This window comes from Brassica napus, chromosome C5 (genome assembly GCF_020379485.1).
Source record: "Brassica napus cultivar Da-Ae chromosome C5, Da-Ae, whole genome shotgun sequence".
Lineage (NCBI taxonomy): Eukaryota > Viridiplantae > Streptophyta > Magnoliopsida > Brassicales > Brassicaceae > Brassica > Brassica napus.
The window spans coordinates 10,642,059-10,857,619 of NC_063448.1; the positions used below are offsets into that span (position 1 = coordinate 10,642,059).

The 215,561-nt window shown below is 36.7% G+C and overlaps 29 protein-coding genes, 2 long non-coding RNA genes and 3 pseudogenes across 48 annotated transcripts; 17 read left to right on the forward strand and 17 right to left on the reverse strand.

Moving 5' to 3' along the window:
- Window positions 1–24,184: 24,184 nt before the first annotated feature.
- BNAC05G14900D lies at window positions 24,185–24,965 on the reverse strand. Its single transcript, XM_013839893.3, has 2 exons — window positions 24,663–24,965; window positions 24,185–24,485 (listed from the first exon to the last, which is right to left on the reverse strand). Exons 1-2 carry the CDS (start codon window positions 24,827–24,829, stop codon window positions 24,353–24,355), a joined length of 300 nt encoding a protein of 99 aa, XP_013695347.1. The 5' UTR covers window positions 24,830–24,965; the 3' UTR covers window positions 24,185–24,352.
- On the forward strand, window positions 24,358–25,119 carry LOC125586879. The gene is made up of 2 exons (XR_007323401.1): window positions 24,358–24,539; window positions 24,620–25,119. It is a non-coding gene; the product is annotated as an uncharacterized LOC125586879 (long non-coding RNA).
- A 376-nt stretch (window positions 25,120–25,495) lies between these two features.
- Window positions 25,496–28,557, reverse strand: LOC106397714 (probable flavin-containing monooxygenase 1). Its single transcript, XM_013838334.3, has 5 exons — window positions 27,498–28,557; window positions 26,834–27,074; window positions 26,448–26,626; window positions 26,001–26,350; window positions 25,496–25,869 (listed from the first exon to the last, which is right to left on the reverse strand). The coding sequence occupies exons 1-5, from the start codon at window positions 28,209–28,211 to the stop codon at window positions 25,515–25,517; spliced, it is 1,839 nt and encodes a 612-aa protein (XP_013693788.2). The 5' UTR covers window positions 28,212–28,557; the 3' UTR covers window positions 25,496–25,514.
- Window positions 28,558–37,695: 9,138 nt separating this feature from the next.
- Window positions 37,696–41,666, reverse strand: LOC106401799 (3-oxoacyl-[acyl-carrier-protein] synthase II, chloroplastic-like). Its single transcript, XM_013842387.3, has 14 exons — window positions 41,222–41,666; window positions 40,923–41,122; window positions 40,636–40,839; window positions 40,426–40,536; window positions 40,240–40,335; window positions 40,106–40,151; window positions 39,935–40,014; window positions 39,532–39,600; window positions 39,259–39,343; window positions 38,854–39,008; window positions 38,684–38,764; window positions 38,484–38,543; window positions 38,245–38,408; window positions 37,696–37,965 (listed from the first exon to the last, which is right to left on the reverse strand). The coding sequence occupies exons 1-13, from the start codon at window positions 41,484–41,486 to the stop codon at window positions 38,292–38,294; spliced, it is 1,569 nt and encodes a 522-aa protein (XP_013697841.1). The 5' UTR covers window positions 41,487–41,666; the 3' UTR covers window positions 37,696–37,965; window positions 38,245–38,291.
- Window positions 41,667–50,911: 9,245 nt separating this feature from the next.
- Window positions 50,912–54,294, forward strand: LOC106402085 (protein DA1). 5 transcript variants are annotated; one of them, XM_022701515.2, is made up of 10 exons: window positions 50,912–51,697; window positions 51,799–52,030; window positions 52,106–52,199; window positions 52,275–52,509; window positions 52,594–52,714; window positions 52,798–52,881; window positions 53,010–53,129; window positions 53,215–53,427; window positions 53,521–53,761; window positions 53,829–54,294. In XM_022701515.2, the coding sequence occupies exons 2-10, from the start codon at window positions 51,860–51,862 to the stop codon at window positions 54,143–54,145; spliced, it is 1,596 nt and encodes a 531-aa protein (XP_022557236.1). In that variant the 5' UTR covers window positions 50,912–51,697; window positions 51,799–51,859; the 3' UTR covers window positions 54,146–54,294. The 5 variants fall into 5 exon arrangements, with proteins under 5 accessions (XP_022557236.1, XP_048612644.1, XP_013698187.1 ...); XM_048756687.1 differs by having other exon boundaries at window positions 52,284–52,509; XM_013842733.2 differs by having other exon boundaries at window positions 50,912–51,582.
- Window positions 54,295–56,296: 2,002 nt separating this feature from the next.
- Window positions 56,297–57,592, reverse strand: LOC106397298 (probable galacturonosyltransferase-like 1). The gene has a single exon (XM_048756688.1). It carries the CDS (start codon window positions 57,476–57,478, stop codon window positions 56,420–56,422), a length of 1,059 nt encoding a protein of 352 aa, XP_048612645.1. The 5' UTR covers window positions 57,479–57,592; the 3' UTR covers window positions 56,297–56,419.
- A 5,513-nt stretch (window positions 57,593–63,105) lies between these two features.
- LOC106397006 (E3 ubiquitin-protein ligase RNF185) lies at window positions 63,106–64,727 on the reverse strand. The gene is made up of 2 exons (XM_013837530.3): window positions 64,559–64,727; window positions 63,106–63,971 (listed from the first exon to the last, which is right to left on the reverse strand). Exon 2 carries the CDS (start codon window positions 63,936–63,938, stop codon window positions 63,255–63,257), a length of 684 nt encoding a protein of 227 aa, XP_013692984.1. The 5' UTR covers window positions 63,939–63,971; window positions 64,559–64,727; the 3' UTR covers window positions 63,106–63,254.
- Window positions 64,728–80,164: 15,437 nt separating this feature from the next.
- LOC106397568 (pathogenesis-related protein 5) lies at window positions 80,165–81,326 on the forward strand. Its single transcript, XM_013838171.3, has 2 exons — window positions 80,165–80,297; window positions 80,471–81,326. Exons 1-2 carry the CDS (start codon window positions 80,243–80,245, stop codon window positions 81,154–81,156), a joined length of 741 nt encoding a protein of 246 aa, XP_013693625.1. The 5' UTR covers window positions 80,165–80,242; the 3' UTR covers window positions 81,157–81,326.
- A 1,589-nt stretch (window positions 81,327–82,915) lies between these two features.
- Window positions 82,916–90,890, forward strand: LOC106398562 (callose synthase 2-like). Of its 6 annotated transcripts, none has more exons than XM_048756689.1 (9): window positions 82,916–83,293; window positions 83,456–83,547; window positions 83,631–83,731; window positions 83,839–83,960; window positions 84,060–84,138; window positions 84,286–84,368; window positions 84,448–84,502; window positions 84,584–84,671; window positions 90,418–90,890. In XM_048756689.1, exons 1-6 carry the CDS (start codon window positions 83,160–83,162, stop codon window positions 84,352–84,354), a joined length of 597 nt encoding a protein of 198 aa, XP_048612646.1. In that variant the 5' UTR covers window positions 82,916–83,159; the 3' UTR covers window positions 84,355–84,368; window positions 84,448–84,502; window positions 84,584–84,671; window positions 90,418–90,890. The 6 variants fall into 6 exon arrangements, with proteins under 6 accessions (XP_048612646.1, XP_048612647.1, XP_048612648.1 ...); XM_048756690.1 differs by having other exon boundaries at window positions 84,602–84,671; XM_048756691.1 differs by having other exon boundaries at window positions 85,110–90,461.
- Window positions 90,891–94,554: 3,664 nt separating this feature from the next.
- Window positions 94,555–95,793, forward strand: LOC106398560. The gene is made up of 2 exons (XM_048757200.1): window positions 94,555–94,953; window positions 95,080–95,793. The coding sequence occupies exons 1-2, from the start codon at window positions 94,555–94,557 to the stop codon at window positions 95,791–95,793; spliced, it is 1,113 nt and encodes a 370-aa protein (XP_048613157.1).
- Window positions 95,794–105,072: 9,279 nt separating this feature from the next.
- LOC106401551 lies at window positions 105,073–106,454 on the forward strand (annotated as a pseudogene).
- Window positions 106,455–113,885: 7,431 nt separating this feature from the next.
- BNAC05G14990D lies at window positions 113,886–116,758 on the reverse strand. Of its 2 annotated transcripts, none has more exons than XM_013842088.3 (6): window positions 116,335–116,758; window positions 115,096–115,222; window positions 114,711–114,853; window positions 114,505–114,567; window positions 114,343–114,411; window positions 113,886–114,241 (listed from the first exon to the last, which is right to left on the reverse strand). In XM_013842088.3, the coding sequence occupies exons 1-6, from the start codon at window positions 116,545–116,547 to the stop codon at window positions 114,125–114,127; spliced, it is 732 nt and encodes a 243-aa protein (XP_013697542.1). In that variant the 5' UTR covers window positions 116,548–116,758; the 3' UTR covers window positions 113,886–114,124. The 2 variants fall into 2 exon arrangements, with proteins under 2 accessions (XP_013697542.1, XP_013697541.1); XM_013842087.3 differs by having other exon boundaries at window positions 114,711–114,868; window positions 116,335–116,734.
- Window positions 116,759–118,466: 1,708 nt separating this feature from the next.
- Window positions 118,467–120,896, forward strand: LOC106397607 (methyltransferase-like protein 2). The gene is made up of 8 exons (XM_013838223.3): window positions 118,467–119,185; window positions 119,261–119,379; window positions 119,479–119,512; window positions 119,653–119,728; window positions 119,843–120,020; window positions 120,106–120,195; window positions 120,268–120,367; window positions 120,493–120,896. The coding sequence occupies exons 1-8, from the start codon at window positions 118,684–118,686 to the stop codon at window positions 120,630–120,632; spliced, it is 1,239 nt and encodes a 412-aa protein (XP_013693677.1). The 5' UTR covers window positions 118,467–118,683; the 3' UTR covers window positions 120,633–120,896.
- A 980-nt stretch (window positions 120,897–121,876) lies between these two features.
- On the forward strand, window positions 121,877–123,523 carry LOC106400713 (protein BRASSINAZOLE-RESISTANT 2). Its single transcript, XM_013841084.3, has 3 exons — window positions 121,877–121,968; window positions 122,094–122,425; window positions 122,531–123,523. Exons 2-3 carry the CDS (start codon window positions 122,168–122,170, stop codon window positions 123,263–123,265), a joined length of 993 nt encoding a protein of 330 aa, XP_013696538.1. The 5' UTR covers window positions 121,877–121,968; window positions 122,094–122,167; the 3' UTR covers window positions 123,266–123,523.
- Window positions 123,524–123,582: 59 nt separating this feature from the next.
- Window positions 123,583–125,503, reverse strand: LOC106400712 (arabinosyltransferase RRA3). The gene is made up of 2 exons (XM_013841083.3): window positions 125,115–125,503; window positions 123,583–124,896 (listed from the first exon to the last, which is right to left on the reverse strand). The coding sequence occupies exons 1-2, from the start codon at window positions 125,268–125,270 to the stop codon at window positions 123,781–123,783; spliced, it is 1,272 nt and encodes a 423-aa protein (XP_013696537.1). The 5' UTR covers window positions 125,271–125,503; the 3' UTR covers window positions 123,583–123,780.
- A 676-nt stretch (window positions 125,504–126,179) lies between these two features.
- On the reverse strand, window positions 126,180–128,415 carry LOC106401840 (uncharacterized membrane protein At1g75140-like). Its single transcript, XM_013842445.3, has one exon. The coding sequence runs from the start codon at window positions 128,118–128,120 to the stop codon at window positions 126,318–126,320; it is 1,803 nt and encodes a 600-aa protein (XP_013697899.2). The 5' UTR covers window positions 128,121–128,415; the 3' UTR covers window positions 126,180–126,317.
- A 16,862-nt stretch (window positions 128,416–145,277) lies between these two features.
- Window positions 145,278–146,755, forward strand: LOC106398557. Its single transcript, XM_013839092.2, has 2 exons — window positions 145,278–145,479; window positions 145,551–146,755. The coding sequence occupies exons 1-2, from the start codon at window positions 145,278–145,280 to the stop codon at window positions 146,753–146,755; spliced, it is 1,407 nt and encodes a 468-aa protein (XP_013694546.2).
- A 439-nt stretch (window positions 146,756–147,194) lies between these two features.
- LOC106398556 lies at window positions 147,195–150,881 on the forward strand. The gene has a single exon (XM_013839090.2). The coding sequence runs from the start codon at window positions 147,195–147,197 to the stop codon at window positions 150,879–150,881; it is 3,687 nt and encodes a 1,228-aa protein (XP_013694544.2).
- On the forward strand, window positions 150,276–152,886 carry LOC106398555. The gene is given in 4 exon segments (XM_022701514.2): window positions 150,276–151,617; window positions 151,620–151,720; window positions 151,722–152,609; window positions 152,753–152,886. Coding segments are annotated over 3 exon segments (414 nt in total). The 5' UTR covers window positions 150,276–151,565; the 3' UTR covers window positions 151,983–152,609; window positions 152,753–152,886.
- Window positions 152,887–153,123: 237 nt separating this feature from the next.
- Window positions 153,124–156,419, reverse strand: LOC106398554 (annotated as a pseudogene).
- A 6,628-nt stretch (window positions 156,420–163,047) lies between these two features.
- LOC106397005 (putative wall-associated receptor kinase-like 11) lies at window positions 163,048–164,456 on the reverse strand. The gene is made up of 2 exons (XM_013837529.2): window positions 164,342–164,456; window positions 163,048–164,261 (listed from the first exon to the last, which is right to left on the reverse strand). The coding sequence occupies exons 1-2, from the start codon at window positions 164,454–164,456 to the stop codon at window positions 163,048–163,050; spliced, it is 1,329 nt and encodes a 442-aa protein (XP_013692983.2).
- LOC125586880 lies at window positions 164,091–165,766 on the reverse strand (annotated as a pseudogene).
- A 2,092-nt stretch (window positions 165,767–167,858) lies between these two features.
- On the reverse strand, window positions 167,859–173,235 carry LOC106397156 (uncharacterized protein At1g01500). Of its 5 annotated transcripts, XM_048756696.1 has the most exons (4): window positions 172,483–173,235; window positions 172,193–172,403; window positions 168,859–169,618; window positions 167,859–168,236 (listed from the first exon to the last, which is right to left on the reverse strand). In XM_048756696.1, exons 3-4 carry the CDS (start codon window positions 169,555–169,557, stop codon window positions 168,024–168,026), a joined length of 912 nt encoding a protein of 303 aa, XP_048612653.1. In that variant the 5' UTR covers window positions 169,558–169,618; window positions 172,193–172,403; window positions 172,483–173,235; the 3' UTR covers window positions 167,859–168,023. The 5 variants fall into 5 exon arrangements, with proteins under 5 accessions (XP_048612653.1, XP_013693179.1, XP_013693176.1 ...); XM_013837725.3 differs by lacking the exons at window positions 172,193–172,403; window positions 172,483–173,235 and adding an exon at window positions 170,035–170,209; XM_013837722.3 differs by lacking the exons at window positions 172,193–172,403; window positions 172,483–173,235 and adding an exon at window positions 169,815–170,158 and having other exon boundaries at window positions 168,859–169,684.
- Window positions 173,236–173,532: 297 nt separating this feature from the next.
- LOC106401430 (probable methyltransferase PMT28) lies at window positions 173,533–177,322 on the reverse strand. Its single transcript, XM_013841943.3, has 9 exons — window positions 177,079–177,322; window positions 175,982–176,999; window positions 175,755–175,904; window positions 175,398–175,668; window positions 175,225–175,317; window positions 174,540–174,714; window positions 174,213–174,455; window positions 173,948–174,142; window positions 173,533–173,872 (listed from the first exon to the last, which is right to left on the reverse strand). Exons 2-9 carry the CDS (start codon window positions 176,828–176,830, stop codon window positions 173,674–173,676), a joined length of 2,175 nt encoding a protein of 724 aa, XP_013697397.1. The 5' UTR covers window positions 176,831–176,999; window positions 177,079–177,322; the 3' UTR covers window positions 173,533–173,673.
- A 1,002-nt stretch (window positions 177,323–178,324) lies between these two features.
- LOC106401721 (3-ketoacyl-CoA synthase 4) lies at window positions 178,325–180,414 on the forward strand. The gene has a single exon (XM_013842285.3). It carries the CDS (start codon window positions 178,617–178,619, stop codon window positions 180,162–180,164), a length of 1,548 nt encoding a protein of 515 aa, XP_013697739.1. The 5' UTR covers window positions 178,325–178,616; the 3' UTR covers window positions 180,165–180,414.
- A 941-nt stretch (window positions 180,415–181,355) lies between these two features.
- Window positions 181,356–182,637, forward strand: LOC106398552 (uncharacterized protein At4g04775-like). Its single transcript, XM_013839088.3, has 3 exons — window positions 181,356–181,360; window positions 181,900–182,375; window positions 182,458–182,637. Exons 1-3 carry the CDS (start codon window positions 181,356–181,358, stop codon window positions 182,475–182,477), a joined length of 501 nt encoding a protein of 166 aa, XP_013694542.2. The 3' UTR covers window positions 182,478–182,637.
- Window positions 182,638–182,803: 166 nt separating this feature from the next.
- Window positions 182,804–183,571, forward strand: LOC125574977 (glutathione S-transferase T3-like). Its single transcript, XM_048757201.1, has one exon. The coding sequence runs from the start codon at window positions 182,804–182,806 to the stop codon at window positions 183,569–183,571; it is 768 nt and encodes a 255-aa protein (XP_048613158.1).
- Window positions 183,572–184,327: 756 nt separating this feature from the next.
- Window positions 184,328–185,452, forward strand: LOC125587071. Its single transcript, XM_048757202.1, has one exon. It carries the CDS (start codon window positions 184,328–184,330, stop codon window positions 185,450–185,452), a length of 1,125 nt encoding a protein of 374 aa, XP_048613159.1.
- Window positions 185,453–188,167: 2,715 nt separating this feature from the next.
- Window positions 188,168–190,720, reverse strand: LOC111205109. 2 transcript variants are annotated; one of them, XR_002657526.2, is made up of 3 exons: window positions 188,970–190,720; window positions 188,550–188,860; window positions 188,168–188,479 (listed from the first exon to the last, which is right to left on the reverse strand). It is a non-coding gene; the product is annotated as an uncharacterized LOC111205109 (long non-coding RNA). The 2 variants fall into 2 exon arrangements; XR_002657525.2 differs by having other exon boundaries at window positions 188,550–188,863.
- Window positions 190,721–193,884: 3,164 nt separating this feature from the next.
- On the reverse strand, window positions 193,885–197,151 carry LOC106401714 (sugar transporter ERD6-like 4). The gene is made up of 17 exons (XM_013842276.3): window positions 196,769–197,151; window positions 196,609–196,671; window positions 196,433–196,522; window positions 196,295–196,354; window positions 196,161–196,226; window positions 195,978–196,043; window positions 195,822–195,897; window positions 195,659–195,723; window positions 195,490–195,582; window positions 195,315–195,395; window positions 195,153–195,237; window positions 195,014–195,060; window positions 194,868–194,930; window positions 194,696–194,755; window positions 194,563–194,628; window positions 194,423–194,482; window positions 193,885–194,329 (listed from the first exon to the last, which is right to left on the reverse strand). The coding sequence occupies exons 1-17, from the start codon at window positions 196,961–196,963 to the stop codon at window positions 194,102–194,104; spliced, it is 1,464 nt and encodes a 487-aa protein (XP_013697730.2). The 5' UTR covers window positions 196,964–197,151; the 3' UTR covers window positions 193,885–194,101.
- Window positions 197,152–200,482: 3,331 nt separating this feature from the next.
- On the forward strand, window positions 200,483–202,426 carry LOC106402190 (DNA-3-methyladenine glycosylase 1). The gene is made up of 2 exons (XM_013842873.3): window positions 200,483–201,720; window positions 202,167–202,426. Exons 1-2 carry the CDS (start codon window positions 200,654–200,656, stop codon window positions 202,183–202,185), a joined length of 1,086 nt encoding a protein of 361 aa, XP_013698327.2. The 5' UTR covers window positions 200,483–200,653; the 3' UTR covers window positions 202,186–202,426.
- A 214-nt stretch (window positions 202,427–202,640) lies between these two features.
- LOC106401809 (general transcription factor 3C polypeptide 2) lies at window positions 202,641–207,428 on the forward strand. 3 transcript variants are annotated; one of them, XM_013842403.3, is made up of 16 exons: window positions 202,641–202,772; window positions 202,963–203,181; window positions 203,493–203,619; window positions 203,718–203,761; window positions 203,924–204,017; window positions 204,112–204,845; window positions 204,915–205,046; window positions 205,131–205,203; window positions 205,346–205,385; window positions 205,504–205,576; window positions 205,709–205,774; window positions 205,882–205,959; window positions 206,062–206,234; window positions 206,337–206,383; window positions 206,476–206,689; window positions 206,966–207,428. In XM_013842403.3, exons 2-16 carry the CDS (start codon window positions 203,003–203,005, stop codon window positions 207,337–207,339), a joined length of 2,448 nt encoding a protein of 815 aa, XP_013697857.2. In that variant the 5' UTR covers window positions 202,641–202,772; window positions 202,963–203,002; the 3' UTR covers window positions 207,340–207,428. The 3 variants fall into 3 exon arrangements, with proteins under 3 accessions (XP_013697857.2, XP_048612654.1, XP_013697861.1); XM_048756697.1 differs by lacking the exon at window positions 202,641–202,772 and adding an exon at window positions 202,793–202,877; XM_013842407.3 differs by lacking the exons at window positions 202,641–202,772; window positions 202,963–203,181 and having other exon boundaries at window positions 203,924–204,012.
- Window positions 207,412–210,162, reverse strand: BNAC05G15020D. Its single transcript, XM_013842408.3, has 6 exons — window positions 209,557–210,162; window positions 209,039–209,203; window positions 208,879–208,956; window positions 208,696–208,761; window positions 208,559–208,624; window positions 207,412–208,502 (listed from the first exon to the last, which is right to left on the reverse strand). Exons 1-6 carry the CDS (start codon window positions 209,800–209,802, stop codon window positions 207,744–207,746), a joined length of 1,380 nt encoding a protein of 459 aa, XP_013697862.1. The 5' UTR covers window positions 209,803–210,162; the 3' UTR covers window positions 207,412–207,743.
- A 1,894-nt stretch (window positions 210,163–212,056) lies between these two features.
- LOC106401811 (protein RADIALIS-like 5) lies at window positions 212,057–213,382 on the reverse strand. The gene is made up of 2 exons (XM_013842410.3): window positions 212,999–213,382; window positions 212,057–212,344 (listed from the first exon to the last, which is right to left on the reverse strand). Exons 1-2 carry the CDS (start codon window positions 213,265–213,267, stop codon window positions 212,317–212,319), a joined length of 297 nt encoding a protein of 98 aa, XP_013697864.1. The 5' UTR covers window positions 213,268–213,382; the 3' UTR covers window positions 212,057–212,316.
- Window positions 213,383–215,561: the final 2,179 nt, after the last annotated feature.

The following is a 215,561-nucleotide window of genomic DNA, read 5'->3' on the forward strand; positions in this document are numbered from 1 at the left end:
CTCTTTAGTCGATACACCCATTTACAAGAAACAGGTTTAGCATCCTTTGGTTTCGGAACCAAATCCCATATTTCATTTTTCATGAGAGCATCAATCTCTTCCTTCATTGCGATCATCCATTTTTCAACTCCTTTTGCTTCTTCATAAGATGATGGTTCATCTTCATCGAAAGGAGCTGCAAAGTAACAAGAGTAAGTGGTGACGAACCTTTCATCTCTGAACCGAGCGGGTTTGACAATGTTCCTTTTTGGTCGTTGATTGGCGATAGAACCATGATCATGCTCCTCTTCTTCATCTTGGTCAATGCTTCCCCTTTCACCTTGAGTCTCCTTTTCAAAGCTTTCATTACTACTTGGAACTTGAATAATTTGTTCATCAGTCTTGGAGGAACATGAACCATCATGCTCATCTAAGACTTGATGTGGTCCATAGTAGGATGAAACTTCGTCAAAGACAACATCACGAGACACTGTGTATTTATGGGTCTCTGGATCCATACACCTCCAGCCCTTTCATTGTTCATCGTAACCGACAAAGATGCACTTCTTTGCCTTTGCTTCCAACTTTGTTCTTTGGGAGTCGAACACATGAACGTAGCAGACCGATCCAAATATCCTTAGATGCTTCACCGTCGGCTTCTTCCCGTGAATCATCTCGTAAGGCGACTTCATGTTGTTTGGACTGAGTGGCATCCGGTTGATGACATAGGCTGCGCATCTCATGCCTTCTGCCCATAAGGCCTTTGGCAAATTCTTATCATGTAGCCAACTTCTGCACGTCTCAGTTATATGTCTAATTTTTCTTTCTGCTACTCCATTTTGTTGAGGTGTATACGGACATGTATATTCTCTCTTAATACCATTCTTTTGGCAAAAAGAGAGAAACTCCTTTGACATGAATTCTCCTCCATTATCCGTCCTTAGAGTCTTTAGCTTCCGGCCAAACTCTCCTTCCACGGTAACCTTGAATTCTTGAAATCTTTGAAATACTTCTGATTTTTCCTTCACAAAGTATACCCAGGTGTACCGTGAGAAATCATCTACGAACAGCAACATGTAGCGAAACCCGGAATAGGAGGATGTTCTTGTTGGACCCATCAAATCACTATGGACCTTCTCCAATGGACCGTTGCACCTTGAGGTTGAATGATCAAATGGAAGTCTATGTGACTTTCCATATTGACAACCTTCACAAATTTTTCCTCCATCTTGAATCTTCAATTTTAAAGCCCATGAACCAAATCTTTATTCACCATGACCTTAAGCTTGGTCATATTTATATGGCCAAGTCTAGCATGCCAGATGGAAGCATTGTCATTCGTACTCATCTTCTCCACATAGGCGTGTGAGGCCGATAAAACATATAAATCTTTGACGCGTGCTCCAGTGTGAACAACATCCGCCTTTAATTCTTTAATATTCCTTAAGAACTTAACGTCTCTTGGGCCAAATAGAACATAATTACCTGAGTCGACCGCATTCACCACCGAAAGAAGATTCTTCTTTACTCCAGGGACATGGTACACATTCTTGAGGGTGATCAGTTCTTCATGGATTGAATTATCAGCGGTAATAATGGCTTCTTTCCCGTCATGACGTTGAAGACTAGAAAATAACTTCTCATCTCCGGTAATATGATGGCTACAACCCGAGTCTACAATCCAATCATTTCTCAAGTTTTTAGTTGTGGGTGTACCTGGATGTGTAGCCTCCACCGTGAAACATTTCCCCCATTCTTCATCTTCCGTATGACTTTTTGACTCCACCATATTTGTTTCCTTCAACTTGACTCGACAATCCCTTTTGAAATGTCCAAGCTTTCCACACCGATAGCACTTGAACTTTTTCTTATCTATAGAAGATCCTTCACTTCCATCATTGTGTCTTGAACCTCCATCTTTGTTTTTCGCCTTGAAGCTTTGTTGTCTCCGAGCTACAAAGGCGCTTCCCGAGTCATCATTGATTTTGACTCCTGACATTTGCATGGCTAATGACTCTTGCGAAGCTAGCAAATTTTCAAACTCTTCCAAGGAAGGTTGTGTAGCCCATCCTTGAACCGAAGTCACAAACGGTGTATATTCAGGCCGTAGACCCCGAATGATAGACCGCTTCAACCGTGCTTCAGAAATTGACTCCTCCGGATTTAGAGTATTAATCTCAGAGCATAGGTTCTTTACCTTAATGAAGAACTCTGAGATTGAAGACTCCCCCTGCTTCGCATTCGCAAGATCATTCTCTAATAATTGTAGCTTAGCCTCATTCTTCTTGTTGAACAATTGATCTAAAGCTTGCCAAATGGAATTAGCGGAAGTACACCTTGAGATATGCTCAAATATGCTTAAAGATATGGACCTCTTCAAAGCAAACTCCGCCTTGGCATTCTTCCGTGTCCACTCCTTTGTCGCTTCCGGGGTTGCAGCATTTCCCCTTGGTGGTGTTGTGTTGTTACCACCGACGACATCCCATAAGTCCTCACTCACCAGGTATGACTCCATGCATGACTTCCATAACCGGTAGTTAGATTTGTTTAGGATTTCCAATCCCAATCCAACAACACGACCCGTTGATTCCATACTTAGAATAGACCCGAGCTCTCTTTAAAACCGATCTTGATGAGCACAAGATTAGCTTGGCTCTGATACCATGTAAAGAAACCACCCTTGATAGTGCTTAGCACTAGCCCAAGACCGTAATACCCGAGAACCCGAAAGAAACAAGAAAACTTCCAAGTATGAAGAATAATATGGAAGATCTCTCAAAGAGATTTAGAGAACTTTGAGTAGAACACTCTTTCTTTAAGAAAACTTTCTTATACTTTACTTGTTCAACTTCTTGTGTTTTTACAAATGAGAGGATGAAGAGGTATTTATAGCCTCCTAAACTCTATTACAAATATCTAGATGGTTCTATTACAACCTCCTTACTTCCTAGATTTTTCTTTATTCTCTAGATTTTTCTACTACAATATCTAGATATTTTTCTATTTGAGGAGGTGATGATAATTCTAGAAAGATTCTAGAATTTAAGCTTAATTTTGGGGTTAGTCCAATAAGAGTTTATTGGTCCATAATTAAGCATAGCCCAAAATCAAGTTTAACTTCAATACTTAGGAGATTTGGTTTCAGGGAGCTTCAGGTCGTGACAAATAACTTTACCAGTAAAAACTAATTGGGAAAAAGGAGGCTATGGAAATGTATACAGAGAAATGATTGGAGACAGTATGGTGGTTGCGGTGAAAAGTCTTAAAGATGGAAATGCATTAGGAGGGGAAATTCAGTTTCAGTCAGAAGTCGAATTGATCAATTTATCTGTACTGCATCACACAAACTGAGAAGCTTCTGGTTTATCCTTACATGACTAACGCAAGCGTCGAGTCTAGAATGATAGGAGCTGGAAGAGGGCTTGTGTTTCCATCAGCAATGTGATCAGAAGATTATTAACCGTGACGTGAAAGCAGCGAATATACTTCTTTATTACTATGGATTACTGTGAAACTATGGTTGGTGATTTCGGTTTGGTAAAACTCTTGGATCACCAAGATTCTCATATCACAACCGCAGTTAGAGTCACGGTGCTTCACATTCCTCCTGAATATCTATCAACTGATCAATCCTCTGAGAAAAACGATGTTTTTAGGTTTGGGATTCTTTTTCTTGAGCTTAAACGGGAGAAAGAGCTCTTAAGTTTGATAAAGCGTCTAACCATAAAGGTGCTATGCTTGACTGGGTTAAAAAGATATATCAAGAGAAGAAACTTGAGGTGTTTGTGAGTAAAAAATTGGTCAAGAAGAAGAGCTCTGATGAGATTGAGTTAGAAGAAATGGTTAGAGTACGTAGCTTTATTGTGCACACAGTTTTTTTTCCTGGACATAGACCAAAAAAGTCAAAAGTTTGAATGCTCGCAGAAAATGGACTTGCCGAGAGATGAGAAGCTTCTTTAAAAATCAGACAGTTAAAAAACCTGAAAAAGAAGATGTTTATGTTTCTTGAATCTGACGGCTTCCTGTTTCTCTTCTTTTCATTTGTATACTACGTATGATATAAGGTTTTTTGTTGGTAAAATTGTCTCTGTAATTGTATAGGCAGTAGCGGCCCTGAGTACAAGCCATATAAGCATGTGCTTCCGGCCATTTTTATAATATGTATTATTTCGGCCCTAAAATTTCAAAATCTCTAGTAGCCAAGTTGGTTTAACAGTAAATTTAGTCTGCTCTAGGTGTCTGGTTCGAACTTCCCTTGCTACCTTCTTATTTTCTTTTCTTAATTGTTTATAATTACTAAATAATATGTCCAATTTTTTTTTTTGCTTCCAGCTCTTAAATTTTTCGGGCCGGGCCTGTGTATAGGTTAAATTATTATGTAAGAAGTTTTGATTTATTGTATGAAAGAGTTAGGGTTAGATGATAGTTGTTTTCTTCAAATTCAAAGTTTAGCGTTTAGAGTTTCAAATAGAGTATGGATTGCAAATATGAGAGGTTTGGTGTGTAAGGGATACAAATTCTCTTATATTTATACCACATAAACTAAAACAAAATAAACTAAAGTACCACATATGCATTAGCTTTTTGACTATTGAGTTGGGTACGTTTACAATTGTTTTGTCATTCTTTTCAACCTACCAACCCACAAAATTAAATTCTAATTTTCCAGATTCCTATACGTTTAAGACCATTCAAATAAATGTGTTTTTTTCTAAACAATGAAATTGTAAAATATAATTAAATTTCACGCCAATTTATCTCTATTTATTTTAAAATTTAAATCAATGTTACTTTTAATTATAAAAGTAGCTATTTTTATTTTTAAAGTGAATTGGTGTATATTTCCTATATAATAAAATTAAAATACAAATATAAAGATATTCAGAGATGATATAATGTATTATTAATTAACTAAATTTTTAAATTTAATGAAAATAACCATCAATACTTGAAAAATATGTAATTTTATGTGTATAATTACTTTAAATTTAATTTTATAGTATACATAATACATGTAGTTTTTAAATTTAGAGAATTATTGAATAAATTTAAAAATGTAATGTATGTAAAACTATATAAACTGAAAATATTTTTTGTACATACTTTAGTCACCAATTCATCTCTCAAACTTGATGATAATTTTTAAAAAATAAATATAACTATATTACATTTATTAAAACCCCATTTACCTTCCTTATAAATTAATCGAAACTAATATTCTAAATCTATTTAACTTCCTTACAATTAATTTCAAAAACTTCCAATATATAGCGATTTATTACCTAAAATACAGCTACTTAATCCTTATTTAGACTAAAATTTTTTTACTTGCAAAATGATAATGGTATAGTCTGATCATAGCTGTTGAATATACATCTTAACTCTATTACATAGATGTACGAAATTAGCATATATTTTATAATTGGGTATATAATCTTGAGATATACGGACTCCCTACACATAATTAACATATAAAGACAATAAAATATACCTACCTAAATTAGAATCAAGATCAAAAACTCTATATCTATGTTCAGATTCATACACTCGAATTGAACACAAAATTTTATCGGATTCCTAACATTGTTATTTGAACCAAACCAAAATAATAAAACCCAATCAAACCCAAAATTAAAAATAACCAAACCATTACTATATTTTTTGAACCAAAAAAATCTATAATCGGACCATAATCAAACCGAAAACCAAAAAAATACAATCCTAACGCAAACCAAAATTTATAAATTATCGTCAAATTATATTTTTTTATTAAAAACAGATATTATATATATATTAAAATAAATAATCTCGTGCAACCGCGCGGGTTAGAATCTAGTCTTATATATTAAAACAAAAGTCACAACTTTGATTCATGTGTGATATTTTTAAAAATGGACCTACTGGACTTATTACTAAAAAGTCATGTTACATTTAGGGGGGCTTATTGGATCTGTGATTCGGAGGAATTTCAATATATATAAATTCCTAGGAGTTTTAAAGAAAATCTAGGATTTTAGCAAAACTTTAGAGGGTGATTAGCAAGAATTTAGGAGTTTTGAAAACAAATATATATAAAAATTAAAATTTATTATAAATTAAAATTAAATTATATTTTCTTTTGGTTCAGTGTAAAATCACCATCAGTGTCGTCGACCATTATTTCTTTATTGAAAGTGTTAATTTTCCCAGGCTTAAATTCTCATGGATTGCTTGTTCTATCTAAAGGTAATTGACTTGTTTTAAACATTGAGAATCATTAGCGTGCTTATCATTGTCTTCCTTCTTCAAACCTTCCTCCCAAATAGTTTCATTAACCTGCAATGTTTCTTCTTGTTTGCCTATTTGGACTAAACTTTTTTAGATTCTGCAAAAGAAAGCCATATAATTTACAAAAAAGAGAATAGCACACAACATAGTTGGTGTATATGAGTGCTTTCATTACCTTTTTATTAGTCAGAACTTCTATGGTCTCAGTGTTTGCATCCATAAAGACATATCACCAAGCTCAACATATATCTCACAACCCCAATTACATGGTCACTGTCATTCTTCAACATCTCCCATTTTTTCTCCATGAAAGAACTTAAAATCTCTACATGGGATATCTTCAGCTTTCTCTCTTCTCTCCTCAGAACTTGCATATTACTCCCAAAGCACATTGTAAATCGAATCCATGCTTCATGCACCTTTTCTGATTAAGTTCAACGAGAGCTTGCTCCTTCACCAAATTCTTCTACATTGATGATACCCTTGACCACTCTTTTTCTTCTATCTCCTCTGTGAGAATTCCCTTTGGTGTCATCAACATCATCATCGGCCGATGTTGCAAGACTCAGCTAGCACACAAACAAATCAATTTCATTCACCAAAATACACAAATCTGATAACAAGAGAAACCGTATCCATGAGAAGCACGTAATCCATTTAGAAAACTCTGTCACGTAACGTAAACCCTGAACCATCGCAACCTACCAGACCGGATTCATGGAATAAAATGGTGTTTCATTGAACCTTTTCTTCGATTTTTAACTGGGTTAATCACTTTAAAAAAATCTGAAAATTATAACAAAAAGAACGAAATATTAATTTTTGTTATAAAACTAAGGGGAATAGTTTGTATATTTATTCATAAAACATATGGTTCATTTATATAAGAATTACAAGATATAGAAATATGGAAAGTATCCAAAACCTAAACCAACTAAGATTAGGAAAACTACTACGACAAGAGAAAGGAAAAACATCCCAAAGACTTAGCCGCCTATGTGTATGGGCCGAGTATGGTCTTGGAAGATGCTATGGTTATGGGCCATCCACAATATGATTTTTAACACTCCCCCTTGGATGCTATAACCATTAGAACTTGTAATACGTTTTGGATGTTGCATCATTAAAACCTTACCAGGAAAACTCAATTGGGACAAAACCATGGTGAAGGAAAAAGAGTACAACATGTATTACTCCCCCTGATTTGAACCTCACTTGATAATAGATCTTCTGAATTGTTACTTGAATGAACTTGAATTACTTGTACCTCTCCTGCCTTTGCAATGCGTGGGTGAAGGAAACTTTGGGCAGGATACGCTTCTTTGCCGTCGACCATCCCATGTTCTGACCGGACCTCGACCAAAACACTCTCATAGTCCACATATGCCGAGCTTGGTAATGTATGCTTATAATCCAACCGGGAGCTCCAAAGGTGATTAGGTCGAGCTGGTATGTCTTCGTGTAATAATGACGGGCTGGTCTGTTGAGTCATGGATCTCAAGACACACACACCCACGGCTTGCCTCTTGTATGGCTATGCTTTCCACGTGATACTACAAGGTATTGCAGTCCCACGTGCTTTTGTTGCTGCAATGATATGTATTGCCAAGATATTGCATAACCTGTTTGAAAACAAATCAACAAAACCAAATAACCCCTCTTTGGGTTGGTTAGTATAAAATAAACACAAGGAATTCGAATTTCTTTATAAGGATACATGGACTGATTTGAATTGTTCTTATAGAACTTCTTTTACTAAGTATTTACTTAGTCTATCATACTATATGCAGGTGCTTTGTTTCAATCCATAAACAGTTTTGTTCAGCTTTATACAATGTTGTTTTCTTGAGAACTTCTTATCTCATCTTTGAGCTCAATATATTTCTTTATCCAGTGGATCATATGCTGCTTACTACATCCTTTATACATTAATCTAATTTCTTTCTTTTGTCCGGACTTTATCAATTTTGAAATATGTAGTAGCATCCGCCACAGTCTCTATTCCTGGTCTCTGTGAGATTTCTTGTGTAACAAGCCATGCTTAAATGTTGTAAGTAGAAACATGGACAACTTAGACCACGTGATTATGTTCTTTATCTCACGATTTTACTTCTCACAAGACTCATCTATATTCCACTGGTTTAATCATAGGGCGTCTTTATTTATTGGCCAAATACGTCTCTCTTCTTTAAATTATTTAACCCCACGTTTCCATTTCAGTTTAGTCTGATCTATGAGTGTACACTCTTATATTGACGTGGGTTCATGATCCTCGCTTATATTCATATGTTCAAGTGCCACCTTTTATGTGCTTCCTTATATCATCTTATGTCGACATTCTTTATATGTTTCATTACATTCCAGACATAACATAATTGGTTGCAACCTTATTACCTTCATGACCATTAGTACTATGGAGTTTGGCGTCCCAAACTCCATTGGGTGGTACCTTAGATTGGCCGGCCATTGTCTATGTCTGAGATGGTTTCCTCGACTTTGGATTTGTTTTATCATTCTATGCACCTTTCTCTTTTGTTTCCGAGGATTCTTATCTTTTGGAACTTATTGGTCTATCTTGTATAGACTCTGTAGCAACTTGACTGTGTCTCTCTTGGATATCAATTTCGTTGGTGCTTTACAAGCTGGTTTATAACTTAATCATTCTTTTCTTTTCTTTTCGGGTCAAATGTGTGTGGAATTTGTTTAGCTAGATTTTGTAAATGTATAATCTTTGTATTTATCTTTGGACGTCTTATCTCACTTTAGTCCGAGGATCTTGCCAAGATAATGATGGTTTATTCCATTCTATTTATTTACCATCCTTTTACTCTTTTATCTTACCAGCTTATTATTTTTCTCCCCCTGATGTTGGATAGTCGAATTTATTAACTCTTGCAATCCGTGTTCTTGGCCACTAAATAGATCACCCATATTTGGCTTAAGGTACTTCATTATTTGTGGAATATTCATATCCAACATATATCCTCATCCTCATCCTCTTCTAAGGATCCATCTTAGACGGCACATATATTTGTGGTGGTTTATCCAAATATCTCAAGATGGTATATGTCTGGCTCATGACCCGTAATAAATTTGAGATGGGAATATCTATGCTCACTTAAATGGTCTGATGCTTATTAGTTAAGATGCATGTAAATGTGTGTGTCCCCAAGCCTTGGACTGAGAGTTTGGACCTATGGGTAATGGCCAAGCTATATATAGTATGGACATGTGCGGATTTGTCCTCACTGCCCCCTCATGGACATACTATAATCTTTAATTGCTTGGGACATCATGGCCTAATGAGTTTCCCTTGTGTTCATACCACACACGTGAGATTCTATGGGATAACTCTTTGTGCCCTTTCCAATATCAATTCCGCATCATGTTTTGGACCAGGATGGCCAATCCGGTCATGCCATAAAGTGTATAATTTCGTGGGTAAACCATTCTGGTTACCATGACTTTTGCCTCTATCTTACGGATCTTGGCATAGTCTAGATCAATAGAGAATGCAGGTATAGTCTAGACTATTTTTCTATGGTCTTGGGCGATTTTCATAACTCTGAAGGAACTTTTGTTTCCTTTTGCCCATTGTATCATTGTGGAAACCATTCTTATATCTATATATAATCTCAATGGGTTTCTCTGGGTGAATATAAAGCATCTAAATGCTTGCCCTTATACATCTCTGGCTGTAGCCCTTAATGTGTACCATACCCGCAATTTATAAACTCATATTGGCGTTTTCAATAATAAAATCATTCATCTTATTAAATAAAATCAGATAAGATAATAGAAATAAAGTAAACTAAAAGAAATCATATTATTAAAAACGTAAGTAGCAAAGCAAAGCAAACATAAATCAAAGCAAAAGCACAAAAACAGAATGTCGAAATCATCTCATTCTCTTAGGCAATCTGAAGTCTCATAATCCATAAGGTCATCCTAGTCATGATCAAAATCGTTTTCCCCATCATGGTGGACCAAATGGGCTTCTGGATTCTTCCCTTTCTGGCTCTCTTGATAGAGGTCACAAAGATGTCTGGGAGTCCCACAATTCTTTTCCCAATGGTTATCCATTCCACACATGTGGCATACTGATTTGGACGAGTGTGGTGGTTTAGAGATACCACTGCTTCTGCCTCGACCACGGCCATAGCTGGGACCGGCCATAGCTGGGACCGGCCATAGCTGGGACCACTACCACAGTTATAGTGGTTCCCTTTCCCACGGTCGTGTGAGCTATAATTGCCATGCCCACCACGTCCTCTCCATCCACCACGGCCTCCTCTACCATAGCCATTTCCATAGCCGTGTGGTTTATCATGATGGACGTGGTTACTTTCTTTGGTGGGTTGTTTCTTTTCCTCTACAGCCTTATTGGCTTCAGGTAATGGAGTTGATCCAGGAGGTTTCATCTCACTGTTCCTCATGAGCAACTCATTATTAGTCTCAGCTAATAATAGGCATGAGATCAGATCAGTATAGGTGGTGAAACATTTCTTTCTGTATTGCTGTTGCAACAACACGTTGCTAGAATGGAATGTGGAGAAAGTCTTTTCCAACAAATCCTTCTCTGTTACAGTCTCACCACAAAGTCACATCTTGGAGACAATTTTGAATAGAGCTGAGTTATATTCATCCACGTTTTTGAAATCCTGGATTCTCAGATGTTTCCAATCATATGTAGCCTTTGGTAGTAACATATATGGTGATCATATCTCCACTGTAAAGCGGTCCAAAGTTCTAGAGGATTTTCAATAGTGAGATACTGATCTTTTAGACCCTCAGTGAGATGATGGCGGATAATACTTATTGCCATGTATAAATTTTTGTCATTCTCTTTATTCCCCTCGATGAGAGTATCACACGGCTATGGGGATGATATGCAATGAGGCCACACGGCCTAGGTGACATATGATGCATAGCAAACTTAGGATTTAGATGATCTATATGCAGCAAGATTATTACGCACTAAGGCCACACGGCCATACTATCAAGATACAAACAAGGCCACACGGCCTGCAATTACTAGCATATGAATTCACTAAGGGTTATATAGCAATTTAGATTTCAATCAAAGGCAATGAATCGGAATTAGGGTTTATGCGGATTTAGGGTTTCAGAAACAAGTCTGGTCAACTTAGGGTTTAGGCTTTCAGATTAGGGTTTAAAAACAATTAATCTAGCCACTGATCCTAAACTTCAAATTAATTTAGAAATCTAGCAATTAAATTTAGCAGTATGCGATTTTAAGGTATCAAAGCCTTTAAGGTTTCATATTCGATATTAGGGTTTTTAGAAAACAGGTTATGAGATCAATCAAACTATCAACCTAACTCTCAATCAACAAGATCAATCAAAACAAATAAGAATCAAACATGCTTCAATTCGGATTTATAACATGTTATTTAGGGTAAAACGAATTTAGGGTTTTCAGAAAACAGAAACAGATCAGAAGGTAAAATATTCTAGCAACCTAAACCTCAAAACATTAAAAGATTTAATCAAACACGAACAATCATCAAAACGGATTCACATTAGGGTTTAGGGATTGATTCGATTTCTAGCAATTTTAGGGTTTACGTTTTCTGAGTTTTGATTTAATCATAGATCAAGGGAGATTTAAGCACACGATATGATCATTGGATCATAGAGTTTTGAGATTCAAAACCGATTAGGTTTTTGAGTTTAATTGATCAATAGATCAATCTCGATTTAGGGTTTGGGGATCGAACTTTTAGAGCTTCGATTTACTCATTAGGATTTGATCTATTATCCTATGGCTTTTATCATAAAGATTTGGTTTTATGGTTTCATTTTTTATCAATCAACCCAATTCGATTCAAATGTTCTTAGAATTCGAATTACCTTTAGCTTAGTTGATTGATGAAACCAGACCACCAAAGAATGAACCTCGAGCTGGATAGGAACGGGACGCGAGCTGGCCTGGAACGGATTGAAGCTGAGATTGCGAGCGGCTGATCGTTGAACGGGAGCTGTTGCTGTCGGATCGCGAGCGGCTCTGATGCGAACGGGACGCTTGCTGTCTGGAACGTGAGCTGTCCTGGATCAAGAGCTGAGGCTGAGTTCGTCTGAACTGAGATCGTCTGAAGCTGAGACGGGAACGCGTAGGATCGGGATGCAATCGGGATTAGGGTGTTCACCGGGTAGGATTAGGGTTTATCGATTTTTGGTTTTAGCTTTAGGGTTTTAGAGACTATCGTGCTGATAACGTGTTATAAAACTAAGGGGAATAGTTTGTATATTTATTCATAAAACATATGGTTCCTTTATATAAAGATTACAAGATATAGAAATATGGAAAGTATCCAAAACCTAAACCAACTAGGATTAGGAAAACTACTAAGACAAGAGAAAGAAAAAACATCCCAAAGACTTAGCCGCCTATGTGTATGGGCCGAGTATGGTCTTGGAAGATGCTATGGTTATGGGTCATCCACAATATGATTTATAACAATTTTTGGTTTTTGAAATACCATCTCTTTAGATGGTATTTATTTCTGTTGAATTTTAGCTACAAATCAGTTCTTTGATAATCCATAATAATTTTTTGAAAATCTAATGAATGAAATCTCAATTTTCCAATAAGGGGGGATTTAATAGGATTTATATAAATGACTAGTCCAATAACCTAGGATTTAGAGAAACTTTTACAAATACTAGATCCAATAAGGGGGGATTTGGAAAAAAACTGAAACTCCATCAAATCATCAATTCAATAAACCCCCCTTAATCTCTAATCTTATCATTTAAATTTTGGGCCTACCAGAAATTTTTAGTGGGATATCAATAATTGGATTTAAACAATAGATGATCCATTGGATTTATAGATGGTATAAATTAAATATATATAATTTAATTTTGTAACACTATACCTCCATGTGTTAATTATTTAAATATTTGTCGATGTTAACTTTTAAAATTATTAAAAAAAATTAAATAACAAAAATCATATTATCTAACAATGATTAATCTTTACTACCTTAAATCAATGAAAACAAATTTTAAACTATATAGTTTATTTTAAAAATTAAATAAAAACTAAATTTTTATTTTTTAAAAAACTTTCTAAATTTGTGAAATGTTACAATATTTTTGAATATGACAATAAAACAATATTTTACTAATCTTTATATATATAGTTACAATTTTAATAATGAATAATAATCCGAAAATATATATATAGAAGAAGATACAAATACATGTGAAAGTTTGAAACAATCTACTCAATGAAAAAAATATGCCGTAAACTTATTATGTTTTAAAAATTGATAGACACATATATATTATAATATATACCAATTTAGAATTGAAAACAAAATATTTATATAAAAATAAATGAAAAAATATGCGCGAGTCGAGATCTAGTTTTACTTTGGGATCAAGGCTCTTCTTTTTCCCCTCTTATTTATATACCCACAGATAAGCTTTTATCAGAAGAAGAAGCCGAGAGAGAGAGAAAACTAGCGGAGCAAAAGAAAGAGAAAAAATGGTGAGAGGAACCATGATTAGAGCGATTCTTAGGATTTGCCAGATGGTTGCACAAAGTTGGCCTTCAAGAAAGCAATAGGTAATGTATTCTTCTATCTATATTCTTCTATTAAATCTGGAGAAGTATTCTTCTATTCATCCTGATTCTATCTACTCTAAATACACTTACAGCATCTCCGAAAAGACATTCTATTTTGAAATTTCCAGAACTCTATATTTGAAGTTTAAAAGTGTTGTTTTCCAAAAGCAAAACTTCAAACGTAACTTCAAAACTATTTATATTTTATCTTATGGTCCTTATATTTGTCATAATTAATTTAAATTCACAAAAGTTTTGTAAATAACTAAGCACATATATAAAAATATTACAACAATATTAACTAATAAAATGTTATATTAAAGTGAAATAAACATCAAAACAAAAACCATCATCGGTTACACAAAATTTGTTTGGCCAATATTTTGGAGATTTTGGAGGTTCTGGATCAAATTTACATGATTACTAGTGTTGTAATATTTAAATTTATGTAATAGTTATGTCTTCATGTAATTTTTGAAAAAAAAATGTGTTGTTAAGTTTATTTTGTATTGTTGTTGTCTAAATCTAGTTTTAAAATATTTTAAATCTTATTTTAAAGTTGTGTTTAATTTTATGTGTAAAACTTAAAATTATAAAAAAAAAATTGAAATTTTTACGAGATGAAATTTTTTAGGATTAATACAATAAACGAGAAAATATTTAATAATTATAAATGTGATGTGTAATTGTAGGGACAAAAATGCAATTAAAAATATGAAACTTCAAATTTGAAACTTCAAATTTGAAGTTTTGATGTTTCTTTTATGGAGAGCCAAAGACTTCGTATTTGAAGTTATAAAGTGTTTTTGGAGATGCTCTTAGGTTGGGTTGTGGAGGTTTTCAAAGTATCGGGATCGTTCATCAAAGGTGTCTTCCGAGGATTTGTTGAAACCGTTTGGATGCAAGTCCTGGAAAGAGGTACACAGGAGAGGGTTTTTGAGAAAGTGGAGCAGTTGAGGGAGGATATGGAGAAGTTGAGGAAGGAGAGGGAGGAAAAGAAAGAGGAAGAAGAGAGGAAGAAGCAAGTTGAGGAGGAGGAGAAGAGAGAGAGGAAGAAGGCGAGGAGGAGAAGAAGTGGAGGAAGATGGACGAAGCCATGGAGAGGATATGTGAGTCTGTGAACCCATTTGCGTAGTTTTTGTCAGAGAGTCTGTTCTTGTTTAATTTTGTTTTCTTCTCTAATTTTTGTTTCATTGTTAGAGTCTGTCTCCCACTCCAAGTTTCATTGCATGAGAAACAATTTTTAAAATTATATGCTGATCTAAAAGCATGGTTTTATCTCCCCGATTCTCTTCACATAGAACAAAAAATTAATAACTTTTGAATATAAATTAAAGTGTATGTTATAAACGTAAAAAGAATCAAACGTCAATATTTATGGCCGAAACTTTTGACATTATAAACGTTGTGGAGCCCACTGTCACTATCTATATAAATGATTGTTTCGATCGTTTGTAATACACCATTCATTCTCCTCCTAATAACACATCTTCTCTTGTTATCAGTGTTATCTTCTCCTACGGGTATAAATTTTTTACTCTTATTTAAATTTCTCAATACTATAAAATCATAAGTTATTTTATAACACGTTATCAACACGATCGTTCTCAGTTTTGGTAAAAAAATTTTGTATCATTTATACCCTGCTATAATGGCCGGAATACCGCATATATTATTTATTAATAATTTAATTAATTTATTGGTCGACCGAGCCGCCTTATATTCTGTTTATTGTTAATTGGTCGGCCGAGCCGCCTTATATTCTGTTTATTGTTAATTGGACGGCCGAGCCGCCTTATATTCTGTTTATTGTTAATTGGTCGGCCGAGCCGCCGTATAATTTATTACTCTGCATTGACCGGCTGAGCCGTCGCATGATTTGTTGCCATAATTTTTACTTTTATTAATTTTTATGAAATTTTATAGATTTGATTGACTGTTTAATACAATATTTTCAGACTGATTTTTGGTGCACTCGATATATCACCAACGGTCACAAAGAAAAAATTTCAAAAATTTTCCCTTTCTCAAACGGTCATGAACAGTGATTTTCATCTATAAATACAACTCATTTTCACTTCATTTTCTCATCCAAAACATTTCATCTTCTCTCAAAAAATTTCAAATCGCTCTCCTCCGATTTTTTCATTTCAAGAAAGATGATTCGCGCACTTTTGTTTTTATGTGCCATTTTTATTTGTGTTTCTATTTATGGTTTATTCGTTGGAGAATTTACTCCGAGTGAATTTAAGATGAATATCGGTTTAATTTTCTTTACATTGCTTCTCCTTGTAATTGCTTGCATGATTAATGTAAACGGTTCATTTTAATATTAATAATATTCTAATAATTTTTATTTATGTGCTTTTAGAAATTCAAAATGGCAAACATCGAGAAACTCCGGTTCCCGGCATTAAAAATATCTGGCGAAAATTACGCCGGATGGGTCACAAACGTGAAACCATATCTGGTGATGAAAAAGATAACCGAAACAATTGTAATCGGTAACAAATCACCACCCGAGCATATAGCCGAAGCGATAATCTTCCTGAAGAAGCATTTAGAAGAAAATCTAACGCACGACTATGCAAACGTCGAGGACCCAGCTGAACTGTGGCAAACTTTAAAAGAAAGGTTCGATAACCAGAGACAAATCAACCTTCCTCACGCTCTAGAAGAGTGGAAAAATCTGAGGTTCCAAGATTTTCAGAAGGTTGAGGATTACAATTCCGCTATCCTGCGGATAGTTGCACTCCTGAAGTATTGTGGTAATCCTGTCTCTGAGGCAGAAATGATGAATAAAACATATATCACTTTCCACAAACAGCTTCACTTCTTGCCCGAAATTTACAGAAAATGCGGGTACACGAGATTTTCTGAATTGATGGTTGCGCTCATGTTAGCTGAAAAGAACAATGAGCTCTTAATCAAAAACCACAATTCCCGACCTACGGGAGCCAAAGCATTCCCTGAAGTGAATGCTATGGCGATAGAAAATTCGGAAAGAAGAAATCAGGCCAATCGAGGTCATGGTCGCCGTTTCAACAACAAACGTGGAAAAACTTACAATCCCAAATGGAGGGGATCTAACAAGTGGGTTAGACCCGGGCAAGTTTCCAAGGGTAAAGAAACTCAAGAGGATACCACCCAGAAGCGTGAGACAGTGTGTTACAGATGTGGCTGTAAAGGACATTGGTCCCGTACCTGTCGTACTCCTTCACATCTCTGTAAGTTATATCAAGAGTCCACGAAAGGCAAAGCTAAAGAAGTGAACCTCACTGAAAACTTTCAAGGAACATCGTACCTCGATGCCTCCGACTTCGCTAATGAGCTGGACTAGATTACTCCTGAAGAGAGCCGAAATGCTTATAATAAAACTATTGAATAGTTTTCAATATTGTCATGTATAATTATTACATTTCCTGTTAAACAAATAATGATGTTTTTAACGTCACCTTAATATATAATTATTGTGTTTTTTTCCTTATATAAATGAATTTTATGTTTCCTTTTATATTTATGACAATTTCAGAAATGGATCATAATGCTAATGGAGCAAAATCCAAGAAACGGATTCGTGAAATATGCATACCAGATAGTGGAACAACGCACACTATTTTGAGACAAAAGAGATATTTTTCTGATATAAAACCGACAAGAATTGTCGTCAATACAATATCAGGTCCTGCAGACGTGATTGAAGGAACTGGTAAAGCAAACTTTACTTTGCCGAATGGAACAAAATTTTCCATAAATAATGCTCTATATTCTCCAAGTTCTAAAAGGAATTTGTTGAGTTTTAAAGACATATATCTTCACGGATATGATACTCAGTCTGCAACTGAGGATGGAAAGAAATACATGTATGTAACTTCTGAGAAATGTGGCAGAAAACACATATTAGAAAAGTTTCCAGAACTTCCTTCGGGACTACATCATACTTATATCGATGAGATCGAATCAAATCTTTTAGTAAAACGGAACCCAAAAGAGTTCACATTATGGCATGATCGCCTTGGCCATCCAGGCACTACAATGATGCGTAAAATCATAGAAAGTTCACATGGTCATTCACTGAAAATCCAGGAGATTTCTCAAGGGAATAAAATGACATGTGTTGCATGTTCTCTAGGAAAATTGATCGTAAGGCCATCGCCAACCAAAATTGATAAAGAATCACCAAAGTTCCTTGAAAGAATTCAAGGCGATATATGTGGACCTATACACCCACCTTGTGGACCTTTCCACTATTTTATGGTATTAATTGATGCATCCAGTAGATGGTCACACGTTTGTCTATTATCGTCTCGAAATGTGGCATTTGCGAGATTTCTAACTCAGATAATCAAACTGCGAGCACAGTTTCCTGATTATACTATTAAAAGAGTTAGACTAGACAACGCTGGTGAATTCACATCCCAAGCATTCAATGACTATTGTATGGTAATCGGAATTGAAGTTGAACATTCGGTTGCTCATGTTCATACGCAAAATGGTTTGGCTGAATCTTTAATTAAGCGTCTGCAATTGATTGCAAGACCATTGATCATGAGATCAAAACTTCCAACCCCTGTATGGGGACATGCCATTTTGCATGCAGAAGCACTCATTCGGATCAGACCGAGTGCATACCATAAGTATTCCCCACTACAGTTAGCGTTTGGTCGAGAACCAAATATTTCCCACTTTAGAATCTTTGGTTGTGCGGTATATGTGCCTGTAGCACCACCACAACGTACAAAGATGGGACCACAAAGAAGATTGGGAATATATGTTGGTTGTGATTCTCCATCAATTATACGATATCTAGAACCACAGACTGGTGACGTCTTTACGGCTCGCTTCGCCGATTGTCATTTTGATGAGAAAGTATTCCCAGTTCTAGGGGGAGAAAACAAAAATGTAGAAAATGATATCAAATGGAGTGTACCTTCATTACTATATCTTGACCCTCCTACTAAAGAGTCTGAACTAGAAGTTCGACGAATCATGCATTTACAGAGTATATCTAATCAGCTACCTGATGCATTTGCGGATACCAAGACGGTAACTAAATCTCATATACCAGCCGTGAATGCTCCTGCTTGTATCAAAATATCAAATGAGCAAGGAAAATCGGACGATACACGAGAGTCTAAAACACGCCTGCAGCGTGGCAGACCTGCTGGTTCTAAGAATAAAAATCCTAGAAAACAAAAGGATGTCAAGGTAAATGACACATCTAAAATAGCAGAAAGTATTTTGGAAGAAACAAATAATGAGGATACTGAGAAAGTTGAGCATCATGAGTCGGAAAGTAATCATGAAATTTCTATCAACTACATCCATAATAAAAGGATATGGAATAGAAATGAACAAAATGATCTTGATGATGCTTTCTCATATATTGTGTCAAGTGAAATAAATGAAGAAATCGATGATCCAGAACCAAAATCTGTCTATGAATGTCAAAAGAGACATGATTGGGAACAATGGAAAAATGCAATACAAGCTGAACTTGATTCGCTTGATAAACGAGAAGTATTTGGATCTATTGTGCTCACACCTGCAGATGTGAGACCAGTTGGGTACAAATGGGTTTTCATTCGAAAACGAAATGAGAAAAATGAGGTTACGAGATACAAAGCTCGTCTAGTGGCTCAAGGTTTTTCTCAAAGACCTGGAATCGATTATGAAGAAATGTATTCTCCAGTTATGGATGCAATCACGTTTAGATTCCTGATGAGTCTAGCAGCTGATAAAAATCTAGAGATGCGTCTCATGGATGTTGTTACAGCTTATCTATATGGATCATTAGATACTGATATCTACATGAAAGTTCCTGATGGATTTAAAATGCCAGAAGCATTAAGTTCCAAACCTAAAGAGTTATGTGCAATAAAATTGCAAAGATCATTATATGGGTTAAAGCAATTTGGACGTATGTGGTATAATCGTCTCAGTGATCATCTAATAAAAGAAGGATACGTAAATGATCCTATATGCCCATGTGTTTTTATCAAGAAAACAATATCCGGATTTGTAATAATCGCGGTTTATGTTGATGATCTTAACATTATCGGAACTCAAAAGGAAATACAAAAGGCATCAGACTATCTCAAAGGAGAATTTGAGATGAAAGATCTTGGACAGACACAGTATTGTCTTGGCCTACAAATAGAACATTCACAAAATGGTATATTTGTGCATCAATCCACATACACTAAAAGAGTGTTGAAACGATTTAACATGGATAAATCAACTCCTCTTAGCACCCCGATGGTCGTTAGGTCACTTAATATTGAAAGTGATCCATTTCGACCACATAGGTGAAAGAAGAGATACTTGGTCCGGAAGTACCATATCTAAGTGCAATTGGAGCGCTGATGTACCTTGCAAATTGTACACGGCCTGATATATCATTTGCTGTGAATCTTTTGGCAAGATTCAGCTCATCTCCAACCCGAAGACATTGGAATGGGATCAAACATGTTTTTCGTTACCTCCAAGGGACCATTGATTTAGGCTTGTTTTATCCTAAAAGTTCAAACGGTCAAATGATTGGTTTTGCAGATGCAGGTTATTTGTCAGATCCACACAAAGCTCGATCCCAGACAGGATATGTTTTTACAATTGGAGGCACCGCCATATCTTGGCGTTCTCAGAAGCACACACTTGTTGCTACTTCTTCAAATCACGCTGAGATCATTGCACTCCATGAAGCAAGTAGAGAATGTGTATGGCTAAGATCAATAAGCCGACACATCTGTTCAAGCAGTGGAATTGACGAAAATATAGAGCCAACTATTCTATATGAAGATAATGCAGCATGTGTTGCTCAAACAAAGGACGGATATATCAAAAGCGATAGAACGAAGCATATTCATCCAAAGTTCTTCTCATACACTCAAGAGCTCGTGAAGAAGAAAGAGATTGAAGTAAGATATGTCCAATCATGCGACAATGCAGCTGGCCTCTTCACAAAATCACTTCCGACTTCAGTATTCAGAAAACATGTCCATAACATTGGAATGCGTCATCAGAAGGATCTGTGACTGCTCATTCGAGGGGGAGCTTATGTAGTTGTACTCTTTTTACCTTACTACGGTTTTTCCCATTGGGTTTTCCTAGAAAGGTTTTTAACGAGGCAACATAGACGTTAAGCAAGAAGCGATAGTGACACTGGTCTCCAAGGGGGAGTGTTATAAACGTAAAAAGAATCAAACGTCAATATTTATGGCCGAAACTTTTGACATTATAAACGTTGTGGAGCCCACTGTCACTATGCATGCACAGTAACTTCACTTTTTCATTTCTATATAAACGATCGTTTCGATCGTTTGTAACACACCATTCCTTCTCCTCCTAATAACACATCTTCTCTTGTTATCAGTGTTATATTCTCCTACGGGTATAAAATTTTTTACTCTTATTTAAATTTCTCAATACTATAAAATCATAAGTTATTTTATAACAGTGTAAACATAAAAATATTCAATATCTCTTACTTGTTCGGCTTTACATGGGCCACATATAGAGCTGGAAATTTTAATCATTGCCCGCGGGCCCCGCCCCGTTTGACCCGCCGCGGGCCGGTGCGGGTAGAACCATTTGAAATTTTTAAATCGCGGGTGCGGGTGCGGGTCGAGATTATTTTGAGCGGGGGCGGGTGCGGATCAGCCGAATTTGAATCGCGGGTACCCGCCAACCCGCAAATTAAAAAAAAAAACATTTTTGAAAAAAAAAACATTTTTTCGTAAAATATATAAAAAACAATAAATATTTGTATAATTTTAATTATAAATATATTTTTTTAATAGTATTTTTAAAAAATAACTATCATATAAATAAAAAATAATTATTTTTAATTAAAATAACTATTTTTAATATAATTGATAGTACCCGCGGGTTTGGCGGGTTACCCGCAAGTTTTGGCGGGACGGATGCGGATATAAAAGTTTTTGTTTGCGAGTTATGCGGGTCGAGTTTTTGAATCGAAAAAATGATTCGACCCGCGACGGGGCGGGGCGGGGCGGGTTGACCCGCGAACCCAGCACTAGCCACATTCGAGCTTTCTTCGACTATGTTTCCTCCTAAATGCACTAATAAAACACATTGCTTTATAAATTCGGTGTCTTTGTCAATGACTGCAAAAGAATTGATATGTCCAAGCTTGTACTTGGTCTTCTTATCTCCAGTATCAATATGGTCAATATAAAAAGTGTGGATTTATATGTTGATAAAATTTGCATAAATTTATGTTTTTGATTAGAAAGCACATTAAAGTTATATATTATATGTTTTACCTAAATCTGTGTAATTATTTATTTTAGTTGTATTGTTTGTTCAATAGATTAAAAAAATTGGTGTTGTGAAATATTTCTACTTATGCGGCACCTGGTATTTTTAGTTTAAAATTAAAGTTTTTAAAATATTTATAATTGTTTGTTACTACAATATTGAACTATTTTGAAATGATTATAAATTAATATACGAAAATCGTAATGAAAATTTGGAATATTAGATAACTAAAAATGGAAATGAGACACTTACATGTATGCATCTGATAAATAATATTTTTTAGTGATTTCCTGGAAATTACCGTGAATTATATACATGAATGAATTATTTGACGTGTATATGCTAATAAAAATACTAATATAATATTTTATTAATTTAATATAAAAATATAACTGAAAATTAAATTTTGTGGTCCGACATTTCTCTTTTAAAAAGAAAGTACAATTGTCTAAGACGTAAAGATCTTTCCTTTTCCAATTGGGAAGGTTTGTTGATAATTAGCTAATTACTGTGTACAAGCTGAGATTTTGTTATGGTTAAGTGCTTGTCTCTTCTGATTACCAAGTTTGCTTTTTTTTTTTACGAATTAGGTTAAGTGTGTTTGTTTGCTGATACCTTAATTTGGTAGAGATGGAACGAGATCTTTAATCAGATAGATGGTTGCTTTGGTTTATATATACTCGTTCCTTGTTAACAACAAGCGCTTGTTTTAAAGCGAATCTGCTTGAGCTTCTGTTTTGTTATTGCTAAGATAAGTTGTTAGAATCTAGACATGATGATACTAGCTAGTATTGGATTGCTCTAGTTTCCTTTGTTGATGATGATGCTCGCTTTGAAACAAAACATATTCAGAGTTTGTTTGTTTTTTTCTCCCTTGATCTTGTACTGTTTGAGTGTATGGGTTGTAGGATTGTAACCGAAATTCTTCCTAGTAATTTTTTTTCCTGTTTCAGCAAACTATTTAATGCATTGCTGAAAGAGAAATAGGATAGATAACAAGGTGCTTGAATCGAATTACTTAAAAGAAAGTAATAAATGTACTATTGGCTGCCTCAGAAGTTCAATCAAATGTCACAGCTCTTTGGTTAGATAAGAAAAGTTTTTACTAGTTTCCATATTCCATTCTGTAACTTTTTTTTTTTGTCACGAAATTCCATTTTGTAACTAAATTTGACTTTATCACCTAAAAATTAAAACTCCTTAAACACACAGAAAAATACATACTGAACAATCTCTAACTAGCAAAATAGATTACATTCACTATGTCTTATGGAAACATTGTCCTGCATTTTGTACAGACCAGCCTAACGGCATGATCAAAATAACAACAAATATAAGTTTCTTTACTGAATGATAAGCGGACCTAAATTTCCAATACCACAAGTTATTAGCAGTCACAGAGGAAGAACATATTAAACAAGAAAGTTTTCATCGACTAAGTGCCTTTTATGTAAATTGGTACCCAAACGTATTCAAGAAGAAGAGAGTAAGGGCATGATTATCGCTCATAGAGTTTGTTAGGAAATTTTATTTTATTTTTTTCGTCTGGAAAAAAAAAAAAAAATTTTAAGCGAACCAATCGCGGCCCGCCACGCGTCGTTGGGATCCGCGAACAGTGCAAAGATCCAACGTAAATTGGTCCTTGTTTTGTGGTTTTTGTTACCGATTATTTAGTTTTTGTTGGGATCTCCATAATTTTAAATAATTGTTTTGCTAAAGACCCCTTGGATCCAGGGATGTTGATGGTCTCATGATCGATATGACTATATTTTCATACAATTACAAGAGTAGGAATTTGTTTTTAACTATAAAAGCTCCATGTAGTCGAACATAGAAGATTACTCAATGACTCACCAGCACAGTTTTATAATCTTACACAGTAGAAATGGTTTAGCTTTTTATGGGTTTATAATTCGATTTGTATGCTCTAGATTTCTTTCAGTTTTGTGTTTATACATCTTTCAACACATCTATCTCTGTATGGTTTCTTGGAGTAGTGTAATCCAGTGTGATATACCCTTAGAGTCCAAGTTGTTTTAATTGTACTTAGTGGAGAGTTACTTCACACAAAAATATGCATGTCTTTCAACTTTCAAGAGGTGACCCCCAATCACACTATCTCCATTACCACAAACTGTGACTAGAGGATGAAACAACAAAGAGTGCCTTGAGCACAACAGTAAATCGGGGTACTAAAACACATTCAAGAAGCAGAAGAGAGGTTGGAGTTTAATCATCTCTGATTTTTCTGAGAAGTTTAGAAGCCCAGCTCCGGACCCGTCTCTTAAGCGTATAACCCACAAACACTCCAGCTACGAAGAAAACCGCGCACAGCTTTGAACACGTCCATGCCGATACTCCACTGCCACCCAGCGATAAAAAAAAATAGTCACAAATTAAAAGCTGAGTATAACAAGTAAACTAACTGCATATTAGTAAACCCTAATCTCCAACTTGTTTGTCCTAAAAATCGATCTGATCGGTTCTGTTCCTCAGGTATTGCAAGGATCTTACAAATTCAAAATCTTTCGAAGATTACCTGGGAGTTCTTTTGACCAAAACTGCGGAAGTGTCGTATGAAGTCGAGTTACCGCCGCCGCCGCCGGCTCGTTTCTCCGCGAATTCAGAAAGAGAAGAGGAAGAAGAAGAAGCTGCCGATTTCGCATCTATCACCATCTTGCTGAAAAACTTCTCTACTCCTTCCATCGCTCGCCAACCGATTTTCTCGATGCCGGTGAGGGAACTCTCTGGTTAAAGTAGTGACTTGCCGCCGCGCGTTGACCAAAAACCAAAAGGGTAAAATTGGAATTTTATACTCATGACTCGGAGAGATAAACCGACCGCAATTCAAAAGAGAACCGTATGCGTTGGTTGCTAAATGTTTCAATTTATTTTGATTTTTTTGGGTTTCTCTCAAAATGTAAAAAAGGAAATTAAATGTGATGTAAAATACATAATTAGAAACAATGCTACAACTGATGTAAGTTTATATCTCACCAATAGTTATCACAAACTATATTTATTTATGAAAAACAAAAACAAAAACTAAAAAAGAGAAATAATGAAAGATTGTTCTTATTTAAGAAACATAAAATGTTTTATATTTGTAAATCCTTAATTAATTTAAAATTTGATTATCTAAACTTTCAAATAAACAAGTAAAATAAAATATTTTATAAATATAAATATTTTATTTATTTATTTAGATATTCTAACTATTAATACAAGAGTTTACAGAGCATTTTTTTAAACTTTAAAAGTTCATGTAGTCAAACATACATGATTATTCAATGACTCACCAACACAGTTTTATGACTTTAGTATTTTACATGATAGACATCATCCCTCAGATGTAAGCTCGTTATTTTTCTCTGAGTAGTACTATATTCAATTACTTTCTTTCTTCTTCATCGAGTCGATAATCTTGAGAACCATAAGGACTAAAGGCTTCGAGGATCAAGTTGGATTTACGCCGTGGATTGAGTCCCATGTCGTTACACAAACCATCTGCATGCTGGATGCTGAAGGTAGAAATGCAATGACGTTTATAGAATCTGCTCGATCTTCTCATCACTTCCATTTCCTTGGAGAATTGTTCCAGCATTTTCTCTTTGCTCGGTAATTTGAATTTCCCATCCACTAGACGGCTTAACCACAGCGAACGTAGCTCTGATGTGTGTAGGTTTGAGTTACTTTGAACGTATCCCACGAAACCCATGTTTGGTATCAATGGATGGATTGTTCCCCTGAAAATTTTATCATTTTTTTTTTTTGTTATTATAAGCATTAATGCTGCCAATGCTACAATTTCGTGTGTAATACACTTGACCTAGCGTTTAGTTTACTATGTCGACTTTATTTTTATAAGTGCATTTACCTGTATAGAGGCATAACACCGTATGGAAACTCAAGCCAAGTTCGAAAGGGTTCAGGAACAATGGCTTTGAGCTTCTTCTTGCCATCGTAACCAGTCGCCAGTATCACAACATCAGCTTCTAGGGTAGTCCCATCCTCAAATTCAATCCCTTGATCATAAAAGCACCATTTTGATGTTTTCTTAAACCGGATCATACCCTTATCCGCTTCCTCAAAGAAATTCTCCGGGATGAGGGCCATTTGACAAGAAGCATAGTCTTCTTCAAATGAATGGTCCGGTTTAAGACCATACTTCTCTAGAGGAAGCTTCCACGTAACATATGATTCGATGAATTTGGAAACCACGGCACGCTGTATGAATGTCATATGTTTATAAGAACTTATAAAATCCACATATAAAATTGCGCAATTTATAGAGACAAAAGTAATAGGTTTTAAGATCACAAACCAGAAGAGAGAATATGAGGCAAAAGAGAGTTTTAAGGAAGCTTTGGTTAGGCCTATCATGTAGGAACTGAGAAGCTCTCGTAGAGTAGAACAAGAAGAATGGAAGACCCCATATCCAGTAATGTGGGAACACCCAATGTGTTGTTCTCACCACCATTGTGCATGCTTGTCCACCTTCTCCTGCAATATTTTTATATATTTTTATTTAGTTTTTTTTTTAGTTATTGAAATCATATTGGATTGTTCAATTTATCGGTTTATTTATGCTAATCATAAAAACGGTCCAACTCCAACCGAAAAAGTGTATATTATATTTGAGCTAATTGTTAGAGTGAAGCTAATTATGTGTGAAGTAATCAAATAATTCTTTGAAATAAATATATGTACCATGATTGGCTAAAGCAGACTCTAAAGCCAAATCAATGGCGGATTTCTTATATCCAATGACGGCGACTTTCTTGCCACGGAGGAGATGAGAAGCTTCTTCTTTGTTTAATTTGCAGTAATCCATCGAATGCATCACTTTTCCTTTGAATAGCTCCGGCCCTTTATTCGCTGGAAACGTCGGAATTCTTGGTACGTCGCCGAATTTTCCGGTGCACACTACGACGAACTCAAATGCATGCCACTGCATACACATGACACATGTAGAAAATAATATCATGCATTGATTCACAAATAGACGTAGACAACTTAAAAAGCACAAGAAAACAAGAAGACGACGTAAACGATGCATGCAATAGTTTATAACATCTATCTGGAAGTTCATTATAAGATTTAGATTAAAAACTCCAGTTCATATACCATATTAAAAAATTCTTTAACTACAAAAGTTACATGGCTGTTATAAATTCTAGAAAGATTAGTATTTTTGTCACATAAAATTATAGAGATTAGTTTAGGATTTAGTTTGAAGAACAAAGGTTTAAAGAAAAAAAGAATCATACAAAATTAATCTAAAATGAAAATTATTTGAGGATGCAAAGGGATCTGCATGCAATAATCATAAGCAAGTATATATGAGATGGCGGCTTAAGTAATTAAGACAAACCTGAATATCTCCAGCATCTCCGTTCTGAACAGCAACCTCCCAGACAGGTTTACCAGGCAACATGTTGCCATAAGCACCGAGGTCAACCATCTGTGGAGTTTCGCCATCACCGGTATACCTAACTTCAATGACCTTAGAGCCAAAGTTCATGAACTTTAGGAGATCAAAATGCTTGGCATAAGCTTCCAAGTAATCTATTATCTCAACGTAAGATGGGAAAGTAGTTTCATCTCTATTGGGCCATGGAAAGTCAGAGAACTCGTAATCGACTCGTGTCGATTGTAACTTAGTTGTCTCGTAAGAGCAGCTCTTCCAAACACCTCCGACCGAATCCGAGGCTTCGAAAACGGTCGGGTTGTGATGAGCTAGGTGCTTAGCGGCTGCCAAACCGCTAACACCAGCACCAATGATCGCTACTCTGGAAGAAGTGAGTTTGTCGTAGTTAGAAGCCATTGGAGGGGCTAGAGAGAGTGAGAGAGAAATGGTTTTGATGAAGAGTGTTTTGAGTTGTTTTGTGTGTTTGCATGGGGACATATATATAAGGTCCTTTTGGGTCGGGTCAGGTATAATGTACTCGGACCGGGTATGAATTTTATTAGGGAGCACGTGGTTTTGAATATTGGTTTCGCTTCGGGGAGGTTTGAAAGATCTAAAGCATTTTCTTTCTTTGAGAAATTTGGTGGTTGTTTTGAGGAAATTTCTGCAAGCGTGCATTGTGAGATCAGTGATTCGGTTTTGTATTTGTTGCGTTAAATTTCTAAGTACTTTCAAGAAGTCTAATGGAATATTTCTTTTTGTTTATTTAGCTAGATTTGTCTTCGTAAATTTGGTTAAAAATATATTTTATATATGGATTGACTAACTTCATTATATAAAATTAAAAATAGATGTAAAACTCCGTTCGGTTCTAATTTCGTTCTCGAGATCAACTCATGTAGAGACATATGTACTTCAGTGGATGCAGCATATCTTCAAAATATGAATCTAATTTGTGAACATTAATTATGGGAAAGAGATGGTAGCTTTTCATTTTCCATTGTGACAAAAATTAAAGGTTTTAGAAGTTATACATCTTTTCAAAAAAAAAAAAAGAAGTTATACTTCTGCGGCATTTTCACGCTCCCAACAAAATGTCGATCATAGAATGAATGCAGATTTAAATAGAGTTATATGCTAGCTATATAAGAACTATGTAAATTCATCAATTCTTTCTACTTTTACATTAATATTTATTAATATAATATTAATATATTCTATGAAGTGCAATATATAGTGCTTATGAATTCTCATCCCTTCCCATTTCTGACTTTCGAATGGGACAAAATAGGTGATAAATATTTTATCTAATTTTCTTTATAAAAATTCGCTTGATCTTGTTTATCTATCTCTTGTATACAAAGAAACTAAATAGTCAATGTGATGGATGAACCATTAACTTACTTGTATATAAGTATATAACTAGTTTTAGTTTTGCATAATGCCAAGATAATATACATGCACCTTTTGTGAAGATAGTTGTATGAATATGAAATTTGTGATAGTATTATGGACATTTACAAATTTAGCAGAAAAACTCAAATCGTTCTAGTTTTCTGCACAAATTAACTTTTCTTTTGTAGATTATTAATTATAATTTTTTGTTTGATCAAATAACCTTTAATTTACCAAGCAATAAAAAATTCTATGTAGCTGAACTTTATATATAAATAAGGTTTGCTACATAATATAGATGCCAGAAATCATAATCAAACCATACGAGATCTTTAACAAGCAACAAGATTTCTGACATAATGGCTAGATCATGGTATCATTTTTTTTGTCGACGATCATGGTATCATTTAGCTTCACAAAATATTGGCTTTCAGTGCAAAAGAAACAGAGGTTCATCTTTAAACTTAATTAGCGCTAATAAATGGAGAATTTTTTTTTTTTTTTTTTTTTGACAGCATGGAAAATTTTCAAATCTACCATAAGTTTAATACCTTTTTTCAAATTTACCATTAATGAATGATTATTTTCACAAATACTTTAAATTTGTGATAAAATAACACTAAGCTAATTTTTTTAATATTCATAAAATATTTATAAATCCAACCTCAACCCTTTAATACTAAACCTTAAACAATAATCATCAAAGTCTAAATAACATTTATTACATTTCTTATTGATAGTATTTTTGAAAAGTACCACGTAATTTGTGGTATTTCTAACAATTTTTCGTGATAAATTATGGTTTTAGACAGGTCCATAACAGAACGAGACAGTGATCTCTTCGTTTGTTTTTTTTAACTTGTTGATGTTATCTTAGCAGGTTTTCTTTATTGCCATAATCTCGTATACTAATAAGTACCTTTTGAGTACAGCCTATTTTTCAGACCAAACATTTTATCGTCACAACTCGTGATTGAAAATGAAACAACCAGATGGACTTCAATCTAGTCTAATAAAAGTTAAAATACAATATCTTAAGTTTTGGTTATCAACGAGAAAAATAACGGAAAATAGTTCATTTCATTTTTAGATATATGGTCTTCTTTTTTGAGAAAGTACATACGAAAATTACCAAAAATACCATTCAAAAATATCATTTTCAAAATACCACTTTTCATGTTTACGCTAACTATTTTTACCTTCATCTTTAATGAAAGGTAAAAGACTTTCATAACCTTTTGATTAACTTTGACAAAAAAAAACATACGGTTAACTAATCTAAAATTGAAACATCATCTCTAAACCCTAAATCATCAACTCTAAACCCTAAACCATGAAACATCAACTCTAAACCCTAAACCTCGAAACATCAACTCTAAACCCTAAAACCTAAACTTTCAAATCTAAACCCTAAAACATCAACTCTAAACCCTAAACATAAACCCTAAACCTTAAATCAAAACTTAAAACATCAACTTTAAACCTTAAATCATCAACTCTAAACTCTAAACCAAGAAACATCAACTCTAAACCCTAAACCCCAAAACATCAACTCTAAACCCTAAACTCTAAACTTTCAAATCTAAACCCTAAAACATCAACTCTAAACCCTAAACGTAAACCCTAAACCCTAAACCCTATATTTTTCTGAAATTCAAACTCTAAACCCTAAAACCCTAAACCTTCAAATCTAAATCCTAAAACATCAACTCTAAACTCTAAACGTAAACCCTAAAACCCTAAACCTTCAAATCTAAACCTTAAAACATCAACTCTAGAGTTTTAGGATTTAGAGTTTAGGGTTTAGGGTTTATGATTTAGAGTTTAGAGTTTAGAGTTTAGGGTTTAGAGTTGAAAGTTTAGGGTTTAAAGTTTAGAGTTGATGTTTAGGATTTAGGGTTAATTTTTTAGCGTTTAGAGTTTAGAGTTTACTTTTTAGGGTTTATGGTTTAGTGTTGAAAGTTTAGGGTTTAGTGTTGATGGTTTAGGGTTTAGAGTTGAAGTTTAGGGTTTAGAGTTGAAGTTTAAGTTTTGGGTTTAGAGTTGATGTTTTAGGGTTTAGAGTTGAAAGTTTAGGGTTTAGAGTTGATGTTTCGGGGTTTAGGGTTTAGGATTGATGGTTTAGGGTTTAGGGTTCGTATTTCAAAAAAAAGGTTTAGGATTGATGGTTTAAGGTTTAGAGTTGAGTTTTAGGGTTTAAGGTTTGAATTTCGAAATAGTATAATTCGAAGAAAAAAAAAATATTTTTTATATTTTTATATTTTTAATTATTTAAATATTTATTTATTATATATATAAAGAACAAGACATAAGAGTTTTTTGCCACTTAATGAATAATGTATTTTTGAAAATGTCTTTTTAATGGTGGTAAAAATGAAAAATGGTAGCATAAAAATGGTAAACACGTAAATTCCCCTAGTATATATATGGTCTTCGGTGGATAGACTTTTTTTTTGGTAGAACTTTAGAATCTCATTTTAATCATTTGTTGGTCTATTCTTTAATCTGTTATATTTATGTCGAGTTCTAGAATTGTGACTATTATATATTAATTTTCTTCTTGTCTCTAGCTAGCCTAACATTATTCTAGATCTTTATTCCTAAAATATAGTTTAAAACAATAATCAAGTTCTTAAAACTCTTAAGTACGTGTCGACGAAAGTTTTAAATTTTAAAACAATAGACAGAAAGTCTAGCCTTATAATTTGCATTTGACTCTCAGATATAATTATGAACTATACAACCACATATTTCGGTTACATAAGGCCTTTTAATATATTTTCTTACTAATTTAGTTTGTCTAAAAGAGACACGTCAACAAAATCACAATATTAGTAAAAAGAAATCAAACATATGTTAATAAGATTGGAGTCTGAAATGAAGAACATTATATAGGGATACCAATTTTGTTAATAGCAGTATATAATTAATAAATGGATGAAACCAATAGTAATAGCACATTATAAAATAGTTTGCTCAAAAAAAAAATAGTTTGTCTTTGTCAAATTTATAGATATTATAAGTTTATTTTAACGTCCATCCATTAATGGTTAACGGATTTTTCATGTTAGTTTATTTGACCTATGGATTTTATTTTGTGCGACAGATAGTATGTTAATTTTTTGGAGGTTCTAAAAACTTGTTTACTAAATCATACAATAAACATATGATTTTTTTCTTGTTTTGGTTTCATTTGTACGATTTCACAAATTTTTCTACAATTTCAGCTCAAGATATTTAACTTTAGAATTTTTTTGAAATATATGAAAAAACTAATAAATTTAAACATTTTTAACATATATTACGAATCGAGTGCTAAATTTATACTTTAACTAAAACACAAATTCGATTAAGATGAAAATATATGGTAATAAAAAGACAAGAAGATATAGATTTTCTAAAAAAACTGAAAAAGAGGATATTTTTAAAATACACTTGTACCGCTTATACAAAAAGAACTATTCATCTTTCTATCAAAATAATATTTTTAAATTATTGAGTTTGAACCACTTTCTTTTCACACACATACATAAACAAACATAAGTCTGCTAAAATAAGACTAGTCTTTTTGGTTTGGGTTGACCATTCTTCTTTATCAATTGCGATGGCTTTTAATATGGTTAGCATTAATATATTTTGTATGCACGAAAAGAAAAAATTCATCTACCCGTTCCGTTCACATCTATAGGATATTTTTATATATCCAACTCATACATATCATGGAGAATCATCCCTAACCATTTAGTTAATAATGTTTAATTAGGCATACCGTACACACATAATGGCGGTATATTAACACGTGTACCTAGTATACCAACTTTTAAGTTGTGAATGTGGGCGATCTTTATGTCTGTTAAAGCCAAAACACACAAAAACATTAGGCCAAGTAACAAGTATACTTAACTTGGATGATGCTCAACTATATAGTGAATAAAAAATCATATTCTTAGAAACAGATTAAATTAATCTCGAAATCTACAAGACTACAACTATACAAAATATAACTCGTTTGGTTGATTAACGGAGTCAAGTTAGTGTCATTAAGAACCGAATCATTTAAAAACAGAGCACTATTTGTTAGTATACATATGTAATTCTTATGTATATAGTCCTAAATATGATATATAAATGGAAAGAAGAGGAAGAAACAAAGAAAATGAGGAATTTGAAGGATACTCAAGTAGAGGAGACAAAGTTGGGAATATGGTTCGAGAAAATTATAAATGGAAGAGAGGATACATTGTACCATTTTGATTGTTTGGCACGAATCAACTTTCTGATGATCGATTGCTATTTTGCAATATTCTTCTCTTTTTTTTTTTTTTATTGAAAGATTGTAGTAGTTTCAGATGTGCACCGGGGCGGACGCAGTAAGGGACGTGCGGGGTCACGTGCCCCCGTCTCATTCTTAATTTTCTTTAAGCAATTAAATTTAATCAAAGCTAGTGTCTCCATCTAACTATAAAATATAGTGAAAACAAATTATGTGCCTCCGGTTAAATGCAGTTCTAGATCCGCCACTGGATGTGCATACTTTTTATTTAAAAAAAAAGAATAATTTTTGAATTCTTTATTTAAAATCCAAATTTTTGCGCTAAAGGAAGTTTGAATTCTGTGTTCAAAAAAAAAAGGAAATTTGAATTCAAGGATACAAAACCTTTTGTGTCCTTGTTACCTGTCTATGCCTTTTTGTGATAAAAAGTGAAGATGTAATTTATCAAAGCTTAATTGCTATAATATGTTAATATTTACCTACTTACGTTTAAAACATTTACATTATAAAATCGGACAAAAAGTATTTATTTTAATATAGTATGTCGTTTTATAATATTAGTTATGTATATACTTTTAAAAAGGTTGTTTACTTTAATTTACCAAAGACCTTCAGTGTAGATAGATTTTCAAATTCTATATGTCGTAGGTTGATAATAATAATAAAAATCTTTTTGGAAAATCACTAAATACATATTTCCTGTTAAACAAATCGTTAAAAGTTATGTTGTTATTATCAATTGTTTGGTGCTACTATAATCAACCTTCAACAGCCACATATTATTAATTGAGAGGTATGGACAATATTTAATCAAATTGGTTTCTTTGTGATTTATATTCAAATCTATATTATAATAGATGAGTTTTTGCTCACTCCTCGGCGCGCCACGTCAGTATTTTATGGACCCACTTTTAAAGAGTGTGAAAAAATGTCAAGTCTATGGCTCGAACCTGGGTTATTGAGATATAAACACCAACATTTATACCACTAAGCTAAATGATACTTTGTACATTGACGGTCGAACCTAATATATATTTATGAAGGTCGGAAGCTCTTGCTTCTACGGCTTCCTTTGAGGGTCGGGCCACAAGTGCGTTATGGGTTTCATTTTTAAATGAGATTCATCACGTTATATGAAAAAAGCTCAAGTTTGCAACAATTATAGTTTTCTCATATTGTAAATTGTTGTCGTTTAACATGAGTTTGAGTTCTTTTCTTCACTGTCTCAAACAAGTCTGAGTTACAGAGTTGCACCATGTGTCTATTCGTAATCTATTTTTTCACCGGTGAACTCTTCATGTCCACATCTTAAATCGTTTGATCATAAATGTTCCTGATTTGTAGCCCCTATATAAACCATATATATATGATTCTCATCTTTGATGAACTCAATATGCATCTCCACAAAACTCATTGATTCCTCTTAAATTTAACCAACTTCTAGAAAATGTTTCTCTCTGCCTCTCCAATTCGTCAAACCGGCGTCTCGGTGTCCGTCACTCAACCTTCGAATCTCACCGTCTTGGTCGTAGTAGTCAGAGTATAGCCTCTGGCTTCCTCGTTTGGGATTCCCTGAACATCAAGAAATACAGGGAGTTTGTGGGAATCACGGTTCTCTTCCTTGATGAAAAGGTAAGTTAATCTTCGATCTATAACACTTATTTAACATAATTGTTTTAATTTATTTTCTGATTCTTTGTTGAATAATATTATTTGCAGATTCCGTGATTCATGGGTTTACTCCCGTCGGACGTGCTAATCATTACATGCCATCTTTGAAAGCTGGTTCCATTGTGAAAGTCGATCGTTTTGAGGTTTCTAGGCGCTCAAGCATGTACAAGATAACTGATCATCCATTCCTCATTCGTTTCATCTCACTAACCATTATTGATGAAGTCATTACGGATGCTCCTGAGATCAATCTTCAGTCAAGATTAGACTGTTCGACAATATCCAAGTGATTGCGAACACAAACCTAGAACTTCCAGGTATATTATCATATTGCATCTGAGTTTATATTATGTTTTGATATCATAACTGATATTTAAACTCACAGATGTGATTGGGCAAATCCGTTCTGTCCAGGGCTCTGGCCTCACCAAAGAAACAACTCGAGTCGTTATTCGTCTCCTCATTGATCCGTAAGAAACAATCAACACATAATTCCCTTTATATTACTATCTATATTGTGCTAACATCAATAATCAAAAATATTTCATACCCAAGATTTGTGGTCGTCTATTTATCTCCCTTACTTATCAATCTAATTTTACACAAATCTTTATTTTACTGTTTAAAAGAAACCACAATAACCCAAACAATCAAAACACCAAAAACTAGAATCCCAAAAAAGACGAATCATTAATGATCACCTCTTTTTTGTCTAATCTTACAAATAAACTTCAAAACAAATATACCAAACCAATCAACTCAACTAAAACTCAACGACACATACATTGAGCCAGCTAAACAAATATAAACTACACGGCCAAATATTTAACAATTTACAAACTTACTTTCACAGATGCTTACGAAGAAGACGAAGACGACAACCAAGATCAGTGAAATTACCTAAACAAAAAAGGATATTAAGTTACAAACTCTGATAAATACAACTAACAATGATTTTTGTTTACATATTATCCATCAAATAAAAGAGAAAGAAACACAACCACACCAGGAGATACAAGAGACAATCCCAACAGACACAAAGGCGGCAACAACATCTCCACCTGCTCACTCCTCTTGTCTTATAAAAATAGCTTATATGCTCAATGTCAACATGCCAACGCTATTGTCTTCTTACGAGAAATACATATATTCGTTTAAAACTCATTAAGACCCAAATACTAATTGTCACTCATTTTATAGTTATTTCTACAAGTCTTCATATATTTGTTTTAAAGGTCCGGTAAAAACAACAAGTTTAAAAGTAAAAAAACATATAACCAACATAATAAGAATAAAAAAAAATATTACTTAATACACACAACTTACACAACTAAACTGGTGAAAAAATATCCAGAAACAAAAGATACTCTCAGCAACCTTAATATAATTTATGTAATCTCAACAGTACAAGTAACAAATTAAAAAGACAAACAAAGAATAAGTCTCAGTGACACAGCAAGCAACAACACAAACTATATCAATCACATTACTAACACAATTTAGTCATTCATGAGTGGAGAACAGTGCATACACAGTACATCATCACAATTCTAACCCTATAACAATAAAAAACTTAAAAAACAATGATCAACCCAAAACGCAAAATTCACAGCTACAATAACCCTAACAAATATTGAGATGAAACAAGAAATATGTGTATAACCCCACGCTTGCGCGGAGACAATGCCCCTAGTTTTATTAAATGCGGAGAATAATTCTTTCACAATCTTTTAAAAAGTATTTTTGTGAAAAAAATGTTTAAAAGTTATGAACATTATGATAAACATCCAATATGATTTAAATTTAATGGGAATTAGGAATATTCTTAAATTTTAGAATATCCATCAGTTAATTCTAGTTGTTGATAGATAAATAAAATTTTAGTATTTGAGTTATATTAGACTTAGAAGAATGGATAAAAGAACATTTTCTTTTACAAAATTCAAAAGGATGCATATTTAGAATAATAAATATTGGTAAACTTATGCATTTTTAAAGTTTCATCATTCAAATTAAAATTGTAAAAAGACAATTCAATATATGTACTCTGCTAAAACGAAAATGAAAGAATATAGATGAAAGCCACTAATAGAATTGATGGAATGAATGCGAGTGGAACATTTTTTAGTGGAAAAATTAAAGAGGATAGAGAAATAGATTCATTCCTCTGATTCTCATGCAAAATACTACTATCTGTTTTTAATGTAAGTAGTTTTAGAACTATGCACATATATTAAAAAAATCATTATTTTTATATATTTTTTTAGACAAAACATCATTAATTATTTATTTAACCACTAATCAATCGATAACAAAATAGAATGTATATTATCATTGGTCATATAACATTAATTGTTAATAAATTTTACATAGAAAACCAAAAACGTCATATAATTTGAAACATAAATTTTTTTCTAAATTATATTAAAAACGGAGGGAGTACACTTTTACCTAAATTGTTCATTCTTTTTTTTTTTTTGACAAAAAAAAAGTTCATTCATTCAATTTTAATGGAGGAATGAGTTTAATGATTTTTTTCATACCTTTCAACCCATATGATACAAATTTAGAAAAATGCTTTCACTAATTTTTATTCCACTCAAATGATACAAATTTAGAAGAATGCTTAATTACCAACTTTTGTTTCTTTAAATGTATAATTGATTTACATTCAAAGATTGACTAAATTTAGGAATATTAGTATAATGGGCCTAAAGAAATTTAGAAGAAATTTCCATGTTTTGGGTAGTGTTATTGGTCCAAATGGTATTGGGCCTAAAGAAACTTAACTAGAGGGGCACCATATCAAATTTTTCCCTTGGATGGATGTTGAATCTTCTTTGGTTAAAGCTTTCAAAGAATAAAAATACAAGAAATGTTGGCTCAAATATTTCAGTCTGACTAATCAAAGTGAAAAATGAAGTATTGTTGTTCCTGACAAATCCTCAGCTACCTCATCACTTTTTTTTTCTTTCTTTTCAACGTTGCTTAAACTCTTTGTGCAAGTTAATCGAATCCTGAATCATGGCACTACCAAAAGCATGGGAAGTTCTCGTACACATTGCATCAAAACATGGGAAGTTCTTGCACACACTGCATCAAAACATGGCCAAACACTCTGTCAATTAGTTATCACACAGAGAGATTGATGATGGTACAAAACAACGTAAAATCACAGGAACTAAACCAGTCCCTATCATGGTGTAAGAAAAGTCTAGTAGGTTCAGTTCCTGGTTGTCGAGCAAATAGTCAAGGTTATTTATCTTGTAAAAATATATGTTACGTAAGGAGCCAACTGTCCCAAAAAAATCTGAGATTGCATAAACGATGGGGCCAAGATAGCATCAAAGGAGAAAAGAAATTAAGATGTACCTTACAGCAAGTTACACAAGAGTACACAGCATTGGACTATTCGCCATTCATTTGTAAGGAGCGAAAATGATGCTAGAGTTCTGGCCACCAAAGCCGAAAGAGTTTGACAAGGCTGCTTTGATATCCAGTCTCTCCTTCTTAAGACCCACCAGAAGCTTTGTATCCTGATCCATCATCATTTCGTAATTGAAGTTGTGATAATCATTCAGAGATGTCAAACTACAATTTATCAGTCATACCACTGCTTTGTCTGGATTCTCGAGGTTGATATTTGGATGAACCCATCCTGTCTTTATTGCCTGTAGGGCGAGAAGGTCACAGAATATAAATGTTTTATCCACTCAAGTCGTTTCCTTATCCAAAGAAAATTGATTGTTTTTATACACAAGTTCTTTCATGTAGATATAGTGATGTTTCTAGACTTAAAAGTGTCATTAACCTGAACGGTAGCAACAGCCTCCACGGCCCCAGAAGCTCCCAGTAAGTGCCCAATCATAGATTTTGTTGAGTTTACTCTTAGCTGCCAATTTTTCAGAGAGCATGTAAGAAAATACAGACATCAGTGTACGTACAAGACAGGAAATGCGGTCTAGATAATAACAATTTTACCTCAGGATTTTGGCCAAAACAGTGAGAAAGAGCGTGGTACTCCTTAAGGTCTCCAGCTGGTGTAGAGGTAGCATGAGCATTCACGTAATTTATGTCTTCCTTAGAAATCCCGGCATGAGCTAACGCTTTCTCGATAGCGAGAATGACACCAGCACCTGCGGATATTAGATATCTACTTCAGTAAAAAAAAAAGGTTGAATGAATAAGAAACCATTGGAAAGTAAAGCCTAGAAATACGCTCTCGAGCAACCAAACAATGCTCTTCACAGGTACTGCTTTAACTTTATAGGAAAGTAAAAACAGGCGTTGACAAAAAAAAAGAAAAAGGAAAGTAAAAACAGCCAACGGAAAAAAAAAACTCAGAGCATCAGAGAATTAAGATAACTGGGGGGTAGAAGATATTACCATCAGGACGTGGTTCGGTTATATGGTATGCATCACATGTGAAACTACCCCCAAGGAACTCTGCGTATATAGTTGCTCCTCTTTTCTTCAAAAGCAGAGTATACAATTTAAACTTAAAAAAAAAAAATTCATTTGTGACAAGAAAAAAAGGTAACAAAACTTTGAAGAAGAGGTAACTAAACTTTGAAGAAAAAGAGGTGGCCAAGTACTATGGAGCAAAAGGCAAAACAAGAGCCTCCGTTTCTGTATACACAATATAAAGGAGTGACAAACCTTGGCATGCTCAAGTTCTTCTAAAAGTAGAACTCCGGCTCCCTCTCCCATAACAAAACCATCTCGGTTCTGTTTACCAACCAAAATCAAGTTTAATAAGATCTTTCAATATTATCCTACACGAGTTAGATGCACTGGACATTCATCTCTACAAAAACCCTTTACATTGCGAAGACAAAGAGAGTTAAAACCAATGGTTTTCCCAATGTTTTAATGGGAATCATTAGGGAAACCTTTAATGCATTAGAGATCTCAGGGAGGTGATGAATCGCCATGTGGTATGGGCCCTAGGTTTCACCTCCCATATATTTGAAAATCCACCGTTTTTAGTGATCAAGAAACAAGAGGAACAGTAAGAGACATCAAATAAAAGGAAGACAGTAGGAAAATGGTGGAAAGTTACACTATCCCAAGGACGAGAAGCTTTGGTGGGATCATCATTATTTTCTGAAAGAGCCCGGCAGGCAACAAAACCTCCCAACCCTGCATCGGTGGTACACATGAGATGAGATTTTTCTGGCACAAAAGATCGGTAAGAAAGGGATGCATGTAATATAAAGGCAAGAGTATGCACCTATTGGAATAATAACTGAGTCAGAGCCACCGCAGAGCATTACATCCTATAAGTTTTAGGGAAAAGAACAGCCACGTGTCAAACAAAAGTAGTTTCGCCATAAACAGTATTCCCAGTGGATGGAGGATACTTACAGCTTCACCTCTTGTGATGTGGTTTGCTGCATTGAGAATACAGAAGTTTCCCGTGGCACATGCGGTTGAAATAGAGTAGTTTGGACCCATCCATCCCTAATGTTACCATAACGAAGAAAAGTCAGAACTTACAGGAGAAGCCATTGATTGGTATTACGACATACAATATCCAAAAGTTGGTCAGACCAGATCCAAGGCAAGCATAGCGGAACCCATGTTTGTGGTGGCAAAAGGTACACAAAAAGGGCTCATCTTCCTGTAAGAGATTTTCAAAGCTTCAAGCGCATCGTAGAAGACCTGCATCCACATATACAGTGGCAAATGCAACAATTAGAAAAAAAATTGTTTTAAATCTTGTGATTATGCTTCAAAGCAAACAAAGAAATGAAAGTATACCTTCATGCCTCCCATTGCTGAGCCAATCAAGACACCACATCTTGATTTGTCGAACTCTGCCATCACATCCTCAGTCACCACACCATCCTCCAACGCCTTCTTGCCGGCGGTGAGAAGGTAAAGCATGAACTTGTCCATCCTTTTGGAAAGTTTAGGAGCAACCAATCCTTGGGTCGAAAAAGATTTAATCTCTCCAGCGATTCTCTTGGCAAAGAAACATATAGAGAGTGAGAAGGAAAACTGCCAAAGACAAGAGCTTGCAATAGCCTCCTGATAATAGAGCTTACAGTGGGAAATGCAGAACAGTCGAAACTCTCTATATGGCTTATACCACTGTTGCCTAGAAGCAGGTTGTCATAAAAAGTATGAGGGTCGTGACCTAGTGGCGTTTCAACTCCCATGCCAGTGACAACAACTCGGCGTGGCTCGAAAGGAGGTTTCTTGCTAACCATTGCGTCCTTCTCCATCTCTAGAGTAGTGACTTGCCCTGTTAACCCAATATAAATAATAGTTTTACTTCAATTGGCATAGTAACAAGCAAAGTAGTCGCAGTATTAACACTAAGATGGAAAATTATGTATAATACCAGAGGTTGATGCTCGATTGAATCTCCTCTGCTTTGGATTGGAGAAAGTGTTATTCGATTCGAAGAGGGAAGACGAGGCTTTGTTGTTACGGGAACTCGCCTGGGATCCATGGAGCGAGCAGTTGTTAACCAGTCTACTCCGGCGAGGCCAGATTCTACTCCTCCTAGTATCGAATTGAGTCAGTCGGTCTCCGCTTGAGTGCGAGGCGGAGGACATGCAAGCAGCCACTAGTGAATCGCATGAAGACGCACCACCCATCGTCATACTCGGATGAAGGTGGAGAAAACGAGAAACGCGTGAGAATCTAGCTGAAGAAGAAGAAGAAGATTGGATTCTCGAGTAATGATTATCTCTCTCTCACTTCAGTGTTTGGACGCTTGAGTTTTTGCCGGAGGGAGACGCCAAGTCGTTTCTCTGAACATCTGCAAAGCGCGACACAGGAGAATAATAAGTTAAATACTATTTTATTATTATATCTCCCCAAAATATTAACGACCAGAATAAATCATTTATTTAATTAATGAAGGGAAATTATATTAGTAAATGACTTACTATAGGACCAATTTATTCTAAAATTTTCATAAGATAATGAGTCGTGTATATTTTAGTCGTAAATATTTTTCAGAAATTATAATGAATTTTGTCTAGGATAATTTTTTTTTTTTTGTATAACCACCTCGGTGTTATCGAAGGAAGAAGCGACACTAAAGTCAATATTTTATTCAACGCTAAAAGTCTTGACAAAAATTATTAAAATCAATACTTTATTCATTCAAGTGTTGTCCAGTGATAGTGATAGGGCAAGCGAATGGTATTTTATTTTGGGATGTTCATGCACTTCTAAAAGAACTATAAGGTATTTCTTTTACTCCAACTTAAAGAGTTACTTCGTCGGATCTGTTAGTGGGATTGTAGATAAGTATGCTATTCTGCTGCTTTGGCTTATACATATATTTGGATTTGGCTGGCTTTGTATTATGTCTATGTGCCAACTAAATAGAACTGTAGATAAAACCCAACAAAATACTACACCATATGGTCGAGCGTCGAAAGTGGGGTTACTCAGCACTTCGACGGCATTAGATCGGTATTTATACTTTGAAATAGATGATAACCTGCGTTCTGCGCGGAATGAGTGATTAAAAGATATTATTACTTTTAATCTATATATATTATAAAGTAAAAATATATAGTCACAAATATTAGATATAATAAAAAATTGAACAAAATTATGCGGATTTATATACTGTAATTGGTTAGATGTAATTGAAGTATATTATATGGAAATAAATCTTTAAGAGTAAGCAAATAATTAAATAAATTTATTATAAATTTAAGATAAAACAACACATAGGAATATAAGTATTACTTTCATAATAAAAATTATGATAATATGAAACGAAACATATGTAATAGAATAATAAAATACAAAAGCAACAAATTATAAAGAAACAAATAAAAAAAAACTGATAAAACCACAACTAATGTGAAAAGTGTCTTTAGAACTCTAGGTTTGCAATCCTAGAAAGAGAAATAACAAAGAACTCAAGGCTACCTATTTATATACGTTAAATTAATCTTCTGAAATCAATCTCACCCTAATTATATAAAATATTCACTAATTATTATCACAAAACTTGCGCTTTAATCTCCTTTAAAAGCTTGCCTTAATACACGATAATAAAAGATCAAAGAAGATCAAATTAGTATCACTTTTAGTGATGTTAAGAGTAATCTAAGTGTTTAGAGAAGATTAGAATAAGTTTAGAGAAGATTAAAGTATGAAATGAGATTAAGAGTCTAAAGAGAAACTTTGAGAGAGACTAAAAGAGACTCATAACTTTCTTAATCTTATTAATGATGAGGTTACAATATATATAGAGAGATCAGATACAAGGGTTTCCATTTGATCACTATTCTAAGCATGTGGAGTCAAAGGGAAGAGGCTCCTCATTTCAAACTCAGCCAATGGGAGTGTGATCGTGTGTGAGGCATCTTGGACTGAGATGCTTTGCCTTTCCAGCCTGTCACAGCCTGTCAAGGCTCTCCACCTTATCCACAACCTGATCCTAACCTCAGCGCACACTCCTCTCTTCCTGGTAAGTTTCCCTTTACCCATTTCACTCTCAAGTAACTCCTTTCACTAAGGTAACTTCCTTTTAACCCTTTTTACCATAGTAACTAATATTTACTATGGTAACTTTCTCCACCCAAGTAACTTCAACACTCCATAACTACTCCTCATCTCAACACTCCCCCTCAAGCTTAGCTTTGTGAAAGTCTAAGCTTGGACAGCCATGAGATCTTCCTCATTAAAAACCTCACTAAGGAAAACCCATTGGGACAAAACCTTAATGAGGGAAAAAGAGTAAAGATCTCACAGCTAAGGGGATCAGCTACTTCTCTTCCCAAGATCTATGAGTCCCAATCTGATGTGAATGGACTCCATAGTCTTTTGTCTCGCAGCCTTGGTGAATACATCAGCCAACTGATCTTCACTTCTAGTATAGCAAGGCAAGATCACTCCTAGCACAATCATTTGTCTCACTTTGTGGCAATCAACCTCAATGTGCTTAGTTCTCTCATGGAACACCGAGTTGGATGCAGTGTGAATGGCAGCCTGATTGTCACAATGCATTGTCATTGGAGTGGCTTGATCAATCTCCAAGTGCTTCAAGATGCCTTTGATCCACACCAACTCGTTTGTAAGCTTCAGCATGGCTCTATACTCAGCTTCAGCACTTGAACATGATACCACCTTCTGCTTCTTGCTCTTCCAAGTCACCAAGTTGCCTCCAATGAATGTGCAATAGCCGGTAGTTGATCTCCTATCAGCTCTATCTCCTGCCCAATCAGCATCACAATACCCCACCACTTCTGTGCTTCCATTGCATCCCATCCAAACCCCTTGATCCGGCGAGCCATTTAGATACATCAGCAGCCTCTCCACCATACGCCAATGATGTTCCTTGGGAAGCTGCATGTGTTGACTCACCTGATTCACAGCAAAACATATATCAGGACTTGTGATGGTTAGATAAATCAATTTGCCAACAAGTGTTCTGTAGAGTTTAGGATCATGAAATGGCTTGTTGTCTTCAATCTCCCCCTCTCTTGGTACTTTGTAGCCATCCTCCATTGGCATCCTTGCTATCTTGCCTCCATAAGCACATGCACCTTTCAAAAGATCAAGTGTATACTTTCTTTGGGACATGAACAAACCTTCCTTGGATCTACAAATCTCAATTCCAAGAAAGTATTTCATCTCTCCCAAGTCTTTGATTTCAAACATAGACTTTAGAAACTCCTTGGTTGCTTTGATACCTTCCTTATCACTTCCTGTGATAATGATATCATCCACATACACAAGGAGAGCAACCATACCTGAGGGTGTCGTGAGTGTGATCCAATTCTGACTTCTTGAAGCCTCGGCCATTCAGAGTTGTGCTCAACTTGTTATACCAAGCTCTTGGTGATTGCTTCAACCCATAAATGGCTTTCTTTAGCCTCAGTACATTCCCTTTCTTCACTAGATGTTCCAGACCTGGTGGAGGATACATATAGACTTCATCCTCAAGTTCTCCTTGTAGAAATGCATTCTTTACATCCATTTGCCACAATCCCCATCCAAGGTTCACAGCCAAGCTTAAAACAATCCTAATGGTGTGTAGCTTGGCTACTGGTGCAAATGTCTCAATGTAATCCTCTCCATATGTCTGAGTAACCCTCTTGCTACTAGTCTAGTCTTCTTCCTCTCAATCGACCCATCAGCCTTGTACTTGATTGTAAAGATCCATCTACTAGACACAACTTTCTTCCCTTTTGGTAGTTCACTCTCATACCATGTATCATTCTTTATCATAGCTCCTGCCTCAGCTCCTACTGATTCCTTCCACTCCTTATCCTTCATTGCCTCTTCATAGCTTCTTGGAATGTGATTCTCATCCAAGTTTACCATGAATGCGCAATGTGCTTCTGGATATTGAGCAAAAGAACACACGGCCTGAGTAGGATGCTCCACAGCTTGGGCATTGTAGTACACTCTTGTGTTTACCCAACTGGAAGGATCCTTTCTCAGCCTTGTACTTCTTCTCAACATTGGCCCTTCTTGTGCCATCTCTTGTTCTTCTTCTTGTGGCAACACACTTGTTTCAGATCTTTCTTCTCCTAGCTGACTTGCTTCAGCTCCTTCTTCCCTTAGCTGACTATCTTCAGCTTCTTCTTGTTGATCATTTGATTCCACAGCTTGATCATGAGAGCCAGAACTCTCTTCTCTACTTGTCTCTCTCTTCACTGTTTGGAGTTCTTGTTTCATTCCCCCCTTCATGCTCAAGGTTGGAAGTCTGATGATCCGGTGCTGGAGTCGTGCTTCTCCCCCCCTGATGTCCTTGATTCATGTTGATTCCAAGCCCTTCTAGGATCATCTTCAAGGTTTCAGCTCTATCAGATGTAAGATCCTTCAAATCTTCTTGAATCTGCTCCTCATAATATCCTTTTTCTTCAACAAACTTCACTTCTCTAGATACTAACACTCTCCTTGTGTTAGGATCATAGCACTTGTATCCTTTCTGACTTGATGAGTATCCAATGAACATTGCCTTTGAACTCTTAGCTTCTAGCTTGTTTCTTATCTCTCCAGGCACCATCACAAAACACAAACATCCAAAGATCTTCATATGCTCGAGTGAAGGCTTGTACTGATTCAGTACCTCAAATGGTGATTGTCCTTGAAGGATCAGAGTTGGTGTCCTGTTGATGAGATAACAAGCCGTAGCAACTGCATCACTCCAAAACTTCTTAGGCACATTGGATTGAAACATCATGGACCTGGCTACTTCCATCAAGTGCATGTTCTTCCTTTCAGCTACACCATTCTGTTGTGGTGTATAGGGACAGCTTGTCTGATGAAGTATTCCATGCTGAGATAGGTGTAGCTTGAATGCTTGTCCTGTGTACTCTCCTCCATTATCTGACCTGAAAATCTTTATCTTGGCATTGTAATGGTTAGTTACATAGGATTGAAAGTTTTTAAATGCATCAAGTACCCTATCTTTGGTTGGAATTAAGGTTAACCAGGTGTATTTGGATTTTTCATCAATGAAAGTTACATAATACTTATGGTTTTCTCTAGATAAGCAAGGTGCAGTCCAAACATCAGAATGAATAAGATCGAAACACTTTTCATAAACAGTAGTAGACTTGGTAAAGACAGTTCTACAATGCTTGCCTAAAATGCAAGCTTCACACTCATTATTCTCAAAGGAAACACCTGGCAACATCAGTTTTAAAGCCTTATTATGAGGGTGTCCTAATCTAGCATGCCACAATGCATTTTTACTTAAACTAGAACCAGAAACAGAAGTAAACGAGCAGCTATAACTAGAAACAGGAGCAAAACTTCAAGCAATATAGTTCTCCTTTTAGTTACTACTCCCTTTCCAATCATCTTGCTGCTTTTAATATCCTGAAACTTCACATCATTAGGACTGAATATAACATTGCATTGGAGATCAGTAGCACACTTCTTAACAGATAGTAAATTTGAAGTGAATTCAGGCATGTAAAAGGCTTTAGTTTCCTTATTAAACAGTTTAAAACTTCCTATGCCTCTAATTGGTATTCTATCTCCATTAGCTATCATCTCATTTCCCTTCATTGGTACAATGTTCTTAATCAAGCTAGTATCACTTATCATGTGATGGGATGCACCAGAGTCAACTATTAATGGCTTAATGCTATGATTACTGGCCATGTGCGCAAGGATACTAGATGGTTTGAATGCAAGATCATTTCTAGCAAGGTTTGCAATCCTAGATTGATTTACCATGTCTATCAAGCTCTCATGCATCCTATCAGTTCTAGTTAGATCCTCATGGTTCTCTATAGCCCTAGCACCAAAAGAGTACCCAAAGGTGTTACCATTCTCCTTGAATATCTTGATGAGGGCATCAAGATCAGACCTCTCCTTAGATACTCCTGATCATTGTTCCCACGGTTGCTTGGTGCTCCAGTGTAGGCTGCAAGAGACTTCCCATCACCTCCTTCACGCCCATCTATCTCCTTTCCTTTGCTTGTACCAACTCCACTCGTTCCATCTGATGCATTAGCCCTTGCCTCACGGTCCTTCATGAACTTTGCCGGTTTGAGGTGTGGGTGAAGGATCCAGCATTGACTCTTCTTGTGGCCATACTTCTTGCAGTGATCACAGTTCCCATTGAACCTCCTCTCCTCAAACTTCCCATGCGCAGCAGCCTTGTTTGCTTGTGGAGCTTCACTCCCCTCCTCTTGAGTTGCTCGGCTTGCAAGGGAAAGGTCTCCTTTCTTGGCAAACAACCCAATGGAGCCTTGCTCCTTCTGAATCCGCGCACACACATCCTCAAGGTCAGGTAGAGTGTCTTCTCTAAGTAGGTGTTGGATGAGACCATTATACGCCGGGTTTAGGGTGAGGAGTAGGCCAAAGACCTTGTCTTGCTCTCTTCTCTTGTTGAGCTCATCCGCATCTGTAGTGCTTGGCCTTAACATCTCCATCTCAGACCATAGTGATCTGAATCTCCCAAGGTGCTTAGTGAACTCCATATCCTCTTGTACCAGGTTGTTGATTGCTTGCTTCACCTCAAACACCCTGCTCAAGTTTGATGTATTCCCATACACCTTCTTCAGTGTGTCCCACAGCTCCTTAGCAGACTCACAGTAGCTATAGACATCTAAGATTGCTGGCTCAAGAGATGCGTGAAGCACTGACATCACCAGCATGTCCTCTTGATCCCACTTCTCAGCCGCGTTGCTTGCAGCCTCACCATCATCCTCTCCTTGAGTGATGAGTTTTGGAGCTTCTCCGGGTGTGATATGCTTCCACAACCCTTTGCTTCCCACCGTGGTTCTCACCATCCTTGACCACACCAAGTAGTTGTTTCCCTTGAAACACACAGCTACCTTCATGTTCATGTTCATCCCACTCTCCATGTTGAATGATGAACTCTCTAAGCTTCAGAAACTTTATCTTGAGTTGGATGACTCGTAGAAACCTTCACTGCCTTGATCTTCAACCCACACAGCTTCAGATGACACACCACAACCAGTCTTGAACTTGAAAAGTACCCAGAAACTCTCAAACACACACGAACACACAAGAGTTTCTTCAAAGCTTCAACCTTGAAACTTCAAAGAATCTCACACGACCTCAGGCTCTCACTAACCTGGCTCTGATACCATATCACTTTTAGTGATGTTAAGAGTAATCTGAGTGTTTAGAGAAGATTAGAATAAGTTTAGAGAAGATTAAAGTATGAAATGAGATTAAGAGTCTAAAGAAAAACTTTGAGAGAGACTAAAAGAGACTCATAACTTTCTTAATCTTATTAATGATGAGGTTACAATATATATAGAGATATCAGATACAAGGGTTTCCATTTGATCACTATTCTAATCATGTGGAGTCAAAGGGAAGAGGCTCCTCATTTCAAACTCAGCCAATGGGAGTGTGATCGTGTGTGAGGCATCTTGGACTGAGATGCTTTGCCTTTCCAGCCTGTCACAGCCTGTCAAGGCTCTCCACCTTATCCACAACCTGATCCTAACCTCAGCGCACACTCCTCTCTTCCTGGTAAGTTTCCCTTTACCCATTTCACTCTCAAGTAACTCCTTTCACTAAGGTAACTTCCTTTTAACCCTTTTTACCATAGTAACTAATATTTACTGTGGTAACTTTCTCCACCCAAGTAACTTCAACACTCCATAACTACTCCTCATCTCAACAATTAGGTAAACACTATCATACACAAATGATGTAATCAATTCACTTTATTTTTAAACACTTGTAACGATATCACCTTCGATTTCGGGATGATATTTAAACAACAAAATCATGTGATATAATTTTTAAAATCTGAATACATAATCTAACTTTCTTTATATACAACTGTAATTGCAGATGAATGCTTAATGATTATAAAAAATCAATCAATTAAAATTAAGAATTGATATGTAATTTAATTTGTCCAAGCAGAATAATCTAACTTTCTTTATATACAACCGTAATTGCCGGTAAATACTTAATGACTTTAAAAAGACAATCAATGAAAATTTTGAATTGATATCTAATTTAATTTTTCCAAGTGGGCTAATGAATTTTTCAAATTCAACATAATAACATACGTAGCTAACCGGTCAAGGTTATAGCTTAATACATCTTTTGATATATTCAATATAACTATACCTATAATGAGTTTATATATGTGAGGTTGATATAAAAAAAATTAACATATGACCATTGGACAATAAGGACTTCTGAAATAAAAAAATATTAATACAAACCGTATAGAGCAAGCAGTCATATAGCTCCTTTTACATTTTGAAAATATTGAAATTGCCTTATAGTTGATATCATTTAAGTGAGACGAACATTCTTACTTATACAAAAACAAATTTATACTTGAGATTTCTATATTCTCAAAAATGATAGGTGTTTCGAGCTATATTCGATTTTTATTTGTACTTATATATCATAAAGATGATAGGCGTCTCGAGATAGATGAGAAATATTTCTTGAACTAAAACCTGTGTTATACTACTTTTACTAAAATATATTTGTATCTACTTGATGGATATAGAAACCTAAGGAGACTACAAAAATCAATAATAAAAGAGACATTCTATCAATACGAAGGAGACCGCGTGAAAAATGGGTAATGAATGATCAAATGAGTTATCGGTTATATAGATAGGAATCATATAATATATTATGTTAAGCTATATTGTAATGAATAATGGCAATATATGTAATTAGTCTAATGAGGAGAGAGCTTTTAATTAAAGTGTGTGAGAGTGATTCTAGTGTTGACACCTAAGAAATGACAATTTGGTTAATAAGACATGAGGTCAAAGGTTAGTTTAAAATAATGCTCCTCACATAATAAAAAAAAGATCATCCATCTTCTACAAATGGGTCAGCAATCTATGCTTCTTCTATCTTAATCTTCTAAGAGTCTGGGCTTGTAATGCTATGGGCCTCTAAAAGCTAACTAAAAGTTCCAGTTGCGGTCTTCTACGGTCACCGTAATTTCCGCGACTGTATAAGAGATGAAATGGTGACTTCACGTATATCTAATCACCGGTCTATCGACACGTATAAATATTAGATAACACGAGTTGCTTTATTAATTAACAAAATGTTTCTTGCATCTTCATTTCCACAAGTATTTTATACGTTCATGTAAAATAGTACGTTAGCGTCTTATGACGTGTGCGTGTATAGTAGACCAGAGTAACGCAAGATGAGGGACATGATTGAACTTTACTTTTTGAAGAAATTTCAAAACTTTCTTTTCCCGTTTTCTTACCCCAGTAATAATTTCCTTTCGAGTTAAAGTTTTCTTTTTTGGAATAAAAAGTTCTTTGCTTGTAATATACAAATCAAGCTTTTTCAGAGTTCGTCCACATCATTAATTCATTATTAGTAAATATATACTTTTTCTTTTCTTTTCTTTTCTTTTCCTAGCTTTCTGCTGAATTACCACTGTGGAAAATTAACAAATTTGAGAACAAAACCTTACAATAACTATGTGTGTGAATCAAAGCTGCAGATAGACAAGATTTTGATTTCTATAATGGAGAAAACAAATTGGGTTATGTCACGCTTATTATTATTAAACAATACTTAAGTATCTTAGATGTATGAATAAAAATGTGAAAAATAAGATTTGCAAACAAGAATTGACTTTTTTTTAAAATCGCAACTCCCCATCGTCGCGAAAACGTTTTGTTCGAGAGGGGGAGAAAGAGAAAGAAGCTCGACGACCAAACTTCCGAAGACTTGAGAGAAAAAAAAAGAAGATAATTAATCCTCTGTAATCTCGTATCCAAAGCTCTTCGATCAACAATCCCTTACTCCTCCTACCTCTTTCGTGTTCCTCATCAAGAATAAAATCGTTTTTTTTAATTATTTTGGGTTTATGCGTTTGAACAAAAAAAGATTTTGACTTTTTTTGAAATAGCGTAGTAATGAAGCACATTCTGGGTTGATTCCTTTTGAGTAGAAGACATTTGATTTTGTCAAAGCTATTATTTACCTTCTTTGTTTTTCTTTTTTTTTTTAAAAGAAGAAATTCCTTCTTTTTTTTTTTTTTCCTTTAACTCCTTTCTCTATCCTATTCTGTAAAGATTCTTAGATTCTCCTCCAAAGTTTGAAGCTAAAGGGGTGTCTTTTTTAGATTCCCCTTGTTGGCTGGCTGCAGTTTCGTGATTCGATCGTTTCGTGTATCCTCAAATAGCGGAGAAGTAATCGTGTTTTTAGATTCTTTTTGGGGGGGTTTCGTAGAAGCAAGCATACTGAGATCTTTATCTCCTCCAGGATTTTCTCGAGGTAAGTAAGACGTGATTTTAAAGAAGATCTATAGCTCAAATTACTTTATAGTTCCATGCTGAATTGGTAATTTGTCTGGAGATTGCGTGAACTCGTTGCCCTAATTTGGTTTCAGGTTTTTTAATCATTTGTTTGTAGTTTCAAAAAGGCTGTTTTTAAATGTGTCTTTTTGATGTTTGGAGTTTGAATTAAAGTAGTTTTTATTTGCTGAATCAGAGATCCTACAGAAGTTTAAGCTGCATTGAACTATGAGCAGATAAGAGTTATTAGGAAGACTATGGGTTGGTTTAACAAGATCTTCAAAGGCTCTACCCAAAGGTTCCGGCTTGGGAATGACCATGACCACAATGGCTATTACCAGAGTTATCCACATGATGAGCCTAGTGCTGATACTGATCCTGATCCTGATCCTGATGAAACTCATACTCAGGAACCATCTACCTCTGAGGTTACTATAACTGTCTTTACATATCTCTGGCTGCTTGTACTGTTGCTTCAACATTTTTTTGTTTCCCTTTACTAGGAGGATACATCCGGCCAGGAGAATGACGACATTGACCGTGCTATCGCATTGTCTCTTATAGAAAACAGTCAAGGACATACTAACACAGGCGCCGGTGAGTCCTTTTTCCTTGCCAAACTAGAAAGAAATATGAATTATGAAACTCGGTTTGTTACATTTAACAGAATAGTGAACGCAGGGAAGTACGCAATGGTGGATGAAGATGAGCAGCTTGCTAGAGCCATACAAGAGAGCATGGTAGTTGGGAATACACCGCGTCAGAAGCATGGAAGCAGTTATGATATTGGGAACGCATATGGTGCTGGAGACGTATACGGGAATGGACATATGCATGGAGGTGGAAATGTTTATGCCAATGGAGACATTTATTATCCAAGACCTACTGCTTTTCCTATGGATTTCAGGTTCACTTTTGATACTCAATTAATCATCTGTAGCCTGTTTAACTTGGTTGAGATGTGTTAAATAACTTATCAAGAACACCTTAGGATTTGTGCTGGCTGCAATATGGAGATTGGGCATGGAAGATATCTGAATTGCTTGAATGCACTGTGGCATCCGGAATGTTTTCGATGCTATGGCTGTAGGCACCCCATTTCTGAGTACGAGGTGAAATCAAGCTTTCTCATTCTTTCTTTTGTAGTTAACCTTTGATGTAATGAATAACATGTTTTCCTTTTTTTTCTTAATAGTTCTCAACATCTGGGAACTACCCTTTCCACAAAGCTTGTTATAGGGAGAGATACCATCCAAAATGTGATGTCTGCAGCCTCTTTGTATGTAAATCTTTAGTCTTTGTTTTCCATCATTAAAGTGCCTATTTATGCGTTGTTTCTTTCGGATAGTGCACTTATTATATCTTCTGTTGATTTTCTTGTTTTCGAATGTAAATTTGTTGTGACAGATTCCAACAAACCATGCTGGTCTTATTGAATATAGGGCACATCCTTTTTGGGTCCAGAAGTACTGCCCTTCTCACGAACACGATGCTACCCCAAGATGTTGCAGTTGCGAAAGAATGGAGGTGAGTTTTTCTCCCCAAAATGTGTCCCACAACAAACATCTGCTCAAAGTCGAAATGTCAACTTTCGTTTTTTTTTTCTTTGTAGCCACGGAATACAGGATATGTTGAACTTAACGATGGACGGAAACTTTGCCTGGAGTGTCTGGACTCAGCAGTCATGGACACTTTTCAATGCCAACCTCTGTATCTGCAGATACAAGAATTCTATGAAGGGCTTTTCATGAAGGTAGAGCAGGACGTTCCACTTCTTTTAGTTGAGAGGCAAGCACTCAACGAAGCCAGAGAAGGTGAAAAGAATGTGAGTAGCAAAAAGAAAAACACAATTATACTTCAGTACATATATCACCTTTTTTCACAAGTGTTTTAAGCTTTTCATTGTGTGCTTCCTTAGGGTCACTATCACATGCCAGAGACGAGAGGACTCTGCCTTTCAGAAGAACAAACTGTTAGCACTGTGAGAAAGAGATCGAAGCATGGCACAGGAAACTGGGCTGGGAATATGATTACAGAGCCTTACAAGTTAACACGTCAATGCGAGGTTACTGCCATTCTCATCTTGTTTGGGCTCCCTAGGCTACTCACCGGTTCGATTCTAGCTCATGAGATGATGCACGCGTGGATGCGGCTCAAAGGTGAGTTTCTTAGTTCACTGCTTCTCTTTTTTTCACATTGTTGAATCTCTATTGTGGTCTTGAAAAGGATTCCGGACGCTGAGCCAAGACGTTGAAGAAGGAATATGTCAAGTAATGGCTCATAAGTGGTTGGAAGCAGAGTTAGCTGCTGGTTCAAGAAACAGCAATGTTGCATCATCATCATCTTCTTCTTCTGGAGGATTGAAGAAGGGACCAAGATCGCAATACGAGAGGAAGCTTGGTGAGTTTTTCAAGCACCAAATCGAGTCTGATGCTTCTCCGGTTTATGGAGACGGGTTCAGGGCTGGGAGGTTAGCGGTTAACAAGTATGGTTTGCCGAAAACACTTGAGCATATACATATGACCGGTAGATTCCCGGTTTAAGAACTCAATAGTCTTTTGCTTTTCGATTGTGGTACCCTTTTTTATTTATAGGATCATCATAATTCTTATGTGATTGAATTATATAGTTGTAATCATTCCATGATTCTTTTGTATTTCTATTATCAGATTCAGAGATGGTCCAACCTAAATCGAACCGTATCAAACCAAAGACAAAACCGAACCGAAAACTAAATAACTGGATACTAAATTAAAAGTTTCTCTTGTTGAAAGACTGGAGCTTGAAACCGGATTATCATACTTAAAAGATTGCAATCATTTTGTTTCGGCTTTGAGGCTTGTGCAAATCAAGGAATCTAGATCATGGTCAGAGGCTTTTACGTAAGGTTCCATAACTCCCAATGCTATTTACCTATAACACATTGATTGATGGAGTGATCAAAGGTGGCATTTGGCCGAAGCCATGCGTTTAAAAGACAAGATGGTTGCAACAAGCTTGGTTACATGTCTTTGGATATGAAACAGTTTCATCGCACAAGTCTTTTGGCTGTAACAAAGCTAAAGAACCGACAGTTGTTACTTTTAATTGTTGGAGTTAGATAATGGCCAAACGATTGGATGTGTGAGTCACTGGGCTTATTAATAAGATATGATGATCAACAGATCAAACGAGTAAGCTCTCTATATCAGATTCTTGGTCAGATACGATATTGTAATGTTTTGATGTTTAACAAATGTAATAAATGTGATTGGTTAAGAATTAAGTTGCTTCAGATCAACTCAAGCTACTGTGATTAAAATTGATGGACTACCTCTTTTGTATTTCCTTTCTTTGATGTGAAACAAACCACAAACCTACCTTCGATATGTGTTTCTTATCTACCAAACCGGAGATCTTATCCCCGTCTGGTTTGATTTTATTTTAAATGGTACTGTTTGAGACACAGGTGGGTCCATTGTCAATACTATTATCACGTGTTGCTTGTAATAAAAACTCAGAAGTCATTCAACTCGATATTATAGACTTACGAGTCAAATAACTTCCCACTCGGTATACTTTTGATGTAAAAACCTCTTTTTAATAATAATACGAAATGTACGGTTATTTTATTTATTTATTTATTTTGTAAGAAACAAAAATGATGAAAGTATAGGCTCAAAGGTCAAACTATACAGTTAATGTATGATGGGACTTTGCTCGTGCTTTTTCCTTTGCTCTCGCTCATACCACCGACACTCTGTTTCTAGTTATTTCTTATAAAGTAAGCCAATTATTAAACTTTATTTAATCTACTAAACCGTTTGATTTTTAACATTATGGATCTGCATTATAGCCCCTCGTTACTTCATTAAAACGAGCACGTCCGGGGTTACGAATTACTTGTAGTAATCTGTTTTCTTCAAGAACGTTTCTTTCATCAAATATTTAGTTGTTATTTCTAGTACTATTCACTATCCATGCATAAACAATCTCGTATGAACGTGGAAAGGAGCTTTTACTATGGTTTGGTTTTCATTTTTCTTTCTTCATATTTTCTTCTTATTCTTCTTTTGGTTTTGTATGATTTTGTATTTTCGTATGAGAAATGGAATTGCAAACTTAATACACGTGCGTTTGTTTTGAAGACGGTTAATAGAACTTCGAAAATTAGGCAACACATGTGCCCCTCAACCTATGAAAACACATAGAATCGGTCCATGGAACAACATCATGTACCTTCTTCCTTTTACAATAATAGATTCTTATAGTTGGAATAACTGCGAATTCTGTCTCTTGAATACCTTTTGTTCCATTTACTCTTATATTCCCCATATCACATATGCAAACGCAAACGCATCCTTTTGCATCTAATAAACTCTCAATAATTATGCAGTCATCTCCAATTGAGGAAAATGACAATGGAAAAAAAATGTAAAAATGCTTCTTTTTATCAACAAATATGTCGTTTTATATATAGGCTATCATGTATCGATAACACTAATAAAAACCACTAATCTACTTGCCCTAAAAATTCATTTGTTGGTCATGAATTTCGAAACGCAATCGTTAAAAAAAAACTTCTTTTGTTCCATACGTATATTTGCCCTCATTTGAATGAATATCAAACGCAAACACAGCGTTTCGCTGCCTCTAAACAACCGCCTCCGTTTTGTTGTTAATTTCTATATACTCCGATCAAAACAGCGAACAAATGCAAAACGCATTTTGTTTGTCACAATTTATGAATAGATTTACATGGAAAAACAAAAATCACGTATATATTTTTAATGTATGTATGTATGTATGTACCGGTAAAACAAGTAAACCGAACTTGGTCAAGAATCCAAAGCAAACGGCGTTTGAAGAAGATCATACGGAGACCAAAGCGCGTCTAACGGACAAGGCCGACCAGCGTCTAACCTATCCCATGGCTTACCTTTCCCACTCCAATGCAACAGACTCACCGGACCAGGATGCAAGTCTCGGCACAGTCCCCTGAAGTTATCTCCTCCCAAACCGTGCTGATTCCACCTATGATTAACCGGTTTAATCAAACCGGCGAAAACCAACAAAAACGGCGGTAATGAACCGAGCTCGTATATTCTCATTCGCTTTTGCATCGCCATCCAATCCTCGATGCGCGCCGTGTACTCTCCTTCCCGCCACCGCGAGAGATCGATCACCATCACTCCGGTGTTGAAGTAGCAGGCCTTGCGATCGGCGAACGTTAAGGAGAGAGTCGGGTTAGACCAGAAGGCTGAGGTGAAGTAGGAGGTGAAGTTAGCGTTGCAGTACTCCGGCGCGGCGAGGACGGTGTCTCGGCCGAGATCTGTGGCGGCGAGTTTGGCGATGTCGTCGACGAGGATTAGATCGGAGTCTAGGTACACAACGCGGCGGACGCACGGCGGGAGGAGATCGGCGAGGTAGCTCCGGGCGTAGTTCAAGGGACAGTCTAAGGCGGAGCGGATGGAGGAGGAGATTAGACGGGAGACGGAGGAGACGTTGAAGACGTAGACTTTGAACTCGAGGTAAGGGAAAGAGGCGGAGACGGTGGAGCGTAGAGACGACGCGTCGGCGGAAGCGGAGGCTACGAAGTGGAAGACGATGTTTTCCGGGCAAGAGGAGTGTTGGAGGACGGAGAGGACGGCGGCGACTGAGCCGCGAATGTAGGCTGTGTCGAGTGTCATCGCCACGTGGACAGCTCGACGAGAGCAGAATATTGGCTTCGCCGACACGTCATCGTCATCATTTCCGGGATCGAGTATGGGGCAATCAGCAGAATTGTAAAACTGTGGGGCTTCTTTGAATTTTTGAATAATTTGGGAGGCGGAAATGGTATTAGGAAAAACAATGAAGAGAAGCGAGAGGAGAATGAGAAGATGATGTTGGGACATGTTTTTTCTCAGACTCTCACGGTGTTGGAAGGCTTCTCTCAACTGAGAAGAGCTGTCTCTCAGACTTTGATCATGTGTGTGTGTCTGAGAGAGATATAAAAAGGGTTTTGCTTAGATTTTAGGTTTCTATATATTGATTAGATTCCAAGCCCTTTTCATAATTTTATATTTACTTCTTTCATGAACATGATTAGCAACTTAAATGATAATAGCTCCTGAATCCAATAATATTGTGTCAGTGAAAAATTATTTTCTGGTCAAATACCATTTACTGAGTTTTAGAATTTGGGAATTTTTAATGTTTTGTTATACTATTATTTTGATTAAAGAAATGTGGGAATTTATTACTTCCACATGTTAACATTGTAGATCCACATTATAGGCTGATGTTTATACTATTAATTGGTGATTAAGTTATTTAGTAGTAAGGTTCCAGTAGTCTTTGTAATTTTGTTTGTCTTTGTAATTTTGTTTTATGTTGTTTCGTCTAATGCAAAGAAAGACATGGAAATATATGACATTGATATGTACTTATCAAAATCAAATTCACACACGTAATATACATATGTTTGTCTGCATGCAATACAAACAAATAGTCTTTTGGAATTCGAATTTTGCGGATACATATGTCTCGATGATTTATATAAAAAAAATGTGTGGCTGGTGCTAGTACTTGCTATACGATTCAAAATGCACAAGAATAGGGGGCTACGAAAACGTGATGAAATGTATGTTTTGACAATAATTTAACAATCAAAAATCTAAAAATAATATACATACAAACATGACTTGGTTAGTAATTTTTATGGTTGAGATGTTATGTTTAGCTTTAAACTTCAATGTCAATCTATTCGTATTTGTTATAGGTTTTGTTAGTTTTTCTTTGAAGTTTCTATTATGGTAACCGGGCCTCGTCGTCTGGTGGTATAGGAACCTCGGCTGAGGTGCCCGTCATCACGAGTTCGAGCCTCGGCCACAGCGGATTTAACATTTCTTCCGTTGGGGCGCTGGACCCACTACGGGGATAGTTGAGAATGTTGCTGCCCAGATACCAGAGTTACCAAAAAAAAAAAAGTTTCTATTATGGTCCTTCGTCACTTTCCATGACTATGAAATTCGTAGAGGTGAAAATAAAATAAAATAAAATAAAAAATATATAAATAATTTGGATCAAAATTTTAAAAGTATAGTAACGCTGGTATGCATTTTACAATATTGCTTCCACGCTTTTTTTTTTTTTTTTTTTTTGCTTATTGGTTGTAGGTAGTCTTTTATTTTTCAATGATTGAAATTTGAAATTTTCTTATTCTTCTTCGGGGATGATTGGTAAGTGCTGTGATTTCATTTTTTGACTGTAGAAATATTGCTGTGGTTTTTATTGCTTTGGCTTTAGATTTTTAATTTTTAAAAGTCTTTAAATATGGGCTGTAGGTTTTTGTCTCTGCAGAGAAATTGTAAAGATATAATTTCAAAGAAGTGCTGTGGATTTTATAAAAAGACTGTGAACTTAAAAAAAAATAGAAATCAAGATTGATGTAGATTTAGTGCTCTAGAAAGAAATGAGGCTGTAGAGAGCACTCACAGCCACTACCAATCACAACCTTTATTTCCTTAACCTTTTATTTTATTTTCATTTTTGGCTCATAAAAGGATGGGCACATGGTCAGAGAGTCTTTTGAGTGGGTTTCTCTTGTTTTTTCCTTCCAAAATTTCTAATTATTGTCAGCCTGAACTAAGATTTTAGAATAAACGATTATTGTTACTATCATGTAATAAAAATTAAATCTCATTACAAATAAACTTTAGCTATAATCGAAAGTACTATTAGATAACATCGTCCGGGGAAGTTTTGTTATAGAATCTTAACTGTAAGAATTAATATTATTTTATAACTAATTGATACTCATGATTAGTTGATTACAAAAGAAACAAATATCAAGAAGGAAATTTTAGTCCTTAGTTTTAAGCACATAAGCTCGTTTTATTCAGTATTGGTAGTAATTATGTTGAATAGAATTTTAGACCACAATTTTCATCACATAGTAGAAGTTTTATAAAAAAATACAATATAAATTTCATAATTTTGCATTGTAATACTAATAACACTAGCTATAACCCATGTTCAAAAACTCGGACAACTCGGCCGAGTTTACGGCGGATATACGTTCGGCGGCAAGCAAACACATAGATTTGGTCTTATTCGGCTGAAAACTCGGTCCTCTGAAAAAGCAAAAAAAAAAATTTAAAAAAAGTCTGCGCACCTATAGTGTCGAACCCACAACCTTTATACCAACAAAAATAGACTCAAACCACCCGGCCGCATCCCGATTTCTGTTTTGTTTCTGCAAAACAAATAATATATTGTTATATATTTATTAAAACTATAAAAACTAATCTTCGATTAATTCCTGATTAATCTCCGATTTTTATGCTATTCGCTAGGCGTTGGTCGACCGTCCGAATCACGCCTAGCACAATTTCTAACATGGGCTGTAACCATGATCATAGGAATAATAAATGCAGAAAAAGAGAGACGCGTGGGCCAAACGTGAAGTGAAATAATATCTCAAATCCTAGTGGCACGACTTTTCTGTCATCACCACCAACCAAATGTAATTATGTAAATCGCGAATTCTTCTTTGGGGTTCTCTTTTTTTTTTTTCAACTTCGGACCACAACGAGCCGGTCCGTTCAGGGCCGGTCCTGGGCAAAGCCTAACAAAACATTGACCTTAGGCCCCCAAAAATTTTGGAAAAAATTACATAGAAAAAAGCCCCCAAAAATTTTTTTTAGGCCCCCAAATTTACCAAAAAAAAAATTTTTAGCTGTAATTTTAAAAAAACCGCCTACAGCCCCCTAAATCTCGGGGCCGGCCCTGGGTCCGTTAGTCCATTAACTCCATGAAAGAGAAACTCCTTATTTTAGAACAGAGAAAGGATTGAACCCGTGATGCCAAGGTGAACTTTGTCACAAGGCCTTGCGACGGGACCAGGAACATCTCGGCTCTTTGGGGTTCTCTTTAGTAGTCTTTAGATTTAGACATTTCTTTTTTTCTGATTCATTTTTGCACTTTTAAGATCATTTTATTTGAAATGAATACGATTCATATTGCAAACACACGCTGTCAACCAGAAAAGTGTAAACATTCGCTATTTAGACACCTCACTGCAATACACCATAAAAGATAAAATTCATTGTGTAAAATCTCAGCCCTACAACCACTCCTCCTTAGTCCACCTGTTAAAACGTTGCCTTTACTTGGTAATTTACATGCACAATGGTTTTCAGATATAGTTTAATTGAGTTAAATTTAGAAACTAATGTAAAATTTTAAATACGAGAAACAAAAAGAATGAAGATGCCAAATTGATCTGTTGGGCCATCGTGTTCTCTTGAAAATCGCTTCACTTATTTCCTAAGAGAATTGGGTGCGATGAATGCGAGGTTTCATTCTTCTATCTACTTTCATATAGTTTCAAGCAAAACTAATTTCATTTCATAAGTTACAAAAAAAAAAACAAACTAATTTCATTTCATCATTATGATTCTCATAATATAAATGATATATGGCGACACACTTAGCAATTTTTTTTTTCCGCAGATCCAAATCATGATACTCAAAATCTATGATTACTCTCATTCAATATTCTTTTTTTTTTATTCAATAACTCAATGTTTTAAACGTTAAACTCGAATTTTGCTTCAACTATATGTGTTTCTATGGATAATAAACACCATGGTGTGATGCTAAAAAATAACATGTATAACAAACGTAAAATTTTGATAAAATATAAATGAAAATAACAACAAACGTAAAGTATCTATAATATTATCAAGTTAGTAATATTTGTCGTCTTAGATTAAATTACATATGAGTTCTCTCTCTATTAGAGCACCATTAACCCTAACACCCCAAATAGGGTTTTTAATTTATTTTTTATTTTTTTAAAATTTTTTGTCTGATTTTAAAAAAGAACAAAAATTAAAAACAAACCAATCGCGGACCGCCACGTGTCAGTGGAACCCGAGAAACAGTGCAAGCCTCGACGCTTGATCTGGTGTTTTTGGCATCACTTCTTCCTTTCTTGTGGTGGAACCCATCCCTTAGCACTGCCCTGAGCCCCTGCATTAATCCTGCTATTAGATCTTCAGGGTATGTCATCAATGAAGGCATATGGGTGGCGTCATATATGACACATTAAACATAGAGACGATCGTAATAATAAATAAGCATGTGTCATGAATGCATGAATAGGAGGCTTTTAGTTAATACATACATGTTAATGTATCTATGCAATATACATACGTATCTGAATTTTTGAAGACAGAATAAAACACTATATTTGATCAAAAAAAAAAAAAGAATAAAACACTATATAGTATATGACTGGCGATAAATATAGTGTAGCTTTTGCTTTTGTATGTGTATCAGTGTATGAACTCTGACAAAAAATTGAAAATATACCATCAAATGTAGATTTCTAATAACATTTATAGGATATGTATACATGCGCCTCCGGAGTCCATAAGCCATAACTTCAGTCTTCTGAATTGTTAGAGCATCAGCATTAATGAACCTTGAAAGGAGTCATAATTTTAATTTTTTATTATTTTTTATTATTTTTCTCGTTTGATTTTTTTTTTTTTTTTCAAATAAAAAAAATAAGCGGACCAACCGCGGACCGCCACGTGGCGTGGGATCCGCGTTAGAGGGGTGAACTCGTATCAGTGGAGAGAGCTCACACGAGCTGGGTTCACAATTTGTGGATTATTATAATAGTTTTTTTTTTTGGGAATTGTGTGAATTTTATACATGATCCCTTAATGCTGATGCTCATACATCGGTACATATCCTACTTCCTAATACTTAAAAAACTTGGATGCATTAACTTCATGTTAATTGAATATCTGTATGTGTATCCATTCGGTCCCATACTTGTTTTACGTATGCAAAATTTATAACGACGCATGCATGTTTTTGATAGATAAAGCTTGACATAATATTAACATAGTACTCAAAAGATTATATATATATGATTGCATGGTGCACATCTAATACCGCAAGAAACAAATGATCACATATATAAACTCATGTACTATTTTTTTAGGAAGAAAAACTAAAATCTGGATAGAACTATGGGTATATTTCCTCAAATATCTAGATAAAATTCATATGTTTACAAGTGTTAAAATGTCAATAAATATAGTGACGATGTAAGCAAATAATTATGAGCACAAATCATAATAGAACAAAAACCTTTCTACCGCCCAGTTCTTCTGGTAGCTAGCTACTACCAAGTAATAAGGAGCATCTTGTGTCTTGTCTTCCAAAGCTAACACTAGAGAATATCTACTTGCTGTAAGAACGTAGCCAACAATGGGAAGAAGACAAAGCAAACTGGAAGACAATCTCTTGACCAACAAGAAGACATTGTGCAGACAATAATGTAGATTGAACCATCACTAGATTCATACTAGCCTCAAATTCAAGATCTTCCAATACAATACGAGGCTCCAAGAACGTGTTTGCCAAAAAAAAGCCCACCAATAATTCAATACAAGCCTACACCATGACATAATGGTAAATTATGATCCGATTTTAACATTATAAGAATATAAACACACAGTAAGAGAAGCCAGGAGGTATTATTAACATATGAACAATTTTGCTAAGCACAAGATTACAAATTAAATCATAGCACAATTTTCCCGGGTTTTATATAATCCGATCTCAAATAAACAACTGAAAGCAAAGCTGTCTAATCGATTTTCCTCACTAGCTTAAGATGAGGGAAAACACAACGACCATAAAAACAAAGCAAAGCAATGCCTTCAAGTGATAGTCTTGTTGTCCTTGTCGCCCCGTGTACCGTTGATAACTATGCATATGCGAGTGTCCTCCATGGAAAGGGTTCGAAAACCCGTGAGGGAAACTACCAGAAGCAGTAGCAGCAGCTCCGTACATAGCTGCATCAGGGAACCCATGGAAATGGAGGTTGAACAACGAAGGTATCAAACCACCAAACGCTGCCGGTAACGTAACGTTCCCGAACCGAGCGCTCGCCACCGGAGCTGCAAAACCTCCCATGAACCCTCCAAAACCGTGATGACCAAACCCATGGTTTGGCTCGGGAGGTTGCGCTGTTTCGGGTCTCTGTCCCGATGGACGGTTCGGCACTTGGATTCCAGGAATGGACTTGGACCTAGGATCGGTAGATGATTTGCCTCTACCGTACAAAGGAACCAGTCTGTCTTCTTGGATCACGGCTTTGCAAACGGGACATTCACTTGAGGTTGAGTGGAGATGGAGCCATTTGTATAGGCAAGGCCAGCAGAACAAGTGACCACAGAGAGTCACAATAGGGTCTTGAGCCAAGTCTAAGCAGATGTTACATTCAAAGTTACTCGAATCATCGCTGTTTGTATTGTTGCCGCTAGAACAAGAAGGTACATCAGACATGATTCACCGGACAAACCTCTGATTCTCTAACTCCTACAATAACATTAATCTCATAATAATTTGAGTTAAGTTAAAACAAACATAGAGAATTAATAAAAGACTACTACTTTATTTAACTAATCAACAATTCGCATCAGAGAAAGATTGTATACGATTTCATTTTTTGTTACTGAATAACTCAAATTTACTTTGTTCAATATATATATTTTTACACTAAACCTAACGATTTGTTTTTCGAAAGTTATGTATATTGTATATTGATTTTGTAACATCAATTTAAATCACTAAAATGACTTGCCCAAAATAAAAACACAATTCTCATGGATTCAGTAATCAATTAATTGCTGGATCGTTAAAGCTTCATAGGGATTCAATAAACCTCCAGATCTCTCTCTTAAACCACTAAAACCTCCGGTTTTATATTCCGGCGATTATAATAACCAAACTAATACCGGAATCAAACCAAACCAAGCAAATCACTAAGCATAAACACGAAATTCAAGAACTAAGACATGAACAAAACGAGAACTGCTTGAAAGCCCTTTCACAAAAGAAAAAAAAAACAAAACGAGAACTGGAACAATCTGAAACGAAGTAATGATCAGAATATATATACGTACCGATTGATTAAAGAGTTCGATCACGGCGATGAAGGGATCGAAGACTGATCGCAATCCCGCGAGGAGCAAAGTTCGCTTAAGGGCTAAGATTGGCCGGAGACAGGGAGGGGACCAACCATGGAAAAATCTTTCGACAATTATTTAACTGACCTGTTTTTTAATCTATTTTGTCGTCTTCTAATTTTTACTTAAATTGGCGTGTCGTAGTGGTCCCCAGATACACGTGAACACATGTGTACACGTGACTTTGAACTAGTGGTTATTTGAAGTCAACTATGTCTTGTTGATCGTTGGCTAGGTAGGTCTATAACGATCTAGTTTTTTTTTTACGCCGATTTATTAGAATATTAGACCATAATAAACGGCACTCCTTAGCATAGCATAGCTCTTAAAAGGTGTTAATTAAATTCTCTATTTTTTGTTTATCTTTTTCAGTTGAATTTATGAAATATCCTAAAATGAATAAAATTGCCTAATTTATTACTTGTCTTTTCAGTTACATTAATGAAATATGCTTAAATGAATTTAAACTTCATATCTTATTGTTTGTCTTTTTGAGTTACTTTAATGAAATATCCTTAAATAAATTTGGACATAATGTCATTTAATCAACAAAAAAAACTCATGAATTATCATTACGTGCATAATTTTAATAATGAGATTTTGAAAAACGTGCATCATTAAAATATTACTTAAAACATACATCACTAATATATAACATGCATCAATAAAACTAGAATTTGACTTACACAATTACACGGATATTATTTTCAATTGATTAAATTAAAAAATATTTATTTATTCAAAAAATATTTAAGAATGGCTATGTTTTTAAAAATTATATGGTATTATTTGCTCATAACTCATTTGTCATTTGCTAAATTGTTAGAAATAAAATTTTTAACATAATATAACCCAGTTGTCATTTGCTAAATTTATGGTTTTTATTTATATTTTTTATTATTTAATTATAATATTTTTATTCTATATTTGAAAGAGAAATGAATTTTCTTTCAAACAATATTTTTGTAAATGTATTTTTTTAAAAATAATCAATTTAAATTGTTATTATCATTGAATATAATTATTTTGACATAATTTGAGTTTTCGTTTACATCAAAACTTATCATATTTTAGGATAATTTAATTTAAAATGTAATTTTCATATTTTTCAAACAAATTTTAAAAATACTTTTTAAATATTTTGTTATAATTTTTTAAAAAAATATTGAGTTGCATTTCAAATAAAAAGGTAAAGATATTAAAAATATTCTAATTAAAATATATAAAATTTAATATAGTCTTACAAAATAAAAAAAAATTACACATAAAAAAATCATGATTTTTGTTAACTGGGCGGATCATTATTTATATGATATCGCAAACGAAAGAAAAAATTATGTTTTTACAATTATCTAATTAAGTATGTATACTCATTTTTTTTATATTTTTTATATAATATCACACATTCGTAAAAAAATAGATAGTTTAAGATGCAAAAAAAAAAAAATTTACTTAATGAATATAATATGAATGAATTTTACAAATACATCATTTAATAAAATAAATAATTAAAAACTGAAAATTCATATCTGCGCTGGCGCGCGGGTCAGGATCTAGTTTTTATTGAAATTCAGCTCTTCCTTCTCTTCCACAAGAGGCGAGTCTGCTTTGGTTCTGGTACTGTTCGCGGACCCCACTGACACGTAGCGGCCCGCAAATGGTTCTTTTTTAATTTTTTTAAAAAAAATAAAAAAATAAGAACCCCCTTAACCCCTCCCCCCCCACCGTTAATCATGCTCTTACAATTATGATATGAGAAAGATTACATAGACGATTCGACAACCGACAATACTACCTGCCTTATGAGGACCTACGTCTAACTACATCACCTGAGCCGTCCTATGAAGATCTACGTCTGACCAGATTTACTTGCACTATGTTGAAGATCCCTTGTAAGTTTTTCTTCCGTAGTCTGCATAATTGTTTAATAAATCGCTTCATCCGGGACTTGAAACCTGGATTTCTTGTAATCTGCAAGAAATTGCATAGTCTGGGATTCGAACCCCAGATTTGGGTGTAGAAGCACCTTAACCAATAGGCTACGATGCTTCCACGTAACGATCTAGTCTAATCTGTTAAAACTGAAATACAAAATTTAATTAATCCTTAATTTTCCCTAATAATTACAAGTTTATGTTACTGGCTTTTAATCCCATTATTTAATTCAATTAAAAACTTCACCTAAATGACGTGTTTCAATACCAAATATATATCGGTTTATGTTGGTCTGCAAAATTAAATCTGATTTATGCAAAATCAATAGACTATTATTATACACCAATTGTATAAAGCATGCGATTATCAAACAACTTTTTCATCTAAGTATTTTTTTTCATGTATACCACTAAATCAGTTACACGTTTTGGTTACAATTATGTATTTTTTTCCAGTTTTCTTCGAAATATGTACAAAACATTATTGGTATTAAGTTGGACCTTGAAAATAACTTTCCTGATCATATATGAAAACAAGACCAAGAGAAAGACGCATAAATATAAGGTCGTGAATGGTGACCAAGGAACGAAGAAGAACCATATATTCTTTAATATTCCTTAAATTTTTTACCATTCATGAGAAATAGGGTTTCATTTTCATTCTTCTTCATTCCTTTGTTTGTAAAGAATTATAGAACAAATCAATTCCTTATTAATTTCGATAAAAAATCATTATTCTTCATCATTCATAAAATTTTATTCATACTCATTCTTTTCCTATTTGTTCCTATTGTTTTTACGATGGTTACCAGTCACGCCCTAAGATTATACATCAAAGACGTTTGTATAAAATGCAAAATATATTTAAAATACTGCATTTGGTTAGTTAGTTTCAAAAGATATTTTTGCTAAACAAAATCAAAACTAATAATTTCGTATATTCCTAAAATCAATAACATTCCAAAAAAAGTTCCTATTTAATTAAAAAATATTTCGTATATTCCTATAATATTAATTTTAAAAAATCATTTCCTATTTTAAAGCAATCATTATAACTAAAACGTTAGCAATCTTACCAACATAATTTGCATATTCTGTTTTCAAGACTTGAATGTTTAGCTTATCTAAAAAAGGATATTCTATTTGTGATAAAAAAAAAGAATGTATATTAAATAATCCATAACATTATTATTGTTTATATATTATAATCTGAATATGACTGTTTGGATTTCAATTGGTTTAATCAATACAGTGTTATAAAAATAATGAATACAACTACAACACATTACACCATATAAACAATAAGAATGTTATGTGTAGGCATGTCATTTAAAACAAATATGTAGTTTGGTAAATGTTTTTTTATTAACGTAATTTTATCTATTCTATTAAAAATGAAGAACCAAATAATATTTGCCTATAGTGTTTTATTTTACAAATTTTCATTTAATTTTAATAAATTCTAACTATTTCATTTATTGTCTTTTCTAAAAAATTCAACATCATGTACTACAAAAAAACAAAACATAACTTACGAGTGTTTCATTATATCTTTTACATTTATTTTCTCACTCAAAAACCTTATTAATTAGTTTTACTATAATATTTTGACAGGATTTATTTACATATTATCCATAATAATTCGACATGTTTGAACTTAATTGTTCTATTTGTGACAAGAATTCAAAATGGTAACAAAGAGTTTATTTATTTATTTTGTTTACATAATCAGTCAGCATTTACATTCGGTGCTCATTTAGGTACGAGTTGTTTCTTTCGGATATCAGATTTTTTGGATTTTGGAATTAAGATCAATTCGGATATAAAATTTTGGGTGGGTTTCGTCGGATCCTCTCAAAATATTAACATCCGCACGGGCGTGCGTATCAATCTTTAGTTAAAGGTTATTTCTGAGGTCATGTATCTACCAGTTAGTGTATTATTACCGTCGCACGAGGCGGCTTGAAGGCTTTTTAAATTCAATTTTTAACCGCGTCGCACGAGGCGGCTTAAAGGCTTTTTAAATTCAATTTTTAACCGCGTTGGTTTGACTTTTTACTATCCTGAACTTCAAGTGCAAATTTTCTGATCAGTGATCATTATTACTCTGGTTCGACCTTGTAAGGTATTATCCTATACTGTATTCTACAGCTTATATCGATTGTATACATGTAAATGGAGTTGTATAGGAGTACACGAGTCTGTATAGAGTATAAATACTATCACTTGTACATTGTAGTTGAATTAATGAGAATGAGTTTATTTTACTCATATTGGCCATCTCTTGACAATTGCCCTTGAGTGACGTCGGTGAGGTTGTGATCCTATTCGAAAACCAGAGAATCTCCCACGTGAAACTTTTTATTCTCACGGAACCTAGAACCTATAGGTAAAATTTGTACTGGCTAACATCAAATCCATAGAAGCACTACAAAACTAATCCTTAGAAAAGCTTCATCTCTATGTTGGACAAGTTCCATTGGTAAAAGTGCTGATGGACTAACTTTTTTTTTTTTAATCGGGGATTCATTTGAATTGTGAAAAAAGCGTGTTGCATTATTTAGAAACAAGAGGTGATAAATTTTCTGATTGGGTCGGTGAAGGAAGTGTCACATGACCCCTCCCCCCCCCCCCCCCCCCCCCCCCCCCACCAAAAAATAAATAAATCTTGGCCTTATTTTCCTGGATGACATGTGAGATACGAAACACATGTCGCAGCGCTCTTTTTACTGCTTCAAGAGATCTATCTTTCCAAGTGCTTTCTGTTCTTGACATGCTCCAGACTCCAGTGTATCCATAGTATGTTTTGTACCTTAAACCTTATGTGAATAGGTGCAGCCGTGCAGGTGATGACAAAGGTAGTGCTATAACAAGCTTTGAGCCTCTCTTTTTTAGCAATCTTTGGTTAGAAAAGTGGTGAAGAACCTAAGACTTAAAACCAGACAATCCTTCTAGTTGCCTTTGATCCCTTAATCCATTAATTTCTCTGTGTTTTGATCTAAGCTATTTTTACTATTACTTAGAAATAAAAGATCCTATGAATGAGAATACGTAATTTTTTTTTATTTTTTGACTAATGAATTAGGATACTTTTCAAATCTGTAAGCAACTAGTAGTACTAACTAATTTAATACCGAGACTCAGCAGTGAGAGGTCTTCTAGAATTTCGGAAAGTTTATTTAAGGGTTACGTAATAAACACGGCACTAATCAATCAATGATCATAAATTATTTTGCCTACACTTTTTGCAAGTTTCCTAGGCATTCATATGTGTATCCGGGGAATTTATGGGATAGTCTGTAGCATGCTAAAATTCTTCTTACCCGTCTTGGAACGAATTTAATGTAGTTAAAACAGTATACAGTATACAGTATACAGTAAAAAAAAAAAAACAGTATACAGTATATGTATAATTTTGTAGAGAAGGTAATTAAAAGGGTAAGAAGTTAAAAAAGTTATCTTTTCAACTATTAAATCTTCCTTTACCTTGAATGGTTTTTTTTCCACACTTTACCTTGAATGGTTAAGTAGAATTATGTAAGTACAAATATAATGTCAGAATCATGTAACCTATCACGTATTACAAGCCCATATATTAGTGTATTTCTTTCTTATTATTCATAAATAAATAAATAGGAAAATTGCCAGGGAAAAATGCAAAACAAGATTTTCTTTTAAAGACAAGTCAATTCATTTAACGAAAGAGAGACTTCTTGTACAAGAGAATTCTACTCGAAAAAGTTGTCCACACATTTATATAAAATTGGAAAAATTGTTTTTTAAACAAAAAAAAAGGGTAACTATGTCCCATTAGACTAATCTCATATACTTTATATCATATTAGGCTAATTATTTTTAAAATGATAATAATGTCTCTTAATTTCAATTATGTTATAAATCATAGAGTTAATTGCCATTAACCAGGCCCGGACCGAGACCGGCCCAATGCCTAGAAGATGGAGAGATGGCCGAAGCCTAGAGAGAGGAGAGAGATAGCCGACTTTAGGAGAGAGAAAGGCGTCCACAAAGCTTGGAGAAAAGAAAACCCTTTCCTTTTCATAATAGATGTAATCTTTCAATTATTATGTATTAGTATTTTTCCTAATCCTAGTGAGTTTAGTTTTTGGATACTTTCCATTTATCTTCATCTTGTAATCCTTATATAAAGGAACCCCCTTGATCATTAATAAAGACACAGAAATATTCAGTCTCTAAACACTCTAATTACAACACGTTATCAGCATGATAGACTCCAAAACCCTGAGACAAAACCTAACATAAAATCCGTCACACATAAACCCTAATCCAGGCGCAACTTAAAATCGATCTATCTCTAAAACTCTGAGGAACCAGACGACGAGCCACATATCAAATTGAAGCTCTTGATGCGACGAATCCATCAGCGCAAACCGTTTGTCGATACGATCTCAGACGCGCCTACACTCGCAGAAACAATACGCGGCGCCGTCTTGGTCTTTTGGAACCCTAATCCCGAAGAACCCTAAATTGTTCTTACTTGCGTTCCGGCTTGCAAACTCCGATCAAGCTCAACTCCGATCAAGTTCAGCTTTAGACGTTCCCTGTCCGTGATCAATGTCCTCAGCCTCAGCTCAGCTTGCGTCCAGCTTAGACCAAATCTCCGACCAGACGCAACCGTCCACGAGAAGAAACAAGCTCGCGATAGCTCTTGGCAACGCGACCCCGACTGCACGCGTTCGTCTCAGCCTCACCTCGCGACCCCGACTGCACACATTCATCTCAGCCTCATCTCGCGACCCCGACTGCAAGCGTCCGTCTCGACTCGAGACCCGATAGGAAGTAGACAGCTCGCGTCTGCGTCACAGCTCGCATCCGAGGTTCATCCGTTCATCTTGGAGGTCCGGTTTCTGCAATCTGCAAAACAAAGGTAATTCTAATTCTGAGAACATGAATCGAACCTGGTTATTTTGTAAAGATTGAAACCCTAAAAGATAATCTCTAAAACTAAAAGCCATAGGTTAAATAGATCAATCCCCTATGAGTAAATCGAAGCTCTATAAGTTCGATCTAAAACCTAAAAACGAGATTGATCCATTGATCAATTAAAATCAGAACCTTAAAGGTTTTTGAATCTCAAATCAAATCCCCTTGATCAAAGATCAAAGTTTTCAAAATCCCCTAAAACCCTAATTTGGGAAAATCGATTTTAATTTTGATTTGAAACTTGAGTGTTTGATTGATCGCGTAGAGCTATGATTAGGATTGTTTTAAAACTTGAATCTGAATCTTGTTTAAACTGAACCCTAATCTCGAATTTTAAAATTTCTAAAGGCCTTGAAACCTTAAATCTCTCATTACTTAAAGCTTGAAAGATTGATTTAAAGAATTTACATATTGAATGAGAGTTAGGTTGCTAGATTATTTAATTCTAAAACCTAATAGATATGCAAATAAGAAATAGGATTGAATGCATCTAGATCCCGTTTTATATATGGTCGTGTGGCCTAATACATTGTTCATACTTGCGGCCTTGTGCCCTTGATTGATTAAAAGTTGTGTGGCTTAGTGCATATTCAAGTGGCCGTGTGGCCTAGTATCCGGATGGTTATATAAACCGGATTGCATCATGAACCAATCTTTAGGATTGCTGTATCACACCAAGATGGCCGTGAGGCCTAAGCATCACAATACATGACCGTGTGGTCCAAAGTATCATAGAGAGACTTATGAAATCATATGCACTGATTATTTGAATTGGTTGCAAGAATTCTAAATCAAGAATTGATTGATAATATGATTTCAGATGCCGAGATTTAACCCCATGGATTATGCCATTCTAAATCTCTCTGGAGATAATTATCTAGAATGGGCAATGAACACTTCAGTTACCCTGAAATCAAGAGGACTCGGAAGGAGTATCATTCAGGGTGATTATGCAACTAGAAGTGAAAAGTTGAGAGCCATTACAATAATGCGCCATCACCTCACTAAGGAACTGAGAAATCAGTATCTACATATTGAGAATCCTCGTGACCTTTGGACATAATTAAAGTCCAGATACACTATTGTGTTATTACCAAAGGTCAGACACGATTGGATGAGTCTTAGATACCAAGACTTTAGGTCTGTGGCCGAGTACCATTTTGCTTTGACCAGAATCGTGTACCAACTGAGATTATGTGGAGAAGAGGTAACAGATAATGATTGTCTATTCAAGACATACTCCACATTCCATCCAGAAGATTTGTTGTCAAAACATATCTACATAGAAAGAGGTTCTACCACTTACAATGACCTGAGCTCTTGCCTAACGGTGATTGAGAATGACAAGGTACTAAAGAGGAGCAGTGAGATGAGATATCCTGATACAAATAAAACTAAATAGATCAGGATGAATCCAAGGGAGCCGTGTCCAATATAACTCAAGGAGTGGCCGACATGTCTATTGACTAAGAGGGATCTCGACATTTTATTTTAAAGTCCTTGATTTGTGATTAGCTTTAACCTAATTGTCATTCACGATTTTATATATACAATGGAATTGGTTTTGAATTCATTATCTTGTCTGATCTTACTTGAACATATGAATGTTTTATTTGATAAAGAGTTGCCTAAAGGGCATAAAACCAAGTAAGAAATCATGAATGGATATAGTAAGCATAGTAAAGAAACTATGGCTAAGGCATTGCCTTAAAAGGCATTATACACACCCAAAAGAACGTGTGACCCATTGAAGTTATAATGAATGGTTTCCAAGTAGAAACAATGGGTAAGGAAGGAAACAAGTTCCTTTAAATTTTAAGAAGAAAAACGCCTAAGACCTTGAAAAAAATTGGTCGAGACTATACTTATGATCTCTACTGATCAAAACTATGCTACAGATCAGTATGATAAAGAGGCAAGTGATGTGGTAACCATATTGAGATAACACCAAGAAATTTTACACTATATGGCATGATAGGATTAGCCATCCTAAAGTCTAAACTTGATGCAAAGATTGAAAAGGCACAGAGTTATCCCGTAAAAGATCTCACGTTGTGAAACATGTACACAAAGGGAAACTCATTAGGCTTAATTGTCCCAAGCACCACGACCTTATAGTATGGTCATGAGGGGGAGAGAGGATAAACCCATGATCAATACTACAAGTTCATGTCTGGTCTACGACCATGTTATATGGCTCGGTCATTACTCGGCCATAAAAAACCATTCCTCAGCCGTAGAGGCCATGATACAAACGGCCAAACCGAAGAGGCCATTACTCGGCCGAAGAGACCATGTTATGATCGGTTGCAAAGACCATCACCTATAAACGGCTTGGCCACAAATTGGCCATGACTTGGCTGTATAGTACAGGCTTGGCCGCATACAAGCCATTACCTATAAAAGGTTCGGCCATGAAAGCCATTATCTATAAGAATAGGATTCTAAAGTCTATAAGCTTGGAGACATTATGTTTTACATGTATAGAATGATAATATGCATCAGGCCATATAAGTGAGCATAAATATTCCCATCTCAGATTGAATACGGGTCATAAAACCAGACATACACCATCTTAAGAGATTTTAAATAAATCACCACATACATACATGTGCCGTCTAAGATGGAACCTCAGAAGAGGATTGAGAATATATAAGAATAAGATATTCTCTACGAATTCAAAAGACCGTGAGCCAACACATGGGTGATCAAATAGTGGCCAGGTATGGATTGCATGAAACAAATGAATCCGAATATTAAAGGAGAAAGATTATAAGCTGGATAAAGAATGTTAAAAGTACGAATGGTTTTAACCATCATTGTCTTGGCAAAGATCCTCGGACTATACATTATGATTTAAGACGTCCAAAGAAAGATTATACAAAGCTAGCCAATAAAGAAGCTAATTGAAAGGCCAGACACTGACCCGAAAAGAAAAGAGAAATGACTAACCAGCTTAGCACCAAATGAATATCCTAGAAGAGACATAATCAAGTTGCTATAGAGTCTATACAAGATAGACCAAGTGTTCCATAAGACAAAGGAATCTCGGATAGAAAAATGGTGCATAGAATACAGATCCAAGATTATAAGAGAAACCATACCATACATTAAGAAAAGGCTGCGCAGCTACACATCTAAGGTACCAAACCATGTAGTCTTGGGACGCCAAGCTACTAGGTAATAAAGGTCCTGGATAATAAGATCTCAAATCTATAGATCATGTCTGGAACATAATGGAACCACATGAAAAGTGTCGACACACACACACATTTGTATAAAGATACATAAAGTTATAGCACTTGAACATAAAGAGATAAGCGAGGATCATAAACCCACGAATGAGTACTCATACAGTCATAAAAGATCATTGAGATTAGAAAAGATAAAACGTGGAGGTTCAAAGTATCTAAAAGAGAGATGTGCGTATTGGCCATATACAAAAACGCCATCTGATAAACCAGTGAAATAGATGGATCTTGTGAGATAAAGAAACCGTGAGAGAAGGCACATGATCACGAGGTCTAAGAGTGCTCATGTCTTCCTACTTAACAGCATTAGATTATAGCTTGTTACACAAGGTACTCACAGAGATCAAAGGAATAGATTATAAGGAGATAAACTCCTATGTGGAGGATGCTGCTACAGATTTTCGAAATTGAAAATGGTCTGGTCATAAGAAAGAATTTAGATACAAATGATGTAGTAAGCATCATATAGATCACTGGATAAGATGAAAGAACAGCTTCGTTCCTAAGTTGATTCATGGACTTAAACATAAAGCAGCTGCATATAGTATGTAAAAGAAATTGATCACGCATGATCATTATCTTGGAGTTGTATAAAAGACAATCTAATACAGTCTATATATTTGAAATTCCTTGTGATTATACTAAACCTAAAAGAGGTTAGTAGGCATAGAATAAATCTATGTGGGTGTCCGACCAAAAGCGTCCGGCCCCGGCCCTTCAAATTAAAGATGTCTGACTCTGTCCGTCTATGGGCATCTGACTCTTCAGCAAAGAACGTCTGGCTATCCTACTAGACACGTCCGGCTTTTAAGACTAAAAGGCGTCTAGCCCTTCTTCTTAATCACGGTCTAGTAGAGATAAATGATCAACCGGATACAAATGTATTATAGTCCATAAGCTTGTGAAAACCGAGATTCATGACCTAATAATATATACTTAGCGTGTGATATGATCCACAACAACTAAGGTCTTGAGACGCCATCATTAAGATATGAATGCAAAATGAATATGGCATTACCTAAGGCAAAGAAATCGATGTCCACATCCATGAGAGTGTTCGGCCGCAGAGCCATAATAAGAGATTATAAACTCACAGCAATGATCATTGATCTTGAACACTCATGAGACAAGTAGTGGACATGTATAGACGAGGTCTATGACCCAGACATGGATCGGCCAGATCGAGACATAGGTTCATGATAACAATGTCTAGTACACTGTCCATAAGTACTTGGTTTATCCGACCATCGTAAAGAGTTAAAAGTAGACGATCACGTCTAGACTATGGACACATGCAAACACGATTTGCAAAGACCCAATAGTGATCCCCGAGAACAATATGGTTCACATTATTTAGCACACATGCTTTACCGGGACACTCGATGTCAAGAGACATGAGAAACGACCTAAGAGGTCAAAGTGGTCTAGATTTGGCTTAGTAATGAACTTGGCCGATTACTCCCTTCCTACATATACAGGAAAGATCACGCACCAGATGCGTAGAATGTAGAAACCTACACTGAGGTTCACATCAGGGGGAGTAGTGTGTGTTGTACTCTTTTTCCTTCATCATGGTTTTGTCCCACTGGGTTTTCCTGATAAGGTTTTAATGAGGCAACATGAAGCGTACTACAAATCCTGTATGGTTATGGCATCCAAGGAAGAGTGTTATAAATCATGGAGTGGATTGCCATTAACCAGGCCCGGACCGAGACCGGCCCAATACCTAGAAGATGGAGAGATGGCCGAAGCTTAGAGAGAGGAGAGAGAGAGCCGACTTCAGGAGAGAGAAAGGTGGCCACAAAGCTTGGAGAAAAGGAAACCCTTTCCTTTTCATAGTAGATGTAATCTTTCCATTATTATGTATTAGTAGTTTTCCTAATCCTATTGAGTTTAGTTTTTGGATACTTTCCATTTACCTTCATCTTGTAATCCTTATATAAAGGAACCCCCTTGATCATTAATAAAAACACATAAATATTCAGTCTCTAAACACTCTAATTACAACAAATTATAAATTCGAAATTACAATTAACAAAACATTTGTTAAATATTAAAATATAATAAATAATTAAAGTAATTAAAATAGAAAACATTAAAAATCCTCAAATAAAAAAACCTAAACCTACACTTTATGTCCCACAAATTTTTTATTTTTATTTTTTTCTGAAAAATCATTTTTTCATATATGGAAACTGAATATTTTCAAAACGATTTTTTATTTTTATCTTTTCTGAAATACCCATTTTTCATATATGGAAACTGAATATTTTCAAATATTTTCTTCCCATATTTTTGGAACTGATTATTTTTATCCGTAGAATATAGTAAATCTATAGAGCTCTGTTTCTACAGGTTTTTAGATTTATAGTAATGTGTAGATTTTGATTTCTACAAGTTTTAGATTTACATTAAATCTGTAGAACTCATTTTTTAAAGGTTTTTAGATATATTGTAATGTGTAGATTTTGATTTCAACATGTTTTAGATTTATAGTAATCTGTAGATTCCACATTCTACAGATTTTAGAGCGATTGGTTAAGCGCGGAATGTGTATACTAAATATTTTTAGAGTACTATTATTTACGTAGATCATGTATTCTAAACATAGTAGATTTAATGAAAAAATAGATTTTATTTTCTACTTTGTAGAATGTTAATTTACTTTATGTAGAACATAATTTGAAATTATGATTTAAACATTTTTAAAACTGAAAAATATCAATAAGTTTATATGGGTATTTCATCAGTAATTACTATTTTTTCAAAAAAATTTAGTCCGTAAAACTATTTATTTGATTTATTATCAAAAATATTAAATGACATTAGAGGTAAAAGTGGTACAAAATATGAATTAGCCTAATGAGACATAGTTACCGTTTTTTTTGGAATACGTAATGAATACTAGTATTTGACGTACGTGGAAAATAAAAAACGTAAAATGACAAAAACTGAAAGCGAAATAAACTCGTACAAGAAAATTCAAGTTTGTGTCGTGTGTTTTGGATCTTTGAATTAATACGTGATCAAGATAGTAGAAAAGTTATCACCAATTGAAAGTTGCCATATCTACCAGTTTTCCGTTCACCTCGCATATCCCAAAACATCAGTTAGGAAAAGACACACCGATTAGACCGGATACCAAGAAAATCATAGTTCAAAGGTTTGTTATTGAACATACACCATAACAAAAAGACTATTCAACTATATATTAGTATACTACAGACCGGGGCGTACCTAGGACCTAGGTGATAGATGGGGAAAATGCCACATTCAAAAGTTATATATTTTTCTATTACTGTTACTGAAAATCCAGGAAGTCAAATGGTTTAATCTTGAACCCCTATGGCTATTAATCTTTAGTTAAAAACGTCTTTTAGTATGATGTGTTATATTTGCTAGTTCCGCCCCTGCTTACAGACAAAAAAAAAATTTGTATATTCGTATGTCTTTGTCAAGTCTCCCTAACTTGAGTTACAGAAGTCGTCTATATCGTCTTCTCAATTTATTTTTGATTATGTCCGTTAATAGCTTCACTTGTGGATTTTAACTCTGTATGTACATTGGCCAAACAATTTAACTATGAGGTATTTATTTCAACTTTTTGCATCTTACAATTTGATGCATTTGTTTGTACAAAATAAAATTTGGATTACTAGACCACACACATATATATATATATATATATATATTAATAAAATTCAGTGTTATATATATCTATACTATTAAAGCAGGATCCTATTGTCATAATTACCTTAGGGGCATATTTCTTTCACTAACATTGTATGTTTCATTAAGGGCAATTAAGTAATATTAATAACAAATCTATATTGGGTCATTATTTTTGGATCCAGCCCAAATCAAATCTCTCTTGGACCATTTGGGCCTATTAAAAAATCAGATTCAATTCTCACCTTTTTTTTTCCTTTGGACCATTGAGTCCAAGTTCAAATAATTTTTTTTCAACTATTCTTAATTATTATTTTTTTCTTTTTTCTTAATATAATTTAAGCATTCATAAAAATAATTGAATTTTTTTATTGAAAAGTATAAATCTTTATTAAAAGTATATAATTTTTTAATTAAAATATTAACCCCATAATAAAATTAATTTATCAGAGTTATACCAACTTAATTTATTAAAAAATAAAGTTTAATTTTTTTAACAGAAATAGTCATTTAAAATGAAATATGATAAATAAAGATAAAATTTTTAAGTCTTTTATAAAATAAAACACAAATATATGAAAATGTGACATTTACTAAATATTTGTCAATTGAAAAAAAAAACAAAAATAAATCCGCGCTTTGAAAGCGCGGATCAAAATCTAGTTATCTTAGAACATAAACCTCTCAATGTTAACTACAGTTAAATTTTATATATATTCTGATATAACTTTTAAAGATAGTCGCTAGTTTAATAACCATGATAAAATTTTAAAGTTGGCTAGTGTGTTTCTAGTTTAAAAATATATATTTAAAATAAAATTAAATGCCAAGTAACCAACTACAAAAAAAAATGAGGAAACTTGAATATAATATGTGCTAGCCGGTTTTATGTAGTTTGATTTTTGGTATATCCATATCTTTTATATTCTCTTTTAACTTTTCATATTTTTAATTTGGTTCGAATTCTATTTTTTTATCTCTCGTTTATGTATGGCGAAAGTAACTAGTTGTAACCATATTAAATAGTTGTATTACTTCATAATACTCTTATCATGAATACTCATTTTTCAGTTTGACCCAAAATTTATAATAAACTTGATTCATTTAAATCTTAATTAATTCAAATAGACCCAGATCTCTTAATTTTATAGCGTTCTAAAATCTGGTAATTTTATATTACAACTGAAACGCTATTATATGCAATAAAATTATTTATTATTATATAGAATTCCATAATTATTTACTAATTACAATAAAAACATTTAAAAATTATTTCACATATTTCATTTTAAAATTTAACGAAAATTAGATTATATGTAAAAAACAAATCCTTTTGTTTCAGATTCTAAACCTACAAAAATGAATGATAATGTTGAATTGACAGAGAAAACTATTTCAATCCACCTTTCTTTTTTTTTTTCTGAAAATATACCTTTTATTTTTTCATCAATATTTACAGAAAGACATATCATTGATCTATTTTTACTATAGATATAAAAAAGAAAATGCTATTTAAAAAAATATATATTGAAATAAACTGCACAACTATTATAAAATTAAACTATTTTATAAAACAACAAAAACATTGGAATAATCAATTTGTATTCTGTATATTTTTTATAGGAAAAACCAGTTACAACCAATATCCACGTCAGCCCTTACGAATTTTATAAAAAATATTATTTTGAAAATGATAAAATTCAGTCGGTAGCACACTTGAAGGTTTACTATAAATAGAGGGATCCGTGCCATTAACTTTCATTCATCATAACATACACATTCGATCAATACTTGAGAGATTAAAAATGGCGAATTTCTCTGGTTCACACCTTCTTTTCTTCTCCTTCATCATGGCTACAGGTATACACCACACATACATACATTTCGTTCTCTTCTAACTATTCCAATAAATCATTGTTCTTATTAGATCTCCACAATAGTTTTCACAACGACATTTTATTTCATGCAGAGAAAATGATACAATATAATATATCTAATTTAATCTAACTAACTTCGATTGCTTATTTTGCAAGGGACACTATCCGTTGTCTCCGGCACCGTCTTTACCATCGTGAACAGCTGCAGTTTCAACGTCTGGCCAGGCGTCCTCACTGGAAACGGCGCACAACTCAACGACGGCGGCTTTCTCTTAACCCCTGGAGCTTCCGTCGACTTAACCGCACCCGCGGGATGGTCCGGCCGAATATGGGGCCGAACAGGCTGCAACTTCGATGGCTCAGGCGCCGGAAGATGCCTCACCGGAGACTGCGGTAACAAACTAAAATGCGCGGGCGCAGGAGGAGTTCCACCGGTCACACTCGCCGAATTCACAATCGGCAACGGCGGCGGGCAGGACTTCTACGACGTCAGCCTCGTCGACGGCTACAACGTCCAGGTGGGAATCACGACGCGAGACGGATCAGGCGATTGCCAAAACGTTGGATGCGTTTCGGACCTGAACGGGAGCTGTCCGAACGAACTACGCGTTATGGACGGAGGAAACGTTGTGGCATGTAAGAGCGCTTGCGCGGCGTTTAACAAACCGGAGTATTGTTGCACCGGTGCGTTCGATAAGCCGGAGACTTGTCCGCCGACGGATTACTCGAGGATATTTAAAGCGGCTTGCCCTAAAGCGTATAGCTACGCATACGACGACGCTTCGAGCACTTTTACTTGCACCAATGCTAATTACTCCGTCGTTTTCTGTCCCAAATCATAGATATACACATGCATACATTATCATTATCACACCATAATTATCATTATCATCGAGTATAATTACAGTGGAGTCGCTGGATGTAATAAAGAGCTTTTGCGGAATGTGATAAATTTCGCAGACTGGCATTATAGTGAATAATAAAGATACAGAAAAAAATTTATGAAAAAAAATCCGCGTGATTAGCTATTTTTTTTATGTTGAATGACAGCATAGTACATACTTATATTCAGAACATGAACGATTTTAGTCACCAATAAATAGACGCAAAATATTTTTAATAAATCTTAATTATATTAATTAATAATATGGAATATATTTTCCCTCATACATAATAACAAGAAAAATGCTATTAAAATTCCAAATACAATCGGGTTCGTTATGATATTCTACTCTCTATGTTTCTTAATGTTTAAAGAATTTTTTGATGTTTCAAAATATATGATGTTTTTATATATCTAAATAATTTTTAACTTTATCAAAAACCATGTCATTCATTGTATTTAATAATCTATTTTTAATTGGTTAATTTTTTTTTCATTTATAATTTTAATGTACATGTTAGATTAAAAAACAATTTTCTTAACATTTATGTTACTTTCTTTAATAAGTGTGTTTCAACTTTCAACTAAAATATATTATATCTAGTAACTGAGGGAGTAGTAATTAATTGTTTGATCATTGATGCATAGTTACGCTACTAAATACTTGTTGAATGGTGGAATACAATTTTCTTAGTATTTTGTTTTTTTTTATCCAAACGCACGTGCATTCTAAAAAAGTATTTCACCATGACATCTTATACGTTTATACTCCACTAAAGGACTAGTCAGGCGAAGAAGAAAAGGGAGGCAGATGCTCCCGCTAGAGGGTGAGGTTCTTAGCGGAATATAAGAATCCGTCTTTTAATTTTTTAATTAAAAAAACTAAGAACCGGTTCTTAAATAAGAGTTTTAAAAGCCGGTTCTTAAATTTTTTAGTTAAAAGTTAAGAGACGGGTTCTTATATTCCGCTAAGAATTCCACTATAAAAACTCCCCAATAATCGTGCTCTTATATAATAGCAGTTCCATTGAGAAGTGGAAGAGGATATCTAAACATAAAAAGAAAAAAAATTAAAAGAAATTAAAGAAAAAGAAAAAAAAAGTTCTGATTTACCTAAATGCATAAACCTCTAAATGCATCTTTCTTCCACGTGTCATTATCTAACTAATCTAATGATTTAATTTAAATAAAAATTTAAATATTTAATTTAAATACTATTATTTTGTTTATACGAACTTCTTTTTACAAACTCACTAATAAAGTTGTTCTAAGAAAGCCAAAGTAATAGTATGAAGTTATATCAAATCTGATTGGAGCAAGAAAAGAGAGATTAAAAATCTTGAATATGTGTTTATTGCGCAAAGAAAATGACAAAGATTTAGCTTTCGTAATACATAGACTTAGGAGCTTTTGTTCATTGTTCAATGTGGGTTTGTAACCGGATCTAAAATTCTCGTTCTCGGGTTGAAATAAATATAAATAAATATATACATATTTAAAAAAAAAAAGGACGAAGGTGAGTGCATGGAGAGAGATGAAGAGGAAGTTTGGTTGTATCATGTATGTCTTCTTTTACTCGCAGCATGCCTATTAATAAATTTTTTTAATCTAGTATTGTACTATTACAAAATAATGTTACTACTCGTTTAAAAGAAAAAAAAAAAAAAAGACTGAGAGAGAGGTCACATAAAACATATTTACATTGTAAGACCATGATCAACGGTGACTCTTAAAGGGGTTCTTATGCTAATTTGTAATTAAAAAAAAAGGAAAACAAAAATTAATTTAAGACCCGTGTCTTAATTAAGAGGAGGAAGAGCCGAGTCTTGGAGACACGTGTTAGAAGAATAGAGAGTTTGGTGTTTCTCCCCTTTCTCTCTTGCGAAGGATCAATCGACGATTCATCGATTAATCTCTTCCTCAGTTGTTCTGTCGACGATTCATCACCAAACCTCGGCGGTAATGGCGACGAACAAAGGGGAAGTTTTGATGCTGGAGGCGGCGCCTGAGGCTACGAAGCCTTGGGCAAGCGCGGCGAATGCAGAGGCCTTGGGCTATGAAGCCTTGGGCAAGCGATTCATCACCAAACCTCGACGGTAATTTTCTGATCGCTATTTAATGGCAGTCTCTGTCTTTTCTCCTTCATGAGCCTTTGATTAACTCTTTTGTTTTAGCACATATAGTTTTGTAAAAGCTCTTTAAATTTGAAGAAGTCTTCATCAATTTTTTTTTTTTTGAGGAATGGTTACTCTGTACAGTGAAGTGGTGCCATCATCTCTTGTGGAGATTGCTCCTATCCTCCGTGTAGCCAATGAAGTAGAAGCTAGTAACCCTCGTGTTTCTTACTTATGTGAGTTGAAATAATGTAAAAGTCCCCTGATGATTTGATCATATCAAATGAATTGTAAACAAAATTCATTGGCTGTATTTTAGGTCGGTTTTATGCATTTGAGAAGGCATGTAAGCTTGATCCCACATCAAGTGGTCGTGGTGTTCCCCAGTTCAAGACTGCTCTTCTTCAGCGCTTAGAACATGTATCATCACTTCATTTACCTTATTGTTAGCTTGCTCATAAAACTATTGCGGCATGGGGAATTGAGGATTAAGTGTCAGTTTACCTTATTTTCTTAAACTTGTGCAGGAGAATGAAACAACTCTCGCAGGAAGCCAGCAGAGTGACGCACGCGATATGCAAAGCTTCTATCAACTTTACTACAAGAAATACATCCAGGCTTTGCAAAACGCTGCTGACAAAGATGACCGGTTTGTGTTTGATGGAACTGTTTGTTCGGATCGGTGTTTTATCTCTATCTTTTATATGTGTTTTCATTCATAAAACAAAGGTTTTTTTTGGCCTTGTAGTGCTCAACGTACAAAGGACTATCAAACTGCTGCTGTTCTCTTTGAAGTCTTGAAGGCTGTTAAGGAAGTGCCTGTTGAGATAGTTTTGTGCCTCGTACTTCTATTCTTACGCAGGTCTTTAGCCATATGATTTCATGGAGGAAATCTTGATATCGCATGAATAAGGTTACCACATTCTTGTCTCACTTGTTTCTGTTTATCCTTTTTTCTTGCTGGTGGATTCTAGAAGGCCACACAAAAGTTGAAGAAAAAATCCAAAACGACGTGGATCCTGATAGTCAAATTCAGGCTATAAAGAGATTTCCTAAGGTTAACCAAATAATCATATCCATTTATGTTTAGTCGTTTTCTTAGTCAGAAAAATTAACACTTACACACTGTTCTACAGATACAAGCTATGGTTATCGCACTTCGTAACACTAGGGGTCTACCATGGCCAGCAGGTTATCACTCTTTTTCTCTTACATAATTACTGGCTTTGGACTTAAACACACCGAGATTGATCTCGAGTCTCGACACTCTAGTTGGTCTCTGTTTTCCAGAATGCAAAGACTAGCTCAGGGGCAGAACGAGGAGATTGAAAAAGTTAATCGCGAGAGGAAGTATCATAAGGTGATAATATTAATGAAGTATTTATACAAAAATATTTAATAATTTTTTCTTTATATACAAAAATGTTTAATAATTTATTTAATAAATAAATAAATTTTATTTTTATATACAAAAAATATTTAATAACTTTTTTTAAGAACCCTTAATTTTTTTTTTTTTTTTTTTTGAATGAATGTAAAATTTATTCAATCAAAAACGTTTTTACATCAAGTGCTACTATTTTGATCTATAAACACAAGATTCAAAAGGATAAACAAACTCAATAGTATTTAAACTCTTGTCTCAAACCATTTGCATAATCCCTCCTCAAGATATTTCTTCCCCTTCCCTTTCACCAGAAGCAGCTTCAATCTGATTTGCTTGTCAACCATTTTGACCATAATGTTCTCATCTTTCAATTGTTCTCCATGCCTGCGGTCATTTCTTTCTCTCCATAAGCTATGCGCTAAAGCTTGGAATGTGTAGCGGATGAGAAACATCTCTGTGGACTTCTCCCTTGGTTGAGAAATGAACTCAATGATCTCCCTCCAAATTTCAGTATAATCTGCATACATCAACCCCTCTACCAGTTTTTTCCAGACTTTCGCAGAGTATCTACAAGCGAAGAACAGATGTTGGCATGATTCTTGCTCAACTTGACACAACACACATAACCCATTTACAGAGCTGTCCCATTGCTTTATCCTATCACATGTTTGTAATCGATTCCTTATGGCAACCCAAACAAGGAAAGAGTATTTTGGGGTAGAATAAGGAAACCAAACCCCTCTGCTCCAATTACAAATTGGATATGATTGCCTCATATTCAGCCAAGTGAGTTTCGTAGAGAATCTCTTTGAGTACTTTCCATTGTCATGCTTCCAAAGAGGCTGATCTTCCTGAGCATTTATCCTTCTTCTCACAACTTCAATCTCATCCTCAATATCATTTAACCTCTGAACCCGATGCCTTCTTCTTCGATGATGGCTAATAACCTCAGCTACTGTCTCATTTTTCATGATCCCCAAATCAATACACCCTTCTCTACCTCTGAGGAATATTGTCAAGTGTCCCAGACTAGACCAATCGTCATACCAGAAATAAGTATTTCTCCCATTATTAACTTCCATCCTGTGATACAACATAGCCAGATCCCTCACCTTCAATAATTTTTTCCACATCCAAGATCCAGCAACAGAGCTAATGTTGACAGACCAAAAAGATCCCTTTCTTATCAGATAACAATGAACCCATCTTACCCATAATGAAGCTCGATTAGATGATAATCTCCATATCAGCTTTAGACACAGCACAATGTTGACTTCCTTAAGCGGTCTTATTCCCAATCCCCCCTCATTTTTTGGCAAACAAAGATCCTTCCAACTTACTTTTGCTTTGCTCGTCTTTAGCTCAGGCCCCGACCACAAGAAAGCAGAACAGAGACTTTCGATCTCCTTTAAACAGCTGCTTGGGAGTCTAAAAGCCGAGAGCCAGAAGTTAGCTAAACTTGTGATGACTGAGTTAATCAGTTGCAGCCTACCTGCATGCGATAAGAATCTCCCTGTCCATGACTTCATTCTCTTCCTCACTTTCTCAACCAACGGCATATAATCATTCACCGACATTCTTCTAGTAACCAGGGGAAGACCGAGGTATCTCACCGGAAGATTACCTGATTCAAACGGAAATCTGGTCAAGATGTCTCTCTCTATATCCTCAGGAATACCAGCTGTGAAGAGAGTAGACTTCTCAAGGCTTATCTTAAGCCCCGACATTACTGCAAACTCTTCAAAGATCTCTAACACCCTCTCAATTGATCTTTTGGTACCTTCTGTGAATACTAGGAGATCATCTGCGAAGCATAAGTGGGTTAAGAGGATATTCTTACATCTCGGGTGATAACCTATCTGCTTCCTCTCCGCTGCTGTATCTAGCATATGTGACAACACATTCATGCAGATTACAAATAGATAAGGTGAAAGTGCACATCCTTGTCTAAATCCCCTCTTACTCTGAAAGAAACCAGCAAGCTCCCCATTAACTTGAACAGAAAAAGAAGGAGTGCAGACACATAATTCAATCCAGTGTATGAATTGATCCGGCATGTTGAGGGCACGTAAAGTGTTGAGCAGAAACGACCAGTTAACAGAATCAAATGCCTTCGCTATATCAATCTTCATAGCACACCTTGGAGAAACATCCTCCTTATGATAATCTTTGACAATCTCAGTTGCTAGCAGTAGATTTTCCACCAACAATCTATCTTTTACGAAAGCAGACTGATTATAAGAGATGCACTGAGGAAGTGTACCTTTTAACCGGTTTGCAATGATCTTTGATATTACTTTGTACAGCACATTGCAACATGAGATTGGTCTATAATCCTTCATCTCTACTGCACTGTTCTTCTTAGGAATAAGAGCTAGGATGGTAGTGTTTAACCCCTTAGGCAGAAACCCTTTACTGAAAAATGATTTAACCGCTGTGGTGAAATCTTGACCAATAATACTCCATGCTGCTTTGAAAAACTCCACTGTGTATCCATCTGGTCCAGGAGACTTATTACTAGGCATTTTGAACAGCACCTCTTTAATCTCTTCATCTGTTACCAATTTGATCAACTGGTTTCTGTCTTCTTCAGAACAACGAGACTTTACAATCTCCTGCATCTCTCCCACAGTTACCCTTCTGATCTCCGTTGGTTCATAGGTAAGGAAGTCATTGAAGAATCTTTCAGCTTCTTTCTTAATCTCTTCTTGAGTTTTCACAATATTACCCGATGAACACTTGATCTCTCTTATTATATTCGCCATCTCTCTTAGTTTTGCTGCATTGTGAAAGACTTTATTGTTTCTATCTCCTAAATGCAACCAGTGCATTTTCGATTGCTGTTTAAGAACTTTCTCCTCAATATCAGAAATTCTACTCCATCTTTCAGCTGCATAAAGTTCCTCCTTTATGTTACTTTGTGTAGGATCCAAGAACAACCTTTTCTGCTTCCCACATAAATCCAGATAGGCTTCTTTAACCCTCAGAGATAACCTTCCCATCTTCTCCTTACTTAAGTTTCTAATCAGAGGCTTCAAGGCCTTTAAATACTTCGAGAAACGAAATAAGGCAGATGTAGACTGAAATAAAGTCTGATTTTCCTTCCAGAAATCTTCCATCATCTTCAAAAATTCTGGCATTTCTGCAACAACATTTGTGAATTTAAAAGGTCTACGCTTCCCCACTGCTTCTGCTTTCAAATGAAACCTTCCACGCAAGTGATCTGAACAACCTCCCGCTTCAAATACTCCATAAGCTTGTGTGCGTTGATTAATCCACGTATCATTAACTAAAAAACGATCCAATTTTTTACAAATAAGACCTTCTTCCTTCTTATTGCACCAAGTGTATTTTGGACCTTGACAACCCAAATCAGTGAGATTGCAATATTGAACAATACTGTCGAATTCTCTCATCCCTACATTGATAACCCCTGAATCCTGATAGCTCGAGTGCTCCTCTCCTTCAAGTATCTCATTGAAATCTCCCATTATGATCCACTGCTTATTCTTGAATAATGGTGAATCCTGATGGGCTTTGATATCTCCCCACAGCTCCCTTCTTTCTTCCACTGTATTCTCTGCGTAGACAAAAGAGCAAAAGAACTCCTCTGTCTCTCCTTCTGCAAGCACTGATACTGTCACTATTTGGCTTGATTTAAAAACCGGCGTCAAGCAAACTTGTGAACTCCACAGTATCCAGATTCTCCCTTTTCTACTAAACTCATAATTATCAATGATAGACCATCCCCTAAACATCGTCGAAACAATTTGCTGAGCTTTCTTCTCCTTTACTCTAGTTTCCAATAAACCTCCGAACTGTAATCCTCTTGAATGAAACCAACTCCGAACCACTTCCTGCTTTGATCTTTTATTGAACCCCCTCATATTCCAGAAGAACCCTGTCATTTAGAAAGATTTGTGTTACTTCTCTTACCCATAAGCACATGCTTCTCTGAAATAACTCTATGTAATGTTTTTGATCTTCGCGGCAAGGAAGGTCTGAGCTTTGATGCACTTGCCAAGTCAGGCCAGTTCTCTTGTGTATTCTGTATACCCACAATACCCTGATTCTGAATTTCCACTACACTTCTCTTCTCTGCATTTCCCTCATTAGTGCTTTCATCTGCCCCTTTTTTAAACCCTTCTTGCTCCTCATTTTTTTTGTTATTAACCTCTTCTATAATCTCTTCTTCAATACTCAGTATCTCTTCTATCTCTACTATTTCTTCCATTTCTTCTTTCTCTACTGACTCTTCTATCTCCTTTATCTCATTTTCCTTTTCACCTTGTTCATCTACCTCCATTAGAGGCGAAAACCGAGATGGAGACATAATTACCACCTCACCATACTTAAGATTTTTACTTGCCTTCCCTGGTGTAGCATCCAACCAGCCTTCATCTATTTCACCTTCCTCCTTATCCTCCATTACTCCTTTTTTCCCTTCAGACTTCTCATTCTTCTCCCCTTTCTCATTTGTTTCTTCAACATCAATCTCCTTCTCCTTAACTGCTTCATCCTTCTTATTCATACCACAAGCTTTGTCTACATGCCCCCACTTGCCACACGATCTACATCTTAATGGCAGCCATGGATATATGAACTCAACTAATGATGACTTCCCATTCTTCGTGAAGTTTATTTTATCAGGTAACTCCTTTGATAAGTCAACATTAACAAACACCTTCGCTAGCTTGAAATTGGAGCAAGCAGCTGTCTCTGGATGCAATCTAACTGGAAATCCCGCTGCACTTGTAATAAAACTCAATCCTTGCCATGAGAACATGTTCATCGGAACGTTCTTAAGATACACCCACATTGGAATAGACTTAATCTCCGGTTTCTCTCTCAGCTCATCTGGTGTCCATTTAGTCACCACCAGTGGGATGTTTCCTATATTCCACATCCCGCGCCTTAGAATTCTAGCTCTCATTGCTGGACTTGAAACTTTGAATTTCATTGTTGTATCATCCACCGAGTATACTTCAATCTGCTTTGATTCTCCCTGAGCCCATATTCTGTTTACTATAGCATGAACTCTAGCAATATGTGGAGCAGTATCCAGAAATTTACCAATCAGATAGTCCTCCCATAAGAGATTCGCCTTATCAATAATATCATCTGGAACTTCTATCGTCTTCTCTCCCTCCCTTTCTGTGATCTTCAGATCATATTTTTTCAAAACCTTCTTCTCCTGTGCTACTTCAATCCATGATCCCCCATTTCCAGATCCCCTCGAAAGGTTCCCCGGCATCCCTTCCGTCCTCACCGTTTATTTTCCAACTCCCAAACTTCCTTCACGAACCTTCATACTCCCCGATCCCTCCAAAATAGTTTTCGTACCCTCGATCTCGTTCTGTTTCACCTGACTAGCCTTAACCCCCATCGGAGATCTTGGTAGTCCCGGTGGATCCGCCGTATCCATCGTCGAAAGTTTCAATCGCCAAATCGCCTTTTTTTTTTCCGCCTATCCCAAAACGATCTTGATGAAACCTATGATCCAAATATTAATTCAAGAACCCTTAATTAAGAAACCCCCATTGAACTACTCAAAATAGGAGTTTCTTAACAAAGGTTCTTAAGCTATATTTATTACTAAAAAAGTCATTAAGAGCTCCATTAGGAGTTTCAGGGTTAAACATGCTCTAACATACTAAAATCAGAGCAGATAGTAAATTCAATTGGGAGCTTTATAGAGAGTCATGTTTCTTGATTTCAGGGTCTTTTTTTGTTTGATGGGGTTAATTACAAGGTTAAACAACAGAAGCAAGAAGAAACATAATTCTACTCCTTAGCCAAACATCTCCAGAACGAGCTAAAACTAGCTGCAGCAAGCCACAAGTGGTTAAACAAGTTTGGCATCACTGTACTTACAGGATCTGTTATAAAAGTCAGGGCTTGTTTCTTTTAGCTGATGCAGTTAAGATCGGTGTTTCTGGCTTCTTTGGATTGCAACTTGCAGGCTCTCTTCATTCTCTTTGCTGCTTGGACAAACCCCATAATAACTTGAAGCTCATCCATTTGCTGAAAATATCATAACATAGTTAAATTGTTTTATCAGAACCAAAATTATAATAACACATGAGACGAATCAAGTGAAGTCTCAGAAGGATTTCAAATGTAGCTGAGACATAAAGTGTCTCTGAACAATGTCAATTAGTTGCTCCTTTGATGGATTTGGAATTGCATCCACCTACGAGGAGTTTATTCATGAGCAAAATGACATAGAGTTCTAGAATGATGAGCAAAGAGAAGGTTTTCTTTTTTTATTCTTATAATCAACTTACGAGGTTGAAATGTTGCCAATATTTCAGTAACGCAGGCATTTTCAGTTTGCTAAGATCAACCTTCTGCGTGAAAGCATATTAGTAAAGTTAAGATCAGTCGCATTATATTCAATACCAAATGGAATAAATCTAAAACTAAAACTGAATGCATACCATGTTCTGAGGGGGAGTAAAAGCAGAGCTTTTTGATTGGGAGTCAGGTGATAGAGACCTACTCAGGGTCTTGTGAGATGACCGAGATGATCTCTGCCCTCTTAGCTTCGACTTATGAGGCTTCAGCGTGTCCTCAGATGCTGGAAAAGAAACAACTTGTCATAGAAACAAGGCTGAGAATATCAGTTAACAAGGTTACAGACAGCTTTTATGTGTGTCAAAAGAACAATATGCCACTTAGCAAACTCACTGGAGACTAGAGAAAGTTGACAAATCTCTATCAAAGTAATTTAACAATTGACAGAATCCTTTGAGGATAATTACTTTATCTTTTTGCTGAAAAATGGAAAATCAGAAATCTTGAAGAAAGACAAGGAATCAAACTTACTCATATAATTAGAAACATTCCTCAGTGTGTTTTCGAGATCAAGATCATCGTCATCTTCGTTTCCAGTAGGAGCTTCAGTGATACTAAGTGCATTCCTCTGCCACTTTACTTCTATTCCATTTGTCAACACTAAAAGGCAAAGAATGATTGGGATTAAATATATTACTCCATAAACAAGGACTGACAGATTCATTTAAAAAAAACCCTAGAAGAAGAGTAGATATGACATGTTCCCGTATCCACGTTGGGTGAAACCCAAGGTGAGACACAAAATTCCTAAAGAAACTCCACTCTAGTCTATTGTACAACGGCCATTGAACAGTGTCTCTTTGCTGATGAAGTACACAAATAATGGAAAATTTCAAAAGAAATCAATACATTGTCAGAGATTGACCTTCCTGCTACAAAGGCAAACTGATGAAGTTGCGATGATCTTGCGTGGAACACAGAGCTACGGGCCTATAATCAATCATAACAGTCCTCGGGCTCTTTGTCTTGTAATTAGTCGGACATGAGTTTCGTTTTTGCCGCCTTTGAATAGAGCCCGTTTAAAAGGTTTCATCTCTATCACAGAGACTCTCTATTGTAGGAGATGGACATCCATCCACAAGGCCCATCTAATAACATGATCTAACCCAGCAAGCTGGCCTAATTTATCCGACTCGGCGAGTAGAGTCGTCAGCTCGGTCCTAGAGTGCTTTTAGCCGTTGGCAAGGCCGACCAAAAGCACCCGGCTCGGAGGAACTCCACCCAGGCCCGTATACTCGGCTTCCCCGAACTAAGGCCCAGGGAGGACCGAAATTAGGGCATCAAGGAGAGGAAGCCTATAAAAGAGGAGAGGAGAACAGAAAGAAGGGGAGAGGGACTTTACACACACATATACTGAACGGCTAGATCTAAGGTTTTTAGTCTCTCTTCATTCCTAATCACTCTGTATCTCTCCCGGTTTGCTCCTCGAGCTCCGGCTTGTTTCCTTGATCTCCTGTCACCCTTGTAACCCATTTAATCGGTCTAATAAGACGTCTTTGGTCATCCCATTTCGAGTTCTTTTAACCTAGTCGACTGAATCCCGTAAAAACAATTGGCGCCCACCGTGGGGCTGACTAAAGTAATGTTCTAGATCTACAAGGCTCAAGACGACGCCACCTTCGGCGCTCCAGGCGGAGAACCAACACCTACGCCTGAAGCCGCGCCGCCAAACCCCGCAGATTTCATGATCTCCATCATGGCTCGACTCGCTCGACAAGACAAAGTTCAAAAGACAACCAACGACCAGCTAGCTGCTTTGGTCGCATCACTCACCACTCCAAACGCCCAAACAAGCCGTCCCCAGATGATACGCCGTCGCCTATTCAACACAAACCCGACGGAGACGGGTTGCGACCACATCTCAGACGACTCGGAACCTAGTGAAACCCTCCTCGCCGATTCTCCCCCGATAAGACCAGATCTCGCAACCATACGCGATATCGCCGAGCTCAAACTCAGCTTTCAACAAATGAGCTCGAAGATCCATCAGGTTACTAGTGCGCTCCACAAATCGAGAGCGTACTCGCTGCAACCTCGCGGACCCCTTTTACTAGCGCACTGACCAGTGTGCAACTCGGGAAGATAGAGAAGATGCGCCTCCCTGAGTACAAGCCCAGAGGAGATCCGGTGGAACACATGATGGCTTTCAATATCGCGATGGCACGCGCTCGACTCTCCGATGAAGGAAGGGACGCAGGCTACTGTCAACTGTTTGTCGAGACTCTCCACGAGCAGGCCCTGACCTAGTTATCCCAACTAGAGGAGAACTCAATCGGAAGCTTCCGTGACTTATCAGCGGCTTTCCTCAAGACATACATTATGTTCACAAAGTGCAGTGCCACTGCTTCTAGCCTGTGGAACCTCAACCAAACCAAAGATCAGAGCCTCCGCGACTACATGGAGAAGTTCAAAGCAATAGTCTCAAGGATTGAAATGCCAGACGGCATCACCATCGATGCCCTGCGGAACACGTTGTGGGTCCGATCTAAGTTTCGAGAAGACTTATACCAAAATCCAACCACTTCGCTCCAAGACGCTATCACTCGTTCTGATAACTTTATCCGAATGGAAGAAGATACAAACGCAATCCTCAATAAGATGAACGCACCAAAAGCACCAGCGACGAAAAATGCCAACACGCGACAAGAACCGCCAGCATGCTCCTGGCGACAAAAACGGCCGAAAAGACGGTTACATGTATATCGTCAACGAGAATAACGTACCGGTATCAACCATTGTAGTCCGCGGAGAAGGGTGGAACAAATGGGTCAGAGAGCTCGATTCGTCTGGTGAGCTAACTGATACTTTCTGCGCGACTCAACCTGCTGTAGCAGCAGGTCCGACGGCAGGCCCTTCCAGAACCGTCGATCTCACTCTCGCCAGCGGCAACTTGAAATTCGAGCCCCTGAAAGCTAAGCCCAAAAACGGCAAAAGCTGGAGCAAGAATAAAGAAAAAAGGGCCCAGCGCAAAGCTACCGGCAAAGGCTGACAAAACGAAACGCAGCAGCAGGATGAGGATAAAACTCTGAAGGATGACGGTGAGGAAGACTCCTCAGCCGACGAAGAACAGCCAGCTAACCGCAGGCGCATAGAGGTTATACTCTCTCATCAAAGCTTGTCATCAAACGACGAGAACGACGATACACCTATACTCGGAGATCTGAGAGATGTTCCCAAATGAAAGCTCGAGTCCGAAGACAGTGATCTCCGACTAACTCTGAACGCAAGGAAGTCTCACCGTATCTCGACCGGTGATCCTGACCCAAAAAAAGATCCGAAGCTCCCCAACGGTGATCTTCGAGACAAACTCAACGCCGGCGCGTGCGATCTTCGCGTACTTCTCAACCGCTCGAAGCGCACAGATCTTCGAAGACGGTTGGAACAAACTAAGACGTCAGGCAACTCTACGCTGTCGCAGAACGACGACAACGCATCAGCCGACCTGCGTGCCTTCTTAAACTCCAAGCGGGTAAAAACAAGACAACGACTAAATGTCATTATGGGCGGTTCTCCTCCCTGCGGAAATTCTGTTCGTTCTGTCAAGGATTACCGCCGGCAAGTCGCGACTTCGCAAAGTTGGCCAACTAGGTCGCCGAGTCATCCTCCGATAACCTTCTCGCCTGATGACAGTGCAGGGATTCATATCCCCCACAACGACCCTCTTCTTGTCGTTCTTGGAATTGGGGAGTACGACGTCACTAAAGTTCTCATTGATACGTGGAGCTCCGTCGATCTCATCTTCCGAGGAACGCTGCAAAAGATGGGAGTGGATCTCGACGACATCAATGCGTCCTCCAGAACGTTAACTGGCTTGAATGGATCTTCTGAAACAATACTGGGGACAATCCGCCTTCCGGTGCGCGCATGCGGAGTTACTCGAATGGTCAACTTTGCTGTTGTAAGCACGAAGGCACCTTATCACGCCATACTTGGAACCCCCTGGATACACTCGATGCAAGCAATCCCATCGACTTATCACCATTGTATCAAATTTCCTGGTACGGACGGCAAGATCAAAACATAGCGAGGGGATCAGAAGGCCGCTAGAGAATTATTGATCGCCACCGTCAAGCTCCAGCGTTCTTCTCTACCGGTTAACTCTGTCTCTCCTCTGATCTCAAAAGTCTGCCCCCAGAAAGATGAAGTTCTCGAGATGCCTATTGACGACATTGATCCTAGCCGGACCGCACGAATCGGCGCATATCTATCTGAGGATATGCATCAGTCAATTCTCGACTTCCTCAAGAAGAATGTGTCTACGTTCGCATGGTCCATGGCAGACATGAAAGGGATTGATCCAGCTATAACGACTCACGAGCTTAATGTCGACCCAACCTTCAAGCCCATCCGACAAAAGAGACGAAAGCTTGGGCCCAACATGTCAAAAGCTGTGAACGAAGAGGTCGAACGGTTACTCGGTGCCGGCTCAATCGCTGAGTTGCGCTATCCTGAGTGGTTAGCAAACCTGGTAGTTGTCAAAAAGAAGAACGGGAAGTGGCGCGTCTGCGTCGACTTCACTGACTTAAATAAAGCATGCCCGAAGGACAGTTATTCTCTCCCCAATATCGACCGTCTGGTCGAGTCTACAGCCGGGAACGAGATGCTCACGTTCATGGACGCCTACTTCGGTTACAACCAGACCATGACGCACCCTGACGATCGTGAGAAAACGGCTTTTATCATAGACAGGGGAACCTACTGCTATAAGGTCATGCCATTCGGCTTAAAGAACGCATGAGCGACTTACCAACAGCTTGTGAACAAAATGTTCATAGATAAGCTGGGCAACACCATGGAAGTATACATCGACGACATGCTTGTTAAGTCGCTACACGCTGCCGACCACCTCCGCCACCTACAAGATTGCTTCGAAACTCTCAACAAGTATGGCATGAAACTAAACCCGGCGAAGTGCACGTTCGGAGTTTCCTCAGGAGAATTCCTTGGTTACATCGTAACACAACGCGGAATCGAAGCCAACCCGAAGCAGATCTCGGCGGTCCTGAACCTCCCAAGTCCAAAAAATAGTAGAGAAGTCCAACGGCTCACGGGTCGGATTGCTGCACTCAATCGGTTCATCTCTAGATCCACCGACAAGTGTCTACCATTCTACGATCTCCTGCGAGGGAATAAGAAGTTTATCTGGGATGAGAAGTGCGAGGAGGCATTTGCTCAACTCAAACAGTATCTGACTACGCCACCTGTACTCGCCAAGCCGGATGTCGGCGACGTTCTATCTCTTTACGTCGCGGTGTCCCCCGCAGCAGTCAGCAGCGTTCTGATAAAGGAAGACCGCGGCAAACAAAAACCAATCTTCTACACAAGCAGGCCTATGACGGACCAGAAACGCGATACCCGACTCTGGAAAAGATGGCAATGGCACTGGCCGTCGTCAAAGCAGCCAGAAAGCTTCACCCGTATTTTCAGTCACATTCGGTGGATGTACTAACCGACCAGCCCCTCCGAACAATACTTCAGAACACCAACAGGTTCGGAAGATTAACAAAGTGGGCCATCGAACTCGGTGAACTTGATATCACTTACAGGAACCGAACGGCGGCAAAGTCCCAGGTTCTTGCAGATTTTTTAGTAGAACTGGCCCCAGAACTGGAGCAAGACCTCGCACTCCCGAACCCAAACTGGACCCTTCATGTCAACGGATCCTCGACTAACAAAAGCATGGGGGCCGGAGTCCAACTACAATCCCCGAGCGGAGAACTGATCAGACAGTCTTTTAGCTTCGGCTTCTCGGCGTCGAACAATGAAGCAGAATACGAATCTCTAATCGCCAGACTCCGCTTAGCAAAAGTTGTCAAGGCTAAACATCTAAGCGCCTACTGTGATTCACAACTAGTCACCAGTCAGTTTAGCAGCGACTACGGCGCCCGTAACGACCGGATGGACGCTTAATTCAAGATAGTCCAAGGTTTAGCAACAGAGTTCGAATTCTTCGAACTCATTAAAGTTCCAAAGGGGAAAACTTCTGCGCCGACGCCCTCGCGGCCCTTGGCAGCAAGCTCCTAGATCAGGTTAAACGAACCATCCCAATACACCGCATTGAAAAGCCAAGTATCGATATCTCGACCGACCAAATGGTCATCGTAGCCCCAGTCACCGCACCAGAAACTGACGGGTTCGGTCCGGACTGGAGAACAAAGTTCATCGATTACCTCAGCAAAGGGGAACTCCCAGCCAAGAAATGGGAAGCACGCCGGCTAAAAGCACGCAGTGCTCATTACGTCATCTTAGACGATTAACTTCATCGATGGACCGCGAGTAAAGTACTCCTTAAATGCATTCATGGGGACGAAACCCTCAGGAATATGACCGAGACGCATGAATGCGCCTGAGGCAACCACTCAGGCGGTCGCGCCTTGGCAATCAAAGTAAGAAGTCTAGGCTTCTTCTGGCCGACAATGAACGCAGATTGCGAATCCTACGCGAGAAGTTGCGACAAATGCCAAAGGCACGCACCAAGTATCCCCTGCCCAACTGAAATGTTACAAACGACAACAGCACCTTATCTGTTCATGCGATGGGCAATGGACATCATAGGACCCCGTCCCAGTTCCCGACAACGACGTTTTGTTCTAGTCCTCACCGACTACTTCACGAAATGGATTGAAGCCGAGGCCTTCGCTCAAGGCCTTCACTCAAGTCACGGACTAAGATGTCCACGGCTTCGTATGGAAGAACATTATCTGCCGCCATGGTCTGCCTTACGAAATAGTTACTGATAACGGATCGCAGTTCATGTAGGGCAACTTCAAGGAATTCTGCAGCAAGTGGAACATCCGATTAAGCCCTTCCACCCCTCGCTACCCGCAAGGGAATGGCCAAGCGGAATCCTCCAACAAGCTTTGCATTGACGGCATCAAGAAACGCCTAGATCTGAAGAAAGGACATTGGGCCGACGAACTCGACGGAGTCCTGTGGAGTCACCGCACGACATCAAGAGGTTCGACTAAATCAACACCTTTCTCCCTTGCATACGGTGTCGAAGTTATGGCCCCCGCAGAGGTCAACGTTACAAGCCTCCGACGTTCGAAGATGCCCCAGTACGTAGAACTTAACAAGGAGATGCTGCTCGCTGCCCTCGACGAGATCGAAGACCGCCGGTACCAAGCTCTGCTCTGGATCCAAAACTATCAGCATCAAATAGAGAGCTACTACAACAAAAGGGTCCAGGCCAGACCCCTCGAACTCGGTGACCTCGTCATGCGCAAAGTGTTTGAAAACACTAAAGAACTGAACGCCGGTAAACTCGGAGCTAGGTAGGAAGGACCTTACAAGATCGTCAAAGTCGTCAAACCAGGCGTCTACTGACTCGAAACGTCACACGGAGAAGTAGTGCCTCGAGCTTGGAACTCAATGCACTTACGCCGTTTCTACTCGTAGAAGCGTCGTCGCCTCCCAAAAAAAAAAAACGATTAGATGCACCTCCGCGGTCACTTCCACTCAACCGAGTAAATGCGCTTCTAATAGCCACTTTTACTCGGGAAAATCGAACTACGAACGGTTTGATCCTCAATCGAGGTACGTAGGCAGCCTTAACCGGCCCAGCTGTAACAACACCAAAGTCAAAACCTTGTTCTTTGTTTCAATCTCAATCGAGTAAATGACGATCGATGAACCCCGCCCGTCGTAACGGTCATCGCATCAGGCGATTCCCGTACCGCCAACAGGAGGTATGCGGACACTCACATTCCACTACTCAGCTATGCCCTGATCAGGCACTTAGCTGAAGGACCCAACGGTCGCGAGTCATCTATGCCCCAGTAGCATTGACCGACCAAAAAGAGCGAAATCTTTACCTTTTTTCGACTGTCGAGTAACGGACTAGCTACCCAAATACTCGACTGTCACTGGAAAAACGGATAAAAGAACCTTTCACTCTTTGAATCAGTCTCTTGTCTTCGAAATAGAATGGCGCACTTAGACGTTATCTCGGTCGTAACATGACAAGAACTGACCAAAGTCCCTTAGCGGCTTGTTTTGTTATCTATTTGCGAAAGTCAAAGATCAAGCACCCATCGTTTCTAAGCGAACACGCTGTAAAACTTTTAGGCAAGCTGAGATTTACTTAAAAAACATCGCAGATATGGATAAAAAACAACAAACACATGAATTTAAAGTTTGCTTAAAACAGCAACTCGCCGACAAGGTAAAAATGTATCTAATCATACAACAAAAGGGTCTATCAAGACCACAAACGCGTCTCAACAGAAAACACAAAAAGATTAAATGATACAACATCGGCAGAGGGTCAAGCAGCAGGGTCTTCGTCGTCCCCGTTCAGCACACTCGGAGCAGAAGGGTCTTCGCTAACGAAAGTAATCGGGCCCTCCACTTGAGAAGAAGTAGGGACGAGAAGGTCCGCATTAGAAGACGGGATGCTTGAGACGCTTCTTTTCTCGACTTTGTTGTTCGTCTCTTCCTCGTTGGATTTTGGCGAGGACGTCTTCTCAGCTCGATCACTCTCTTCCTCCTCATCCTCTTGTTCCCCGGAGGAAGTATCCGAGACTAGAACATGACCTTCAGTGCCTGCGTCCTCAGTCCCTTCTTCTCGGACTACAATTCCATCTATTTCGAGGTTGTCCTTCTCCGGGCACTCCTCGAAGGTATCCTCCCCCGGAACCTCAGCATGTTCTGTCGGGGCCGACGCGATATCAACCATCGGCTCTTCAGATGGTTCCCCGGTGATCTCGCGGGAGGCAATGAGTTAAGAAGCCATCTCCGAACCGATCAGATCTGCGTTCGATCCATACGGGTCAAACGGTGCTCGAAACATGTCCTCAACGAAGCGAGAAGGAAGGAATAGCCGAGAAAGAGTAAGATCGCTGTCAGACAGCCGATCCACGCGAATTTCATTAGCCGCGGACATATGAAGCTTCTCCTCCTCGGCGAAGACATCGATCATCTCTTGCGGGTTCTCCGTCCCGCTGTCCTTTATCATCTCGAGGCATTTCCTCGTTCCCGAGGCTTGCCCGTATAAATTCTTCGCCTTTCCAAAGGCGTCTAAGCGAGTAAAGTAGTCGCGCACGCGACCAAAGCAACGATTCGCCTTATCGGTCATAGCAACCTGAACCCTCTCCCTTTCACGAGTAACCTCCAAGTTTCGCGAGTCCTTCAGGCGCTGCCTCTCTTTGATCAGCTTTGCCACCGCGGCGTACCTCTCTTCGAGAAGCTCAGCCTTTTCCTTCTCGAGAGTCGCGGCGGCCTGCTCCAGACAAGCTTTCTCTCAGGCAAGCTCTTTCTTCGCCGCCCTATCAGATTTGATCTTACCTTTGAGCTCTTCGAACTTTACTCGGAGAACCTCTTTCTCCTTAACAGTTTCCTCGTTGGCTTTCTTATGCTCAGCCCTCACTCTATCGATGGCTTTCAGCCTCGCCTGAGCAAGTTTCTCCGAAGATCCCAACTGAATCATCGTCTGCTTCAGGGTACTGTCGTACTTCTCTACGAGGAAGTTCATGCTCCTGTCACTCTACAAAATGACAAAATGAGGATTATTCGAGGTGGCTAGACCCACTTGTTCAATAAGGAGAAAAGGATAAAGGATACCGCCGTTACTCGTGCTCTGGTGAAGGCGGCATCAATCCATTCATCTTTGAAGTAGAGATCTCCTATCTGTGGCATTTCCCTCGTCCCACCTTCGGACCGAGCGCCCCTTCTCGTCGCCGAGTCAGGAGCAGACCTCTCGATCGCTGCAGACCTGCTCCTGGAACCGCCTTCTGGCGCTGCGAGTCTTCTTCTCTTCTCTAGGGGAGTTCCGGGAGAAAGACTCTTTCTTCCCGCAGAGTCAACGGGAGTGGTTCTGTCAGCAATTGGCCGCGGTACCGCTTCAACCGACCTCTTCTTCGTTTTCTTTTTAGGGCGATCCTCAGGAACCGCTTCAATCAGATCTGCCCCGACGAGATCTTCTGGTGCGGCTTCTCGTCATTCTCCTGGCATATCATCGTGATCAGCGGGAAAAGTGGCCTCTTCTCGGGGCCTTTTCTTCCTTTCCTTCTTCTTCTTCGCTTTCGAGCCCTTAGAAGCCTCGCTGAGAGAAGCTGTTTCTCCAAGCGGAACATCTGGACCTGGAGCCTCATCGGTGACTCTCCTCTTTGCTTACTTGCTCTTCTTCTTTTTTTTAGGACTTAAAGAGGGCTCTGCACCGACATCCTCGTCGACTATGACGGAGTCTCTTCCTTTGGAAGCCCCGGCTTCCTCAGAATTGGTCGATTCCGGAACAACGTCTGGGGTAATTTTCTTCGAAAGCAGCTGCAGTTTCCCTTTCAGCAGAGCGCTCAAATCTGGAACTCTCTCCATTTCTCTGGCTTTGTCGAGAAGTTTCTGCTGCTTCTGAGTAAATAGGGAGAGACCCGATTTTCAAGGACCGAGAACACAAAGAAGCCTCGACTCCCAATAAACTACGACAAGAAGAACAAGACGAAGACTTAATACAGAAACTATGATATTTCGACCTAAGGTATCCGAGAGAACTAACCTTTGGCGATCCTAGCTTGTTGACGACGTATCCACTCTCGACTGAGATCTGGCCAACAAAGATGGCTGTGCGTTGCGATCCCTTGAGCACACTCGAAGAAATTCTCTGGGTATGCGATCGTATTCGGGTGACGAATTGCGAATACCAAAAAAGGGGGGGAGTTAGAATCATCGAATAAAACACAACCAAACAGATAAATATCTACCAAGTTCTTTACTCCATAAAACGCGGTAGTCGTCCCCGGGCGGCTCTTCGAAGGCGTGCTCGTCGGACTTGATGTAAAAGTACGCACGCTGCTAATCTTGCGTCTTGTTTGGGTGACCAGTCAAGACATTGTAGTTCGCACACATCTTTACCGAGAAGATCCCGTTTGGCTCTGCTTTCGTGAAAGTCAGCTCCTCAAACATCCTTACGCTCATCGAGATATCCATCTCCGCCACCATAACCATCAACATGACGGCTATGCGCAATGATCCATTCAGCAGTTGAGAAATAGCAATATCTCGACGAAACGCGTACGACGTTACCAACCGAGGGATTGGAAACCAGAGCTTCGTGTGTTCTCCGAAGTAGGACTCGTACACGCATTGGTAGCCAACCGGAGGCGACGAAGGACGTTGCTCGGGAGACGAGATGATGTAGGTAACGCCAGCACCACCACTCTCCCTTAAAAAATTCTTCACAGTGTGGTGAGATGAGCAGGAACCGTACACATTCCCCCACGACTGAGCCCCCGGATCACGCAGTAATTCAGGCGGGAGTGGAGAAAGCTCCTTGAAGATCCCGCCACGATGATAAATCGTGGGACGACAGTCTATCTGGTCAAAACGAACCCTCCGACGAACTTGTCTCAAAGGTCTCGAGGCGTGGTTAGATGCTTCAGAACCGCTACCGCTCAAGTCGCTGCTCCTGACTTCGACGGGATCCGCGCCTTCTTCACGAATTCGCCTATGGGCATCGGCGACTAAAAGACGCTGGGATAGACTCATGTTATCTGTATCTCGTAGAGCATCGCGATGAATCATGTCGAACTCATCCAGCGGACTACCATTCGCTGTCACGTCTCTAGTCGGACTCAGAGAAATAGTGATACCCTTTCCCTTCTCCTCGCACGATAATCGACTTCTCGAAGGCATGCTTTCTAACCATGGGGCGACTAAACCAACGGACTAGACTAACAACTCTACTCGACGAAAGACATATCTAGAGAGAGAAAGTAAAAGTAGAGAGAAGGGAGAGAAAGTGGAATACCTAAGTCTGCAGAGAAGAATGACGAAAGCGAAAGGAAAAGATCTACTTATAGTAAAAATGAGGGCACATTTCCCAAACGCAATCATTAGGTCTAGAAGGGCTTAAATGGGCCTCAAGGGCCAGAAACCTACTCGCGACGGTTCGGTTTCTCACTTAAACCGGCTTCCGATTGGATAGTCAAACCGGAATCAATCTTCGATTTTGATCTAAACCGATTCCCGGTCGAACAGCGAAACCGGCCCCATCATTTCAGCCGAAGTAATCTGTCACCCGAGTAAAACATGCCCCCATCGCAAAGACAAAAGAAAAAAGCAAGCAAGTCATGATAGACTCTACTCGAGCGACTAAACGCGTCAAGCAATGACCAGAGAGACGAGAAAAAACACTCTCCATCGGTTCCGAGTAAAAAAAACATGCGACCAACGGGGGGAGGACTGCCTCTCGCGCTAGAACCTTTTATCCGAACGAACCTGACCCACAAATTCACTGAGACCGCTACGCCGCTCACAAGTGAACTGGGGGGGGACTTATTGTAGGAGATGGATTACATCCCTCCACAAGGCCCATCGAATAACAGGACCTAGCCCAGCAAGCTGGCCTAATTTATCCGGCTCGGCGAGTAGAATCGTCAGCTCGGCCCTACAGTGCTTTTAGCCGTTGGCAAAGCCGACCAAAAGCACCCGGTTCGGAGGAACTCCACCAAGGCCCGTATACTCGGCTTCCCCGAACTAAGGCCCAGGGAGGACCGAAATTAGGGCATCAAGGAGAGGAAACCTATAAAGGAGGAGAGGGAACAGAAAGAAGGGGAGAGGGACTTTACACACACATATACTGAGCGGCTAGATCTAGGGTTTTTAGTCTCTCTTCATTCCTAATCGCTTTGTATCTCTCTCGGTTTGCTCCTCGAGCTCCGGCTTGTTTCCTTGATCTCCTGTCACCCTTGTAACCTATTTAATCGGTCTAATAAAACGTCTTTGGTCATCCTATTTCGAGTTTTTTCAATCTAGTCGACTGAATCCCGTACAAACATCTATTTAGGACAGGACTAACCTTTTTTTTTTAAATCTCGGATTCATTTGAATGGTGACGAAGTGTGTTGCTTCTTGTAGATTTCTTTTTTTTTCTAGGTTGTCCACATATTTTTCATAAAACTAAAGATTTTTACGGATAATTCAGTACATAACATTTTGTTTTTTTAGAACGTAATCAATACTAGCATTTTGACGTGTACGTGGAAACTAAAAAAACGTAAAATGACTAAAACTGAAAACGAAATAAACTCGTACAAGAAAATTCAAGATGTGTCGTGTGTTTTCGATGTTCGAATAAAATACGTGATCGTCATGATAGTAGAAAAGTACGCACCAATTGGCAATTGCCATATCTACTAGCTTTTCGTTCAGCTCGCATATACCCAACATCAGTTAGCAAAAGGACAGACGACTTAGACTGGCAGAAAAAAAATTATAATTCAAAAATTTCTGATTGAACATGCTAAAACTAAAGGAAATAACCATTACAAAAGAATATTCGACCAGTTTAGCAAAAAAAAAAAAGAATACTCAACCATATATTAAAAACTAGATCTCATGGTATGTTTTTGTCAAGTCTCCCCAACCCCTGTTTTACTTACAAAGTCGTCTATATATCGTTTTCTGCATTTATTTTTTTATTATGCCTGTGAAAGAACTACTTGCGAAGAGATATATGGACCTGAGGCGAGATTATATTTTTTTGTTTACATAATTTTATGAATATTATATTTAAAATAAAATAATTCAAAATAACTTATTTTTGCCACATGGATTAAAAATTAGAAAATAAAAAGTGATACACAAAGTATAGAATGTAAAAAATTTGATTAATTTATATTGGTTATTGAAAATGTTCACCAAATTATCATAGTATATAAAATGGGATGTAAAATATTAAATTAGTAACATAAAAATGAAGGTTAAAATTGTTTATTAAAATGATGATACTTTTAAGGATATTTAAGTCTCTAAAACTAAGTTACTATATAAGATGTTTACATATTTTTACATTTACTTATATTCAATGAAAATGATACAATATATATATAACTAGATAATAATAGATAAGACCTTAAAAATCAACAAAATTACATCAAGTTTTATTTCTGAGATTTTTTCAACAAATTATCTTAATTTGCATGGGGTAGAACTTAGAAATTAATGATTTTAAAAAACAATTAAAGTCTTTAGGATTTTAATTAAAACAGATTATAACAAAAAATGGTTTCAAATAAAAACTGAATCTCAAATCTGATAAAAATCTAACTAATTATATTTACTAAATACAAAAAAATAGAAATTAGGGGCCCAAAATTTTGACATTATAAAGGGGCCCTAGGCAAATGTCTTTTTTACTTCAAGGTGGACACAGCTCTGAGTTCCGTCTGTAGCTTGGTCAAATATTGTTTGAAGAAATGATAGAATTCAGTCGGTTGCACACTTGAGAAAATTACTATAAAAAGAGGGATCCGTGCCTTGAACTTACATTCATCATTACACATTCGATTAATACTTGAGACTTTTTTAAAATGGCGCGTTTCTCTGGTTTACACCTTCTCTTTCTTCTCCTTCGTCATAGCTACAGGTATACGTACACACATGCATACATACACTTTGCTCTAATCTTCTAGTAAATCATTATGATTCTTATCAGCGTTCAGCATAAGTTTTCACGAACGTATTTGTTTCATGCATAGAAAAGGATATAGTATAAATATTTCAAAAGATATATAACACAATCTAATATGACTATATAAGTAACGTTGATTGTATATTATGCAAGGCACAATTACCGTCGTATCCGGCACCGTCTTCACCATCGTGAACAGTTGCAGTTTCACCGTCTGGCCGGGAATCCTCACCGGAGACAACGGTGTACAACTCAACGACGGGGGATTTGAATTAGCCCCAGGAGCTTCCGTCGATGTAACCGCACCTGCGGGATGGTCTGGCCGAATATGGGGCCGAACGGGCTGCAACTTCGATGGCTCCGGCGCGGGAAGTTGCCTCACCGGAGACTGCGGCAACAAACTAAAATGAGCAGGCGCAGGAGGAGTTCCACCGGTCACACTCGCCGAATTCACAATCGGCACTGGTGGCGGGCAGGACAACTACGACGTAAGCCTGGTCGATGGTTACAACATCCAGATGGCACTCACAACGCGTGACGGCTCAGGCGATTGCCGAAACGGTGGATGCGATTCGGACCTGAACGGGAGCTGTCCGAACGACCAAAGCGTTATGGACGGAGCGAACGTTGTGGCGTGTAGGAGCGCATGCGAGGCATTTAAAAACCCCGAGTATTGTTGCACCGGTGCGTTCGATAAACCGGAGACTTGTCCGCCGACGGAATTATCGAAGATATTTAAAGCAGCTTGCCCTAGAGCGTATAGCTACGCTTACGATGACCGTAATACGAGCATTTTTACTTGCACCAATGCTAATTACTCCATCGTTTTCTGTCCCAAAGCATAGATACATCCATTATCATTATCGACTAGTATTATATGTACCGTGTAATCGCTGAATGTAATAAACGCTTCTGCGGGATGTGATAAATTCCGCAGGCTGATATTATAAGAAATAACTAGACTTTTACCAGCCCTAAAACGCGGAATAATTTTTTGGTAAATTTTTTATACAATCCATTTTCTCTTCATTTAAAATATAGATCTGGCCATAAAATATGTAACTCAGAGTCCAGCCAAACTCAAACCAAAAAAATGTGATCAGTACCCAATCTGAAATATAAGAAATCCCATAATAGATCTTATAGTGTGGTACATCAAATATCCGAACCCAAAGTATTATTAGCCGAACCCGAACGGAAAATCCGAAAAACCAAAAAATTCAAAATAATCCAAAATCGACCAAAATTCTAAATCAATCGCAAATATAAATATATGAAACATAAATATGTACTTCAAATATTCAATTCTATATTTATTTTGAAATTATATATATAAATAAGTATTTAAATCTTCAATGAGTACCTTAAATATCCAATCCTATTTCTTAATTATGTTTGCTTTTCAGTTTTGGATTTAACTTCAGAGATATCCAAACTCATATAACCTAAATCGAAACAATATATTGTTACTTTATGGATTTTAGATGTGATACAATTTTGAAGTAAAACCTATGTGTTATATCCAACTTGTTTTGTACTTACAAATTTAACAGAATATGACCTAAAATGTGAAATAAATTAGAATCAAAATTCCAAAAACCCAATCCGTATCGCAACGGGTACCTGAACCCTCAAGCATAACTTTAAGTATGTTTTATGTTTTGTTCAATTAATTTTATATTTGATAAATAGTTTATATGTATTGGCATAAGCCGTAAAACTATACTCATAAAAAATATTAATGATAACATGTTCCAACATATCATTATATATTAACGACTATTACTATTTATTTTATCAAATACATATATATATACATATCTAATTTTAATACTTTATGTATAAAAAATTATATTATTATTTATTTGGTGAGGGTTTTAAAGAATTTGTTTTTTTTTTGCATTTGAGTTAAAGTACAACTGTATACATGAATTAGTAGGCATATATAATTCTTTTATATTAATAAATAAAATATAATTGATTATTTAATTAAAAGTAGTGTTAGCATAAATTGAATTCATTATTAAAAAAATAGATTAGTTATTTAGTTCCTTAATTTTAGGTTAGGGTATATATTTAATAATAATTAATTGGGTATAAATAGAAAAAAATAGGAAAGATAGTTAAATGTAATGGACCAACCTAGACTATTTGCAAGTAGATAAAAATATGACCCTAAATTAGTAGATTAGATAAAACTACAGAATGAAATTTATGAAAAAATATTGTATGATGATTAGTTAGTTTTATGAGATGGCAGAGTACTATACCAGAGAACTAGGTTAAGACTCAGCGGGATAAACACTATATAAAAATTATTTTTACATATTATATATTATTTACATATTATGAAATAATAAGTATATATTGAATAATTAAACTTCAATAACTATTCCATATATAATTAAGGGTTTTTTGCAAAATTGACCTACAACTTAAAGTCAAACACAAAACTAACCTCTTTTTTTTTTTAATTGGTTTTGCCCTATTCACCCCACACGTTCATATAATTTACGAAAATGCCATCAATTTTTTTTTTTTCGAAAATGAAATCTTTACTCTCTCACCCTCATCATCTTCAAGTAATTACAAGATTGGCATTGTCATCAATACCACAACCACCATGAACAACCAATTTGAAGCTCTTAATGCTCCCAAAATCGATTTACCCTTCTTCTTTTTCCATTCTTGTGAACTAAACACAACATATCTCTCACTTTCTCTCCACAATGAGCTAAAAAAACCCAAGATTTTGATTCTAAATTTTTTATGGTTCATAGAGTCATAGAAGCTAACGATTCTGGGTGGGTGACTTTCGTTTGTGATTCTGTGTGCTTGGAGAAGCCTTATGTATGCTAAGGAACTTATCTCACCAATTTAAGGTATGACATCGAGTTTTCTTCCAGATTTGTTCGTCAGACGACTTACTTGGGAAGTCGTCTGGCTGTAGACGTCTGGCTGTAGATGACTTACCTGGAAGTCGTCTGGCTGTAGACGACTTACCTGGAAGTCGTCTGGTCAACGCAAATGTTATTTTTGCAATTGACTTTGAAATCTGTAACCTGAGACGACTGAAAGTTAAGTCGTCTACTATTGTTTGGTTTCAAAATAATTTCCAAAGAACCTAAACGACTTACATTTCAGTCGTCATAGGTTAGTTTTGCATTTGACTGGATAATTACAGAAGTTTGACTTCCCCAGACGACTTACATTTCAGTCGTCTGTCAAAAATTAAAATAATAATTTTTTTCTAAAAGTAAACGACTTACAATTAAGTAGTCATAGGTTAGTTTTGCAATTGAAAAAAAAAACTTCAAGATTTAATTATACACAGACGACTTATAATTCAGTCGTCCACCAGACGACTTACTTGTAAGTCGTCGAGGATTTTTTTCCGAGATTCTGGTCAAACCTCGTAAATCCTGGACGACTTACATTTCAGTCGTCTCGTGGACGACTGAATTATAAGTCGTCTGTATATAATTAAATCTTGAAGTTTTTTTTTCAATTGCAAAACTAACCTATGACGACTTAACTGTAAGTCGTCCACTTTTAAAAAAAATATTATTATTTTAATTTTCACTAGACGACTGAAATGTAAGTCGTCCAGAAAAGTCAAACTTCTGAAATAATCCAGTCAAATGCAAAACTAACCTATGACGACTGAAATGTAAGTCGTCTAGCGTTTTTGGAGTTTTTTTTTTAACCAAACAATAGTAGACGACTTATTTTTCAGTCGTCCGAAATAACAGATTTCAAAGTCAATTGCAAAAATAACCTCTGCGTTGACCAGACGACGTATAGTTTAGTCGTCTGGACAACTTAGATTGAAGTCGTCCGCGTCTTCTCCGCTAGTTTTTAAGTCTTCTACGTTAGTTTTTGAATAACTTGTATTTTTAAGAGTGATAAGTAACTTCAAGATATGTAAAACTCATATTTACAAAATATGTTATCTCCCTTAGTTTTACTAAATTTGACTAAGTTTTTCAACGCAAACTTATAAAAAAATATGATATGCTTTGACTAGTTACTATTGTTTGTTTCCATCTCTTAAGTATTATTGTTATAGACAATAATGATGACTATTGTTATGAGTTGGAAGAAGGGTTAAATGCTTCTTAAAATGTTGTATTAATATGAAGCTACCAACATTCTTGTTTATTAAGATGAGAAAAGGCCATTGGAGTTTATTATTGCATATGAGAGATCCAAAGATAAGAAAAAGGCTACTGAAGTCTATTATTTCATTGATTTGTAAATGTGTAAACACATTGTTAGCACATTTAATACATCTTGGAAAACATTATTACTGATTTTACAAAAAATTCACAACTAAAAGAGTAGACATGCAATTCACAAAACAGACCACAAACAAAACTATTATAGATCATTCCTCTACAAAGACAAGCTTGGATTCCACTTGAGTAGACAAGACCAGACGACTTTTAAGAAGTCCAGACGACTTCCAGGAAGTTCAGACGACTTTGTCAGAAGACTTTTAGAAAGTTCAGACGACTTCCAGACGACTTTACAGGAAGTCCAGATGACTTTTAGGAAGTCCAGACGACTTTCAGACAACTTCCAGACGACTTCCAGACGACTTCCAGACGACTAACAAGTAAGTCGTCCCAGAAGTCTTCCAGATCTGAAAAACCTGCATATTCAAAAACGTTCAAATGGCTTAAAAACAGAAAAAATGAGTGGAAAATTAGATAAATCTACCTTTACAGAACACACAAAAATACATATCTAAAAATAATATATCTACCTTTAAATTAGTGGAAGATGAGTACCATCTAATTAAAAACCTGCAAAAAAGATAGATTAGTAAGAAAGACATGAGACAAAACTGAAAAATTCATATAAAGTTTGGTGTTTTCAAGTCAAAGAGATTAGAGTGGGTTTGGAGAGTTTTAGTTTGGGAAAAAAGTAAGAACTTTATACAACAAGAAGTTACCAAATGAAGAAAAATCAGACATAAGAACTTACCAAAACGCTCAGAAAAATCCAGACTACTTCCTGGAAGTCCAGACGACTTTGTCAGAAGACTTCCAAGAAGTCCAGACGACTTCCAGACGACTAACAAGTAAGTCGTCTCAGAAGTCTTCCAGATCTGAAAAACCTGCATATCAAATCCATATCTGAAAAACCTGCATATCCAAAAACGTTCAAATGACTTAAAAATAGAGAAAATGAGTGGAAGATTAGATAAATCTACATTTATATAACACACAAAAATACATATCTAAAATTAATAGATCTACCTTTAAATTAGTGGAAGATGAGTACCATTTGATTAAAAACCTGCAAAAGAGATAGATTAGTAAGAAATACATGAGACAAAACTGAAAAATTCATATAAAATTTGGTGTTTTCAAGTCAAAGAGATTAGAGAGAGGTTGGAGAGTTTTAGATTGATGAACATTACATTTTTGTTGCAGCCATTTGAGAGGAGGAGAGATAATGTGTAAATTTTTCTTTATATAGGGAGACAAAAAATCCAATTAGGTTAAATATTTTTGACTCAGACGACTTCCTAGACGACTTACATTTCAGTCGTCTGTTGAATAAATTAAAACAGACGACTTACCAGAAGAGTTTAATATTTTTAGTGGGAAATTAAATATATTTAGCGGGAAACTAAAATAGAAGACTTTCCAGACGACTTGCAAGTAAGTCGTCTGGTTTAAATTATTTAAGCGGAAAAATAATTTTTTTTAAAAAATTTAGGCGGGAATATTTGGACGACTTACATGTAAGTCGTCTGTTTTAATTTCTTCACCAGACGACTGAAATGTAAGTCGTCCGAGTAAAATGATCCGGTTAGGTTAAAACGTACATTGGTAAAATTAAAGGTTCGGTACGATGTGGACCACTGAAATATACGTCGTCCGGGTAAATTATTCAACAGACGACTGAAATATAAGTCGTCCACACCCTAAACATAACCCCTAAACTTAATTATCTAATTAAACACTTCATAAAACCAAATCAAACTTGAAAAGTGTTTACTATACACAGAAATAAACACATATAGGTGAAAACTAATTTTTGAAAAAAATATTTTAGTTTTCCAAAATCTAACCCTAACAATACATACAATACTACAACATATGTTTGCCAAACTCCTAAACCAAAGTATTTCATGATTCACTACTTCCACTCATCTATCTTCAAAACAAATCAATTTTATCATATCTTAATTTATATCACTTAAAACTGTTTATAATTACTTGATTTTTATTTTTCACGCATCAAAATACTTTTTTACAAGATTTATAAATTATTTTTAAAATAAACTGGTACCAGACGACTTACACTTCAGTCGTCCAGACGACTTCCAACATCTCAGACGACTCAGACGATTTACTGGGGCTATATTCGTAAAAATGGCTTCTGTTTTTTTGTTTGGTCACAAGGGGTTGAGCTGTAATTTCACTAGGCTTTTAGGTTAGTTTTGCATTTGATTCAAGTTTGGGTATAGGTTTGAGATTAAAATCAAGTTGTGGGTTAGTTTTAGCAAAAACCCCTATAATTAAATTGATGCGAACACATACATAAATTTTATTAATTCAAATAAACATTTTATTTTATTTTATATAGTAGATAATTAAATTTAAATGATATTAACATAGATATAGTATCATTTTAATATTGATATCTATTCAATAATGTTTCTACTCATATTATTTTTTGATCAGTTGTATTTTTTTATAACAAAAACTTTAAATCATTGATAACAAAAATTTCATTGTGGAATGTTTAATAGTTTTACTAATTTATAATTTTAAAAAGATCAATATAGAGTTTAAAAATTAAATATTAAGTTTTTTTATCAACTAAATATTAAGTTATCAATATTTTTTCAAAGTTTTTATCAAAAAAAAAAGTTCAGTGCAAATTTCGAAATTAAAATATTTATGTATTTTTATCTGGTACACAGTTTAATTTAAACGATATTAAGATATATATATATATCTTTTAAATTTAATATTTATTAAATGAGACTTCTTACTTATATGATTTTGTAATCATTTGTACCTTGTCATAATAAAAATTTTCAATTATGGATCACAATAATTTCAATGTATGAATTGTAACAGTTTTAGTAATTTATGGTCATTTTTAAAAATTTAAAATATAACAAATACGGAAAAATCTAAATTTTTATTTTGTGGTTAATTTGGTCGTTTAATTTATTTAAATAATTTCAAATTAAAAGAAAATGATAGATGATATACTAACTTTTATCAAATTTTTATTATTCAAAATCATTAATTGTCATATATATTTTAGTCACATTAGGCAATTCCGTAATTTTTATTTAAAGAAAAAATAAATATCATTAATAATTAATTTATGGTTATTTTAATAAAAAACTTATTATATAATTAGATGGACCAACCTATTTTTCTAAGTATTTTAAAAATCATTGTGGTGATGACACATGATCACCTCAAATATTGTAATTCTTCTCTTTTAATATATAGGGGATTACCATCTTATATAGAGATATGTTTGACATTCATAGTATTTTTTAACAATGAATGATTCTACTCACTCAATTAACGCAGATACGCAGAAATCATAACTGGTTAATAACGTGATGTGTATTTTTTTCTCCTAAGAGCAACCTAATTGCAAAGGTTCATTAGTTTTGGATATTTCACAATTTACAAAAAAAAAACACTGTATTTCTAAATTAATAAGATTTTCAAATGCTGATATATGCATCCCAAAATAATATTCTTCTAGATAATTAACATTGAGAACTCTACTCATTTAAATATATATTTTTTTGTTTAGTGTGAGATACCAAAGTTAAGAACCTAGGAATAGAAAACCTCGAAGAAAATATTAATTTGTCATATATGATTTATCTTATTCTAATAATTAATTGTTTGGTGCATTGTTAATGGTGGAATACAAATCTTTTAGTATCTTGTTTTTTTATTTATCCAGAGGCACATGCGTTCTATAAAAGTAATTGACAGTGCCATGCATCCACATTCCTCACCAGGCTAACTTACCCTTATCGTCATCATCGTCGTCTATGAACAGCGATTCTTGTTCGGATACGTTTATTCTTCAGCAAAGGACTAGTAGTCAAGCGAAGAAGAAAGGGCCGGGAGGCAGAAAAAGAGACCGCCGTGAGAGTTCATGCGTTTATATAAGAAGGCGAGAGTAAGAGATGTGATTGCAGCAAGAAAAGAGAGAGAAAATCTTGAATGTTTTGTTTATTGCGCAAAGAAAAAGAAAAAGTGCTTGGAGAGGAATGAAGAGGAAGTTTGGTTGCATGTCTTCTTCTACTCGCAACAGGGCTATCAATTAGTTATGTTTCAATCTAGTATACCAATCGGTTTGAAACAAAAGAAAGAGTGAGAGAAGTCATATCAAAACATATTTACAATCTAACAAACCAAGTATCACAGAACATATAGTAATTTAAATTGGGAGCTTTAGAGAGTCATGCTTCTTGGTTTCAGGGTAATTTAGTTTTTTTTTACACGGCTAAACAACAGAAGCAAGAAGAAACAACATTCTACTCCTTAGCCAAACATCCCCAGAACGAACTAAGACTAGCTGCAGCAAGCCACAAATGGTTAAACAAGTTTGGCATCACTGTACTTACAGGAACTGTTATAAAAGTCAGGGCTTGTTTCTTTTAGCTGATGCAGTTAAGATCGGTGTTTCTGGCTTCTTTGGATTGCAGCTTGCAGGCTCTCTTCATTCTCTTTGCTGCTTGGACAAACCCCATAATAACTTGAAGCTCATCCATTTGCTGAAAAATATCATAACATATTTAAATTGTTTTATCAGAACCAAAATTATAATAACACATGAGACGGATCAAGTGAAGTCTGAGAAGGATATCAAATGTACCTGAGACATAAAGTGCCTCTGAACAATGTCAATTAGTTGCTCCTTTGATGGATTTGGAACTGCATCCACCTACAAGGAGTTTATTCATGAGCAAAAGGACATAGAGTTCTAGAATGATGAGCAAAGAGAAGGTTTTCATTTTTATTCTTAAAATCAGCTTACGAGGTTGAAATGTTGCCAATATTTCAGCAATGCAGGCATTTCCAGTTTGCTTAGATCAACCTTCTGCATGAAATCATTTAATCTCGCATTAGTACAAGATCTTTTTTTTTTGAAAACATTTTTTTTTTAAAACACACATTAGTACAAGATCAGTCGCGTAATGTTCAATAGCAAATGGAATAAACCTCAAAGATTTTAATACATACCATCATGTTCTGAGGGGGAGTAAAAGCAGAGCTTTTTGATTGAGAGTCAGATGATAAAGACCTGCTCAGGGTCTTATGGGATGACCGTGATGATCTCTGCCTTCTTAGCTTCGACTTATGAGGCTTCAGAGTGTCCTCGGATGCTGGAAAAGAAACAACTTGTCATAGAAACAAGGCTGAGAATATCAGTTTAAAAAGTTACAGACAGCTTTTATGTGTGTCCAAAGAACAATATGCCTCTTAGTAACTCAGACTAGACAAAGTTAAGAAAACTCTTATCAACGTATTTTTGCAATTGACAGAATTCTTAAAACTCATTCCTTTTCTTTTTTGCTGGAAATTTTGAAAAGCAGAATCTTGAAGAAAGGCAAGGAATCAAACTTACTCATATCAGAACCATTCCTCAGTGTATTTTCGAAATCAAGATCATCGTCTACTTCATTTCCAGTAGGAGCTTCAAGGACACTGAGTGCATTCCTCTGCAACTTTACTTCTATTCCATTTGTCAATACCTAATAAAAACCACCAATGATTGGGATTAAATAATATTACTCCATAAACAAGTACTGACAGATTCATTTAAATAAACTCCAGAAGAAGAAGAGTAGATATGATATGTACCAATATCATTGAAAGAAACTTTATCTTATTTTCATGGGAACTGGTGGGAATGTGATATCATAACTAGAAAACTAGTACTGAGAGAAAATCGTATATATTATTCAGATTATTGTTTAAAGTTGAAAAAGCCAGAATCTGGTGAAGTTACACTCCTTTTTGGTCCACATACACAGAGACACTATAAACAAAAAAGGATCTTGGCAGAACAAATTATAATATTAAACTATATACTAAACCAACCAGAGGAAAAAGATTTCGATTAAAGAAAAGTCGACAGAATTGACACTGCTTGGGGACGAAAATGACTCAACTAAGCAAAAAAACAAATGATTATCAATAAAAAAAAGACTCTTAGTCTTAAATTTCAAAAGGCCAGCTTGAATCCATATGGTGGAGAAACATGATGGATAATTAGATAACAAGTGCACATTTGATATGATGTTTTTTTGTTCAACAGGCGCGAAAAATATAAAGTTGTCTTTATTTTCTGCCTAACTCAAAAATCCCATTATCTCCTATAGATGATTCCTGAGATTGAGCCTGAATCTCAGCAAGAAACATCAAAATAGATGCAAACAAAGTTTAATAAGAAAATAACAATTAAAAAAAAAAAAAATCAATGTAGGCTTCATGAATAACCTAACAACTAAAGAACACCAAAAGCAAGGGTTGAACAGTTGTAAAAAAAAAAAGCCAGTAAAACAATAATGGTAAACTTAAATGCCAACATGCATGCAAAGAAGCTCAATCGAGGAGAAACATTACAACTACTTAGTGAATCTGTAACTAGTAAATCGAAGCGATATATCATTTAAGTAAAGACATTTCCCAGAAACTAAATCATATCCAGAAATTCAAGGAAAAAAAAAACCCAAATTCGAAAACTTTACAGATTCATTAGATTGAATTCAAATTTGATAAATCTAGAGTAAACCCAGATTGGATCGAAACGTTTTTTCACTTACTAAAAAAAAATTAAAGAATGAAACTTTGGTTCACTAACCAGCCAATGCCAACCACCAAGACCGACAGCTTTTTTGACAACACCTTGAAGACCAACAAGCACCGATTTGGTTCGGTTGTTTCCGGTCACCACCACTTTCGTATGACGTGGCAGAACAGTTAACTCCTCTTCGCTGCTGCTGTCTCCGCAAAAGCTCTTTACTTGACGAAATCCGCCATTAACGACTCCCGAGCTATCCACAGTTTCCAGCATTCTTCTTCTCTAATTCGATTTAATAAAGATTCTGAATTTCAGCTCTCCACACTGCTACAAGATCGAAGATCATGCATTGCCAGAGAGTGAAAGTTAGATGATCTCCAAGGAGATATTGAAAATGTAAAAAATTATTAGGGTTGTTCCACAAGCAGAAGCAGAGAGAGAGAGAGTAAAGGGGAGGAAGCGAGGGAAAGAGAAGAGAGAGAGAGAGGGTGATGATAGCGACCGGCTCCGAACACGTTGACCAATTAAAACTCACCACGTAAGCATTGTACTGACACTATATGCGTTATGCAGAAACAGAACCGGTTTTTCAAAAAAATTTCTTTGGATTTTTTAACCGAGGGTTACTTTTCGTAATTTTAGACACGCGATTGACCTGAATAGTTGACTGGTGTTTAATAAAGACAGGCATGAATGGGACCCATTTTCTGGAAATGACGCTTGTATCCTTCTTCATGTCACTTTTCTCCTTTGTTTGAAATTTAGTTTGCCTCTGTCCTTATCTAATAAATTTTATCTTTTATAATGGCTCTCTCGTTGGTAGAAAAATATTTATTTTTAAACAAATAAAATGTTCCTTTTTTGTTCTTGTAAAACTATGTTCTGTAATCAGAAAAAAATAAAAGAATCCAAGGAAACAATTGCTGGTTTAGAATATAATATCAGTGAAATTAATGGAACACATGCATCAAAATAAACAGTCTACAATAATTATAAACTCATTTAATGCCTAAAAATCCTTTATTAAATGTTAACTCTGTTTTATTTCAAGAAATACAATGGTTTGTAAAATTACAAATCAATACGACTCTTTAAATATCATGGTGTTGTTAAGAAAAATAATACAAGGGAAACATGCTTCAAAAAATAGATTGGTCCTATGCCATTTTCATTTTTTAAAAATTAGTGACATAAATTTTAAAATCAAACCTTTAGTATGTAAAAACTAAAAATTTAGGAGCCTAAATAATAAAGAAATTTTGGCTAAAAATGTGGGACTTTGTGCATATGCACTTTTTGCACTCCCCTTGAATTAGTACTGTGTGGATATAAAAACGAAATATAATACTTTTTTTTGTTTCTGAAAGTAAATTTTTTTTAGATTTTTTATTTGTTTCACAAAGATAAATTTTATATATTGTTAAGGTATTTTTTTATATTTTGAAAAACATTAATTGAGAATGTTTGAATTGATTAAATTTCATTGGTAAAAAGTTATTGGAAAATGTATAATAAAGTAAAAAATAAATTAAATTATAAATATTTATTAAATTCTTAATAAACGTACATACTCTATAAAATCTTACTTTCGTGAACTGAGGGAGTATTATAATTAGAAAATCTCAAACTAAGTAATACAACAAATCATAACAATATTAGTATCTAATAATTTTTAAACATTAACAATGCTGAGAAAAAAATATTAATATCTAATAGTTTTTAAACTTTTAAAGTAATTAAGTAACAAATGTAATTATATGTTGACTGAATTTTGCAGAAAATAATTTCTTTACTCTTTTCTTATAATTGTTTTATTTAGTTTGATTATGGAAGATTAATTGAAAACCTGGTCAGAGTGATGTTAGGAAAGGTCCTTAAACCAAACCAGCAGCCATCAAGCTATGTTTTTGTGTGTATGAATTAATATCTTACTAATTAAAAAGGAGAAATGGTTTTTTACCTTTTACTATGTAAAATTACACAGCTTTAAATCAATTATTTGTCCATAACTTTTACGGGGTCACTGATTGTCATAGTCACAGTTTACAAAGGTCACCCCCACAAATAAAACAAACCGTCCCCATATTTGGGGAAACAATCAAAGCGACCCCTCACCAAACCCCTGCTTCAATTATTCACAACTTTTAATGCTTACCATCTCCCTCCCTCCCAACAAAAAATCAAATTCTTAATATACTTTAAAACATAAAAAGCTATAAATAAAATGAACAGAATCTGTTAGTTCACCGGCGATCTTTTTAAGGATTAAATGTAAACATTCAAAAGCCCAGGGTTAATTATGACCAGTTGTAAAAACTCGAGGGGTTTATAAGAAAAGTTCATAAAAAGAATCGTTTTTGGAGGGTTTTGTTTGAAGCAGAGGTTAAAGAAGAGATTGAACAGCCGTTAATGGCGAAACCTGATCAGCTTACTCGCTTCCTTGATTCAGGTATCTACGAATCCGAAGATTCTAAATGGTTATTCGTAGACCCAGTTCGTATAATCAACCGTTCGTACACTCGATTTAGGGTTTCACCTTGTGCTTACTACTCTCGTTGCTTCAACTCAAAGCATCTCAATCCACAACAACCAAACGAACTTCCTAATACGAGAAAGCGTAAACGGAATAAGCAGAAAAAGCCTAGCTTTCACCTTCCTAGTGCAGCAGAGCAAGCTTCGAATCTTCGTCATCAGGAGGCGAGGCTGTTTTTATCCGAAGCGTATGAATCGCTTTTAGAGGAAACCGAGTTGTTAAGTTTAGTAAAGGGTCTAAGTAGTGACGATGATGGTTTGTTGAGGACCAAGTGTTGTGAAGACGATGAAGTCTCTTTTGTTGAGCTTGGAGGAGTGTGGCAAGCTCCTCTGTACGAGATAACACTGAGTTTGAATCTACATCGTGATGATAACAAAGGTTTTGTCTTTCTCTATATCTTTATCTGAAAAACAATGAATTTGATTACGTGGTCTTTAATTGGTTGCTCAATAGAGAAGTGCAGTGAAGAGAGAGTGTTCAATAACCTAGTAGCGAACGAGACAGAAGAAGAAGTTGATGCTGAGTTTTCCAACCGGAGATATATAATGCCTAGAAAGAGCTGCTTCTACATGGTTTGTGCTACTTTATGATTGCTCTCTAAAGATTGAATTTTTATTTGACTAAGCTGATGTGTGATATGGTTCTTCTCGTGTTTTCATGTTGCCTCGAAGTCTGATTTACTGCACCTCCGAAACCTTGTTCCTGGTAACTATTGTGCTATAGTCCATTATATTACATATTGCTGCTTTAGAGTAAAGTCCCTTGTAGAACGATCAGTCATGACCATATCAGTAGGCGACTTTGAGCCTAGTTATGTATATATCTTATTGACGTTATATGTGCAGCTAAACATGAAGACGGCTTCAATCTTATAGTTATTGATCCGCCCTGGGAAAATGCAAGCGCTCATCAGAAGTCCAAGTTTGTTCTTCTTGCCTCTGTTATATAATATGTTAATATCGACTTGAGGAATAAACTGTTTTGTATTTGAATGAGAGTGCATGAGACATGTTTTTTTTTTGGGTCTTGTTTTAGGTATCCGACTTTACCAAACAGATACTTCTTATCCCTCCCAATCAAACAGCTTACTCATGCTGAAGGAGCTCTCGTGGCTTTGTGGGTGACCAATAGAGAGAAATTACTTAACTTTGTTGAGAAAGAGCTATTCCCTGCGTGGGGAGTTAAGTACGTTGCTACAATGTATTGGTTAAAGGTTGATCCAAACTTGCACCTCTTGATTTCTGAGTTTGCGTACATGACTTGAAATTTTCTCACGTTGTCTATGTTAAACGTTTCAGGTGAAACCAGACGGTACAATGATTTGCGATCTGGACCTTGTCCATCATAAACCTTATGAATATCTAATACTAGGCTACCGCTTTACCGAGGTAAGTTTAGTCAATTATTGTCTTTGTTACTTGGATAATCTGCAAAACTGAGTTTCTGTTTCTATGTTACAGCTTGCAGAATCAAAACACAGGTCAGATTTTGAACTCTTGGATAAGAACAAAATAATCATAAGCATCCCTGGAGATTTTTCGAGGAAACCCCCAATTGGAGGTATATTTCTACATCTTTGTTTTACAATCTTCATCAAATTCAAGAGCTTAATGCAGTTTATTGCAATTCTAGCTGTACAACTTCCCTGATTCTTTTTCTTTCACTTGGACTTTTTTTTTGTGTAGAGATACTAAAGAAACATGTTCCCGGGTCTCAACCAGCTCGGTGCCTTGAGCTATTTGCTAGAGAAATGGCAGCTGGATGGACCTCTTGGGGAAACGAACCGCTTCGCTTCCAGGACTCGAGATACTTCTTGAAAGATTAATGGGATGCATTAACAAGCAGGTTTTAGCCAGAAGAATACTGTGGCTTGGGCCTATTTTCATTGTGGGGACATAGTGAGGAGTCCTTTGGGCAGGAATATAATTCTGTGAAACGACACCGTTGAAGGAGCCGACGGTTTTAAAAAGACGAGAAGCCTGAAAGAGCTACAGTTAGATTATTGTCTGAGAGAGTCAGAACTGTACCATCCTTTTTCTTTTGACATCATTGTACCATCAATTTAGTAAGCTAATTTTTTCTCCTGTCATGGCAGATGTTTCGGAGCAAAATAAGATATCATCAGGAAAGTAAGATCACATAGTGTATTAATATCACAATTCATTAGATTTTAATTCTTTTAAAAAAACAATATGAATAACTAAAGGCAAAAGCGTGTAAAATTAATTTAATAAGTGACTACTCGTAGAAAGATCATATCTGCTTTGATGGGTCAATGTGTGGGGGCAAATCCACTATCCCATTTTCCTATTATGTTCAATGAACTATACAATTTTTTTAAAAAAACATGAAAATTAAAGAAAATCAAGACCAATGTATGGAAGGGCCACAACAATAATTCCAAGTATAGCTGATTGTCACAGCAATCAAATTTTATGCTTACAAATATTACAGATTATTTAATCCAACCATAAACGGTTTCAAGTTTGACTGAACATTGTCTTTGTAAATCAATATTAAACTAGACATTAGCTTATGATATGGTAAAAACGTTTGTATAAAACCAGATAGGCTAATGTGGAACTATATATATGGAGGCAAGCTTTTCAAATTTTATAAATAAACTCCATACCTACATAAGAGTTTAGTTTTTTTTTTTGACTAAAGGCTTAAGAGTTTAGTTTAAAGATGGCATCTTAATCATCCATCAGAATCCGACCTGCATATTTTGTTTTCACAATATTATCAATTAAAATTTATTAAATTTTGGTAGAAAGCAAACAAAGTAAAAAGAAAAAGATAGCAATCATTAGACAGCACATGATGATAATATTACATACACCACTAATCAGGACAAAAGTGAACATTTCTTTTGTTTTTGTTTTCACACTATAGGCTCTATAGTGACAATTAATTAATCACTAAATATTATGAGGCGTAAATTAATTTGTTTTCTATTAACATGTCCGGAAAACCAATCAGGTGGGGTGTTCCACGGTCATACTATCAAGGGACCCATTTCAATAAAACGACCCCACATGTCTCTCCTCTCTTCTCTTTATAATCTGGTCATTTTACAAAGATCGAGAGAAACACACAAAAACGTACTTCCTCAACTGATTCACTGCGCAAAACCACACCATAAGTTACGTACGCCACAGGTAATCTCACCATTCGTCAAAAACTAGATAGACACGTGGCTAATTTACGTCAAAACACAATCATCCAGTTTTTTTGCTTTATTTAATTGATTTAATAATGGGAAAGATTCTTTGTATCATTCCAGCGAAGAGAGAAAAAACGGCTTCCTCGTGAGCACTAACTCCTCTCACTCTTTCCGAAGGTGGTTGAGGGAAGAAGATGACGTCTGACGGTGCGACGTCGACGTCAGCAGCAGCAGCAGCGTTGGCGACGAGGAGGAAGCCGTCTTGGAGAGAGAGGGAGAACAACAGGAGGAGGGAGAGGAGGAGAAGAGCCGTAGCTGCGAAGATCTATAACGGTCTTAGAGCTCAAGGTAACTACAATCTCCCCAAGCACTGCGACAACAATGAAGTCCTCAAGGCTCTTTGTTCCGAAGCTGGTTGGGTGGTTGAAGAAGACGGAACCACTTATCGCAAGGTATATCTATAGATCTGAGCTTTATATATGTCTGAAAGTTTCTAAAAATGTATCTAGTTACTATATTTAGATCTCTTCATTGGTTAAATTTTCTTTGACCGTCAGGGACATAAGCCTCTGCCTGGTGACATAGCTGGATCATCCTCTCGAGCCTCTCCTTACTCTTCTTCTTATAACCAAAGTCCTTTCGAGAGTCCCATCCTTTCTTACCAAGTCAGTCCATCGTCTTCTTCATTCCCTAGCCCTTCTCGTGGCGACAACATCTCCACTATCTTCCCTTTCCTCAGGAACGGTGGGATCCCTTCGTCGCTTCCTCCTCTCAGAATCTCAAACAGTGCTCCCGTCACTCCACCTGTCTCTTCCCCAACTAATAAACACCCCAAGCCGTTACCTACTTGGGAGTCTTTTACCAAACAGTCCATGGCCATTGCTGCTAAACAGTCAATGTCTTCTTTTAACTACCCGTTCTACGCGGTTTCTGCGCCCGCGAGTCCCACTCATCATCGCCAGTTCAATGCACCGGCTACTATACCTGAGTGCGATGAGTCTGACGCTTCAACTGTTGATTCGGGTCATTGGATAAGCTTTCAGAAGTTCTCACAACAGCAACAGCCGTTCCATGGGGTGTCGTCTGCAGTGCCGGCTTCTCCGACCTTCAACCTAGTGAAACCACCAGTGCCTCAGCGGCTATCTCCAAACACTGCGGGAATCCAAGAGATTGGTCAAAGCTCGGAATTCAAATTTGAGAACAGGCAAGTTACGCCTTGGGAAGGGGAGAGGATCCATGATGTGGCTATGGAGGATCTTGAGCTCACACTTGGAAACGCTAAAGGTCGTTAGTTGATATATGAAGAACAAAAGGACCCGTTGTGGCTTGTCGGGAGAAAAAGGTTGAGGAGTGTTAGTGTGTTGTTCAGTTCATGGTTTTGGTTCTTGTACTAGAATCCTTATTCATAGTACCAGTAAGAGTTTGTTTCACATTGCATTATTTTGTAGATAGACTGTGTAAGATGTATGTTTCTATTATGTATCATTCCTTTTAGAGTCTTGTAAGACATTAAAAGATATTTTATTATGAAGTGGCTTGAGCTTGAGACATGGCTAAGGATGAAACAACGGAAAGTGGAAGGGCCGAAAAAGAGTCCAAGAGAGAGCAATGTTGAAGAAAAAAGGTTCATTATGTAAAAAGGACTTGAGATTTTAGTCATAAGTTGCACAAAATCCATAATACAAAAAAGAAGACATGAAGCATTAAACATGGAAACAATAAAGGAAAAGTAAAATTAGAATCACAAAATGTCAAGAAACTGTGAAACTTTTGAGCCTACCCCCTCCCTGCTTACCCGGTGAATGAATCATTCAGAACCATCAGGGAAGCTATCAAGCGCGTCTTGCTTACCGTTTACATAGAACTCAACCACAGCTTGCATTCTGTAAAGCTTATCTGGATGGTAATTCACATGAACAATCACCGGCTTCACCTTCTTCTTCAGTTCCTGATCCTTCCTAACAGTCTTGAAAAGCACCTTACTGTTCATAAACTCATACATATCCATCACTCTCTTGGAGGCATGCAGCCCAATGTAGTCAGGATGCGAAGGATAAAACAACTCCTCATTAAAAACCGCTTGGTCCCATAGTTTAGCCTTGGAGAGCCTATCCGCTACACGATCAAGCAGCTCTATCGATGGAACAGTAGGCCTCAGATAGAAAAACCCGGAATTGAAAACCCATATCCTCATGGTGTGAGCGTACCTAGCCCATCCCATGGCTGGTTCATCAAACACATCGTTGAATCCGTAAGCCGTCATGTTGCTATGCCCATCGCTCATCGACTCAACGTCAGAGTCTCTGTACAGATGCCTAAACGGGTTCTGCAAGAAGACAATGTCCACATCCGAGAGGAGCACACCGTATCCGAGCTGCAAGAACTCTCTCAACACGCGGAACTTAAGTCCGGATACGGCGTGGTTGCCTCCGGTTTTCCCGACCGTGTCCACGTCCTTGTCCGGATCTCTCTTGTAGTAAGCAACATCGTTTGATTTACAGAAGTTCTCGATGTAATCGTCCAACGCAACGACGAGGTAGTTTTTTATACCCAATCTCTTCACGCTGGCGATCTGAACCTCTAGCATTGCTTTGACGTTAGAGTTTGCGAGAGCCACGATCACCTCTTTGTCGACAGCGATGTCCTCTAGAATCTTTGCTAGCCTCGGGTTTACGGATTCATCGGGGAGGATGGTTGGATTAGTTCTCAGACTCTTGACTGTTCCGAAAGGACCAGCCTTGATCTGTGATCCCAAAGACAGAACTTGTTTTCTTGCATTGTCTGATCCTTGCTCAGCTAAACGCAGCTTCTCCGTTAGCTCCCTGATCTGTTTCTTCAGCTCAGCGTTCTTCTCTGAGAGAGATGCAAAGTCTGATTTCAGCATCTTGATACGTGCGGGGGATTCACAAGAAGATGATCCAACCTGAAACAAAGAAAGTAATGAACTTTCACCAAGTCAACTACAACCTCAAACTAATCTCTAACACAAACACAACACCAAGAAAAGTTTTCATTTTTATTACACAACACATTTTGCAATTTAAGACCTAAAATGGCTGAGACTAGCGCAGGGGATTCTCAATTCAGGTCAAATCAATCTATGTAACTTGTTCTATAGGTTTAGGGCGCAAGATCGAGTACCTGGACGCGTTCATTAGCTGTAAGAGACGAGCTCGAGTTGAAGAAGCCGTTGGGGAACAGAACGGCGCAAACGCAGCCGATGATGATACCGATGAGGATGGCGATCGCGATTCGAGATCCACGGAGCTGTTGGGTTCTGTCTCTACGACCAGCCATGGTCGTTGACTTTCTCTCCTCAGAGACGCAGAAGCTTAAACTGAAATTGACTCCTTCTCTGATTTATCCAAACGAGACACGTTTGTGCAATGTGCTGGATCAGAGAATTTTTCAGACAAAGCCCTAGAAAATGTGGTGTTTTCTTTCGGTGGGGTTTGAAGTTGTTGAGAGAAGAAGAGAGAGCTTGATTGGCCTGTTCTGCGTAGACAACGACGACGACGATGAACCAGAGGCTGCTAAGTAGTGTTCCTCTACTTCACGGTGTAGATTTATTTCTCAAGTTCACTAGTTTCAAATGAAGGCTGGACCGTTCGATGAGATGACTTGATACATCTGACGGTCATCATAGCAAAATATAAAACCTGCAAGTGCTAATTAATTTTATGAATATTATGAATGAATGAAATTAAAAAACAGGATGCAAATGAATGGAATAAAGAAAGTTATAGAATTAGAAAGAAAAAAATAATTTCATTCCATCTTATTGCATTTTATTTATGAGCTTTTTAATCATAAATGTTTTATGACTATTTCATTTTATTCTATATATTTCACAATGAATCATTAGAATGAGATTTGTCTTTTTATTCCATTTAAATGGTAGTATTTTTTTTTTTTGAAATCTAGGGGAATAAATCAATTCTTTACAATTCTATTCTAAAACTTAGTAATTCTCTTGTACCTAAAGAAAGATTTGAGAGAGATAGAAAAAAAAGCCTAAATAACTCCTCACATCTATAATCCACTTGCTAGCACGATCACACATGATAGACCAAACACTCAACGTGATTGAGATTAGCGTAAGCTGTCATGCCTTGAATCGCATCTTTACTACCAAACGTCTATCTTAGTGATCAAGAACGTGGTTTCAGCCCAGATTTTGGGTTGTGTGCATCACTTTGCAAAGAATTTAACATTATTCAAACATTTTAAAGAGAATGTCTGTAAAATTACAAAGGAAGGAATAACAAAAAGCTTGAGAATTACAAAGTGTATTAACTTTCTTACACGTCAAAATTCAAATGCAAAAAGTCACAGAGATTCTTTTTAACTCTCGTCGTCCATAACTTTGTTGTTACCATACAAACTATCTCTTCTATTACCAAACCCGCTTGAATCAAGCCCCGACCCGCCTCGATAGTTATTATGATCCTGTGCCGTTGTTCTGTACCCTCCTCCATCCACCGGAGCTCTCGAACTCTGGTCGTTACGATACGGCGACGCACCAACGTACCTTCTACGTAGATCCATGAGGTCATCGCTCCTAGCAGGCTCAGTAAAACTCGGCTCTTTCGCGGAGCTGTTCTGTCCAGCTGCCGTCGGAGTAAAAGGATCATCTGGTCCCCAGGCCGTGAGAGACTCTTTCTTCTTCGCAAAAAAATGCCAAGCTCCGAAGAGAAACAGTATGAAGAAGAACACAGGACTGCTCCAAAGCATTGTGTTGAACTCTCCTTTGAGACTCGGAAGCTTCGACTTGTAAACACCGAAGTACCCGTCTCCTAAACCCATCACAAGAAGATTCTCTCTGTCGCTAGCTATCAAAGGCCTCGCCTTTACACCTACATTTCTCGAAGATGACTGACGATGGCTCAAGAAAGAGGATCTGATCTCTTCCAAACCAGCTGAGAACAAGAGACGAGGACCAGCGGTTCTAACGTAATGCTGGGTCGATACGTTGAAAGCGAAGACCTTCTCTTCGTTGATTACAAGAAGGTAGCCTTTGATCGATTGTAACGCGACCGGCTCCTCCATTTGAAACTTCTTCTTGGATCTAACTCTGCATTTGAAGTTCATTATATCTCCGTGAAGCAGCACGTGAATGATCTCGCCTTCCGATGTGAATCCGTAAGCTTTGGACCGCTCCGTCGCGTCGAAGACGTAGCTTCTCGCAAGAGAATGGTTTAGTCCTTCGCATTCGGTTTCTCTTATCTTCATGCTCCTCAAGTCCAACGAACCGGCGCCAGACTCGGTGAGGAACAACAGCCTCTGCTTCAAGAACACTAGCGGTCTACTCGTCGGGATAACCGAACCGTAAACCGTCCGGTTCTCGGTTAAAACCGTCAGCTTCCCGCTAAGATCCGTCGCCAAAATGTACCGAACACGACCCACGTGGTGCACTTCCAACAGCGTCACGGGATCAGCCGAATCATCCACGTCGAAAGCCCCGACGTGTTCCATCGAAACCGAGTTGGAGTTCCAGTCTTCTCCACTCGATCCCTCGTGGATCCGGTGGAACAAAACGGCGCCGTTCTGATGACCAGTGACGACGAAACTCGAGTTCTTAAACATCGAAAGATACGAAATCATAGCTGTGACGGGGGAATCAACGGTGGTGAAGAACTCGATCAAAACGTCACCGTTTCTCAAGAACACGTAAACTCTACCTCTAGAGTCCCCGATCGCGAAGTACTTGCTCGAGTCTTCGAAGTCTTTAAACGGCAAGACGTTGATACACGTGGCGTCGGAGTCGAGCTTCACTGCCGATGTGAAGGAGAATCTCTCCGTCCAAAAGGGGCTGTACTTTGTCACTGAGAACGCCTTGGCTCCTCCTCCTCCGATGGCTTCATCATCTGATTTAGAGATCTCGTTCTTCGATTCAGATAACTTAGCGTCCAGATTAGAGACGATCTCGGTCAGATTCTTGACGAGTTCCTCGAGTTTGTGCAATAGAGCATCTTCTCGGGTGGGTTCGGTAACCGACGCAGCTACATCGGTGGAAACAACGTCTTCTGTTTCGTCAACGATAGCCGGAGACTCGTTGGCATACGACGGCGAGATAAAAAGCAGAGTGAGGGTGATTATAAAGTAGAAGGTGAAAAGGAAGGACTTGCCGTTTCGAGGATCCGCCATTGAAGTGATGAAAAAGTGAAGTCCTTTTTTGCCGTGTCTGAATCAGTGAGTAACCGCCATATATGTAGATCTGTTAGGAGATAAGCGGTTTAGGATCTGGAAGATGAACTGGTTGGAGTTTAAACTGAGATTTTGGTTTTGGGTTTGTTTAGTAAGAAAAATAATTGTCCGAACTTTTATGTCCGAGATTTTGATCCGGTCGTCTTCAGTCAAGGTGAAGAAGCTTGGCGCTACGAAAAGATCAGATACATGTCTTTTAAGATATTTTTGAGACTTTTTTTTTTGACATCAGCATTCAACAATCACAAATTTAACCAATTAAATTTGTTGTGGTTGGGTGTATATGTTAATTTTGTCTTTAACGTATGACTAAATCAGTAATTATTATCTTTTGGATCAAAAATTGAAACTACCTTCACGAAAATCTAACTCATAAAGTATATCAGCGAATGCCTGGCTTGTGAATTGATAGATAGAGATAGAGAAAAGACATCGTAAGACGTTATCTCTTACAGAAATAGAAGTTATAAATTAATTAATTAATGTAAAAACGCATATTCAATTAACTCTAAAACGCATAATTTGGTTTTTGGATTTAAAACTTTTTTGTTTGTTTCAGGTTAAATCAAGGGGAATTGCATCGTACATCCATCAAACAAATTATAATTTACTCATTACATAAAAATTGTCATAATACCCTTTTCAACCAACCGGTGAAACCTACTAACAAAAATAATTAAAAAAATTATAAAAAACTCTTAGCCACATCCATCACCACCACGTCACGTTTCTACTCCACCATCTCTTTTCACTATCTCTCTTTCTTCTTCAGATTATCAACAAAATCATACATTTTCTTCTGTCACATAATTTTTCTCTTTCAATACTTCATCAAAAGAACAATCAATTGTTTTAAAGAATAGACAACGATGAAGTCATAGACGGTGAGCACACACAACAACTCTTTCATTTCTTTTTTTTTTAAAAAAAAATCTATTGATTCTCACAATCATGCTTTTGTTTACATACTCTGTTTTCGTTTCTGTTTTTGTTTTATAGATCCAGTGGTGAAGAACAACAACGGCGAGTCGGTAAAAGCATCATCGTGTCACGAAAAAGAGAAGAGATAAAGACGATCTCTATATGCTAGTGAAGAATAATGATGGTGAACGAAATGAATGTGTATCAGCCTGTTTAAAAAAAAGAATTGAAGAAGATGAACTCGCCGTCTATACAATATTTGGTGAAATGAATAGTATAGTATATATTCTTAAGTATAGCTACCTATGTACGGTTACCATACTATTTGAGACATATTTCTATACTACTCCTTAAAAATGTAATAATATGTCATGTTTTTAAATTTGATAGGTCTCTTCTTTGTCATTTTGTGTGATTGATTGTAATATGAAATTCATTTTTCGAGTGTTGGACAAATTTGATTGTTTGGAACATTCGTTTACTATACTACTTAGACTATATGGAATATAAGACATGCAACCTGCTAACCAAGTAAATGTGATTTCAAGTGTTTAATATTTGAAAACAATTTATAGATTGTATTTGGGTTTATAGGTTCCTGCCTAGGGTTTAGATTTACTAATTAAGTAAAGGTTTGGGTATAGTAAATCATATTATATACATTCTATTTGGGTTTATACTTCCTTGATTATGGTTTAGCTTAATCTATTTATTTAGGTTTATGGTATATTTGGATCAGGGTTTAATGACTAGAATTTAGAGTTTAGTATTTAAAAGGTGAGAGGGTACGGTTGGGGTCAGCATTAACTTCTTTCATGCAATCATAGACATTTTATAGTTTCACCAATATGTACTATGTTGTTTATTTTGTTCCATTCTATTTGGGTTTTGTGTTTATATTTGGGTTTAGGGTTTATATTTGAGTTAGTGTTTAGTGATTAGAGTTTAGGGTTTAGTATTTGGAAATTTATGTTTGGGTTTCGTGTTTATATTTGGGTTTAGGGTTTATACACTTTTTATTTTTTAAAAATTTATGTTTCTATCCATTCATTCTATTGCATATAGTAAATAAATATGTTGTAAATATATTTGTGATATGAGTTCTTTTACGTGATGTGTTTGTAAATAATTGTGATTTATTATTGACCAGCAATAAAAAAATTTGGATGGTTTAAATTGGTACACTACAAGAAAATATCACCTTAACGAGGGCGGTTTTCCTCGTTATTTCGTCGTAAAAGAGGCTTTACGACGAAATAGCGAGGAAGCGCGTTTGCTCGTTACTCGTCCGTCGTAACACATATTTCCTCGCTAATTCGTCGTAACTTAGCGAGGAATATATTTCGTCGTAAAGACGAAGTAGGGCGATTCGTCGTAAAGACCACGTCAATATTCCACGCAAAGACGTCGCTACAATTCCTCGTAAATACCTCGAAATGAGTTCCTCGTAACCTACACGTAAATACCTTGAAAGAGTTTCCTCGCAAAATACACGTAACAACCACGAAACGATTTCCTCGTAAAATACTCGTAAACTTTTCCTCGTTATTTCCTCGCAAATGTTTCCTCGTAAAATAGTCGTTAATTGTTTCTCGTCATTTCCTCGTAAGGTTTCCACGTAAAGAGGTCGTACATTAGCTACGAATTTACTTCGTTTTTATTATTTTTACAGAATTTAAAAATATAATTAAAAAATAATTAAAATTATTTAATTTAATAATAAATTAAAATTTAAAATAAAAATAAATCAAAATGAAAATATTTTATATATAAATAAGTTTTGAATTTATATAATACAACAACCAAAAAAAAACTAAGGGTCGTTCATCGCCCGGTAGAATTCATCACTCCTCCTCGTAACATCCGTCTCGTTATGTACGTCGGATGACTCGCCTTGAATGAGATGTTGTTGTCGCATGTTCCTCAACATGGACTCCCATTCCGGATTTGTGGCCGCAATAACGTCCAAGAGGAACCAATACCCAACGTCCCTCCCTTTTTCTTTGGGACAACCTTAAAAACAAAAAATAAATATTGTAAGTAAAAATTTAAAGTTAAATTAAATGAATAATAAAAAATTAATTTTTTTGAAAATTTACCTCCTCGTAAATCTTATCCACGTCAAGTGTGGATAAGGTGACGGGTAATCCGTCGGTAGACTGCTGGGTCAGCTGAGTCTGGCGGTCATCAACCCGAGCAACTACGTCGTTGTAGATTTGCTCGGACTTGCCATCTACAAATACGCCCGCCTTGTTCTTGTGGGTCCTCTCGTAAAGTTCCATAAGAGAAGGGAGATGTCCCATCTCTTTGGCCTAAAAAACAGTTAAGAAAGTTAGAATAAATTAATATATATATTAAAAAAATTATTTAATAAAATATTTAATTACCATTTCCAAACGGACACCGGCGTGGGGTTTTTGGCCCGTAGTGTGAAGCATCGGCCCGTTTCCGTGCTCATCGACCGTGTTACGGGAGTTAGAGCAAGCCTGGGCGATTCTAATGGAATCAGGAAGGCGCCAATAACGGATGAGGCCATCCCACACATCCGTGGTGAGCTCAGCGGGTTTGCCACGCTCATACCCTTTCACGATCCAGTCACCCTTCCAGTTAGAGACCGTGTCCAACAAGCGAACTTTCGCCTTCGCGTTAAACTTCTTCCTCACCCTCTCAGTGATCTCCAAGGCCCAAGTATATTTTTGCTGTTGGAAAAATAAATTAACAATTAGTTTTTTAGAAAGTATATATATAAATCATGAAAAAATTAAAGTATATATAATTAATTAATAGAAACTTACAGCGTAAATTTTGAACCACGTCTTTCTGACGTAGTGAGGCGTCTTACTCCAGTTTGGATGTGGCATGGAGAAGTAACCCTTGATCGTGTCGGTTACGTCCGATGCAAGACATCCGTCAACCCCCCACCTGGAAAATACAAATTTAAAATATAAATTATTTTTTAATGTTATAAAAGAAATTTAAACGAATTAAAAAAAAATTAATGCAACATACCACAAAGTTCCGTCCGGTCGGTCTGGGTCGATGACTGGTAAACCTTTTCTGCCTGGCAGACTGAGAATGTCCTCTACAGTGTACTGCGAGTAAGGAGCACTCGGAGGCACCATCAAATCAGGATGAATATCGGCGGCCATCGGAGGTGCCATCGGAGGAGGCACAGGAGGAGGCATCGGAGGAGGCACATGAGGAGCCGATGGTGCAGTAGAATAAGTAGACCCAGAGACTCTCTGAGTGTACTGAGTCTCGGGGACAGTCTCCTGGCCCGAAGAACTGGGAGCGGAAGAAGAGGTCGGGTCTAAACGACTACCCGGCTCACCGAAGATCTCTCTGTAATGGGCAGTAAGTCTTCCTTTTCGAACCTGGAAAAAAAAATGAAATTTTTAAAATTAACATCAACAATATATTTCCCAACATTATCCACATAATCAACACTAAACAACATAAAATCCGCAAACCTATCTAAATTCCCTATACTAACCACCTAATCTATCATAAACTAACCAAATTAGAGAGGAATCAGAGAGGCTAACCATTGCTACGAAATGGAGAGGAAGTAGAGAGGAAAGAAAGAGTGAGCGCTCGGGTGTATATATAAGATTACATATCGTCGCAAATTCCTCGTAAGTTTACGACGAAATAGCGAGCAGTTACAAAGGCCCGTCTTTTTTTTTACGAGGAAATTGCGAGGAATCACAAAGGCCCGTGTTTTTTTATACGAGGTATTAACGACGATTTACCTTACGAGGAATTAACGAGGCTTGCTTTCTTATAAATATACCCACAACTCTCACTCTCAAACCACACACAAACTCCCAAATCACACCTTATCTCAAATCACAATCCTCAAAAAAATCCTATTCAAATTATAAATATTTGAAAAAAATAAGAAAAGGAGAAGATATTAGAATTCATGTGGGCGAGACTTACGCATTATAATTGCTGGAAGTCTTGCCACATGTTAATCTGGTATTTCTCTCCTTTTCTTTTTTTTTCAAGTTTGTACACTACGAGATATTTACGACGATTTGTACTTACGTGGAATTAACGGGTTTATGTATAAATCCGTTTACGTGGTCTTTACGACGATTTCTGCTTACGTGGAATTAACGAGTGTTTTGTTTAAATCATTTTACGTGGTAGTTACGACGATTTCATCCTACGAGGACTTTACGACGATTTGTGCTTACGTGGAATTAACGAGTGTTATGTTTAAATCCCTAGAATCCGAAACCCGAAACCCGAAACCCAAACCCGAAACCCGAAACCCCATACCCGAAACCCCAAACCCCAACCCCCAAACCCGAAACCCGAAACCCAAACCCCCATCTTTAATTTTCTAATTCATATATTCCAAACCCCATATTTAATTTTAAGTTTCGTCGTTATTTTTAACGAGTGTTATGGTTAAATCCCTAGAACCCGAAACCCGAAACCCGAAACCCGAAACCCGAAATCCAAAACCCGAAACCCCAAACCCCGAACACCTAAATCCGAAACCCCAAACCCGAAACCAAAAACCCGAAACCCGAAACCCGAAATCCAAAACCCGGAACCCCAAAACCCGAAACCCCAAACCCCAAACCCGAAACCCGAAACCCCAAACCCCAAACCCCATATTCCTTATTTTCTACTTCATATATTCCAAACCCCATATTTATTTTTAGGTTTCATCGTTATTTCCTCGTTGTATTACGTTATATTTACGACGATTTCATCCTACGTGGTTTTTACGACGAATTCATCCTACGTGGTATTTACGACGATTTAGTCCTACGTGGAATTAACGAGTCCTTCGTCGTTATTTACTCGTTGGAATACGAGGACTTTACGACGATTTAAGCTTACGTGGAATTAACGAGTGTTATGTTTAAATCCCTAGAATCCAAAACCCGAAACCCGAAACCCCAAACCCCATATTCCTTATTTTCTACTTCATATATTTCAAACCCCATCTTTATTTCCATTCCAAACCACAATTCTCACATTTGCTTATTCATAAAACAAACTCCCACATTACCTTATTCATAAAACAAACCCCACATTATCTTATTCATAAAACAAACTCCCTCATCTTATTCATAAAACAAATACATCAATCGGATACATCGACATTCTCGTCATCACTAGAAACATCATCATTTTCATTAAACTCGTCTTCAACAGCTTCGTCTGTGGCATCATCGGTAAGATCTTCGTACTCGTGATTATGCAGATCAATGAGAAGGATATCATCAATTTCTTGTTCAGGTTCCTCAACTTCATTTATCTGTTCTTCTTGCAATGGTGGTTCTTCTCCACTGATGATTCGTCCTCGAGGTGTAACTTTGATTACTGCTAACCAATTTATACCTGAATCTCTCATCCGAGGGTATGGAAAGAAGCTAACTTGGTCTGCTTGTGAAGCTAAGATGAAAGGCTCGAATTTGTTGTACATTCGTCCACCGTTAACATCAACTACACCGAATTTGTTAGACCGAACACCTCTGTTGACGACGGGGTCGAACCATTCACATTTGAAGAGGACGCATTTCAGCTTCAGTATCCCTGGAAATTCGACTTCAATAATCTCCGTCAAGATCCCGTAGAAATCTGTTTTCCCTTTCACACATATTCCATAGTTACTGGTCGCCCGTTGTCTACCATAGTCATATGTAAGAAAAGTATAGCCTCGTGTTAAATACATCTGTGATGTGGTGACCTTTACAAGTGGAAATTTAATTACTTCGTGTAACCACTTAGGATAATCTGCATCGTCGTCGTCATAATCAACCTGCAAAAATAAAGAGAATGTTAATGAAATACAGATAATGTATGAAATTTTTTTTAGTTAATACCTGATTCCGCAACCACTTAATGAAGTGTTGATCTTTCCTTTTGTCTACGTCACTTGTGGATATACCAGGAAATGTTTCTTCGACTTGAGAAACAAATAGGCTGTAAAATTACATTTTATAGGAATGAATCTCTCGCAATTATACAATTAATTATACTTATATGTGTTTCAAAGTGTCAATATATGTTACCTTTCAAAATAACGAATCAATGGATCTTCGAAATTGAGTAGAATATAGGTGTGTGCACTATGAGCGTCTTGTTCACTCGACCACCAAACCTCTTTCGACTTCCCACCGAGTCGCCCAATCTGGCTAAAGATGTCTGGAACACCAGCAACTGCATATGTTGGCGCAACACCACCATCATCATATCTTCTTGGAGCTCTTCTCCGTGTACGTACTTTTGACGCAAAGTAGTACGATGTGAAGTGAGAAACTTCTTCCGTCAAACTTCCAGCAATTATAGAACCTTCAACTTTGGCGAGGTTCTTTGTTTTTCCCTTCAAATATTTCATGGCTCGCTCATACTGATACATCCATCCGTAATGTACAGGTCCACGAAGCAATGCCTCATATGGGAGGTGGACAGCTAGATGCTCCATGACGTCAAAAAATCCGGGAGGAAATATCTTCTCCAAGTTGCACAATAAGATGGGAATGTTCTCCTGAAGCTGTTCCACAACTTCTTCTTTAAGAGTGCGTGTGCTCAGATCCCTGAAAAATGCTCCAATGCCTTTTATATTCAAAAAAAAATTAAACACATTGTTAGTCATATATTATTTTGTAAATTATTGTGATATAATACACTACGTACCTGCAAGTGCTTCATGTACGTTTGTTGGAAGTAGCTCCGCAAATGCAAAGGGCAGTAGTCGTTGCATAAATACATGACAATCATGACTCTTCATCCCGGAGAACTTTTGACCCTTTTCAACACATCTAGAGAGATTCGAAACATACCCATCGGGGAACTTCACTTCTGATGCCACCCAGTTGAACAACACCGACTTTTTTTCTGAAGATAATCTGAATATCGGAACGGGAACTTGTCCATTGCTTTTAATATGTAACTCGCTTCTTGAGCAAATATCCGGCAAGTCCAACCTCGATTTTATGTTGTCTTTTGTCTTCCCTGGGACATTCAATATTGTATTCATGATGTTCTCAAAGAAATTCTTCTCTATATGCATCACATCGAGGTTGTGGCGCAGAAGAAGATCCTTCCAATATGGCAACTCCCAAAATATACTCTTCTTGTGCCAGTTGTGATGAACACCGTAAGAATCTGGCATATTACGAGGGACATGCCAATTACCACCCCAACGAACTGTTTCGTTAGCTCCGTAGTAGTCGATTTGCGCTTCAATTTGTTCTCCAGTTAGATATGGAGGAGGAGTGTCTCTCACAACCCTTTTGTGCCTAAACAAATTCTTGTTTCTTCGGTAAGGATGGCCAATGGGAAGAAATCGACGGTGACAATCAAACCAACTCGTCTTCCTACCATTCTTCAGTTGAAACGCATCTGTCGTTCCATTACAATATGGACAAGCTAATCTCCCATGTGTAGTCCATCCAGACAACATCCCATAGGCAGGAAAATCACTTATGGTCCACAAAAGCATCGCTCGCATCGTAAAATTCGTCTTCGTTGAACAGTCATACGTCCTCACCCCTGTTGACCACAAATCCTTCAACTCTTTTATCAGTGGTTGTAGGAAAACATCCAGGGACCTTTTTGGATGGTTCGGACCAGGTATTAATATGGTCAAGAATAGTAACTCCCGTTGCATGCACATCTCCGGTGGCAGGTTGTATGGAGTAAGAAAGACTGGCCACAATGAATATTGTCTCCCTGACATTCCGAACGGACTAAATCCATCTGTGCATAATCCGAGATACACATTCCGGATATTGCTAGCGAAATCTGGATGTACTTTGTTGAAATGTTTCCAGGCTCTTGCATCTGATGGATGAGTCATCTCACCATCCGTCTGAGTATGCTCGGCATGCCATCTCATCTTTCCAGCAGTCTGCTCTGATTGATACAATCTTTTCAATCTATCTGTAATTGGTAGGTACCACATCCTTTGGTACGGTACCCTATTACGTCCCCGTCCTTGCGGCTTGAATCGTGGCTTCTTGCAGAATCGACATTCTTCTAGCTTCTCATCATCTCCCCAATAGATCATGCAGTTGTCGATGCAAACATCTATCATCTCCGAAGGCAACCCAAGACTATAAACCAGTTTCTGAATCTCATAATAAGAATCAGCAGACACATTGTCTTCCGGCAAGTACTCTTTAAACAAGTCCGCCCATTCGTTCATGCAACTTTCAGGTAGATTGTGATCAGTTTTAATATTCATCATTCTAGCAGCTAACGACAATTTAGAGAGACCTTCTCTACAACCACTGTAAAGTGGTTGATTCGCCGCGTTTAACATTTCGTAAAACTTTTTTGCATCTATATTAGGTTCTTCATCTTCATCATGAGCTACGAATGCATCAGCTACCATATCATGAACCCTATCACAATCTACCATCTCCTCCTGATGGTAACTATGTTCATTATGCAAATGATGATCAACCGGTTCTTTTTCCTGAAAATTGCTATTACTACTACTTGCTTCATTCTGATCATAATTAAAACCTTCTCCATGTTGAAACCAGATATAGTAATTTGCCGTGAAACCTCTATTTATTAAATGCTTCCAAACATTTTCACGATTTGCCAGTTTCGAATTGTTGCATTTCCGACAAGGACAGAACATCTTACCACTTTCTTGAGCGAGCGGTGTTGAATCTGCTTGATGCATAAATGTCTCCAGACCCGCAAGGTATTCTTTCGTCACTCTCCCGTTAGCATCTCTATGCATATACATCCACTTCCGCAACTCGTAAATAGTCCCGGAGCCAGCCATTTTTTTTCTTTCACGTTTTTTGTATAGGTGTGTTTAAAATGATGTTCAAACATCCATATTTATAGAAAAATTCGAATCTGGTAGTTGTAATTTTGCTATGAATTTACGACGAAAATTAATTAGGTGGGCAAAAAAAACGTGTAACACCTATAAAGTTGGTGGATTCAAAAATTTCCTCGCTAAATACACGTAAACTATTACCTCGTAAATACCACGCAAAGTTTACGTCGTATTTACGAGGAAATAGTTTCTCCTCGTAAAATACTCGTAAAATTACATCCACTTTACGACGAAACAGTTTTGTCCTTACGTTACGAGGAAATAACGATGACTTTAGTTTTTCACGTAAATTCGTCGTAAACTCGACGCAAATTTACGAGGATTGTTTTTCCTCGTTAATTTTCGTAGTTAAGCATGTGTTTTCTTGTAGTGGTACGTGGTTGTATGTGTTTCTATCAAATAAAGTAGTATTAATTTAATCTTCACCTTATATTATTTTGACCAAATCATATTTAGCAATACAATATTAGCGGATGATTACAGAAAAAAGAGGCAGAACCGGATAATAAGTGACATAAATGATAGCTATTACATTACGTAAAAATCAATGTACGCCAAAATTGGTTATTCAGCGAATTCACACTTAAATCAATTCACTTCACGAACTAAACAATAATATCACAGATATCATTAAGTTTTTAGCCGCCGACCATTTTAGATGGCCACATTTAGGTGCTAGAGCCCGAGACTTCTCCTTTTTCTCTCTTCGTTTCTTAACGGAGATGAGATGAGACGAAGCTTTCTCTGGTGCTCTACCAGGGTGTTTTGATTCCGGGAGGCGGAGGCTATTTCAGCTTCGTCGTCGTCGGTTTTTGATCTCGGGGAAGTAGAGGCTTCCGAAGCTCTGCACCGCCGACAATAGAAATTTATTTTCCTTTGTGATGCGATCGATGGGTCTATAGCTTTGATTCTCTGGGAGTCGGAGGAGATCTCGACTGGGTCGATGACGATCTCTGTTGGTGGAGCTTAGGCATCGTTGTGTATGCTTGAAGCTAGTGGGTTTCTTTGCTTGTGGTTCTGTTTCTCGAAAGCCCCGGTGGTTGATGATTAGGATCCGTCGACGTCTTTCAGTTTGGAGAGATTGGTCGCGGTGTTTCCTTTGAATGGGTGCTTGGTGAATGTTCTCTTATCTTCACGTTTGATGGCTTGATAATCGGATGAGATCTCGATAGGCGATGAAACTCTCCGATGATGTGCTAAAGCGATGAAGGAGGAGATGTTGTAGTCTCTGGTTTTTCTTCATCCGTTCGGTGGTTCGATGGGTTCGGTGTGCGGTGGTTACGGTGTATTCCGGTGAAACACGTGTTCGTTTCGTTTTTCTCCGGTGATGACTCGTAGTTTGAGTCAAGATGTGGTGACCTAGTGACGCGTGTCCCTTGATGGCGAGGGTCTCAACACGTGTACGTCCAAGTGAATTTCCCGATGCGTGGTAACGTATGGCGCCGATCGGGTTTTCTTTTTTGAGCTTAATTGCCCTTGTGTTTTGGGCTTTCTGTTTAATACGTTTGGGCTTTATGCTGGGCTTGGACCCTCATGGTGTTATATCTTTTTGTTGTGATACTTTTAAGATAAATGGAAATTTCAGATGGCAAAAAAAAAAAAAAAAGATGGCCACATTTAGAAATAGAATTACAGAAAAGCTCACATGCTGATAGGCGACAAGATCCACAGACTCTCCACGTGAAGTTTATTGGTCACAGTGAAGCAAAGCCCTCGATCTTTTCAAAACACATTGTCCCAATGCTCATACATAGACAATATTCCACCCAATCTCATACGAGATCTCGTAAACTTTGTTTCAATTTAAAGACCAACCAAAATCGAATGTATCAAAACCCTTTCTGTGTTCGGTCATTGAAAAAGAGAAATGTGAAATGAGGAGAAAGAGGAGTGTCTGAATAGCCAAGGAGACTGCCTACAGCCTAACCAACTCAGAGACTATCGATAAAGTCTTTCATATGGTGTTAAAGACGCAGGCAAGTCATCCTTGGCTACCACACAACTTCTCATTCTTCATGTCACCGTTTCTCTTTATATGTTTTTCCCTTTGTTGTGAAGTTGTTGATGTGTTTACACTCTAATACTATGTATATATAGGCCTAACGGCATGAACATCTAGTGGACAAAATGTTTGACTCAACTTGTGTGCATGGCGGTGTTGGAATATGTTCTTAAAGATTTGGTACTGGAATGGTCTGATAAGTATAACAAGTTGGCTAACCATAATTAAATATTAGTTAGAACTTTGAAGAACGTTGTTTAAGTGTTGGAGGTCTATATTCCCATGTGATATAGTGTTTAGAAGAACAAAAGCAATTCAAAGTGATATTTTCACTATGATAACTATCAACCAGTCTAGCTACCTAAATAATATCATTACAATATGAATATTGATCATCCATTATAGACACAACCACCTGATTTTCTCAGTTTATAACTAAGTGTTTATTCATCTAGATAGATGGACGACATGTGAACGATTTGTTATCTTTGTCTACGTTTATATTTCTTCTGCCAGACAGAGTAAACAAGCGACATCAAAAGACAGGTCATCAACTCCATCAACGCTCCGAGGAACAGGAAGAAATTCAGGAACCTCATGACTTTTTGGTTGATTTAATCCTTTGCTATGGTTTTTCGGCCTTTTGCATCTTCAAGGGATTTCTTTAGACTCCATTTTGTTGTTTCATACCAATTACCCTGTTTTTTACTTTCTTTTGTCAGGGAGCTGTGTTGTATAGATTAGTCTCTTTTGTAAGAAACAAGATCCGCACAACCGTGCGGGTATTAATTTTCATGTTTATATATATTTTTACTTCAGTGACAAAAAAAAAAAAAAAAAAAATATATATATATATATATATATATATATTTACATAATTAGAATATATATTTTAAGTAACATATATATTTAAATATTTATATATAATTATTTCAAATATAAGAATTTGATAGTTTTCATGCTGTAAGTTAATTGATTATTTCAAATCATCACATATATTTGATATTTTTTATTATATATATTTTAAAATAATTTTTTATTCAATTATTATGATCTTGATCCGTAATTCAAAGCGCTAGGTTTTCTTTATCAATATTTTTTTTATGTTTATTCATTTAAGATAATAACTATATATATAAAAATTTAAGATAAGTTAATTTTATACATGGATTATCTAATTTACTAATGTTAACTCATTCTACCAACATATTATATTTCTAGCATAAATTTTTAATGTTTGTGAAAATAAAATATATTAATTTATCAGTTTAAAATAATTTTATCATATTTAGTTAAATACAATGTTTTATTTTAAAATGATAGATATAACTATAAAATAGTAAAATTTGATATAATGTTTTTCATTTTATAAAAGATAACTGAGTATATATATATTAATGTATAATAACATTAATTTCATTACTAATTAAAAAATTAGTGAAAATATTTATATACAATTTTTGATAATTAAGATATTGTTATAATGTTTTTCAACACATTTGTTAAAAAAAAATTAAATATATTTATTTATATTTTAAATTAAAAGATATCAAATTATATTATGATTTAAGTAGTTAAAAAATTATATATTAGCATTAAGGAAATACATTTAATAAAAAATTTAAATGATGATTCAAATTAAAATATCACACATGAATCAATGTGAGTTTGTTAACCAATCCGGGTTTTTAGGAGTTAATGTTATATTAAGAATGACATATTATTAATCCATATTATTAGTAATAAATGAATGATAAATGATTTCTAGTGAAGGTCCATTTTTTTAAAAATCACACATGAATCAAAGTTGTGACTTCTGTTTTAATATATAAAACCTTTATCTTTTATGATAATTAACATTCTTAGCAAAAAAAAAAAAAAAAAAAGTTTATATTTCTTTTGTTCGTTCGTGGACCACCTTTAAATTCTCCAAAATCGGTCCGTATATCATAAATATGGTTATTGTTTGTATATATAGGCTAATTACTGGAATATATAAAAGATTTCAAACAAAATCTGTATAAAAATTCTACTCAATAGGTGTGTTTAACATAACACGGGGATATAGTTTTTTTTGGTTAGAACCCCAATAAACTCGTACTAACCCATATCCTTTTTCAAAAGAACTTGTTTACATAACAGAGTTGTTGGTTAATAATAATATCATCATACCCGCATATCACAAATATACTGATGGTCGCCTCAATGAGTGTTTTTTTCTACTCTTCTTAGTTACATATGTTTTCTAAATGCTTAAATAGCATGAAATATGCTTTGAAACCTAATCTTCTCTACCGGGCCAATACCATTTTTCTTACTAGTTGACTACTAGTGTAACTGGGACCATACAGATAAGAACATTTATAAAAGTCATGATGCCATATGAATTTGTGTAGTAAATATGGAATATATGGAGATTTCTGTGAATACTACTTATATTGATATAAAAACTAGTATTATTCTCATTTCTATTCAGAGCTAGCTATAAGGAATGTACCATCACGAGAGATGTTGGGAAACGAAAGCTGTCGCCCATATATATAGGATATTTGCTTTATTTTCCTTTTACAATATTTTGGTATGTAGGACTTGTATGAATGATCTGAGAAAAGACACATAATCAATAAAGTAGCTATTAGAATAGTAATCACCAGTCAGTCTTGTATATGAAACTCATATTATACTACCAACTTAACACATGGGACAGCTAGTCTATTAATTAGTGTATTAATAATATAAATTCCAATGTTAGTGATATTTGCACAAATAATTAGATTTTATAGGCCAGGCCTGCTATACGTTTATATTACCATTAATTATGCAGCTGTTTTACTTTTTGTACCGCACTGATCGAGATCCAGATCATCAAACGATCATATTTGTACGCGTAATCTGGATGATCAAGGCGAAGTCAATTAGACATAAAAGTTATATAGGTGAAAAGCATATATTGTTCCTATGAGATATAATTATCCAAAAACGATGGTCTAAAGTATTCCAGAAAAGTAATAAAACCAAAATGGTCGATGATATACACTTGATATCAATCGAATATTTCGTGGACTCAGTCCCGGCGTAAATTTTACGTATGGACGATTCTTTATGGATATGTTATTGTTGGTTTCCACTTGCATGCATGTAATATAATAATAATATTCGAACATGGGCATATATGATCAAACATGTTGGACTCTACAAATTTATATATCTACCTACATCTATACTATTAAAGCAGGATCCTATTGTCATAATTACCTTAGGGGCATGTTTCCTTCACTAACATTGCATGTTTCATTAAGGGTAATTAAGTAATATTAATAACAAATCTATATTGGGTCATTATTTTTGGATCCAGCCCAAATCAAATCTCTCTTGGGCCATTTGGGCCTATTAAAAAATCAGATTCAATTCTCACTTTTTTTTTTTTCATTTGGACCATTGAGTCCAAGTTCAAATAATTTTTTTTCAACTATTCTTAATTATTATTTTTTTCTTTTCTTAATATAATTTAAGCATTCATAAAAATAATTGAATTTTTTATTGAAAAGTATAAATCTTTATTAAAAGTATATAAATTTTTAATTAAAATATTAACCCCATAATAAAATTAATTTATCAGAGTTATACCAACTTAATTCATTAAAAAAATAAAGTTTAATTTTTTTAACATAAATAGTCATTTAAAATGAAATACGATAAATAAAGATAAAATTTTTAAGTCTTTTATAAAATAAAATACAAATATATGAAAATGTGACATTTACTAAATATTTGTCAATTGAAAAAAAAAACAAAAATAAACCCGCGCTTTCAAAGCGCGGGTCAAAATCTAGTATTTCTTATAGAGCCATGCATGGATCACAAACAAGTTACCGGTCCAAACGAAAGGTAATCATAAGAGAAGGAAAACGAAAGAAAAGAAAGGACATGAAGTTTAGAGTGCACATATGAACATACATGTATATAAACAAACCAATATATATATTAATCCATTTTTCTAGATGATTTTAGTTTTCTATTGTGAGATTGCAGTGATCAGTTGGGCAGTTTCCTTGGCTATTTTAATTTAATTACATCTCTTTCTCATTATGTCAAATCTTATTTGATATGCTTGCGTTTAGACGAACTGTATGTTTGTTTGAGATGTTAACAATGTGAAGCATCTCCAAAATAACATTGGAGACGTTGAATGAACTTTGTATGTATATCAAAATTCTTTGCATTGTACACGCAAAAACTTGTACGTACGTTGATACCGATAGATTCACACTTGAATGGACTGAGACTTACTTAACTTAATAGCCCCCATTAGAGCCATTTTACAACAAAACACCGATCAAGTTGATGCTCCAGTCAGACTGTACAAGAATATCAGGCTGGCTAAGTTTCATTAATTTGTGGAAGCACCGTATCCTAGTGGTTAAGGTTTAAAGGTTTCTACACCCAGGTCTGGGATCCGAATCCCAGACTATACAATTTATTGCAGATTACAGGAAATCCAGGTTTTAAGTCCCGGAGAGAGCGATTTATTAACAATTATGCAGACTACGGAAGAAATGCTTACAAGAGATCTTCAACATGGTGCAAGTAAATCTTGCCAGGTGTGGATCTTCATAGGACGGCTTAGGTAATACAGTTAGGCGTAGGTCTTCAGAAAGTAGATAGTATTGTCAGTTGTCGAATCGTCTATGTAATCTTTCTCATATCATAGTTGTAAGATCATAATAAATCAGCGTTAAAAATTTGAGGACTGTTTGGACACGAAGACCTCTTTATCCACCGTCTGGCATGGCTATAGTTAAATCCGTATGCAAAAGATATTTTCATTTTATTAGTTAGATTTTTAGTTAATTAATTAATCATTGATTTTACAAGATTTTCGTGATCTATTTAAATTTGGTAGAAGATATCAAAGTTTTAACATATTTTTTTATTACGATAATTTGTTTTTAAAGATATAATATTCGGTTTTAATAAAAGAAATAAGTTATATCTATTGTTGTTGGAAAAAGAAAATTATATAATAAGTTAATTAATTTGGATTGTATCCCAATTATTTACTCAAAACAAATAAAGTTAGTTTACATATACGTCATATATTAGGAAGGTAATCCTATATACTGTCAAGAAATATGTTAACAGAATCTTGCATTAAGAGAATATGACACGTGAGGCTTCCAAAATTAATTAATTTTGCCAACTTAAATCACGCGCGAATATATTGTGCTTTCTTGGTATAATAATCAAAGTGTTTCTACCGGCTTTGTTCTTGAGCGTTGAAGACTGGGTAGTTGATCTTTAAATCTGAATAGGAGATCAGAGAAGATTAAAGGCAAAATTCAAGATGTCTGCAGCTATGGATAGGGCTCTTATGGCTCTCTCACTGGAAGAAGAGGAAGAGGAAGTTCCGTTTGTCATGCCGGAGCTCCCTGGTTTTAGTTCTACAGAAGAAAATGCGCTAAGCCTCATCGGGAGGACTCTCAATCCAGAATGTCAAAAAATCTCTGGGTTAATTCTCACTATGCCAAGGAAGTGGCAGAAGGAAGGTCGAGTTAGGGGGTAGCGTTGTCGGAAGAAAAGTTCCAGTTCATCTTTAAAAATGAACATGATCTGATAGATGTGTTAGAGAAAGGGGTCCAAACTTTCAATGAGTGGGCGATTGTCTTGGAAAGATGGGTGGAGAACCCACCAGATGACTATCTTCAGTTCATCCCCCTTTGGGTCCAGATAAGCAAAATCCCAGTCAACTTCTACACTGAGGCTGCTCTCATGACTCTAGGGGAAATGCTAGGTGAAGTTAAGGTTCTTGCCTTCGATCCTACGAAACCTATCACTCAGCCCTTCATTAGGGTTCAGATTCGCTTCAATGTTGCTAATCCTCTGAAGATGGCGAGGGTTCTGGATATGGGAGGAGGCAAAACTCATACGATACATTTCGATTTCGAGAAGCTCCAGAAGAGATGTTATACCTGCAAGAGGCTGAATCATGAGAAACAAGTCTGCCCTTTGGAGATCAAAAAACGTCAATCTGATGCTACGCGGAGAAGAGAAAGGATTATAGCTGAAAAGTTCAAAGATAACAGTGTTCTGCAACAGAATGATCCTCTCTTCGGGGTGCTGGAAGAAGAGCAGGTAGGGCTGAATCCAAACACAGGAAGGCCAAAAATTGCTAGTGAAGTTCTGGAGGAAATGAGAAGATTCCTACTGGCTGATACGGGTGAAACTCTGGCTATTAAGGTTGACAAGGTGAAGAAATCAGTTAGAGAAGTCGAGAAAGATCCTCTGTTACAGAGGACCATTCTGAGACTAGAGCAAGCTCCGGTCTTTACTACAGAGTTAAACAAAGGCAAAGGTCCAGTGTTTGACTACGGAGAGAAGGAGATGGTTCGACGTAATTGGGACATCAATGCCAAGCCGACCAAACTCTTGGCTGATTCCATGAAGGCTAACAGAAATGTCGTGCTCACAGATTCTTCACCGAGATACAATATTGGTTCGAATGATGAAGCTGAAGGTTACTATCTGGACACTTCTTCTGTCAGTCTTACGGTTTTTCGAGCTGAGTTCTCTGAACCTAGTTCTTCCGGGACTGTTAGAAAACGTGGGCCGGTAAGGAGAAGACCACCACGAGCTCAAAGACAGAGACAGATGCTAGCTCTCACTGCTGGGAATGAGGTTCAAGTGGGTGAGAGAAGAGAAGGGAAACAGGAAGTTGGAGCGAGAAAGAGGAAGAAGATTAACCAAGGAACCGAGGAAGTTCCATCCATCAAGGCGCAATGCTTATCGGTGATCCCACGTGAGGGATCGCCCCCTACCCAATGAGCATTATGAGCTGGAATTGCCAGAGATTGGGGAGGCCTCAAGACCTGACAATTCATCGTCTGCGGGAGATGTGTAAAAAGCAATTCCCGGAGATTCTGTTCTTGATGGAAACTAAAAACTGTTTTAATGTATTGGTGGATTTACAAGTCTGGCTAGGATTTGATAGAGTCTACACTGTTAATCCGACTGGGTTGGGGGGGGGCTAGCTGTTTTTTGGAAGAAAAATGTAAGATTGGAAGTTAAGAAGGCTAATAAAAATATTATCGACTGCTTGGCTCATTTTGGAGGGAAATCCTTTTATCTCTCGTGTATATATGGAGATCCAGGAAGTGAAGGAAAAGCTAGAGTGTGGGAAAGTATCAGTAGGATTGGCTGTCATCGGAAGGAGCCATGGTGTCTTATAGGAGACTTTAATGAGATTTTAAATAATTCCGAAAAGATGGGAGGGCCTAGAAGATCTGAAGCGTCCTTTATACCTTTTGCTGATATGTTAGAGTGCTGTGAAATGGAGGAATTCACGAGCAAAGGAAACAAGTTTACTTGGGAAGGCACTCGTTGGAAGAAAAGAATCCAATGTTGTTTGGACCGAAGTTTTGGGAATAAAGCTTGGCTCTCCTTGTTTCCGAATTCTAATCAAACATTCTTGGAGAAACGTGGGTCTGATCACAGGCCCGTGTGGCTGAACCTTTCTGCTGCTCAGAGTGGTTTCAAAGGACAGTTCCGGTTTGATAAGAGACTACTTATTAATCCGGAGGTTAAAGGACTTATTGACAAGGTCTGGAGGAGAACTGGCTCTAACTGCAATCTTAAGGTGTCGCAAAAGATCAGTAGATGCAGGACGGTGCTGAGTCGCTGGAAGAGAACGAACCAGACTAATGCTAAGGTCAAAATTCTTAAACTGCAGGAGAGGATGGAATGGTTCCAATCGAAACCATACCCTTGCAGATTCATGATTGAAGGCATTCACAGAGAGCTAGTTGGGGCTTATAAGGAGGAAGAAATGTTTTGGAAACAGAAGAGTAAAGATAAGTGGCTGGTGTTTGGAGACAGAAGCTCAAAATTCTTCCACGGCTCGGTCAAGATGAGAAGATCCAAGAATCAAGTCTTGAAGTTAAAAGACAAGGAGGGACTTGAGCAGTGGACAGATGAAGCTAAAGCGGAGATTGCTATTGAATATTTCAATGAGCTTTTCAAGTCTACCAATACAAATTCGTATGATCCTGTCTTTGAAGACTTTGTTCCAAAAGTAACCACCTCCATGAATGTTGATCTGTTGAGAGCTGTATCAAAGGAGGAAGTCAAGGACGCTATTTTTTCTATAAATGCTGATAGTGCCCCTGGGCCTGACGGCATGACTGGCGCCTTCTTCCAGAAATACTGGGACATAATTGGAGAGCAGGTCACAAATGAAATTTGTGAAGTTTTTGCCCAAGGTGCTTTACCGCAGGAATGGAACCTCACCTATCTTTGTTTACTGCCCAAGATACCCAACCCTGAGCACATGTCTGACTTGCGACCGATAAGCCTTTGTTCGATCCTTTATAAAACGGTATCCAAGATATTGGTTAGGAGAATTCAGCCTCTCCTCCCAACCATTGTCTCGGTGAACCAGTCAGCATTTGTCTCTGATCGCGTGATATCAGACAACATTGTGATCGCACACGAAGCGGTTCATGCCCTCAAAGTTCATCCTAAGATAGCTCAAGAGTACATGGCCGTTAAAACTGACATGTCTAAAGCGTATGATCGGGTCGAATGGAGCTATCTGAGATCTCTCCTGCGAGCTTTGGGTTTTGATGAAAGAGTGGTCGTTTGGCTTATGATGTGCGTTACCTCGGTGACATTTTCGGTACTGGTGAATGACCAACCTTATGGTTTAATTTCGCCCCAGAGAGGAATTCGACAGGGAGATCCTCTCTCTCCCTTCTTATTTGTGCTATGCACCGAAGGTCTAACACATCTGTTAAATGTGGTGGAAAGAAATGGCCTCTTAAATGGTTTACGGTTCTCGGAGGATGGGCCTTCGATTCACCATCTCCTTTTTGCCGATGACAGCCTATTCATGTGCAAAGCTTACCTTGCTCAAGCTACGGTTCTTCACCGGGTTCTTGAGTTTTATGGAGAAGCTACGGGCCAGTGTATCAATCTGTTGAAGTCTTCGATATCCTTTGGGGACAAAGTGGATGTCCAGACTAGGCTCCTGGTGCGTGAGATCATGGGTATTGAAAATGAAGGTGGAGCAAGTAAGTATTTGGGGCTTCCGGAATGTTTCTCCGGATCTAAAGTGGAATTGTTCTCCTATTTGAAGGATAGGACACAAGCTCGGCTTGATTTGTGGTATTTACAGCATTTATCTCAAGGGGGAAAAGAGATTCTACTAAAATCAACGGCGGGAGCTATACCTGTCTCGGCCATGGGATGTTTTAAACTCCCGAAGACGATTCTCTCCAAGCTTGCTACCATGATGGCCAATTATTGGTGGAGCTCTGAGCCTCATCACAGGAAGATGCACTGGATCTCTTGGGACAAGATGTGTTTACCAAAATCCCTTGGTGGGATGGGGTTCAAGGATCTAGAGTGTTTTAATCAAGCTATGTTAGCAAAGCAGGCAGAGAAAATCCTTAACAACCCGCATTGTCTTCTAGCGAGGTTTCTTAAGAGCATTTATTTTGTTGATGGGGATTTTCTTTCTGCTCCATTGGGCGTAAGATCGTCCTATGCATGGAGAAGTTTGTTGTTTGGTAGAGATCTTCTTCAAAAAGGGCTGAAGCTAAGAGTGGGGAATGGCCAAAGAACAAGGGTTTGGCTAGACAAGTGGGTTGAGGATCCGATAGTGGGACTCAGGGCGCCTTGGATAAAAAACAATACCTTTGATGTTAATTTAAGGGCGGAATATCTTATTGATTTTGAAGAGAGAATTTGGAATCAACATAAGCTAAGGGAGTTGTTTGTCCAAGGGGATGTTGATATCATTTCTCGATGTCAGCCAGTGTGTCATAGAGATGATTTTTTCACTTGGAATTACAACAAGAATGGTCGCATATCTGTGAAATCGGCTTACTGGTTGGCATCTATGGAAAAGTTTAAGATACATCACTCACGATCTTTTGAGTTGCCGTCTCTGAATGGGTTGAAAGAGAGCTGCTGGCGGGTTCAGACAACACCAAAAATTAAAGTCTTCCTCTGGAAAGCAATGAGTGAGGCCCTGTCGGTTGCGGAACTGATCAATGCTAGAGGAATGCATGTTGATGCCAGATGTCAAGCTTGTGGTGAGGAACCTGAAACAATAAACCATGTGCTGTTCACTTGTCATGTGGCCAGACAAGTTTGGGCCCTCTCCAGTATTCCTAACACGCGTAAAGGGTTCCATGAGTTTTCAGTTTACGCAAACCTTAACTTCCTTCTCAATCTGAAGAGTTACGGTAACGGGCCTCTGAGACTGTGGAGAAGCTGGCCATGGATTGTGTGGAACCTTTGGAAGAGAAGAAATGAATTGCTCTTTAGAGGGAGAGGATTTTCGTTGGAGGAAGTGGTAAAGAAGGCGGAGAATGAGACTGAAGAATGGCTCCTTGCGCAAATTATGGAGAAGGAATGGTCTGTCTCTGAGAAAGTTAATAAGGCTGTGGACGGTTCGAAATGGACACCACCCCCTTCGGGTTGGCTGTGTTGTAATGTGGGAGTTGATTGGAGTAAAAGGGACGGCCAGGGTGGTGGAGGATGGGTCCTAAGGAATGAGCGTGGTGTTGTCATCCTTCACAGTCGGAGAGCCTTTTCGGGTTTGTTTAACAAAGATGAAGCAAACTTTGAAATCCTTAAGTGGGTGGTAGAGAGTATGAGAAGCCACCGCATCTCTAATGTGATCATTTCAGGTGACTTGGAGGCTATGTTTGGAGCAATATCAAGACCCGATGCTTGGCCATCTTTTCTTTTCTATGTTGGTGAAATTGAAAGAGAGTTGGTGGGCACCTCTGGTATTATATTTCAGAAAGTATCACGAGAGGAAAACAGAGGAGCCATGCTTATTGCGCAAAGTGTGACAAGAAAGGGATTGACGCAATCTTATGTATCGAGTGGCCACCCTAATTGGTTGTATGAATTTTTTGTTAACGAAAGTAGACATATCTAGTTTTTTAGTTTCAGGTTCCAGCAGAGTGTATTTCTTTGTGGGAGGCCAGTTGTAATGGCGCAAGGCACCATGATCCTCTTTACGGTATTTGGTCCTTTCGTCAGTTTGCAACGGCTCTGCTCTATGTGGTTCTTGGTTTGTAGTCGTGGTTAGGTGTGTTTGGGGACATCAATAAAATTATCGTTGGAAAAAAAAAAAAACACGCGCGAACGTTTAACCGACTTTTCTAGTTATATTTCATCTTTGGCGTTGATTAATTCACACGTCAACAATTTGAGACCGTAGGATCTCTCTCTGATATCCCCGAAATTTTAAACCGACTCGGGATTCTGGGGTTCTATATAAGAAGTGGTCAACTTCTTATTCCTTTGCACCCAAATCTCCCGCTAATTAGGCGATGGTTCTCTTGTTAGGGTTTGGGCTCGATTTTTCCAGGCCGTTCATCGAGGTACGTTCTTGTCTATTCCTAGGTTTTCTCGATTTTTGGTTCCTACTGTTCCTATTTCTATAGGGATTGAATAAGAGCGGAGAGGGATAAACGAGATCTGATCAAGTCTCGTTGATCAACAAACCACGACAAGTCCTTTGTGTAAAGAGGAGCGATCTTAGTCCTGGTATCTTCTTATTGCGTTATCTGTACATGTTTCGTTTGGGCTCTCAAACGGAAAAAGAAAGTAGTTAGGGATGTATATGACCTTTGCCATGACAGGTGCGCTTGCTTGGCAGGTCACAAACCCTTAATAAAAAGAGAGTTTTTGTTCTGCGGAGGGATGGGAGATGGTACGGGATTGGGTAATATTCTTTCTTTTTCCGGCTCTCCCTCCCTCTGGTCTGTGTGTGCTTGTGTCTCTCTTTTTACTTTCTTGCTCATTCATATGCTTCTTGCATACCACTAACATGCTTCTTGCATGCACATTATGCTTCTTGCATAACAAGAACATGCTTCTTGCATACCCACATTATGCTTCTTGCATACCACAAAGAGTATCACAGACCGAACTTTGTGGCATCACTTGTGTCTCTCTAATATGCGGCCTGCATATGAACGAAGAGAATCACTACATCACTTGTGCTCTTTATTATGCTTCTTGCATGTGCTAATCTTCTCAAGGGCTGAATGACATTCAGCCTTTGATGACCAAAACGATGGTAATATTATGTGTAAATCTTTTTTTTCTCAGAAACATATGAAAGAACAAAGGTGAAAAGTAGTAAAATTTGAATTTTTAGTTAAATGCCGTTTATTTTGCGTTCTCCAGCTACTTAATATGTTTGCAGAATACTGTTCTGTTACTCTATTGCAATCATGTAGCTTGTACTCACTCTCATAGACTATTGATAAGTTTTTAGAGTACTATTGTCAATAAATTCTCAAGCTAATATGGATAGTGGATTTGTATATTATCTTCTTTGGTTCAGATTGGGTACGTGGCTATGATTATAAGCCTATTTGCATATACATTAACAATCAAAGGTTTGGCTCAAGTAGTTGTTGTTCTGATGTGTGGTGTACTGTGTTGTGGGTAACACTTAAATGTGACTCATGTGAGCTATGCCGGTTTTTAGGGTTTTTACCATCTGAGTTATCCTAAAGTGGTGGATATGTGTTTCAAGAATGGTTGGTAGGACGATGGAATCTGAATCTATAAAAGCTGAACAGTTGCAAGGAGGTTGGTCTCTGTATCTTGTGGATTTACAAGGCTTTTTGGTAAACACTATTATCCAACGGTAAGGTTATTGCTTACTATTGTATATGGTATAATTAATAAAACATCGACATGGTTTCTCCATTTTCCTTTAATCATTGGCCTTTGTCTGGTTCATAATTTCATATGATCTGATGACCATTGTCTGAATGTTACTTGTCCTAGGTGCTTACATAATGACCATCTAATATGAGCAAGCCTTCGTCTGTGTATATGTTTTTTGGATACAAACGAGAGAGTAAGAAGTGGACCTGTCGGTTTAGATGGGAAAGTACAATCTGCAAGAAAGTTCGGCTGTAACCTATTCGATCGGTTCCTTTTGCTTAAGGATAATAAGGATTCGTTTGCTGTTTTGTGTAGTAGTGCTCGAATGAAACTTGTGGTTGTGGAGGATTGTCATGGCGTTTTTTGTACGAGGTTGTATTCAACGTGTAAAGGATGCTTCAAATCTTTGAAAGTATATGAGTTAATATTTTAAATGCATAGAAGCAAAAAGAAAGGGAAGACCCCCCACTGGAGACTAGAGAGAGATGCAAGAGAGAAACAAAGCCTATGGCGAAAATTAAAATGTAATAACACATGAGCAGCAGGTAAAATGAGAGAAAAAAACAAACCACAAACATCTAAAGCACAAAAATGCCAAACCTTCGAAAGTGGCATCAATTTATTCAGAGTTACCTTCACTTTCTACAATTCACCATGTAGTGCGAGGAAACAATGGTTCAACATCTGACAAGGATGACGAAGAGACAATACCAGGGGCCGGAGCTGTAACAGCAATGGTCCATGAATTAGAGATTTCTATCATTTCCATTCCTTCTTCCTCTTCATCACCACTTTCAATCTTTACCAGTGAATCCTCTGGAGATGAACATATCTTCTCTAACTCTGTAAACACTTCTCTCATGTCATCTCCTTGCTAGATTTGCCACTGCCATTACTTGTTCTCTTTCATGGCAGCTCTGAAATGATCAGCTAAGCCTCTTATTTCCTGAGAATCCGGGAGTGTTATTACAGGCTTCTCCCCAGTGATTAGCTCAACAAGGATGACACCAAAGCTATAAACATCACTCTTATCGGTATATTGGCTAGATCCGTAGTACTCTGGATCCACATATCCGACGGTGCCTGAAATAACTGTCGTCCAGTGAGTATGATCCACGGTTACTGTTCTTGAAGTACCGAAATCAGATACCTTGGCTCGATACTTCTCGTCTAGTAATACGTTTGTTGACTAGACATCTCTATGATAGATTGGAGAACTCGCAGCAGAGTGCAGATAGGAAAGAGCTCCTGCAATATCTACAGCAATGCGCAGACGCACGCCCCATATCATTGTGTAATCATCAGATTCTTCACGGATGTGCTGGAAAAGGTTACCATTGGGGATAAACTCATAAACTAGAACAGGAACTTCCGTCTCTAGACAACATCCCCAGAGCTTGACGACATGTCTATGGTTGACCTGTGAGAGAATGACGACTTCGTTGATAACTCCTCTAGTTTGTCTTCATCTACAGCTTTAGATTTCTTGACAGCAACGGTTTTACCATCGACAAGCATTCCCTTGTAAACAGTGCCTTGACCACCCTGTCCAAGTATCCTGTTCTCGCTGAAGATTTCTGTGGCTTTTTCAAGCTCACTTGAGGTGAATACTCTCGTCTTCTCTAAGATGCCTTTATTTGTATCAAGTTGTTGTTGCAACAATAGTCCCCCGTTACGTTTGAAGAATTTCTTTTTTCTTTGAGTGATCCTTCTCTTCTTAATAAACTTTCTAAGCATCAAGATACCAGCTACTAGGACTAAGATGCCAAAACCTGAACCTAATCCTGAAAATAGTGCAAAATAACGTATATTGGTGATCATCAAATGTTAATTTGCGAGAGAACCATTTAGTGATGATACATTTTGTGACTTACCTATCATTATTGCTCTAGTTTTATCTCCCACGCAATTAAAATCTCCAGGCACATTTATGCAAGTTTCGCTAGCTCTACGGTTCCGGCTGCTTACCCTTCCGATCCGGATGACTGGGTTCTAGGCACTCATTAACATCTGGATAATGGATATGAAAGATCATTATTTGTAATCAGCTGACGATGTTCTATATATGTTATTACATTGGAGCCATCAAACGTTAAAGATTTTGTAATCCTCGACAGATGTTTGCACAAGAAAAGAGAGAGAAATTTTGAAACAATTTTACTGACCTTTGCATACGTTAAAGAGGTAGGTGTTGCCTTCGTAACCTCGGTTGCATCCACAATTTGCATCCACAATTTGCATAAATGGTCCCAGAAATGGTTATATTGTTGCATACGCAACTTATTCTGGATTGATCTATAATCTAAACTATTGAACTCGTTTGTGTTTATGCAGCTTAAGGAGTCTAGGAAGGTAAGATTCTTCGTTTGAATGACCCATCCTATGCTAATTGTAGCACACTCATTAGCATAAAGCCTTTCTGGCTCTATTGCTTCTGATGACCTGTAGACTTCATCTGTTAAGAAGGCCACTCTACTGTTTTGGCTTCCATTATTAATACTCTCTATACTGACACCGATCACCTGGTGAGTATCAGAATCATCTGGTAGACTTGCACACAGCATCCATTTCCATCACAGCTTCTTTCTTCGTCCTCGGATTTGTTGAAAAATTGAACGTGTTAGTTAGGTAACGTCTCTTCATTTTAAGTGCAACTTAACTGGCATCCCACAATGCTCGGCTCGATGTTAGTCAACGACGCCTTGCTGTTGCAACCAACCGATACCAGGCTGTTTCCACGCCCAGTGAAAAATGGGCTATCGGTCAAGTTAAGAAGCGATCTATTAGACTCTTTTCCATCTCTAGAACATCCAACAGATGTTATCGCAACTTTGATACGAACCGATCCATAAGAACCAGCTAGATAGATATCCAAAACTTCCATGCGCAGCTTGTAAAGGAACGGGAAGGTAGCGTTTCTGCATTCGATTTTGTACCATTCGTTGAGGTAGCAACCTTCTTGGATCCCAAATGGGTAAGGGATCTTTATGCTTCCGCATGTTTCGGGTTGACACGAGCTCGAAAGGGAGACAACATTTGAAGCAAGGATGAGCACAAGAAGGGGAGAGAGAAGAATCTGAAAGTGTGAAGAAATAAGATTTTGAAACTGAGATTTCTATTTCTTGATTCTTAAGGTTTTACAATAGATTGAGATTGCTTAAATAGAAACAAGTGAAAGCTCTAGTTCCTATTACACTTGTCATCATCCTTCTTTTTCGAGAGATCCTAAGGCTGAGAATGAGTTGTACAAGCCAAGACCACATGGTGATGTCATGATCTGCCTTCCCTCTCTTTTCTCTTCTCTTGCTCTGTCTTTGTCGCAGAGTACCGTTGGAGAGAGTTGATGACTTGTTGAAATGGGCTTAGGTTGTTGGGTTTGAAGTGACTTGGGCCTGAACAGAGTTGATTCATTTTGTGGCTTAGGGCTGTTTGAACTGATCTTGCCAATATCCCCTCTCAAACTAAGCGTGGGAGGAACGTCAACGCCTAGTTTGAAACGGAGACTGCAGAATGAAGCCGTCAGAAGAGATTTGGTAAAAATGTCGGCCAGTTGAAGCTGTGCCGGTATGTGCTTGACGACTAGAGAACCTAGATCCACTCTTTCACGAACGTAGTGATAATCAGTTTCAAACTGTTTAGTTCACTTGTGGAACGCCGGATTTGCCGTCAGGTAGATCGAGGAGAGATTGTCTCCGAACAGCTCAGGTGTAACTGGGAGAGATATACCTAGTTCCCTGAGAAGAATACTTATCCATGCCATCTCAGATGCCGTTTCAGAAAGTGACATGTACTCGGCTTCAGTGGAGCTTTTGGAGACTGTTTGTTGTTTCTTAGAGGACCATGAGATGAGGTTTTGGCCGATAAACGTATATAATCCTCATGTTGATCGTCTTGTAGCTGGACAACCTGCTCAATCGCTGTCGCTATAGGCACGAAGAGTGCAGTCAGTGTCTTGCACCAGTGAGACACCCATTGTAACGGTTCCTTTGACGTAGCGCAGAATTCTCTTTAGATTGGTGAAGTCTGAGATTGAAGGAGCGTGCATCTTTTGGCACACATAATTGACTGCAAACTGGATATTAGGTCTTGTCAGGGTCAAGTACTGAAGTTTCCCTGCTAGTTTTCTGAAGAACTGAGGGTTGTAGAAAGGTGTATCCTGATCTGGAACATTGTTGAGTTGCAGAGGCAGAGGTGTGTTGATTGGTGAACAATTCTCCATACCCGCAGCTCCAAGAAGGTCTATTGCATATTTCTCTTGAGATAGAAACAAACCTTCATCGTGAAAGGTTGCTTGAATTCCCAAGAAGTAATACAACTTTCTGAGATCTTTCATCCTGAACTCTGAGTTGAGTTGATCAAGTATCTTGGTTAAGATCTGAGAGTTGTTATCGGTTATAGCCATATCATCTACGTTGAGGAGGAGCATGATGATGTTACTGTCTTTGGTGTAGATGAACAGAGATGGATCTTTGACACTGCACAAGAATCCAAACTCAATAAGGAAGTCACTAAATCTGTTAAACCAAGCACGCGGAGACTGCTTTAGGCCATAGAGAGATTTGTGAAGATGGCAGACGTGATTCGGTTTGCTCTTGTCAACAAATCCCGCTGGTTGCTTCATGTAGACGGTTTCAAGAAGATCACCGTGCAAGAACGCATTCTTAACGTCCATTTGCTTCACTTCCCACTTCATGATTGTAGCTAGATGAAGCACAATGCGGACAGTCGCTGTTCTGACTACCGGGCTATATGTCTCGAGATAGTCCACACCCTCTTCTTGATTGTTTCTGTGTACTACAATGCGAGCTTTGTGAATCTTAAGCGTACCATCAGCGTTAAGTTTGTGCCTGTAGATCCATGAGTTTCCCAATACATGCATCTCTGGTGTTCTTGGAACCAGTGACCACGTCTTTGTAATGTTACAGTTCTCAATTTCTTCTCCCAAGGCGTTGTTCCATCTTGGATCCTTGAGAGCCGATGTCATAGTTGTTGGAACTGGATCAGTTGGTCTGTGTCAACAGAGCGTACTTAGGATTTGGTTTGACTATTCCAGACTTAGACCTTGTCACCATGGAATGTTGAGATGTTGAAATTGGAACGGTGGAGCTGACAGTCACAGAGCCGACAGTCACAGAGCTGACAGTTCTCTCAACAGGAACAGATTGAGTACTGGCAGTTCTTAAGTTTCTGCTTGTTCCACTTCTTGAAGATACATTCCTAGAAAGAGGTGGAAAATCTTCTTCAGAGAACAGGGAACCCTCAGTATTTGTAGCGGTTGAGGTTTGTGGAATTTGAACGTTTGATGTAACAACAGGTGAGGCAGCTCTCGGTGGCTTCTCAGTCTGAACAGAGTTATCATCTCGCAGGAAACTTCTCTGCCAAGCTAACAAAGAGGGTGTAGTCGCTTGAGTATGAAAGCGGCTGTAGACTGATTCAAAAGGGAAGCTCGACTCTTCAAAGAGAACATGCCTTGAGATGTAGACACGCCTCGTTGGTGGATACATACATCTGTAACCTTTATATTTGTCGCTGTATCCGAGAAAGATGCAGTGAAGAGATCGAGGATCAAACTTTGTAGCTGCGTAGTCTCTCAACATAGGATAACAAGAGCAGCCAAACGATCTGAGAGAGGAGTAGTCTGGTGCTCTGCTGTGTAGTATTTCAAAGGGGCTTCTCTTGTCTTGTAAGGCTGATGATGGCAACAGATTACTCAAGAAGTTAGCTGTGTAGAAAGCTCCAACCCAATATCGTTGAGGTATTTTACTTTGAAACATCATTGTCAATCCCAGTTCTGTAACATGACGATGTTTTCTCTCCGCTAAACCGTTTTGTTGCGAAGTGTGAGGACACGAGATGATCTGTTGAATCCCATTGTCTTTGAGATGAGCCAGAAATCGTTTGCTGATGAACTCACCACCCCCATCACACTGAAAGATTCCTATTCTCTGTGATAACTGATTCTCAACCAGCTTCTGAAACCATACAAATGTATTGAAGAAGTCTGATTTGGCCTTTAGAGGAAACAACCAACAGAAGCGAGAGTAGTTGTCTATAAATATAACATAAAAGCGCAATCCTTGATTAGAGGTAACATGAGATGGACCCCAAAGATCACAATGGACTCTCTCTAAGGGTCTAGACACTACAAAAGAAGACGCAACAAACGGTAACCTACAACTCTTCCCTAGTTGACATGAATCACACATCTTCAGGGTACTTTTATTGACTGAAATAAACTTGTTATGACTCAGGTACTTGAGAGTTTGATCTTGTGGATGTCCCAACCTCTTGTTCCACACTTCATCACTCGCAGCCGTCTGTCTTGTTGAGTACAAAGCTTGAGGCTTCGGAGAGTTGAGACTGTACAAACCTTCACGGGTGCTGCCTTGTTTCAGAAGGCTTTGCGTTTGCTTGTCCTTCACACACACCCAGTTAGAATCAAATTCAAACGAACAAGGATAGTCATTGGTGAGTTTAGAAACAGATAAGAGTGAGTTAGTGATCCCTGGACAAACTAGCACATCTCTAAGAGGGAGTGAAGTACCTGATGTAGAGGCTATGTCTGCAGAGCCAACATGAGTAATGGGTAAGAAGTTCCTATCTCCAATGATAACTGCATCATTTCCCTTGTACGTTTGACTATAGGCAAGATGATGCGGCGAGTTAGTTATGTGAGAAGTAGCTCCTGAATCAGCAAACCATTCAGCCCCAGCATTATCAGATCCATCAGTGATGCGCATAGCCGCTAAAGCAATTGGCAAGTCTTCCTCTTGATAGGTGTTGTTGAACCTGTGCCAGCATCTCAGTGCACTGTGTCCATAGCGTCCACATATCTGACACGACGGTCTCTCATTAGATGAGACCGAAGACACAGAGGAACCGGAGTGAGACCTTGGAGAAGACAGTTGTTGATGGAAACCTCTTCCTCTTGTAGAGAAAGAGCCCACGACCTCTGTTTGCTCCAAAAGGACTGTTAGATTGGCCTCTTCCTCCTTGGTTGTAGTATCCAGCTTGATAATTAGTTCTCTGAGTATTGAAGGCCAGATATGGAGAGACGTCTGTGAGAGTGTTGTAGCGTTGGATGCGAGCATCGTAGCTGTGGAAACGAGGAACCAGATCTTCCAAGTTGGGATTTGGCATCATGTCCACGGAGCCTTCGAGAGGTTCATAATCCTTGCCTAAACCTTGAAAGGCCGCAAAAAATTTCCATCCTTTCTGGAACAGGACTTCCAATCGAAGCTAACTGGTCGCATATAAGCTTAACATCTGTGAGATAGTCTGTCATAGATCTATCTTGCTTAGCTACCGTCTGAAGCTTGTGTTGGAGTTCAAACAAACGTGACGATGTTGGACGGTTGTAGTGCTTAGCTAGCGCATCCCAGATCTGGTGAGAGGTGGAGCAGGAAACGACAAGACTTTGTATGTCTTCTGAGAAAGAACCAACCAACCAAGATTTGATAACCTGATCTGTTTGGAACCATGTGTGAAAGTCAGGGTTTGTAACTGGAGTTGTAGATCCATTGATTCCCGGAACGGCGAGAGTCTCAGGTGGCTGAGGCGTAGCTCCGGTGACAAACCCTAAAAGACGTTGACCGTTGAGAAAAGCTTCGAACTGATTCTTCCACAATAAGTAGTTTCGCTCGATGAGCTTAAACTGTGATTGAGTTCACTATCTTTAGTGAAGGAGGTGAATAGAGTTCAACAACTTCCATGGCTCTGATACCATGAAAGTGTGAAGAAATAAGATTCTGAAACTGAGATTTCTATTTCTTGCTTCTTAAGGTTTTGTAATAGATTGAGATTGCTTAAATAGAAACAAGTGAAAGCCCTAGTTCCTATTACACTTGTCATCATCCTTCTTTTCCGAGAGATCCTAAGGCTGAGACTGAGTTGTACAAGCCAAGACCACATGGTGATGTCATAACTTTTCCTTTCTTTTCTCTTCTCTTGCTCTATCTTTATCGCAGAGTACGGTTGGAGAGAGTTGATGACTTGTTGAAATGGGCTTAGGTTGTTGGATTTGAAGTGACTTGGGCCTGAACAGAATTGATTCTGCTTAGGGCTGTTTGAACTGATCTTGTCAATAGAATCGACAACGAGGAGAAACTGGTTTTGCACCTCATCATGAGGCTTCTTGTGACGCCCGTCACCTCCAATCCGGAGAACAGCGGACCACCAACAATATCACATATAATAAAAGCCCATATACCCAATTACACTCATCCAAAGCCCCAATAAAAATCCGAATAAAAAGTCCAGTAGCACCCATCCGTCCAAATATCATATACTCGTCAGTCTCACCTGAAATGGGGAAGAGAGAGGGGTGAGTAACGGGAAAGTCACTCAGTGAGGTATGAGATACTAAACCCGAAGTCCATGGACCCGGACAGAGCACTCCGAATAAATATAATTTAATCCTAACAAGTTGCAAACACGGTACCTAAAGTACCCAAAGATCACACAACAGTCCTAGCGAGGTGCACACTCGCTGTCCATTAACATGCCAAAACACCACCGAATATGTGCTCGGTAACACACGCCCGTAGACGATTTATCGACCTCGAAGCCTTGGCACAACAGGTCGACTAAGCTGTGCCGCAGCATACACCACACCCAATGTACTGGTCTCCGGCCGACACACAGAATTACGTCTCCATGGTCGGCTAACAGCCAAATCACCTCAATATACTATATACATATATATTATCAATTATAAATGAACAAGCACTGTTGAACCATCTAACACCCTAGTTCCGGTTACAATGACAGACTCGATTTCACCCAGACGGAACGCATTAGAAACAAATTATACTTATTCGAGATCTTAAGCCGTGTACGAGAAGCTCGGGAAAAACCCTCACCTTAGTCACCGGAGAGCCGAAAACGGATCGGAAAGCAATCGGACCAATCTCGTACGTAACGTCACGAGGATGAAACCATGGATCTCCAAACAACACGTCTTATCTCCTAAGACCAAGAGCTCACGCTGATATACCCCGGTTCCGGCCACATGGCTGCAATCTTCTGTGGTAGGTGACTAGCGATGGAGGAGAGCGGTGACTGGTGGTGATGATACATGACGGCTCCGGAGGAATGAGGTGAGATACCTCACGGTGGTGGCCGGTGATGATTGATCTCGCAGCGCGTCTCGTCTTGTCTTCTCGGACACATATGTGAAGAAGAGAAGAAACACATGTGATGAGCAAGAGACATGGAAGGAAGGGACACAACGAACAAGGTGATGAAGATGGTGTGAGATGCTTGACGGCGTGACTCTCTCACGAGGTTATTAAAATAATAAGGTGGCTGGATTTTTATGAAAGCAGGTATATATATAAATACAAATACACACGGTTAGGTTTAGGAATTAAAATGGTTAGCTTTGGTTTAGATAAGAATTACAATTAAGGAAAATCAAACAGGTTTAGAAAAGAAACCCGGGTCAGGGTCGTTACACTTCTATTGTTGGACAGTGCTACACAAGCATAGGCGACTCACACGGTTACTTGCAAAACAGGCTTCAAAGGAACATCAGATGTTTTGTTAGAACTTTGGGAGATAGATATCATAGGAAAATTTTAGGTGCTGTTTATTTTATTTTTTTGCTCGGTTAATATAAATCAAACAGTGGTCAATAATCAAACGCCGTCTTGTTTGAAAGACGCGCCAGCAAACAATTTAGTCGTTCTAAGGCATGCCCTGAAAACATAACTATCATTTTGAAATACGCTTGTGAGTGAATTATCGTGATAATAATTTTCTTCCCTCGAAACTGTGGAATTGTCGTTGAGTTCTGGAAGAAGAAGAACGTTTCTCGTCATACGAACGAGTCCGAGAATTTCATGTTTTTCTGGTAAACATGGTCGAAGCCCTAGCGTAAGCCCCTTGAGCTGAGTATTTGATGAGACTGTTCGAATCGAGCTAAACTTTGGACAATCTCTCGCGGCGAATACTTGTGCAATGAGTGAGTTTTGAGATAGTGATCGGTTGTATTGTCGACGATAAGAACAAACTGATTTGGGTGTCGGATTCTTACAATATTAGATCTCCAAGTCAAGAGCTTAAACTTAAACTTGCTACTCTTTTTTACTTTCCTTCTCTGTTTTCAGTTTTCTTCTTACCCAAATAGTTTCTTATTTCAAAGTTTAGACAAATGAGAGTGTGAGGGAAGGTTTAGTCTTATCAAAGACTCGAGCTTTATCATCTTAAACCTAAGATAAATTAATATAACCGAGATGGCTGCTAAAGCTAAAAGTATAAATATACTACAATATAGTATACAAGATCTAAACTATTTGTAAACAACAAAGTACCACAAACTTAGTTTGAAACAATAAACAACAAGTACCACAAATTTCACACAAGTATTTAAAATACCATAAATTTTATTCACCATTACCATACCTTATTATAGTTTACCATGTGGGAGGAGGAAGCAATGGTTTAACATCTGACGAGGAAGCCGAAGCAACCGGAGCAGTAACACCAACGGTCCATGAGTCAGCTATGACGATCATATCCATTCCTTCTTCCTCGTCACCGTCACCATCGTCATTTTCAATCTTTACCAATGAATCCTCTGGAGATGAACATATCTTCTCCAACTCGGTAAATACTTCTCTCATATATGGCCGCTTCTTTCCTTTTGAATTCAAACATCTCCTCGCTAGATTAGCAACTGCCTTTACTTGCTCCGGTTTGCAGGCATCTCCAATTCGAGCATCCATAATATCAATTAACTTGTTCTTTTTCATGGCAGCTCTGAAATGATCTGCTAAGCCTCTTATTTCTTGAGAATCTGGTAGGGTTATTACAGGCATCTCTCCTGTAATTAACTCAACAAGGATGACTCCAAAGCTATAGACATCACTTTTATCAGTATATTGGCTAGATCCATAGTACTCTGGATCCACATATCCAACCGTACCTGAAATAACAGCTGTCCAGTGAGTATGATCCACCGTTACTGTTCTTGAAGTACCAAAATCAGACACTTTGGCTCGATATTTCTCGTCCAATAATATGTTTGTTGACTTGACATCTCTGTGATAAATTGGAGAACACGCAGAAGAGTGAAGATACGAAAGAGCTCCTGCGATATCTACAGCAATGCGTAGGCGCACGCCCCATATCATTGTGTAATCATCAGATTCTTCATGAATATGCTGGAAAAGGTTACCATTGGAGATAAATTCATAAACCAGAACTGGAACTTCTGTTTCAAGACAACACCCGAAAAGTTTGACGACATGTCTATGGTTGATCTGAGAGAGAATGACAAGCTCGTTGATGAACTCCTCTAGTTTGTCTTCATCCACAACTTTGGATTTCTTGACAGCAACAGTTCTACCATCTACTAGCATTCCCTTGTACACAGTACCTTGACCACCCTGCCCAAGTATCCTGTCCTCGCCGAAGTTTGCAGTGGCTTTTTCAAGCTCCCTGGAGCTGAATATTCTTGTCTTCTCGACGTTGCCATCTCTTGTTTTTAATTGTTGCTGCAACAAGAGTCCCCCGTTACGTTTGAAGAACTTCTTTTTTCTCTGAGTGATCTTTCTCTTCTTATAAAACTTTTTAAGCAGCCAAATTCCAGCTACTAGGACTAAGACGCCAAAACCTGCACCTACTCCTGAAAAACCACACGAAAAGAAGGTATGTTTTCAGAAGATATTTTCATGATGATAGCTGAAGATACATTCAGTGACTTACCTATCATTATCGCTCCAGTCTTATCTTGCACGCATTTATGATGTCCAATCAGATTCACACAAGTGTCGCCTACTCCACAGTACCGCCGGCGGAGATATATATCAGGATTGTTCATTTGGTCGCACTCATTAAAATCTGAATATTATGTGAAATTGTTAACTAGCAGCTATGTTTTGTAGGTTATTACACTGAAGTATCCAGACATGGAAGATTTTTAATCATGACACAGAAAGAGAGACAATTTACTAACCTTCACATCCGTTAAAGTAGGTACGGGTTGCCTATATAACCTTGGTTGCAACCACAGTTTGCATAATTGGTCCCAGAAATGGTAATATTATTGCATATGCAACTTATACTGTATTGACTACCATACGTTAAAATATTGAACTCATCTTTGTTTTGGCAGCTCAAGGAGTTTAAAAAGGACAGATTCTTAGTTTGGACGAACCATCCTATCTTAACTATAGCATACCCCTTTGCGAACAATCTTTGTGGTTTGGTTGCATTCGATAACGTGTAGACTTCATCTGTTAAGAAAGCGACCCTGCATTATTGTTTTGTGGAGTTTTCATTATTAAAGCTCTCTAAGCTGACGCCGATCACCTGTCGAGCCTCAAAATCATCTGGTAGACTTGACTGGCAGCACCCGTTGCCATCACAGCTTGTGTCTCCTTTTCTTTTTATTTTTGTACAAACCGGTTTATACGCATAAGACAACATGGTATCTGAGCAGCCTGTCTGGTTGAAAAAAGGGATGGTTTTGCTCGTTTCTTTGCTTGCGTTGCAATTCAACTCGCATGCCACCTTGATGGGCTCCATGTGAGTCAACGACGCCTTGCTGTTGCAAGTTGCAACCAACGGCTACGAGCCTGTTTCCCTTTCCGAAGAAGAAAGGGCTATCCGTCATATTCAGAACTGATCCAGAAGATTGCGCTATTCCATCTCTGGAACATCCAACGGATGTTATCGGGCTTTTGATACGGATCGCCCCGAATAACGTATCTTTGTAATAAAATTCATCTCTGTCACCTGGAATAGAGATATCCACAACTTCCATGCCCATCTTGACTAGGAACGGAAAGGTTGCATTTCTGCATTCGATTTCGTACCAGTTGTCAAGATAGCAACCAGTTTTTATACCAAAAGGGTATGGGATCTTTATATTTCCACATTCGGTTTGACACGAGCTCGAGACAGTGAGATCTTTTGAAATAAAGATGTGTATAAGTAGAAGAGAAAGATAAATCGAGAAAGAGTAATTGTTGTAGAACCTCATGATATTGCTTCTCTTGTTGGACCGACTTGTTCCTTGCCAAACAAGCAAGCATGCAGGCCGAGTCACAGTTAAGTTCCAATCACTTGCAACACATAAGGTTGTATCCTCAGGGAGATATAGTAGGACAGGTTGGGGAACTGTGTCTGAAACAGGTTTCGTCCGAGGATAAAAAATCAACCAGTGGCAAAATTCTAATAGCTTAAGGTCAATAGTCAACCTTAAGTTGTTTTGGTATAGATTAGAAGATTAGATGCCGCAAGCAACCATATATAGTTCTAAATTTCATTTTCACACCTCACAAAAATTATACCATCTCGTATACTTAATACATTCTTTTTAAGTCTTAGTACTAAATAATATACATATAAACTAATTAATTAATTAATTAATCACAAAAGTCATTTTTGTATTCCCCTTCTTCCTTTGGGTTTGACCAAAACTTAATTATCCGGTATACTCCTTCTGATTCATTATAAGTATCGTTTTAGGTTTCGGCACACGGATTAAAAAAACAATTAATTTTGTACATTTCCTATAAAAAACACTATTACCTATACACCTAACCATATTTCAACCAATAGAAAAATAAATTTTGCATAAAATTAATAAATTTTGCATTGAAAATCAAAAACGACACTTATTTTGTAACGAATTTTTTTTTCTAAAACGACACTTAATATGAAACGGAAGAAGTATTTTGCATAAACCAAGACAGACAAATGATTGCTCAACTTCACCATTCTAATAAAGTCTAGTGGGATTTTTTTTTCTCTGTAGATAAATTGAACTTGGCTTTTATTGTGAGTAATGGAATTTTAAGAACATTATAATACTCATACAATAATCCCGTGATGATGTATACTTATCACTAGGTTAAGACCCGCGCCTTGCGCAGAATAAATATTATATATATAAATTATTTTATGTATTAAATATTTTTACATATTATAAAATAATAAATATATATTGAATAATTAAAAGTTAGCAACTATTAAATATATAATTAAATTGGTGCGAACATATAAATCAATTTTATTAATCTAAATTTTTTTTTTTTAATATTTGATAGGATATGTAATTAAATTTAAATGATACTCACATACATAGTATATTTTAGTATATTTTTAATATTAATGTCTATTAAATGATGATTTCTACTCATATAGTTTTTTTGATCATTTGTATCTTTTATAGAAAAAAATTAAATTACTGATAACAAAATTTTAATTGTGGGATTAATAGTTTTAATAATTTATAATTTTTTAAAAAATAAGTTGTCAATGTTCGTTTAAAATTTTTAGCAAAAAATTGTTCATAGTAAATTTTGAAACTAAAAGATTTATGTATTTTATATGGTTTATAGTTTAATTTAAAACAATATATATATATATATATTAATCTTAATAATTAATTAAATTATACTTTTTACTTATATAATTTTGTAATCATTTGAATGTGAGACTTTTAACAGTTTTAGTAATTTATAGTCGTTTTTAAAAATTTAAAATATAACATATACAGAAAAATCTAAATTTTTATTATATGGTTATTATGGTTGTTTAATTTATTTAATAGTTTAATATTAAAAAAATATGATAGAAGATACACTAAATTTTATCAAATCTTTATTATTCAAAATCATTAATTGTCATATATACTTTAGCCACATTATGCAATTACGTAAATTTTATTTAAGGAAATAATAAAGTATATTAATAATGAATTTATTGTTAGTTTAATAAAAAGTTTATTATATAATTAGATGGACCAACATATTTCTATAATGATTATAAGAATCATCCTAGTGATGACACGTGACTACAAAAAGAAGTTGTAATGTTTCTCAAATAATATATAGGGGATTGACTTTCACATAATTAACCACTTTGTAGTTTGTATGATCTTTGATTTTGTTATCATATTTGGGACTACAGTAAGAGACTGCAAAATTTCGACTTATGTACATGAATCATAAGTATACAGTTAAATATACAAAGGCATTTAAGCCATTATAACAGAGCTAGCTAAGTTTGCAACTTCCGTTCAAAAGGGTTTGATTCACATCACATGCAAATACAAGCTGTTAAAGAGAAAAAGAGGATTCTCCCAAAATTACAAGCGTTTTTTTTTTTGCTTAACAAAAATACAAGCTATTCAAAGGCATTGAAGCCAAAAAAAAGTCAGTGAATTAGGATTTGTAGACCTATCTAATCTTATCCTCATCAGCAAACTTCTGAATACAAAAGCTTTTTTTATAACTCTCAATCACTTATTTACATCAAAACAGATACCAACAATCCCACACTAAGTCTCTAATCACAATCACACCGAAAAACAAACATTTAAAAACGATTCTTCAAAATTTCTAGGAAAAAATCTGCAAATGTACTTATATTATTTCAACTAGAGAAGCCTCCTCCTGAAGTTTCTGGTAGTTGATTGATAAGTACGTACGAGAAGACCGACACCAATGCCAAGACCAACACAGACACCAAGTCCAATCCCAACACCAACCCTTACACCTGCATTGAACCATGACATCTCTCCATCTAAACATTCACTTCTCCAATACATGTCTCCCTCATATTCCTCTTTGTAATTAGCGTATTCTGTTGCCTACACATAAAAGAAAAAGAATGATAACGTAAAGACACCGACCACAGAAAGAATCATACTTTGAAGGACAGGTACTTCTCATACTGGCATCTATGCAGTAACTCGTACTATGTATCTACTATATGACTCTAGTTGCTACTAGTAATAATGAATGTTGAAGTGGAAACACTCTTATAACACTGCAATGATTCAAAATATTTGACAAGACTTTTTAAAAAATTACAAAGATAGCATATATTGGGGGATTGCGGGTGGGAACCACCATTGGGTTGGGTCATAGAAGCAGCAGACAAAAGGATAAGAGCTTCAAGATAACAGAGGCACATGGGGAATTTTTATTTGTCTCCTTAAATTGTAAACTGTATCTATCCACATGTCCACATTCATCAGCCGGAGAGACTGGTCCACTTCAATTCTTTTAACAATTTTTATCTTCCTAGAACTACCAAAACATTATAAGTTTTCATTCGAGATGGTAATCAATAAGTTAAAACCAGAACAAAAATGTTTTAAAAAAAGTTGTGAGGCAATGAGAAGGCATAAGACTGTATCAGACACATGCTATATCTTGAAACACTGATCAACGAACTCAGATAATGTCATGTGATAACTTGAAAGTTACCTGAAAATCAAGCTCAGAGGACATGTCTTTCTGAGGCTCTTCTGCAGTTTCATACTCAGGAATTGAATCCAATACCATTCTTCTACTTTGCTTCTTTCTCAAACCAAGCTGCAGAGTCTTGGTTAAGATGATGGGTGTTCCTGAGAAGCAGCCAGTGACATAGACCTCTATAGTTGGCAAAGCAGGCAATAACTCTTGACCATTTCTACTCTTCTCCTTTAAGAAACCAGACCCTGCAGTGAGCCCAGCTTCACAAGTCATGTTCCACTGCTTCTTCGACTCCCCCGTGAACCCATTACCATCAGAAATCTCAAGAGTTCCAGACAAAACTAGCTCTTTCTTGTCATAAACCTCAAACTTTACACTACCATTTAACCTGATATTGTCTGTGCTAACGTAAGTAGCTTCTTCAGATTTCTTATCAACACGATCCCTCCTAAGCTGTGAAGAACACCCTTCCGAGTACATGCTCATCCTAACACCGTTTATCTCCAGAAGCGTGTCTGGATCCAGAGGAATGTGATTGATGGTGAGGGCCTCAGGGGTTGAATCTTCAACCGTGAAGTTGCTTATCCTGACGTAGAACACTCTCAGATCCAACCAGGGGGAGGAGATTCTGGGGCTGTGATTGTTATAGCTATGATATCTAGACATGTGAAAGGCTTCACTATTGTTGAGTGTCTCACAAGGCTCCTCCATGACACAGAGGACGAGGATCAACGAGTGTTATAAAAGACAAAGTTAATTCTTACTCCAAAACCTAATCAGAAAAGTGAAAACACTTGTGTGTAAGCCTTGATCCTGATGCAAAGGGAGTGACCTGGTTCTAAGGAACAGAAAGACTTATAGTAAGGACATGAAACGAGTAAAATACTTAAAAACATATAAAGAGAATCATTCTGTCCAAAAAGGGAATATTCTCATCATGGAACACACAAAGAGTAGATGGTACCCACCTGCTTTAAGTTGAATCACAAACGCTAAGGTAACTAAAGATTCAAACTCTTGAGATTGCCCAAATAAGAAGGAAGTGCAATTTTCAAGAAGCTCTGAAATTGAAACTGTGTTTCTTGAAGAACAAAGTAACTGCCTTTGCCAACACTAGAAGCTTCTCAAAACTATGAAGATCCCAAGAGAATGAAAAAGTATAATATATAAAGAGAAAATAAAACTCACCAAAGAAGAAACACCATCCACAAATCCTCTAAATCAAGGTATAAAATGACTCGTGGTGTACAATATTAATCTTCTCGTCAACGTCTAAAAGAAACAAGATTAAAAGATATTGAAGAGAAATATTGTTTATGGCCAAGATTATACTTGTGCAAACCCCACCACCAAGATCACAGCTTTTCTTTTCTATCTAATGGGAACGCAGCGCGTGTCCGAGGATTAAGATGGACCCACTTGAGCTGATATAGTTTTAAAAACATGATTATTGGAAGGTTCTTATGATGGAGTTCTTAGCGAAATATAAAAACTCGTATCTTAACTTTTAACTAAAAAAACTAAGAACCGGCTTTTAAATAAGAGTTTTAAAAGACGGTTCTTAATTTTTTTAATTTAAAATTAAGAGATGAATTCTTATATTCCGTTAAAAACCTCATTTTAATTATGTCATTGTCCGAAGAAAACATCCACTCAATGTCGGTAAAATAGAGAAAAGTCCACGGTGATGAAAGGGAAAAACAAAAATATCACAAACAGTGATGAAGATGATGTCTTCTTCTGATCTAGCGATCTTATCACACTACTTAAGACGAGTCATATAACTTCTAACGACCGACCTACTTAAATGTTTTTTTAGTAATTAATGGTAGTTAAAAACTTGTAGTTAAGATACTCTTAATTTTTGAGCTCCAATGATAAAGTTTTAATTTGTGGTTCTTAAAAAAAAAATTACTAAACAAAATTTAATGGACAATTCTCCTAAATAGACAATTTTCAAGTTTTGGTCACAAAAATAGACCAAAAAGAAGAAAATGACCAAAATGTTCAATTTAATAGGTAAAAAAAATTTAATACACTAGATATATAAAAAACTAAAATTAAAAAAAATAATTTTTTTTTTAAAAAAATATTTTTTTTATAGTTTTAGATTATATGTTTTCAAATTCGAACTTTTTTATAAAAAATAAAAATTTCAAATTTTTTTTTATTATTTTTTTCAATTTTTTTTTAATTCGAAAATACTTTTTGAAATTATTTTTAAAATTTTTATTTTAAAATTTTTAATATTTATTTTTTATTTTATAAAATTTTAAATTTCAATCTCAAATCTCCACCTCTTAACTCTAAACCTTAAAGTTTGGATTAGTTAACCCTAGGGGTATAAGTGTATATTTACCTATTTAATGAAACATTTTGGTAATTTTGATCTTTAGAGTATATATTTGTGGCATAAAATTTTTTAGTGCTATCCTAGGGTATTTCCCAAATTTAATTAAACACTAGATCTTGATCCGCGCCCCCGCGCGGGTGTTGGATTTAACTTGCGTTCAATGTAAATTTATAAACCATTGATTTTATAAAATGTTCATTTATATTTTTATGTTTTGTAAAATATATTTAGAGTAGAATATATTATATTATAATATAGATGTTTGATAATAATTTTTTATTTGTACGTAATATTATATTTATAATTTTATAACTTGATGCAATTTGATGTAATTGTAATATTCATATATTAACCTATTGATTTTTTTTATTTATTTAAAAATGATTTAATTTTTTACAGTATGTTTTTATGAATTATTATTAATTTTACGATATTTGGTTTTCTTGAAAATTGTATTGTAGCAGATTAATATATATTATATATTACAGTTTGTGTTTTTATTTTCGGCAAAAAGAAATAACAATTCATTGTAATTAATTTAATTTTTTGATTTTAAGTGAAGTGGCAGATTTGTAAATAAGAAAGAAATGCAATGGATAAATGTGTAAATAAAAAGAAATATTTAATCTGCTATCTGTGTTTCCAAACAATTCTCATTTAATCTGCTATCCAAGTTTTTAAACGACAGAATCTGTAAATGAAAAATAAATACAGTGACTAAATATATAAATTAAAAAAAATATTTGATTTGCTATCTTGTTTCCAAACAACTTTCATTTAATCTATTATCTAATTTCCAAATAGTACCAAAAAATATTTAAGTTTTAATAATACAGATAAAATTTATTTATTAAATAAAACATATTGGTAATATTTTAGGATTGCAGCCTGTATGCAAGTATTCAAGACCTGTAATTAATCTGAAGTTTTATCTGTCCAATAGATTCATAACATAGCCACACAAAACGATATTCTTGAAATGTAATTTCAAACCTTTGGCAGAATCTTGTGCAACTTCTTTCCCATCTTTCATCCTACCATAGTAAACAGACCCAAAGCTTCCTTTTCCAGCTCTCTTGGAGAAATTATCAGTGGCCCCTTCAAGGATAGGAAGGGAAATATGCTACACCTTCATCTAACAAATGTCCGCCCCTCACAGCTGAATAAGCTGCCAAACCTTTTTTCTTAGTCCCCGTGGAATTACCTGAAAGAAACATGAGTAAGACAACAACCCTCCACTTCGAGAAAACCTGATAACAAACAAGACATATATATATATATACCTTTATCAGCACTTTTCTTCTTCCTGAGAACACAGAGTAGAACAAGACCTCCTCCAGCTAGCAGCAAGAGAACTGCGACAGCTGCTATTGATATGCCAATAGTGCTTTTTCTTTGCCTCGTTCTGAAGCTCAGGATTATTACTATACCTGGAGAAAAACATGTTATAGGTGAGTGTTAGGAATCTCTATCAACAAAATGGAAAATTTTAAACTTCGGTATGCTTAATCTTTGAGACACAAACCAACAGAACACAAAATGCAACACAACAAACAAAGCTAAGGCATGCATGAATTGAAGGATTTCAAACATAGAAACAAAATAACTTAGCTTTAGAGGCGGAGTGATTGTGATGAATCGTGGAGGAGAAATCAACCGAGGAAGAAATGAATCGCGGAGTGATTCTCCCTCAATCAGAGCCGCCGAGAGAGAGATGGCGTGATTCTTCGTGGGGGAGAGCCACCGAAAAAGACGTCCTCGTTTTTCCCGCCGACTAGAGAGCCACCGAGAAAGAGAGTCGGAGTCTTCGATCGAGAACATGCTTGATTCTTCGTCAATCACATCCATGGAGAGAGAGAGCCGTAGTCTTCGATCGTGGAGGAGATCAACAGAGTGATTGTGATGAATCGTGGAGGAGAAATCAACCGAGGAAGAAGGAAGAGGTGGAATGAAATTGATCGTCGAAGGTTCATCCGTAGGGAGAGAGAAAGAAGAGAACCAAAAGCTGCTTCTTCTAACACGTGTCCCACAAGATCCGCTTCTTCCTCCTCTTAATTAAGAACCAAGTCTTAAGGTAATTGTTATTTTTCATTTTTTTAATTGCAATTATATCGTAAGAGCCTCCTTAAGAACCAGAGTTAATGCTGGTCTTAGAGCATGGTTAATGAAGGGTTCTTTAAGAACCGGTTCTTAGTTTTTTTAGTTAAAAGTTAAGAGACGCGTTCTTATATTCCGCTACGAACCCCACCATAAGAATAACCCCCATTAAACATGCTCTTAGGCATTAACCTAGGCTTTTAATACATAAAACAAAATAAATTGCATTCGAGTCCTTGAAGTTTAACCTTAATCACTATTTGGCCTTTAGGCACAGAAACATAGGACGCCACAACTGTGTAACATGTGAAGAACTCAACTGAAATAATAATCTCTGACAGATATACAGACAGTAACAAAAGTAAAAAAAAAAAGAATCAAGGACGCCACAATGTCTTCTGAGCACATAACATTCCTTCTTTGTCTTGAGCATACGTCATACGTATCTCCCAGTGCAAGCTTCTTAATATCTCTTCCAGTGGCTCTAATATCTCCACTTTGTCACGTACCACCACCCAACCTCCAGGCCTTGTCAACCTATCCATCTCCACCACTATCGAAGCCGGTTGCTTACACCTGTAAGAAGAAGATGGAGATTCCTCATTTGCCAAGCAGTTTAGATTCAACGATCACTACTAACTTTACTAGTACCTGTTCTTGAGCCGTGAGAAGAGATGATCAGCATGAAGAAGGTCATAAGATCTTGGATATGTTCCAAATGGTTCACACCAATCATGGTATATACCGATGAGACCTCTCTCGTATATGAAAGGAAGCGTATCTGGCGAATGAACAGGCACTACATTCATCACCCACACGCTCTGATTCACCAATGAGGCTGCAAACCTGTTGATATTTTTGTAAGATTCAAAAACCACCAAATGCATAATAAAGAGTTCTTCTTTTTCCTCATTACCCGCCATAGATTGCTGTCATGTCCATCACATTCCTGATATGTAACCAGTCAATGCCTAGTCCAGTGAGGTAAGATTTGTTAACCATGGCTTTCCAATGATCTGTATCTCCAACAGCTTTCTCTTTGCTGGTTAACCACTCAGGGTATGTTTCAAGTCTCTTTGGCCATTCTTCAGGCCACTCTGCTCCGTGTTGTTCTATAGCTGACGGTATCTCATATAAACAGGTTTTCATCGGCACATACCTATAGCCAAAAGATCAGCAGGCTCACCAACGAGTTCATTGAAAGAAAGATAAAAGCTATATATCACCAATTGCTTTTACTTACCAAGCTGCGTCTGGGTTCTCGTTTTCCTTGCAAAGAGGTGGATTCTTCCTCCTTCTCAGTTCATAGATATCGTTTGATTCTGGTTTCTGATAGATTCTCACTCCCATTTCACTTGCTTCTTCGGTTTTGTGTGCAAGAATGTTCCAACAAATAGAAGCTGTCAATGCAGTCATCGCTGCACACACAGATGAACTTTGTTACAAGTAGAACTAATTACAATTAAAATACTAAAAGAACAAGTAGAGTTTCAATATGTATTCAAACTAAACCACTAGGCCTGAGATTTTTAACCGAACCACCGAAATTTTGGTTAGTTCGGTTGGATTCGGGTAGGTTTTCCAAAACCAATTCGGTTTTTGGTCTGGCAATCGGTTACTTTGCTTTTCTTATTCTTTTTAAAAAAAAAATACCCAAACCATACCAAAAATCCGAACTGAACTAACCAAATTTCTAACCGAACTAACGGAATTTAACCAAATTTATCTGAAATTTTAACAAAACTGAACCAAAATCAAAAACTTCGGTAGGATTTTTGAAAACCGAACTAACGAATACTGAACCAAATTTTATTTTGGGTTAATTCGGTAAGATTTATGTTGAACCGAACTAACCAAAAACCGAATAACCCAAACCCGCATGCCTAAAACCACGGATGATTATGAGCTTTTAGATACACAGTATATACCTTCATCATCCTCAATCTTTTCATTATTACTTGACAATATGAAGTATCCATTGGGTCTTAAAATCCTGTTCATCTCCAGAAGAAGTCTACCACCTGAGATTGGGAAAACCTCAAATAATCATACGACTCAAAAAGCAAATTGAAACTCATGACAATGTAAGAAAAACACTTACCATGAGAATGCCAGTGGACTCTGCAAGCAGAACAGTGAATTATATCAAAGACTCCACTAGGAAAAGGAAGCCTTCTATTTGCCAAAGCACTGACAAAAGTAGGAAACCCACGCTCAAGAGCGACCTGTGCTAAGTCGACTAGATCGTCTTTTAAGCCTAGAGATACTGTCAAAACATCTCTATCCAGCAATGCAGCTACAAAGCTTGACTCTGAGCATCCAATGTCCAACACTATACGAACATTCTTCCCCCATTCAATGTCTGGTACCATCTATCAAAACACCAATCATGTTTTCAAACACTTCTCTTACACAAAAGTGAAAATTTAAAGTTCAGAGAGTAACAAATGATAGTCACCTCTTGAATGAATTCAAGGTACTGAAGAACATTTCCGCTGAAGGCAGTCTTGTTCTGTGGGAAAGTTAGGTATTCACCGGACTCATTCACCCAGTTGTGCTTCTTTATATATGCAGCCAACTTCGGATGCGCCACGTTCTTATACAATATCTGATGTGAATAAAAAAAAAAAAGCATGAGATCAAAACTAACTTAACATCAAAGTAAAGAAGATCAGCAATCTTAACCTTAGATTTGCTTTCAGGCCAGGGAACAGGAGGATCATATCCATCATGTGGTAGAGGAACAAGACACATTACAGGCTTCTTAGGACAACTCCTCTCTCTATGTCTGTAACTCTGAAGCCTCCCTATTAACCCATCGTTATCAATACACGGCATGTAATTATGCTTGCTCCTAGTGTTGCACAGTCTCCAGCTATACTCAGCTTTAGGATCAAACACTGGACCTTTCCTCTTCCTCTTTTTGCTTATCTCTACTTCCTCCTTCTTCTCTTCCACTTCTTCATCAGCTGATGCATTTGATTCGTCTCCGTTTCCATCAGACTCTCCTTCATTGTTATCTGACTCAGTTCCTTCCTCTCCATCTTCCTTATTAGACTCAGACTCCTCAGTTTCTGCTTCTACTTGTTCTTGAACCTCCTTGACCACAGCTTCTTCTTCTTCCTCTACTACTACCACCGGCTTAGGCAAATCTTTCTTCTTATGTGGAGGATGAGACACAACAACATGCTCTTTCTTTTTCTTGGTTTCATGTTTATGAACAGACCCACCACCAACGTGTTTCGCCTCTTTTGATTTCAAACCAGATTCAACTTTGCTTTTCTCATGTGATTTGCTAGATTCAGTCACTTCGTTACGAGCTGGCTTAGTGCGAGAGGACACTGGCTCAGCTATGTCGTCGAAGCTTTCTCTCTGAACATTGAATGAAGAAGCGTAGGAAGATAAGAAGGACCAGAAGAAGACGAAGCAGAGACCCAAAACAACAACGAAGGCCATCTTCACCCAAATCCCACGTGGCTGTTTGATCCTGCGAGCGAAATGAGCAATCCCCATTTTTCTCTTTATCTCCATCATTATTGAAGACCACTTTCAACGCATATGTCTGAACAACAGAGATCTCCAAAGAACACTTTAACCAAACTTGGGATTAGCTCAGGAAACTAAAGGATTTGAGCTATAATAACAGATTTAAGCAGGATCTAGGCGCGTTTCAAAGAGTCTTGAGCTCGAATTAGTGGAAAAGCTGTTAAAAAGAAGAAACTTTATAGATTTGTTCGAAATGAGATCATATGAACGGATCAACAAATCTCAGATTTTCTTACCGGGCGAGAGAGAACAAAACAAAGTATGAATCTTGCAGCAACCCAAATCCAATGGTACAAATCAAGCTTGAGGTAATCACACAACTGAAAATTACAAACTCTTTTTGCTTACAGCTTACACTAATGTATTATCTTCAATGATATTTCTCGCTTTTTTCCATGTTTAGTTGAAAGTTGAAAAAGGAAAGAAAAAATATTGTAAGTTCGGTAATAAGTTAATAACTGAGCAGTGGTCAGAGGAGCATGATTATCGGTACAAACGTTTTTTGGGGTTCTTAATTATTATTATTATTATTATTTTTTTTTTTTATTTTAAAAAAAAAATTAAAAATGAACCAACTGTAGACTGTAAGACCTGCAAACAGTACAACAAACTTCTGTGAAACTTTTTTTATTTGCGAAACACGATTTTTGCAAAAAGATGGTGGGAACCCTCCTCCCACCGCAGATACCGGTGAGTGTCAAGAGCGATGAGACAACCGGAGGTATCAGATTACTAAAAATTAAGCCCAATGGGCTTTAAGTAATTAAGCTCAGTAGGATTTAGGTAATTGAGCTCATGCGATATAATATGGGAGAATGTTGATTAATGATTACGGAAAAATGTGTTAATGGTTAAAGTTTCAAGCAACTTTAGAAAATGAGAAACGTAAATTTCAAATAAGAGAAAGCGTGAAAGAGAGAATCTCAACTTCCAATGAAAACTGGGATAGCATTTACTACTGTATTAGCCACATTCATAGGTGATAACGAAGTCAACAATGCTGTTCAACTTTAGATAACATTTCATCAATCACAAGTCACAATAATAGTATTTTAGATATTTTTTTTTAAATATATATTTCTTTTTCAGTGGTAAACTATTTACATAAATGTTAATGGATTTTTTTCCCAGTCCACTAGCACTCCCCTATTTCCCAACTTGCTTTTTTTTTGTGATAAAGATAAACAACACACATTTCTCACAAAACAACAAGCAGTTTTAACTAATTTTATTCAATTAAAAGTTGAGAAAAAAAAAGAAAGTTGGTGTTGTTCACGTAATCTATGAAAGTTCATTTTTGGCACGCGCGCAAACATTTTCTAAAAAGAAGTATATTTAAAGAGAGCGATGCTAAATTTTATGTATTTTCCTACTAATAAAAAAATACTGATTTCTTAAAAAAGAAAAAGAAAAGAAAAAAAAAACAGGTCACATGGCCTCCTCACGTTCCTCGGGTCTCTATATTACTGTGTGCCTTCGTCAAGATTCCCTTGGACCCTCCACTTAAATTCATTTCCGTTTCTCTGATATCTAAAGTTTCTGGGTTTCTCCTCCTCCATTCTCAGACACAAAGTATTCTCTGAAATTTGTTTTTTTTTTTTCCTTTCTCAAATTCAAACCTCTGAGTTTTGGTGGGTCTTCGTCAGACTTGTCTTTCCAAAAAAAGGACGCCTGAATATAATAATCTTCAGACAGCATTGTCCGCTTCGGCTCCTTTTTAAAACAAAACAGACTCTTTTTTTCTGTCAGTTCAATAAATTTCAGACCTTTGACCATGGACGGTGCCGGAGAATCACGACTCGGCGGCGGTGACGGTCATGGTTCGGTCGGAGTACAGATCCGACAAACCCGGAGACTCCCCGATTTTCTCCAGAGCGTGAATCTCAAGTACGTGAAGCTAGGCTACCACTACCTAATCTCAAACCTCCTAACTCTCTGTCTACTCCCCCTCGCCGTCGTCATCTCCGTCCAAGCCTCCCAGACCAACCCGGACGATCTCCGCCACCTCTGGATCCACCTCCAGTACAATCTCGTCAGCATCATCACCTGCTCCGCGATCCTCGTCTTCGGTTTAACCGTCTACGTCATGACCCGACCCAGACCCGTTTACCTAGTCGACTTCTCCTGCTACCTCCCTCCCGATCACCTGAAAGCTCCCTTCTCCCGCTTCATGGACCACTCTCGCCTCACCGGAGACTTCGAGGACTCTGCGCTCGAGTTCCAGCGCAAGATCCTCGAGCGCTCTGGTTTGGGAGAAGACACTTACGTCCCCGAGGGGATGCATCACGTCCCGCCGAGGATCTCAATGGCCGCCGCTAGAGAAGAAGCTGAGCAAGTCATGTTCGGTGCGTTGGATAGCCTCTTCGCGAACGCGAATGTGAATCCGAAGGAGATTGGGATCTTGGTTGTGAACTGTAGTCTCTTTAACCCGACGCCTTCGTTGTCTGCGATGATCGTGAACAAGTATAAGCTTCGAGGGAACATTAGAAGTTATAATCTCGGCGGGATGGGTTGCAGCGCGGGGGTTATCGCGGTTGATTTGGCGAAAGATATGTTGTTGGTGCATAGGAAGACTTACGCGGTTGTTGTGTCCACGGAGAACATAACTCAGAACTGGTACTTCGGTAATAATAAAGCGATGTTGATACCGAACTGCTTGTTTCGTGTCGGTGGCTCTGCGGTTTTGCTGTCTAACAAGTCTAGCGACAAGAGGAGGTCTAAGTACAGGCTTTCGCATGTGGTCAGGACGCACCGCGGAGCGGACGATAAGGCTTTCCGCTGCGTGTATCAAGAACAGGACGATACGGGAAGAACGGGTGTTTCTTTGTCGAAAGATCTGATGGCGATAGCGGGCGAGACTCTCAAGACCAATATCACCACGTTGGGGCCTCTTGTGTTGCCGATAAGCGAGCAGATTCTTTTTTTTACAACTCTGGTTGTGAAGAAGCTTTTCAACGGTAAGGTGAAACCGTATATTCCGGATTTCAAGCTTGCGTTCGAGCATTTCTGTATCCATGCTGGTGGAAGAGCTGTGATCGATGAGTTGGAGAAGAATCTGCAGCTTTCGCCGGTTCATGTCGAGGCTTCGAGGATGACTCTTCATAGGTTTGGGAACACGTCTTCGAGTTCGATTTGGTATGAGTTGGCTTACATTGAGTCGAAAGGAAGGATGAGGAGAGGTAATCGTGTGTGGCAGATTGCGTTTGGGAGTGGTTTTAAATGTAACAGTGCCGTTTGGGAAGCTTTGAGGAATGTGAAACCTTCTAAGAACAGTCCATGGGAAGATTGTATTGACAAGTATCCAGTAACTTTAAGTTATTAGGCTTCGTTTTGAGGAACTTTGAGAGACTCTTATGTTCAAATGGTTGTTTCTTTAACAAACAAAAGAAGACTTTAGATTTGATCTTTGACAATGTCAATGTTCTGTTGTTTTTATTATGTTTTGAGAGGTTTTGTGGTGTCTTAGTTACCTTTCTTGAGAAGTTGAGCTCATGAGTTCAGATCTTAGTTGTGTAACGAAGAATCACAATTAAAAAAAAAACTGAAAATAAGATGATGATCTTGTAACCCCCCTTCTATTTTCTACGCCAAACTCTATTATAAAATAAAACCCTTTCCAACTCCACTCTATATCCTACTCTAAAATAGAGTGCAACTCTATTTGCACTCTATTTTTATTCTATATTTAGAGTCAATCTATTATAGAGGATAACTTTTTTATTTATACTTTAGTCTTTCTATTTTTTATTTTTTCTATTTTGTAACTAATTGTGTAATTTAATTATGCAAACAACACATTATGTTCAACACAATATATATAAACGTTGGAAACTTATTTTATTAGCCAAAGAAACACAAGCACTAACTTAAAAATAATTTTATAAGATTAGCCAAAAAACAAGTACTAATATTAAAAATAAGCAACATAACATAAAATTAAAATTATAGATAATACTGACCTAATTTTCTGGTAAATTGTTTCCAGATCCACCAAAATTGTTAAAATATTATCCAAATGACATTCCCTTTGAATAGTTTTTTGGTCAGTTTAAAAAAAATCAAAGATAAAAAAACTCATTTCGCATTCGAGATTTGTTAATTGATCATTTGTGAGAAAGATACGCGAATGGTAATATTTAAGTTAAAATATATTATGTTTTTAATATAATGTAATGTAATTTTTAATATAATAAATGTTTGATATAAATATATAATTTATGAAAACTTTATGAAAAACAAAATATAAGAAATCAATTTGTAAATTTTGTAAGTAAAAAATATTAGTCATAAAATAGAAGAAGAATATATTTAATAATATTTTTTAGAGTCAAATATAGAATAAATCATTGGAGAGAAACTCTATTCTATTTTAAAGTTATTCTGTTTTAGAGTGAAAACTACTATAAAGTAGAGTAAATGATTGGAGATGGTCTTAGCAATTTTGAAACTGAAAACCATGTTGAATTATATGAAATATGAGCTCACAACAAAATCATTTACGTGTTTAAAAGTAATGTGGTAAGACCAACCGCAACGGTCGGTTTATTGAGTCCTTAGCTCGCGGTTTTAGGAAAAATAGAATTAAAAAAATTTAATTAAGTACGGTTTATTAAGGACCGTAACTTAATTAGAAGGCTGGAAGGATTGAATCCTTACCGACGTGTCATCCCTTCCCCGGTTCGATGTCGGGATGAATTTGGTTCAGGGAAAAAAAAATTAAACGCGAAGGAGATTAAAAAAAAAAAAGCTCCGGGCGATCGAAGAGGCGACAGACGACTTGGTGATATCGAAGGTAAATCGAAGCCTCCTATCGTTCGTTTATGGATTTGTTTTGGTCGGATGTTGTTCTCCTCGAGATTTAGGGTTTCTTTTCAGTTTTAAATCGATTTGGGGATATTTCGATTGAAGTTAGGGTTTCGAATGATTTCGGGATGACGATTCGAATTGATTAGGCTTTGAATACGATTTTTTTTTCCTTCGATTGATTTAGTATTGATGTTTAATTTCCATCTTATTCTCTCAGGTTACGAAATCATGGGCCAAGATTATAGCTAAAGCCAACCGTCGTCTTCAGAAGTGAGTTTAACTTGGCTTCTTCAAGAAGAAGCAGATGTGTATGCCGATGAAGCTCAGAGTAGGTTGAACCTTCAAGTCCCTGTTCAGTACGTTCCTCAACCTGATGTCGAAGAAGGAATCCCGAAGACATGTTACTGTGGTGGTGACCCTGTAGTCGCAACATCTTACACACCGAGAGATCCAGGGAGAAGGTATTTCACATGTCAGAACGTAGACGACGACGACTGCCATGTTTGGAAGTGGTGGGATGTGGCCGTTACGGAGGAGTTGAGTGACATTCAGACACAACTTAGGCAGCTCAAGGACCAAGGTAACGAGAGTGAGGAGAAAGTGGTTAAGCTTAAGGAGACAGTTTGTGAGCTAGCTAAGAAGAATTCAGGGGTTACCACGGGCTTCCACTTGCTTTGTTGTTTAATTGGTGGTCTCGTAATAGCTCTCCTGCTTATGTGTCTGCCGGGTTAGTTCTATACTTGTGCTTGTGTTTAGTGTTTCTTAAGTTATTTAAAAGCTTTTAACTGTTTCGTGTAATGTGTGATCAGGGGCAGGGTCCAAAGCTTGAAGCGGGAGTGTCTCACCTCGACACTGTGTATATAAAAGGTACTAACTGTAACAACTTCCATCTTTCTTGTTGTTTTTGATAAGTATAGTTACCAAGTAACTACTCGGATTTGATAACTTGAAATGTTTTAAGAGTTGAAAAATTAAATGAAAAATGTTTTCTATCTTCCTAACCTCTCCGATTTGATTGGTGTTAAATGATAATTTTAAATGCTAGTGAATTTCTATCTACCTTTCTTTAACTTGTGTGTACTTGAAAACTTTAAATCCTCTACTTAAAGGCTCTGTGTTAGTAGTTGAGTAACACAGAGTTATATCTAGTAAACCATGGATACCCCTAGTTTTGTTAACCTCCTCAATAGCCAAAATCCCGTTGATCTTGATGCACCTGAACATGTTTGGATGAGTAGCCAGAGTTCAAATGTTAAGGAGAGGCGTAAGTGGTCTCCCAAAGAGGATAAAATCCTGATTGGGGCTTGGCTTAACACAAGCAAAGACGCTGTGGTGAGCAATGAGCAGAAAGCTGACGCTTTCTGGAAGAGAATCGTTGATTACTACAATGCAAGCCCTCTCTTGGTTGGGACAGCACCTAGGGAGCTCGGTCAGTGCAAGCAGCGGTGGGCGAGGATTAACGAGGGCGTCTATAAGTTCGTTGGCTGCTACGACGCGGCTCTGAGGTGCCAGAGTAGTGGTCAAAACGAGGATGACGTGATGAAAGCTGCCTTGGACTTCTACTACAACGACCACTCCATCAAGTTCAACCTCGAACATGCTTGGAGGGAGCTCCGGCATGACAGTAAATGGTGCTCAACCTATCTGCCTAAGGAGAAGCGCAAGCAAGTGTTGGAGGTTGATGGAGATGAGGAAGTGAGAGAACCTGAAGCAAGACCTATCGGGGTAAAGGCTGCAAAAGCTGTTCTAAAGAGGAAGAAGAGCAGTAAGGAACTTGAGTTGTCAAAGTTAGAGGCCCTGTTTGAAATAAAACAGAAACTCTCTAACCAAAAAATCCTAGAACGTTTGATAGCCAAACAAGACCCCCTCTCTGAGATGGAAACATCACTTAAAAACAAACTAATGTCTGAGATGTTACAGTAAGGTATGTTTATAGTTTTGAATATAATTTCACTTGCAGGGTCACGGGTGCATTTTAGACTTGTCACATTTTGAGGACATGTGAAGCCAGCTCACGGGTGAAGTAAGCTCACGGGTTCCTCTGTCATGACTTGTCCTTTCATCTCTAATTTGGCCTTATGTACTTCTATAAGTTGGCGTAAAGCCTCGGTTTAGGTAGCACTTGTAGTTCACTTGTTTCTTTAGCTTTCTGTGTACTTGAAAACCGTTGTATTGGCGTGAAGCCTCGGCTTGTATTGACATAACTCCAGCACTTTGTATCAGTTGTAAGCAGGTACTTGTTTCTTTGTTATCTATGTATGGCTTGTGGTTCTTTCGGATTGTATTAATGTGATCAGCTTCGTGTATCGCTTGTGAATTTTAAACAAATTTAAATAAAAAAAAATTACAAAGCATATGGAACTCACTTGAGAATTTTAAACAATTTAAAAAAAAAATTACAAAGCATATCGAACTCACTTGAGAATTTTAAACAATTAAAAAAAAAAATTACAAAGCATATGTCTTCACTTGTGAATTTTTAAAAAAAAAAATTTACAAAGAATATGTCTTCACTTGTGAATTTTAAACAATTTTTAAAAAATATATACAACATTTTAGCAAACTATTTAGATAACAGAAGTCTTCACTTGTAAAATTTACAACACAAGTGTTTTTTTAAACAAAAAATTAATTAACAATCTTCATTTTCAGTGAAGGATTACGAAGTAAACACACAAAATGTCATCATCTTCATCCGACGAACTCGAAGAAAGACTAGAAGAAGTTTTTGACGACATTTTGGAGGACACATACAACAACATAGTGGAGTCCCATCACAATAACCCAGTTAGACGTCTTTATATAGAACGCGATCGAGAAACGGGACACGAACGTTTATGGAATGATTACTTCTGCGAGAATTCGACTTTTCCCCCCAACTTATTCAGACGTCGTTTCCGCATGAACAAAGACTTATTCATGCATATTGTCCATCGCCTTTCAGAGGACGTCCCTTTCTTTCGTCAGTCAAGAGATGCAACCGGGAGGCCCGGTCTTTCTCCACTACAAAAATGTACGGCTGCTATTCGTCTCCTCGCTTATGGTTCTGCAGCTGACGCAGTTGACGAGTATCTTCGACTTGGTGAATCCACGGCACTTTTGTGTTTACATAAGTTCACAGAAAACATAATACGGTTATTTGGAGATGAGTATCTACGAAGACCAACTCCAGAGGATCTTCAACGACTACTTGATATTGGAGAGATACGCGGCTTTCCTGGAATGGTAGGAAGCATCGATTGTATGCATTGGGAGTGGAAAAATTGTCCAACCTCTTGGAAAGGACAATACACACGTGGATCCGGAAAACCGACAATTGTCTTGGAGGCAGTAGCTTCACAAGATCTTTGGATATGGCACGCTTTTTTTGGTTCTCCAGGTACTTTGAACGATATTAACGTCCTTGATCGATCACCTGTTTTTGATGACATTTTACAAGGTCGAGCACCAAGAGTTCAGTACGTGGTCAACGGACACGAGTATGATTTGGCGTACTACCTCACAGACGGCATATATCCAAAATGGTCAACATTTATCCAATCTATCTCCCTCCCGCAAGGTCCTAAAGCAGAGTTATTTGCTAAATGTCAAGAAGCGACTCGAAAAGATGTTGAGCGGGCTTTTGGAGTTTTGCAAGCTCGATTTGCGATTGTGAAAAACCCGGCTCTTACATTAGACAAGACGAAAGTTGGGAAGATTATGAGAGCATGTATATGTCCTACAGTACCGAGACGCCTACAAATCTCGATAATATGGTTGGCATTCGGACTCATGTTCGCGATAGGCGTATACATGAACAACTAAAAAACGATTTAATCGAAAATGTTTGGAACAAATTTGGTGATCAAAATTAATAATTGTTGTATGTTTCTTTTAATCATGAAATAAGTAATTATTGTATTTTTATATTTTTTTATGCAATAAATTTTTTTTTTTTTTTCAATTTTTTAAAAAATATATTATTATTTTATTCCTAAGGACTTCTGATTGGATAACACTATTAGACGTAAGATTAAGACAATAATCCTTAACTATTCAAAAGTAAAAAAATAATACTTTTTAACTCATAAGTACTACTAATACAAGTACACCAATGCATATGCTCTAACTGTCTTGTAACGTTTTTTAAATTGCTTGTGTCTTTGATATTTTCCTACTTTATGGAAAGAAAATGATATTTTAGTATTGTTTAATGTGTTTTGAACCTTGTTGAATAGTCAAATTGGACAGTAGAATATGCCAAGATTTTTGTTGAAAACAATACTCTAAATATTGTTATTATTTTATTATTTAAATATACTAGCCGTTTGCATTGGGAAAAAGTCTCCCTTCATACACCAAACAGCCAAAGTCCCAAAGCCATTGCTCTCACATGCTTTCTTCTCTCATTGATATTTGCTTTCTGTTTTGTCTTTGTATTAGCCTAAATAAAGAAAATATTAATAAAAGCATTTGTTAATAATCAATCTGTTATAATAAAATAGACTTTAGTTTTTTTCTCAACCTTCTGCCTCAGCATATTATGTTCACACGTGGCGCTCTTCCTTTAATCATCAAAATTTGTCTTTACGATTAAAATTGAATGGGCTTTGGAGTTTATTGTGAATTTCATTAAGCTTTAAACTTTTTCTCATTGTGAAATTCAAACCACCCGCTAGAAACTCTTACGTCAGTGGAATGTTTGAACATAGCGGGAGTTCCTTACCTCAACCTGTTATGAGAAGTGAGATCAAAGCTGCTGATTACACCACACTAGAGAGATGCAACATACTGTGAAGTATTTGAGAAAATTAACAGGAATGTGCAAGAAAACTCTCTATGATACGATGTCAATATCTCAATCCGTCCAATTAGGTGGAGATGTTTTAAGAACAAGATAGAGTTGTGTATTTAGGTCTTATTGAAACTTATTGAAACACAAAAGAGATAGCTCAAATTTATGAGCTTTATTATGAATTTTAGGGGTGTTAAGATGATAAAACCTAACCCATTTAAACCCACCCATTTAGACTCCATACCCGTTTAAATCCATTTAAAATAGGTTCATTAGGAATACCCATTTAGACCCGTGAATTTTACATGTACTCATTTAAACCCGTTTAGACCCATTTAGATTATTATTGATTCTTTTATTTATTTTTTTGTTTACTAGGTGTCTTCCTGCACCGTGTGCAGTAAAAAAATTTAAAATATTTTTTAACAGATAAATATAAATTATATTTTAAAATAAATTTTTGTTAATATTTTAAATTTTCTTTTTCATATCAATATTTTAATATAAATTTGATTTAATTGAACATAAAAAATACATTTAAGAATATGCATATATATATTTGAAATTATAATCTTAGATAGATTTTTCTATCTATTTATTTTAATTAAATATATTAAATAAATTTGTAAAAGTTACATAATTACCAAAAATTAAAATTAAACAATATTTATAAAAAATTTAGATATATAAAAAAATAATGATTTTACGATTAAATTTTTATAATTTTCTAAAAAAATTGTATACATTTTTGAAAATTTTAGTAATAAAATTGTATAATTTAAAAAGAGAAAATGACAAAAATAGCACTAAATCAAGTTTTTGTTCCCAAACTAGCACTTAAGGTCAAAAGTCACAAAAATAGCACTTAATGTTTTATCAAAAGTCACAAACTTAGGGTTTAGAGTTAAAGGGTGGGGTTTAGGATTTAGAGTTTAGGGTTTAGGGTTTAGAGTTTAGGGTTTAGGGTTTAGAGTTTAGGGTTTAGGGTTTAAAGTTTAGGGTTTAAGGTTTAGAGTTTAGGGTTTAGGGTTTAGGGTTTAGGGTTTAGGATTTAGAGTTTAGGGTTTAGGGTTTAGAGTTTAAGGTTTAGGGTTTAGAGTTGAGAAATGAGGTTTTGGGGATAAGATTTCAAATTTTGAAAAATAAAAAAATTAAAATTTTCAAAGGATAAACTTAGAAATGTGCTATTTTGGTCATTTTAGTTTTTGAGTGCTATTTTTGTGATATAAACTTAGAAATGTGCTATTTTGGAGATTTGCCCATTTAAAAATATATAATTAAATTATATTTCGAAATTTATAATACTATATTTGAATATATTTATTTTAATGATGATTTATGAGTTATTCTCATATTCTAAAAAAATTTCCAAAAATATAAATTGACATTAAATGTAATATATGAGTTATTACCTTATTTAAAAAATTAACAAAAATATAAATTAACATTAAATGCAATTGTCCATGTCATATTAAGATATAAGACATGTCATCAATTTCAGTAGCCATGTCATATTTGTTTTGTGAAATTTATTGTAGAAAGCACATGTGGCAAAATCACTTCGCAAATATAGTATAGGGAAAGTCATGTTTATATCTGTAAAACAATTTTACAAACATATTTTTTTTTTCATTTTTAACTTTATGAATCCTACCTAAGTTTAACTAAACAACTATATTATTTATCCATGCGTCAATATGATACGTGGAGTTTTAATAATTAGAACCATATTCATGAGACTTTTTAATACAAATTGATGGACTAGTGCGTTTGGTCGTCTGGGTGATTATACCTATGCGTTAAATACATACTCCATCAAGATTTCAACTGCCCAAGTATTCAACGATTATAATCCAAAACAACATGATGACAAATATCGTAATAAAAGTAACACTTTTTGTCTCTCAAACATAACAAAGAGTCGTTTTTGAAACACCAAAGAGAATCTAAAAGTCAGGGCACACTTGAATCTTCTGATCTTGAACACTCTACTCTAGAAATACTTGTAGTCTTCCTAACATCCTAGTTGCACATATCATCAACATCTTCTATTGTACCTACAATTCAATGTGTAAATTAGTTTAAAGTACATGCTTATACAATAGTTTTCATAATTATGAATTTTACTTTCATATTCTGCAAATCCACGCAACCAGTTACGAGTACAGAGTAAAGCTTGAACATTTTTGGGAAGCAAGCGGCTTATGTATGGAGTCAACAACACCTGAGCTCCAATGCTAAAAGCTGACTCAGATGCTACTGTAGTGATTGAGATACTGAGTATATCACGCGCCATCATCGCCAAATCACCAAATCGAACTTGGTTTTCCTTCTAGTAGCTTAGTATATCCAAGTCGCGGAAAGACTTTCTATCCAGCCTTGTCTCATCCAGATACACATCTAAATGTGTTCTTGTGTTTCCTACATTACTCCCAAGACTTCTTTCCAGTTCAAAGAAATCATGTAATATATTATAATTTTAGTTAAAAGAAGTAATAAAGACAGCCAAGTAGATGCCAAATAAGAGTAAAGATGCTTGAAACTTACATTGTCTAAATCATCTTCAAGAAGAGATTCAGTAACTAGATTATGTGAAGTTGGTGCATATGAAGAACCAGAAGAACTGCCCAAGTCCTAGCTTGACACTCTTTATAAAGTTCAGTCAAATTATATATCCTTAAGCTCTTTAGTTTTTAAGCTAGAAGTAGAAGGATCCACTTTCTCATAAGCTATCTCAAGAACTGCCAACTTCATCCTTGGATCTAAAGATTGCTCCCATAGCCAAAATGGTGCTATACAAAAAAAAAAAAAAAAAAAAAAACGGTGCTATACTCCTCCCAATACTTGCATATCCTTAGCCATCTGCTCCAAATCATAATCACCACAACTCGCATATTGTTTCAGCAATAGCTCAATCATCCAAACTTGTGTGATGTACCCACTAGATGTTGGATACTCTGGATTCAGATACTTTTGCCTACAATCCCACTCTGCATCAGAAGGTAGCGATCTGTAGTTTCTGTCAAAAGCCTCCAAGCTTTTAAATGCTTCCCTAAACTTCAATGCTCTAACAAGCATCTCATATGTAGAATTCCATCTAGTAGGAACATCAAGAAATAAACAGCTCCACTTCTAATCCCCACTCGCTCTACACATGTTGCAAATGCTTGAATTCTTGTCTGAGATGCTTTCACATATCTGACACTTTCCATGATGTCATGTAACAGACTCTGCGCCAATTCTAAACCTTCTTTCACTATCAAATTCAGAATGTGGACACATCATCTCACATGCACAACAAGCCACAACCACTCATCATCTGAAGCTGTCCTTTGAGGATCCTCTGCATGCTATCATTGCTATTAGCATTGTCTAAGGTAATAGAGAATACCTTCTTCTCTAAACCCCATTTCATACACTCCAAAATCTTGTTAGCAATCTATTGTGGTGATGAGACATGACAAATCAATTCTCAAATATTGTCTAGGGGATTAATTATTCTTTTTTCATTTGTTTTTCTTTCCTTCAGGAACATACGACGTTTTCACTAGGGTCAGATTTTAAAGAATGGTTTGTCATCGATATATTTTTGTTTTGGTAACATGCATATATATATATATATATAGCTAAATTAGCTAATTTAAGCAATTCACTTTATTATGTTCCGCTTTAACCGAATCTAATTTTGAAAAAGTTCCAATTTTTTTGCTCATCTAATATGTGAAAGCTTTAGACTCGTTCACTTATGTTTCTATAAATAAATATAATGGTAAATGTCATATGCGTAAAACTATATTTTTATTATTTTCAAAAATATTGTTATTTTATGGTAGTTTGAAAAATTGTGTACTGTAATTGTTGGGAGTCAAAACTTGAGCTATAAAAATTAATCAAAAAAATTCGGGATGTATGTATGTATAATTGTAAATATATAGAAATGTGGTGCACAAAAAATGTATAAAATGTTAACAAAAGAAACACAGAAGTAAAAGTTACAATTGTACGTGTGAGAATAAAATATTAAGTGGGTCAGAAGTAAATATGATTCAGTTAAGAATATAAATATAATAAAATCAATATATTTTAAAGGTATTATGAAACGTCGTCTATTCAACTTCTTAATAGAAACAAGTAGAGATTTTCTCCGCGTTATGAGTGGATTATGTATATTAAGTTTATTATAATATAATTTTTAATAAAATTACTTTTATCTTTGTTGTCTATACAAATTTTACTTTTTACGAATCTTTTAATTTTCTAGGTATGTCATATTATATTAATGAACTCTTCATTAACTATTAAATTAAGTGGTTTCCTTCACCATGCGCAGAAATAAAAGTTTTAAAATTTAAATCATTTCTAAACTAAAATTTCGTTAATTTCTAATACTTTATTATTTTCTTACAATATTTCATTTTAAATTTTACTTTAATAACTTAAAAATTAATTAAAAACAAATAATTAAATATATATATTTAATAATATATGTATATATTTAAAACTACAATCTTGGAAAGATTTTTCATCTACTTTTTGGTTAAAATATATTTAATCAAATCCTATTAAATTGAGAGAAAATTTTGGTTAGGTATATAATTATCACAAAAGTAAGACTAAATAGTATTTCTAAAATTTGTAGATATTAAGAAAAATAGTGGTAACGGGATTAAAAAATTACAATTAATTTTTTTAAAAATTTGCGTAAATGTTTGACGATTTGTTTTTGTAATAAAAAATGTAAAAAATATAAAAATTAAATTACATAAATTCCGAAAATTGTTAAATATTATTATATTTCTATTTTTACTATTATATTATTTATTGTTCATTAATAATGATTTATAAGGTATTACCTTATTCTAAAAAACTTAATAAAAATATATATACCATTAAATATAAATATACATGTCATAATTAGCTGAAGTCCATGTAATCATTTTTCTTTCTAAATCATCGTGGTGATGAGACATGGGAAATCAGTTCTCAAATATTGTCTAGGAGATTAATTATTCTTTTTTCATTTGTCTTTCTTTCCTTCAGGAACATACGACTTTTTCACTAGGATCAGATTTTAAAGAATGGTTTGTCATCGATATTTTTTTTAAAAAAATCAGAAAGTTAATTTCAGTTTTAGATTCTTTTTTTTTTGTGGACAGTAATATTATTTTATCCCAAATAGAAAAAAAAAATAAGTGAACAACATATTAATTTCAACTGGCCGGATTTAACTAAATATAATAAAAAGACAAAAGTTCACTGATTATACTAACCATTGTGTCTTGATTAACATTTATGTTATTCATTATTATCAATAATGCAACAAATCCGAAACAAACATTTCATTACTTTATTTATATGTCAACTTCAATACTTTATCAAGGAAACAGAGACTCAAGGAGCTCTTGTTATCAGGTATAAAGAAGCTTCAAGCTTGTTAAAACAACTTGTTTAACTCTTAGTTTTATTTGGTTGTCTGAATTTGAAGTTGAATTGTTTTTGTTTGACAGAGATGAAAAAAATGATATTGAATTGCTGATTCCATGGTTGAAACAGAGAATAGAGACTTAGAAGCAGGAAAAAATGTTGAAACAGAATTGTTGACAGCTTTTGTTTCAGATTATGCTCTTAAGACTTCAAAAAAATGTGTTTTTGACTCATGTATGGATGTCTTTATGCTAAGACTTAATCCCTTATATATTTATGGCTTGTGTAAGACTTATGGCATGACTGGTGTGTAACCGCAGCGGTTGCGGTTGTGCGAGTATGCGGATTGGGGTGGTTGCGGTTTCAAACGGTTTTAAGGGATTTGTACGACTGGTACTGCGGTTAGAAATTAGTGCGTTTGCGGGATACTTATGACTGGTTAACCACCAAATATAACATCGGTTAAATAATAAATTAATAATATTTATATTTTATAATAAATTTATAAAATTATATTTATAAACTTATATTTTTAAAATTATATTTTAAATTTTTTAAAATTTTTAAAAAATTATTGAAAATATTTTTATTTTAAATATTTAAAATATAAATTAAAATATAATAGATATATTTTTAAGTATTTCTATTATTCAATTTAAAATTTTTATTTTTGTCTTTATATTGTTTTTAAAAAAAAAGAAAAAAAAATTACCAACCCGCAACCACAAACGCTAGATGGAACTAGCTTTTGAATTTAAGAGGTTTAATGCGGTTTAAAACGGGTTAGAGCGGTTTGATTGATTGTTGCAAAACGTCAACAGTCACTGCGTTTGCGGATGGTATTGGGGAAACCAATCATGCCCTTAATCTCTTAGACCATCAGCAATGGACCTGTTGAATAATCCATTCAACTGATTAAACCATTGTAAGGAGGGTGTTGAATTAAAAGAGAGCATACGTGAATTCACATTTCAACTAGTTGAAAGAACATAAAATGAGTCTCATTCTTCTACATCTTCTATTGTGATTGGTGTTTCAGATTTGTATGATTTTTATTTCCACCAAATATTTCAAACTTAATTATTTTATATTTAAACATTTTGCTACAAAATAAAAATTATATCAAAAATTCATTATTTTTAATGATCTATAAATAGAAACTACTTTCATTTCATTTGGATATATAATAAAAATGTCATTTTCATTATAATTTCTATATTTTATCAATATTAAATTTCAGGACCTCAACTATATGGTATATTTGTTTTAATAATATTAATTTTAGGTTTTTTTCTAAAAAAATAGTAAAGAATAAAAATAAAATAAACCTAAAATTATTAAATTATGTCATTTTAGTTATTTCATTTAGTTACAATCAATTTTTATTATTATTTAACTATCAAAATTATATAAATAATAATATGAATTAAAATTTGTGGGATAGGGTGTTAGAATTTTATTAAATAAAATCATTATAGTGAAAAAATTTATATGTGTGTTGAATTAATAGGTGGAAGAAAGAGATGATCAGGTGGATTGTAAAAATGTGTAAAGTATGGTTTTGAATTCATAGACCATTGTACATGCTCTTATAACTCCAAACACGAAAGAGAAACAGTACATGGTATGGTATATTCAAACTGAAACACATTATTGTTACCACGTCTCTTCTTCTTAAGTCATCCACACAAAGTCCCCTTTCCATAAACCATTTTATATCATAGCTTTCAATTATCTCTTCATTTCTAAGCAATTCAATCTCATCCGTCTTTACCACTGGTCTCTCCTTCTTCCAATTCTCAAGCCTTATTTTTTGCTCAATCATATTCTTTCGTAAATCCCTCGACATCGTCTCTGCTTCGTGACTCTCTCCCTCTCGCCATCTCTGCTTCATCACTCTCTCTCGCCATCTTTACTTCGTCACTCTCTCTGGCTTAATTAGTCTCCCTCTCATGGAAAACTGTTGTGTAAAGACTCATAGCGTCTGTAACAAACAACATCAAATCATACACTCTCACTCTCTCAAACTCAGCTCTTATACATAATTAATATAAATATATTGCTAATCCGAAAGATTACACACACAAAATGAAATGCTTTACAACATAAACACATTATACAATCAATGTCCAAAGAAAGACACTGAACAAAGCACAAATGAAAGTCGTAGACAAGGACAAAAGAATGCTCTGTAATGACCAAAGAAAACAAAAAGTGAAAAAAGAATGCTGTCTTCTTCTTCTTCTTCTCTTGAATCATCTGAACAAAGCTTGAATCTCTTCAAGCGTTTTGCCTTTGGTCTCAGGAACCCAAAGACTCACAAAAGCCACAGTGAATCCACAAACCAAAGCATAGAGAGTAAACGTTCCACCACTGCTCCAAGCTAAGAGCACATTTGCAGTCATTGTGACTAACCACGAGACAAACCAGTTAGCCAAAGTTGCTATACTTCCGGCTAAGCCTTTGATATTCACTGGAAGAATCTGTTTTTTTTTTTTTACAACATCATAACTATTAGTAATAAATTAGACCCCCTTTTGTTTTTGATGTTAACATCTAATATTCAGGTAATGTACCTCAGACATTATCAGCCATGGAATTGGTCCCATCCCTAGAGAGCAAGCAATAACCATAGTCTGTAAAGATGTAAAGAAGAAAATTATTATTTGGTAATAACAATGCAAGAATGTATATATATACAACAAAACTTAATTACCACAACTCCAACAACAGAGACCATGCTTAGAATGTTGTACATATCCGAGTCAGGTGATACGAATTCCTAACAAGAGATGACAAACTCAAGAGTTAACTTGAAACCCTACATTTCAGGAGAAAATTTAAAATACCTTAAGGTAAAATGCGACTGCTACAATCACCAGGCTAATCGTCATCCCTATAGAAGAGATCTGTATTTTAAGAGGAAAAGCTAAATCATTTGCTTGCATTTACACAGAGTTTGTTAGATATATATATATATATATATATATATGTGTGTGTGTCAAATAAATAAATCCTCACCATGAGCAGAAGTCGGCGACCTGATTTATCCACCAACCATGTGGCTACTGCAGTCGCCACTACCTGGTTTAGAATCAACACAACTGTTAGAAGTGGAAACTAATGTCTCCTAGATTTAAAGCTGTATTGAAGGGATGTTATATTACCTGAACAGCACCAACTCCAAATGTTGCTACATTACTTGATGAGACCCCTAAGTGAATAAAATGGGAACAAAGCAGGCAGCATAAAGATATTTGTTTATTCTTCTCTTAGGAACATTCCAAGAAAAACATTTGACTCTACCTGCAGATTCAAAGATTGTACTCGAGTAGAACAAGACGCCGTTAATTCCTCCAAGTTGTTGAAGTACAAGAAGTCCTATACCAACCTGTAACACAAAATTCACAGGAAACATGTGAGTTTCTCGACAAAATTAGCTCCAGAAGGAGGTAAGAGTAAGTGTACCATTAGTGGGAAATAGTATCTCCTACGCTTGAGGTCTACAAACCGAATTGCAGAGCGTTTGGTAGATGATGCCACAGATCTCTGTATATTTAAAAAAAAAAAAAAAAAAAAAAAGAAGACATTTTTAGCAAAATCCTAAACTCATTGAAACCAGCGGTCATGTTTGAGCCAATACCTTGATCTCATTAACCTCAATGGTGATATCAGTATCAAAACCACGAAGAACTTGCAACGAAGTTTCAAAATCATCTGTTAAACCCATTTTTGCCTACATTTTTTTGAACACCAAGAAAAAAAGATAAATAAAATAAGGATATAGGCAAAATAAGGATCTAAGGACTTACCAGCCACCGAGGAGATTCAGGGATGAAAAACAGACCAGGTATCAATAATGTACACGGCAATACTCCTTATAAAGACAAAAGAAGACAATCAAGAAAGTGAATTAGACCGTATATGGTTTCTCTTAAAACAAAAGTTCAAAAAAAATTGTAATGAGAGAGTTACCCAAAACTGCAAGAATTCTCCATGGAACAAAGAGACCGAGTAGATATGCCAACATTATCCCAATTGTTACAGAAAGCTATAACAACCAATGTTTACTGTTAATATAAACAATCAGCTCATAACATGCAAAAATAAAAATGAAGCAACTTGACAAACCTGGTTTACAGAACCTAAGGCTCCTCTCATGTTCTGTGGCGCGATCTCGGCTATATATACAGGCACCTAAAATTAATCCAGATTCAAAGTTGTGTAAATAATATATATTGATTTGATTTTACTTTGTTCCAAAATAAAACATTAATTCCTGGAATCAAAGAAGCTAGTCTGGTCTAGTGTTACCGTATAAGATATGATCCCCACGCCGAAACCTTCTAACAATCTTCCCATGTACAGAAAAGAAGTATCCTAAACCGAAGAAGAAGAATGAGTTTAAGAGTTAGAGAGACAGACCAACAACAACATCAGAAACTTACTTTGGCAAACGATATTGAAAGCCAGCCAATAATATTGGGAATTGCAGCAATCATCAGAGACTGTCAAAAAAGAAAACCACATAACAGTGATTAAGATACAGCAAGAAAGAAGATAATCAAGAAACAAGATTATCTTACCCCTTTTCTTCCAATGTATTCAGCAATCTGACCACTTGCAATTGCACCAACCATAGCACCCACATTGGATAGGGACCCAAACACAGAGTACTAAACATGAAAGAAACCCCAAGAGTCAGAATACTACTATTGAGCAAAAAAAAAAAAAAAAAAGAGTCTTAGATAGAAAGCTGTACCTCTGATACAGTTAAGCCAAGATCCCTAGTAATAGCAGCTTGAGTTGGAGAAGAATAACCACACTGAACAGCCAACACACAAAAATAAGAACTTTCCCCCATTCTAATAAGTTCCGTTCCATTGATCAAATTAAAGAAAGATGTGATTGTTTTGTCTTACAGTGAAACCGAATTGAATAGGACCAAGAGCAACGATCAAAACACAAGCTAAGACAGAGATGGAGCTGTCTCGAATGACTTGGGATGATTCCAACATGCTAGACTGTCTGGAACCCATCCGGTACCAACTTCCCGTGTGTAAGAATGGTCGCCGAAGATCATTCCTTCCCTCCTCCGTCTCCTCCCTGAAACTCATCTTTCTTCTCTCTTTTTTCTGAAAAAAATCGTAATCTTTCTTCTGTGGGAATTTTGATTTGGAGGAATTATATGATGGGAGATGTCTTCTCTTCTCTTTTGTTAAAAAAAAAAATCTGTCGTAGGTTGTGAGCCAATGCGTGGAGAGACGCTGACAGTTTCGGAGTTTTCGACCTCACAGACACTTCTCCTTTGATTCTTTTATAGAAATTTCGGAACAGAAACAAAATATCATTAAGTGGAGATTTTTGTTTTTCTCCATTTTTTTATGGGAAATTGCACTCTGTATCACAAAAAATATATATAATTCAATATCTAACAAATTGACCTAAAATCCACATATAGACAGTGTATTTTATATAATAATGCGATTATGTTTTTCTTCATAACCGGTGCAATCTGAAACAAGAATTATATTAACTAATAACTGGTTAATGTAAAACAATAAATTGTGGCCTTATATTTTTCACACATCACTCTCTCATAAGTTTTTATTTATTAAAATTGAGGAAGGTGAATAGTTTCATTGAAGGAGACTGAGATGTCATCGATAGCTTCATTGGCGACGTTGTGTTAAAAAGAAGACCGTTTACGAAAGCTTGATCGGTGACGGGAAAAGATGCTCTTCGGATTCTAAGAACGATGGTCGTGTGAAAACGATGGAATGGAACCTCAATTAATGTTTGACGTTTGACCGGTGAATATATGGATGTGTCATGCTTTTCGAATTTATATGGTGATGAAGAATAACAATGGTGTACTTTACTGTCTGGAAAAAAAGATGAGGTGAAGAAGATGAAATTGCACACTATACTATATTCGACATAATTATAGTATAGTATGTATTCTTTATTGCGGTTATTTATTAAGGTTACTATAGTATTAGATATAGTGTTCTATTCTTTACGTTTCTTTATATTATTTTCTTTATGTATGATTGTTTGTAATATAAATTTAGTTTCATCCTAATGTTTCACAAATGTTAGGATTATGTCTAGTTCAAAGATGTTATTTTCATCAACAAATGCTCTTATTTCTTTTTATACTATTTTACATATGATATGCTCAACTAATCTGAATAAAACATACATTTATATACTATTTTATATAAGATTCATACTATGTATTATTTATTGAACAAGTAAATGAGATTTTAAATGTAATTTATAGATTGTATTTGAGTTTATAGGATCCTACTTAGGGTTTAGATTTACTAAGTAGGGGTTTGACTATAGGAGGATTCGGTGGTTCATTATTTACGCATGTTGTGTTACATCTATATTATATTTGCATTATCTATAGGATTATGTTATATTCGAAGTTACTTACTATACTGTATATTTGTTTTCCATTCTGTTTGACAGTGTGTTATCTTTTTCTGCATATGGTAAATAAATTGGTGTGTTGCCTTCGGTCTCTATGCTAAACCACCATGTCATATCTACCGGTAACAAGACAACCTGTATGTTGAAAGGTTAAAACTGGACTTTTCTTTGCCTAAATGTTAGTGAATTAATTATGTCAAAATCACTGATATATTCTCCATTTCCATTAGTATTTTGTATATTGAGCAAATTCTCCATTTTTTATGTTCTATAAATAATAAAAAAATCTTGATTTAAAAACATTTTCAATTTAATAGATTCGTTGAAACAAATAATACAATCCACTAGAAGTTTCATCTAAGTAATAATCGCTTCGATTTCTATGGATTTTATATAAGATTTGAACGAATCATCATTGACGCATGTTCGCATATTACATATACGACCACTAAAAAATACTCTAATTTATCTATCTTTTTTTTTCCAACTAATTTTTCTATCTTTTTTTTCCATCTAATTTATCTATCTTTTAGATACTCATTCGTATAATATGCGTCTCTGCAGAGTAACTAATTACGTAAAAACTATTGCACTTCAATTTTCATAACTATTACTTTATCTTCAAATTTATCAAACTCGTCCCACATATTGGAACGCACTCAAGGTTGAGGTGGCCGTAGCTTATATATCATAAATCGTAATACCACTTTTGTCTGCTTGTGTTTAATTCCATCTTTGTTGTTCCGGTAAACCATCTATTTTTAAGATATTTTATACATGCAGTGACTAAGAGCATGAATAATGGGACAGACCCATTTAGAATTGTTAAAGCATGATTATTTGAGGCGATAAGAAACGTCTCTTATATTTTTTTTTTAGAAAACGTTTTTTAGTGTTTTTAGTTATAAGCTAAGAACATATCTTATATTAGGTTAAGTGTTTTTTAGTTAAACTTCCCATATTGACAATACGTCAATACACTAGTTCTTTTTATTAAACAAAAAAGGTGACAATTGACAAATGTAGTGGAAAGTTTAGCTAAAAGCTTTAATATACCCAAAAGCAATAAACAACAGAAACGGTTTTACACTTGCCTTGAAGACATGCATAATTGAGACGAAGTTTTATTATACTATTTTTCTGTTATTGAATGAGCTCTAAATCGAGAGAAATCTAATTAGGTGGTGAATGAGGCCACGACAAAAAAAGACAGTAGATATCACACCAAACACGTCTTATTGGGGGTTATGATTCATAGGTTCTTCTGGTTCATCCCCTACTTCACATATAAAAATACTATTTTGCTGACCCCAAACTGTAGATTTGTTTATATTCATTGGTTGTCTCGTCATCATCTCTCACGTGTACGTGCCTATGTTCTCTTGTTAACGTTTCCGGATCCCGACACAAGCTTTCTGTTTCACTGTTGTCCCCACTTCTTCTTTAGTTGGAATCTTACAGTCGACGTCGACGATGCTTTTTATTTGTTTATTTGAAGATATTTTCAGTCTTCAATTCCAATACCTGTATGGGTTGTTCTGAAGCATACGAAAATGACAGATCAAGAATGAATTACCATCATCAAAGAACCAGTTATAGATATTTACTATAAACTAAATGTTTTTTTTTTTTTTTTTTTTTTTTTTTTTTTTTTTTTACTATAAACTAAATGTAATGTGTGAATAATTACAGATTCAGCTTCGAGACAATAAGTTATAGGTAATTTATGTTTAATTCATTTCGGGGCATAAAAAATGATTAAACAACTAGGAAAGGTATCTCTTCTTCTGTTCAGTGGAGTATGTTTCATTGTTGCTCATATTTCACTGAACACCATGTAAACGATAACATTGGCATATAACTATAGTTTTTCTCGTAAAAAATAACAGATCAATAATAAATTATTCTCTCTTTTCTTTGCAACAATGAATTATTATCATGTAAAACATTTATTTTACAGATTTAGGAGCCTAAATTTTCTTTTTTAGATCTATTTGCATGTAATTTTTTCAAAAACTTAGCAAATGTTTAGCTTAGCCCAAGACTGGCCTTGCAAATACAACTAAGGAGATTACTGATGTAATATGTGAATAAATAATAACTGGATCAATGGGCTTGAATAATTAAAAATCTTAACAAGACGGGTTTGGGCTTTGAAATGGCCCAGTAGTTGTGACCTAATAAAACACATTTATTGGTCGTCGGAGCGTGAGGGTCAATCTCACAAAAGGCGCGCCTCAGAGAAGATACAACGACGGATCAGAGTCAGACTCGAGAGACGTGGAGAAGTATATACAATAATCCTCTTCTTTCTAAATCAATTCCAAAAACCCTAATTGCATCCTCCTGAATTATCGATTCACAACATGGGCGAACAATCCTCGTCTCAGCCACAATCTCCCCAACCCGAGACTCAAACCCTAATTCCGCCGCTATCAAACGGCGCATCCGTCAATTCAACCGAAGTCTCCGGCGATATCGTCTCATCCACCACCATCGACACCCGACGGATCACGGAACTAGGCAACGTCTCGTCTCCCCCTTCCAAAATCCCCCTTCGTCCCCGGAAAATCCGGAAGCTCACGCACGACGACGGCGAAGACGCTAAGGCGGAGGCTGCAGCTAAAGGTAAACCGTCGCAGTCACGCGCCGTAACCCTCCCGAGAATCCACGCGCGCCCCCTCACGTGCGAAGGCGAGCTCGAGGCGGCGATTCACCATCTCCGCAGCGCGGATCCGCTGCTCGTGGAGCTGATCGACGTCTACCCTCCGCCTTCGTTCGAGTCCTTCCCGACTCCCTTCTTGGCTCTGATACGCAACATCCTCTACCAGCAGCTCGCCGCGAAAGCCGGGAACTCGATCTACACTAGGTTCGTCGCTCTCTGCGGCGGAGAGCACGTCGTCGTCCCCGAGACGGTCTTGGCCTTGGACCCTCAGCAGCTTCGTCAGATAGGAGTATCGGGAAGGAAGGCGAGCTACCTCCACGACCTCGCTAGGAAGTATCAAAACGGAATCTTGTCCGATTCCGCGATTGTGAGCATGGATGATAAGTCTCTGTTCACGATGCTGACGATGGTTAATGGGATCGGGTCGTGGTCTGTTCATATGTTTATGATCAATTCTTTGCACAGACCTGATGTTTTGCCGGTTAATGATCTCGGGGCTAGGAAAGGCGTTCAGATGTTGTATAACTTGGAGGAGTTGCCTCGGCCTTCGCAAATGGAGCAGCTTTGTGTTAAGTGGCGGCCGTACAGGTCGGTGGCTTCTTGGTACATGTGGCGGCTTATTGAAGCTAAGGGCGCATCAGCAACGAGTACTGTTTCACCAAGTGTTATGTCGTTGCCGCCGCCCTTAGACGACATTCAACAACAAGAACATCAGCAGCAGCAGCAGTCGCAGCAGCTTCTGGATCCTATGAGCGTGTTCAGTATCGGGTAAGTATGATCACTGCTACTTTCGGTGAATGCAAACTAAACGGTTTTTGTTGCTTTGTCTAAAAGATTTGTGGAATGTGTGTATAGTTGATAGTGATATACTTGTCTGTCTTGAGGATTAGAGGTATATAGGAAACTGGTAATGAGCTTTCATGTCATGTGTCCCAAAAACAACTCATGTTCTAAAACACCATCTAATAGTGAGTGATTCATTACCTGGATCGATGTTAAATTTTCAGCAATTGTGAATTTTAGATTTATTGGCTTTCTTTCTCTCTGTATATATGTACTTGCTGTGCAGAATTCTCTTAAGGATTGGTCGTGCATAAACCATTTTCTTGATTCTTTTTGACCCATCGTTAGATATATCAGTATGATTTTAAGCATACTGCATTGTTTTATACGCTATATTTCTGATAAACCTTGGATGACATCTTATAACACAGGTCTTGGGGACAGTCATAGCTGGGTCTCCTCTCGCTTTACTGTCTTTGTTTGGAAGGCTTCTTATGTGAGATACTGTTCTTGTCGTCGGCTTCTTCTGTCTAAGTAAAAAAGGTCCGGGAGAAGGAATGAAAGGAACTCTTTTTGTATGCTGTGTGGGTTCATTTGAGACACAAAGCTGACCAAGTTATTAGTCGAGTTAGAGAGTCTGTAATGTAATTTTATGAATAGCTAATGAATGACAAAGGTGTTTTCAAGACAAGCTTCCTTTCTGTTTATGTCTGGAACAGATAGATACACACACCTCATCCTTAATCGGTCTTTAAACCATCTAAGATTCGTTGCTAACATTAAATCGACGTTTAGTTTTTGTTCTGATTCGTCGTTGCTGGTATAAATTAACAGCCACTTGAGAAATATATCTCCATGTAATCGCGAGGTTATCAGATAACTTTTTGGACAAGGATGCCTGGAGGCCCGTTAACGGCCCAAACCTAATCAAGCATAATATAACTAATATCTATAGGTACTAAATTTCAGTAGTCACGATTCGATCTCTGGTCGAGAGGCAAAAAAGCATCCAAAGACTTGTACCCCGCCTGTCGCCGGTGAGTTCTGTTCTGTTCCTCCAAGTGTTGTCCTTAATTTCGTTAAGCTTTTAAACCCTAGTTCTTCTCGCTTTCTGTTTTATCGAAATTAAAAGTTCATCTAATGTAAGAATTATCCGGGGATGAATGTGCTAAGCTTCAATTCGTGCTTCGTACTAACTGGTAATCTGATCTACAACTTATGTTCCAGGGAGGAGTTTTGAACACTTTAAAAAAAAAAAACGGGATCAATGAATGAAGAAGAGCCTTCAGGAAGTAGAGAAGAAGGATGTAGTATATCATTGTTTGATTATTCTGTTGAAAATCATTTGAAGGCAATGGAATCGATCAGTGATCTATGTAATGAAGCTGGCATTGATATTGAGAAGACTGATCTCAACAGACTATCATCATCTGTTACACTCTTGAGGTCAGTAAAAGAGTCAGTTATGTGTATTCATTCATACAACGTTGATCTTAGTTTAGCACTGTATAAATACCGTTGACAAGAAGCTATGCTTTAAGTGGTTGAGATCATTGCAAACTTCTGTATTCGATTTCATGAATGTGTGTTCTGATGAAAATACAAACCAAATGAATAGTTTTTTTTTTTTTTTTTGAATAATTCATTCTTCTATCCAAGAGACCAGCTGATAATTGTGAATTGCATTGTTAGTAGAAAAGATTCCACAGTGTTTTCTACTCGTTGATTTTGATACTCAATCATCTAATCTCATTTAGGGAATGGAGGCATTTTAGTTATGAACCAAAAAGTTTTGGATTCTATAACGAAGCTGAACAAGGCTGTGAACCAAAGGATGTCAACAGTCACACTTTGCCTCAATTTTCTTCTGCACGAGCTCCTAAGGTGTGTGCCTACTAAAACATTTTTATTTCAGTCTTGATTCTTACCTTCCATTGCTTCAACAGTAATGCTCTTTCGACTCTCTATTATTATTGGCGCAGGTTAAGATAGATGACGATGAATCATCATCATTTGGTGAACTCAGGTAATAATTTAGATTTACATGATCTGTAATTGTTTAAATCTCAACTTGTTCTGGCTAGCTAGCAAAACTTACAGTGCATGTTTGTGTGTATATATATATCTTCTCTTGTCCTTTTGTTTCCTAGTCATGATCATTTATGTGATGATTTATTAACCTCTGCAGCAAGGATTTTGTTATGCATGTTGGAGGCTCTGTTTGGGCATTGGAGTGGTGTCCCAGAGTTCATGTAAATCCAGATGCTCTGGCAAAATGTGAGGTGATTATTTCATATTTTTTACTTTTGATACTTTACATAAATAAAAATCATAGGTTTTCATTGCTCTTGAGTTTTTTTTCTTACTGTTGTGCAGTTTCTAGCTGTGGCTACTCATCCGCCTCAATCATACAGCCACAAGATAGGCGTTCGACTTTCAGGCAGGGGCATTATTCAGATATGGTGCATTATAAATGTCAAATGCCAGAACAATAGCGCCCATACATCAGGGAAGAAGACAGCAAAACCTCAAAAGAAACCATCCGCTGAGTTTAATAATAAAGGAGAACCTAAAAAGCCGAGAGGCAGGCCTAGAAAGCATCCAGTAGAGACAACAACAGAGCCTAAGAAGACAAGGGGAAGACCTAAAAGGAAGTGTAGTACTGCTGACCTTCCTATTGGGCTTGATGGTGACGTTCTATACGTTGAAGCTTTGTCTGTTCGATATCCGGAAGAGCCAGTTGTTCCCGAAACTCCTCTTCCGGTAACTGAAACTAAAACCAACAGTGGAAGCTCAGGACAAGTGTTGTCTTCAGAAAATGCAAATATCAAACTTCCCGTTCGGAGAAGAAGAACAAAAACCCAACGTGCTGAAGAAGCTTGCAAACCGGCCATGTCAGAAGATAGTGAAGCTGTTGGAAACAACGTGCCAGGCGAACAATCCGCAGGTATCTCTGAAGACGTTGCTCTTCCAAGGGTTATACTATGCCTGGCACACAATGGAAAAGTTGCCTGGGATATGAAATGGCGTCCCTTATCTCCAGATGATTCTCTTGATAAACATAGAATGGGGTACTTAGCTGTCTTGCTGGGGAATGGATCTCTGGAAGTGTAAGTCAGATACTTCTTTTATCCTCCCAATGCATTTACTATGCGAAATGATGGAACAACTTTATGCAGGTGGGATGTTCCAATGCCTCAGGCTATATCAGCTCTATATTTGTCTTCAAATAAAGAAGCGACTGATCCTCGTTTCGTGAAACTGGCTCCCGTTTTCAAATGTTCAAACTTGAAGTGTGGTGATTCACAGAGGTTAGTACATGTCTTACATTTTCCAGTTCTTACCTCGCGCACATAAAACATGTAATTGATTCTTGCTCATCTGTTATCGTACAGTATTCCTTTGACAGTTGAATGGTCGACTTTTGGGAACCCTGACTTCTTACTCGCTGGTTGCCACGATGGCACGGTAATTATTACATTATATTTCACTTTCTTCACATCGTATTTTTATGTCCTTTTATCTCTCATATGTGTGTAAATGTATTGAGGAATAAGTATTGCATTGCTCAGTTGCTTTGGCTCTGTTTTTTTATTTTTTTTTGCATCAGGTTGCTCTCTGGAAGTTTTCTATAACTAAATCTTCAGAAGGTATTACAATCTGATATGTTTTTTTCCTTGCCAGATAGTTTCCTTTTTCACATTGGGGCTAGAGAAGTGATTTGTTGGTTTCACATTTGCTTTTCAATTATTTTGTTTTTGGGTGCAGATACAAGACCTTTGCTTGTCTTTAGCGCAGATACCTCTCCTATAAGGGCAGTTGCATGGGCTCCTGGTGAAAGGTCAGTGACATGAAATCACACCCATAAGATTAGTAATTCTCGTTCTTTTTTTGCTTCACTTAGTTGGAGACTAAGTGGGCATATATAATTCTAATGGGAAATAATCGAATTAATTTCTTCAATAAAAAACAGTGATCAGGAAAGTGCAAACGTAATAGCTACTGCTGGACATGGAGGCCTAAAGTTTTGGGACTTACGGTACACGTCATATATATCAGCTACATCGCTTTTCTTTAAGTTTTGAATATTTATTTTGCGTTACTACATATCTTATTGCTTGCTTCCTATGTTTTTTTTTTCTGTAGTGATCCATGCCGTCCTTTATGGGATTTGCATCCAGTACCAAGGTTTATTTACAGCCTCGATTGGTTACAAGACCCAAAGTACTAAATCGTTTCTCTTTGTTCAGTTGATTACAGTCTTTTGGATCAATCATTTGAAAGTTCTCTTTAAACAAACTTTGTTTTTCAAATTTTCATCTGCAGATGTGTATTATTGTCCTTTGAAGATGGAACAATGAGAATCCTAAGCTTGGTGAAGGTAGCCTACGATGTTCCCGCAACCGGAAGGCCTTACCCTAACACAAAACAGCAAGGGTTAAGCGTCTATAACTGTTCATCTTACCCCATCTGGAGTATTCAAGTTTCACGGCTAACAGGTTAATGCTTTTCATGTATTGTGCTTAAATTCAATTGTACAAAGTCACCTCAAGTAAAACTTATTATTACACATCACTGACATAATGTTTTAACGTCATCAGGCATGGCTGCTTACTGCACTGCAGATGGGTCCGTTGTTCATTTCCAGGTCTGTTTATAAAGTCGTTTATTTTTTTACTGCACCTCTTGTGTTGTGTATTTTCTAAAGATTTTCTTCTTTGGTCTTGTTGGGGTCTACAGCTTACGACCAAAGCAGTGGAAAAAGACCCGAGAAACCGGACACCTCACTTCCTCTGTGGACGTCTGACAATGAACGATTCCACCTTTATAGTGCATAGTCCAGCGCCTAATGTGCCAATCATGTTGAAGAAGCTAGTTAGTGAGAACGGTGAAAAACAGAGATGCCTTAAAAGTCTCTTGAATGAATCTCCTGTTTCAGATGGTCAGCCTCTAGGTCAGTTTAAAACTAAATCTCCTGAGCACCTTCAGACCGTATCTGGCACTGGTTTGGGTTGTACCATTGAAACCAATGTTAAAAAAAAATCGTTAGGCGGCGGCATTTAGACGACTTATATGAAATTATTGATTAGGCGGACACCTAAACCAATTTTCTGAGCCGCTAAATAATTGAAAAATCTTTTCATTTAGATCTAATTTGCCGATTAGATGGCCCCGCATTCTTTTTTTTTTGAAACACTGATTGAAACTAATTTACTTTACATGTGTACAGCTTTTGCACAGGATGAGGAACCGGGATCAGAGTCTGAACCCGAGGGAACTAACAAGAAGGCATCAAAGTCAAAGGATAAAAAGGGAAAGGGGAACACAATAGAGGAGGACGAGAACAGAGGAGCGCTGGTTTGTATTAAAGAAGATGGGGATGAAGGAGAAGGAAGAAGAAAGGAAGCAAGTAACAGTAGCAGCGGAGTGAAAGTAGAAAGGCTCCCACCTAAAATGGTGGCGATGCACAAAGTGCGGTGGAATATGAACAAAGGAAGCGAGAGATTGTTGTGTTATGGTGGAGCTGCTGGGATCGTTCGGTGTCAAGAGATTGCTTCATTTGGTTCGGTCGGTAAACCAAACTTGAGGCCTCAGAGATTGTAGAACAGGATCTTGGATGCTTTTTCTTTAATATCTTAATAATTTAGTCACTAGTTAATAATAAATGGAAACTGATTCATTCCAAAACCTTATTGATTCTGTCTTCTAAAAAGGGAACAAAAGCCCTGAAAACATGTTAATACAAAACTTCCACTGAGAAGCAAACAGAATCTTACAATGGTCCAACAACATTTTGTGAAAAACAAAACCCTTGAAAACACTACTAACCTTGTGTGTAATAATAATAGTAATCCAATTTTGTTTGTTGGATCAGTGTGACGTCGGTGTTTAAAATAAAGAAAAGCCGAAACAATTGGAAAATGCCCCGGACAAAAACAAAGGGAAGTAGTAGTACCTTTAGTGGTAATGCAACTGGTAAAAAAGGATGAATCTATATTGTAATGTTGTCATACTTGCATCCGACATTGACGGCCGTGGAGGTTCTTGAGCTTAGTGAGTTCTTTCCTTCTCTTTCTAGCTTCCGCTGCTGCCAAGGAGCCTTGCTTCTTCCCCTGTAGAGACATCAAAACACGGTGGCCAGGCGGAGTGACTCCATTAGGCGAGTCAGAGACATCTTCAGGCTTGAAACTAAAAGCTTGTTGTTGCGTTGTTACGGGAAAACCATCTCCCTCTTCTGAGAGGACTTCGGCTGCAGATTCGTTGAGATCATACAAAGGTCTTGTCTCGGTTGAACCAGAGTTCTCTTCTTTGATGCTAGTCAGAGTTTTCGTGACCTCAACTGGTTTTGTTGAAGAATCATCGGTATGGTGCCCGTTTGAAGAAACGACTCTTTGTGGTTCTTCAAACGTAAAGGGGACGCCATTGCTTTGATCAGTAGGAGCAGGGAGAAACCAAGGGCATGGCACGACGTAGAAATGTGTTTTCTGCCCATTATCATCACCACCGGGGTTTCCATTCTCCTGCGTGGTCATGGCTTTGGCAGAAGCTCCTTCGCTAGTGGTGAAAGGTGCTGTGAAACCGTTTTGGCTTTCGAGTGGTGACACCATGGGGTTTGATGGTTGTGTAACATGAGGCCAGCAGAAAAGCTGGTAAGGATTCTGGTTGTAGAAGTAAAAGGGAGTAGTAGATGATGTAGACATCTCAACTTGTGATGGCTTGGGGGACTCTTCAGGTTCTTTTGTCTCTGGTTTTACTGACTTCGCTACCTGTAAAATGGCACATGAGATACGGTAGTGCATGCAATCGTGTTGCTGATACTGACCTGTTCTTTTAAATGCTTGTTAATCGTCTCCAAAGACTGAAACTCTTTCAAGGCCCAATCTTTTTCCTGCCAACAGAGATGTCATTAGCTATTATAACAACGGTCTAGAGATGTGTAAATCGAGTAGTTTTACATACCCTTCTCAGATTCTCGTTCTCATATGCTAGATCAGCTGCTTTTTTACTCAACTCCTCACACATTGCCTGTATATAATATATAATACTTACAATAAGCTTTTATGCGGCTAATTTGCGGAATCTAGACCTTAACGATTACAGGTCCAAAAGAACTAATCATAGCTAGTAAACCATATGTACCACCTGTCTTCGTCGAATAGTCTGCCTAGCGGATTCTCTGTTAGCTAGTATTCTTCTGATTCTACGCTCTTCTCTTTCAGCCTAAAAAGCAGTATCGTAAGTTCCCAATAAAGAAACTTAAAAGAGAAAACTTTAAGACCTCTTACAAAAATAATAAACTTACCTCACTTAAATTCTGCCTGGATCGGCCACAGCCACTTGGTCTATTACACCTTAGTGTCGAAGCTAGATTTGGTTTAGGTGTTTCACCATTCGTTTCAGTTTTAACCGGAACTTCAGTTACTTCTCTACTAATCGGTTCTGCTCCTTCTTCTTTCACTGCCAGTTCCTGTTACATAAACATCTGTTTCGTTGTGGTGAAACATATCTATTTCTAGCAAACAAATCTGTTCATAAAGTTGTTTTCCCACTATATAACTTAAATTGGTAAAACGACCAAACAGCTCTTCAGACTAAAAAACAAAAAAACAAAAAACAACTTCTAGATGATGATGACATCAGTATTGTTTGTACTAATAGGCGTAAACATGTCCTAAGATTATGACAGAACTAACTCTATCATGTTCTGTAATGAACACTATTTTTCTGTCTATTCGATTCGATTATTTGGATCTAAACACAGCAGCTAGAGCGAAAAAGAAACAGTTATAAGAATATGGGGAAAGCGAAGAGACGAGAGACCTCAGCTAGATCCGGAGTAGGTAACGTTTCCGAGTCAGCCGGAGGAGACTCGGTCTTGACTCGCTTCCGAACTCGTTTCCCTTTGCTTCCCCAGCTCGCCGCGGATTCGAAAACCTGCTCTCGCATTACCGCAAGCTGCGCCAAATCCGCCAATGCCTCTGCCGCCTCCAGCTCCGTCATGTTCGCCGCCGCGTCTTCGCCAGACGAAGAGGTAGAACAACAGCTCGATATTGGCTCCAACTCCATCGAGAAAAAATATTCAAACAAAAGATTTTGAACCCGAAAAAAAAAACGTATTAGAAGAAGAAGAAAAAAAAGGAAGAGAGAGAGAGACAAGAGGGAGAGGGGAGACTGTGCAACTCCTCAAGACAAGAGGAGAAAGAGGGAAATGCTTTGAGGAGCCCACCGATTGTGAGAGTTCGACACGTGTCACGCCAACTCATCGTCTACAATTGGTGCTTAACAATAGCACCATGCATCTTTGCCCGCCACGTGTCTTTTTAACCAAGTCAGCAATCGCGGCACGTGACGTGCGTACGTGCGAAGCCGAGAGATTTGGGACCGCCGCTTATCTCTTCACAGCTCTGGGGGAAGAAGGCGCGGAGTTTAAGGTGTAGGTCGGTTTGACTAGCTCAGATTTTGCCACGTGTGATGCTTTTATTGGGTCTTTACGTGGCGGCCTCTGACCCATGAGATTTAGTGGTTGATAACTGGTGTGCATCTTACGGTTGAGCTTTTGGTGCATCCACCAACACACAATCATTTCGGCTTTCAGACCCAACATATAATGGGCTGGGTAGTGAGCCTTTTAGTTATAACAATTGGCCCATCATGTGGAGCACACTCAAGGAATTAGTTAATTTACGGTATATGATTAGCAGAATAATCGACAAGCTCGTGCGTTCCGTTTAAATACATTCAGGTATACATGTTTAGTCATTCGAGATTTGATAAATAAAATCATTTACAGATAGGTAAAGCTTTTTTCATTAAGTAAACACATCACATCTATAAGATGTTTACTCATTCATCCGTTTAGGAATGGATTCCCATTTCCCTACAAAAGATAAACGAAGCTTACATTAAAGAGTGATTATGGAAGTTTTAAGAACATAGGAACAAATGATATAAAGTGATTGATATATCTGAATCTTTTGACACCTACAACCCATAAGCATAACTATAAGAGACTAAGGTTAATATAAATGTTTAAGACTTGAATTATATAGTTTCTTTCTATATTCAAGAGCATTTACCCATCACAGCAAAATCCATACAGACATTATCAGAAGGTTCTAAAATGAAGGTCTTTCTCCAAAACCTAAAAGTCTAAATCCATAATGCGTAATATTAGTTTTTGTCTCAAACGGCATTACATTCCTGACATTTTGTTTTTGCTTACGGTTATTTTCCAGCTTAGCTAACTACACATTCATAATGTTTTAATGTCAAATATAAGAGACATAAATTTATCGATTTATTAGTTAACGTTATGTGACTTATGTCAATATATTCTAAGCAAATGAGAACTACGTATAGCAAACCAGACTTACTAATTTCAATTAGTATAACTTATCAACAAAAAAAAGGATTTTTAAAGAATGGTAGACATACTTGGCTTTATCACCGAACCATCCGTAAACGGACTTTGCGGTGGAAGATATGGTTTCGACGGCATCTTTGCCGCCGTGTTCATTGAATGCATTGGTGACTCCTGTCAAGGCGGAGTCTATCCTCTGCCCAACCGTCGTCGGCTGTTCCTCTTCAGCAACCACAGAGTTTATCGAAACAAGTAGCATCACGGACAACACCACAGCTACCCATGTTTTCGCCATTCTATCTCCAGGCAAACTTCTTTTTAAAAATATATTAAAACAAATAAAGGATTCTGAAACTAGAGGTAATAATATTATTATTTAACCTGTCTATATAAAGTTAAAACGGTTTTGTGTTGTACTTCTTTTGTTGGGTTGTAAATTTAAATGGTCCTTACTTATATATGCGACGGAGAACAAAAGGATAATTTATATTGGTTTTATTTTAAGCTGTAGCGGCCAACCGTTGACGGCGGTTACACCGAAAATAGTAGGTAAGGTGGCTTTTGTTTTGTTTCATACCGAAAATAGTAGGTAAGGTGGCTTTTGTTTTGTTTCATACGAGTTCTAAATTAAGCAACATTAGAACGATTTTCGTATGCGTTTTTTTGGTCCATATAGAATATGGTGAAATTCGTACTCTTAATTATTTATAAAATGAATTTTCTTTTGTCGGACTACTAGCCCTATATGTAGAGAAGAAGAGTCGCTGTAAACTAGTTTATTTTTTTATTTTTTTGTGTAAATGTTAAATTTTATACCGAAATTCGTTTGTAACACAAAACTAGATAGGAAAAGAGGAACAAAAATAAACCTAATGCTTTTACCAAAAAAAAAAAATAATAAATCTAATGCAACAACAAGAGGAAAAAAAGAAGCAATTCCAATGATTTACAGACAATAAAAATAGTAATAAACAGGGAGTTAACTAGCTTGTGAAGCGTCGAAACTAGGCCATAATATTTTATCAATCAAAACACAAAAATTGACAAAAGACATAATAATCAATCAATAAAAACAAAACCATAATATCTACGTAATTTGATTCATTTGATGTAAAAATTAAATAAGATAAAAGAAATAAAAAAGTAGCACAGTGAAAAGGTAACGGATACAGTGATCAGCAAGCGAATATATTCCTCCTCTATAGGCAGTATTGCTTACTTCACTGGATTCTCATATTCTTCATTAACCTGTCCAAGAAAATCGGTAGAGTTATTTATAAATTGAATACTAGTATAGTTTGAGGATTGATTTAATGAAAGTTGTTTTTGTTGATCACCGACTAGTGCAAAATTAGAATCACTTTGCATATTAATATTGTTTTTTCAACAAAAAAAAATTAATATATTGTTATATATATATATGATCATATACGACCATATATTGTAAAACTAGATACATGCATTGCATCTTATCACACGTTTGTTAGATTCAAAATGGAGGACAATGTGCATGTGATGATGTACGATAAGGATTAGATTTCATGTGACTCATTCCCATTCCCATTCCCATTTAACGAGAATGTAAGAAATTAGAAGGGATGGTGCACGTGTGGCTGCATGTTTCTTGATATTTTAGCTTTTTTTTTTTTTTTGAACATTTGATATTTTAGCATTGGATGTATTATTATCGGATCCAAACGTTAATAATATAATTCGACCACAAAAACTAATTCATATTAGTCAAATAACCGCCAAATTTTGAAACAATTTTCACTAAATATATTTACTATAAATCAACAGACGAATGTAGATTCTAAATATTTGGTCTTAGCCACAATAAATTTAACAACAAACGACCACAAATTCTAAAAGATCTGTTCTAAAACGACAAGAAGACTTTACCTCAAATCAAAATCATTGATGCCTCGTGATTTACTTCCAACATCGATGGTCTTGTATTTGGGCAAAGGGACCAAGTCTTGTTCGATGTTCTCAATATCTTCGACGAGAACGTCGTAGTGACGTTTGACTTCCTCTGCCGATTTACTTCCAACGGCTTTGGCCACGTTTTGCCAACGGTCGGGAGTGTCTTTATCGTAAACGGCTAAAGCCCTCTCGAACATCTTATTTTGTTTAGACGTCCAAGACGAGCTCATAGAACTTGAGGCCATTTTGTAGTATGAACTTTCTTTAGGGGATTTTTTTTGGAGATAATATGTTTGGTAAACGATTTAAGAGAAAGAAAAGGGATTGATGCTAAGTTACGAATACAAACGAAGGCCAAGATAGGCTCCTTATATGGAGGAAAAGAAAGCTGAGAGATTCCGCAAGTGGTAGTATTTAGCCTTTTTCAGGTTATCTATCAAAATATTAAATAAAAAGTATAATGTTCTTATGGGTCTACGTTTTTGGGGTCCATATAAATGGTTTCTACTAAATTTTTACAAAATATTCAAAAGAATTTTTTACTCTGGAAGACACATTTTCAGTTTCATATTTCACGTAGAGACACTTTACGCTTGAGGCAACCTTCTTGGTTAGTCAAAGACATCGATGCCCTTATATTAAATTAAACCAAACCAGATCTATATTGAAAACCAAACCAAACCTCTATTAACTTAAACCCAATTATACCAACACCAATCTAGATCCAGTTCGCAACCCTAAAGACACGATTTCCCCCATTTCAAATCGCACCCTCTCTCTAATACTTTATGCGGCCGAGAGATTAAGAACCCTAGTTTTCGCGGTGGAGATTATCCCTAATTCCTCTATCATCTTCCTTACCCACCTCCTGAATCTACCTTCTTCCTCTCCTTTTCAAGCTTCTGTATCGATTTGTCATCACAAACGTCCATATCACACGCACCTGCTCACAAACCTCCATATCATTTTCCGACATGCGAGGTTTGTGTTCTTCAAACCTGTACTTGTTTTTCTCTGTTCTGACAATAACTTCCAAGACCTGTTAGTTGTCGATCTTCACTTCCGTTAAAATTGTTTAGATCTGTGAAAATTTGTGAAAGTTTCCATTTTTTTACATAAAAGTTTCGATTTTCTTCATTAGTGTTCAACAAGCAACAAAAGTTTAGAATTTCATCATAAGTTTTGTTCTTCTGTTCTGATTGTTTCCATTTACGGTCCTAACCTTTTCATATTCTTGTAGGAAACAACAAACCAGATCACCGCCTCCCACCAAGGCTGTTCACCACAGACCGGTCCCCCAGCGGTCGACTCAACATCTATTCCAAACTGGACCTTCTAGCTTTCATACAGCATGTTCTCCGGGGCACCAAGGAGCTCCAGTACATCAGGGAGTCTTGTTTTGGAAAGTTATTTGAGCTCCCAACACGTCAATGTCCTGTCTCGTGTAAAATAATACACACCTTTCTGTCCAGACAACTAATTGTGGAGGACAAACACACACTCTGGTCAGTCTTTCGAAGCGATCCCATCCGTTTCGGCCTCCAAGAGTTCGGCACAATCACAGGTTTGCCGTGTGGAGATTTTCCGGCAGGGTACAACACTGAATTGGAAGACCAGAGCAAAGTTCACAAAGATCCTGACTGGATCAAGCTGATCGGAAAAAAGAGATACACCACCATTGCTGATCTACGCCACAAGCTCGAGACTGACAAAACGATGTCAGGGATGAAGAAGCTGCGCCTAGCTCTAATAATAATTGTTGATGGTGTTCTCATCGCTCATCAACAAACCCCACTGGCCTACTCTGAAGTAAGTAAAAATGGTTCAGGACGTCGACGCTTTCTGCCTACACCCTTGGGGCAGAGAGTCTTTCCTCAAGAATATTACCTGCATGAAACCTCCCAAGTCCATCCCTCTGAAATGCGAGGACCCTATTGCAACGCTTGTTGATCTTTTGAAGCAAGAAACTTTCAGGCTCAAGGGATTCCCCCTAGAATTACAACTCCTTGCATTTCAAGCCGTTTCGGAACTGCAGTCCATAATCCCAACCCCCTTAGACTCGCTCTCAATCATGCAACTCGAAGAACCTCATCTTCATGTTTACCCGAAGATTAGCTACCTTGATATACTACGCGTGGAAGCTGTTGAGAATGTAAGAACCTCATCTCCTTCGTTTTTTATGTTTGCGCATTAGTCCTCTAACTGTTTTTGCTTATTATATTGTTGATATTATGAGTCTATGGTAATAACTTATCTTTTTTTTTGGGATTTGCAGCTTGATGTTACATCATTGATACCAATACAAAGCCAACCTCAACCGGGATGGGGAGTTTGGCCCGACGTTGTTGCTGATGAACGCCTAACGTACATGGAGAACCTCGTAGAGAACCACCACCAATTCAAGAAGCATCTATGGCCGGGTGGAGACACTTCCACACCCATGCTCATCTACAAACCTCCCGAGGAGGAACCAAAAACGAGGAGACAAGCTTCCAAAAATGCTTTGAGACCGAGGAAGCCCTTAAACAAACCACCATTG

Coding starts and splice junctions, on each gene's coding strand:
- BNAC05G14900D (XM_013839893.3), bottom strand. CDS start 24,829: ATGGAAGGAGTAGAGAAGTTTTTCAGCAAGATGGTGATAGATGCGAAA. Junction 24,486..24,662: donor TTGGTCAAAAGAACTCCCAG/GTAATCTTCGAA, acceptor GCTGGGTGGCAG/TGGAGTATCGGCATGGACGT.
- LOC106397714 (XM_013838334.3), bottom strand. CDS start 28,211: ATGCACGCTTGCAGAAATTTCCTCAAAACAACCACCAAATTTCTCAAA. Junction 27,075..27,497: donor GAGATGCTGGAGATATTCAG/GTTTGTCTTAAT, acceptor ATGTGTATGCAG/TGGCATGCATTTGAGTTCGT. Junction 25,870..26,000: donor GGTGTTATGCCTCTATACAG/GTAAATGCACTT, acceptor TAAAATTTTCAG/GGGAACAATCCATCCATTGA.
- LOC106401799 (XM_013842387.3), bottom strand. CDS start 41,486: ATGACGATGGGTGGTGCGTCTTCATGCGATTCACTAGTGGCTGCTTGC. Junction 40,840..40,922: donor ACTGTTCTGCATTTCCCACT/GTAAGCTCTATT, acceptor TTCTTTGCCAAG/AGAATCGCTGGAGAGATTAA. Junction 40,152..40,239: donor ACATCACAAGAGGTGAAGCT/GTAAGTATCCTC, acceptor TAAAACTTATAG/GATGTAATGCTCTGCGGTGG.
- LOC106402085 (XM_022701515.2), top strand. CDS start 51,860: ATGGGTTGGTTTAACAAGATCTTCAAAGGCTCTACCCAAAGGTTCCGG. Junction 52,510..52,593: donor GCTTTTCCTATGGATTTCAG/GTTCACTTTTGA, acceptor AGAACACCTTAG/GATTTGTGCTGGCTGCAATA. Junction 52,882..53,009: donor GTGATGTCTGCAGCCTCTTT/GTATGTAAATCT, acceptor TTGTTGTGACAG/ATTCCAACAAACCATGCTGG.
- LOC106397298 (XM_048756688.1), bottom strand. CDS start 57,478: ATGTCCCAACATCATCTTCTCATTCTCCTCTCGCTTCTCTTCATTGTT.
- LOC106397006 (XM_013837530.3), bottom strand. CDS start 63,938: ATGTCTGATGTACCTTCTTGTTCTAGCGGCAACAATACAAACAGCGAT.
- LOC106397568 (XM_013838171.3), top strand. CDS start 80,243: ATGGCGAATTTCTCTGGTTCACACCTTCTTTTCTTCTCCTTCATCATG. Junction 80,298..80,470: donor CTCCTTCATCATGGCTACAG/GTATACACCACA, acceptor TTATTTTGCAAG/GGACACTATCCGTTGTCTCC.
- LOC106398562 (XM_048756689.1), top strand. CDS start 83,160: ATGGCGACGAACAAAGGGGAAGTTTTGATGCTGGAGGCGGCGCCTGAG. Junction 83,294..83,455: donor TTCATCACCAAACCTCGACG/GTAATTTTCTGA, acceptor TACTCTGTACAG/TGAAGTGGTGCCATCATCTC. Junction 83,961..84,059: donor GCTGCTGACAAAGATGACCG/GTTTGTGTTTGA, acceptor TTGGCCTTGTAG/TGCTCAACGTACAAAGGACT.
- LOC106398560 (XM_048757200.1), top strand. CDS start 94,555: ATGGGCGGTTCTCCTCCCTGCGGAAATTCTGTTCGTTCTGTCAAGGAT. Junction 94,954..95,079: donor GAATGGTCAACTTTGCTGTT/GTAAGCACGAAG, acceptor ATCAAAACATAG/CGAGGGGATCAGAAGGCCGC.
- BNAC05G14990D (XM_013842087.3), bottom strand. CDS start 116,547: ATGCTGGAAACTGTGGATAGCTCGGGAGTCGTTAATGGCGGATTTCGT. Junction 114,412..114,504: donor ATTGGCAACATTTCAACCTC/GTAAGCTGATTT, acceptor AACTCCTTGTAG/GTGGATGCAGTTCCAAATCC. Junction 114,242..114,342: donor AGAGGCACTTTATGTCTCAG/GTACATTTGATA, acceptor GATATTTTTCAG/CAAATGGATGAGCTTCAAGT.
- LOC106397607 (XM_013838223.3), top strand. CDS start 118,684: ATGGCGAAACCTGATCAGCTTACTCGCTTCCTTGATTCAGGTATCTAC. Junction 120,196..120,267: donor TAGGCTACCGCTTTACCGAG/GTAAGTTTAGTC, acceptor TCTATGTTACAG/CTTGCAGAATCAAAACACAG. Junction 120,368..120,492: donor GAGGAAACCCCCAATTGGAG/GTATATTTCTAC, acceptor TTTTTTGTGTAG/AGATACTAAAGAAACATGTT.
- LOC106400713 (XM_013841084.3), top strand. CDS start 122,168: ATGACGTCTGACGGTGCGACGTCGACGTCAGCAGCAGCAGCAGCGTTG. Junction 122,426..122,530: donor ACGGAACCACTTATCGCAAG/GTATATCTATAG, acceptor TTTGACCGTCAG/GGACATAAGCCTCTGCCTGG.
- LOC106400712 (XM_013841083.3), bottom strand. CDS start 125,270: ATGGCTGGTCGTAGAGACAGAACCCAACAGCTCCGTGGATCTCGAATC. Junction 124,897..125,114: donor CAGCTAATGAACGCGTCCAG/GTACTCGATCTT, acceptor TCTTTGTTTCAG/GTTGGATCATCTTCTTGTGA.
- LOC106401840 (XM_013842445.3), bottom strand. CDS start 128,120: ATGGCGGATCCTCGAAACGGCAAGTCCTTCCTTTTCACCTTCTACTTT.
- LOC106398557 (XM_013839092.2), top strand. CDS start 145,278: ATGTCTGCAGCTATGGATAGGGCTCTTATGGCTCTCTCACTGGAAGAA. Junction 145,480..145,550: donor AAGGAAGTGGCAGAAGGAAG/GTCGAGTTAGGG, acceptor ATGATCTGATAG/ATGTGTTAGAGAAAGGGGTC.
- LOC106398556 (XM_013839090.2), top strand. CDS start 147,195: ATGGGAGGGCCTAGAAGATCTGAAGCGTCCTTTATACCTTTTGCTGAT.
- LOC106397005 (XM_013837529.2), bottom strand. CDS start 164,456: ATGAACAATCCTGATATATATCTCCGCCGGCGGTACTGTGGAGTAGGC. Junction 164,262..164,341: donor GACTGGAGCGATAATGATAG/GTAAGTCACTGA, acceptor GTGGTTTTTCAG/GAGTAGGTGCAGGTTTTGGC.
- LOC106397156 (XM_048756696.1), bottom strand. CDS start 169,557: ATGGAGGAGCCTTGTGAGACACTCAACAATAGTGAAGCCTTTCACATG. Junction 168,237..168,858: donor CCTCTGAGCTTGATTTTCAG/GTAACTTTCAAG, acceptor TTTTATGTGTAG/GCAACAGAATACGCTAATTA.
- LOC106401430 (XM_013841943.3), bottom strand. CDS start 176,830: ATGATGGAGATAAAGAGAAAAATGGGGATTGCTCATTTCGCTCGCAGG. Junction 174,456..174,539: donor GAGAACCCAGACGCAGCTTG/GTAAGTAAAAGC, acceptor TTTTGGCTATAG/GTATGTGCCGATGAAAACCT. Junction 173,873..173,947: donor TTCTCACGGCTCAAGAACAG/GTACTAGTAAAG, acceptor TTCTTCTTACAG/GTGTAAGCAACCGGCTTCGA.
- LOC106401721 (XM_013842285.3), top strand. CDS start 178,617: ATGGACGGTGCCGGAGAATCACGACTCGGCGGCGGTGACGGTCATGGT.
- LOC106398552 (XM_013839088.3), top strand. Junction 182,376..182,457: donor CCTGCTTATGTGTCTGCCGG/GTTAGTTCTATA, acceptor ATGTGTGATCAG/GGGCAGGGTCCAAAGCTTGA.
- LOC125574977 (XM_048757201.1), top strand. CDS start 182,804: ATGGATACCCCTAGTTTTGTTAACCTCCTCAATAGCCAAAATCCCGTT.
- LOC125587071 (XM_048757202.1), top strand. CDS start 184,328: ATGTCATCATCTTCATCCGACGAACTCGAAGAAAGACTAGAAGAAGTT.
- LOC106401714 (XM_013842276.3), bottom strand. CDS start 196,963: ATGAGTTTCAGGGAGGAGACGGAGGAGGGAAGGAATGATCTTCGGCGA. Junction 196,044..196,160: donor TGGGGATCATATCTTATACG/GTAACACTAGAC, acceptor GATTAATTTTAG/GTGCCTGTATATATAGCCGA. Junction 195,583..195,658: donor CTGAATCTCCTCGGTGGCTG/GTAAGTCCTTAG, acceptor AAAAAAATGTAG/GCAAAAATGGGTTTAACAGA.
- LOC106402190 (XM_013842873.3), top strand. CDS start 200,654: ATGGGCGAACAATCCTCGTCTCAGCCACAATCTCCCCAACCCGAGACT.
- LOC106401809 (XM_013842403.3), top strand. CDS start 203,003: ATGAATGAAGAAGAGCCTTCAGGAAGTAGAGAAGAAGGATGTAGTATA. Junction 204,018..204,111: donor ATGCTCTGGCAAAATGTGAG/GTGATTATTTCA, acceptor ACTGTTGTGCAG/TTTCTAGCTGTGGCTACTCA. Junction 206,384..206,475: donor GGTCCGTTGTTCATTTCCAG/GTCTGTTTATAA, acceptor TGGGGTCTACAG/CTTACGACCAAAGCAGTGGA.
- BNAC05G15020D (XM_013842408.3), bottom strand. CDS start 209,802: ATGGAGTTGGAGCCAATATCGAGCTGTTGTTCTACCTCTTCGTCTGGC. Junction 209,204..209,556: donor CTACTCCGGATCTAGCTGAG/GTCTCTCGTCTC, acceptor TTTATGTAACAG/GAACTGGCAGTGAAAGAAGA. Junction 208,503..208,558: donor ACAAGCATTTAAAAGAACAG/GTCAGTATCAGC, acceptor GCCATTTTACAG/GTAGCGAAGTCAGTAAAACC.
- LOC106401811 (XM_013842410.3), bottom strand. CDS start 213,267: ATGGCCTCAAGTTCTATGAGCTCGTCTTGGACGTCTAAACAAAATAAG. Junction 212,345..212,998: donor ATCAATGATTTTGATTTGAG/GTAAAGTCTTCT, acceptor TTTCTTGGACAG/GTTAATGAAGAATATGAGAA.